This window comes from Papio anubis, chromosome 3 (assembly GCF_008728515.1).
Source record: "Papio anubis isolate 15944 chromosome 3, Panubis1.0, whole genome shotgun sequence".
In the NCBI taxonomy this organism is placed as follows: domain Eukaryota; kingdom Metazoa; phylum Chordata; class Mammalia; order Primates; family Cercopithecidae; genus Papio; species Papio anubis.
In genome coordinates, this window is record NC_044978.1 from 163,969,326 (window position 1) to 164,257,683 (window position 288,358).

The 288,358-nt window shown below is 38.2% G+C and overlaps 1 protein-coding gene and 2 pseudogenes across 3 annotated transcripts; 2 read left to right on the forward strand and 1 right to left on the reverse strand.

Moving 5' to 3' along the window:
* Nucleotides 1-31,491: 31,491 nt before the first annotated feature.
* LOC101006170 (cytosolic beta-glucosidase) lies at nucleotides 31,492-157,108 on the reverse strand. Of its 2 annotated transcripts, XM_031664690.1 has the most exons (6): nucleotides 155,565-157,108; nucleotides 112,170-112,397; nucleotides 100,069-100,865; nucleotides 99,208-99,331; nucleotides 90,597-90,698; nucleotides 31,498-32,357 (listed from the first exon to the last, which is right to left on the reverse strand). In XM_031664690.1, the coding sequence occupies exons 1-6, from the start codon at nucleotides 155,620-155,622 to the stop codon at nucleotides 32,155-32,157; spliced, it is 1,512 nt and encodes a 503-aa protein (XP_031520550.1). In that variant the 5' UTR covers nucleotides 155,623-157,108; the 3' UTR covers nucleotides 31,498-32,154. The 2 variants fall into 2 exon arrangements, with proteins under 2 accessions (XP_031520551.1, XP_031520550.1); XM_031664691.1 differs by lacking the exon at nucleotides 90,597-90,698 and having other exon boundaries at nucleotides 31,492-32,357; nucleotides 155,565-157,101.
* A 72,139-nt stretch (nucleotides 157,109-229,247) lies between these two features.
* On the forward strand, nucleotides 229,248-229,722 carry LOC101005486 (annotated as a pseudogene).
* A 30,283-nt stretch (nucleotides 229,723-260,005) lies between these two features.
* On the forward strand, nucleotides 260,006-260,722 carry LOC116274102 (annotated as a pseudogene). Its single transcript, XR_004182583.1, has one exon. The product of XR_004182583.1 is annotated as a 40S ribosomal protein S26-like (transcript).
* The last annotated feature ends 27,636 nt before the right edge of the window (nucleotides 260,723-288,358 follow it).

The following is a 288,358-nucleotide window of genomic DNA, read 5'->3' on the forward strand; positions in this document are numbered from 1 at the left end:
CATTGAGGGTGGAGATGAGACTTGGGGGTAGATTGAGACATAGTATGAAAGGTATCTATTCCAAAATGAAGAGCTTGCACTTTCTCCTACAGAAGATCCTGAGCCTTCAGGGGATTTTTTTGCAGGGAACTGTTGGATGCAGGTTTGTTTCTATCATGAGGAGAGCTCATGGAGCAGCATGGAGGATGGATTGGGAGAAGGGTACCGCATCCTAGGCCCTGTGTTTGTAGCCACACCAAGAAGAAGAAGACACTGTCACTGCCTTCTAGGTACTTACAGCCTAGTGGAAGAAGCAGAGGACAAAATTTTGTTATACAAAGTCTAGTAAGTGTTATGATAAAGGCAAGCACAGGGGTGCTTTGGAACTATAGATGGGAAACACCTACCTTCTAATGGAGAAGTTGTGGAGGGCTTCCAGGAGGAAATATCGACTAAACTGACTCTTGGAACTTAAATAAAGGCATATATACTGAACTTTAATTTACTACTCCGGCCATACCACAAGGTTAAGAGATCATAACTGAATTGTACTCAATTGCATGTGTTTCTTTGGGAACAAAGCAGAGTACAAGGATAATTAATTTAATACATCATTAAAGTCACAAGAACAGTATTTAATCTTGTTAAACACAGGAATATTTAATTGTTAGTCATGCACAGAAAGTGCTTATCAAGGTCCGGACACCAAAGAAACTTCAAGAGAATTAGCAGAAGTGCCTGAACTGTGGCCGGTGGAATTCCCACACTGGGAAAATTGTTAGAATGGGTGATATATATCTGTAAGCCCCTTTGAGTGCTCATACCTTCCAACTCAGGAAGCTTACAGCCCAATTGGTGAACCAGATTTTTCATGCCAGAAAAAATAAAGGGCTATAGCAAGGCTCAAAAACAGCAGGAATAGCTGGGTTGGTACAAACTGAAACTTCCATGAGGGTTCTGAGAAACGAACCTAGAAATATAAGCCAAAGGGTTTTGGGCAGAGAGAAAGGTCTGTACTAAAGATATTGAAACAAACAAAAGCATGGTTTCTCTTTTTCTCTCTCCTTTTATTCCTTCCTTCCTTCCAACTGATTTTCACTGAGCTTAGAATTTTTGTAAAAAATCGAAATCACAATTCTTCTCTGGAAGTGCTTGCAGCTGAGTGAAAGAACACCAAATGGAAAACCCTCCCTAAGCTTCATTCTGCCTTCTGGAGACAGGAATAGGGGTCGATTAGGGAATATATCCCAAAAGAGTCAATGCCCAAGCTAAATCCTGAAGGAGCTTAGAAAGTGTTCCAGACAGAAAAATAGCTCATGCCAAAGCAGGATGCGGAGTGTGGTGTTTTCAAGGAACTCCAAGGGTTTACCTATAGCAGAAACTTGGAGTGTGTTGGAGAGGGATGAGGCATAACGTCAGAGGGGCAGTCTAATGATAACTCTTAAGACAGGAGAGTGTCCTGGCTTGTAGTAGGAAACAGTAGGAAATCAGGTTGAATAGGTCATTTAAGGTCCTGTAGCTAGAGGACAGCAGATGGACTTTACATAAAAATAATTCCTGATAGTCCTTCAGAACTGTGTTTGCTAAGCAATTTTGCACACTTGAAAGCAATTTGGGTACATTTAAGCCTTCCGACTATAGTTTGTGTTACCTGTAATTATTATTAATTAAGGCAGAGGCTTGTGTATATGAAAGGAGTCTGAAAATCTACAGGGTTCATTTTTGTATTTGTCAACTTTTATTTGAAAACAGCAGGTGAAATTCTGATTTGAGCAACGTTTAGCCTCAAACTATCATGCAGATTGTTTTGGTAACTATGTAATTGCAAAAGACTGCTTTGGTCGAAGCTCCTGAACACTTTTTATTGCTAATTTTGGCAATAAACCTGTTAATTAGTTAATTGTAAAACATTAGTGAATCAAGCAAAAAGAATCCATCTGTTTATAAAATTTCAAAGATCTCTTCTGGGCATAACATTTAAAAACAAGAGCTGGCTTGCACTGTATTGCCTGCTAACTACAAACCATCGCTTTTGAATATTTGCACAGTCTCCTCCTAGGAATAAAAGGTGATATTTTAATGCAATCATTTGCTGTACTTTAAGGTAATTTTGTAGGCTCATGGTGCTGCATACAATTTATTTGGGGACTGTTGGAAACTGAAAAATTGATAAGAGATGTACAACTTCTTCATCTATTTCCCAAGCTGAAACGAAATAATTAGCCAAGCAGAAATGAAGCAGGAGGGGATTCAACATAGAGAAGAAACGATTTTAAAAGAACAGAGAGAGAACTGTACAAATTCCTAAGGAAACAATATGTACACCTAGGAGAAGGGCAAGAGAGAAGACAGGTGAACCTGGCAGGAACCAGACTGTTAAAAAGTGAAATTTCCATACTTAAGGACCTTTCTGCAATTGTGTCATCAAAGTTACGGGAATCCATTGAAAAATCTTACATCTAGAAAGCATGATTAAGAAAAAAATTTGGGACTGGGCGCGGTGGCTCATGCTTGTAATCCCAGCACTTTGGGATGCCGAGACGGGCGGATCACCTGAGGTCAGGAGTTTGAGACCAGCCTGGCCAGCATGGTGAAACCCATCTCTACTAAAAATACAAAAAATTAGCCGGGCGTGGTGGCACATGCCTGTAATCTCAGCTACTCGGAAGGCTGAGGCAGGAGAATCACTTGAACCCGGGAGGTGGAGGGAGGCGAAGGTTGAGCCCAGATAGCGCCATTGTCCTCCAGCCTGGCCAATAAGAGCAAAACTCCGTCTCAAAAAAAAAAAAAAAAAAATTAAGGAAACATTGGTGTCATGCCAGTCAACCATTTGGAAAACTGGGAAAAGTTCTAAGTCCTCTTCTCAGTGCCCAAAGGAAAGTATAGTAAAGATATCTAGGAAAAATCCAAGAACGAAAGAAGGTAAAAAGCCACTTAAATAGAAGCTGCAGATTTGGATTCTAGTCTTAGCCCTATTGCTAACCAGCTGATGAAGAAAGCCACATAACTTACCTGCCCTGGGTCTCTGCTTTTCTTTATAAATTGAAAAGTCTTTGGGGGACACAATTAGTCTGCGGTTATGGGGATAGATTTAGTATCTCTATTCACAGTCACTTCTATCGATAGTTAAGTTACTGGTAGCTGTCTGGATATAGAAATGGCTTTAGGGAACTCCCGCCACCTAAAGCACTGACTAATCTGACTTTAAGACATAAAAGGTACAGGTCCAAGGGTCACATGGCAACATGAGCTGAGACTCCCATAACTGAAAGTGTGTAGGTATGAGAAAATAAACAGGGTTTGAAATGTTAGAAACCAGAAGCTAGTCTGTAAAGAATTCTTCCAATCATCAAACATACAAAATCATAAACAGCAGATTTAGTTTTCATGGATGCCTAACCATAATGGAAGTTATTGCATTTGTTATAATCTGAATTTTTTGTGACATTTGCTTCTCAATATCAGAATAATTTCAATTGATTCCTTTTATCACTGATTTTCATGTCTTTTGTTTTGCATTCCATGATCTGCTGTTTTTTCTCAGATCTTTAAAAATGAATTTTAAAATAACAGAAAGACAGTACCCTTTAGATGTATCTAAATACAAATAACTTGTTTTTTGTTTCTTTAAACATTCCAAAACATCTTAAATATCTTTGTAAAATGCAATTAAAATAAATATAGGTTAGACTTCTAAACAGGAGCATCCAAGGACCGAAAACCTTCAAACATCCCACCTCTTATTCATGCTTTTCCTTTCTGTGGACCTTTATTGTCTTAACGCCACCACTCGTGTCAATGCCATGGAGGACTTCTTCACCACTATCCCACACGCTCATATCTCTGACTTTACTATAGCAGACCTACCTACAAGTTGTGGGTCAAAAATATTTATTTCATTATCTTAAGGTCTTCTTTGCTTGAATATTCCTACCGGGGTTCCTAATGGGCATCTGTTACTGAGAACTGTGATCTGTTCACAAAGTTCTCACTTGCCTATTCAGGAAAATGTAAACAAGAAGAGGCACCACAACGTGATGAGTTGGAAAGAGCATGAAGCTGGGAGTCAGGAAATCTGGCCTCTAGCAAGTATTGAGAGCCATGTAGCTTTTAATTTTATTTAATGTCTTTAAGTCCTAGTATGTTCAACTCTAGAAACAGAGAGCCAGGCTAGACATCATTTTAGGTTCCTTCCAGTTAAAATATTCTGGATTTTATTTCCCAGGTTGCTTTGCGGGGCATCATTTGCTTCCAGCCCAGGCAAGCAGAGGCCAATGCTATTATGATTTGACAGCTGGAGCAATAGACAAAGAATTAAAGCTTCCCTAAGTGCTCTTGATCCTCCTTTTTTTGTAAATAAATAAAAAGACTTCATTTTCCAAAGCAAATCCTAAGTCGCAGATGTCATTTTTTTCTTCATGGGGAGGTTAAAATAATAGCATTTAAAAATATGTCAGCATGTAACATTGCATTTGTTTCCATACTGTCTGATTTAAGGACAAAGATCTTATTTCAACACTGAAAGCAAAACCTCCTAAATTCATCTAGCTTACAGGATCATTTACATATCCAATGAAACATTTATTTTATCTGACCAGAAATGAAGATGATACAACATTCTTGGCAGAGATTAAAAATATATAAGGATGGAATATTGATGGCAATACACAATATAGAGAAGAACAGCCCAGATGATGCACTGTGGATGCTGATAAGAATGAAATGCTTCTTAGCTAAAGTGAAATGATAACCTCAAAAGATATAGATTAATGACAGTAGTCTCCAAGATTGAAAAAGGAGAGGCAAGGATAAAAGAGGAATAAATTTAAGCATTTCAACAAAGGATGGAGAAATTTAAAGGATAATGTTAATTGAATTATGTGTTGTAACCAGATAATACTCTATTATACAAAGATGAAAGCTACAGTCATATCAAACCATCTAGTGGAAAGACGTCAACTTGAATCTGCAAGGGTTATTTTTAAAGCGGCAGACACTAATATAAATCTGAATTTCAGAAGCACAATTCTAGTTTAATCTTCTTAATTTATAATGGTGATAAACTTAGTTTGATTGCTCAGGAACATATATCTAGATTTATGGCCACATTGGGAAAACTGATTGCATTGTTACTTTTCATCCAGAATTCATTGATTCACTCTGTCTCTCTCTTCATATATATTTGGGATTATAAACACAGAGGGAACTTTTCTCTCCCCATGAGAGAGAGAGAGCGAGAGACAGAGACAGAGACAGAGACAGACACAGACAGAGAATTCTCCTCTGTGTCCATAATCCCAAATGGTTCAAAGGATTCAAACAGCTCCATTTTATTTGTTCTTCATTCATTCAATAAACCTATCCTGAATGCCTTCTGTGTGAGAAGCACTGTGCTAAAGTTCAGAGCCTAGAAGAAATTAATATACTTTTTGAGGAAATGAGCTATATCATCTTTACCTTTCCATGCCTAGCAAGAGGGCCTAGCCTAATGCATGTACTTGGTAAATGTTTGTTAAAATGAACTAAACATTGTAGGGAGATAGATATACAGGAAAATATTAACTGTTAATGGAACCAAATACCATCTTACATGCCTAGACTCAAGTCAGAACAGATCTTACATATCAGTTAATCTGTTGTTTCCTAACTTTGTGCAATGGAACAAAAGTAAGGGGTGTTACTACAACCAAAGGGAATGGGAGATTCCTTGCTCAAATAATTTTGGAGAAAACAAAATCAAACAAGTTTTCTTACTTCTTAGAGACTTTGATACGCTAATAGTTTGTGTTTCTCTCATAATGAAATATAGTAAATACATTTTCCAACTTTATTTATCCAGAAGGCACTTTTATTGAATCATATCTTTTGAAACTCATTTTCTGGGAGGAGTTCAACTGGTCCATTTCTTCTTGCTTTATCTCTCAATTCCAACTATCCTCATCCAGTATGAGAGAACTAGATAATTCTGCTTAAATCACCCTGTGGATAATTTAATCACCTTATTTTGGGGGGTAAACTTGTTCTATCATTGGATAGCCTTAATTGCTAGAGCTCTTTTGAATTCTGAGCTAAAATCTGCCTCACAGTCCACTAGAACTAGTATTGTCAAACTATGGTCTCTGTATAAAATCTGGTCTGTTGCCTATTTTTGTATGGCTTTCAAGCTAAGAATGATTTTTATATATTTTTTTACAGGTTGTTAAAGAAAATATTCAACAGAGACCACATGTGTCCCATCAAGCTTAAAATATTTATAATGTGGACCTTTACAGAAAAGAGATGGCTAATTTCTGCTCTAAGGAAGGGGTCTCCAGACTTTTTGATTATGTGCTGTGTGGTGAGCAGCCTCAAAGATACTCATCAATACAAAGATGAGGCTGGGTGCAGTGGTTCATGCCTGTAATGCCAGCACTTTGGGAAGCTGAGGCAGGAGGATCACTTGAGGTCAGGAGTTCGAGACCAGCCTGGTCAACATGGCAAAACCCTGTCTTTACTAAAAATACAAAAATTAGCCAGGTGTGGTGGTGTGTGCCTGTGGTCCCAGATACTCAGGAGGCTGAGGCATGAGAATCACTTGAATTCTAGACTTGGAAGTTGCGGTTAGCTGAGATTGTGCCATAGCACACCAGCCTGGGTGACAGAGTGAGATCCTGTCTCAAAACAAAAACAAAAACAAAAATCAAAGATGAATGCATCCTTTTATTCACACCCTTGTATAATCCACTCCCCTTGAGCATGGACTGGACTTAGTGGCACACCTATTCTATCCTATCCTATCCTATCCTATCCTATCATTTCTATTCAAAATGCTTCTATTTTATTCTGCTGAATAGAATATGGAAAAACTGATGTATGCCTCTTCTAAGATTAGTTATTAAAAGATTTTGGCTTCTGAGTTGGATACTTTCTCTCATTTTCGTATATATTGTGAAATGATTACCACCATAAAATTATCACATCTATTACTTAATTTAATTACTATTGTGTGTGTGTGCGCGCGTGCATTAAGAACATTTCAGATGTACTCTTTTAGCAAATTTCAAGCACACAATGTTGTGACTATAGTCATTGATGCTGTACAGTAGATCCCCAGGACTTTTTCAGTCTTGTAATTAAATTTGCACCCATTTCCCCCAATCCCGTCCCATGAAAACCACAATTCTGCTCTATTTCTGTGAGTTTCACTTTCTTATATTCCACATATATAATCGCTTACTGTGAAGTATTTGACTTTCTCTATGTCACTTCACTTAGCATAATGTCCTCAAGATTCATCCACATCTCAATGTCTTGTTTCCTTTGGATATATACCCAGAAATGGGAATAATGAATCACATGGCAGTCGTATTTTTAACATTTTGAGGAACTGCCATACATTTTTGCATAATGCTTTACCAATTTGCATTTTTGCCAGCAATGCAAAGGGTTCCCTTTTCACCACATCCTTACCAACACTTATTGTCTCTTGTCTTTTTGATAATAGCCATTCTAACAGGTATAAGGTGTTATCTCATTGTGGTTTTAATTTGCATTTCACTAATGATTAGTGGTGTTGAGCACATTTTCATACACCTGTTGGGCATTGGTATATCTTCATTTTAAAAAGTCTGTTTAAGTCATTTCCCCATATTTTAATTAGATTTTTTTCTGCTATTGAGTTATATAAGTTACTTACAGATTTTCTTAATTATTAAATAAAAATGAATATAGAGAGAAGTTTTAATAACTTGTTCTCATACCCACTAAATTGCATTGCCCATCTCCAGATGTGGCCACATTTACTTTGGAGAACACTGTGAGAGAGAGAGACACATACAATTATAACAATATCAACACTCCCAAAAATTGTAAATATAGGATAATTTTATTTATCTGATTACTATATCCTTCCAATAGAGTCAGATCTCTTTATCTGAAATATTTTATTTGTTCAGAAGTGTTAGCTCTTCATTTATATTAATCAATGGACGACTCATCACAGATGTCACCTTGGAAGCCTATACTTAGGTCTGCAGAAAATTTTCAGATGTCTTAGAGAGTTTCTGTCTGTCTTCAGGGTTGCTTGGCTACTGAAGAGAAATGTTAACAGCTGTGGGAGAAGCAATTAGTGTCCATTCTGTCCTGATTGACAATTCTGCAAAAAGCCCAGTAGCACTTTCTCTGGTTTTACAAAATGGCGACCTTCTGTTTCAGAGTGCTGGGTAGCTATTGAGTTCTGGTACAGTTATCATCACGCGGATGCCCCATGTGGCTCCCAATTAGGGAATCAAGCTTAATTTCACTCCCCAACCAGACTGAAATATAAAAGAGAAAGATAAGACCTTCATAGTGCGGTATGAACAGAGATTTCTGGCAAGCAGAATACATGAATATAAACTTTTAGGAGTATTCAATTAAAAATGCAAAGGCAGAGCTCTCTGAGAAACAGGGAGGCACTGGATGAAAGGAGAGAGATTAGTGAGAGCCTGGCAATGAATGTACTGTTTTCATACAATGCCCTAATCAGGAGGACAAGTGGCAGTTGTTATGAAGCAGTAAGATTCAGAACAATGCCTTTCCCAGGGAAGCAGTCACTACAAAACAAGGGCTACGGTCACCACAAAACAGGACAATACTGACTTATACACATGAAAGAGAATAATTGCTTGAAGACGTTATGCCTGACATCTGGTGAGCCTCCTCAGTCTAGAAACAAAAATACTAAGAACTGGAAAACAGTGGGTTATTTTTCCTTTGGCTTCCAGACTTGCTATTTTTCTATGTATTTTATATTATCCCAATTATCTTAGTTAGTGCATTAATATAGAAATACTATGGTTTTCCATTGTCCCTAATGAAGACTATTAGGAAGACATTTTATGCTCTTATTTTTTAATGAAATTCAATTTAAAGTTACTGTATCAGATCTTATTAACTACTACATTATAATACATAATATTTCATTGGGGGCAAAGTGCTTAAATCAAAAATTAGATCCGAACTTCAAGAATGTAAACTATGATTGTGACATAGCCATGGTCCTTTGCATAGATTTCATCCTGTGTAAAATAAAAACTTTGCTCATGTCAAGTTTTAATCAAATATGTCCCCAGGAAATACTAAGACATGGAAGACCTGTGAAGAAATTTCGCCATTTTATTTTTTAAATAATAGGATGTCCAGATTAAAGGTTGCACGTATTTTAGGGGAGGATGAGACGTGAATAAAGGAGTTGACCCACACTGTATCATTTTATTTTAAAGAAGCTAAATGAGAAGTGTTTATTTAATTAATTAATCAAGTATATGTAAGCACCGACTGCATGCTGACCATTGAGTTATTCATACTGGGATGGAGTAGGCAGCTGGAGGCAGATAGCCCCAGTCTCCAGTACATTGTAGCTTCTCCAAACAATATGTATTAAAAAATGGACAGAGACCTTGTTCTCTCTGTCTCTCTTTTTTTTTTTTTTTTTTTTTTTGAGACGGAGTTTCACTCTTGTTGCCCAAGTTGGAGTGCAACGGTGCCATCTCTGCTCACCGCAACCTCTGCCTCCTGGGTTCAAGCGATTCTTCTGCCTCAGCCTCCCAAGTAGCTGGGATTACAAGCATGCACCACCACACCTGGCTAATTTTGTATTTTTAGTAGAGACAGGGTTTCTCCATGTTGGTCAGGCTGGTCTCGAATTCCCGACCTCAGGTGATCCACCCACTTTGCCAAAGTGCTGGGATTACAGACGTGAGTCACTGTGCCTGGCCTGTTCTCTTCTTTAAAGGAACAAATAATCTAGTTGAAACTAACAGATACTATCCCATTACTCTTTATCATACATGTGTGAGGAAGGAAATATTTTAGGCTAATTTCGTGAAGGAGGAAACTGAGGCTCTGGAAGCTTATTTACTCAAGGTCAGAGAACTAGAGAGTGACGGAACAAATAATTCAACACCGCCTATCTGACTCTAGAGTCCCAGCTACTGATTTAGACTTGCAACTTACAGCTGCTGATAGGCCAGTCTTCTAAGATCTAGAGACTGTTCTCAAGGATCTCCTGTTAATCCTTCGTTCCTTTACTCTTAAATATGTTTTCTCCCCTTATCTGTTATTCACCCCTAGAAATGCTATTGAACAACAATTCAAACTCCTATGGGAAATCTTCCAGCTATAATTATGAAAACACAAGAAAGCAGGTACCCCCAAAGCTTAAGGAAAAACCATATTTCAAGTCAAACCTTGAGGGCTACGTGGCCAGTCATTTGGCATGCACCCAGGGTTCCGAACAACCATGACCAGGACAACCAATATGCAGGGATGTTTTCTTTGTCATTGCTGGACAGAAGGAACCTTTCTCAATGATTTTCTGTCACCACTTGAAATGATAAGTTTTATGAACAGTTTAACGGCCAAATAAAAGATCTCAGGATACCCCACGGAAGGGATTCTCAATTTTGCAATTCTCTCAGGACGTTTCACAGATTTGTTTCGAGGACACATTGATGTTCCAATTTTCACCAGCATTCAGAGTTGCCCATTTCTCCTGTAACAGCTCAGGTCAGGGAGGGCCCAGCTGAGACTAGAGATAAAGCACATTAGATAGTTGACAGTCAATGAAATATGGGACCTTGATTTCAGTTGATAATAATAGAAAGGTTTTTGGTTTACAGTTTAATTTTTTTTCAAAACCTTAATACATTTGGATAAAAGTAACTATACAGTACGTAAATATGCCAGAGATTAAGAATGACAATGATTTTTAAAGCTCATCAGTAAAAGTGAGTTGCTTCACAAAGCCAAAATAGCTTGTTATTTGTTTTTGTTCTTGTTTTTGTTTTTACTCATTTAATACTTAATACTATTCTTTCTTGATACCCTATTACTCTTTAGGGATGTTCAATCATACTTGGCCAGGAGGCTTCATCCATTCACCCAAAATTGGATAAGACAGCTCTGATTTCTAAAATAACTGACATATTTCCAAAGGCAACAATGACAGGAGCTTCCAGAAGCACCGCAAAATTGGTCACTAGTAAATTTTTCAGGAATGTCTAATTTGTAGCGTTATCAACAGTCACTGCATTCTTCCTCCCACCATGCCTGTTGGAGGTCAGAGATTTGCTCTCACAGCCCTCTAGGACACCCCCAATTTTTGAAAAGTTTTCATCAGAGACACTATCCAAACATATATGATTACGATGAGAGCTAAGAAAATGTATTAAATCTCAGATTTTTTTTTTTCAGTTAACAAAACACCTTCAGATATATTGTATAATTTAGCTCTAAGACAATGTTATTATAAAACATGCATCCCACGGTTGAAGGAAGACATTTGGAGAAATTTAATGGCAAGATTAAGATTAAGATTATCAAGACATTTATACGGTGGAGCTTAAAGCTCTACTCAGGTCTTCTGATTTTTAGGGCAATCCTCTTTCACCTCCCATCACTAGGGTTAGTCGACTCATTGGCATACTCGAATGGGCAGAAGCAGCGGCAGCACCTGGGAATTTATTAGAAATGCAGATCCTCTGGCCCCACACCAGACCCTGTGAATCAAAAACTCCAGGGTGGGGCCAGTGACCCATATTTTAACAAGCCCTCCAGGTGGCACTGATGCCAACTGAAACTGGAGACCATGGCATATGCTAAATGTAGTAGCTTAGATCACACTGTGATTGACACACAGTTTTATATCAGACTTTCTAGGGACCATCTAATATCTTCCTGCTTTGGTACCATGAAGCTATCACAGAAATAGTTCCGATAATCATGGCTCCAAAGACCTGGAAGTCACAAGGAGTAAAATGTTTCAAGCTTATTCACACAATGTGAAGTGGCCATTGCTTACAGCTTCTCTTCCCTATATTCCTACCAATGGAAGGTAAAGGAAATAATTTCCCCTTCTAAAAATCAAGATTGTCCAACTATTCCATTTTGTTAGAGTAACATATCTTTACTCTATCCAAGTCCTGTTTCAAGGCTTTCAATTTTTTGTTCAGTTCGTGGGCAGCCAGATGGGGTGATTCCCACCCCCAACCCCTCGCACATATCAGGCTTCTGAACACCAACCCTTTCAAGAGATTTATTGCATTACATTTGAAAATGTATATGTCTTGGACTTCATACAGAAAAGAAAAGGAATGTTAGGGTCCCCGTGTCATTTGTTCCTTAGCACTCTGTATTTCTCCTTTACAGTACTCATCACCCTTCTAATTAGTCGTTCAATGTCACTCACTGTCTACTTACTTGTTCCCTGCATGTTCTCTATTAAGACTTCAGAGGCCCCAAGCTCTGACAAGATAATGGTGTGTCTCTTCCAACACCAGATGGATTTTGAAATTTTTTTTAAATCAAGACTTTAAAATAAGTTTAAGAAATCCAATAAGGTTTCAATTTTACCCATTGTGAGTGCTTCTCTGCTTTACTCCAAATATCATATACTAAATTTTATTTTAATGTTTTAAGTAAAATTTAGTGTGTATAATTAAGATATATAACATTGAGTTATGGGCTACATGTAGATAGTAAAAAGGTTATTATAGTGAGGCAAATTAACATGCCCGTCATCTCACATAGTTACCCATTTTTAAAATTTTATGGCAAGGAGCAGCTAAAGCCTACTCATTTAGTGTGAATCCCATATGTGATACAATTTTATTATCTGTGGTCCCCATGCTGCATATTAGATTTCTATACTTGTTTGTACTACGTGAGTGCTACTTTATATCCTCTGATCTACATCTCTCCATTTCTTCCCTTCCCCTCACCTCTTCACTCCTAGTAACTAATTTTTCTTTTTTCTAGATTTCACATATAAATTTGATATCATGCTATCTTTTTATTTCTGGGTCTGGGTTATTTCACGCAGCAAAATGCCCTCCAGGCTTATCCATGTTGTGGAAAATAGTAAGATTTTATTTTTAAGGCTTGAATAATATTCCATTATGCATATTTGTACTACAGTTTCTTTATTCATTTATCTATTGGCAGACACTTAGGTTTTTTCTGTATCTTGGCTATTATGAATGATGCTACAATAAATATGAGAGTGTAGATATTTTTGTGAAGGGGTGATTTCATTTCCTTTGGGTATATTCCCAGAAGAGGAATTACTGGATCATAAGGTCGTCCTATTTTTAATTTATTTAGTCCATACTATTTTCCACAATGTCTATAACAATCTACATTCTCACAGACAGTAAGTAAGAGTTCCCCTTTCTCTACACTGTCACCAACATTTATTATCTTTTGACTTTTTGCTAGTAGCCATTCTAAAGAGTGTGAGGTTGTATTTCATAGTGTTTTTTGACTTGCATTTCCCTGATAATATGATGCACAACATCTTTTTATATATGTTGGTCATTTGCATGTCTTCTTGGTAGAAAAGTCTATTCAGGTCTTTCACCCATTTTGTATCCACATTATTTGTTTCTTGACTATTGGGTTGGGTTGTATGAGTTTTTGATAAATTTTGAATGTTAACCCCTTATCAGATACATGATTTGCAAATATATTTTTTCAAATCATAAGCTATTGTTTTATTTTGTTAATTGTTTCTTTTGCTGTGCAGAAGCTTTTTGGTTTAATATACTCCTATTTATTTATTTTTGCTTTTGTGGCCTGAGCTTTTTGTAATGACATCCAAAATATCATTGCCAAGGCCAATGTCCAGGAGCAGGAGTTTTATAGTCTTTGTTATTAAATTTAGGTCTTTTTTTTCATTTTTCAGTTATTTTTTGTGTATGGTATAAGGTAAAGGTCCAACTTCATTCTTTTCCTTGTGAAAATCCAGTTTTCCCAGCACCATCCATTGAAGAGACTATCTTTCCCCATTGTGTCCATTTTGTACCTTTGTCAAAAATTAATTAACACATTTATTTTGGAGTTCTCCATTCTATTCCACCAGTCTATGTGTCTGTTTTCATGCCACAACCATTCTGTTTTAATTACTATAGCTTTGCAATGTAATTTTCAATCAAGAACTGTGATGACTCCTACTTTGTTTTTCTTTCTCAAAATTATTTTGGCTATTTATGGTGTTTTATGCTGCCATACAAATTTAGCATTGTTTTTTATATTTTTGTGAAGAATGCTATTTGGATTTTGATAGAGATTGTATTGAATCTGTATACTGCTTTGGACATATAAACATTTTAAAAATAACAATTCTGATCCATAAGGCATGAATATTTTTCCATTTATCTGTTTCTTCTTTAATTTTTTCCATCCATTTATTGTGCTCAATGCACAGATCTTTCACCTCTTTGGTTAGATTTATTCCCAGGTGTTTTCTTTTTTTTTTTTTTTTTTTTGGATATTATTATAAATGAGATTGCTTTTTGATTTCTTTTTCAGTTAGGTATTTTTGTATTAAAATGCTACTGATGATCGTATTTGCTACTATTTACAGAATTTATTTATTAGTTCTAAAATTTTTTTGTGGAACATTTAGGGTTTTTGCATGTGGAATCATGTCATCTGCAAATAGAGGTAATTTCACTTCTTCCTTTCCAATTGGGATGCCTTTTATTTTTTTTTTTCTTTTGTGATTGCTTTAGTGAGTATAGTTGACACCTGAACAACACAGGTTTGAACTGCACAGGTCCATTTACATGTGGGTTTCCTGCTTCTGTCACCCCTGAGACAACAAGATCAACCTCTCCTCTTTCTCCTCCTCCTCAGCTTACGCTATGGAAGATGACAAGAATACTTTTATGGTGATATATTTCAATTAATATGTAGTAAATATACTTTCTCTTCCTCACGATTTTCTCAATAACATATTCTTTTCTCTAGCTTATGGATATAATACATATAACATACAAAATATATGTCAATCAACTATTTATATTATCTGTAAAGCTTCCAGTCAACAGTGAGCTATTATTAGTTAAGTATGGGGGAAGTCAAAAGTTATACATGGATTTTCAACTGTATGGGAATCAGTGCCCATAACCTCCACATTGTTCAAAAGTCAACCGTCTACTTCCAGTACTACATTGAATAGAAATAGTGAGAGTGTGTATACTTCCCTTGTACCAGATCTTAGTGGAAAAGTTTTCAATTTCTCCCCATTTATTTTAATATTTGCCGTGGATTTTTTCATAAATGAACTTTTTTATGTTGAGGAACTTTTCTTCTATACCTAAACTGTTGAGAATTTGTATCAAGAATGGGTGATGGGCTTTGTCTAATGCTTTTTCTGCATCGATTGGAATGATAAGTGATTTTTAAAATTCTATTCATGTGATGCATCATACTGATTTATTCATGTATATTAAACAGCTTTGAATGCCAGGGATGAATCTCATTTGGTCATGATGTATAATCTTTTTAATGTGTTGTTGGATTCAGTTTGTAATACTTTATTGAGAATTTTCGCATCAATGTTCATTAAAGAAATTGGACTATAGTTTTCTTTTCTTACGATATCTTTGTCTGTCTTAAGCATTGATGTAGTTTGGATATTTGTGCCCACCCAAATCTCATGTTGAATTGTAATCCCCAGTGCTGGAGGTGGGCCCTATTGGGAGATGTTTGGATCATGGGAGTGGATCTCTTAGGGCTTGGTGTTGTCTTCAAGATAGTGAGTTCTCACAACATCTGGTCATTTAGAAGTGTATGGCACCTCTTCTCCTCTCTCTCTGTCTTGTTCGTGCTTTTGCCATGTGACATGCCTGTTTCCTCTCTGCCTTCTGCCAGGATTGAAAGTTCCTAAGGCTTAACCAGAAGTTGAGCAGATGCCAGCACCATGCTTCCTGTACAGCCTACTAAACCATGAACCAATTTCACCTCTTTTATTTATAAATTACCCAGTCTCAGGTATTTCTTTATCGCCATCCAAGAATGGACTAATACAGGCATCAAGGTGATACTGGCTTTGTAAATTGTGTTTAGAAGTCTTTTCTCTAGTTCTATTTTTCGGAAGAGTTTGAGTATTGGTGTTAATTATTTGAATATTTGATAGAATTCAGCTGAAAAGCCATCTGATCCTGAGCTTTTCATTTTGGGGAGATATTTTACTACTTCTTTACTCTTTTTTACTTGTTATTGGTCTCTTCAGGCTTTCTATTTATTTCTGACTTAATCTTGGTAGGTTGTTTTTTTCTACGAATTTATCCATTCTCTTTTGTTTAGCCAATTTGTTGGCATATACATTTATAATAGTCCCTTATAATCTCCTTATTTCTCAGGTGTCTATTGTAACATCTTCATTTTCATTTTTGCTTTATTTATTTGGGTCTTCACTCTTTTTTTCTTAGGATAGCTGAAGGTTTGTCAATTTTGTTTACTTATTTCAAAGAAACAGCTAAGTTTTATTAATTCTGTCTATGGTTTTTCCATTATTTGATTTGTTTCTGTTCTAATGTTTATTTTTTCCTTACTTCTGCTAATTTTTGGTTTAATTTTCTTGAGACATAATGTTAGAATATTTATTAGGAATTTTCATTATTTTCTAATCTAGGCATTAATTGCAATAAACTGTCCTCTTGGAACTCCTATTGCTGCATTCTGTAAGTTTTTATTCATTGCTATTTGTTTCAAGTTATTTTTAAATTTCCCTCTGATTTTTTAACCCATTCATTGTTTAGATGCATGTTGTATAATTTTCACATATTTGTAAACTTTTCAAGATTCCTCCTACTATTTATTTCCATAATACTATTGTTTGAAGCAATACTAGGTATGGTTTCAATTTTCTTAAATTTGTTAAGACTTGTTTTGTGGACTAGCATGTGGTCTATTCTGAAGCATATTCCATGTGGACTGGAGAAAAATGTTCCTTCTACTGCTATTGAATGAAAATATTTTTTATATATCTGTTAGGTCCATTTGGTCAAAAGTGAAATTTAAGTTCTGTGTTTTCTTATTAATGTTCTCTCTAGTTGATCTATGCATTGTTGACAGTGGAGTATTGAAGTCTCCTGTTATTACTGCATTACTATTTCTCTCTTCATTCCATTAGTATTTCTTGATGTATTTTGGTACACTAATGTTGGATGCATACATATTTACAATGATTATTCTCCCTTGATGCCTTGACCCTTTTATCATCAAATAATGACCTTCTTTGTCTCTTGTGAAAGTTTTTGACTTAAAGTCTATCTTATCAGATATAATTATAGTCATTCCTACTCTTTTTTTGGTTACCATTTGCACAGAGTATCTTCTTCCATCCCTTTACTTTAATTCTGTGTGTGCACTTACAGCTTAACTGAATCTCTTTTAGGCAGCATACAATTAGACCCTGTGTTTTTGTTCATTTAGCCACTCTATGTCTTTTGATTAAATAATTTAATGCATTTACATTCAAGGTTATTATTGATAGATAAGGACTTACTATGTCATTTTGTTGTTTGTTATTAAGTTGTTTTTTTACTTTATTTCACTTTAATTTCTGAGGTACAGCTTACTGGATATAGTATTCTTGGTTGGCAGTTTTCTTCTTTCAGCATTTTGAATATATTATCACATTCTTTAGTGGCCTACAAGGTTTTTACTGAAAAATCCACTGACAGTGCAACTGAGATTCCCTTATATGTAATTTAATACTTTTACTTCTTTAAAAGTTCTCTTTGACTTTGCCTTTGGACAGTTTGATTAAAATGTACCTCAGAGAGGATCTCTTTGGTTTGAATCTATTTGGAGACTTACAAACTTCATGTGTCTAGGTCTTCATATCTGTCCTTAAACCAAAGAAGTTTTCAGTAATTATTTTACTAAATAAGCTATCTGTGAATTTCTCTGTCTCTTCTCCTCATAAAATAATTATAATGCAAAATTTTTTTGATTAATGGTGTTTCATAAGTACTGTAGGGTGTCTTCATTCTTTTTCATTCCTTTTTTCTTTTTTTATCTTCTAACTGAATCATTTTAAAAGACCTGTCTTCAAGTTCACAGATCATTTCATCTGTTTGATCTAGTCTGTTGAAGTTCTCTTTTTATTTAGCTAATTGAATCATTCAGTTCTAAGATATTTTTGTTTCTTTTTTATGATACTCATTTCTCTGTTGAATTCCAGTCAGATCATGAATTGTTTTTCTAACTTTACTGAATTGTCCATTCGTACTCTTGTGTCTCACTGAGTTTCCTCAAGATTATTATTTTGAATTTCTCTTCAGGCAATTCATAAAGTTCCTTTTTTTGAGGTCAGTTACTAGAGAATTATTTTATTCTTTTGGTGTCATTATGTTTCCTTCCATTTTTATTTTTCCTGTGTCCTTGTATTAATGTCTGTACATCTGGCGGTGTGGTCGCCTCTTTCAAACTTTACAGAGAGACTTTCACAGAGGAACACTCCCCTGAAGATTAGCCTGAGGGTGCTGATCAGGCAGGGTGCAGTGGCTCTGGTTCTATGTGGGCATAGTGGTGTGGTCTCTATACAGCTTCTTCCATTGGAATCAACATTAGTCATGACTGTGGGAGTGTCAGTGATCTAGACTGTAGGAACTTGTGGCAGTGACAGTAGCTACATAGGTTATTAGGGTAAGAGCTTTGGGGATCCTTTTGTTTTTGTTTTCTCACAGTGAGGCATATTAACTGATGATATCTCTCTTTGTATTGAGTCTGACACAGCTCATAGGAAGTTACACCAGTACCAGGATCCAGGACACAGGTGCTCAGAGAAGCTGCAGGGCCAGGTTCCTGGGCTCAGGGTCTTGTGAAACTATTGTTGTACCTGGGACTTGAAGCATAGTTGAACTTTCCAAGGCATAAATGGGTATAACTGAGCCACTAAGGTAGAGTATGTTGCTCTAAGGCACACTGAAGCAGTTCAGACCTGGGGAGGCTAGAATGCAGCTGTGGATATAACTCTGGGGTCAGGACACATCACTGGCATGACTCCTGGGTATAAGAGTGTTCCAGAGGTTCAAGCTGCAGGGAGTAGAGCACAACTGCAATTCAGTACCCAAAACCAACAGGACACAATAGCAGCTCAGGCTCCAGGGAATGATGTACCATGTAGTGGTGACTCTGGACTCTGGGATAACGGGATGCAGAAGTTGTCTGGGTTCTGTGAGACTAGGTGCAACAGCAGCAAAGAACCAGAAATAGCATGATCCCACTGTTGCTTGGACCCCAAGGAGCAGAAAGCAGTGCAGCAATGACTCAAATCCTGAAAGGCAGGTGCTTCAGTAGCTTGGGCTGCCGGAGACTAGTTTAGTTCCAGATAGACAAGGAACATGGCTGTTTGGCCTGGAGGCCAGGGTAGCACAACTTACCCAAGTCTCTGATTTCCTGGGATATGAGACACTGCATCTGTTTGACCACACAATGTGCAGCTACACGAGTCAGCAGAGCTTCTGGATCCCTGGGTGTGGGGCATCATGTAAGCTGTAGTGTTAAAGAGGTGCAACTGCTTCAGGGTGCCAGAATATCAGAGCCCTGAAAGGGTGGGGGAACAGGGTGTTACTTTGGCTGTGGCACCAGGGGCCTCGCTGTTCCAGTAGTTTGAGGCTCTGGATCCCTGTGAGCAGGGCACCACTTCAGCTCGACCCTAGTAGGAGGGTGCACTAGTGACTGTGATGGGAAAATGAAGCAGCTCCAGGGCATAGGGTATAGCAGTAGCTCTCCTTGGAAATGATGTATTTGGGTGGGTGTAGTGAGACAGTGACTGCATCTCAGGCGTGGATGGAGGGATGCAATTGGTACTCATCCTCAGGCAGGACACACTGTATCAGTGGCTTCTGTTGCGAGATGGTACAGAGCAGCAACAACATGGGCCACAAGCATGTGAGGCACAGGCTCAGCTCCTTCTCTGGGGGTAGCTCAGCATGTTGACTCAAGACGGCTCTCTCAGGTGGGCTCCAAGTCTCTGAGGACTGTAGGATTCTCCAGTAGCAAAGACTGCAGGTGTCCACAGTGGCAATAGGGGCTGCTGGGGTCCTCTTTTTTACATTCCCTCCACAGGGAGAAGTTCCTCCTGGTTCTGAGCTGACCTTAGTTAGCGGAATGAAGTGGGAGAGGCATGGTGCGTCCTCCTCTTCTCCGTGCAGCCATCCTGGGTTTCTGTGGTCTACAGGATTTCTGTTGCCTCCTTGCTGTTCTCCGATGCTCTCCTTCAGTTATTTTGGTCAAAATGTAGTTTTTTGTTTGTTGTTTGTTTTTCTGGCAGTGAGGGAAGGGGAGCAGGGAGAGCACTACTAGGAGCTTCTAGTGGACCCTCTTGCTCACATCTTCAAACTTAATTTTTAACAGATGAGAGAAGGATGGCTCCTTTTTTGCTATTACCATAAGCACAGGCTTGGTCTTCCTAATGGACAATCCAGCAATGTTTTCACATAAATTGGAAGTTTCATGAGGACCAAAATTATTTCAGTCTTAGTCACAATGTATTCTCAGTGCCAGCACGATGCCTGAATCAAGATGGATTCTTAAATAAATGTCTGATTAAAGAATAAATGAGTGAGTGAGTGAGTGGATGGAGAGAAATAGAATGAGGAAAAAAGATAAAGTAATGGAGCAGAAAGGGGGAGAGAAGAAAAAGAGAGGAAAGATAAAGGGAAAGAAGGAGGGAGCGAGGAAAGGCAGAAGAAAATAAACCAGTTGGTTACTATCTTAATTTTGCTATAGGTTGGGAGACAGATGTGTTGGTCTTAAACTCCCTGGTTCATTGCTAGGCCTCAAAGAATCATCTGTTTCATTATTGCTTAATTCTGGAATAAATGTTGCCATTATCCTTTTGTGGAATTATAAACTGTGTCTTTATTTACTTACATGGCATAATTTTCAAATACATGACATCCCATTGCTCATGTTGCCTTTTTCATGGAATTAGGAAAATGTAGCCTAAGTCTCAAACTTGCAACGGCCATCCAATGAATGAGTAGGGCCTGCTTTGTGGATAGGGCTGTGATATGTGGCATTAGCTATCCAACAGTTACAGTCCTTGGAACTTCTGTATTCTGTCACCCTAGAAAATGAACATCAGTTGTGCTGACAGCTTCTTTTCCCTATTCAGCCCTTTCTAATGAATCTATTCTAAACTGAGATATGTATTTAAATACTTTTTACATGCTATATCAAAACAGTTATATTAACTTGTGCCTACCAAATCCCACACAAATTACAGGGAACTTACACATTTGATACATTGAGCCGAAATGGAGCTTTTAGATGATATCAGTCTAATAAGGTGCCAATAAATGACAATGATGCAGACCTTATTTTCTACTTTCTTGATAAGAAACAATACAATGCTTTGACATAGCATCCAAATTCATAAAATAAGCAGCCAAGAATAAATTTATTCCACAGGCTGAAGTGGAGAAAAGAAGGTTCGTATGCTGTGAAAACAACAACAATGACAATGAAAAAAATCTTATATCTTTAGGTCCCCAGATCCTAATGTGACAAGGATATTATTATCCAGTGGAGTCATAAGGCCTTTTATAGAGATATTTTCCCCCTTAGCCCTGTTATTTTAATTTGTGCACAGATTTTAACACAGGCAATTTCCTTCTGCAAGGGCTTTTCACTAATAGAATTATACTGTCTAAGCTGAAAATGGCCTTTGGTTCTTAGTCCACTGGGCTCAAAAGATTATTTTCTTGTGGTGGAGAGCTCTCCACACTACCTGGGAGCCCACTATTATCTGCACTGAGCACCCCAATCCTCTACATCCTTCAAGAGGCTACACAGCTGGACCCAGCATGAAAATGACAAGCATTAGAAAGCTCCAAGAGTTTATTTTCCTCTGCCTGGGCATCACAGCTTCTGGATTCCCGTCAATGCCATCACAACACATGCCTTTCAATAAGAAGTGATCCTAACAGGATTAAATGTAATTCAGAGTCAATGAGGAGAAGTTTGCCATCAGGCAGAATTATAATAGACAGTATGATCAGAAGGTAGAGAATTTGGAAGGTTTTCAGGGATGCATTCTATTGTTAAAAAAATTGAAACACAGAGGGGAAAAAATGTTCATTCTCAGCCAAATTTTTCGCCAGTTCCCTTTTGCACATAAATCCATTCGTGGTCTGTATTAGTCCATTATCCACGCTGCTATGGAGAAATACCAAAGACTGGGTCATTTATAAAGGAAAGAGGTTTAATTGACTCACAGTTAAACACGGCTTGGAGGCCTCAGGAAACTTACAATCATAGTGGAAGGGGAAGCAAACACGTCCTTCTTCACGTGGCAGCAGGAGAGAGAAGTGCAAAGAAAAGGGGAAAAAAGCCCCTTGTAAAACCATCAGATCTCGTGAAAAACTCACTCACTATCAAGAGAATAATATGGGGTACTGCCCCAATTATCTAATCACCTCCTACAAGGTCCCTCCCCCAACACATGGGGATTACAATTAAAGATTAGATTTGGGTAGGGACATAGAGCCAGACCATATCTCAGTTTATTTAAGTAACAAGAACTGTGTATTGCAGTTATAGGGAGGTAAAAAGAGAGAAAGACATTTGCAGGAAAAGGAAGAACACAGTGTGATTTCTCCAGTCATCTTCATTGCTATACAAATGCTAAATAAACTGTTTTCACTTTTGCACAACATGGAACTTGAACCCACAAAAGGTACATGGAGCCCACTACAGAATTATACTTCACTCAGGACAGCTCTTAAATCATCACTCTATAGGCAGTAGCTTTGGGAGGTGGCCACTCTTCTGGAAGGCAACCTTCCATCCTCTGGGCATAATGGATCTGGAAAAGTAGCAGCGAAACTGAGAAACTCTAGTCCAGGGAAGAATAAGCTCACACTGCAAGAAGAATAAGATACTTTCAAGAAGCCACCAGTGAATGCCCTTCACTGGAATCAATTGCTCTTGTATAGATGCAATGAATAAGAAAGTAAGGTGTGCATGTAGCAAGAGCTGGTTGTCTGTAATTATTTCCATAATATTAGAGTCTTTACAATAAAATTAATGGGAAATAATAATAGCTACCACTCAATAGGCATTATAATGAGAACTTAGTGGACAACATTCTAAGTTAGTTTACGTATATCATCTCATTTAATTCTCACTGAAGTTTTATAAAGAATTTTTCCTTAATTTTCACTTTACAAATGGTTAAAATAAAAAGCAAAGATATGAGTAAGTTGCTTGATGTCACACGTTCCATAAAATGTGGAGCTACAATCACACACTGGGTTATGTGATACTATTCTCATGCTTAACCATCACATCTGTTCAACTGGTGACTGGATGTGCAAAACTTTAATCGTGGGAATAATTTTAATTTGGTCAATGTCATTGCTGGGAAGAGTAACAAGCCTATTAGAAGTCAGTATTCAAAACCAAAATGGCCTGGGTGAATGTAGAAACAAAGAAAATAATTTTTGACATGGACAATCATAATCTTTAAAAAAAAGAAACTATACCTCCACTACTCTGTGAAATGACTAGCTGTGACGTATGGAAAATTGGCTGAAGTTTTAGAGACATAGACCATCTTACGATGAAAGGTTGTGGTGTGGCTGTGTCAGGGCAGCCCATTGAAAATAACCAAGAGTCAAGCCCTGGTGCCAGGCCTGGTTCTGCTGCAACCTTGTGGGGAAAGAATACAAGGCAGCATATTAAGGTCTACAGTCAGAGTGTATGGGTCTCAATAATGGCTTCACCACTTCCCAGCTCCATCGTTTACACAAGTTACTGATCTCTACTCTGCCTCAACTTACTCATCTATAAAATCAGGAAAATAATCATAAAATGTATGTTATAAAGTTTTTGTGAGGATTAAGTGAGTCAATCCACATCTTAAGTTTTCATTGCAAATAAGAACTTGACTACTTAATATCTATTCCATCAGTGACTTAATAAGCATTTATAAATTACTTAGATATGCCAAATATTGTGATAGATACTGGAAATATAATGCAAATATGACTTCAAGTTGTTCACCATTTGAAAGGACAAAGTAGCTCACAACCACCAAAACATTGAAAACGTTATGTGTGTATCATACTACACCTGTGAGAGTGGTTATTATCAAAAAGACAAAACATAAGTGCTGGCGAGGATATGAAGGGAAGGAAATCCTTGCACACCATTATTGGGAAGGTAAGTTAGTATAGCTATTCTGGAAAACGGCGTGGGGATTTCTGAAAAATAACACACATATGAAAAAAAGCTCATCATCACTAGTCATCAGAGAAATGCAAATCAAAACCACAGTGAGATACCATCTCATGCCAGTTGGAATGGCGATCATTAAAAAGTCAGGAAACAGCAGAGGCTAGAGAAGATGTGGAGAAATAGGAACGCTTTTACACTGTTTGTGAAAGTGTAAATTAGTTCAGCCATTGTGGAAGATAGTATGGTGATTCCTCAAGGATCCGAAACTAGAAATACCATTTGACCCAGCAATCTCATTACTGGGTATATACCCAACGAATTATAAATCATTCTACTATAAAGACACATGCACATGTATGTTTATTGCAGCACTGTTCACAATAGCAAAGACTTAGAACCAATCCAAATAAATGCCCATCAATGACAGACTGGATGAAGAAAACATGGCACATATACACCATGGAATACTACACAGCCATAAAAAGGAATGAGTTCATGTCCTTTGCAGGAACATGGGTGATGCTACAAACCATCATTCTAAGCAAACTAACACAAGAACAGAAAACCAAACACCACATGTTCTCACTCATAAGTGGGAGTTGAACAATGAGAACACATGGACACAGGGAGAGGAACATCACACACCTGGGCCTGTCAGTGGGTGGGGGGCTAGGGGACGGATAGCATTAGGAGAAATACCTAATGTAGATGATGGATTGATTGGTGCAGCAAACCACCATGGCATATGTATACCTATGTAACAAACCTGCACGTTCTGCACATGTATCCCAGAACTCAAAATACAACAAAAAAATTTAAAATAGAACTGCTATATGATCCAGCAATCTCACTACTGGACATATATCCAAAGGAAATGAAATCAGAAGCTCAAAAGAAAACATGCACTCCCATGTTCCTTACAGCATTATCCACAATAGTCAAGACATGGAATCAACCTAAGTGTCTATCAACAGATGAACAGATAAAGAAAATGTGGGAGACACAGACACATACATACATATGGATACATATATGTGGATGGACTACATATAAACTAATATATGTATATACATACAAATCCACACAATAGAATACTACTCAGCCTTTAACAAGAACAAAATTCTGTCATTTGGAACAACACAAATGAGCCTGGAAAGTATTATGTCAGGTGAAATATGTCAGGCACAGAAACACAAATACTGAGTTACCTCACTTATATGTTAAATCTAGACAAGTGGGTCTCATAGAAGTAGAGAGTAAAATGGTGGTTACCAGGGACTAGGGGTGGGAGTAGAAAGGGGTTGGGGAGATGTTGGTGAAAAAAAAAATTATGGGTGACAGAGGTATAAATTAGTGATTATAGACTAGACTAGAGGAAGCAGTTAATTTTTAAGTATCTCAAAACTTTAACAAGTTTTACTTTAAAAATATGTTACAAAGAAAAGATTAATGTTTGAGGTAAATGATACCCCAGTGGCCTGAATTTGGTCATTGCACATTGTATATGGGTATCAAAATATCACATGTACTAAAAAATTACAATTATTACATATCCATTTAAAAATTATTACCATTTAAAAAATATCTGTTGTCTTACTGTGCACCTAGATGGAGTATTGCGTATACTGGCCAAAGTCTATCAATTGAACCATTGTTCGTATTCGGAGCCATTGCTGACCTACCCTTTTCCATTGTCCAACTATTCAATAAATTATCTTGACTGCTGAATTTTGTCTTTACCTTTAAATGTATTTTTGCAATAATAAAATGAAAAGAAGCTAAGTATGAAAAACATGGGAATAAATTATAAAGAAGAGAAAAAAATTAGCTATAACACCACAACCTGGAAAAAAATTTAGATATTCATAGTGGTTATTTCTTTCCATCTGTTCTCTTTTTTGTGTGTGTGTATATACATATACACATATGTGTGTGTGTATATATATAGAGAGAGAGAGGTTGCAATATGTGCCCTATATCTAATGTATTGCATGAGTATATTATTAACTCTTTCATATACATTTTTAATTTTTCATTTTGAAATAATTTTGTATTTACAGAAGAGTTTCAAGAGAGTACACAGACTTCTATATATTCTGCACCAAGCATTTCCTAATGGTAATTGTCGTATATTTATCAAAACTAATGAGTTAACACTGATAAAGCAGTATTAATCAAACTGCAGGCTTTATTTGGATTTCCCAGTTTTTCCACTAATGTTTTTTCTTCTGTTCCAGGATCTAATCCAAAAACCCATCTTGCATTTCAGTTCCCATGTACTTTAGATACATTAATTACAATTATAAATTAACTTTCCATGTATATGTACTTCCCACCCCACATAGGGCTCTTAACACATCAACTATACTCTACCATAAGAAGCTTTCAATCTGGTTTCTATATCCCATTTCCTTTACTATTCCTCAAAGTGTTACCTGTAAATCATCACCATCCTGCTCAGAAATCTTCAACCTTACTCTGAGAGAAAACGGAAGGGTCTTTGGAGAACATTAGAGACTCTCCACTTTCAAGTCCCAGCCTGCCTGCTCTCTTCCCTGAGGTGAACTGGCCTGAGCACTGCCCCCAACAGCCCACAGGCTTTATGCTTTCTACTTCCATATTTTTACCTATATTATTTGTATTATCACTCAGGTTACTTTTTAATTGTATTATTTTCCCTCGTCCATGAAAGCCATCCCCACCCACCTCATGCTCCTCTGCTTATACACAGACATGCATCCCTTAATGACAGGGATATATTCGGGGAAATGCATTGTTAGGCAATGTCATCATTGTGCAAACATCGTAGAGTGCACTTACGCAGATCTAGGTGGTGTAGCCTACTACATACCTAGGCTATATGGGAGAGCCAATTGCTCCTAGACTACAAACCTGTATAGCATGTGACTGTACTGACCACTGCAGGCATTTGTAGCACAAGATCAGGTTTTGTGTAGCTAAACATATCTAAGCACTGAAAAGATAAGGGGAAAATACAGTATAAAAGGTTTTTTAAAAGGTTAAAAATGATACGGCACTTACCACAAATAGAGCTTTCGAGACTGGAAGTTGCTCTGGGTGAGCCAGTGAGTGAGTAGTGAGTGAATGTGATAGGACATTACTGTACACGAAGACTTTACAAACGCTGTATACTTTGGTTATACTAAATTTATAAAAAGAAATTTTCTTTCTTCGATGATAAATTAATCTTAGCTTAAAATAACCTTTTTACTTTATAAACTTTTAATTTCCTTAATTTTTGACTCCTTGGTAACACCATAGCTTAAAACACACATTTTACAGATGTGCAAAAATATTTTTATATCCTTTTTCTATAAGCTTTTTCCTATTTTTATTTATTTTATTTTACTTTTCAATTTTTTTGTTGAAAACTATGATATAAACACACTCCTTGTCCTAGGTCTACACAGGGTCAGGATCATCAATGTCAGTCCTCCACCTCCACACCTTGTCCCACTGGAAGGTTTTCAGGGGCCATAACAGGCATGGAGCTGTCTTCTCCAATGATAACAATGCCTTCCTCTGGAAGACTTCCTGAAGAATCCGCCTGAGGTTATTTTACAGTTAACTTTTTTTCATTAGTAGAATGAGAACACTTTAAAAGAATGGTTACAAGTATAGTAAACACATAAAACAGTATCAATCTGTCATGATCGTTATCAAATACTATGTATCACACACACTCATATATCCTAGACTTTTATGCAACTGGTACCACAGTAGGTTTGTTTACACCAGCATCACCACAAAAGCATCTTAGCACAATGCATTGTGCTAAGATTTCATGAGGGCTACGATGTCACAAGGTGATAGGGATTTTTCAGCTCTATTATAATTTTTTGGTACCATCATTGTGTATGTGGTTTGTCATTGACCTGAACGTTGTTATGTGAAACATAGCTGTACAACTATGATTCTCTGAAAATTCACCCAGCATTGTTTGCTGTCATTTTAGTCTCTATCCTAGTTCCCCAACCAGTTCATGAACTTCTTTGGAGAGCTGTCTTGTCTGCAGTATTGCATCTTTACAAAGTATTGCACAGTTTAGTTTAATCAATATGTACTGATTAAGCAGCTGGACACCGTCAACTCTAATGATATATGTAGTGTCATCTCCGGGTGTCCAGTCCAGCACTTAAGGAGCTTGGAAGTTGTCACTCTCATCATTTAAGGAGCTAAGAACTTGTCACTCCCATCCTAACACAAGCAAAAAAGCCAAACAGAAAATTAGCATCTCTTTTTAGAGTCATCAGAGAATTAAGGTCATAGGAAAAACCACTGACACCAAAATTAGAGACACAGATAGGCAAAACATGAATCCCAACTTAACAGGACAGAAACTCATGAACAGATACTTCTGCGGGAAGATTGTCCCAGAACAGGAAAAGCCAAACTATAATTGATGAATTGCTGGGGGCTCAGTGTGGACAAGTTTGAGAGTTTAAAATAATAGCTCGACACTCACTGTGCCTTTACCATGCTTCAGAATATAAACATGTTATATCTATCAGCTTCACTAACTCTCACAACAGTCTTATAGGGAAGTTTATCTCCATTTTACAGATAGGGAAACTGAAGCATGGGAAACTTGAGTAAGTTACTTAATGTCACTTCGATTATAAACATCACAGCCCGGATTTGAATCCAGGTGAGTTGACTCAGGAGCCCGCACTCTTAATGATGACATTACATTTGCCTGATACCAGATACAAACAACCACTCCGGCAAGGTCATCTAGGTCGGTCGTTGCTCAGGTATCACATTCGGACACTGGGAAAGCCTGGGATCACAGGCCTTGTCTACTACTCTCTTCAAGACACACTCAGCAACTCACACAGTTGGGGATTGTTCTTTCCTGTGGCCGGCCCTACCTTGGCACTTCAACCCCCACCTCCCCATCTTACCTACTGCCACAGTTAATAAGGTTTATTCTCCCTTCACATCACCATCACCCATATTATGAAAGACCATCGTCAAATGTCTCTATGTCACACTTTTCCTAATTTCATTCTTTAGGGCTCAGCATGCTTTGTACTCTCTACCATGTCCCTCCTAGGACAAGAGCCTAAAATATTCTGATTAGTGATGAATATGTGTTCTCTGGGTGAGGCGTATTGCTAATAATTAAACAGTATTAATTCTACCAGCTTTGATTATACTCTGCTCTCTCAGTAATAAGGCTCAGTATTCCATTTTCATTCTGCCTAGCATTGAGTAATAGAATTGGTGTTTAAGAATTATCATATAAATCTACTTTTCGGTCAGCGAGTGTTGGAGGTTTTTTTCAATATATTACAAATGTATTCATTATTCCCTAGTTCATAAAAATAATTAAAAGCTACAGGCCAAACACAAATTCCCAGAACACAAAAACCTGACTGGCGTCCCACTGCCAAATACCAAGGTTGCCAGCTTCTGAGTTTATGGGTTGCTTAATGAGAACTTCTACCTTCTCATTCGATAAAGGGCTTAGGTGGACAATTCCTCCTGGTGTTCCTAGTATAATTCCTGATATAACCAGGAGTTACAAAACTAAAACCCTACACATCTAAAATGAAACTGGGCTACTGTTATTTTACATATGTTTTTAGAAATTCAGAAATGACTTGCCCTAAAATAAAAACTGTCAACAAAATTTCTTAAAAGTGATTCCTAGAATGTAAATAACATGTGTTCATGCTCTTCTAAAAAAGAAAAGAGGGAAATAATAGAGAAGGAAATACAAATAGATCCAATTCATCATTGTGATATCTAGGTTTCTCCTTAGATAAAACAGACATAAAACATGTGCTTTACAAGTCTCAGATGACCTTCAAGACATCTAAGTACAGTATCTATGGATTTAAGTATAATTAACAACTCTTGTTTTTCTATTTAAAGAATTTTCATTCTGTTTCCTTAACAGGCAAAAGCCAATCAATCCTGTTCTCAAATGCTAATACAAGTAATTAAAAATAACATTAATTGAAATACTGCAGGGGCTGTTAGGTTTTTAGATGGTGAGTTATTTTTTTTTTTCCTTCATCTTAACCTTGTGGCTATACTAATTTACAGGACCAATTAAGGAAGCACCCTTTGTATGATCCATCTCTAGGATAAAGAGCTGGCCTTTAAAACCCAGCAAAGAACTACAGAAGGCCACAGCACTGTGAGTTAGCTTGGGCGCCAGCAGCTAGAATCTTTATTTCACCTGGCAGACCAAACATGACAGATCGTCTTATTTATAGTGTGAATATTAATTTTTTGGTTTTGGTAACGAAACTACAGTGCTCATTTGTATTGTTGTAAAACTTGTAAATATGCCCTGTAGGATAAGTAATATTCAAAGCAACATCCTAATTAAAAGGAAAACTCAGTTGTCTTGCAAGATAAAATAAAAGGGCACATAAATTGTAAATAAGATACATGGTAAAAATGAAAAAGACAGGCTGGATAGGAGAGGAATGAAATAAGATTTGGAAATGTGCTTCTTAAATGAACACAAATTGTGAGATAATGTCTCATTGAACAATAAAAATAACAAACCAGTGGCAAAGATGTAATAGAATTTCCTCTGTATACCATTTTAATCTTAATATAATTTTCCCCAGTGCATCCATGTTTATTGAACTACTACAACCATTTCTTTCTCACTCTGTCCAAAGTTACTGAGAGTGTGTTTCTTTGCTGTAAATAATTCCCTGATTATGAACATGAGAACGATCCAGAAATTGACCACAGTTTATAAAAGAAAAAAAAATGACAGAGCATCCGCTCAGGGCCAAAAGCCTTATGAGAATGCCAAAAGCATGTGCCGTTTCCTCAGGGAAGCAGGGGTTGAATGCAAAAAACCATTTTCCCTTCCTCCCGCATAAGGCAACTCCACACCTCTATTTTTTTGTTCCTGTCTTCAGAAAATGCAGGGAAGACTTCCATGGTACCTCAAACTACAGTTTGCTGCAATGTGAGAATAGGGCTGATGCCAAGGAAGTGTCAGGTCCAGTTAATCGGAACCCAAATGCCTTGAGAAAGATGCACAACAGTATGGCCTCAGTTTCTCAGTCTGCAAAATGGGGATGATCATAGTTACACCTCTTAGCTTCAAGTCTAATAGGTAACTAGGTGCTTAGTAAACTCTACTGAAATATGGATGTGAAAGGTCAAGCTCCACATATGTGAAGGGTTTGCTGGAGGGGAGACATGGAGTCCAGAAGGAGCCCTGACTCTACTCCTGACCCCTACCTTAGGAAGTTCAGCAAAATGTCCATCTCCAGTCAACCCCACACCAACCTCAGACATTTCAATTACCAGGGTAATAAATCCCCACCCCACCTTTGCCTACACTGAGGTCGGTCAGTCACTTCATGTTAATTTTTCACGAGGTTCTTAAGGTTCTAAACTTTAAAGAAATATTCAAAAGTGGAAATTATGCCCTGCTTATCACTTGGCTTTTAATTTGGCACCACTCTGCAGTAGGAATCTGTTTTTTACTGAACATCAACACTCAAATACTTTTTCTGCCATTGAAAGTCTAATTTATTCTACTATTTTATTACTTTTCAAAAGTTCATTAGGCAAAAGGGAGATGTACTTGTCCAAACACACAAAATATGTGCCGAATATATTAACAAATAGATTATCAATTCACTATTTTGTTGAAATGAATGCATAACTGTATAATGTGACTAACTTTTAACTTTGATTTTTTATGTAGAAAAATTATGGATCACATGACAGTGGATCTCCTAGGCAAAAATAGCTTATGGAACCGGAATGATTAAGTTCACAAGCAGGTACTCTTATAATAAATGATCACCTGTTACAGTTGCAAATCATAGGTATATTATCTTTATAAACTTTGCATTTTTTTCCTAGAAAAATGTCTACGGATTTAAATGTACGTTTCCAGGTCTATCTGATTTTGCAATATAAAAATCAAGGTTAGTGGTTTTCTTTTCTACTTTTTTTAAAAACCTAATTGATCCGAATACAAATAAAGTAAAGGCCATTATTAAACACTTCATGAGGCATTACATATTCAGACTTTATAATCACAGATCCACTGATATTAGATGTTGATTACAGAATTAAGTTGAGATTGCCTGAAAGATCATCACCAAAGCAGATCTCCTTTTCAAAAGCGGAGGCCTCTCCTATATTTCTCAGCCATCTTGCCTACAGATGTGCTTCAAGGCCATTGTTTCGGATGATCTTGGCATATTCCTTGGCTGATGTGTAAGGGACTCGGGGTCTAGCTGGGTCTTCAAAATCAACATGGAAGAGACCAAACCGGCTGCTGTATCCCTGGTTCCACTCAAAGTTATCCAGAAGAGACCACGCACAATATACTTGAAGATTGACTTTATCAAGTTGGATAGCTGAAATTTACAAAAAAAAATCATCATTTCTGGGAAGGCCTTATGAGAACCTAGACAAAATCACTCGTGAACAGTCTGCATCTCTTTCTCCATCTTTGCAGGAGATCACAGTGGGAGAAGACAAAACCTGTTCTCTATCCCCCTTTTCCAAAAAAAGAGATAAGTATGTAAGGTAACGCATGCTAATTAGCTTGATTTAGCCATTCTACAATGCTGCACATATACCAAAGCATCATGTTGTATACCTTAAATACATCCAATTTTTATTTGTCTATTTTAAAAATCCCCTTTTTCAGTTTTCTGCTTGAATCAAGCAGGGACTTAATTCAATAAATTGTTATATATTATTCTAATTATTTGGCTATTCATTCATTTCAAATTTGCTTTATTCATTCATTTACTCAATGAACAGTTTTTCAGTACCTACCACTTTTCAGGCACAAGGACACACGCACAAGGTCCTCTCTGGTACCTAGAAGGGTATTCAATAAAGACACTTTTCCATTTCTAAGTACAGCCTCCAGATATTCCAGGAAGTCCACTAGAAAATTGGAAGAGATAACAGTAGCATGCCTGAGGAAGCCTCAGAGGTTACCTGCTGTCCCAATGGTCAAACTGAGACTTGTCTTATAATTCTGAAGAGAGAGAGCCTCCAAAATGAAAAGAGTCAAGGGTCAGCATGCAGCTTTAACCATGACTATATCCTAGACTGAGGGAGTACAGAAATGCTCTGGCATCCTTTCTTAGTCTGATAGGGTGGCCATAACAGCACACCATATACTGGGTGACTTATAAAGAGAAAAAATGTATTTCTCACAGTTCTGAAGGCTGGGAAATCCAAGATCAAGGTGGCAACAGATTTGGTGTCTTGTGTGGGACTGTATCCTGTTCATAGATGAGTGTCTTCTTGCTGTGTCCTCATAAGGCAGAAGGAGCCGGGGAGCTATCTCATATCCCTTCTTATAAGAGCACTTATCCCATTTATGAGGGCTCCATCCACATGACTTAATCACCACCCAAAGGCCCCACCTTTGGGATACTGGGAGCTAAGATGTCAATATGAATTTGTTGGGGGGTTGCGGGGGACAAAACTTTCCATCTACAGCACATCCCCTTTGCCCCACACCTAAACTCAAAATGGTGCTTAAGCCCTTTAAGAGCCAAAGCAATGGAGCATCTCTCCACTAAGTGTATACACACATAAATATTTGGTGTAATTTTATTTGTGGATGCCCAGAAGCCCATCGACAGACTCCATGTTAAGACTTCAAAATGTAGATTTAACGTATGCAACTATTCGCCACATAGTTTCACACTGGTTTCCATCACTTTATTCAGGGAATTTAGATTACATTTTCTTAGCATTTCAAGCTTCGCAAAACTCTGAGGTCTTGTGAGTCCTTGCATTGCGCATTTTCTTTTTTAAAACCAGAATAAATAAACCCAACCTATGGGATACGCTTCCTAAAACACGAAATATCCATTTTTCAGTAGAGAAATTAAATGAAAAGACCAGTTGCCTTATAAGATGGATATATTTCTAAATAAGCTGGGTGAGAATAAACATTCATATACTAAATCATATTTCAATTGTTTCAGAGATTGCTTTCAACCAAAATGACCCCTCTAGTTAAATATTCAGCAGGGCAATACCTAACCTTTAATTTTTTCATTGGTGTCCATTTTGTCTTTCAGATCTCTTAAAAGCACTATATCTATATTCCACTACACATGTGTTGGTCTCCAAACATTCTTGGAATTTTTTTCTATGGATATTCTGTAGACAAAAGACCCCCAACAGTTTGACATATAACCCCCTCAACATTTGTGCATGGAGGTGTAAGATCTGCTTTGCTTAGACAGTTTTTTATAAATAGCCTTGAGGCAGGAATTAAGCCAAGCTGGATTGACTCCTTTAAATTTTTTTTTTAATTTTCAATTTTTGTGAGTGCATAGTAGGTGTATATATTTATGGGGTACCTGAGATATTTTGATATAGCCATGCAATGTATAATAACCACATCATGGCAAATGGCACAGGACACAATGTCAACCATAAGACTGTCCTCACTGTGACACTGACCACGACCACACGGTAACTGATGTGATTTACCATGAGGTTATTATTACACGTTGCATGTCTATATCAAAGTGTCTCATGTATCCATCCCCTTAAGCATTATCCTTCGTGTTACAAACAATCCAATTATACTTTTAATTATTTTTAAATGTACAATTATATTATTATTGACTGTAGTCACCCTGTTGTGCTATCAACAACTAGGTTTTATTCTTTCTTTCTATTTCTTATGCCCATTAACCATTCCCACTTTGCCCCCTCCTACAAACCCTCCACTACCCTTCCCAGTCTCTGGTAACTATCATTCTACTCTCTATCTCCATGAGTTCAATAGTTTTAAATTTTAGCTCCCACAAATAAGTGAGAACATGTGAAGTTTGTCTTTCAGTGCCTGGCTTATTTCACTTAACATAATGTCCTCCAGTTCCATCCGTGTTGTTGCAAATAACAGTATCTCACTCCTTTTATGGCCGAATAGTACTCCATTGTGTATATGTATCACATTTTCTTTATCCATTCATTGATTGTTGAACACATAGATTGCTTCCAAATCTTGGCTATTGTGAATAGTGCTGTAACAAACATGGACGTACACTGATTTCCTTTCTTTGGGGTACATACCCAGCAGTGGGATGGCTGGATGGTGGCTCTATTCTTAGTTTTCTGAGGAACCTCTACACTGTACTCCACACTGGTTGTACGAATTTACATATTAGCTCTTCTTAAATAAACATTGTTGAGAAATAAGAAATATAGCAATAAGTACATAAGCTGTGCAGGAATAAAAGCATTACTAGATATTCCTTTTTCTCCTACCTGTCCACATTTGCTATGTGTGTCTCCTCCTCCCTCTGTCAGTTATAATCTGGAAAATATCAATGTTTTATATAATTTATTTTTTAAGAACCCAGGTTTAGTACTGGATGGCATATCTCTAAGAATCAAAATGATCTGGCCAGGTGCGGTGATTCATGCCTTTAATCCCAGCACTTTGGGAGGCTGAGGTGGCTGGATCACCTGGGGTCAGGAGTTTGAGACCAGCCTGGCCAACATGGTGAAACCCTGTCTCTACCAAAATTCCAAAAATTAGCTGGGTGTGGTAGTGGGCACCTGTGGTCCCAGCTACTTGAGAGGCTGAGGCAGGAGAATCACTTTTACCTGGGAGGCAAAGGTTGCAGTGAGCCGACATCATGCCATTGCACTCCAGCGTGGGCAACAGAGTGAGACTCCAACTCAAAAAAATAAATATATATATATATCAAAGCCAAATACCAGGCCAGAAAACAATAGTCTCTTTTGCCTTGTAATTCAATCTGGGGACACGTGAGAATCTGCATATTTTCTTTCTCATTTGCAGAACTACTGCCCAACAAGAAATCCTGCCAGGTATAAAGCCAGACAGTTTCTGAAAACACACATGGTCCCACTGAACACACATAAAAGGATTGATTCATGTGCTAAACCACTGGACAAAAACGATGCCTTGCCTGCTTGGAAGGGAACACAAAGGAAATCTTGACAATTTCATTGTTAACTGCCAGGAGTTCCGCAGCAGGCACTAAACTGCCCTGCCCGAGTGACACTGGTGAATGTCTGTGCATTTTCATTGCAAGAACATTCAAGTAGAGAATTACTACCTAGTTAGGACTGAGGAACTAGTCTGCTGGAATCTTCCTCACTGTGCCACCACTGGGAAAAATTATAAAACCACATTGGAACCTGCACGCCTCTCCTCTTCCAATCTCCTCAAGAACCGAAAGAGACCATCATTACATTTCTTGCCACCATGATTTATGAGGTCCTAAATCTTGCCAAGAAACAAAAAAACAAAAAAAACAAAAAAACAGTTCTATGAGTTCACTTTCTGTTTCCAGAGTTGGAGTCAAAATAAACACAGGAGCTTTGGGTGAGTATGGAGTACACTAGGATAAAAACGACATGCATCACAAAGTCAGGGTGTGGGTTTAGACTACAAGAGCAGTGGAAAACGTCTCACAGTAAGCAGGTTGGAAATAAAAATGTAAGAGAAGTATCTAAACCTTGCTAATATGTTATAGCTTCTCTCAGGCTGTTCTAATTATAAATACCCTATGTGGGCTAGGTGCGGTAGCTCATGCCTGTAATCCTAGCACTTTGGGAGGCCAAAATGGGCGGATCACCTGAGGTCAGGAGTTCGAGACCAGCCTGGCCAACATGGTGAAACCTCGTCTCTACTAAAAACACAAAAATTAGCTGGGCATGGTGCCACATACCTGTAGTCCCATCTACATGGGAGGCTAAGGCAGGAGACTTGCTTGAACCCAGGAGGTAGCCTGGGTGACTGAGTGAGACTCTGTCAAAAAAACAAACAAACAAACAAACCCTATGCTACTGTTGTACTCTACACATGCACACACACACACACACACACACAAGCACACTGCCCAGTTAGCCAGACTGAAAAGGTTGAGGGCATAACATCAACCATAAGACTGTCCTCACTGTGATACCAACCACAAGATCAATGGTTTGCCAAAATCTCCCTCAGTTTTGGTAATTTGCTAAAAAGACTCACGAAATTCACAAAAAACTGTTATATTCACAGTTCTGATTTATTACAGGAAGAGATAGAGACTGGCTAAAGAAGGAAATGCATAGCACAGGATCTGAGGGATTCCAAACATGAAGTTTCCATATCCTCTCCCCTGGGAGTCAGATGCATTGTCTTCCTGGTATTAACGTGCACGATACACATAGAGAATCGCCAACGAGGAAAGCACACCTGAGCTTCAGTGTCCAGAGTTTTTATTGGGGGGGCTGTATTAGTCAGGGTTTTCTTAGAGGGACAGAACTAATAGGATATATATGTATATAAACTATGCTTTATGTATAAAGAGTATTAACTTACACAATCACAAGGTCCCACAATAGGCTGTCTGCAAGCTGAGGAGCAAGGAGTGGCTGTCTGAGTCCCAAAACTGAAGAACTTGGAGTCCAATGTTTGAGCACAGGAAGCATCCGACATGGGAGAAAGACACAGGCTGAGAGGCCAGGCCTGTCTTGTCTCTTCACGTTGTTCTGCTTGTTTTATATTTGCTGGCAGCTGATTAGATGGTGCCCACCCAATTAAGGGTGGGTCTGCCTTCCCCAGCCCACTGACTCAAAAGTTAATCTCCTTTGGCAACACCCTCACAGACACACCCAGGATCAATATTGCATTTTTCAATTCAATCAAGTTGACACTCAGTATTAACCATAACAAGGGCTTTATTACAAAGGCAGGATTGATCAATTGATGACCCAAGTGGATTAACTCAGTTTCCTGGTTACCTGCTGCCAGGAACCTAAAGCCCCCACATTAAATGTGATTGGTCTTCCTGATGTGATGAGCTCCCAACCTAAACAAAGAGATTTTTATCAATTATGACATAGATGGCCTCTCAGAAGCTGAGTGCAAAAACCAAACCACTCTTTGGACAAAATTTAATTCTTCACTACGTGTGTGTATACTCACATACATAGAGACATTATTTTAGAAACTCATTATTTTATGATAAGGGACAGAATCTTCGTAAGTTACTGGTTTATGAAACATCCTAATTATGCCTGTGTTTGTCACATTACAAAACTCTAGAAATTGGAAGCCCAGCATCAATGGAATTTATTTTTCTGCAATTTATAAACAGAGGTAGTCTTTGTTTTCAGGATGGTCTAGGGCTTATATAAGATACCCGTGGATGTGACAAAACTATCAAGCTATCAAAAAAAAAAAAAGAAAGCACTCATCCATAGACCCAAACTGCCATGTCAAGAATCAATGGAAAAATTCAGGGCAGTGCAAAAAGCAGCCGCCTCACAAAGGAAAAAAAAAAAAAGAGAGAGGAATAAAGTGCCAGGAATGAGCAGGGAGAAAAAAATATATAGGACTCTAGATTTTTGTGTTCAACTAATGGCGAGATATAATATTCAAGGAAACCTTCCTAAGGAAAATAAGTAAAGAATGCTGAATAGAGTTTTTAAAAATAAATCTTCTTCAAAACAATGGAAAGCTGAAAAGTTAGTAGAGAATTAACAAAAGAAAGTGGAATTTGAGGTTGGTAGATATAGGAGCTACTTTTGCCTGACGGAATTTTCCAATCTTAGAAAATCTAAATCTTTTTCTATTTCCTGGGGTAAAGCTAGATGTCAAAACTCAGAGTCATAGCAGGTGGGAAGTCTAGTATGAGACCCCACCCAGAGAAGACTACAAACTCAAAAGACAAAACATTCAGTGTAATGGTGAGAGAGTGCCAGACACAAACTAGTCATTGGAAAGTCTTGAGTTTAACCCCTGGTGGTTCAACAAGTGTAAAGTCTGGATCTTGGTTTAAGGTGATGGCATACTGGTAGATCCCCCAAGTACCTGGCAGGTGGATATTCAAATTATTTTTGAAAAGAGGGACCTGTATATTCTAAAACTCCAATTGTTATTATAATATTTTAAGTATAATCATCAGCACATAATCAAATATAATGAGAAAGACATGGAAAATTATGACATAAAGAAAAAGAAATAACCACAGCCAACAGACAACAGAAACAAACCCACAAAGCACTCAGTTATTAGAACTGTCATACAGACTGTACAACAACCACATTTACCATGCTTAAGGAAAAGAGACAAACTTGAAATATCTTCAAGGTTAGGAACCCATAAAAGCTGAGGTGACATGTTTGGAAAGGGAACCTCTACAGGCTTACATTTTAATCCCAGCTGCACCAGCTGCTGGCTGGAAGGAGCCTCTCATTTTTCATGAATACAATGGAGACTCTATTATCTACTCTTAGTGATGTTAAAAAGAGTAAATGAAATAACAAGGAAGGCAGAACCTAAGGTAAAATAAACACCAGGAAGGCACATGGACAGAGGAAAGTCCATGTGAAGACACAGCGAGAAGTTAGCCTCTGCTGACAAATGCCGTATCTCCTTTCAGAAATCTATGGCGATAACTGAGAAACTAAGAAGATGCTTCGGCTCAGCAGGGCCAAATGCCTTTTTAGCCCACTGCTTAGTTGAAATCCAGCTTCATCCCCAGTGGATCAGGAAAAGTTCTCTCAATTCACCATATGTGTGGGTTAATAGTGGCCCCTGCAAAGGATAAGTCTGTCTACCCAAAACTTGTGAATGTGGCCTTATTTGGAAAAAGGATCTTTGAGAATGTAATTCAATTAAGGCTCTCAAGATGAGATCATCCTGGAAGACAGCGTGCCCTAAATCCAACGACAAGTGTCCTTAGATGATAAGAGAAAGGGCAAAGACATGTAGGAAAGAAGACAATGTGGAGACAGAGGCAGAGATTGGAGTGAAATATCTGCAAGCCAAAGAACACCAAGGGTTGCCAGAAACCACCAGCAGCCAGTATAGAAGCATGGAATCAATTATCCCTCAGAGCCTCCAGAAGGAACCAGTCCTGCTGACACCTTAATTTTAGACTTCTGGCCTCCACAACTGTGAGAGAATAAATTTCTGTTGTTTTAAGCCACCAGGTTGGTGGTAATTTCTTACAGCAGCCACGGGAAGCTAATGCACCATGCTCTTTTAGAGTGGTTGCCAACTGGGCTCTGAGTCCCAAACCACCCACCTGATCTTCCTGGGGGCTTATGAGAACCTCTCTCAAGGCCTGTCAAAGCTGGAGAAAGAAAGCCTTCCAGGGACCCAGCTTGAAGCCAATTTTCTGGCAATTGCACCCACACTTACTTTGAAAGTATGTTTCTTTGAGTTCGGTTGAAATGCACAAGAGCATTACAATTGGAGGGCATCTCTAGCTGGATAACAGTTTTTGCAAGAAAACTGGCATGTTGGCTGTTTTCCCTTTCATTGGAAAAAAAATAAATAAAACAACATCAGGAAGATCTAAACATAGAAAATGCATCATAAGCCCCCCTGCTCCAACTCCAGCTGAATATCAGTGGCTGGACAACATCTGTGAAAATGCCCAAATAATCCCAGTGCAGGAAGCCCACCTGCAGGTGGGAACTCTTAATAGCAAAGACTATGACTTTCTGAAAAGAGAGTCTTTGAAAACCAAAAGCTAATTTTTAAATATTTTATAGGAAAATGCCAATTAACCAGAAAAAAACTGCACAGATTTCTTAATTATCAGTATTATTCCTACTACTTACATTAGACTTTGGAGGGAAAAGACTGCAAATAGCAAGTAGTTGAAAGGAATTATATTTTAAAAATCTAAATATTAAAGCTGATCTGAGGCTAGGTTCATGTTCTGGGTCATCTTCTATAACTTCTCTATCAATATTATTTTTACAGTATCTTATCCTCCAGTACAGAAGATTCTTTTATGGGAACGAAATTTCTTCTCAACAAGGGAATTTCTCTTCTATTGGAAAAGCTGCCTTCTTTACCCCGTTCCCTCCCTTTCTCTTTACTTTCCTTTCTTTCTTTTGTTTTTCCCCTCTGGGACTTACTTTCCTCTTCTGCAAAATGGGGTGATAGTACCTTTTTCATAGGATTGTGGTAGGATTAAATAATGAATAATGCCTAGTAAACACCCAATATAAACTACCTTGCTGTTGCCATTGTTTTTATTTCTCTCAGAGTCTGGGAGGGCATTGAATGAAATCTGTTTCATCTCTTTCTCCCATCTGGCTTCAAACAGCTTTCAGAGGGTATAGAGTCAGCACAAAGTGATCAGTGCTGAGAAGCAGAGAAATCAGGGCATAGAGGGAAAGTTCAGCATCTGGGACAGGGTTTGCGTTCTGTGAGAACAGGTCAGTTGTGGGTCATGAAAAATAATCAGCAAAAACAAAGAGCTTGGGGTGATTCTACCAGGAACACTGGATACTGTTGAAGCTCCCCTGCTTTAGTGCGCTGGGAGATGGGGATGACATCACTCAAGATTTTTAGGATCCTGCAACATCCATCCTACATCCATTAAGTAAATATATGTTGTGCTAGGAACTGGGAATACCATGATGAACAAAATAAGCAGCCTTTCATTTACAGTTTATGTGGAAGGCGTATCTAAATCAAATTATCACTCTGTGAGTATCGAATTATTGTCTGTGAAAAGTAGTATGAAATGAAAGAAGTGGGTAATGTGAGAACATTTTAGTTAACATTTATTGAATGTTTAGTTACCACTTTAAGGATTTCATGTATGCATTCATCCATTTAGTCTTTACAATCAACCTATGAGTTAGATAGTTATTATCAGTGCCCCTATTTTATAGGTAAGGGAATTGATACACAGAACCGTTAGGTAAGCCTTGCAAAATTCATACATCAAGTAAGTAGGAGAGTTGAGATAGGAACCCAGGCAGGGTAACAACAGCAGCAGCAGGCGAAGCCACCATGCCATACTGAGTCTTGACAGCATACAAGAGTGGAAGATCTGCCCTAATCAGCAAAAGTGGGAGAAGAAGGCTAGTGGAGCCGTTTCCTGGAGTAAACTAGAGCCGAATGCCCACGAATGAGTCGGAGTTACCTGGCACTAACCAACAGAGCTATTTCTCGGTTGTAAGCAACAGAAGCTGAGGTTGGCTGTTGAAGCATAGAAGTGGTTGGGCTGATCAAACAGGTTCACATAAAGCTCTCAGGATCAGTGCTCAGAAGCACACCACAGAGCTAGTTGGTTAAAGAAACAGTCTCGGGCCGGACGCGGTGGCTCACTCCTGTAATCCCAGCACTTTGGGAGGCCAAGGCAGGCGGATCATGAGGTCAGGAGATTGAGACCATCCTAGCTAACAGGGTGAAACCCTGTCTCTACTAAAAACACAAAAAATTAGCCGGGAATGCTGGCGGGCACCTGTAGTCCCAGTTACTTGGGAGGTTAAGGCAGGAGAATCACTTGAACCCAGGAGGTGGTGCTTGCAGTGAGCCGAGATCACGTCACTGCACTCCAGCCTGAGTGACAGAGCGAGACTCCGTCTCAAAGAAAAAAAAACAGGAAAGAAACTGCTAACGATCCAATGAGCATGAGCTTCTGCAGTTCATGTGGCTCCCCAAATCCAACTTTCTTACAATCCTAGCAGATACCAACATCTTGGCAACTTCTGTAGCAGAAACTAGACCTTACAAGGACTGTCATTCTCAAAAGCTGGATGTCTCTTCTGCCATCCTTACCAGCACAACAGGTTCTGCCTTCGTCAAGCTGTTCACTTTCGAATTGAATTCACACACGGATGAGTCTGATTGGTGGGACACATGTCTGTGCCCTTGCTCCAGAGAAACCTGGGGGATCTCACTCTCTACCTTGGCTAGACAAAACTCATAATGCTGGATATCTTTCAAATGTAACCAATGTGTTCAACAAATGCTAGACAGCAGAAAACATGACAGATGTCTACTGCACTAGATGAAGAACGACAAGAGCAATCCAAGAAAACAGAAAGCTCATCTGAAATCCATCTGAAAGCTCAGCTATGGGAATGGCTCACAACGCATTTAAGGAACTTAAAAAAGACAGTTCAGCAGGATAAATTATAAAAAATGTATGGGGAGAAAGTCACAAACTAGTGCTTAAGACATTCAGCTCCCTTTAAAGATTTTAAAAATTTTGATCTTTATCCCAACAGCAACGACAACAAAAAAATCGAAGGGTTTTAAGCAGGGGAGTCACTTTAGCTAATTTGTATTTTTAAAAGATTACTGTGACCTCTGCGGAAAATAGATTTGAGTGTAGCAAGAACGGAATCAAAGAGAGCATTTAAGAGTAATTGCAGTAAATCACAAGGGAGTTGATGAGAGGTTGGTCTTGGATGGCCTAAGTGAAGATGAAGAAAACCAGATGGATTCAACAGAGGAGATATTCAGATAAAAATCAACAAGATTTAGCAATTCACTGGCTATCAGTGCAGAAGGAGATAAGAAAGCAAAGTTAGCACAATTTAATGAATGTTGTCAATGTCTGAATTAGAAAATATTGGACATAGATAAGTTTTAGGGGCGTGGTAGGGAAGATAATGAATGAAACTTTGGTTATGATGACTTTAGGTTGCCTTTTTTGACCTCCAAAGAAAGAGTTGAAACTTTAATTACATAGACAGATAAAGAGCTCAAAGAAGAGTCCGAGATGGAGATGGAAACTTTGGATAACGACAGGAAGATGGTAATTGAAATCATGGATGTTGAATAGAATTTAGAGAATAAGAAAATAAGACTTTGATACAAGCCTTACCGCATTCCAGGTTTTAAAGGCAGGCTGGCAAAGGGAGACAGAGAAAGAAGGCCAGAAATACCCCCAGACCCTTAAGCTGATAAAATCACAAGAGATGCTTCCTGTGGATGTGATTTTACAGAAGTCACACAGCCAATACAAGGAGAACCTGCTGATAGAACCAAAGGCTGTCTGATTCCAAAACCCATGGTCTTTGCATATGGTTAGCACTGGAAGATTGCAAATCTAGAACACAAGGAAAAGAAGTGGCAAGCAAGAGTCAAAGCCACTATGGGAAGAGCAATGCTAGACCATGTGGAGAGCATGAAGTGGGTGGAAGTGGGAGACACACCTGGAACACCAGATCCCTAATAACAAAAATCCTTCTATGACCTTCAAGGTCCTACATGATGAGGCCCTGCTCTTTACTTGACATTTGCCAGGCACACTGAGATTCTTTATCTTCTTGGAATGTGCTAGCTCTTGACCATCTCATGGCCTTTACACTAGCTTTTCCATCTGATTGGATCATTCTGGATCAATCACTTTATGATTCTTCATTGCCACTAAGGTCTTAGTTCCAATTCAACCTTAGTTAGTCTTTTCTAACTCTCCAGTTTAAAATTCTATTCCCGACCAACCCATTCTCTCTCATATCATCATGTATTGTTTTCTTTGTGGCCCTTACCATTAAAATAAAGTGTTTTCTTCATGTATTTACTCATTTTGTATTATTTACCCTCAGAAGACTGAAAGACTCATGAGAAAAAGAGACCATGTTCATCTATTCTTTTTAATATGCCTCACCCTGAGAACAATAAGTAGCACATAGTAGAGGCTAAGCAAACACTTGCTGAAGGAACAAGTGGGAGAGGGAGGGAAAGAGATATGAGAGGAGAAGGAATGAAAGAAGGAGGGAGGGAGGGAGGAAAAAAGGGAAGGAGCAAAGAGGGATCATCTTAACATGACTTTAATAGGACTCTGGTCTCACTATTCCCATCTAGGTGGTGGAATCACAGCATCTCCAGGCTGAACAACAAAGGCTTCAGTGGTCATGGATTTCAAGTCCTTATCCAGCATCTTAATCTCTGGATTAAGATGGACTACCACTGCTGGTAGTCCTTGTCTCCCATCACAACCAGCCACTGCTTCCAGTCCCAACCTGATGATTTCAACTCTCCATCCATTCAGACCAATTATTCCCCATCACTTCCCACTGTCCTACTTTGTGACACTGCCTAAAAGCTCCTCCACTGTCTCGGCGGCTGCTACCACACTTCCAACTCTGATTCCCAATGCTTCTCAATAACTCTCTATTTGGCACTTGGTTACATTTCTGGGCAGTCCTCTTGAGTGTTTTCCTCTTGATGATCTGTTAACTCTGAAAGCTTCAGATATTCTGGGATAATAGCACCACACTCTCCTGGGGCACAGCATGAAACTTGAATGGTGTCTCCCTGGTCCTGGGAGTCCCTTATGTTAACATAGTACAGATGGAAGAAAACATTTTCCATTGTATGATTTTATCCCTAGGCCTCAGATATACACTTTGAAATAGCTACCACTTTTTAGTCCATAAGAATATTGATCTACTTGTATATAGAAATAGTTCATTTTGGCCAGGTACAGTGGCTCATGCCTGTAATCTCAGCACTTTGGGAGGCCAAGGCAGGTGGATCACCTGAGGTCGGGAGTTTGAGACCAGCCTGGCTAACATGGTGAAACCCCATCTCTACTAAAAATAAAAAATTAGCCAGGTGTGGTGGCGTGCACCTGTAGTCTCAGCTACTCGTGAGGGTGAGCAGGAGAATTGCTTGTACCTGGGAGGCGGAGGTTGCAGTGAGTCAAGATCAAGTCACTGCATTGCAGCCTGGGCAACAGAGTGAGACTCCATCAAAAAAAAAAAAAAAGAAGAAGAAAGAAAGAAAGAAAAAGAAAGAAAGAAAGAAAGAAAGAAAGAAAGAAAGAAAGAAAGAGAGAAATAGCTCATTTCTACCAACCAAAGACACCTAAGAATATCCTCCAAAGAAAGTAGTTGACACCCTGGAGAGAAAGATCAGAGTCTCATATTTCTGTACTCAAGTAAAAGGTTAAGTTCTAGGTTCTATGACTCCAGAAATGGAAAAATAGTTACCATGGATAAATTTTAAAATGGCGACACTGAATGTGGGGGGCAAAAGAAAAACATGTAGTTTTACTGTAAAACTAATTTAGGGCTTTCAAATTATAATTTATTAAACTGTAGCCTGAATTAATGAAATAATCTTAACACTTTCTTCTTCTTACTTTCATTCCTCCATTATATCCACAAATTTTTATTAAGTAATGCTATGGTTTTCATATGTTCTCCAAAAAGCATTTGTTGGAAACTTGACCCCCAATGCCTCAGTATTAGGAGATGAGGCCTAATGGAAGGTATTTATATCATTCTCTCTCTCTCTCTCTCTCTCTCTCTCTCTCTCTCTCTCCCCACCTCCCACTCTCTATCTCAATGGCTATGATGGCATGACATAAGTGCTATGTCCCCCATCTTGGACTTCCCATCTACCAGAATTGTAAGAAATAAGTCTCTATTCTTTATACATTAACCAGTTTGAGATATTCTGTTATAACAGCAGAGCCTGACTAAAAAGTTACCCAGTACTATATGGCTGCTATTGCTCTAGAGTGATTCCTATATAGGAGGAAAGAAATCTGACATAGACTTTTCCTTTAACGCAAGAATTACAAACACCACATTATAGATTTCTGTACATCTACCAAAGATTCTCACTCTTTTGTACAATATAAGACATATAATTAATGTCTTAATTATGTTCAATGTCTGTCTTCTACTTCAGATTCTAAGTTCCAGGAGGGCAAGAATCCTGGGCATCTTGCATTCTCAAGTCTTAGCACAGAGGCTAATGAAGGACAGGTGCTTAATGAATATAGTCCAAATGAACAAAAAATAAATATATATGACATTGAATATAATGTCAGCAATATAAGCTTAGAGAAAAGACAGTTCCTAAAATGGCAAGATTTTTCCCTTGACCAAGATAACAAAATTCAACTTCAACTTTTTCAAATAACCATAAAGAGATATGAGGTTTAATCTTCTTCCATTCTGATCAACTCACTGCCCGTTTTCTATGTTAGGAAACAGATCATCCTCTTGTGATCACTGGACTTCAAAACCACATCTCTTGTCAATAACTGCTATATATATACAATAAATGCTAAATAAATTACATTAAATACCCCTAAAAAGACATTCTCAGAGGAGTCAATGCCACCCTCTGTTACAAAAGGAGAGCCCGTGTTAGCATTGTTCTCACCACTACACCACAAAAACACCTCAAATGCTTATGGACAGCAGTCGCAGTAATTGCTTAGAGTTGAAAGAGATAGGAAAATGAGTACAGTTGAGAAGAAAGAGCAATGACACCTCTTTAAAATGCTACCGTGTAAGTTTTCATATTGCTGGCACCAAGTTCAAGCCCAGGTGGGCACACCTCACCCAGACTGTCCATCCTGACCTAAGGTACAAGTCTCACTAGTCTGCTTTTTAAGGACAAGGAAGGACACTGCTTGGTGATATGGCCACAAGCTGTTCAGGGAAGAGACTTTGCTCAGCACATTTCAGCTACTGAGCAGGGCTGGGCTCATTTCAGAGAGCCACATAAAATAAATAATCATGCAAAAGGAGATTCGTTCTGATAGGGCTCTGACAGCTGCTCCGAGAGGTGGGTCCTTGCAAGCCCATCTTTCAACAATGAACTGACCCAAAGATCCAGGAAAGCTCCAGACAGGACCATATGGCCTGGAATAAAAACATATTTCAAACTCTGTTTATTATGCATATCTTTCAAAGGTTCACCACTCTGTGATGAAACATTGCACCTGCAAGGCTTTAATAAGCTTCCCAGCCAAGTACAATTATAAAATCGCAGGCACCTGAAGAATTTGTCTTCTCTTATACTTAGCCATGCACTGCCCACCAATGACTGGCCTCATTATTTTTAATTATATGGGTTTGCAGTATTTTGTAAGCTACGATCAATACTTATTCAGAAAATACAACTCCTTATAGGCCTCAGAATGAGAGCCATGATATATATCTCTCCTCCTAAACTTTGGAGACTCCAACATTGTGTACAAAACCCTCCAGTCTTCCTGAGAAAGAAAAAGAAGCAATGCAACTGTGCAACCCTGCAAAGACAGGAGAGCATTTGACATAAATTTAGGCTGGACATCATTCATCAGGAATGTCAGGGGCCGAGGGGATATGAGCAGCTTTCCTTCACAAGTGAGCCCTGTGACTCCACATCTGGTCCAAATATATGAGAAGCACAGTTTGTTCATTATCACTCCACCAATATCCATTGAGCAGTTATTACGTACCAGACTACAGGCCAAGGGTGATGATTTAGAGATAAATGGCACGTAGTTTCTGCCTTCAGCTATAAATGGGCTCATTGGAAAAGCAGATCCAAAAGAACTGGTATGGAAACACAGAGAAACAAGAGTTATAAAAGAACTTGAGGTACAGGCCGGGCACAGTGGCTCACACCTGTAATCCCAGCACTTTGGGAGGCTAAGGCAGGCAGATCACGAGGTCAGGAGTTCAAGACCAGCCTGGCCAATATGGTGAATCCTCGTCTGTACTAAAAATACAAAAATTAGTTGGGGGTGGTGGTGCGCACCTGTAGTCCCAACAACTCAGGAGGCGGAGGCAGGAGAATCTCTTGAACTTAAGAAGCAGATGTTGCAGTGAGCCGAGAGTGTGCCACTGACTCCAGCCTGGGCAACAGAGCGAGACTTCATCTCAAATAAATAAATAAATAAATAAATAAATAAATAACTCCAGATACAAAGGAGGGAATCACTTAGCCTTTCTGGGAAGTTCATGGACAACTTTCCAAAGGAAAGGGGATTTTAATAGAAAGTTGAAAAGTAAATGAGGGTCTGCCAGCTAGTCATTAAAGAGCAGGTGTGAGTTACACTGGGGTTGAAACTATGTTCATGTGTCATTTTCACTGACCTCTCCCAAGGCCCTGGGCAGTGTGATCCACTTTGAAGCCCCAAGTGCTGTTTCCACCTCTGTCTTTAATTAGCCTATCCATGAACAAGATGTGTGTGTCTGTGAGTGTTCACATGATTAAATGACTGGTTTGGAATGGATGATTATTATAGATCCACTGCACTCAAATCTCTTCCCGAACTAAGAGTCCACATAAAAATGGCAACCCTTTTATTTATCTACCCCAAAACAGTGTACAGTGGTACCTGGTAGGGTTTTAAGAATGGATTTTACATAAGATGGCTTAGCCTAATCATTATGCACAATGATAGAGTGGCTGAGTCTTGCCTGCTAAGATTCCATCTTTTTTCCCCAAACCCCTTGTTCAACATCAAAAGAGCCTCTGACTTGTGTCATAGAAGGATATCATACTTGTACTATAAAATGAAGAATGTAGAACCAATAGCGATAGATGAAATGAAGATTTTAACTACAAAATTACATGGTAGACCTGGAGACACATAAAAGAAGTAACTGTTGCTTTCTAGAGGTATTGATGCTGGCATCAATAACATGCAAAACGATGAGCTTCGACTAAGGGTTGTTATTTGGGAAACATATTGAGGGGAAGGAAGGAAGGAAGGGAAGGAGGGAGGCAGGGAGGCAGGGAAGAAGGGAGCAAGGAGGGAAAGTTTGGAGGCAGGGAGAAACATTTACTTACACAGTCAACAGTATTTCTAAACTCTTTTTATCTCTAAGCTCGCAACAAATATGTAGCCATGATATTATCTTTCAATGCTTTTCAGATTCAAGGAGAACATCAGAAGATTGCCAAAGATGGTACCTGATACTTCCCTTGCACATAGAAGAAAGAACAACTCTTATTTATTGCTAAAACCCATGCTATTCACAACAACCCTTGAAGACTGATGCTGTTAAGTCCATTATATGGACATAGAAAATGAAGTTCAAAGAAAGTAAATAAATATGTTCCAAGTGATTAAGAAAAATGAGGCTGGGCGCAGTGGCTCACGCCTGTATTCCCAGCACTTTGGGAGGCCGAGCCAGACGGATCACAAGGTCAGGAGTTCAAGACCAGCCTGGCTAATATGATGAAACCCTGCCTCTACTAAAAATACAAAAATTAGCCAGGTGTGGTGGCGCGTGCCTGTAGTCTCAGCTGCTGGGGATGCTGAGGCAGAAGAATCGCTTGAACCCGGGAGGCAGAGGTTGCAGTGAGCCAAGGTTGCACCACTGCACTCCAGCCTGGGCAATGGACTGAGACTCCCTCTCAAAAGAAAAAACGAAAATCAAAAAAACAAAAACGGTAGAGAAAGGATTGAAATCCAGTCTGCCTCCAAAATCTATGCTCTTTCTAAAACCGTATCTTGCCCTTTTGCTGATTAATCTTCATCAGCGTTCATGCCCCAGTTTTAGATGTAAAGGATCACTGGTATTTTATTTATTGTACTTATGCTTTGAAAGACTGTTGATCACAGCACTGCAGGTGGCCATGGCAAATGAGGTGACACAGGAGCTCTAGACAGGTGCCTTGCACTGAGCATGTGACTGACAGTGACATGCCAACTAGCATCTCTCCTTATTTGACCTCCCTGTCTTTTATATATCAGTTATTCTTTTCTGGTTTTGAATATTAAAAAGATAAAAATATTCCTAAAAGGCATCAGCAGAAAGGGAGAAAGATTAGAGAATGTGCATGGGAATTAAAAACCTTGTATTTCCCTGTGAACTGCAGGGCAGAGAAAACCATCAGACAAAGGGAGAGGAGATCAACATTTTTTTTTTCCCTCTGGGTCATGCCAGGACTCTTTAAGTCTGTGAGTTCCATTGTTTTACCTTATATTTACTTTGTTGGATTTTAGTAAATGTATTCTTTTATGAGCTACTTCAGTGGGGTCAGGGGAATCCATAGACCAGCTCTCCCACCAATTTCATTGACCACCTCTAATAGCAACTATCTTGAATGAAAGAGTAATTTTACTCCGATTTTAGAGCTAATAAGACAGTAGAAATTCGCATTCACTGGGTGTTTACAGGATACCAAGTACCAAAGCACTGCTTTAAAAGTTTAATACACATATTTCTTTTAGGCTTTCCAAAAATAAGGAAGGCAGATTCTGTCCTATAAGGCAAATACTGTTAATAGTCCCATTTTACAGGTTGAGAAAATGTATGCAGAGAGAGGCTGTGTCATTTGCTCAAAGTCATTTATTTAGTAATAAATCTCACATAGGGTCTCTTCTTGTTGAGTAGAGCAAATTGGCAATTTGGACATAGTTCTTGAAAGGCAGCTACATCATCTTATTTTTTATTAATTATAATGTTTACTTTTTCATTCAATCAATGTTTATTGTTTTTTTCCCAACCCACTAGGAATCCAGAAATAAGTAGAATCCTGAAGGTTTCCTCCATAAAAGGGAAGAAGCATAGAGGAGCAGCTGTGGTACCGTGTGATCAGACCAGAGTAAATACTGGGTGCAATGGGAGCAAAGAGGAGGGACATTTAACTCAGCCAGGGTGTTGAAAGGGACTGCCAAAGAAGGTTGCTTTGTAGTAGGTGCTAGATGTAAGATGTTAGAGTAATCTTGAAGGGTAAGTAGAAGAGGATAGAAAAGAAAAGGCCAGAAAGCACAAGAAAGAGACAAGGACACTGTATTAGCAGGGTTCTCCAGAGAAATGAAACCAATAGGAAATACATATGAGGGAGAGAGAGATGTTTAATAAGGAATTTGCTCATGTGATTGTAGAGGCTGAGAAATCACAAGATCTGCAGTCAGCAAGCTGCAGACCGGAGGGAGCCGATGGGAAAGGTCTAGCCTGAATGCAAAGGCAGGAGAAGATGGATGTTGCCAACTCAGAGACAGTAAGGCGGAAAGAGCAATTTCTCCCTTACTCAGCCTTTTTATTCTATTGATGCCTTGGACAAATTAGATGAGGTCCACCCACATTGGGGAGGCAATCTGCTAGACTCAGTCCACAATTCAAATGTGAATCTTGTCTAGAAACACACTTACAGACACACCCAGAATAACATTTAGCAAAATATCTGGACATCTCATAGCCTAGTCAAGTGGACACATGAAGTGAACCATCACAGATACATTCTGGGATCCACGTTTAATTTGGTGTGACAAAGGCAAAAAGGTAACAGTGACCCTAAGGAAGTTAATGGAAGCCATGGCATGGAAGGCCTTGCTTGCCATGCTAAGAAATCAGAACATTATACTGAAGGCAATGAGGAACCACTAGGGAGTTTTAAGAAAGAGAATGGCAAGATGGAATTTGTGCTTTTGAAAAATCGTCCTCCCTGCAGACTAGAGACTGGAGGCAGGAGGCCAATTAGGAGGCTACTAAAGCCCTATCTTAAGGAAGTTGCAATGGAATAGGAAGAAGTGGCCAGATGCTAGAGATATCAACAAATCTTAAGGGCCAACTAATTGGAAAAAAGAGCTTAAGATGACTCCTAGTTCAGTCATTAGGTTAATACAAAAGAGAATTCGATGGAAGAACCAGGTTTGGGGAATTAATAATGATAATGAACATGAAGTGTTACAGTTTGCAAATGAAACTGATAGATGTTAATGATTTTGTGACTATTCCTTTAAACAGCCCTACGAACTTGGTGTTTTTCTCACTTTGGATGAGAACACTAAGCTGAAGTGGTAAGTGACTTGCCCAAGCTCCCAATCATAGTAAATGGAATGATCAGAACCTGAACTCTTTTCAAAGCCCATTTTTTTCCACTGCACAATCTGATACAAAGAATAATAGTAGCAAAATAACAATGAGATAGCTAACATGTGTTGAATGCCTACTGTGGCCTGGTCATTCTTCTAAATACCTTATTTTTATCAACTCTTAACACTCGCAACAACTCCATAGGGCAGGTATTATTGGGTATTATTGTTAGCCCCATTTTATAGAAGACACACGTGGGGTACAAAGAGGTGACAGCAATAAATTGTGTCACTTGGGACAAATGATCCTCATGTTACAGTTTCCCCTTTGGGCAGGATCTAGGATAATGGGGAGTAGAAAAACAGAGTGGTAAAGCTGAGTGAGTTGGCCCCTTTCACAGACGGTCATGCTTCTTTCAGAGCATGTGAAGTGAGGGAAAACCCAGACACAAGCCCCCATTGTTTTAACCCGTAAATGAAAGGTGAGAACTATTTCCCCCACCCCACTCCCAGCTTAAAAGCTTACACCCTAGTACACCCAGGACCACCTTGCTGGGCTCCGTGTGCTGAGTTGATAAACTACCTATTAGCCACCATGCTCGCTACCTGGATGACGGGATCATTCTTACCCCAGACCTCATGACACACAATCTACCAATGTGACAAAAGTGCACATGAACCCCTTGAACCTAAAATAAAAGTTGGAAAAAAGAAAGAAAGAAAGAAAGCTAGAGCCATGCTCTGTTCATCCAGTTCGAGTTTTAAATAGAGAATCATTTTCCAGGAGCATTAATGTGCTTTGGCTGTGTGATCCTGGAGTGGGATAAACAACTGCAGGCTTGACTGCCCAATATGTCAGCCCGAGGAAATAGCCCTCTGGAGGACACCACTCACCCCGAGCCCATTAGCCAATTACTCAGAGCCCGTTTAGTAAATGAGCTCTTTCAGTGTACTAATTGGAGCCCTGTGAAAATAAACTTGCAGCAAGAAAGAAGCTGGCTCTCTGTGGTCAGATTTCCATCTCTGATACACCACGGGATCTGGCGTGCTGGATGGGCAGGATGGAGTGGTGACAAAGACCACTGGTGCTAAGCCTGGACTGCCTAGATTCAAATCTCAGTCCTGGGCTTGCCGGAGGTGCAGCCTTCAACAAGATATTCTGTTCTCAGTTTCCTCATCTGTGAAATGGGGATAATTTCATGAGATTCAGCGGTCTCAAATGAGGTAATAAACCTGCGCCCCACATATAGGAATCATTCAGTAAATGTGAACTGATACTATTTACTGTTCTTGCTTATTTATATGCAACAACCCACCTTAACCCAATAAAAAAGTCAGAGGAGAGAATAAATTTACTCAGGTTTGAAAATCAAATTTACTCAGGACATTTGTTGTATCCCCTATGTCCGTCAATTGGCAATTAAGTTATATTTTATTAATTTGTATTACTATGTAGCTAAGTAACTTTTCATATGCTTGAGCATTAGGTAAGTATTAGATATAATTTTCTCATCAATTTAATTTTATGCTCCTTGAAGATAGATTTCATGTTTACTTTCATACCCACCAGGATCATCCACTCAATAGATATTTGTTTGTTGATTGACATTCTTGATTAAATTTTTGTCATTCCTGATGAGAATCAGCTGGACTGAATATTGATGAGTTAGCTCTACTATCCATGAGTGCTAACTCTTTGAGATTGAATGATTCCAACCATTTAAGCTCTAGTCATGTTTTAGTATCCAATTAGACAAACATGCAGTCATATCCTATCTTAGTCCATTCATGCAGCTATAGCAAAACACCTAAAACTAGGTAAGTTAAAGAAAACAGAACTTTTTTTCCTATAGTTCTGGATCTGGGAAGTCTAATATCTAGGTGCCAGTAGTTGTTGTCTAGCGAAGGCTTTCTTGCTGTGTCCTCACACAGTAGAAGAAAGGACTGGCAAAAAAAAAAAAAAAAGGTCTAGGTAGTTCCCTTCAACCCTTTTGAAAGGTTGTTAACCCCATTCCTGAGGGTGGAGCCCTCCTACCTTAATCACCTCGTAAAGGCCCACTTCTTAATACCAACACATTGGGTCTTAGATTCCAACGTATGAATGTTGGGGAGACACATACATTTAAACCCCAACAGATCCATAGAACAAATTAGTAATAAAATAAGCCAGAAAAAAAGCCTACCTTACTCCTGAGCCAAAGGTGGCTTATTTTATGAGGACTTCAAATCAAAATCAAAATATATGTATACTAAAGCCTCATGGTCTTAACTCCACTGGAGTTGGGCAACAGTTAGCCTAAGAAGTAGAACAGACTCTGGAAAGTAAATTAAAATCCTGCCAGAATTAACTGGAATTGTCACTGAAGCTGTGCAACTTGATGAAATAATTTTAGGGTCTACAAAAATTTAAGTCTATTTTAGTATATAAGAATACTACACATTTAGTATTATTGAAACAGCATTACCCCGTAACCATTTCACAAGTTTGAGTACTTGAAGATCATTGATTGAAAATTAAAATTATCAGTGTAAATATTGAAGATAATAGTTTTATAATGTAATAAAAGCCAACTTTTAATGTATATTTAATCTCTTTTAAAAGAATAAAAAGTTTGTTTAAAGAAAATATAGAAAACATATTACATCTTCTGTTTAGCAATATGTAGCAATTAAACAGAAAAGTCGGAAGTGGATACCTTCAGATTTGTTATTCAAACACATTTCTGGAAAGAGTTAAGTTGCTTCTCATTAAGAAGTTCCTACAGAAAATATTTTTGTACTTTAAAAATAGATAAGAAAACCTTGAAATAGCTCCTCTTCTTTAGTTTGGTCATTTTCCTGATTCCACAAGCAGAAGCAAATACAATGTGACTAGCTAATTCCCAGCTGCATAAAGATTTAAAACCATGTCTGAAAACTGAACAATCAAATTACGTAGTAGCACAGTATCCAGAAATAAACCCAATACATAAATGCTGTTTATTCAACATTATTAACACAAATAAAATTTACACCTACTGCCCTGTGCATTAAAAATAACTTCTCCCACATCAAATGGCAACGTTTTCTTCTGCCAATCAAATTAAACCACTAGAAACATATGGAAAGAAATCAATTCTATAACAAACCTTCGAAAAGTATGGCATTTATCATGTTCACGACAGGTTAATTCTAGTTCTAAATAAACTTTCTCCTTCCAAGTTAGGGCTTTTATTTTGTTTTCTTTCCTTTTCTTTGCTGGAAATGTGCTCAACCCAAACATTCTGTCATTTCAGCCATAAAAATCTTCTTTCTCCCACGCTACATAAATTAAAAGAGGAAAAACAACACATACACACACACACGCAAACACCAACACACACATAATTCTCTTAGACCCAGACAAATCTAAGTGTATTGATTTTAGGCAAAAGTGTAACAAAAATCTTATGCCAGGAATGAGAGTCTAAAAATTCTGGTGAGAAATATTTACAGAAACAGCCATGTCTCCTTGTTTCCTGTCAACAACCTCAGAGACTAACTGAAAAATCACCTCTGCAGATCTCCTTGACTAAAGGGAAAGAAGCCATTTTTAATGGCCTTCGGAGCCCTAAACTCCACACGGCTCTACAGATGAAAACTGATAGCCTCAAGTAGAGCCTTAGTCTGAACAATAGGTACATCATCCACACTACCTGAATCATATTCCTAAATGAGCAGCCTCTACAGACACCATTAACTCACATTTGAAAGACATAGTCAAGATCAGTCTTCCAAATCATGTCCCACAATAGCTTTATCTGCAAGTTATGAGCAGGCGAACAATACAGATGAGGCGAAAAGGAACAATGTCTGCACTAAATGCACACAGAGTGGAATGGAAGGAAAAGAAATGCACAGGGTATACATTTTAGAGAAAAAGGAGATCTTACCAGTTACCCAGTCAGGTCTTGTAGCTTCCATCACATGAGCATGTGGGAGTAAAAATGTGGAATGCACTAACAGCCCCACTGGCAAAGAAGAAATGAATGTATGGTGCCAAATGCCCACAGGGCTTCTCACCATTTGTGCAGTTCTCTAGTTATTCCTTACGAAAATGTGAACAGTCAAAACTATTGTGTCAAAATTAAGCGAGGAACTGGCTTTTCTGTCGGGGATTTGAAATTTGCATTTGGTTAAAACCAGTCAACTGGAACTTGGAAATAAGTTTCTTTGTTTTGTCTCAATGTTACTATATCCACCCTTAATTTATTCATCTGTCATTCACTTATTAAGTCCACAAGTATTTACTAAGAGCTACCAATTGTCAGGTGTCGCCCTGACTGCAGGAGTATAGCAATTAAGCAAACAGGAAAAGTCCCTGGGAGAAAACTGTCAATAAACAAGTATAGATATGTATATATCAGGTGGCGACAGATGATATAAAGAAAAAGAAATTGCGGTAAGAACTAAGATTGTCAGAAGATGTTACTTTATATGAAATGTTCAAGAAAGACCTTGCTGATAAAGTGACATTTGAGATAAAAGTTATAAAAAATAAAAATAAAAGGAACAAATCCTGAGAATATGTGGTAAGAGCATTCCAGGCAGAGGAAACAAAATGCAAAGACCCTCAGGTAAGAAGCAGTTTTGACATGTACAAGAACAACAAGAATCCCAGGTTAGATTTAAATGAGCAGAGGAAGAATGAAAGAGCAGGTGGGAGAGAAGAAGTGAGGACTAGATCAGTTAAGCGTCCTGAGGTCACAGCAATGATTTTGGATCTGATTCTGAGAGTGCAATGAAAAGCCATTAGAAGTGTTGTGAGAAGAGAAATAACATGATCTAACTTGGCTGCCATACAAAGACTGGATGACTAGGAAGCAAATATAGAGCAGGTAGATTAGTTAGGATGCTACTTCAGTAGTCCAAACAAAAGATGATGGTGAAGTGGAAGTGTAGTATTAATGTAGATAGTCAAGATTCCGGACAGATTTAGTAGAAACTGATGTGAAGTATAATATAAAGTGAAGAGTCAATAATAGCTCTAAGATTCTTAGCCTGAGCAACTAAAAGTATCAGTTATTTGGGCAGAGAAGACTATGAGACAATTCTTCAAATTCCTTGAGAACATGTTACAATTTGAGATGTTTATTAGGACTCCAAGTATAAACGTTGGGTATGAAGTTGAATATAAAAGTCTGGAGTTCAGGGGAGAGTTTTTGATGGAGTTATAGAAATGAGCATCATCAGCTTACACAGTTACCTAAAGCCATGAGACTGGCTGAGATTCTCTTGGGAGTGAACATGGATAAAGAAAATTTCTGGAGACTGAATCCTGATGTAGTTCAGTGTTTGAAGGTCAAGAAGAAGAGAAAGATACACTGAAGAAGCTGAGAAGGAGCTGCCTGTGAAGTAGGAGGAGAACTAAGAGAGAATATATTGTGCCTTGTAGGCCAAAGGAAGAAAGTATTTCAAGGAAAAGGGGAACAACTATGTCAGTTGCTGCCTGCAGATAAAGTAAGACGAGAACTCAGCAATCACCATTTTATTGGGCAATTAGAGGTCATAGGTTTTCTTGTAAGAGATGCTTTATTGAAGTAGCGGGTACAAAGGTCCTATAGAATGGGTTCAAAAACAGAGTGGGGCGTAATTATTAATATCTAAGTGTTTTGAAGAAGGTTCCCACATCATGATTAACCTGGAACTGATAAATTCTTGGACACACATTGCATTGCTAGCTTCAAAGGAGATCCGAAGAACACACCCACACTCTCTCATATACACAAAGGAGAACTGAGCAGAAAGAAGTGGCTCTAGGAACTGTGATGGCCATTATGGGAGTTCTCAGGACACAGGTTGGAATGCCCAGAACTTAGTCCAATATGCCAACAGTAAGGCCATACAAATAAGACTCAGAATTAGAGCAGCAGGAAGAATTTTAAAAAGTAGCAAGCCAAGCTGACCTACCACTGGGATTAGCCTGAGACTGAAATACTAAAGTTTCATGATAACCCTTGATATAGTAACAAGAAAAGGAAGATGAGTCTGAGACTGCATCTTGAGACAAAATTCTTTGGAAAAGAGGCTGTGATATTTCAGGAACGAAGGGACCCTTTGACTTCCAGCAGAGGCAAAGCCTTCTCCTTCCAGATGCCTGACTAACCAACCAACCCCTTTATCACTGCTCATGAGCCTGTGATGACCAGGTAGACCATCCAAAGTTCTGCCAGTTGGATGGGTTTCCCTGCCTCTACATGACTTCTTCTAGGGCCACTCCTAAGTGGGGCTGTAGTGAAGCAACCATCCATTTCAGCTTGCATCTACACATCCAGCCTATCTATCACATACACTCAATTCCATTCTCAGATTCATCATCTAGGAAACCAAAGATAGAATAAACACTCCTCTTTGAGACCCCCTCTGGGAAACTACCCTTCACAACTGAGCTGAAATCTCTTAGCCTTTCATTTCCTTTGTAAAGCACTTTGAGGACTACAGTATCACAATCAGGCTTCTGTTATTGTTCGTTGGGTACTCACCAATAAATTCACTAGATGGTGAACCCCTTGAAGGCAAGAGCTACGTCTTTATTCCTATTTCTTAAGAAATATTATAGTAAATATACTGGAAATAGGCTCTGACTTCCAAACTCGTTGGATATAAAACCTTCAGAAAGTTATGAAACCTCTCTATGCTTCCATTGCCACATCATAAAAACATGAAAAATACTCATCTTACAGTTCAGATTTAAGAATTAGCAATAATATTCATATAACATGAATACAAGGCCTGAGAGGAAGCCCAACAGATGGGCCCTAATGTTGTTTTGTGTTATTTGAATCCCTAGAACCTAGCCCAGCACTTGGCTCATAGGTTATAGACAAAAATTGATATTTACTGCTTTAAATCTGAAAGAGAAACATCACTTAAAATACCACATTTGTGGACAGATTGACAAATGGGTACAATTCTGAAGGGAAAACTTGGCAGGCAGAGAGTAAAATCTTTCAGTTTATTTGACAAAAGTTTATTTGACAAAATTGTCATCACTTTAAGAGGTTTTAGACCTGCTCGCTTCATCTACACAGGACTTGTATGGTAGGATGGAGTTAGGGGCAAGGTGGAATCTTATTTTTTGTAGCAATCATGGTGAAGACCAAAAAGGCACTGACTTCTCCACTTCCTAAATTTAGAGAACTGTCAGGAGTCAAAGGCAGTCACTTCCCCACAGAGCTTGCTTCATTTGATAGCTTGGCACCTCAACCTCCATCCAACTAGGTAGATCTGATTAGAATAAGACACAGAGAGAGGTCACTTTATAACAGTTTTTTGGAGCAGTTGACATTCTTTCTTCCTGGACTTTTCCACCACTCTCTTCTATAATATTGAGGGGACCCAAATGTTCTCCCCACCTCCACTAAGTCAGGGACTGGTGATCATTTCTTGCCTGAAGGGCTGAGCAATGGGATCTTCAGAGTGCTTAATGCTGCAAATATGTAGGACAAAATGCAGGAGTTGGACAGCAGATGTAAGGCAGGCAGTGGTAGGGGGCAGACTGCACCCTCACAATTGACCATGGCAAGCATATGGAGATTTTCCTATATGTCGATCAAATGTCAGTGTACAGATGGATTTAAGCACTCCCAAAAGGGCCACTCAATGAGTGAGGGGACCCTGTAGCAAGGGGAGACAGGGTGGGTGGCTTGCCACCTGTCGGTTGAAGCTGGCAGGCCGAGGTCAAAACTGAGCTATGATTCTGGGCCAGCAGACTGTGTAAGGCAAGTGTGAAGAGGGCTGTACTATGAGCACCCAAAAGAGACAGGCCACTGGGAATCTGCCACACAGAAGAGTGACAGCTAGTCAGTGAAGGGAAGCAAATTACAGGGCTCTGGAAAAGCCTGCAAGAAGCCCCTTACCCTAAGACGAATGCCTTTTACGTAATAAGGTAATTCAGGTTGTAGATCATCAAAGAATTTGCAAATGTAGCTTTCCACACATGCAACCTAAATTGTCAAAACAACCCAGTGAAAATTTTCTGCATTAAAAATGTCATCACGGGGTGGAGGCCTCTTCACGTCCTCCCTAACTCATTCTATGAAGCCAGCATCACTTTGATACCAAAACCTGGCAAAGGCACAACAAAAAAAGACAACTACAGGTCAATATCCCAGATGAACATAGAAGCAAAACTCCTCAGTAAAATACTAGCAAACCAAATCCAGCAGCACATCAAAAAGTTACTTCACCATGATCAAGTGGGCTTTATTTCTGGGATGCAAGGCTGCTTCAATATATGCAAATCAATAAATGTGATTCACCACATAAACAAAATTTTTAAAAGCTATATGATCATCTCAGTAGACACAGAGAAAGGAGAAAGCATTTGATAAAATCCAACATCCCTTCATGATAAAAACCCGCAACAGACTAGGCATTGAAGGAACAGACCTCAAAATCATAAAAACTGTCTATGACAGCCCCACAGTCAACATCATACTGAATGGACATAAGTTGAAACTGTTCCGCTTAAGGACTGGAACAAGACAAGGATGCCAACTCTCAACACATCTATGCAACATAATTCTGTAAGTCTTAGCCAGAGCAATCAGGCAAGAAGAAGAAATAAAAGACATCCAAATAAGATGAGAAAAAGAAGTCAAATTATCTCTCTTTGCTGATAATAAGATTCTATACCTTGAAAACCCTAAAGACTCTGCCAAAAGGCTTCTGGAACTGATAAACAACTTCAATGACGTTCCAGGATAAAAAAATCAACATACAAAAATCAGTAGCATTTTTATATACCAATAATGTTCAAGCTCAGAGCCAAATCAAGGAAATGATCTCAAATAAAAAAAAAATAGCCACAAAAAGGATAAAATACCTAGGAATACATCTAACCAAAGAAGGGGAAGATCTCTACAAGGAGAACTACAAAACACTGCTGAAAGAAGTTGGAGATTATATGAAAAAATGGAAAAACATTCCATGCTCATGAATTTAGAGAATTAATATCATAAAAATGACAATACTTTCCAAAGCAATCTACAGATTCAATGCTATTCCTCTCAAACTACCAACATCATTTTCCACAGAATTAGAAAAAACTATTCCAAAATTGCTATGGAACCAAAGAAGAACCCAAACAGTCAAAGGAATCCTAAAAAAAAGGAACAAAGCTAGAGGCATCACATTATCCAACTTCAAACTGTAGTCTACAGTAACCAAAACAGCATGGCACTAGTACAGAAACAGATACGTAGACCAATGGAACAGGTTAGAGAACTCAGAAATAAAGCTGCACACCTACAATCAGCTGATCTTTGACAAAGTAAACAAAAATAAGAAAGGGGGAAGGGCTCTCTAGTCAGTAAATGGTGCTGGGATAACTGGCTAGTCATATGCAGAAAAATGAAACTGAATCCCTACCCTTTCAAAATACACAAAAATTAACTCAAGATGAATTAGAGATTTAAATGTAAGACTTTGAACTCTAAATATCCTAGAAGAAATACCATTCTGGGAAATACTATTCTGGACATCAGCTTTGCTGAAGAATTTAGGACTAAATCCTCATGACCAATTGCGACTAAAACAAAAATTGACAAATTGGATCTAATTAAGCTAAAGGGCTTTTGTACAACAATGTGCAAAACTCTGCTTACTCAATCGAGTAATCAGACAACTTACAGAATGAGAGAAATATTCACAAACTATGCATCAAAGTTCGAATATCCAGAATCTAGAAGAAACTTAAACAACTCAACAAGCAAAAAGCAAATGACCCTACAAAAAGTGGGCAAACGGCTGGGCGCGGCGGCTCATGCCTGTAATCCCAGCATTTTGGGAGGCCAACGCAGGTAGATCACGAGGTCAGGAGATTAAGACCATCATGGCTAACACGGTGAAACCTCGTCTCTACTAAAAATACAAAAAATTTGCCAGGCATGGTGGCATGTGCTTGTAATCCCAGCTACTCAGGAGGCTGAGGCAGGAGAATCACTTGAACCCAGGAGGCGGAGGTTGCAATGAGCTGAGGTCATGTCACTGCACTCCAGCCTGGGTGACACAGCAAGACTCTCTCTCAAAAAAAAAAAAAAAAAAAAAAAGTGGCAAAGGACATAGACACTCTACAAAAGAATACATAAAAGAGGCCAACGAACATACAAAAAATGCTCAATATCACTAATTGTATTAGACTGTTCTCACACTACTAATAAAGACATACCCAAGACTGGGTAATTTCTAAAGGAAAGAGGTTTAATTGACTCACAGTTCAGCATAGGTGGGGAGGTCTCAGAAAATTTACAATCACGGCAGAAGGGGAAGCAAACACATTTTTCTCCACATGAATGCAGCAAGGAGAAGTACAGAGGGAAGTGGGGGAGAAAAACCATTTATAAAACCATCAGATCTCGTGAGAACTCACTCACTATCACAAGAATAGCATGGAGGTAACCACTCCCATGATTCATTTATCTGCCACTGAGTCCCACCCACAACACAAGGGGGTTATGGGAACTACAATTATAGCTGAGATTTGGGTGGGGATACAGCCAAACCAAGTCACTAATCATCAGAGAAATGCAAGTCAAAACCACAATGAGATACCATCTCACAACAGTCATAATGGCTATTAGTAAAAAGTCATAAAATAACCGAGGTTGGGGGCCGGGTGAGGTGGCTCACGCCTATAATCCCAGCACTCTGGGAGGCCGAGGCAGGCGGATCACGAGGTTAGGAGATTCAGACCATCCTGGCTAACCCAGTGAAACACCGTCTCTACTAAAAATACAAAAAATTAGCCAGGCATGGTAGTGGGCGCCTGTAGTCCCAGCTACTCAGGAGGCTGAGGCAGGAGAATGGCGTGAACCTGAGAGGCGGAGCTTGTAGTGAGCCGGGATTGCACCACTGCACTCCAGCCTGGGTGATACAGCGAGACTCCGTCTCAAAAATAAAAAAAATAATAATAATAATAAAATAAATAACAGACGTTGGTGAGGCTGTGGGGAAAAGGGAATGCTCATACACTCTTGGTGGAAATGTAAATTAGTCCAGCAACTGTGGAAAGCACTTTAGAGGTTTCAGAAAGAACTGAAAACAGAACTACCATTCAACTCAGCAATCCCATTACTGAGCATGTACCCTAAAGAAAATAAATCATTCTATCAAAAAGACACATGCACTCATGTTCATCACAGCACTACTCACAATAGTAAAGGCATAGAATCAACCCAGGTGCTCATCAACAGTGTATTGAATAAAGAAAATGTGGTACATATGCACCATGAATGCTACATAGCCATAACAAATAATGAAATTATGTCCTTTGCTGAAAGTTGGATGAATAGCTGGAGGCCATCATCCTAAGCAAATTAACACAGAAGCAGAAAACCAAATACCACATGTTCTCACTTATAACTGCAAGCTAAACACTGAGTACCTATGGACATAAAGATGGGAACAATAGACGTTGGTCACTACTAGAAGAGGGAAGGGAGAGAGGGGCAAGGGCTTAAAAACTACCTTTCAGGTACTAAGTTATCAGTACCTGAGTGATAGAATCATTTGTACCTCAAACCTTAGCGTCACACAATACACCCACGCAACAAATCTGGACGTGTACTCTCTGAATTGAAATTAAAAGTTGAAACTATTTTAAAAAAGAAAAAAATATGACATTATCAGAGATTCTGATTAAATAGGAATAGCATGTGTTTTCCTTTTACAGAATTAAATCAAAATAATTCAACACAATTTTTATGACAGTTCTCATTGTACACACACACACACCTCCCAACACACACACACACATATATAGAGAATAAGGGTATTTGCTTACTTTATTTTTCTGTTTTTTTAATTATCCAAATTCCTGAAATTAGGCAAAACTATCACTTTCAAAAATTTACAATTTATCTTTAATCATATATATGAATAACCTAAGAAACGTCCTTGTCTGTTGGAGGAGAATTAGAATGGTGTTAACCTGCCTCTACTTTTTTAACTGTGATTCCATGGTCATGCCACTTAGTTTTCTGAGGTTACGTCTTCATGAAAAAGTTGAAATATAAACAGGGGTGCTAATCCATAGACTGACAGTCTTTTGGGGGAAGATTCTTCCTTACATCTCCTTCTCATTCTGTTATTACCACAAGATATCCTGGAATCCACCTGTAACTGTCTCACAGGCATACACTGGTTTTGCCTACCTTACACGTATCCTCCACCAGCCACTCCACATTCTCTGGAAAAACCATTCTGTTCACACTCAGTAGACATGATTTCAATGGGTTCTGAGTTCAAGTATGGACACAAACCCTTTTTCGGGTCAATCACTCTTTTCTAAAACTAAAGTTACAGTGGTTGCTCTAAAGATGGACTCCTGACTCAAATTGTCTAATCAGAGCTAAGCCAAGGATTGCCTTTAGAAGTGATAAGAAGTTGTTCCCTTTTCTCTGGTCTTGAACCTGAAGGATATAAGCCAGGATCTGGTAACAGTCACACAGACAGAGCCTAGGAGTCGAAAATCCACAGAAAAGCTGAGCCATGAGATGGAAATGAAACATTCCTTGGAGTCTTTGAGTCCTGCTAATTTGAAGAATTGTTCTCGAACTTTTCAGTCACTTGAGCAAATAAATTCCCGTTTCTTAAACCAGATTCTAAGTTTTTGTAACTGAAAGAGCTATATCTGATATGTACAGTCTATAGGTTGACTCTTCAGTCTAGTACAAAGAAGCTCAAATATTTATAATATATGTAGATAATGTGTTAAATAAAATATAAATTTACATAAATTTTTAAATGTTTCCATTAGGATTTCCTCAACAATATATAGTACAGGAATAACTAGAAAATATTGGCAGTCCCTTCAAATTCTAAAACTCTATGATGTTTAAGAGCTTTTGCATTTCATAAATCAAGGTATAAACCTGCATATAAAATGGTACAAAAGACATTTGTCCTCAGTGATTAATCAGTAAGCAACTCTGTTCCTTTGCATGACATTGTGAAATGCAATAACTTTGAGACAATGATGTTATATTTTGGGATTTGCAGATCAGAGACGTGGAAATAAGATTGTGAATTCTGAATAAGACCAAAAATAATTTAAAAATCCAAAAGATGCCTTTTTTAAATCCTTTTTTTGGTACTAATGGAGATTTCACACTGGGTAATATAAATCACCAACGTGCTAATTAAGCTGTGTTTTTCACTTTAAGGTCTTTTTGTGCTTCCCTTAAAGTGATAACAAATGGAACATCATCATTTTCTTGAGATCTGAGATCAAAATGTCCACAAGCAATATACAGTTGTAGTGATACAATAGCAAGCAAAAAAAAAAGAAAGCTTTAAATATCACCTACCACAAACTTGGAATATAAAATGTGAAATTTGCAGAGGCATGGCTAATGGAGTGATTTCTATTTTTTCAGCAACTGAATACCCAGTCCATGAACCAAGCACATATAATACTTAGAAAACAGTCTCAGAGAAAACTCACAGATATATAGGGTATTTTATCTTATATTATGTGATTTGTAGAAGTAATCTCAACTGGAAGTACTTCAAAGAAAGGCATTAAACAAGTGTAAAATAACTAATCTACAAGTATTTATTAAGCGTTTGCTATGTAGCCAGCCAAATCCAAGGTGATTGAGGAGGAAACAAGGGAAATCTAAGGACCCTATTGAGAGTAACCTGCTAACTATGTCTCCCTCTTTCAGCCTCTTCCACTTCAAACCACTAGACCCATGGCTGCCAGGCTAATTGACTGAAAGCACAGCTTGATTCCTTTTGATCTTCTATGCATGCATCTTTAGTGGTCCCTTTCTGTACTATGTACATTCTCTCCCTCTCTCAGGTAGGCATAACTTAGTCCCAGCCTTATTTCCAGCCTTATATCCCAGTATTGCCCTTTGAGTGACAATAGATGCAGGTTAGCACTTTTATTTAAAAAGAAGTTGGTTGTATAATGGCTATGACAATGACAACAGTGGCAATGAAAAAGAGGAGGAGGAAGAGGAGGCTTAACATTCTTCGATTGTTTACTATGCTCTGAGTATTAGGCATATGCTAAGTATTTAACATCCATAAGTCTCATAACCCTATAAACTGAGTACTATTATCATCTACATTTTTTTTTCTATTGAGGTGAAATTCACCTGACATAAAATTCACCATTTTAAAGTGAATTGTGTATTTACAATGCTGTACAACCACTACCTCTATCTAGTTCCCAAATGTTTTCATTGTCCCAAAAGGAAATCTCATACCCATTAAGCAGCTAATTCTTAACTGCTCACTCATCCCTTCATCCAGCCCATGGCAACAACAAATTTGCATTCTGTCTCTATGTCATCTCCATTTCACAAATGAAGAAATTCAGTGTAAGAAGTTAGGCTACGTGTCCATAAAAGAGGCAAATCCTCCACTGCCCCAAGGAGAGAGCATGCAATGGGCCAAAGATGCTTCATTAGTAGCTTTCAATATACTGAGGGCCCCTAAAGCTTTCTTTCTAACCAGCCGTGGCCCTCACGCTTATGTATTTACGAAACATGCACTGAGAAGCTACTATGAGCCTAGTGTGTGGTTCTCGGTCAGCTGTAATCACAGTCTGCTGAATATTATGTGCCTTTAAAACCTTGCAGAAAGGACCAAGTACAAAACAAAACATAAGCCTATATATGCCATGCTTACAAAAATTGCCCATTTTGTTTCTCTCATGTGGGATCCCAGTTCTTTTTAGAATATAAAATACCTTCTATGACAGATGTAAATAACCCAATCTATAATATAATATGCGCACTGTGATATTATAATTAATATAGAACTACATGTTATGGTCATTTAATAAAAATCTAGACATAATATTAGAGTTTTTTTAAGAAATCAGTTCACATGATTATGTCCAAAATTTGCAGGGAAGTGTTGATGTTGCAGCCCAAATCCAAAGCCAGCCTGGAGGCAGAATGCCTTAGTCTTTTTCTCTTAAGGCTTTCAACTGACTGGGCAATTCCCATCTGCATTATGGAGGGTCGCCTACTTTACTCAAAGTCTACTGATTTTAATGTTAGGCACATTTAAAGTACACCTTCACAGCCACATCTACACCAGTGTTTGACCAAACATCCAGGCACCATAGCCAAGCCAAGCCGATACATAAAATGAACCGTCATAGTACCTGTTGTAGATTAAACTGGATCTCCTAGAAATATATATGGTTGAAACCCTAACCCCCAATGTAATTATATTGTGAGATAGGCCCTTTAAGGAGTTAATTAAGGTGAAATAAGGTCTTAAGAGTGAGGCTCTGGGCCGGGCGCGGTGACTCACGCCTGTAATCCCAGCATTCTGGGAGGCCGAGGCAGGTGGATCACGAGGTCAGGAGATCGAGACCATCCTGGCTAACACGGTGAAACCCCGTCTCTACTACAAATACAAAAAATTAGCCGGGGGTGGTGGCGGGCGCCTGTAGTCCCAGCTACTCGGGAGGCTGAGGCAGGAGAATGGCGTGAACCCAGGAGGCGGAGCTTGCAGTGAGCAGAGATCACGCCACTGCACTCCAGCCTGGGCGACAGAGCGAGACTCCGTCTCAGAAAAAAAAAAAAAAAGAGTGAGGCTCTAACCTATTAAAACTGCTGTCCTTACAAAAAGAAGAAGGAATACCAGGATGCACATGAACAGCGGAAACGCCGTGGGAAGACACAGACAGAAGGCAACCACACACAGTCTTTCCTCTGTGAAGCCAAGGCGAGAGCCTTCACCAGACACCAGTCCTGCCAGCACCTTGATCTTGAACTTCCAACCTCCAGCACTGTGAGAAAATTAATTTCTCTTGTTTAAGCCACCCAGTCTCTCGTACTTTGCAATGGCAGCCCAAATCTCCTCCCAGGGAGCAGCCAGAGATCCACTTAAAACGCACAGAAGATTCTGTCCCTCCTCTGCGCCAAACCTTCCAAAAGCTCCTGTTTCAAAGTAGAGGTCATTGTTGTTAAAGGTCTGCCTGGTCCTCTGGAATCTCATCATCCAGGTTCCCTCTCTCCCACTGGTGCCCTCTAACTGCTCACTCATACTCTTCCCCCTTGCCCATGCCCCTGGAGCGACAGGGGCTCCCTTGCTGTCCCTGGACCATGTCAAGCCACATCCCAACTCAGAGACCTTTTTCTGGTGCTTCCCTCTCTCTGGAAGCTTTTCCTCAGATGTCTGTACCCTCAGCTCCTTGAAGTCTATCTTCAAAAGGCCCCTACTAGGTGGGCCTTTTGGTTATATACAGATATGTGTATAACCAACTCCTCACATCCAATCCTCCACTCTCTGCTCTTAGCATCTCCTGCCTCTTGTCCTTGTTCTTCCTCATTAATCCCTGGGAGTAAATGCTATTATTGTCTCTATTTTACAGATGAAGAAACTGAGGGAACAGAAGGATTATTAATAATCACCTTGCCCTTGCTTACTAGCCCCAAAGTGGGGAGACCAGGAGTTGAACCCAAGCAGTATTACTCTAAGTTTATGTTCTTAACTACTCCACTAGGCTATGTCTCTGGCTGTTTTCGGGGAGAGAAAGAAATGCCACTTTCTGAGTAAACAATGCATCAGGCAGGACCCATGTAGTGCAGTTCTGCACACTATTTCTCTTTTTTTAATTGATGAATAAAAACTTCATCTATTTATGGTATACAACACATTTTGATATATGTATACATTGTGGAATGGCTGAATCAAGCTGATTAACCTATGCATTCCATCACACTTTTCATTTTTCATGATGAAAACACTTAAAATCTACTCTCAGCAATTTCCAAGAACACAATGCATTAACTAAGTCATCATGTTATACAACTGATTTCTTTAACTTATTTCTCCCAATTAATTTTGTATCCTTTCACCAACATCTCCAACCTCCACTCCACCTCTCTGCCCCCGGTAGCTACTCTTCTGCTCTTCAAGATACTGGTATGTTCACTGATTGCAGATCGTGGCATCTGAGAAGAAGAGTGTACAGAGAATGTTAGTCTGGGTGAGTGTTGTGGGGTGAGCATATTGCGTCTCCTGAAGTGAGTAATCTATAGAGCAGGAAAACGCAAAGATCAAGTGTCTTAGGTCACCCATCAGCATCAGAGGTTACAAGGCACAGCAAGGGGAGCAAGGCAGAGAAGTGTAGGAAAGAAAAGGAGATTTTTGCTTACTGGACAATTTTCCCTTCTCTGTGAAGCCTGAGCGATAGGATGGGCAGGCTAGAAAATGATAAGAGATAGACTCTGCAAAAATAAGCATACATTATAGCAATCCTCAGATGGGATGATCCTCCTGAGAATTTTGCTATGTTCTAGCTAATTAGCTAAATAGATAATTCATTTTACTCTTGAGAATCAAGTTTTCCCTGAGGGGGTAAATATTCAAGGTCTGCAAAAAGAGAGTCCAAGACTACAGTAAGTGTTAACTAAATACCAAACATCCATCCTTCAAGGTTTGAGCCCAGCAAGGACAAAGCAAAGACAAATTATCTGTCTTTGGGAGTAGCCACTCCCCTCAGACTTCCCTACATCCCCTTCCATCTAATTTCCCATTTCCTCCCTCAGCATTTAGGCCGGGAGATAACTCATGCCTTGGCATGCAGATCCTGAAGAATTCCTTTTGTTACTGCCAAAATATACATACATACAGTAGAGAGAATCGTGCAGTATGATGTGGATGGAACACACGCAAGGGGAACAAAAGGCATGTTCAGAACTCAGTCAGTTAGAAAAGCATCACCCATATAAAAATGAGCACGAGCAGACAACTGCAAAAATCCTCTTGAACAGCACTTGCTTCCAACACAGGACAGAGCTGACCAGAGCCAAAATGAAGGTACGACTACTCCTAAAGGCAGGATGTAGCGAGAGAAAGGGGACATTCTGCCATCCAAACAGGAAATTGGGTCATTTGTCAATATGTATCCAGCACATCCAGGGACTAGATGCCCTGGGCAACTAGTACAATATTCTGTGCCCCAAGTAGAAATAACCATAAAACAGAGATGGGTGCATCTGACTACAAGATTACAATGCTCTTAGTCTTTGCCCTGCCGTGATCATCTGGCCATTTTTTAAGTTTGACTTCTGCTCACATATAGATGTCTTTCAAAAAGATATGCCACCTAACCGACATAAATGTCCTTGACTGTTGTATTTTAAATCGTAAATTTATAAATTGACATTTTGGTTTCTGTATCATTGTCTTGAGAGTTGCTAGATATGAGTCTATTTCAGGAGAAACAGATATTCTCTAAGAATGTTGACAAAACTTTAGTTTCTGAGCAAACAAAGCTGAGGATCATGGCTGTGGCCAGTCACAATAATGTCCTCCAAAGGGCATTGTCCAACTGTCTGGGTGGACCCTCCAGGTATCATCCCTTTTGCTCATGTCCTTCAAACTACGAGAGCCATGCAGGTTATCAGGTTAATTTCATTGCAAAGGATCAACTTCCACTCTAATCAGAAGCATAAAAGATTCCTTTATAGGTTGAAATATTGTGATTTCTTCATTCAAAGTAGCCAAAAGTCAAACCACTGTATAGAATTTAAGAGCTGTAATAAGTCACTGTTTCACAAGTCATGACAAAATGGTCTCAAACAACTTGTTTATCGTCACATCATTTTGGCCTAGGATTCTTGGGCTAAATCTAAGTTTCTTTTTGTTGCGTCACAATGGTCCTCTAAGACCATAAAAATTATCACCACTCCACAAAAAGTAATGTTTCTCACAGTTTTTGAACACACAGTTATTCTTAAGTGAATTAAATTTCAAAACATAGTCAATCTCAGTCTATATCCTCCCTCCACCAAATAGTGTAAAAATTTTAGTGCATTTTCAAAGATAAATATGCCCTTGTTCTCACTTAGAAGTGGGAGCTAAACAATGGGCACATGTGTACATAAACATAGAAACAATAGACACTTGGCACTCCAAAAGTGGGGAAGGGGAGAGGGGAGAGAGGGCGGAAAACTTACCGATCAGATATAATGTTCATTATTTGGGTAATGGAACTAGAAGTCCAATTCCTACCTTGCATGGTGAGATTTCCCAGACCACCTTCAATTACTAAAAAATCACCTTCCTTTAATTTTGCACTTTTGTTTCTAAACTGTTGAATTTCACGTTAGTTTTCTTTTAAGCGTTCTCTACTCCCATATGAAAGCAAGTAGACAGACTATAAAACACCCACTTAAATTGCAGGAGGTAGCTTGTGGTATACTTACAGTGCATAAACCACCTTTTTTCTTTTCTTTTCTTTTTTTTTTTTCTTTGAGACGGAGTCTTGCTCTGTCGCCAAGTTGGAGTGTAGTGGTGTGATCTCAGCTCAATGCAACCTCCACCTCCCAAGTTCAAGCCATTCTCCTGCCTCAACCTCCCAAGTAGCTGGGATTTCAGGCATGTACCACAATTCCCTGCTAGTTTTTGTGTTTTTAGTAGAGACAGGAGTTTTGCCATGTTGACCAGGCTGGTCTCAAACTCTTGACCTCATGTGATCCACCCGCCTCAGCCTCCCTAAAGTGCTGGGATTACAGACGAGAGCCATGGCACCTATCCCACATTTCTTTTTTTTAATTTCAACTTAGATTTTAGATAGAGGGTGTACATGTGCAGGTTTGTTACAGGGATATATGGAATGATGCTGAGGTTTGGGGTAAAGATCCCACCACCCAAGTAGTGAGCATAGTACCAGAAAGGTAATTTTCATCCCATGCCCCCACCCTCCCTTCCCCTTCTCATAGTCTGCAGTGTCTATTGTTCCCATGTACGATGGTTTATACTGTCAACTTGACTGGATTGAAGGATACAAAGTATTGTTCCTGGGTGTGTCTGTGTGTGAGGGTGTTGCTAAAGGTGATTAACATTTGAGTCAGTGGACTAGGAGAGGCAGACCCACCCTGAATCTGGGTGGGCACCATATAATCAGCGACCAGTACGGCTAGAGTATAAGCAGGCAGAAAAATGGAAAAGAGAGAGTGGCCTAGCCTCTCAGCCAACATCTTTCTCCCATGCTGGATGCTTCTTGCCCTCGAACTTAGGACTCCAAGTTCTTCAGTTTTGGAACTCAGACTGGCTCTCCTTGCTTCTCAGCCTGCAGATGGCCTATTGTGGGACCTTGTGATTCTGTGAGTTAATGCTTAATAAACTCTCGTTTATATACATATATATATAAAAAATATAAATTTATAGTATATATTATATATATGTGTGTGCATATATATATATATATGCATGCGCACACACACACAAACACACACAAATATATACTGTTAGTTCTGTCCCTCTAGAGAACACTGACTAATACAACGTGTTTGTGTCCATGTGTGCTCAGTGTTTAGCTCCCACTTATAACTGAGCACATGCAGGATTTGGTTTTTTTGTGGTTTTTTTTTTTCTGTTCCTGCCACAAACTACCTTTCTTTAAAAATCTGACTCTACTCCTCACTCGGGGCAGTTGTATAGGTGGAGTGTTGAGAAAGAACTGCAGGAAGAACAGCAGAAGGCAAGTGTGACTGGTGTGGAGTGAGAGAGAGCAGCTGAAGATGAGGTCAAAGAGTTTGAATAAGAAGGGGACAGCGCAGGGCTGTTCAGTTAAGAGTTTGAGATCACTCTATAAGAGATGGATAGCCTCTGAAGAGTTCTAAGCAGAACATTTATAAGATATGACTTATACTTTAAGAGGATAACTCTGGCTGCTGCAAAATGGATAAATGAGAAGCCAGTTAAGAGCAAATTTCATGAATCCAGAAAAAGATGATGGCAGCTTGAACCTAGGAGTTTGCAGATTAATTTTCTGAGAGTATACAAAAAAAAGAGAGAGAGAGAGACAAAAATGACTCCAAGATTTTGGACTCAAATAATTGGAAGCTTGGAGCTGTCATTGAATGAGATGCTATGTGAAGGCACAAGGCCATTTAGAGATTACCAAGACATGGTGGCTCTGAGAAATCACAGTCTAGGAAGAGAGGTGGACAAGTAAAAGAATCTAAGTAGGCCAGGCGAGGTGGCTCACGCCTGTAATCCCAGCACTTTGGGAGCCCAAGGTGGGCGAATCACGAGGTCAAGAAATCAAGACCTTCCTGATCAACATGGTGAAACCCTGTCTCTACTAAAAATATTAAAAAAAAAAAAAAAAAATTAGCTGGATGTGGTAGCACACGCCTGTAGTCCCAGCTACTCAGGAGGCTGAAACAGGAGAATCACCTGAACCCAGGAAGCAGAGGTTGCAGTGAGTCGAGATCACGCCACTACACACCAACCTGGCAACAAAGTGAGGCTCTGTCTCAAAAAAAAAAAAAAAAAAAAAAGAATCTTAGTAAAAGAAATTGCCATTTCTTGGACACTTATTTCATAACACATATTTAGTATCAAGCACTGAACTAAATATTTTGCAAACATAATATAATTCAATTCTCAAAAAGTCTTAATTTGGTAGATATACGTAGCCCTGTTTTACAGATAAGAAACTGAAGCTTGAGAAAGTGAAGTGGCTTATTCAAGCTTTAAGAACTGAAAGATAGAAGACCAGTCTGCATCCACACCTGTTTAACCTCACACTTGTGCTCTTAACTATTATCCTTTAGTCTAACTCTGGCTAAACTTAATCTGAAATAAGGTAGTCAGGATATATGAAGCAAGCCGCTTCCACAGTACACGGAGCAGTTTACCTATGACAGAATGATTGCACGCTCACTTTTAATCCATAAAACAAGAAGGATGGACTCTATGATTTCCATGGCTCCTTCCAGCTCTAAAAGCCTATAATTTTAAAACGCGGTGCTGCTTCTTTTCACTAAAGTAAAAATCATTTTTATCCCTTAAGATTGAATAGCATATAACACAATTATCTTATTTACACAAAACTATTCCAAGTCAGGCTGAATGGTGTATTACAGATAAAAGAATAACAGTGAACAAAGAAGGGTCAATGAAGAAAAGGAAAGGTCATATCAAAGAAAGGAAGGCACCATCACAAAGTCAGCAAGAAAAATTAAAATGAGGCTCTAAATTCATTTTCCCAAGAAATGAAGAATTTTTATATCTATCTTTTATACCGAGATATATTGAGTGCTGACTACAAAGTTCAGCGACATCTGAAAACATATCCTTTCCATTAACAGAAACTTTAATTTTCAGTCTGTTGTACTCCAGATTCCAATGTATAATATCACACCTTCGATTTATCACAATTGCAATAGCATATGAACGTATTTGTACCCAGAGGGAACATAAATCATGCACCTCTAGAAAAATATAATACAATGTATTTATGTTTGCCTTCTCTTTGGGATATGTTGGTGAAATTAAAGTGTGACCTAGATTTAAAGAATCATAAAAAATAACTTTGGTTTTAATTAGGATTCAACAAGCAGCCTGTTTCTTTTCATTATGATTGCTAAATTCATAACACATATCCAGAATATATATATATATATAAACATGTAAGTATGTATGTAGGCAGTAAGCAGCTATGGGAATATTCCATTTGATTTGCTGAAGCCGAAGATAAATGAAGTTACAGGAAAATAATACCAAAGTGTTTGATTAACATGAACAGAAAAGAAAGCTCTAAACTCTGGCTTTTAAATTGTGCCTCATGAAACTATAAGAGTATTACAGTCAAGAGGGCAGAACTCCGAGCCCCTCTCCTTCACTTCTTTCTCATTTAGCTGTCTTCATATTATGTCTTTCATATAATGGCATCTTAAAATATTATTTTAAGCTTTAAAAAAGTATGTAAAACTGCAGCCAAGATTATAATGAATAGATTCAATATTTTAAAATATTTAAAAATTGAAGATTTTGTTTCATACATTGGAATCATCATTGTCTCTAAATAACTTTTGGGGATTGCTAGGTGAAATGGCATTCATTTATTATAATGGCTATTGTTTTTTAAAAAATACATGCTAAACACAAAAACCAGGATAGAATGGTCAAATAACATGGACAGAAACTCAGCATAAGAAATTCAAATAAATTAATAAATAAAATATTTTGCCTTCTCTGTAATTTAATGTAAATGAAAATAAAAATATACTTTTAATGTATGTATCATGTCAAATTAGCAAAGTGTGTGTTGTGTGCATGTGTGTTTTAAAAAGAACATTCAGTATTGGTGATAATGTGTGATATGGTTTGACTGTGTCCCCACCCAAATCTCATCTTGAATTGTAGCTTCTATAATTCCCATGTGTCATTGGAGGAACCTAATGGGAGGTAACTGAATCATGGGGGTAGGTCTTTCCCATGCTGTTCTCATGATAGTGAATAAGTCTCGTGAGATCTCATGGTTTTATAAAGGGGAGCTCCCCTGCATATGCTCTCTTTGTCTACCACCATGTAAGACTAAGATGTGCCTTGGCTCCTCATTCACCTTCTACCATGATCATGAGGCCTTCCCAGCCATGTGAAACTTTGAGTCAATTAAATATCTTTACTTCATAAATTATGCAGTCTTGGGTATGTCTTTATTAGCAGTGTGAGAACAGACTAATACAATGTGGCAAAATGAATATTCTAACAAGTGTTAAGAGAAAAATTTCTAGAAATCAACTTGATAATATATATCTAAGTGCTTTTAAAAGTGCATACACTTTGAAACAGACAATCCACAGAATGGCACCAAATATTTGTAAACTGTGCATCTGACAAAGAACTAGTATCTAAAATCTACAAGGAACTGAAATAAATCAGCAAGAAATAAAAGAAATAATCCCATCAAAAGTGGACAAATTAGATGAACAGACATTTCTCAAAAGAAAATATACAAATAGTCAACAAACATATGAAAAATTGCTCAACATCACTAATCATCAGAAAAATGCAAATTAAGACCTCTAGGAGACACCACCTTACTCTTGCAAGAATGGTCATTATTAAAAAGTCAAAAAACATTACATGTTGGTGTGGATCTGATGAAAGGGAATGCCTGCATACCACTGGTGGGAATGTAAATTAGTATAACCCCCGTAAAAAACAGTATGGAGATTGCTTAAAGAACTGAAAATAGATCTACCATTTGATTCGGCAATTCTACTACTGGGTATCAACCCAAAGGAAAAGAAGTCTTTATATGAAAAAGACACATGCATGCGTATATTTATTGCAGCACAATTCACAAATTGCAAAGATATGGAACCAACTTAAGTGCCCATCAACCAATAAGTGGATAAATTAAATGTGGTATATATACACTGTGGAGTACTACTCAGAAGTAAAAATGATGAAATAATGTATTTTGTAGCAACTTTGATGGAGTTGTAAACCATTATTCTAAGTAAAGTAACTCAGGAATGGAAAATTAAATGCCATATGTTCTCACTTATAAGTGGGAGCCAAGCTATGATTATGCGAAGGCATACAGAGTGATATAATGGACATTAGAGACTCAGAAGGGAGAGGGAGGGAGGGAGGGAGGCTAGAAAAAAAAAACTATATGTTAGGTACAATGTATACTACTCAGGCGATGGGTGCACCAAAATCTCAGACTTCACCAGTATATAACCCATGCATGTAACCAAAAACCACTTGTACCCTAAAAGCTATTGAAATTTTTTAAAATTAAAAAATAACATTAAAATATAAAAAATAAAAGTGCATATTCTTTGACTTAGTAATTTTCCATATAGAACTATATCCTGAGGATGTAGACGTAAGCCGGGTCGAAAAAATATTCTCCAAAGATTTATCATGATTTTAGATATTCTGTTAGTGTGAGCACAAGTAGCTAATTTTCCCAATTTCCATATTCCTATGGAACATTTCAAAATACATAGTAAGTAAAACCTGTAATACCTCTGAAAACCATAAAAGATGTGTTCCATTTGCAAAAAAAAAAATGTAGTTTCTGGTTTGTTCTGCTTGAGAGAGGGTAGATGGCACCAGGGTGAAGGAAGAATGGAGCATGGGCAGGAAGTAGAGAAAACGCACATGAAAGGTAGACATCATCAGCAGGAAAATCACAGCCTGGATCCCTCCCAAATGAAAAGAAAAACAATCAGACCCTTGAAAAGCTACTGCTCGTCATAAGAAAAAAAACTACTCCAAAAACTTACAGAAAATAATTAACTCTTGTATTAATTTGTTTTCATGTTGCTGATAAAAGACAAAACCAAGACTGGGAGATTTACAAAAGAAAGAGGTTTATTGGACTCACAGTTCCACATGGCTGGGTAGGCCTCACAATCATGGCAGAAGATGAAAGGCATGTCTCACATGGCGGCAGACAAGAGAAGAGAGCTTGTGCGTGGAAACTCCCATTGTTAAAACTGTCAGATCTCGTGAGACTTATTCACTATCATGAGAACATCGCAGGAAAGACCTGCCCTCATAATTCAATCATCTCCCCATGATATGTGGGAATTGTGGGAGTTACAGTTCAAGATGAGATTTGGGTGGGGTCACAGCCAAACCATATCAACTCTGAAAGGGACTTACTGCTAGAAAAGTACGCATGTTTAGAAAAATTTTGCCCCTTTATCTCAACAGTATGTGAACTCTTACTGTATTTATGAAACAAGTAAACAGTCATAAGATTAGGAAAGAACAAGTGGAGAAAATAAATTGCTGGATTAAAAAATCACTGTGGTGGTGGTAGAGATCAGAAAATTGGCCATAGCTGAAAATCAAATCAGTAAATTTGAAGACAGGGTTGGAAATCTGTTCAAATCTCAGAGAAAAGTTAAAAGATTTAAATATAAGAGAAAAAATAGACATGGAGACTAGAAAAGAAAAATCCAATAATCTATATGTAAAAATTAGTTCTCAGTTGGAGATCATGGTACAGATGAGGCCAACCTAATTATTATTTCAAGGATAAACAAATATTCTTATAAGCATTCATGAAGGCACTTGATCACTTACAAAGAAATAAAGATCAGTCTACCTACAGACTTCTCTTCCACAACAATAATGTTCAGAAGAAAATGTAGCCAAACAAAAGAAGGAGGAGGAAGAGGAGAAGTATATTTTTACACAGAGTTTTGGATTTTCTGAATCTGTTCTCCATGACTTTTATTTTTTCTCTTGTTTTTAAATCTTTGTGACCTCCGGTGAGGAAGAGAAAGAAGAGGAGGAGGTGAAGAAGAAAAAGAATTTCAGACACATATAAATTGCTATTTATATGCAAAGACAGCAGAATTGCATTCTCAAACAATTCATTTCAGATATGCTCTGAAAACATTGCACCTGTAACAAACTCTTGCTGAAGTCTTTTTCAGAAAAGTTATCTACCATCTCACAATGGCCCAACATAAGTGAAAACACCAAGTGAAGTATCTCTTAAAAACTGAGCCTTTTTCAGCTCTTACATTCACAGGCAGTCTAGGTTCCATGCAAATGATGCTCTACAAATAATAACACACAAGTTTTCAGATTTCTTTTTAATATTAGAAGATCAAAGCCCTCAATTCAATGATTATTTGCATTATCTGTATATTAGAATCTCCCATAGAACTTGTAAAATCCCTAATGCTCAGGCAGCACCCCAGACATTAAGATATTTACATGTACAGCTGGGGAGGAAACCCAAATGACAGCGTATTTTAAATCTTTCTGGGTGATGACAATGTGCAGCCAAGATTAAGAAGCAGTGCTCCACAATGAGATACCATCTCACGCTGGTTAGAACGGTGATCATTAAAAAGTCAGGAAACAACAGACGCTGGAGAGGATGTCGAGAAATAGGAATGCTTTTACACTGTTCATGGGAATGTAAATTTGTTCAACCATTGTGGAAACAGTGTGGCGATTCCTCAAGGATCTAGAACAAAAATACCATTTGACCCGGTGATCCCATTACTGGGTATATACCCAAAGGATTAGAAATCATTCTACTACAAAGACACATGCACACATACATTTATTGCAGCACTATTTACAAGAACAAAGACTTGGAGTCAACCCAAATGCCCATTAATGATAGACTGGATAAAGAAAATGTGGCACATATACATCATGGAATACAATACAGCCATAACAAAGAACGAGTTCACATCCTTTGTGGGGACATGGATGAAGCTGGAAACCATCATCCTCAACAAACTAACTAACACGGGAACAGCAAACCAACACCACATATTCTCACTCATAAGTGGGAGGTGAACAATGAGAACACATGGACACAGGGAAGGGAACATCAGATACCAGGGCCTGTCGGAGGGTGGGGACAAGGGGATGGAGAGCATTAGGACAAACACCTAATGCATATAGGGCTTGTAACCTAGATGACAGGTTGATGGGTGCAGCAAACCACCATGGCACATGTATACCCTATGTAAGAAATCTGCACATTCTGCACATGTATCCCAGAACTTAAAGTAAAATAAATTTTTTAAAAAAGAAGCAGTGCCACAGATCTTTACTGTGCACAGAGCAGAAAACACAACAGAAAAAGGAACAATGTAAGGGCACTGTTTTCTCCCTAGTCAGAAGGTGCAAACTTTCATTCTAATATTTTTAATTTGCCAACTATATTGCTTTTCCAGCTAAGATCCTTTTAAAATACTTGCGCGTCATACTAAATGAACACTTTGGGCTTTGCTGGCTGATCACCCTTAGCAACTCCAGAGCAATGGCTTGGGAAAGTTGTTTTCATGAAAGACTCCCTCTGTACTGTTTCTTCCTCAAAACAGAATTATCTGAACTACATTTGAAGAGCGTAATTTTAAACCGGATTAATCTCAGGGTCCATAAACGAAAAGTTGACGCACACAAAGAAACTTCAGCCAATAGAAGAAATAGCTAGGGACCCAGACTATATAACAAAGGAATAGTTTAAAAGACCACTCAAGGATTTTGTACATTTATGAATATATTGATGAAAGCAAATATTGAATATCTGGGATTTTAGTCCACTCTGGGTCAAAGTGGCCTCAATGTTATGTTAAGTAGCCTAAGGAGTGGACACCTTAACTCTTCAGGTCACTGTGGTAGCATGTGCATCAGCGAACTGCGGGAGCTATTATGTGCATTAATGAGACTCTAACACACTTGTTTCTAAAGTGTGTCAAAGACAGAGAGGCCATATCCATGAGGCAGCCAAGGTCGTGTCTTCAGCATAGGCCGGAGAATTCAGACCAAAATGTTAGGTTCATAATATAATATCCAGATCTAATCTCAAAACTGTTCCATTTATTTATTTATTTATTTATATTCTCTACTAGACGAAAGGAGGTTTCCAAGTCAAACACTTTGTGATTGAGGCAGATTTGACTTTAAAGAATTAAGTGTATTTAGTTATAATTCCATAAAGTCTCCACTTTGTAATTCATGCTTTTGTCATGAATGGAAATTACAGAGATTCAATTCCAATGCAAATGTTTATCTTAACAGAGTTTGACTAAAGAAAGCTGACACACATCATCTGGAGCTCAGAAGTTATATTAACTTTCAAGACCAGAAGAGAAGTGAACCAGAGAAAAGAAACTAACTTTAATATGCTGAGATCTTTCATGTCACAAAAGCCAGGCCAAAGCCGAAATCCAGGGACAAAAGCAGGTTTTAGCTAAGAAGTGGTGTTCTGCGCCATATCCTTCCTGCTGGGATTAAGGTTAAGCATTACCACTCGGCTAGCCGCATTGTGAGACCTCATTACTTCAGACCGCTCTAATGTGGAATTTGTGAAAATGTCATCAGGGCCCCGGCTAAAACTCCCTGGGATTCACAGAATTTAGGATTGGAAGATGATCACATCCAGACAGCAGCTGTGCCTGCAACATTCCCTATCCCCAGTGAATGCAAGTGCACGGTGGGTATTTAATAAATAGCAGGTGATTGCACGCACTTGTGGAATGACCCTCCCACATGGAGGAGCAGACATCCTCCCAACAGCATCTTCGGCAGATGGGAATCTGGCGTCTGCTTTCCTGCCATCTATTGACAGGCCTCTAATGATCTCCTGAGGACACTCATTCTCTTACTCGGCCACTCTAATTGTGGGAAAGTTCTGTCTTAATGCTGAACTAAAACCTGTCTTCGTGTAATGGTCCCCCACTGGCATGAGTTCCACCCTCGACAACAACATAAAACGGATTTTTTTAGTCTTCTACCTGATAGTTCTTAAACGAATTAACAGAAGTTAATAGGCTTCTCCATACACACAATCATCCTAGATCCTGTCTTCTGGGTATAATTTAGATTGTGAATATTAATATTAATGCCCAATGATTCCCAGGATGGAAGATAGTATTACACATATAAACAGAGAGTGATGTTACCACATCTTAATTTAGGCAAATTTTTAATGACCACAATGTATATAATTGCTTCTAGGAAGAATATCCAACAATTTCCACCAGGCTTCTACTCTTGAGTACTTCCAAATTTAATTTCTAAAGTAGGTTTCCAAAGCAGGAAAGAATTTTTCCTCTACTAACATTCATAAAGAGTGGAGAAGACTTTGCATTGCCTGCTGTGGGGCTGTTTCCCTCCCCAGGCAAAGCCATCTAGTGAGGACCAATGGAACTTGGATGAACACGAACTTATTTCAGTGTATTGGGACTTAGAGCATCAGTCTTCCTGGGAGGCTCACTACCTCCTCTGGACACAATTCAAACTTTCCTTCCCAGAGTAAGGGCTTATTTGTCTTCCCTAGGAAACTTGCCTTCGTTGTGTTAGCAGATGGAGCCTGGTAGAAGCCTGCGCTGTATACATGTCTACATGGACAGTCTTGAGGGCTGTATTCTGGAAAAGGGAAAACTGATGGATAAGGTCTCTCTTACAACATCGCTTTGGGCCTGCCATTGGCCTTGTAACCTGGGAAAAATCAAAAGCCTTACACACTTTCCTTGCGTTCTTTACTTGCAACATACCGTTTCTGAAGAAAACAATTTCCCCAGCCCCTGCATTTAGCTAGAAAAACCTCTTATATAGGCTAACCACAGTCTTTTATTTAGATTAGCCTCTAACCTGTTAAACATACTAGTTCGCCCAAACTCTTACAGGTTTCTATGGTAGCATCCCCTACATATAGAACTATTGCTCTTTTTTAATATCAAAACTTTAAAGAATACTGTTAATATAAAGTCATTGTAGATTTGTATAGTCTTTGCAACCATTTTCTTAAAAAGTAACATTTTTGAGGAAGGAAACCTTCATTCTAATGGTACAGAGATATCATGTGGGCTAGCAGTAGGGCTCCCTACAAACTCCCATGTAAGAAATGCATTTTCAGCCTATGAGCCACTCAAGGATATTCACTGCAGCACTGTTTATAAAAATGAAAAATAAAGGAAAGACCCCCATACGTCCATCAACAGAAGAGGGGATAAATGAATGTGGTCTCTTCACACATCAGAATGCTATAGATCCACTAAAAAGAATGAATCAGAGCTAAAAGGATCAACATGAATAAATCTCAAAGAACATAATGTTGAAAATATATATATGTATAGTGTGACACCATTTATGTAAATAGTAAAATGCACAAAGCATTATACAGATAGGCCATGGATGTATAAATTTGTAGCAAAATGTGTAGTGCACACACTTCAAGATCAGAGTTAGCTCAAGTGAAGGAAGACAGAAAGGAGATACAGGAAAGATATAAAGGGACTTCCCCTGGGCCAATAATATTTAATTTCCCTTTTTATGTATAATGTGTATGACAAGATATTAGCATTTGTTAAATCTGGGCCATAGTTATATGGGTACCTGTATTTTTCTGTATGTTTGAAATAACTCATTTTTTAAGTGAAAGAGAAAGAAAGTTGTGCTTTATTTCCCCAAAGGAGCTACTATGCTTCTTCCCCTCTGATAATGAGATCCCTATTATTCAGTGGTTTTCCAATTTTTCTTTTTTTTTTTTAGCACCAGAGTCTTCCTTTCAAATAAAAATTTTTATGGATCCCTAATATACACAACCAATAAAAGCAGAAGTGCCTGGAGCTCTGCTTTTCCTCCCTCCCTCTGTGTATCTAACTGAGTCCCCAAAGATGTCTCCGTAGATCAGAAAGCTCCAGAGAGCACAGGTTGAAAACCAATGGTGAATTCCTTTTGACCTGAATGCCAGGAAGCTACAAGCCAGTGTTCAAGCTTTATGTCAACAACTACGGTTAGGATATTTACATTCTCCCACCTCCCTCCCTACCACTGATTTATGAGCTGGTATTTCTTTTTATCAAGAACCTGAATTAATAAAATGGTCCATCTTCAATAATTCACAAAAATTAATACCTCTCAACAATTTAAACTGACATTTCTTAATTGTCATCCCTACAATTATTGTGAACCACAAAGATTTTCCAGTACAGTAGTTCCCCTTAGCCACAGGGGATACGTTCCAAGACCTCCAGTGAATGCCTAAAACCACGGATAGTACCGAAATGTATATACACTATGAATGAATTTCTTTTCCCTTCTTCACAATTTCACAGATAGAAGATTCATTCTTACCGTAGATCTGAGCAATGTCAGCATTCAATTTTTTTTCTTTCCTTACTAATTTGAGAACTTTCACTTTTTCCCTTAAAGGAAGGACTTTATGCTTTTCTTTAGAATATCCAAATTGCCAGCATCACTACACTTGCAATCTGGGGCCATTATTAAGTAAAATAAGGGTTACTTCAACACAAGCACTGTGATACTGCAACAGCGGATCTGATAACCCAGGTGACTCCTAAGTGACTCATGGGGAGGTAGCGTTGACAACATGGATATGCTAGATAGAAGGAGGATTCATGTCCCGGGAGGAGGGAGGGGGACTGTGTGAGATTTCATCAAGCTACTCAAGATGGTGAACAATTTAAAACTTATGAATTGCTTATTTCTGGAATTTTCCACTGATTATTTTTGCATGGCGGTTGACCTCAGGTAACTGAAACCACAGAAAGTGAAACTATGGTTAAGGGGAAACTACTGTGTTTGTGTTAACCAAAAAAATGTTTTTAAATAGAAATACAAAAAGAACACTTTCTTAACAAAATAAAATACCCCTTAAATAAAAGAAAGCACTAAATTATTTAGAGTGAATGTTGTTACAAAAATTCATGAGAATCCAGCACACGAAATGTCAAAATTTAAAGAATATGGTATATAAATGGCCTTCAGCTACCATCTAACACATATTTTTTGTCCATACTCCATGAGCTAGTTTATTTGGAATCCCATGGAAATGGTTTTCTCTTTTTTCAATTTTTATTTTAGGTTTGGGGTACGTGTGAAGGTTTGTTACATCAACAACACAAGTCACGGAGGTTTGCTGTACATGTTATTACATCACCCAGGTGTTAACCACAGTACCTAATAGTTATCTTTTCTGCTCCTCTCCCTCCTTCTCCACTCTCTTCTCAAGTAGACCCCATTGTCTGTTGTTTCCTTCTTTGCAGCACAAGTTATTAATATGGCATTTTTTCCTTTTTTTTTTTTTTTTTTTTTTTGAGGCAGAGTCTCACTCTGTTGCCCGGACTGGAGGGGAGTTGTGTGATCTCGGCTCACTGCCACCTCTGCCTCCCAGATTTAAGCAATTCTCATGCCTCAACCTCCCAATCAGCTGGGATTACTGGTGCGTACCACCACGCCTGGGAAATTTTTTGTATTTTTAGTAGAGACAGGGTTTCACCATGTTGGCTAGGCTGGTCTCAATCTCCCGCCCTAAAGCGATCCAACTCCCAGCCGCCCCCGGCAGCCCCCTCAGCCTCCCAGAGTGCTGGGATTACAGGCATGAGACACCACGCCCAGCCTAATATGGCATCCCTGTGACCAACAATGTATCCATACAGAAAGATAGTGTAAATACTTTAACCTCAATTTTGTGAGTGTTCTGAAATTTTCACCCTTTCTATTAACATAAATTCGTTTGTTCTATTAGGTTATCTTATGCTGTATTTATGAAAATGTCACATTTTTTAAAGAAATCTATTCAACAAAGCATTGCAATTGACCATTCAAACACAGCAAAGCTCAAAATCATAGTTCCCAGAAAATTCAAAATAGCCCAATAATATACATATGGTTTGCCAAATATTAAACGTATTTGCAGTAGCCAAATAGAGGTGTACCACAGCTTGAGGAACAGGGACTGCTTTATCATTGAGTTGCTGACTTTTAATATATGTCTATATAATAAGAAATATCACTTTGGGGAGAAATTATACACAGTAGCAGTAGCAGGCAACCTGCCTGACCAACCGAACTGCAGCTACCCAGTGAGCTCCATATCAGAGAAATCACAGAATTAGAGTAGAATGCCAATTGTTGCTTCCCAGCTAGGCACCCAGGCTTCTAGTTCTCACCGGACACCCACCCACACATGACCAAAGAAGGCTTCTACATTTTGACAGGAGAATCCTAATCAATCTTCCCTTCACACCAGGCCTGGGCTTGGTGTGCAAAATTATTTCTTTATCAGCCGTTTTTCCCCTTGGCCTCACTCTCCCTTTAAGGGAAACAAGCAGTCTCTGCCTTACTTTGTTCACTGAGTAAGTATTGGGGATGTCAGCTGGGATGTGAAGGACACTATGAAAAAGAGTGTGTCAGGTTGCAAAGAGGGACTTTGGAGTAGGGCAGATATTTAAAGGAAGGCAGAATAAGGGAGACGAAAAGGAACTGATGAATCCTATGTCCTATGTTGATCCATCAAATGACAAAAATCAATCTGCTTGCCTGAAAATGTACCATAATCAAGATCACAAAGGAACAATAATATGAATGAATTTTTGAAGAGATGTCCTTTAACACAAATCAAGTGTTAAGGCACTTTTTACAGCAACATATAACATTGGTGTGTTGGGGGGAAAAGACAAAGGGGAAAAAAAGTGGAAAGTTCAAAGAACCACAAAAATGATAAAATGCATAGTGAAGTTTTCATCAGGAAGGTTATATAGCCTAAAAAGCCTAGTGAGAACAAGTCCAAAACATGACTGGGTAAGAGTAGAGGTTGATGAAACACCAAGATAGATGGATTACTAAAGTCCGCTGAGGTGTTCATCTCTAGAAATCCATAGGAAAAGAACAGACAACCTCAAAGGTAGAAGACTTAGGTCCTCATCTGCACCAAATCAGAAGTGATGGCCAGGACTAGGACGCTGTGTCAAAGTAATACACAAAAAGGGCCTGGTATAAGTTCTAAGACTGTTGTTCAAGGATACATACAGATTAAATCTAAGATACCCAACAGTCGACACACTGGCTCTGAGAAAGGATAGAAGACCGGTGTGAACAGACTCTACCCAGCAAATGCCCAGTTTATGCACAGGGAAAAGTTTGAGTTCCAACAACCTGCAAAAACTCTTTATTAGCTTGATAGTCAGGGAATGTGGTGCCCCAGCTAATCAAATGTTTTTTGTTAATTGTTGCCACATGCAGAAGGATTACAAATTTTTAAAGAATGAGAATAAATTAAAATACACTTAACACTGAAACTAAACTGATTATAATTTAATCTTTCTCTAATTATTCAGAATGCATTCTGGGGTCATCAAGAGAAGCATAAATTATCAGTGCTTGATGACTGTGCAGAAAGTCACAGTTTTTCCAAAATCCTGCTTACTGGATGCTGGTAACAAAGAATTCACTGCAATAGTTATCATTTGGAGGATTTATGTGGTAGGCATTTCTCTAGGATATGAAGTACGCCATTAATCTGCACCAAAAATACATTTTCAGAGATGATGAACTGATATTCATAGAGATAGAATAACTTGCCAAAGGTTCACAACGTGAAAGAGTATCAGAGCCAGATTTTGAACATGGATCTGTCTTTAAAGAATATACTCTTTGTGAAGTCATGTCTTTTGCAGCAACAGAGATGATGCTGAAGGCCATTATCCTAAGAGAAATCACTCTGAAACAGAAAATTAAATGTTGTATGTCTTTACTTATAAGTGGAAACTAAACAATGGTACACATGGACGTACAGAAGGAAATTGAATAGACATTAGACAGTCCAAAAGTGGGGAGAGTTGGAGGATGGATGAAGATTGAAAATTACCTATTGGGCATAATGTTCACTGTTTGGGTGACGGGTACACAAGAAGCCCAAACCTTGCCATTATACAATATATCCATGTACATCCTGCACATGTACCCTGCTGAATCTATCTAAATCAATCAATCAATCAATCAATCAATCAAAGAATATGCTCTTTCACTATGTCAAACAAGCAAACCCTTGTGGCATAAGAGTATTCATAAAGTTCTCTGCCTGACTATACAAAACTTGTACACAATCAATGGGTCAAGCTATTTGTTTTTGTAGGAGTGCTAAGGGATTTTTTTCTGAACCATTCTTGACATTGTTACCGTCTATTCATGAGGGCAGTAAACTTTGGGCATGAAATATTTTTGAAGCTTCCTTTTTTTTTTTTTTTTTTAAGGCCAACTGCTCATTCGGAGTATCAAGAACATATCCTGAACATCTCTGCGAAAAAAAAATGTTTTAAGGGACTACACCCACAGAGCCTCAACCACATAAAAATGATCTACTAATAAATGTATACACTTAAAATAGACTCATTTACTCATATTTTATGTGCTGATCTAATTTTTTATTATTCTGCTCATTTTCAACTATGAAACATATTTGACTTGACTATTACTCATAAAAGAATATGGTCATTTAAAATTATTTAAGACTTTGGGTTGTGTCTAAACATTAAAGAAATGAATTCTACTTGTTGCCAGGAGAGTAAAAAAGGTTATTTCATCAGCAAATGTTAAACATTCCTCCTCCTACCCTATTCCTATTATCTATTGTTTAGACCCCACTCATTAATGTTTTCACCTGAAACATCAATGGCTTCTGGTTCACCTTCACTCACTAGCACCAATTAAAATTCTTCAGGGTTCAAATGCCTTTTCTTCCTCCACCCACAATAGTGTCGCTTATTTTTAAAGCAGGCAGTGATTCCCATAATGGACTTTCACAAACAAGGGGGGAAATGTGGCCAAGTTTTAGGATAGCACAAACTAATCTCAGGCCATGATACTGTTGCATTAGCTAATCTCAACACACAGAATACTTTGCTGTTGATGAGATGACCCTATTTAGTGAGACGAGCCTCTCTCCCCAAACTCTGCACATAGCCTTTTCAGATAAGCCTTAAGAGTTACTTTCTAAAAGAAACTATTTTCATCTCTAGCACCAGGGTGATATTTTCATTGTATTGAAGAAAATGCTACCTAAACAGTAACTTGCGGTAAAAGCAGTACTGATTGGAATAAGCTCTATGCTCAAAAGTCAGAATAGAAAAACAGACTTGCCTATGTGAAGTCTCTGCACAGACTTATGATGAGACTGTAATTCTGAAAATGCTGCAACATGATCCCTCCTTCTAATTCAGGATCTTGCCCAGAAACAAAAGTTTAGCGTTCAAGTTAAATATAAGTAAAGTTAAAATTACTATGCTATCTAATTGAATTAAATTATGCATTTATGGCAAAGTTCAAAAGCTCATACTTAACTATCTTAAAATTTAATAGATTCGGTGCCTCTTGCCATAATCGTGTTTTGAAAGGTGATTTTACTGCTGGTGATTGTAACTGCTGTGAAGTTGTTCAGCTGGGGATTTTATACTAATGCTTTGAAATGAGTTGGTTCATCCAGTTTCCTCTCTGAGATTTTATGCTGTCTACAGTAACTTTGTTAAACTTGAGTCTGAAGTGCCCTTCTGACTCTATGAACTCCGAGGGAAAACTTTCTCAAGCAAAGAAAGGTGAGGTTCATTTTCAATGTGAATGAATAGAAGAGGAAATACTCAGATTGAAGGTCAAGAAAATGTTACCTGGAACCTGAATCAATATCAATAGAAACAGCACACTGAAGAGCAAGGTCTAATTTTATGTCCATATAAGAAAGGTGTTAAATTTCAAATTAGGTAGCTGGATAAGAAGAATGAAGAGAGGTTTTTTTCTGTATAAAAAAGACCATTAATTATAATTCCTTAGACTAAATTTTATAGCCTAAGAAATTATCAAGAGTTCTAATAAAATGTGATCCGTGACATACTTCTGCAGAAGGACTATCTAGAAGGTCACGAAATTCTTAGGCTGGCAGTATCCCAAAAGATCAGCTAGTTCAACCCTTTTATTTTTCAATTAAAGAAACTGAGGCACGGATCACTTAAGAGAATTTGTACACAAGAGCTTTAAAACTCTATCATATATTTAAATTACTGTTGTCCCAAATGGAATTTTAATATCAAAAGGATATAATTAGCATTCATGCATATTCCAATGCATACGAATTGTTTATAAGAGAATAATCTGCCACTTCTTTAGAAGTCAAAAAAGCACAATGGTGGTATAAGTCTAATATTTCATTGAAATTCCCAGAAGTAATTCAGTTTTTCTGCTAATCTAAGCTGAATCTCCTTGCCAGTTATTAAACATTTACTGAGCACTTAGTGAATGCTGAGTATATTGCTCAAAACTCCAAAATTTTTTTCTGGTGAGAATTTTGTCTTTAAAAATGGTGAATAAAATCTTTAGGTACACTTCTTCCGCCTATGAGTTCTTATACCTTTTAATAACTTTCATTTTCTCCTGAAAATGCTCTTCTTCTTTTTTTCAAAGATTATCATGCATATTGTCTTCAAGAATCAAAGTATCTCTCAAGTTTCATATATTCAGTTGTCTTACTCAACAAGCATTTGTTACAACGCCGCTGTTAGAAGCCCATGCAATGGTCATGGCATCAATTTTTAATGTTTTTAATCACAATATTGCTGACTTTCGTCTACATAGCATCAGGCTCACTATTGAAAAAAATAAGATAGGAGGTAGTGAACAAGTAATTCACACAAACAGGAGTCTGTGAAAGTTGGCAGAAACAATATTTATATCACTGTAGAGCAACTGACCAATATAAGCAACATTGAAGCTCTAAAAAGGTAAGAGGAGAAGACTACAGAGAGGAAGGTTATAGAACTGGTGAGATCAGCATTACCTAAGGTCTGATAATCAGCACTGCAAATCCACAATTTCATTCTTTTTTTCACTGCACCCAGAGCTAATCCCTACTAATGAACAAGATTTTTATTTACAAAACCTAATGTCAATGTATTAATTTATAATGAGGAATATCTCTTTCCAAGCATGGGAAAACTCATGTTAGGTTTCCTGAGCAGAAATAGATAGCACTTGACCATCTACTTCTTTGGATTCTTTCCATGAGCCCATAGCTATCCAATAGAATCCTTAACACAGTTATCCAGGCAATGCCTGTGAATCACACTAAAATTGAACTCTACTGGCTTTATTCAAAGGCAGTGCTTTTTCACTCCCAAGATGACTAAGAAGCATATAGTAATCAGGTTATTCTGGAGATCAGGGAATAAGAGCTAATGTAGACAGATGCTTGAGGACCACTTCATCTACACTCTGGAAGAAACCTGAGAAATTCACCTTGCTTCAATTCCAGTATCCCTCTGATCACTTGAATATTCCAACATGGCTCTCTCCTGGGACAATTTTTAAAAATCATTATTGAATCCTCCCTGAAGCTATCTAGGGAATAGAAAAGAATAGATAAATCAATAAATAATATAAATCATTATTGAATTCTTTCTCTTCTCCCCCTTCCCCTTTTTCTAGTTTCCATTCAGTCAACTCTTCATATTGGAAAGGCTAATTTTTTTCAGATAAATTACACTTCAATTGTTTTCCTTATTGGTCTTTTTCACAGTTATGAAAACAAAAACTGAGCTTCTGCTTACTGTTACACTATACATTTTCCTGAAAAAAAAAGAAAAGTTAGTTTGAAATCATCTGATTTTTTTTAAAAGACTTTATAGTATTCTTAAAATTCACTGGACCTGAGATGGTGGGAGACCTTAAGTAATTATCACTTCAGAGTAGTTGAAACTGAGTTAAAAAGCCCAAAGCGATGTCCATCAGTTGGGGCACAGCATAGATATTGGAATAGTACAGACAGAGAAGATAATGGTTTCCAGTTAAAAAGCACAAGGGAAGAGTCTCTGATGTGTGATCGAGCTGCTTCTCACATGGGCAACTCCATGAAACCTGTTCTTGTGAAGCAGGTATACCAGGTTCTATGTTTCTAAGAGAATGTGCCTGATAAATGGTTTAGGTTTCTTATCACATCAATATGTGCCTCACCAGACAAGTGTGGTGAAATAGCTCATCAAAAAACTTACATAAACTTACAAAGATAGATAGGTAGATAGATAGATAGGTAGATAGATAGATAGATAGACAGACAGACAGACAGACAGATAGATAGATATTTCTGTGTGTGTGTGTTATTCTGGACTTTATTATGCACTATATTTATCACTAGGTCATAGTACATATTCTCTAAAAATGCTTAAATTGATTGCACTGTTACAGCAGCTCAGAAATGTTCAGGGAAATAAATTCATAAAATCTGAGAATCTAGATTTTGAAAAGACCCAAATAATGAGCACCAACCCCTTTCCTTGGCAGTGGAGAATGTTGAGGTCCAGATAATGTATTTTGACCAGAGTGATGGATATCCTTAAGCAGACGCATAAAGTACATATATCAAATATGAGAATAACATCTAACAGTCTAAGGTGTTCAGAGCATATGCAGATATAAATGATATCATTTTATTTTCACAACTGACCTTGGGTTAGGCAGAACAACAGTTAGCATTAGTCCCATTTTACAGATGAGGAAATTGACATTTAGAGAGTACTAATGATGACTTGCCCAAAGGTACACCACTAGAACACAGAACTCTGTTCATCTTTCCTCTCCAAAGCCTGCAGACTTTCTACTTCAGTGCATTCTACTCTTCCGTACTTCCAAGTGAGAAGGAAGGGCAAATGACAAGCATGCCATGGATGGAAGTAGTAGGTAGAAATAAATGAGAAGGGCATATGGCATATTCCTCTTTAAGGTTAACTCTGTAAACCCTGGCTATCTGAGTCTAAGTGTGGTCTACATATGGAGACTAGTGGGACACAAACATAAGAAATCATTTTCTTCATGACTTTTCAAATTCCACAAATAAAACTACCATATATCCAAAGGAAATGAAATCAGTATGTCAAAGAGATATCTGCATTCCCACGTTCACTGCACCATTATTCACAATAGCCAGGATGCGGGATCAACCTAAGGGTCCACAATGGATAAATGGATAAAGAAAATGGGGAATACAGTGTCATTTTCACAGATTTAGAAAAATATTATTCTAAAATTCATATGGAACCAAAAAAGAGCCCGAGTAGCCAAAGCAATCTTAAGCAAAAAGAGCGAGGCTGGAAATATCACATTACCCAACTTTAAACTATGCTACAAAGCTACAGTAACCAAAATAGCATGGTCCTACGATTTGACCTTAAAAAGAATAAAATCCTGTCATTTGCAACAACACGGAAGAACTTATAGGACATTATGTTAAGTGAAAGAAACCAGGCACAGAAACACAAATACCACACGATCTCACTTGTACATGGAATCTAAAAAAGTGGATCTCATAGAAGCAAAGAGTAGATGGTGAGAATAACATCTAACATTTTAAGGCACTCAGAGCATATGTAGACATAAATGATCTCGTTTATGAGTCTGGGGGATTCACGAGATGCTGTTTCAAAAGATACAACATTTCAGTTGGATAGGAGGCACAAATTCAAGAGATTTATTGTACAACATGGTGATTGTAATTAATAACAATGTGTTATATTCTTTTAAATTACTAAAAGAGTAGATGGTAAGTGTTCCCACCACAAAAAGTAAAAATGATAGTATGTGAGGTAATGCATGTGTTTAGGCATTTTAGATTGTATACATGTTTCAAAACAACATGCTGTACACAATAAATAGATACAATTTTTGTCAATTTAAAAAATTTATAAAAAAAAATTGCACACTCTATACTAGCACCCACTAGCCATTCTCATGCCCAGCCTTCGAACCTTGTTCTTCCTCTGTGTTCTGACCTGGCCCCTTGAGGCTAGCAGCCATCCAGTGCAGCCAGGAGCAGCCTCGCTAGCAGTGCTGAGTCAATCCAAATCCCACCCCACATGGCCTCAAAGCCATACAGTTTTATTTAACAGGAGTTATGAGATGAACTGCTTCCTAGGGGCCAAGGTGACAAAGATGTCCTCTGAGAAGCAATAAAACAATAGATACAGAGTGAGAATCTATATTCAGGAATTTGGGTCTCTATTCTGAGCTTGCAATGGATTTTTAATTGGCTGGTGTTTCTAAAAGGTCACCGTATTAACCTTTGAGTTCTTTCCCTAATGCTTAGGATTTTTGTCTAATGTACATTTAGAAAAACACAGGTGCTTAACACATTTTGTCCAGTTAAATGGGCCTCTGTGATCTGAAATTGGCATAGGCAGGTGGCTGCCAGGTCTGCACTACTTTGGGAAATAGATGTATTTCTCCTTTACCTGCTCTCCGTGGGAAGGGAAAGATGTAGGGGGAGGGAGAATGCTGACAGACAACAGCAGGGTGATTCTGTGCTCAGCATCTTGTCTTGGTGGTATATCCAAGCTGCAAGATTTATAACCTTCTTGTTACAATGTATCAGCTTCAACACTTTCAGTGAAGTCTTCAATAACTTCGATGACATCTTGCTGAGGGGTTTTGTCATTAAAAGCTGAAAGCTGGTCATTAACAAACCTTCTCTGCAATCATCTACCGCTGTGCTAACTCAGGCATGGATCTGCCTGGAAAGTTGGACTGGCTCAGAAACTTTTGAGAAGGCTGCATTTTTTTTTAATGTGTGGGGTATATTTCTTCAGGGAAAGAAAATATGCCTCCCAACCATTTAGTCATTTATTTCTCATTATTCATTATCTAGCCTTTCCATGAGAGAACCAAATTCAACAAATATATGTATAACACTGCTATATAACAGTCACGGTGCTTAGAGCTGAAGATATAACTATTAAAAAAAGACACAGTTCCAACCCTCAGAGAATTCACAGCACCCTCCATCCCCCACAAAAAAAAATCAGTCATCATTTACAGAATCCTTAGGAAATGTGCCAGACTTTTATTAGGCATCATAGGCATTATCTTGCTCATTTTTCACCACTCTTTAGAAGATCAATGTTCTTATTATCCCCATTTCAGAGATTAGATGACTGAAGTGGTTGCCTGCTTCAGAATTTTCCCAAAGGTTTTGGGCTCATAATGGGCAGAACCAGGGTCTCAAACCCATGTTTTCTCCGACTTCAAGCATGTTCATCTGCTTCAAACAAAACTGGGCCAGGAAGAAAGCAAACAGCATGGCATTCCAAGTGGAAGAAGGATCACAAGCCAGGCTAAAAGCACACATGTGCTGGGTAGGTATGAGAAACAGGTTAAGCACCGCTCAGATCCCCTTTCAAGAGAATTTAGGTGACGGGGACAGTATCGGTCATTGGAGCAATGGCCCTTGGCTCCCCATCCTTCCTCATCTCCATGAAAGCATTTAGACTAGAGAGATATCCATTTGTGTGCATCTACATATGAAGCCAAAATTGCCCATTGGCTCTAGAGCATCAAGGAGTGGCGTAAATGTTATGAATATAATAAAAATTCCTATGATACGAGAACATTTTAACTATTTGAACATCATTGAATCCTAAACTTACACAGAGATCCATGTGGCAGAACAATTCCCAGTTGCTTGACAGCAGTTTCCACTGTCAACGATTTGACTTTTCACCTAATCTGGTCACCTCCCAGAGGGAAATAATGAATGGGGGTTCTGCTTTCTCCTCCATGCAATTCACACTAGAAAAAGCCAGAGGACCAATCCAGAAGCTCCTCAAAAAGGAAGAGAAACACGCAAATGTAGGGAAATAGTCTGCTGTAATTTGTGGGGCAATAGAAAGATAACGAGTCTTGGAATGACATTTTTTTAATAACAAGGAGAATAACTTTGAGGTAATAGATATGTTTTTAAGAGTGCACATTTTGTAATAATAATAATTGTTACTATTGGCTAAGGGGCTACTATGGGTCAGGCAGTTGCTAAGAGAATTTTACACATTAGCTCATGAAATGGAATCTGGATATAACAACCCTGCCAGAAAAAAAAAATAAAAACATTATCCCCATTTTTATAGATAAACAAACTGAGGATTTGAGTGATTTGGTAAAGGCCCTTATTGAATAATTTGCAGATCTAGAATGCAAATCTAGTTATATGTTATTTCAAGTTTTGGGCATCCTTTACTCTTATCTGCATCTACATTAATTAAAATATAACCTATTTAAAAGTGTTTCATACAATTAAACAATGCAAAGATTTAAAAGGTACTAGCTGATTTCTCTCTTTTTATTCTAAAATGACATTTTTTTTTCCTTTTTCTTTTCTCATATCCCAAAAGGAAACAGAAACATTAGCATACATTTTAATGCTCGATTAATTGCTGTGGGAATCTACCTGAAGAGATCAGGAAGACCTCCAAGCGGACCCATTGATCCATCTATAGTGTCATTATGTGCCTGTCCATATGTGTGATGTCAGAGGAAAGGCTTTGTTCGCGGGAATCACAGAACGATCATCCATCTGACTCCCTGGGTTTTGGTGAGTTCTCACCTGCAGCGCTTCCCAGGAATATCTTCCTTGGCCTGTTATTATTTTTAATTGCTCACAGGGTGCTTCTTACTAGTAAAGTTCTTGCCAACCAAGATCATCAGCATTACCTCGGAGGAGTCTCCGAAAATTGATTAGCAAGTTCAGCTCTGCTCTTTTGATGAGAACTAGGATATGAGGCATCTGAGCTTTGCTCAAGGTCACAGAACCTGTCAGCTCATTCACAGACAGCTTGAAGCACTTTGAAAGAATACACGCAAGGCCAAAGTAACCAAACAGAAGGAAAAGTTTCTGTGTGGGGGAACAAATAAACACTTTAACTCAGAGAGCTCTGAACTCACAGATTATATCTCACACCAAATAGTTAACAATAGTAATAATATACATGCATTCAGCCTTGTTCCAAAAAATACTACTTAGTGACTTTATGATGTTTAGCAAATATTGTAGCCTCTTTGAAACTCAGTTTCCTCATCTATAAAGTAGGAGTAATGACCTCATTACTTTTTGAGGTCATTTGAGGTTTTGAGAAGGAAACGAGATGATGGTTTCAATTAAACTTCTTTGTATTCAAGAGATAGAAGCCCAATTAGAATAAGATTAAGCACAAAGAGCACTTTATTATGATGAAAGCAATGTTCTCTCGAGAACTTGCATGCAGGCAGATCTCAGGAAAAATGAAAAGCAGAGGCTCCAACGCTGTCTGGAAGTTCTTCATGTTTACTTTTCCTTCCTTTAATGCATGGACATCTTCCCTTCTCACTGTGCCTAAGCTTACAGGGTAGAACCGAGCCACCGGTGGCTCACGAAGCTACACCCACCCAACCCAGTCCAAGAGATTAAGAAACTAATTGGTCCACGTTCTAAGTCCCAGGGAAGAACTGAAATTGTCCCAGCTCACGTCCTGTGCCTACTTTGGACCAGTCAATTATCTGCTCAAGGAGGAGGATTGCATTCCACTTCCATGGATGTCCCTGTGGTAAGCAAGTAGATGGGGAGGTGAATATTTTATAGAAGAATGGGGAAAGAGACTTGCACCACAGCAGAAATAATTGGTGTCCACTATGAGAATTCATAAAAAAGTTACCACACCAGGGCCTGGCGTGGTGGCTCACACCTGTCATCCCAGCACTTTGGGAGGCTGAGGCGGGTAGATCATGAGGTCAGGAGATCAAGACCAGCCTGGCTATGATGAAGCCCCATCTCTACTAAAAATACAAACAAATTAGCCAGGCATGGTAGTAGGCACCTGTAGTCCCAGCTACTCAGGAGACTGAGGCAGGAGAATGGCGTGAACCCGGGAGGCGGAGCTTTCAGTGAGCCAAGATTGCGCCACTGCACTCCAGCCTGGGTGACAGAGTGAGATTCCATTTCAAAAAAAAAAAAGTTACCATACCACTATACCCAGACCAGAATAAATACATTTATGCATATGTTTTTCTTCTCAATATATACATTTCTACACATTTAAACAGTCTACAGGTTTATAAGAAGACAAAACAAAAATAGTATGTGTCTATTACAGTGAATATAGCTAACCTACTGTTAAGATTCAAAAGAGAACACAGATGCTGTAGACAGTAAATGTTTTATATGCCTAATAAACTTCTCATCAAGTAATCTGAAGACAAATTAGAAGTTCAACAAATTGAAACACTTATTTTTTTGTCCTAACCCTATTCTCTCCTGTCTCTTAGAAACCCAAATCTTTTCTCATTTTGCACTCTTACCTTCTGTTACTTTTCTATCCTTAAATCACCTTAGTTTGGGGTCAATCATTAAGTGTTTAGCATTAAAGATCTAAAGGATAGTGTAAAGCACTTGAAACTATTTGAAAAAACAATGAAATGCGTCTATATGATTAGCGCTGAACAGAGTACCAGGCTGGGAATGGAGGAAAAAAAAAAAAAAAAAAGCAATTTCTCTTTATCTCTCTTTTCCCAAAAATACACAGAGCAATTTTAGGCAAGTCATTTGTGTTCCCTGTAGCCATCCATAAATCATAGTAACTAGCCTATTTGTTCTTCAGGATAAAGCCTGGGAATATCAATAGACAAACTGTGAATAGGACCCATCTACAGGGAGAAGTGGAGAGGAATCTCAGAAAACTAGAGATTTCCCTCTCTTATCAGAAGATGAACTCCTACCCAGAAGAATCTACTTTGTGTGTAATACAAAATAATTTCTTCACTTGGGTCAAATTGCAAGAATCCAATTGCTCTCTGCCAATAAACTCCAGGCCTGAGTGAAGGATCCAGTCAATAAATTTCAAGTTTTGGAAAGAGACCACTTTGTGTCACTTTCCAGAATTCCTTCTGGTTATTACCAGTGTAATACTGAATAATTTTAGAAAGAATAATGTTGGAACCTCTCAAACAGAATGAGAAAAATTAAGTGTGGCTAGCATGGTTTTTTTAAAAAAAGGAAATGTAGAGTTTCATTTTACATTGGATTTTGTTGCTATGACATGATTCCTTTTTAAGAAGGAGGAATTGGCTGGACACGGTGGCTCATGTCCATAATCCCAGCACTTTGGGAGGCCGAGGCTGGTGGATCACGAAGTCAGGAGATCAAGACCATCCTGGCTAACACGGTGAAATCCCATCTCTAGTTAAAATACAAAAAATTAGCCTGGCATGGTGGTGGAAGCCTGTAGTCCTAGCTACTCAGGAGGCTGAGGCAGAAGAATGGCTTGAACCCGGGAGGCAGAGCTTGCAGTGAGCGGAGATAGCACCACTGCACTCCAGCCTGGGTGACAGAGCGAAACTCCATCTCAAAAAAAGAGGAGGAAGCGACAAATAATGGGAGAGGAGGTGCTAACTGGCCTAGAAATCAGTGTTACCAATTAAAGATTATTCCTTCATGACTGTTTTCAAATATGATAAGAATTCATATGTAAGGAATTCCATGGAGGGAAAAGAGGTACTAAAATAACAACATTATCTTAAAACACAACTCACATTTTCCATATGACAATAAAAATGTGTCTAACTGGGCTGCTTGCTTACAGCTTAAATGCAACACACATTGATGGAGGACTTGTGCCATTTTTAAGTTTATTGCACAGATGCTTAATTTGGGTTCTTTAAAAATCCTGTCATTTCATTTTTTTTGGTAGTTGGGATATTAAAATATGCAAATAAGCATGTTATAGTTGATCAGTGCTAATCTTTTTTGTAATAACTGATGTTCTCTCCCAACAGCCACCACTCCTTCTGTTCTTGTCACCTTCACCGGGGAGTCACAAAATGCTGAAGACAGTCACTTTTTACTTGATTCAATTTCAGGAGGTTGTAGCTAGGCCAAAATCCTCCACTTCCTCTTTCCTACTTTTCCCCCCTAATGTAAAGCCTGATTATATGGCTTTACATTGATTTACATGGATTTCACCTTTCAAAAATTATTGGTCTTTGCTGAATGCAAATAAGCAAATGGGAAAATTATATTAAGTTTGCACAATTGATCTCTCATCATTTCAAACGGTACCTTTGAACAGTTCCTGAAATGTCTGTCTGAAATGCTCCCAGCGTTGAGTGTCATCAAGAGGCGCTGGGTCACTCTGGGGAAACCCATTCTCAGTGATATAAATTACAGGGTTATTATATGTATCCTAGAAAAAGAGAACAGAAATGTTATTCCAAACAGATGTTTTAAAAAAAGAAAGCTCATAAAATCAGGTACATTACCCTCTATCTTCTGTAAGCTACAATCCCAAAACTAGTTTTCATCAAATTGCACTGACCCTATTAACTTAATTTTCCATGCATTGACCTTTTATAACTAACAATGGAAACGCAAAACTGTGCAAATGTCCATGAAGACAGTCAAATGACTCTCATTATAATGAGAAGACAGAAATATCTTTCTTCCATCAGCATCTGTTGACTGTCACTGCTCCTTAACCCCTCAGTCCTGCCAGCAGCTACATTCGACATCCCCCACAGGAGGGGTTCTGAAAACCTGTACTTGAAATTTTAATTTTAGCTAACTGGATGTCATCCAATATAGCTGAGAATCAAAAAAAAAAAATCCAGCTATCTCAATCCTTAAAATGTCTTTTATAATCATAGTTGTGACACCAGATTGAAAAATATATCCAAACTACTTCTATAGCCACAACTAACTTTAACAACAAATCCTAGACTTTGACCACTGCTTTTGAAACCTTTACTAGCTAGTTACTCCTCATCAGCTCAAATCTTAATCTGCTCTTCCCAGGCCAGCAAATGTATATGCTATTACCTAAAGTAATTCTTTTTCAGGTCCATATATACATGTACATATGCCTGTCTTGCCCACCTTCACATATTTGGGTGTAATGGACACACAAAAAAATCATGCATTTACCTTAATATACTTCAGTAGTTTACGTACTCCCCATGGTACCACATAAATCCAATCCACATTTTTCCAAGATGGATCTGGAAAAAATTCAATTTCCGCATCCTGGAGAATACCTAATTCTCCTTTCTTGTTCTCCTGGTATTTGATTAAGCGAGTTGTATAATATTGCACAGCAAAAAAATCAGCAGTGCCTTTGATCATTTTCTTCTCTTCTTCAGCGAATTCTGGAAGCCTCGATGATGGATAGCCTTGCTTTTGACTCATGGAGGCAATCTGAGACTTGACAACTTCAGGATAATCACCATCGATGAATATGGGTTTAGCAAAGAAATCCAGATGGAATTTGATGGCTCTTTTAGCAGCTTCCTGGTCAGACACTGAGTTGGGATCTGCAGGTTCCAACCAGACCGCAAAAAGTGATAGGGACACCATACCTTTCTGCTGTTTTCGAAACAGGGAATCATAGCTGTGCCAGGATCTGGCATGAGCCTTAATCAAATTATGAGCTGCCTGATAACCTCCAGTTCCAAAGTGAGGGATACCCGGAGGAAACATACCTAACTCATATGCCATCACGGAAAGAACATTAGCTTCATTTATGGTGATCCACTGCTTGACACGATCCCCAAAGGTACTGAAGCAAAACTGAGCATATTTGTCAAAGGATTCAATGATAGACTCTGACAACCAACCTCCTCGGTCTTCTAAAGCCTGAGGCAAATCAAAGTGGTAGAGTGTCACGATGGGAGTAACCCCATTTTTTAACAAATCATCAATGATCTTGTTGTAATAATCAATTCCTAGGAGGAAAAAAGAAAGTGTTCAAAGAAGAAAAGTTATTTGTAGTATATTGGCAATAAATTTTAAAAAGGGAGATCAAATAATTTTCTGAATGACTTTTATTCAAAACAAGTTTTATTACTTCCTCAATACAATCAATGAAAGACTGAGAGGAAATACTGAGAATTCCAAAGAAGAGTAATTGATCAAGAAGTAGGAGTTTAATGGGGTGACATGATTGAAAGATAAATGTATTGAAATGGATACATTTAGGCAGATCGCTGTTATCTAACTTTGTGTTACTTTCATACTTATTCAAATGATTTCATGCATTTCTATGTATGCTCATTTTTGTCCCTTAGCCCCACTAGAATACAAGCCCCATGATAGCAGGGGGCTTGTTTAATTCACCTCTGGATCTCCAAATCCTGGGACAGTACCAGAAATTTAGAGGTTAATAAATATTTGTTTAATAAATGCATGGATCCAATGGTATTAAGTATAAAGTAAAGGAATTGATCCAGATGACTGCCTTAATGCTTTTCCAGGTCTATTAGTCTCACAAGTCTAGGAAAAGAGACCTACTGAGAATGAACTAGAGCTCAACATCTGCCCCAGAATCTGGGTAACAAGGGCAGACAGCCAGAGGCTTAGGACATTAAGAGTACCCGGTTGGAGGTTTGCTCTAAAACCCTAACATAGTTCATGGGGATACACTGCCACCTCTGGCTCTCATCTGATTTTTCCAGGACTGCAAGTGTGTAAGACAGAGTTTTTAGGCTTGCTGCCGAGTTCAGAAGAAAGTTTCTAAATTGAACATGCCCTGGCTCAGAATTTATGTCAAGAATTCACTGAATCTAGCTTAATGATGATGCTTAGCTGGGAATAGGCTTTCTGGAGAGGCTGATGTTAGTACTTCATGTGGTTTTATATTTAAAAACATGGAGGCAACCTAAGCTTAGACAAGAGAAGCTGCCCTGTTTTAAGAAGTTGTTTCCTGGATAAAGATTATGAAGTCATATGTAGAAGTGTGTTGCATTGAAAGTTTGCCTAAGGAAAAGGTCCCTTTCTTTTTTCTTAACCTAGGAGCCTTCAATTTTTAAAAATAACAACATACTTTTGTATGCATTTCATTCATTCGATCATTTGTTTGTTAATTCCTTTAATACACATTGATAGAGAAACTGCTACATGCTTGACATACAAACATAAGCAAAACAAATACCACCCTTGTGCTCAGGGAGCTTATTAGCAGAGACTACAGAGAAATTCATAAACAATTACAATAGAGTAGTAGATAAAGTACAGACTCCTGTTTTTTATCTACAAAAGGTAGTACAGATAAAGTACAGAGTCCAATTTAAGGGATAAGTACAGAGTCCTATTTAATTTATGAAAAGGGATATCCATTCTAAACTCAGGGTATTTGAAAATATTCTGAAAGCAATGTAGCGTAATTGTTTCAAGAGTGAATTACGGTGCCAGACCACCTAAATTCAGTACTAACCCTTTCACCTACTAGCTCTGCGACCTTGGGCAAGATCCTTAATCTCTCTGAATTATCTTTTCCTGTATGAGAAATATGGATTATAATAGAAACCTTCTTCAATTAATTGTTGTGAGAGTTTAATGAGTAGATAAATTAAACATGTTTAGAACAGTTCTTGGCATATGGTCAGGGCTCAGTACAGGTTAGCGATCATCAAAGTAGTAATTATTATTGTTATTAGTGACATCTAAGCTGATATTTAAAATATGAATACAAGTTAATCACTTAAGGTGAGGAGAAAAATGTGATCAAGGAAGAGAAAAAGAGGAAACAAAAAAACACAAAGGAAATGTTAAAATAAAGACCATTCAAACGAGAAAAACAGACTATTTACTCAGAGTTTGCTGTATCAAGAGAGTCGGCCACCAATACTTGCATTTGGCAGGTATTCAAATACAGTCAGGACAGAGGAAAAGCTTTAGAGTGGAAAAAAGAGAACCCTTGGGTGTGCCCTGATTAAAGGTTGTTGGCCTTGGGAAGCATTGGAGCGCTAACTAGAAGCAGGGCATCCATTGTGATTAGTTTGGGGAGCATATTTGGTTTTCTCTGGTTGCTCCTGAGTTGGAAGCAGGGAGCAGGGGGTAGAAAATAGAGAAGGTGTCAGTTGACCACACTGTGACTATTCTGGGCTACTTGCTGCAGAGGCTGTGGTTTGACTTTCTGGGTTTCCTTTGTCAGTCAGAGTTTTATTATCAGATATGACCTGGCCAGTATTTGTCTATTCACTCTCTTTCTGGGAATAAAGAATTCAGTATAAGGAGAGTGTATCAAAAGAGGAATAAGAATGGTGAGAGATGAGCAAGGTAAGCAGAAGCCAAATTATGCACAATCATGTGTTTTCTCTCTGTCTGGGTAAGCGGGTATTTTTGACACCAGCTCATTTATTTTGCAAACTGGAATGTACTGTGAATCATGCATAACAACTCCATATTTGGAAGACACAGTTCTGTGCTATTTCTCACTTGGTAGCAGAAAAACTCATCCTCCCCCCAAAGATGTCCATTCTCTAATCCATGAAACCGGTGAACATGCTACCTTCCATGGCAAAAGGGACTTGGCAGATGCAATTAAGGTATGGACCTTGAGTTGGGAAGAGTTTTCTAGAGTGTCCAGGTGGAAACAATATAAAGACATGAGTTTTAGAAGTGGAAGAGTAAGACAGAAGAGTGGGTCAGAGAGACGCAACAATGGAAGAAGAGGAGAAGTGGCAGCTTGAGAGAAACTCAACCCACTATTGCTGGCTTTAAAACTGGAAGAAGGGGACCAAACACGGTGGCTCATGCCTATAATCCCAGCACTTTGGGAGGCAGAGGCGTGTGGATCATGAGGTCAGGGGTTTGAGACAAGCCTGATCAACATGGTGAAACCCTGTCTCTAAAAAAAATACAAGAATTAGCTGGGTGTAGTGGTGCGTGCCTGTAGTCCCAGCTACTTGGGAGGTTGAGGCAGGAAAATCACTTGAACCTGGGAAGCGGAGCTTGCAATGAGCCAAGATTGGGCCACTGCACTCCAGCCTGGGCAACAGAGTGAGACTCTGTCTCATTAAAAAAAAAAGAAAAGAAAAGAAAGAAAAGAAAAGAAAATAGAGGTTGGGGACCACGAGCCAAGGAATGTAGATGGCCTTTGGAAGCTGAGAACAGTCCTTAGTTGATAGCCAGAAAGATAATAAAGATTTCAGTTCTACAGTCACAAGGAACTGAATTCTGCCAACCTGAATGCACCAAGAGACAGACTGTTCCAAAGATCCCTCAGAAAGAAACAGCCTTACAGGTATCTTGATTTCAGCCTCATAGACACCCATGACAGACTTCTGACCTACAGAACTCTAAGGTAACGAATTTGTGTTGTTTTAAGAAGCTAATATGTGATCGTTTGTTACAGTAGCAGTACAAACTAATATACTCATGAAATTTTATAAACTTTCCTTTTTTTCTCTCAATGAAAGAGTATTTCACCATCCCACCCCGGGCCCCTGTAAACCCACATTTCTACATTTGTAAATGAGATATCTAAAGATAATATGATAAACTAATCTGGGTGTTGGTATGTGAGAGGGTTTTCATAGCCAACCCTTTCCATTGACTTTGAACATGAAAATAATATTAGCTTTCGTCTATTGAACTCATACTATATGTACCAGATGTCATGCATTTTGCCAAATCCAAGCACTAAGCTCTAGAGATGCGTGTTTTTATTCCCGTTTAAAAATGAGAAAACTGAGATTCAGAGAGTCTCAATGTTGACAAATGGCGTGGCCCACATTTAATCACAGTCTGTCTCACTATAAAGACTAAGCTGTTCTCACTATGACATCCCACTTCTCATGTTTACTAATGTTCCTATACCAGAAACATGTGATTCTATTTTACCAGCCTTCATGGTCACCTACTTCAGACCTGATCACAATATCAAATTCCTTTTTCCCCCCTTTGTGGAGAAGTCATTAATGATGGACAATCGATGTAATTCAAACCACATGATAACCGTCCGTTGAAATGAAGATAAGTAAATTTTAAGAAATTTTTCTTCTCACACATCAGCACAGCAGAGAAACAGAGCATTGCATAATTAATATTCACCATCCCAGAATTAAGCACTTTACTTCTCGATCACACAGTTTATTCAATGTCGTAATGAAACTTTTCCATGAAATGGAGTGGGATTGTTTTTTGGTTTTTGTTTTTTTTTGTTTTTGTTTTTTTTGAGACAGAATCTCACTCTGTCTCCCAGAATGGAGTGCAGTGGCGCGATCTCAGCTCACTGCGAACTCTGCCTCCCAAGTTCACGCCGTTCTCCAGCCTTAGCCTCCCGAGTAGCTGGGACTATAGGGGCCCGCCACCTCGCCCAGCTAATTTTTTTGTATTTTTAGTAGAGATAGGGTTTCACTGTGTTAGCCAGGATGGTCTTCATCTCCTGACCTCGTGATCCGCCCGCCTCAGCCTCCCAAAGTGCTAGGATTACAGGCTTGAGCCACTGTGCCCGACCAGAGTGGGATTTTTAAGAGGAGAGCCCCAGACCCAGAAAACTCAGTCAAAGGATCTTGGACAAATCACTTGGTCTCTCTACACTTCCGTATCCTATCTGTAAAATGGGAATGTTCATACTGCCACCTTAGGAGCATGTGAGTATTGAATGAGAATAAATTTGTCAAAGGGTTACTTAACTTTGTTTTTCAGAATGGCGTAAGTCACTGATAAATTATCTGAATAAATGTGTATTTTTTAAATGATCACCTGTTATCAATCTAGGGATTCTGAAACTTTGAGAGGTCATTTGGATCCCGTTCTGCTTCTGGGTATTTAGGACAGAATTGATTATTTTAAGGATTAAAAATTCTACAGCTTTCTTTCATAGTCAGTATTATCTTCTCTGTTTTAATTAAGCTCATTTCTGCATATTTGATCTTAGAAAATATGAAACATATTTGAGGTAGAGGTCTTTTGGATATAAGAAAAATCAACCAACCCAGATGAACTCAAATACAAAGGTGGCATTGGGGGCAATTGGGTAGTAGATATAGATGCAGCGGATATTATTTTAAATGACAGAAATAGATCGGGGACTCAATGACAGAAAATAATGGCAAGTGGAAGCCAAAAGAATTGAAGTTGGGTGCTGAGAAAATCTTTGCTTCTCAGGGAAAACTGATCTCTTCCATCCCAGCTTCTCTCAACACATCTGCTCCATTTCTTTTCTTCTTTCAGAAACAGCTTTTCCTTCTGATTCGAGCAGCAGAGATAAAACCAAAAAATATATACTTAAGAAAGAACCAGTTTTCTTTACACACTCAATCTGTCATGGTCTCAAAATGGCCATCCCACCTGCCAAAGCTACTTCTGTGCCCCAGTGCCAACCACCAACCAACTCATCCTCTCAGTACCTCAATTCAGAACATCCTTGAGGGAAGAAAATAATGGAGCAAACTGTAGCACAGAGAATTCAACTGGTTTGGCCATATTTTCCATGAGGTCACAGCTCATATACAACCCAGTGAAAACGTCTCTCCTTTGTCCTGTCAGTTGTGACCTGGAGTCAAGCAGGATTATATAAAACAAAGATATAGGGGAATTCCCTTAGAAGAGGGCATGGTTGGAACTTGCAAAGATGATGTCTCAAATTAAAAAAAAAAAAATTGATCTAGAATCCTCCTTCAACAAAAAAAGTAACATAGAATTCACTTTGATCTCATGCTTACCATCATGCATCAAGTTTACACCTTTCTTTGATTCACACCTTTCTAGAGTCACACCATTCACACCATCAGTTTCTTTTCTTTTCTTTCTTTCTTTCTTTTTTTTTTTTTTTTGTTTTTTTGGGTTTTGTTGTTGTTGTTGTTGTTGTTGTTGTTGTTGTTGTTGTTTTAGACAGAATCTCGCTCTGTCACCCAGGCTGGAGAGCAATCTCAACTCACTAAAACTTATGACTTCCTGGTTCAAGCAATTCCCCTGCCTCAGCCTCCCGAGTAGCTGGGATTACAGGCATGCGCCACCACACCCAGCTAATTTTTGTATTTTTAGTAGAGACAGGGTTTCACCATGTTGGCCAGGAGGGTCTTGATCTCCTGACCTTGTGATCCCCCACCTCCCATCAATTTCTTTACCTGCTCCTGTGTTCTCTTGCCACACTGTCTGCATTAGTTTTCTATTGCTGTTAAAACAAAGTACCACAAACTTAATGGCAGGACCAAGACAAATGCGTTACATTACAGTTCTGGGGACCAGAGGTCCAAAACAGTGCTTATTGGGCTAAAGTCAAGATGTCAGCAAGGTTACATTCTTTTTGGAGGCTCTCAGGTGGAATCCATCTTTCTACCTTTTGCGGGAGTTAGAGGACACCTGCATTCCTTCTCTCATGGCTTCTTCTCCCATCTTCATCCTCATCTCTTCTCTTTGACCTCTGCTGTAATCATTATCTCTTTTACCTCTTCTCTCTGACTCTGATCTTTCTACCTCTCTCTTTTAAGGACCCATGTAATTATACTGGGACCACACAGATAGTCCAGGACAATCTCCGCCTCTCAAAATCCTTCCCTTAAACACATCTGTAAAGTTTGTTTTACCATGCAAGCTAATATACTCAAAATTCCTAAGAATCAGAACATGAACACCTTTGGAGGGCCATTTTCAGTCTATTATAGTGCCCAACATAGAATACAAGATTAATGCTTGTTTAGTTAATTTATTTAAACCATTCCTGCTAAGAACACTCATATTTTAAATCTTAAAGTGAGCACTAAATTCTGCACAAATATTCCCCCTTTTTTTATTTCCAATACTTGGGCTTCCCACTAATCGCCTGAAATTTACATTTGTGGCAGATATGAACATGTACTTGAACATTTGAGAAATGCAGGAATATATTATTTCAGTTGCCAACTCAATCTTTTCTTGTTAAACCTTGAAAAACTGACATTTGAAAGAGACAGTCTGTGTAACAATTCCACTTCATAAAAATATTCTTCTAGTTTGGGGACGTAGAATTTTACAAGTTTCCAAATGTCCTATAATCAAGATTTGAAATGGATAGTCAAACACAGAAAGGGGGTTCCTTGGGAAGAACAGTGACAGGGACTTTCTAATTCTTCACATGCTTTTTGAGAAAATATTTAAATGAGAAAAAAGAGATGGCCTTTCCAAGTTAAAACCATTCCAACTGCTTCAACAGATCACTGCACAAGAATGAGCAACTGCTTATTGAAATGCCACCTCCTGGATGCACCTCCAGTGCCCTCTTGTTCAAAGCAAAGCCTGTAATATTAATCAGCTATGGTTTTACCAAAGGTAGGGCCAAACACAAAAAGCTCAGTGCTATGGGCATGTGATCCCCACATGAGATCTGCACGAGCAATTTCTCCACAATATTCGAGTGGTTTCCATGGCTCCGGTAGCACCACCTCCACTCTCTGGTGGTTTTGGTTTCCTTGCTCTTGGATTGCTAATCTACAGTGTACCTCTACGAACTTCTGAGTATCTCAAGTTGGTTTTCAAAGCTTAATATGTTGACATATTGGGACAGGTATATAATCTTGTATCTGAAAATCTTAGGGGCATATGAGTACAGAATGTTTGAGTTTTAGAAAGGAAACAAGGAGCATATACCGTATATTAACACTCTCAGTGAATCTGAGTCAGTATCTCTCAATATGTCAAATAAATAAATATTCTCAAAAACAGAATAAATATTCACAACAATTCAAGTTAGCTTTTGCTGCCAATTTAATTTTAGAAAGATTAGTAATAAGAGCCTTTTGGATTTTAGAACTTCAGATATGGCATTGTGGACCAATACTACAAGTTGGTGGGTTTTTGGTTTTTGTTGTTGTTGTTTACCATCCAAATGGAAGCTCAGTAAAAACTCCAAACTCCTAGAATGAGTGCAAGGAGTTTTAGTACCATGAGGCTTCCACTTCATTTAACCAACAGGGAAACTGTAGCACAGAGAATTCAAGTGGTTTGGCCAGACTGACTGAGCCCTAGACTAGATAAAAGATTTTTTTATATTAGACAAGCCTAGGTTGAACCTAACTAAATTTGTCATTTTGGCAAATTTATGCCTAACTCTATTTCTGATGTTAGCATTATTCCTTCTGTTTAGAGATGCCCCTTACTCATAGGACTGTTATGAACGTTAAAATCAACAAAAATATGTGCAATGTTTGCATGGTGAGCTCTGTATATTATATGCTCAATGAAAGGCAAGCATTACTACCCTTAGAGTCATTTTTTTGATTGTTATTGACCTCATTCAATCGAATTCAGTAATTTTTACTGAATCCCTTCCATGGATGGTGCTGGACTAGATTACAAGGGTAACAAGGCAGAATTATCTACCCATTACACTGTAAACAATTCCAGGGATTCTCTAATATGAATGTCATGAGTACTTAGCACGGTCCCTGACACAATAGACATTCAGCACACTTTCATTGAATTGAATTAAACTTAAGGCACCGATAGTCTAACATGGGATATAGTAACAGTTAACGATGAAGAATGTGAGAAATATCTTAAGAGCTTTGCAAAGTGCCATGAGAATAAAAAAAGAGAGAGAGGAGAGAGAGATTTTTTTTCTGGCTTAGAATAGAGAACCACTTTAAAGAAGAGGGCAATTGTGCTAGACCTGAACAGCAGAACAGGCTTTCAGTAGGTATACTTGGGGTTAAAGAAAGCCCATTCTAGGCAGAAGAAAAACCTTAAGCAACTTCCTACAAGGTGGAAAACTGCATGGTATGTTTAACAAGTAGTGAGTTACTTATACTTACAGATAAAAGATTGTAGACCTGTACCAATGTGTGTTTGGGATATTACATGATCATATGCATGGGGTAATTTCAGCCTGCAAAGTTTTGGAGGTGTTAAGTCTAAGTCAAATTGAGCCTGGAATGATATATGAAGGAGGATGGACTGCATATCGAGGCTTTAGGTAACTAAATTATTATTACTATTATTATTATTTTTTTTTTTTATTTGAGACCGAGTTTCACTCTTATTACCCAGGCTGGAGTGCAATGGTGTGATCTTGGCTCATGGCAACCTCCACCTTCCGAGTTCAAGTGATTCTCCTGCTTCAGCCTCCCAAGTAGCTCGGATTACAGGTGCGTACCACCACACCCAGCTAATTTTGTATTCTTCGTAGAGATGGGGTTTCTCCATGTTGGTCAGGCTGTTCTCAAACTCCCAACCTCAGGTGATCCACCTGCCGCAGCCTCCCAAAGTGCTGGGATTACAGGCATGAGCCACTGTGCATCTTGCTTCACTTTTAGCAGGAGATGATCAAAACAATGTGATTTGGGTCGAGCTTTAGGAAAATTGTTATGATGGCATCTTATAGAAAGTAAAGGACAGAGAGAAGGGGAAAACACATAGATCCATCAAGAATATATCAAAAAGTCCTTGTAAGAATGATAAACACCTAAACTAGGGCAGGGGCAAAAAAGAGGGATTAGAAGATAAGTTAAAAAGTCATAATTAGAATGGACCATATTCAGCAACCCATTAGATGGAAGAAGAAAACACAAGCAAGGATTCAAAGGTTACTTTTGTTTTTTAGACTTTGGAGTATGGTGGTACCAGAAAGAAGGGAGAATATAGATGTTGGATTAGGAAGATTGAAGATAATGAGTTCACTTTTAAACTGAACAACAAATTACCTCCCATTCAACATAAATAAAACTAGTCAGTGATGGCGAGAAAGTAGACATCTCAACAGGAGCAACTGGTCATGGGCCAATGTCTTCAGAATCAGGAAATGAAAGGACCTGCTAATCCTGCACTGTCCCTACATGAGGGAAGCTACTCTGAGGTTGATTCTACCTGTGAGTGCATGAGTTGCAATTCTATTTCATGATGCAAAGATTACCCCACCTTAAATAAAATGAGCTTTTCAAGTGCACAAACCCATCTAGGAATTGTCATCAAGGGTTGTTCTATATAGGGGATCACATAAGTTACTCATGAATAATGCCTTTGTATCAATGAAGGTTCTTGGGATGGGAGGTATGGTGAGGCGGGCAGGTGTTCTCTTAAGTCATACAAATGAGGCCTCTCCTTAAATTTAAGAGGCTCTCCTTAAATTTTATGCCCTAGGCACCTCATTGCTTCACTTAGTCCCAGTCCTATGGACAGTGTAAAATCTTTTCTAAGACAAAGTAGTAATAAAGCATCTTCATTAAGAAACCATATGTTGTAGTGCAAGGGTTGGCAAACTTTTCCTGTAAAGGACCAGATAGCAAATATTTGAGGCTTTGCAGGCCATATGGTCTCTGCCCCAACTACTCAGTTCTGCCATTAAAGTGGAAAAGTAACCATAGATGATGCATAATGAACAGACATGACTATGTTTCAATCAAATTTTATTAACAAAAATAGGTGACAGGCCACATTTGGCCTTCAGGTCATTGTTTTCCAACCATGCTTTGTAGAAAGAGCTTGCTAGACCTTAGGTTTAAATAACAGATCTACCATTTGCCAAATATGTGGGTTTGGACATACACCTCTGTAAAATATGATCACTATGCCTTCCCTACTGGTGGTGAGAATTAAAGAAAATGGGTGAAAAATGCCTCCTAAATAACAGGCATTCAATAGAGCAATGAGTGGTACTTTTATTCACAAGCCATAAGAAGAAGAATAGCTAACACTTACTAAATGCTTATGAAATGTTAGCTACTGTGTTAAGCACTTTACTAAGATTATTTCATTTAACCTTCCAATAACTCTCTGAATTAGTCACTATTACAGCATTCTTTTCTATTCATGGAGAAACTGAGGCACTGAACGATGCCCAAGAGATGTTTGCCCAGATAGCAAGTGATGTAGCTGGACTTAACCTTAAGTAAGTGAACTGCAGGGGCCTTGATGCTAATCCCTATGCTAGTTAATTAGCTCCACTAATTCAGCCCTAATTGAGGTGCTTAGAATCATCTCAAGTTCTTAAGGACTTTTCATAACTCATCACAGGGTTACACAACTGAAAATAGTTTAATACAAATTTTTTAAATTTACCTTCAGATTAACACTCATGTTATATAATAAAACACTTATTCTAAACTCCCTCCCACTCACCACCCCCAGAAAAGATCTCAACAGTCAAAGGAAACCAAAATATTACTGTGAAAACTAATGCAAACCCATTTCAAAAAATTCATCCCATAATCACTCGAAAAACTTGCAATTTCAAAGCTACATTGCAGAATAGCATACTGGATTAATTATGCCAGACTGCAGCAATAACCTTGAATTAAAGCTGCAACCTTCTATTTTTAAGAAACACTTGCCTTTCTGGTTGATGAAACCTGTCGTCCCATCAGGTAACAGACGTGACCAGGAAAGAGAGAAGCGGTAATGAGTCAATCCAAGCTGTTTGATACATTTCAAATCTTCCTCCCACAGAGTGTAGCTGCCACAAGCTACATCGCCAGTCTGGTTCTTGAAAACTCTCTCTCCTCCCTGATGAGTAAATGTGTCCCAGACACAAGGGCCTTTTCCATCTGCATCCCAGCCTCCTGAGAAAAAGAAGAAAATGAAACAGTTACACTCTTGACATCAAGAGGCATATGTGGAATGTAAATATTTGTCACCAAAAGAACATACCTCATTAACTCAATGTACCATATTTACAACTTTAAAATACGCCTTTAAAATAACATGCATGAGCGGGTTATGTGTTTAGCTGTCCTTGATCCCTGAAGCTGACTGGTGGCAAATGAAAAATTATTGCATAGCACCACTGCATAGCAGGCTTTCATGGTTCATTATCTGAAGATCTCCCAGCTGGTAAACAGAGGCAGGCCCCGGCTTATAAATATCTGAGTTGAAACATCTCCTCCTTGCAAACATTCCCCCCGGCCATGACTGACACGCCTTGTCCTTATACATGACAGGATCTCGGGACTTTATGTATGGCCCTTGATATTTAAACTCTATTCTCCTATTCTCTGACAATGGAGGCTGTGATGGTCCAGTCCATCTCTGGAGGGGAGGGAGCCCTGGTTTCCACCATGGTTGATATGATATTGCTATCTGAAATTCATTCATTCATACCGCCCTTGATTCAGCAAATGCTATATGTCAGGCAGGACACCAAGTCCAGGGAATACCAGAGTGAACTATGTCGTGTCTCCTGTTTGGGGAACTTACATAACAGCCAATGTAAAGGCCCTTTCTTTTTCAGAAACCAGGGAAGGGCATGTATCCAAGTGTGGGCTGCAGTCAGAGGAGGTCTCTTTCTGCTCAACTTTCCTGTAACCCTAAAACTGATCTAAAATATAAAGTCCATTAATTTAATAAAAAGAACATATCCAGTGTGTTTATCATGTTTTATGTATTTAAAACTATGTATAACAATCCATGTATGTTCTGAGCATATACACGTGAGGTAGAAGTACCACATGCCTGGGAATGATCCATTCAGGTGAGTGATCACCTTTGAGGAAAAGAGAAGGAAGTGGAACCAGGGAGGGGTCTACAGGGCCCCCAAATGTATCTCTTATGTTTCATTCATTAAAAAAGGTAGAAGGTATATGATGGGCTGTTTATTACATTTTTCTCAATCCCTTTTTATAAGCCTAATGTATAATATCACAATCCCTTTTTATAAGCCTAATGTATATCTTATAATTATTATGTAAGAAAAGAGGTCACAGCTAGAGTAAAGTAGATGAAAACAATTACAGGAAGGTCCTCCAGGTCCTCATTGAGCATCTACATACTCATATTTTGTGCACAGATCTAAAAGGATACGGTATAGTCTCCAGTTCCAACCTCAGGACAGCAGGAGTGATAAGAAATCATGGACGGCCCCATAAGGATACAGAAGAGACTGCTAAAAGAAGGAGCTCTGACAAAAACAAAAGTGATCATTGATATCAAAGTTGAATACTAAATACCTATACAAAAAAAAGCTATGAATATTCGAAAGTATTTTACTTTGGAGCCATGTAATTATAGAAGCAAATAGTTTTACACATTCCAGTGACTCTCAAGTTATGTCTACATAGGGGGTTTAGAAGGAATGGAGATAAAAGAAGAGTGGTATTCATAGCATGAAATAGGAACAAACGCAAAACTAAAATTTTTGAAGTACGATGCTCATAGTTTTGGATGATTCATTTAATAAATGAAAAAGCTTAATGTCAGCTTAAGCAGTGGTGTATTGGCATATATTTAACTCACTATCTGTTAAAAAATAAGCATGGACCTATATGTATATATGTTTATTATCAATTTTGCTGATATAAAGCATGCATAATACACAATTTACAGATAATAAACTATGCAATTCTCTTTTCTATGAGCTCCATATAACCAACTGATTCTCATAGAATGCCCTTTTAGATTTTTGGCAAAGTCATATTGGTAGCTGTGTTAGCCTGTTCTCACACTGCTATAAAGATACTACCCGAGACTGGGTAATTTATAAACAAAGGAGGTTTAATTCGCTCACAGTTCTGCATGGCGGGGGAGGCCTCAGGAAATTTACAATCATGGGGGAAGAAGAAGCAGGTACTTTCTTCACAAGGTGGCAAAATAAAGAGAAATAGTGAAGGAGGAGTGCTTCCTTTCAAACACTTATAAATCAATCAGATTTCGTGAGAACTCATTCACTATCATGAGAACAATGGGGGAAACCACTCCCATGATCCAATCACCTCCATTCCTTGATGTGTGGGGATTACAGGTCCCTCCCTCAACAAATGGGGATTACAATTCAAGATGAGATTTGGGGGCACACAGAGCCAAACCATATCAGTAGCCAACCTACAGTTGTAATTTGACAAATGTGTGTAGTTATCATATGACTTTTGGTTAATATTTTTGCTTATATTCACAGGCAGAAGGAAAAGAACACAAAAGATGTACCAAAACTTCACTTTTAACCAGTGACATGAGCTACTTCTCTGCTGAATCAGGTAATAGTTTTCAAACACTGGAAGCTCTCCTCAATTTTTGGTGCTACTCACAACACCACAGCCACAAACATAACTTACTTTTAAGTTGAATCTGTATTATTAACATGTTTCCTATCACTTCTTAAGGTCTAGACAACTAACAAAACAATAAATCAAATAATGACTTCTAGTACCAGCCAATTTCTGCAACCATGATATCACTAAAGGCAGAGCTGGAAAAAGACGAGCAGTAGCAGCACACCATATTACAGTGTTTCTCCTGTTGAGATACAAGAGATCTAAATTACCTCAAGACCACAGAAAACAGTGAAATTTGGTAATTAGCTAAGTAATGATTTTAAGTGTTTACTGACTTTGTTTTTGATATACATTATTTACCTGTAAGCTTATATGAATAATTTTTAATAAAGTCCGTGTTAAAGAATCAGCTCACACAAACTCAATAGGCTCTCGTGAGCCAGCACAAGCCAGCTTCACCACATCACTTACAAGTAACTTGAATAAGATCACACCGTTAGTAAGTAACAGTGCTAAGATTTGTATTCAGATCTTAGAAGTCTAAGATTCTGCCATTGACCCATGCTGCTCTTAGTAATAATTACACAGAGTGATGAAGAAAAAGTCAACTGATGACCAAACTACTTCATTAGTCAAGACTAAGAAGTGCAAAACATAATTTATACACTTTGGAAAGTAGTACAACTAACATAACTGAAACAAGGTTTGACAATTTTAACAGGTCAATGTCACTTAGCAGGAACAGGTACTGAGGTGGAGTCGCTCATTCTCCACATGTACTAGCTAGACAAAGCAGAACTAAACAACATTGTTTCTACAAAAAACTAAACTTCAAATTGATAACTAACAATTATAACTGAAATTGGATAAAAATCATATAAAGACCAGTATTTGTTATTACTTTTAACGTAAATATTACTATATGAATGATATTAATAACTCATTTGTCCATTAGAAATTATCTCCCATTGCAATTATGCCCACATTCTAAAAGCATGGTGTCCTTTATGATGACTGCTGTTTCCAGGTGGACTGCATACTCAGAGTCATCCTCCAAGCAATTATGATTGTTGGATTACATGTGGGAAATACATTTTTAAATGCATTGTTAATCTAGCAGAGGTTAGGTGTTCCAAAAACAAAGAGGGAGGGGTAATTCAGAGGCATAAGTGAGTAGAGATGCAGGCTTTTGTACTGGGAGTGTCTGCCAAGTTCAGACCTTCTTAGCTTTTATTTTAATGGCTTGTGGAACAAGGGAGAAAGGAGACAAAGTCTAAGATGCACCAAAGATGAAAAGTATAAATAGGGATGGTCACAAAAAGCTAGTATGCAAGGACTTCATACCCTGCGCAAGAACTAGAGACAAACCCGACCTGCAGAAAGAGAGAACAAAAAAATTAGCTTAATTCAAACTTGGGTGGAGAGGGGAAATTACTCCTCAATATTTGTAAGCACAATTCAGCCATCAAACCATTAAGTGTGAGAATGGGAAAAAGATGTTTTTCAGATATATGAGGTCTCAAAAATTTTCCTCTCTTTGGATAGTACTGGAGGATAAATTTTACTAAAACAATGATATAATCAAGGAAAATAAAGATCTAGGGTCCAGGAAAAAAAGAAATTCAGGAGAAGAAATTGACAAAGAAAATCACTGAGTGATATTTTATTACTCTGTTCTCATGCTGCTAATAAAGGTATAACCTGAGACTGGGTGATGTACAAAGGAAAGAGGTTAAATTGACTCACAATGCCTCAGGGCTGGGGAGGCTTCAGTAAATTCACAATCATGGCAGAAGGGGAAGCAAACATGCCCTTCTTCACATGACAACATCAAGGAGAAGTGCAGAGTGAATTCAGGCAGATGAGTTCACTCATTATCATGAGAACAGCATGGAGGTAACTGCCCCTGTGTTTCAATTACCTCCCACCAGGTCCCTCCCATGACACGTAGGGATTATGGGAACTAGAGTTCAAGATGAGATTTGGGTGGGGACACAGTGAAACCATATTAGATATGGACTAAATTGTGGCACCTCAAAATTTATGTATTAAAGCTTTAACCCCCAATGTGACTGGATTTGGAGATAGGGTCTTGAAGGAGGTAATGATGGTTAAATGAGGTTATAAGGGTGAGGGTCTAATCCAAATGTCTAGTGTCCTTATAAAAAGAGAGAGAGAGATCAGGAATGTATGAACACAGACAAAAGGTATTTTGTTTTGCAAACTCATGCAGGAGTATAAAGGCAAAGGGAAACTTCCAGGATGATAGCTATGCAACAGACACAGGGACTACCCAGTCTGAGCAGGTGACAGGCTGTGAGAGCTACTTCCTCAAGAAGATAATACAAATAGAGTATCTAGTATGTTGTGTTAGTCTGGGTTCTCCAGAAAAGCAAAACCAATAAGGTATAGATATATTTTTATTATAGTAATTGGCTTACTCAATTTTGGAAACCAAGAAGTGCCACAGTCTTCTATCTGCATTCTGGAGAACCAGAAAAGCTGTTAAGCTGGTGGTATAACTGAATCTAAGTCTGAAAGTCCAAGAATCAGGAGTGCCAATGTATGAGGACAAGAAATAAGTGTCCAGCTCAGAGCAACTTTTCCCTTCCTTGCCTTTTGTTCTATTCAAATCAACTGATTAGGTGATGCCCACCCACATTGATGAGAGTGATCTTCTCTACTCAATCTACAAATTCCAGTGCTAATCTATTTCAGAAACACCCTCACAGACACACTTAGAAATAGTATTTTACCTGATAAGTGGGCATCTCATAGCTCAGTAAAGTTGACACATAAAATTAACCATTATGTAAGTTTTATTTAAAAAAATGAATTATCATGGGACTTTCAACAGTCATAAAAGTAGAATAACATGAAACCCATGTACTTGTCACTCATCTGCAGCAGTTTTCAACACTTTGCCAATCTTTTTTGTCTGAATCCACCCAAGCTTCCTCATTCAATCTGTAATCATTTTAATGTGCATCTTGAACTAACAAAAATATTGTTCTAATTGTGGTAAAATACACAACATCAAATTTACCGTCTTAACCTTTTTTTTTTTTTTTTTTTTTGAGACTTGAGTCTCTGTCAGCCTGAAAGTTGAGTGCAGTGGCCGGATTGCAAGCTCCAGCCTCCTGGAAGCTTATTCTCCTGCCTCAGCCTCCGAGTAGTTGGGACTACAGGCGCCCGCCCACCAGCCTGCTATTTTTTGTATTTTAGTAGAGACGGGTTTCACCATGTTAGCCAGGATGGCTCACATCTCCTGACCTCATGATCCGTCTGCCTGCCTCCTGCTGGGATTACAGGCTTTGCTTCATAGTTCTGTGGACATAAATATATATTCATATTTTTTAGCAACCATCAACACTATCGTTTCTCCAGAGTTTTTTAAATATTCAAAACTAAAACACTGCAAAAATTAAACAATTACTCAACATTCCTTCCTCCTCCAAGCCCCTAGTAACCACCATTCTACTTTCTGGTTTTGACTACTCTAGCTACCTCAAATAAGTGAAATTATGCAGTATTTGTCTTTTTGTAACTGATTTATTTTGCACAGCATAATGTCCTCAAGTTTCATTCATGCTGTAGCATGAGTCAGAATTTTCTTTCTTTTTAAGGCTTAGTGAAACTTCATCATACATGTGTACCACATTTCATTGATCCACCATTTGTCAATAGACACTGGGTTATTTCCAGTTTATTCCGAATAATGCTACTATGTACATAACATGCAAATATCTCTTCAAGACTCTGCTTTCAGACCTATTAGGTATATACCCAGAAGTGGAATGGCTAAATCATTTGGTAATTCTCTTTTTAATTTTTTGAAGACCCACCATAGTGTTTTCCATAGCACTTCCACCATTTTACATTCCCACCAACAGGGCACAAGGTGTCCTATTTTTCCACAGTTTAGCTGACACTTGAAATTTTCTGTTTTTTCTTAATAGTAGTCATCATATTATGTATGAAGCAATGTCTCATTGTGGTTTTGATTTGCATTTCCCTGATGACTAGTAGTGATAAGTACATGAAAGATTCCTTACATCACTAATCACTAGGGCTATCTAGTATGCCAGAATGAGAGAAAATGTACACAAATAAAAAATATTAGATTTAATTAGCAATAAACACACAGAAAACAAAATGAACAAATAGAAGACAAGTATTAACTTTGTCTGAAAATGTTGTTCTGGAAAATCAAAATAATAACAGTATACTATGTGGTTCAGGTGTAAATAAGTTTCAGTGGTTACAATGAGGTAAACCCTGACCACTGATCTAAATACAATTAAAATCTGATTATTTGGGGAGGATTATGGTGTTGGAATCTTTCACAGAGTAGTGAAGGTAGGAAGATAGAAGGAAAGAAGACTAACAAAGAGATAATGCTCGTCTTTCACAATGAGAAGTTACCTGATTATGTCTACAGTAGAAAACATCAAGAACTAGTAATACAAGCATGTTAATTTAAAATACAGAAGTCAATGGTAAAAAGATGATTGGAAGAGTTAAAAGAATTTCCCTCTAGAGAAGGAGACATGAAAGTGGCAAGACATTGATGGTTTCAGAAACAATCTTGTTTTGATTCTTTAAGTCATTTTATTATATTAAATTTAGCACGAAAATAAATTAAGAAAATGTATTATTTAAACATTAGAAAAGACAGAATAGTAAAAACATAGTAAATTTGTAGATAATCTAAACAAACTATTAACATATAAAGCAATAATAAAATTTCTATTTTGTGAGAATTAAAAAGAGTAACAAGTAGATAAAACTAAAATGCTATAGCAAAAAAGAAAAACCCTAGAAATCAAATGGTAAAATATCAGAGTTAAAGTGTTCTCAGGCATTTATATTGTTAAGAAGAGGAAAAAAGATATTGATTAACATTTTACTTTGTTACATTTTGTATTTAGGTCAAAATTTATAGTAAAGCACTCTTAGAAATGAAACTTGTGGTTTTTAAAGAAGAGCCAAACACATCTATAGCAAGTTCTGTGCCAGGCCCCATCCTAGCATGTTATACATATTAACTCCTCACAACAACATTATAAAGTAACTGTCATCCTTATCTCCATTTTTAGAAAAAGAAACAGAAATAGGTTAAGTAACTTGCCCAGATTAGTAAATGCTAAAGCTGAGACTCTAACTGAGACAGCTGGATCTCAGAGCTCATACTCCTAACCATCATGATAGTTGGGGAAAACCAAATACATCAAAAAAGAGCAAGAAAATGAAAAAATTAAAAAATACATAGTTAGCAAAAGAAAAAGCATAAAGTCAGATGGCAGGACACAATAAAAATTATCCATTCTAACAATATAAGTCAATGAAGTAAACTTGGTGAAAAAACATACATTGTCAGACTAAATTATTTTTTCAGCTATTAGTGCTTTATTTGCTTTAGTACCATATATAATTTTTTAATTTTTGTTTTTCTTTATTTCTTCTAAAAAAAAGAAAAAATGTGATACATGTGCAGAACATGCAGGTTTGTTACATGGGTATACGTGTGCCATGGTGGTTTGCTACACCTACTGACCTGTCCTCTAAGTTCCCTCCCCTCATCCCCCAACCCCCAACAGGCCCTGGTGTGTGCTGTTCCCCTCTCTGTGTCCATGTGTTCTCATTGTTCAGCTCCCACTTATGAGTGAGAACATGCGGTGTTAGCTAAATTTTTAAAATCCAGTGATATGCTATTTACTATACTCACACTTTTAAAACATGGAGATATAGGAAAATTGAAAGTCAAAATATGATACTCTGCCCCTCCCCCAAATAAAACAGCATTAAAAAAAGACTTAAAAAGCATTACTAGAGAGAACACAGGTCACTACATAATTATAAAACTATTTTAAATGTACATGCACCTAAGAATATGGCTTCAAAATATGTGAAGCAAAAATTGACACAACTAAAAAATGTTGTCAAAGCCACCTCCAAAATGGGAGGATTTAACTAACCCCTTTCTCAGCCACCGAAAAGCGAGAGTCAGACATTAACAGATTTGATCTAATTGATATACATAACATTGCAAAATAACAAATGCTATAATTATGAAGAATACATACTCTTCAAGCAGACAAAAAACACTATAAAAGTTTTGCACAAATTGTTTCATAAATAAACTCTTTGTAAATTTCAAGTTTGGGGAAATACAGATAATGATTTCTGACCAATTAAGTTAGAATTCAATAAATAAAGATAATGAGGAAACCCCAAAAGTTCAGAAATATGAAAATGCACTTATGAAGAACTTAAGGGAAAAAGGAGTAAATAATAGTAGTTACCAAAGAATAAAAATAAAAACTAAATAACACAAAATATTAAAACATTGTGTCATCTGGTTTAAGTGGTACTTAAATAGAAACCCTTAAAAACCAGAAAGCATTAATGTATGTATTAGAAAAGAAGCAAACCTCAAAGTTATGGAGCTGATCACATAAAAGAGGAGGAAGAAGAGGAAAAATAAAAGAAGGAAGAGAAAGATGGTACAGAAAACAGAAGGAGAAACTAAGAAACAGAAAGAAAAAAACTAAGGTAAGATTAGAAATAATAAGATAGAAAAAAAAAAAAAAACCCAGGATAGAGATTAACAGAAGCAAAAGACGATTTTTTTAAAAAGTCTAAGAAAATAGAAAGTCCTCTGAGGTGTATATTTTTTTAAATGAGGAAGTAAAAATAAATGTTAGAAATGCAAAGGGGAACGTAGCTAAAGCTGCAGAGATTAATCTTACAGCATCTATATGTTATTTTAAAAACTTCAGGCCAGGCACGGTGGCTCACACCTGTAATCCCAGCACTTTGGGAGATGGAGGCAGGTGGATCACGAGGTCAGGAGATCAAGACCATCCTGGCTAACATGGTGAAACCCCGTCTCTACTAAAAATACAAAAAAAAAAAAAATTGGCTGGGCGTGGTGGTGGGTGCCTGTAGTCCCAGCAACTCGGGAGGCTGAGGCAGGAGAATGGCGTGAACCTGGGAGGCGGAGCTTGCAGTGAGCCAGGATCGCCCCACTGCACTCCAGCGTGGGTGACTGAGCAAGACTCCATCTCAAAAAAAGAAAAAAAAAAAAACTTTATAAAATACATTTGAAAACTTAGACAGAAATGACAAATTCTAGAAAATTATAACATCAAAATTGGCTCAAATAGAAATGAAAAACTTGAAATTTTGGACAATTTAAGAAATTAAATCAGTAGTTACTAATTATTGGTAGTAAAATCTTCCACAAAGAAAATGTTGGTTTTAACTGTAAAACCAGTTGGTTTTACAACTGATATCCAACAATCATTTAAAAAATGAAGTAACCAAACAATTCTACTCTTGTGCAAATTCTCACAAGAAAATGAAAAAGAAAAAATTATTTTCTTCATTTTATGTGACTAGTATAATCTTGATACCAAACCAGAAAATGATACTACAATAAAGGAAAAGTTATAAGCCAATCTCACTCATGAACACAGTTGCAAACGTGCTAAACAAAACAATGGGTTGCCAAATTGAGCAGGTATAAAAAAGAATGTTTCACAAATCTGAGTTATAGCCCAGGTATGCAAGACTAGTTTATCATTAGAAAATTCATTAATGTAATTAAACACTGATAAATGGATAGAAACCCATGTGGTCATCTCAAGACATACAAATGTTAAAATCATACATGTGTACATGAATCAAAGTGTTAGTAAATTGGAAATAAAAAGCAATCTCCCTATTGTAGGAACTAATAGTTACCAAAAAAACCTACATGCTAAAAAAATTCTTTTTAAGATCAAGAAAAAGTCAAAGATGTCTGCTCTAATTAATTCTCTTCAACATTGCATAAGGTTTGTTAATTAGAGGTACACTGAAATAAAACTAACTAAATAATATAAGCCCTAGAGAGGAAAACAAACAAACAGACAAACAATCACTTGTTAACTGAAAGATTACCTATGTAAAATCTCCAAAAAAATGTAAAGATGAATTATAAGAATAAGGGTTTACATCAATGACCGACTGGATAAAGAAAATATGGTACATGCACACCATGGAATACTATGCAGCCATAAAAAGAAAAGAGAGTTTGTCCTTTACAGAAACATGGATGGGACTGGAAGCCATTATCCTCAGCAAACTAACACAGGAACAGAAAACCAGCGCCACATGTTCTCACTTATAAGTGGGAGCAGAACAATGTGAACATATAGACACAGGGAGGGAAACAACACACACAGGGACCTATCTGGGGCAGGGGATATGAGGGGAGGAAGAGCCATCAGGAAAAATAGCTAATGCATGTGGGGCTTAATACCTAGATGACGGATTGATAGGTGTAGCAAAACACTATGGCACACGTTTACCTAGGTAGCAAACCTGCACATCCTGCCCATGTACCCAGTAACTTAAAATAAAATAAATTAAAATAGAGTAAAATTGATAAAGTTTAGCTCGGTAAACTTGCTTGATAAAAAATTAATAAAGGACAATGCACTCTATACACAGTAACAGTTCTAAAATATAACATTTATATAAATAGCAGCAAAAATACCTAAATGTATATATAATAAAGTATAAGCATGTTGTCTAGAAAATTATAAAATTTTATTGAAAGATAAGAAATGAAGTAAAATTTTCTTTCAAGAATATCTAAATACATGAAGGAATACCATGTTTATGAATACAAAGATTCAATGTCATCCAGATTCTGAATCTCCTAAGAGTGATCTATAAATTCTATGCAATTCCAACCCATCCTAACAGTTTTCCTAAGGAACTTAGTAAGTTGATTTTAAAATTTGTACGAAATATAAATGGGCCAAGAGTATTTAAAATATCTCAAAAAAATATTGTACGAAACTTATCTTAAAATATACTAAGATTTAGCATAAATGTATAATAAGTAGCTTAGTGTGGCACTGGCATAGGCCTACATAAATAGATCAATGGACTTAATAGAGACCCCAGAATAATACCATGCATATATGCAAACTCAATATACAAAAGAGGTGGCATTATAGTCAGTAAAGAGGCACTTTTCAGTAAATAGTGCTGGGAAAGTTGATTTATATATTTTTTAGTGGAAATGGATGCCCACCTCAGGTTTTTGTATTTTTGTAACCTCAGGTTAGAGAATATTTTTGTAACCTCAGGTTAGAGAATAAGATCTTTAAAAGACTCAAAGAGCTTAGACCTAAAGGGGGAGAACTCAGAAATTCAACTACATTAAGAAATAGTATTTACAAAAAGAAATCATTAAGGAAATTAAAATGCAAGGCACAAAGTAAGAGGATATATTTGCTACATATATGACTAATAATAAATTTTTATCTAGAACACATAAAGAACTCTTAAAAATCAATACAAAAGACCTGAATGTCTTCTCCCTGCCGAGATGTAGTAACAGGGTCTAGATTTACTCTCTCACCTAAAACAACTGAAAACCAAACAAAATATAGGACACAGTGAAATTTAAGACATTTGGCCTCAGACAACAAAGAACGGTGATTATCCACAGCCAGGGAACAAATGAGCCCTACAACGGCTCCATCGTGTTACCTTGTGAAGTTTCCAGGACACAGCGCAGAGAGGAGAAACCCAGAGTCTGGCAGACTTCTTAAGCTGAGGAGACAGAGGTGAGGACCCAGGGAGACCTAGATGTCTAGAATTCTCAGGGCACAGCACCAAAGAGGAAAGAGTTCCAAAGAGAGAGAACAAAAACCGTAGAAGGTCGCACCTGAGCATGCAGAATACTGATCCAGGCACATGAGAAGAAACCATCTGGGTTTGATGGAAAAATCACCAAAAGGATTAGAGGTGACAGTACTCAGAACTCACATAAGAGTAGTGCCCTAACAATCCTAAATGTTTATCCACAAAATAACAGAGTTTCAACATACACGCATCAAAAACTTACAGAACTGCAAGAAATCCGCAATTATATTTGAACATTTCCGTTAAAAAGGCCAACGAGACTACAGAAAAATGGATAAAAGGCATGAAGAGTTTCTTCACAGAAGGGAAAACACATGGCTAGTAAACATTTCTTTAAAAAGGTAAGAGAGTGTTAAAAATTTGGAAAATGCAAATGAAAGCCACAATGAGATACCATTCTACACCCACACAGTTGGCACACATTTAAACGTTGGGCAGTATTCAGCGTAGGAGAGGTTGTTGCTCAGCAGGAATGTGTATACGGTGCTGGTGGGAGAACAGTATGGAAACATCTACTAAAATTGAAGAAGCACATATACGAAAACCAGTAATTCACATACCATTGTATACCCTGTTTCTACAATGGACCAGGAGACATGTATATCCATGAATGCAACAGTCAGGGGAAAAAAAGAAGAAGAAGAAGAAAAAAAGAAAATCATTGAAAACAACCCAAATTTCCTTTGTTGGGATGATAAATCAATAAACTATAGCATATTTCTATAACGAAATACTGTACAGGAGTAAGACTGAACTACTTCTCATACAGATCAATGTGCATACATCTCCCAAATATGATATTGAGAGGGAAAAAGTGAGTTGCAAAAAATACACATAATGCATTGCCATTTACATAGTGTCCCAAAGCATGTAAAATTAAATAATAAATTCTCAAGCTATGTATTCTCATGTAGCAAGACCATATAAGCAAAAAATTGATAAATGCAAAATTCACTTTCATGGATACCCCTGGGCAGAGGGCTAGAGAGACAATATTGGAGGAGGTACTGGAAATGTGGTGAGCATGTGAATATCATTTTTAATACTATATACAGACATAAATATTATCTATTGCGTATCTAACAAAATCAATTTTATAATTTCATTGTTCAAGTAAAGGCCATTTATTGAGCACTAGTTTTCTGTCAATGCCACACCAACAGCTTACTTCAACCATCCCATTGTTTCCCTCACTCTAACCCTTCAAAAATGCACTATGATTGTTCCAAATAAGTACAAAGGGAAAGCAAGGCATGTAAATATTGAGTTAATTTCCCGTGATCACATAGCTGATAACCAAACAGCAAAACGTGATACCCTTAGAGTCTTCCCCTTATCAACACCAACAGCTTAACCTCCTTGAAGACTATTACTAATACTTACAACTTAGGTGAGGTCTCATTAAGGGTTTCACAATCTAGTTGATATTCTACAAAGACATTCTTACACTACATTGAGAGTTGTATTAAAACCTGTTCAAAAAAAACACCGTGGGAAAATTAATGAACAGGCACTCAATAATTAATTCTGTTGTTGGGAGTCAGGTATCCTTGCCAAAGAGAAAACATTTTAAGCCAGGGTGTTCAAAGATGAGTAAGAGTTCTCATCAGGGGGAAAGCAAGTGCATAATTCAGTGGCTGTGCTGGGGTGATTGGAGAAAGAAGTCACAGAGATCCAAACCAGACCAGTTAGCTATATTGCAAAATGTTCAGCAAGAAATGATAAGATCCTGTGTTTTATTTTTAGTAATTTGGAAGAAAATAAAATTGTGTTTGAAATTCTCATCCTATTAGAACATAGAAGGGATTTCCACAAAAATGTAAAATACTGATATTTTATCAAATATCAAAGAGTTCCCAGGCTGCAAAGGATTATGAAAGGAGCATAGGCTCTGCAGGCAGGTATAAGTAAGTTTATCTCTTGTCTCTACCCCTTACTATTTACATGACTTCTATGTGTGTAAAGTAGGAAGATACTATCTACTTCATAGGGTTCTAGTAGCCAAAACAAAAATGCTTAGTAGTGTACATGGCTGATATTTAATAATGTGTGCTCAACAAGTATTAGTTCTTTTCTCCTCCCTTAGGCTCAATGCATATGACCGGTTGTTGTTTGTTTCTTTCTTCTCTTTGTGGTATCCCTATTGATGCCAGAATGCACACGTAGAAACCACTCTAACTGTTAATATTTGTATACTTGCCTGTGGTTAAGAGTCAACGTCTTGGCTTACATAACTTGACTTGTAGGGCCCTCAGCTTCCTGATTTAGAAAACATCATTACAAATGGTATCATATCACTCTAACAATTGCCATGACAATGCCTTTGGGAGGTCACAGACCTAACAGACCCCTGCACAAAGGAAATCATGTCAAGTAAGAAATAAATAACTAAGGGGAACAGGGTACGTGTGTATGTGTATCTGTCTGTTTATTCTTCCTTCCAAACCCCAAAATGACATCACCACATGGCGTCCTTTTGGCAGCATTTCTGACTCCCCACCATCATCACATCCTCCTCTGAACACCCACTCTGCAAATAGCACATAGTGCTAGAGTCTTTTTTTTTTTTTTAAGATGGAATCTCACTCTTTCACCCAGGCTGGAACGCAGTGGCACGATCTCGGTTCACTGCAACCTCTGCCTCCCAGGTTCAAGCGATTCTCCTGCCTCAGTCTCCTGAGTAGCTGGGCTTACAGGCACATGCCACCACACCCGGGTAATTTTTGGATTTTTGGTAGAGACGGGGTTTCACCATGTTGGTCAGGCTGGTCTCAAATTCCTGACCTTGTGATCCACCTGCCTTGCCCTCCCAAAGTTCTGGGATTACAGGCGTGAGCCAACGCGCCTGGCCGAGTCATTTTAAAAGCATTTTTCTTTGGCCTCCTTTACTCTGAGCTCTGTCAAGGTAGGGTCGAAGTTTTACTGACCTGTCTGTGTCCCTCCAATAGTAAGAATCATGTATTAAAATATGCTCAGTAAAATGTTTTTTGTGTGGTGTGCTTCACATAAAATAGGAATATTGGCGTTTACTGTCTCACTGCTTCACAGACATGTGCAGAAGTTATCTTCACCGTGCTTGTAAGTAATTGAAAATTCTTTATTTGAAAGGTAAAATGTGACTACAAGTCCAAGTAAATGCGCGTATACGTTGTGAGCTGGTGTTCTTTCAGAAGAAACCTTTGTTTATTTTTACAATTAACATTCATTAAGTGTATTATGCGTAAGTACGGTATGGAAAGCTTTGAGGCTGTGGTAAGCAAAGATGCCTTTATCTAGAAGCAGTACTCTGTGCCCTAAACTAATCCTGACAGGACAAGAGCCCCCGAAGCCACAAGGGAAACCACCACACCACACGGAAACACATTTTATTATTATTATTGTTATATCACAGGAGGATGGAAGTTTCCAGAAGGATTCCTCCAAGGAAAGAAAAAGAAACTGAGAAAGTATCTGAGGTGTTTGAGTAAATCAACACACAATTTACATTTCTGGCAGACAGTGGGCAAAAAAGTTAAGAAAAGGATCAAATAGAAAAACAACAACAAAATCAAAGGCAATTATTAACTCAGACCAAACAAAAACTCTGCCGAAAAAAATTAGTCTTAGGACATTAGTGGCTCAGTTGTGCACAATATTTACATTAAAAATGATGTAAGAACTGAGTCACCATTTAAACAAAATGTGTTAAATAACCAAATTAGAAAAATGGAGAAGGGAAAGTTTACTTTGTATAATGTTGTATTCAGACTAGAGAAAGAAAAAAAATCATCGTATATAATAGGAAGTCAGTATGTCATGTTTTCAACTAGAAAAATCAAATAACTATGCATGTATTTACATAGACGTAAATACAATTAAAAGTGTTGGCATTCAAGAGCATAAGAAGTAGAGTGATAAAAAAGATTATTCTTTGCTATTGGGTGGTATGACTCTCAATGTTCTACTCCAGTTTTTAAACCATGCACATATATTACAGAGACAAAACTAAACATTCAGTTAGAAAAATAAAGAGAACCACAAGAGAAGAGGACTCATAGACTTTTAGATCCCAAAGTAGTGGGCACCTATTTGCAGATCAGAGTAGTATGACATCCCTTGGAGCCATGTGGAAAGGAACAAGCGTTGTTTGGTTGTCCCAGTGACTGGGATGCTACTGTTATTTAGGGGCACAGCCAATAATAAAGTGGAGAGCAGCCAACACAAACAAGAAATGGCCATGTTGAATGTCAAAAGCACCTCTCCTAGGAAACACTGCACTAGATGGGAAAAAGAGTAAAGCAAAACATAATGATGGGGGGAAAGGCAGAAGAGGAGAAAGAAAATACAAAAGGAAACTATAGCATTAGAAAATATACCATAATAATATGGCCAAAAGAAGTTGAAACATATTGGTAAGCACAAAAATTACCAATTCATTAAATATTCCTTTTTGAACATAGGTAAGGGTTAAGAGAAAAAAATATTTACCATGCAAATTTTTTTAAAGTACATTTAGCAATATTGATAATATTTTAAATTAACACAATTAGAAAGCATTGAATTGAATGAATAGTAGTATTTTCATATTAAAAGTTACAATGTACTAAAACTGTATAGTAATAACTTTTATGCATCTAACAATTGAGTTTTGAAATCTACAGGTCAAAACCTCCCTAGATGCAGGAATATGTTGAAAACTCCACTAACACAATGAGAGACTCAGAAATTGACAAGGAGAAAGAGAATTTGATTAAAATAGTTTGTAAAGTTATTCTCTATGGTATACACATACATGTATATGTGTCTATGTATATTTATATGTGTATGTATGTGTATACTTACAAATGATATATACCCACACGTATGAAAGAATGAGAGAGGAATTCATACTCAACAACAATAAAATTATTTTCAAACACCTATATATAATTCATACAGGCTACACACACGTGTATATATGTCTATGTATATTTATATGTGTATATATGCATATACACATATACAAATGACACATACACATATGAAAGAATGAGAGAGACAGAAATCCATACTCAACAACAACAAAATTAATTATAAAATTGTATGGTACACACATATGTGTATATATGTCTATGTATGTTTATATGTGTATGTATGCGTATACACACATACAAATGATACATACATATGAAAGAATGAGACAGGCAGAAATTCATACTCAACAATAACAATAAAATTACTTTCAAGCACCCATATATAATTCATACAGACCACATTATCTGACAACCAATCAGAAAAGAGGGAACAAAAGAAGGGAAGGAAGGAGAAACAAAAGAAAAGTAGGAAGAAGGAGAGAAGGGAGAGAGGGAGGAAAGGAGAAAGGAGGAAGAAAGATTAACAAAGAAATAAGTCTACGTAATCCCGGCACTTTGGGAGGCCGAGGCGGGCAGATCACGAGGTCAGGAGATGGAGACCATTCTGGCTAACGCGGTGAAACCCGTCTCTCCTAAAAACACACGCAAAAAAATTAGCCGGGCGTGGTGGCAGGCGCCTGTAGTCCCAGCCACTCAGGAGGCTGAGGCAGGAGAATGGTGTGAACCCGGGAGGCGGAGGTTGCAGTGAGCCAAGATCACACCACTGCACTCCAGCGTGGGCGACAGAGCGAGATTCTGTCCCAAAAAATAAAAAAATAAAAACTAAATAAACATACCACCTTCTCCAATCTATGTGCTTGGAATTTTTTTAAATTCTAACTAAATCTTAGATTAAGCAGGAAATAAAAGCAGAGTAATTTTAAGGAAAAAATGTGTTACTAACATTACTTTAAGAAAAGAAACATCTTTAATGCAGCCAAATGCTTCAAAATGGACTTTCCCAAATTGGAGAGTTTACTGTCCAGATTTTCAGAAATTTCTACCTTAGAAAACAGATAAGAGTTTGATTAGGCATATTGTGCTTGTGCAGTCATCTCATTCACAAAGACACAGTGAACCCTAAAATCAACTCAGCATTTCAAGAATCTTTACACCAGGAATGGTCCTAGACAAATGAAACAACTCAAGATTTCTCTGCTAAGAAATAAAGCTCCCCTGTCCTCCTAAAATCAGTAACTCTAGGACTTGAGAAGTAAATTACATTCCCAGGATAAAAGACTCAAGCTTAGTCATACTTGCTTTTACCTCACTGTGGAACTTAACATATGGAAGGAGCTGGAATTCAGTTTTGTCACTAAGTTTAATTATTTCTTCAAAGTATGGGTGACTGGGTGACTGTCTGTGAAATTAGACAACTTACATAGTTACTTCATGAGATATAAGTGTCCAAACTCATCTTAAATATTTTGAGTATTGACTTGATGGACTAACTATTCGTTTAAGATTGGCCTTTGCCTGTCCTGCCTACCAGGACATTCCCTCGCACCACCCTCACTAACACACACACACACACACACACACATCATATTCCCTCTGTAGACATAGCTACAACCTGTTTGTTTTTAAAAAGGATCACTAAAACTGACCAAACTGAAATAAATATTTATTAATCTAAAGCATTATCTAAATAACTGGTTTCCTGACATTAAAAGAAGTATAGACTAGATGACTGAATGACTTTACTCTCTTTCTCTCTCTTTTCCTCTCTCTCTCTCTCTTCCTCTCTCTTTCTTTCCTCCATTTTACTCACTTAAATACTTAACAGTATTTAAGCAAGACTCTGAAATGAGATTTTGAAACCTGAGTTGAGATAAATCAAAACAACTCTAAGATGAATAATACTAAGGAATACTAAATACATAAACTAGAGGCATAGATATAACTAGTACAACATACATGTAACCGATGACAAAATAGAATGTCAACTACAGCACCAAGATAACAATTAGTGTTTTGGGTGCTGGTCTAAGCTGCAAACACAAATGCATTTTCCCCAAACAGAGGTCACAACACCTGACTTTCTCACCCACATCAGGGGTGGAGATTAATAAGGATTTTCCAGAGATATTTTCCTTGAACAGAACTGTCCATGTAATGTGAGTTTCATGCCTCAAAGAAAATGGGAGGATGATTACTTTCCTTTCGCTTCAACCTAAAAGAGGACATTTGCTATGGACCGAATAGTGTTCCCCCAAAATTCATATGTTGAATTTCTAACCTACAATACCTTAGAATATGACTATATTTGGAGATAAGGCTTTTAGAGAGGGAACTAAGTTTAAAGGAGACCACTAGGATGGGGCCCTAATCAAATATGAGTGGTGTACGTATAAGAAGAGGAAGAGACAGCAGAGATGCAGGCATTGGACAAAGGCCATGTGAGGACAGCGAGAAGGTGGACATCTGCCAGCCACGGAGACAGGCCTTCTGAGAAAACAAGCCTGCTAGCACCGTAGTCTTGGACTTCCAGCCTCCAGAACTGTAAGAAAATAAATTTCGGTTGCTTAAGCTTCCCAGTCCGTCGTATTTTGCTAGAGCAGCCCTAGAAGACTAATTCAGCACTCAAATGAACTACGCAAACGTCATGGTATGTGTTCCTTCAGTTAAAGGAATATGATGAAATGGAGTCTTAACTTCTACTAAATGAATCAAGAACCCAAGAAGAGAACAAGAGGAAAGAAACAAAAAAGAGGAAAGGAAGAAGAAGCAAAGGAAAACTGAAGCTGGGTGAGGATCCTCCTGCAGTCCTAGACACTGAGAAAAGGATGCGCTTGTTTCCCCGGACAAGACACAGCACAGATGAGGAAGCAAGCACAGTGATGCCTTAGCACCTCTCCAAGGAGGCCTGCAAAGGCAGAGTTTGTATTCATGTCTTAACGCTGCTGTAAAAAATCACTACACACTTGGTGACTATAGACAATTCAAATGCGTTCTTTCACAGTTGTAGAGCCCAGAAGTCTGAAATCAGGATGTTGGCGGGGTTGGATCCTTCTGCAGTCACTGAAGTAAGAATTTATCCCATGACTCTATTCCATCTGCTGCTGCAATTCTTGGCATTTCTTGGCTACTTGATGCGTCACTCCATTCTCTGCTGTTATCTTCTGATGTCCTTCCCCCTTGTGTCTCTGTGTCTTCTTTTTTTCTTTGTCTCATAAGGGACACTTATTGAATTTAGGGCTCCTTCTAAATCTAGGGTAATTTCATCTCGAGATCTTTATCTTAATTATATCTGCAAAAATCCTATTTCCAAAGAAGGACACGTTCATGGAGACCAAGGGTTAAGACAGACATATCTTCTGGGGGTCGCTGTTCAAACCACTACAGACCTCAACAAATGGAAGCTAGGGTAAATGGCTAGATGCCCACAGGACAGAGAAAGTGAGTGAACTAAAGAACACAGCATTACCTGCATCTAAGATACTAGAGTACTTCTCAGCAGTGGGCCACACAAATGTCTGTAAGAAAAAGAATCAACTCTAGTCACGCGTGGTGGCTCACACGTGTAATCCCAGCACTTTGGGTGCCCGAGGTGGACAGATCACTTGAGGTCGGGAGTTCAAGACCAGCCTGGCCAACATGGAGAAACCCCGTCTCTACTAAAACTATAAAATTAGCCAGGCTGGTGGTACATGCCTGTAGTCCCAGTTACTCGGGAGGCTGAGGCAGTAGAATCGCTTGAACCCAGGAGGCAGAGGTTACAGTGAGCCAAGATCACGCCATTGCACTCCAGCCTGGGCAAAAAGAGCAACACTCCATCTCAAAAAAAAAAAAAAAAGAAAGAAAGAAAGAAAGAAAAGAAAAAGAATCAACTCTAAATATCTACCGAAATCAGAGCGTGTAATGCCACCTTAAGAACTTTCCATTTTGTTACCTCTCTGGCAACTAGGTCAGAAACCATGGTAAACAGGCAGAAATAAGAGGGGGCAGAGAAAGAACCACGGCCTGGCTCCCTCTTCCAATAGAGCTAAGAAAGACTTAATTCTAAATTCAATTTGGAATTTTAACTACTTCATAGTCAGACTATTATAAGCATCAAAATGAGACGGTATTTTGCAACTTAAAGTGTCCATATGCATCAGCCAAGGTCCCAGCAGGAAACAGACAGCACTCAGACTGGGTCATTGAGGAAAGCTTAAAAAAAACACTGTTCACGATGGTGTGAGCAGGGTTCAAGGAAAACAACAAGGGATGGTGTAGTACCTCAGGGCTTGCAACAGCGGAAGTCATTGCTGCCCATGAAGGGGCTGGGGTAGAATTGATTTCCAAAACCTGCAGAGAGTAGCAGTTTGCCAAAGGCTGCCTACCAGGAGAGGAGGCCTTAGTTGGAGGGACACAGTCAACCCACTGCAGTCCAGCAGGAAGGAAACCAGCAGGGTAAGACTTTGATTTCTTTCTCCTCCCATTTACCTTCCTATCTCTTGCTAATGTTTCCCATTGATGAAGTCCAAATGGAAGACAAAGGGCAATGGAACCCACTGATGCTAACCCACATGAGTCAGCCCAGAGCAAGGAAAAGTAGAGAATGGATATGGATAGGCAAATAGAAAATATCCAGTACAAAATACAATTTAACATGACCAGAGAAATAGAACCTACCTCCATTTTCTTCTAAATGGAAGGGAAGAGTTATCCCCACTAAGCAAGTGTAAAGGGATATTGGGAAACAGAAACATAGTTCCTTTTATAAGTGTTTCCTAAAAGTCTCATTTGTTGGCTGAACCGGTATAATACATAACAGAATGTGATTATAATTTGACTACTGACCTGGTAATTTAGAGAAGTGATAAATTCTTACAGGAATATATCCGTCTTGGTTCTGGGACTTGTTCTTCTGGGCTCCAGCCTTGCACTGGTGTTTATTTTTTTATGATCTTTTGCTACAAAGACTTCTCAAACTCCCTCTTCATTTATTTTCGTTCTGTTTGAGACAGGCGGCTTTTGTCATAGCTGCCTTTGCCTCTGCTGTTCTACAGCAATTATTCTTTTATCTTTCAATTAAGCCTCTTTGCATTCAGTCTTTTATGCATTGAATCATGCTATCTAGTGAAAGACACTGTGCTCTGTCTTTGCAACAAAACCTCGACTCTTCTTTCCATCCATCAGAGCATTGCTTCGCTCTATGTTGGTTTCAGCTTCTGATTGTCACTCTGGTAATCTGAGCTCCATTTGGAAGGATGGAATGGTATAATAGAAAAAAAACATCATGATAGTAATAGTAGCTATCATTTATTGAGCCCTTATAATGGGGTAAGCACTTTGCTAAGCACTTTACTTGCTTCATAACTACTCAGGTTCCCTCCCTTCCATTTAAATATAAGGAATCTGAAGTTTCCTTGAGTTCAAGGATTTAGAGAAGGTCATAGATCTAGCAGTTGGCAGAACTAAAATTGTAAGTCAGATGTGACTGAACAAAGTCTGTGCTCTCCAGCCTTTCAATCAATATTTTCTATACGTTAATTTACCTCTGTAGCTTACTATCTCTGTGACCTTAGGAAATTCACTCAACCTCTCTGTGCCTCAGCCTCCTCATATGGAAAACGAGAAGGAGAATAACACCTGGTCTTCCTGTTTGGCGAAGTTATTGAGAAAATTTATTGAATTTAAAACTGACTTACTGGGAGGCAGTATATAAATGTTATTGTTAATTAACAGTTTTTATATGTACTACACTAGGCCATATTTGCTCATGGGCTTCCTCCCCTTAGAATAGATCTCAGAGTAACTAGTCCTTGAGGGAACCCACCCTTATCTCTCTAGCCTACTGAAGACTGCAGTCCTGTTTTCTTTTCTAGACTAGCTGGTGGCCTGGGTGCAATGCCTCGCCAGCCCAGTGATCTCTCAGACCCGTGGGTGTGCCCGCTGAATCTTGCCCATACGTTTCTGTGTTTCTTCTGATGCGTGTAGTCTGTCATGGCTCTGAGCTCTAAGAACCTTGAGAAGGACATTCATCCTGTTCCAGAGCTTTTGGACAGGAGAGAATGGCTCCTGTATAAAAATGTACTGCAAAATCTGTCCCCAAGGGCAGCCAGTATTTTTCTCAGTAGACGTCTTTTTCTGTTTCTCTTTTTTTAAAAAAATATTAAATTGTCTTATTACATAACTGTAGGACAAGAGTTCAAACATTCATGTTTAAAATGCAAAAGGTGCCCTACATTCAAACCTCTGTTGCCCAGAAGAAGCACCCTTTGCAACACTTAAATCCTTTAACTCTTTCATCCCTGTGCTATATGACCATTACAAAGTTCTATTGATCTGTAACTTCTTGGTGACATCATCTGAAACATAAAATACCCCAAGAAATCTCAACTCCTAGGAATCCACCTGGCTTGATTCCAAAAGCACAAGAATTCAAGAATTTTATAAGCACTAACTCAATTTTCACTATTTTCTGATCATTCAAAAGTCAAAGATTTTCTTTGTACAAACAATTAAGCATAAAAATTGACTCCCCGAATCTATTCTACGAATTAGGCATGGTAGATTGATTCTGTTTGTCAGTTAGATATGAACATCTTATTTAAAATAATTCCATTTTGACATATGTTTTCTAGAATACACATGTAAATTTTACAATCATGGAAATGGGCTAATTCTGTCCTCTTTTGACTAATGAATATCACAGGCATTAGGAGCAATTGTATCTTTTATCATTTCAACTAATATTTATGAAGCACTACAGTGCTGCAGATACTGAGGCATAATTCTGAGGTTTAAATCCTAGTTTCTATTTCTCAAGAGAAGAAAGAAGGGCTGGGAGCAGGTAGATTGGAGAAACTGTACATGAAGAGATACGGGTTATACCCTGATATTAGCACCTGAAAAAATTATTCTAAACCCATCAACTAATGAGGCAAGAATTCCTGACTTGCCTAAGCAGGAATGTGGGTTTGTGGAGTTTTTTCTGTAATTCTAAAAACATTTTTACATCTTCCACTTACTAATTCACCCTGGACAACTTTACTTCTTTGAGTCCGTGTCCTCCTCTATAAAAAGAGAATAATTGTCTCCACCTTGCAAGGTTTTTGTAAGGACGTGTGTGCAATGTCCAGCATAGTGACTGGCAAGTAAGAGTTACTTTTTATTAAAGGCAGCTATTGTTGTTATTATTATTCTCATCATTACCATGATGGTGAGCTTTTTCTACATGCGATTTTTATGTTTTCAAATATCTCATTAAACTTGCAGTATATTTCGATCCATGTGATAGATCCAAATGTATTTAATGATAGGCTATGTCACAAGGCAACTGTGGTATAGTTTTTGTCTTTTAGAAGAATGCTGTTCAGAATCAATGTATCATAGAAATTAAAAGCCCAACATGAGGCATTATTGTGTCATAGTCCATTGCTTGAGAACAGAGCCATCCATTCTCCACCGACAGGTCTGCGCTTGATACAGACGGGTTGCACTAGATTTGTATGTGCTATAAGTTTTTTTATACTTGAAATGGTTAATTAGAAGAGGTAGGGGAATCTGAAATGTCACAGCAAGTTCCTCTTGGCCCACTGTCACGTTTCATGAATTCTTTTGCTGAACCCATTTGGATTAAGCAGTGACCCAATCCAAACAAATTGCTTTTGTGCCTCTTATCTCCTATACCTATTTATGTTCCAATACATCTGCATGGTGTGGCTCAGTAAGATCCATTACGTCCTTGGGCAGTGTTTACGGCTAATTTTTTTCTTCTTTGAGGCTCTGATCTCTCACAATAATGTGATAGAAAACTACTGTGCAAGAGTAAGTAAAACACTTTTTTAGAAGAAAGGGAAAGAAGAAGTATAACATATGCAATTTCGAACTGGGAATTCTCAGAGCAACCTTGTGGATGAGAGACAATCATTACTTGTAGATTTTAGGTAAAGATATAATTTACCTTTATTTGCAGACACAAAACTCTGAGAAAACATTACTTGCCATCAATGCCTCTGGCTTTAAAAATATTTATGAGGTTGAAATAGTTACCTGGAGGCAGACATTTCATTTCAATGTCATAGGTCAGGTGCATTGGCTAACACCCCAGATAATATTGATGTACCTTCAAATCTTAAAATAATATTTATACCATTTATTTATTTATTCATATATAGAGCACCCATCCTGAAGTATCTGGGACACTGAACAAGGTTTACATAAATCTGACTGTTTTTTCCTCTGGGCCATTTGGCTCAGTCTGGTAGACGATAAATATTCAATAATACTTTACAATGACAAAGCATCTTTTATGCAAACATCTCTAAGCACATTATTCACTAATATTACAATCTCCTTTTTAACCTCCTGGTAAAGTCATGGAAACTAATTGACTTTCTTCAAGGTCCTAGCACAAATTGTTTATTTAGTAGATTAGAGTCCAGGTGTCCCGATTCCAGTTATAACTAAAGAGAGAAACAAACAAATAAACACATTTTTTAGGTGCTTAAGCTGATGACCTACACTAAATATTTCTAAATTGACTCTATTAGGCAAGACGTCTTCCTTAAAGATGTTAAATGTTGTGATGCATCCAACTGAATTTTATAACTTTTGTTCTCATTTGCCTAAGGCCAGTTACCATTTTCAGAGCCCCAAGAATGACCTAGTTTAATTGAATCCTGTTTCAAACACTTAAACTTTCACACTCTCATCAAATTGGGTTTCTAAATAGAAATTAAAGTTGGAACAAGAAAATAAAACTTTTCGTGGAAAGGTGCTGTTGACGTAAGAGCAGAGCTGTACCAGAATGTTCATGCAAATGAGAGAGCTGAACAGTTACTGTGAGATTTGGGCAAGTCTCAACGAGTTAATGCTACCCGAGCAAAAGGAAATATTTTTAATTATTTATTTTACTTCTTCCCTCAAATATTAAATAATGCAGGTTAAATATAGATAATTAATAAAATATCAAAAAATTGGATATTTTTAAATCACCCACAATTTTGTCTGTAACACCTGTAGAAACACACTACACAAACCTACCTCCAAGCTCAGGGAGCATAACTGACTGAGCCCCCAGCCACTGAGCGTTGAAACTTGTCACAGCATTTCTACTGACACCACAGTTCCCCAGGCTGATCTCAGTCAATGCTGAGCGTAGCACAGCTAAGAAAGTAGGCCTGTTCCTGGAGGATGTGCGACTCTTCTGACAGGTGACTTTGGATCAAGGACTCTCCAAAGATCCTGATGAACTTCCCGTTGAATTGCACTGTAGTCTAAATGGTTCACCCCAACTCACTTTCTTCCTTTACTCTCTCCTTCACTTGTCAGACATGCATGATAGCCTTTCCTGGCTCCCTCCCCATTTTCTCTCATGACCATTTTCCTGAATAAATGTCTTGCACGTTCAATATCATCTTGGTATCTATTTCTCAGAGGATCCAAACTAACATACCAACTGATGGCAATAATGATGAAGATGATGAGAAGGATGATGATGATGGTAATAACGGTGGTGGTAATAGTGGTGATAAAAATTATAATGATTTGTTGAAGTCCTGTTTTTAAGCCAAGCCCTGTGTTAAGAGATTGCCTAAATTATTTTATGCTGCACTGCCAATTAACTGCAATAAACTTCCAATAGGTGTTATTCACCTGAGAAAAGCCCTAAACAAGAACAAGACCACATTACTTTTGAATATAAGCAGTCAAATTTGAAATTTGGGTTTTCTTGTTTGAAATTTTGGTTTTCAATAGAGTGTAGAATCACTGGTACCAAAAACCACCACTTTATATTACCTCTCTGTATTAGTATTTTGCAGTATAATCATCCGGTCGTTTTTCTCGACAGTTATTCTATAATTATAGTTAACTCAAAATGACAGAAGTAATAAGTAAAGCCTATTTTGCAAGAAATTGAACTGTGATCTTATTTTGGGTTTTGTCAATGTTTTTTTCCTTAGATTGGGGGGAAATCTTTGCTTCTTGGTTACATGGATATTACATACATGATGGTGGGAGTTGAGCTTCTAGTGTACCCATCACCCAAATATTGAAGATTGTACCCAGTAGGTGATTTTTTAACCCTTATCCCACCCCACTTCCCAGAAATTGAATTTTTACTTGAAGCTTTTGGTTCTTCTAAAATTTGCAGTTATCAACTTCACTTTGATTATATAGACCTAATGCAATCATTCAAATACTATTAGTAAACTTATCCTAATAAAGTATTTTCAGATTTGTATCACATATATCAAGAGCCACTATATCAACTCTGTATAGTTTGGAGGAATTTTTCCAGACCATTAAAACAGACAAAGTTGTCAAGCAAATAAGCCGAGGCCAAGCAACTTAGACAATTGAGATCATTAAAACATCTAAAATAACAATGCCTAGCCTCCAGTTTTAGAATTTATTGACACTATTAAATAGACCACTTAATAATAAACCAATGGGCTTTTTCAAAATGAAACAATTGGTACAATGAAATGCACTTGAAAAGATTTACATCCCATAGCATATTTCTAAGAAGGAACATTGGCTTGGAACTTGTAGCAGCTTATTAAATTAGAATAGAACTCTCTGGTGGCAGCAATGCCATTTAGGATAATTTGAGGTTCCTTTGACTCAAAAATAAATTGACTTTCCTAAAGGTACCTCGGGAATTATTGGGTTGGTCTTTAGTCCTGGCAGATTTCTTCTGCTGTATCAACATGGCTCCCTGAATGGTTTTCTGAAATTTTCATGCTAAACACTGATAAAGGTAGCTACATATATTTGCTGCTATGTGTCTATTGGCAGCATAAAGAAGGGTTCCATCAGCAATGATCAAGAAGACCTAATTAGATTTGCTTGAAAACCTGGTCTTACTATGTCAAAACACATTTAAAAACCACCAGACTAGAAACATTCTAAAGTTATTTCTAGTCATTCGAAGGTTCTGTAAGGATGTCAGTTCTATACGGGTTTCCCATGAGACTTTTCAATCCTTCTACAGAACTTAATCCAGGCATTGCAACCTTGCTCATCTTTGCTTCTCTTCTTCTTTCCCTCTAACACCCTCTTTCAAGCATTATCTTTCATTATGACTTTCACCGTCAGCTGTGGTTGTCTACCAGAAAATCCAACCTGAAATGGAGACAGAAATTTTCAGTTGCCTCCCAGACAATTTTCTATAAACACCTTAAGGAATCTGAAATCCAAACTGAAGTAGTTAAATTTCTACCACACAACCTCTAAGTCTGCTCCTTCTCTAGTGTGTTTTACTTCTCTTCATGGCATCCTCAGTCAGCCAGTTACCTAAACCATAATCACAAAAGTCACCTAAGTCTTCCTCCTATTTCTTTTATGCCCTAAATTGCATTCATGAACATATCCTTTTGATTTTCCCTCAATGTTTCTTTACTCTTTTTTTCTCCATTCTGTTTCTGCCACCCAAATTCAGGTCTTCATCATCATCTGCCTCATCTATGGCAATAACCTGACAACTTTTCGCAAGCTCCACATCTTCTTCTTTCGGTTTATTCTCCACACTGCCACCAAAACTCTTTCAAATATACAGACCTGACTGTATGATACCCTTTGACTAAGTATATTTTATGGTTGTCAGATAGCTAATGCACATGATACTAACACTAATTCCTTAGCCTAGTACTTTGTGTGCATCACAACATAAAGCTTCAGGTTCTGCCATTAACCCTGTCATCAGAAAACACAGCCTATGGCAGGCTTTATCAAAGTATGAGCAATCTACAAAGCAATCATATAGGCACTTACAAAAAATATAAATTCCTGGCCCTCATCTGTGAATACTATTACTGTAGTCTCATATGAGGCCCCCAAATCTACATTTTAACTAGAACTAGAACTCCAAGTGGATCTAATACATCCTAAAGTATTAGAATTCTAACCCATGTACCTACTTAACTGTACGTGACTACATCACCCCAAAAATACAATAGAAATATTCATACTTGTCTCATGTCAAAATATTTTTTCTGCTGATATGCCCTTTCTTGTGTCTTTTCCTGAAAACAAAACAAAATAAAACAGAAAACATGTCTTCATAAAACCCAACTTAGATACCCTGAGTAATCTCACATACTTTATTTATTTATTTATTTATTTATTTATTTATTTATTTATTTATTTTTGAGATAGAGTCTCTCTCTGTTGACCAGGCTGGAGGCTGGAGCGCAATGGCATGATCTTGGCTCGCCGCAACCTCCACCTCCCAGGTTCACTTGATTCTCCTGCCTCAGCCCCCCAAGTAGCTGGGATTACAGGTGCACACCACCATACCTGGCTAATTTTTTTCTGTATTTTTAATAGAGATGGGGTTTTGCTATGTTAAACAGACTGGTCTCGAACTCCTGACCTCGTGATCTGCCTGCCTCAGCCTCCCAAAGTGCTGGGATTATAAGCGTGAGCCACCTCCTCTGGCCTCACACACTTCATTCTTATTTCCCCATCCTGCCCACCTTTGCTGCAAAACACCGTTTTGTCTGTTCTACTGTTGGGGCTGTCACATCCTACTGTAGTCATGTACCTGCCTCTCTCCCCACCCAGAATGTTGAATTCAAGCGATCATTTTGTTCACCTTTATACTCCCAGGCTCTAGTACCTGCAGTAGATAAATTTCTAATTGGGATTAACTACTAGCTATATAAAAAATAAAATGTAATTTAATTATTCATTTTATGCTAGGGAAGCCAGGTCTCCAAATACAACATGAGACAGCACTTTAAATTCCAGAGAACTTAATCCGGACATTGCAATCTTGATCGTCTTTACAGATGCGGACCTTTGGGGTAGAACTTTTCTGAATCTTCTTACATAATTTTCTCCAAGCATGACAAAAGTCATTATCAGCAACGAGCCAACTACATCATAGCTTTAGTATGGTTGTATCTGGTCTTTATTTCAGTCATGGAAAGAGTACTAGGATGACCCTAGGGGGATATTTGGCCTCAGCTGTATAATGTCTATGCTGAGAACCTCTCAGTTCTCCCTTCATCAAACCACTTGGGAACAAGAATTTATGTGTGCCTACATTTGCCAAGTTCTCAGTACTATAAGGAACCAAAAGATGCACTAGAGTCCTCATTACCTCCATCACTGTATCCTGCTCTTCACACAAACACAATAGGGAATGAATGAGCAAAGCCCATTTGTAATATTTCACCCTGTGAAAGAGCCTTAGTCTCCCACACCGTTACAGAGTGGCTGACGTGCAGCCCTAACCTGGGTCTGCAATCTAGTCCTGGATAATAACTTAGAAGATAAATGAAGTAATGGACCATCAAGAGAAAATGTTGCTTTTCCAAAGATCCCCAAGTATGCATCTGCATGATGGACTACAATGACTCCAAGGAAGATTATTGTCTTTAGAGTAAATAATATGCTTTTTTCCCCAAGTCTCAAAGCCTGTATTTAAATGATTATTCATAGGTGTTGTGGGAGACGTTAAGGCTGAGCTTGGCAATTCCCAACGTAAAAATGGGTAATGTTTCAAAAACCTTGCTTGTGAGTCACCTGCCCAGAAACTCACCATTGCCTCTTACATTATGTTTCGAATTCTCAGACCGACCCCCAAATCTATTTATCCTCATTACACACCTGAAGAGTATTTAGTGACACCTACCCCCATTTACAGCATTGTTCCATTGGGAAAATGTCCCCTCAGTTCCCAGTCAAGTGGCATGCAGATACAATTCTACCTGCATTTGGAGGGGCATGGGGCATGAAGAAATATGAAATGATGGGAGCTGAATTTGATCATACATTCCCAGCAATCAGAATTCTGTTCATCTTATACATACATTTTTAAATGCCTGTCTCTAAAGGATTGTTGTTCGCCAGGAGCAAAGAATTGCAGCCTTCACTATGAAAAGAGAGATTTTCAGAGTTTGGAAGTGGCTTTTACCCTCTCTTTGTTACCTTGATGAAATACAAATGTGATTATGAGAAGATTTGACATTGAATCCCAAACTTCCAACCTCTTGTCTATATGTTCCATTTTTCCTTTAACTCCATTAAGTGCATATTGTGATTAATATACATTTTAAATGGGTTTTAAATGGGTGCATCATAGGAAATATTTTCCTATTTTGAAGTAATTTAAAGTCAAATAAATTTACAGTTTTGAAATATAAAATAAACTCTTTCAGATTTAAAAAAAAAAAACTTTTTTCTATTATTAAAATGTAAAGGATTTTTAAAATCTCATTTATTTTGTCTATTGGTTCTGCTTAACATTCTTCAGCCCAGTCCACTCTCAATTATCCACGCTAAGGAAGGGGGATCAGTGGCCTGGATAATCTAAAACAGCAGACGATTTTAAAAGCCCTTGTATTTGGCCTGGGCATACTTTACAATCAAATTCTGATTAGCCATGCTAATGCAAGGAAGAGCAGGCACCTTGAGAAAGATCCAAAGCCAATACAGATCTGTTCATCTGGTTGAGGGTGCCCCAAGGAAAAGGGCCACATAGCGGAGCAGAAGGTAAACAACAGGGCCCCAGCTACTGCTGACGGCACCACCCACGACATGCAAAATACAAACACACGGCTCCAATAGTCATATCAGCACTTCTCATGATGTCAGTCCTCTTTAGATACATGGAGTTTTGCTCAAACGCCCCCAGGTAAAAAGGCATATTATCCATGCTGTTCCAAATTGTTAATAGAATGTTTGTTCATATATACTAAAACCTCTTTTAGGGGTTCCCTTTGCCCCATCAGTCACCGAGTCCTTTACTACCACTGCCGAGTTCACAGTAACACACTTGGGAGAGTAGCATAAAAGATGAAAGAGACAGTGTGCTGGAGTAGCTCAAGCTCCAGCCTGGAAGTGAGAAAGACTGGATTTTTGTCACCTTTTGATCTCTGTTGATGCCAATAGTCATGTATATTCAAGCAAAGGGAACAGCATGTGCAAAGGTACAGAGGCATCAAGGTCATGGCACATTTAGCAAATAATGTATGCTTTATTTTGGTCAAAAAGTAGGATACAAATAGAGAAGAAGCAAGAGTGAAACTGGAGTTGTAGTCAGAAAGAAAATTGCAGGGTTTTTTCTGCTATGCAAGAAGTTCAGAAATTATACGGTAGAAGGTCAGAAGACATTCCAAGTTTTTAAATAATTGTTGTGATTTATTGAACAGTTAAAATTTGTACCCCTTTGTTCTATGCCTTTGATACTTATGAACACATTTATATTTACAATGTTCCCAAGATAAGCACTATCACCACTCTCATTTTTACAAATGAGGAAACTGAGACCTGCAAAGCTTAGGTATCTTCCAAGATCATTTAATTGGTAAGTGGTAGAGTCAGGGTTTAAATCTAGTCTGTTTGATTTCAGAGCTCATCCTCTCTCTCAGAAAATGGAATAATGTGGTCAGAATTGTAAAAGACCATGCTAGAATTAATACGTAGGAGAAATTGGAGGAGAGTGGAGAGGAGAGAAGCAGACTTTAAGAAGTTAAGAAATGCTAAGTTCCAGAAGTAAAGGAAAGGTAGTCGTAATGAAGAAGATGGGTATAATCAAGAGGTTTAGAGGAGATAGAATAAAAAGTAATTGGTAAAATAAAGGAATGAGTAAGAGGAACAGTCTAGCATATTCCTGGTTGGGCACTTGTGTGACGGTCTAATAATTTTTAAAGATTCATTTAACCTTGTGCACCAGTGAACTTAGCTAGGAAGCAAGCAATCCCTACCAGATGGGCAAGCCGAGGAAGGAACAGCACAACTAACACCTTTTTTCCTCCAGTACAAGGCTGGCACGTATTTGTTAAAGTAAACAAACGTCCTCTCTTAACTGACTAATTTCATAGTAACAAAAAAATTCATGTATGACTATGTGGTCCAATAGATGGAACCCATACACCAAACAAATAATTAAGATACAGTTATTTTTATCTGGTTTCTCAAGGTTAAATATATTGACTCACATTTAGCTTTCTGTGTAACATCCTTGTGCACTGTAGAAAGATAGATAAGGGAGAGAGGGAACAGGAAGAGGAGAAAGGAGGCATAGAAATGTTATAGCTTATCAAGATATTTCTAAGTGTGTTAAGAAAACCACAACCATTTACAGAATGCTCTTATCAGAGAAATAAGTGTATATGTACATGTAAGTCTGTGAATACATAGGAAAATACTGAAAATACATATTCTAAAATTTTAAATATCTATTGGCTGATTATTTTATTTTTGGCTTGTTTGTATCTTTTAAATGTTCTAAAATTATCTTGCATTCCTTTCATAATACAAAAAACATTTCTAAACATATGTGATTAACATCCACTCTACTCAGAACCTTGCTGATACCAAAGGATATACAGCCAGACGCAGTGGCTCACGCCTGTAATTCCAGCACTTTAGGAAGCCAACACAGGTGGATCACTTGAGGTCAGGAGTTCAAGACCAACTTGGCCGACATGGTGAAACCTCATCTCTACTAAAAATACAAAAATTAGCCAGACCTCATGGCAGGTGCCTTAATCCCAGCTACACAGGAGACTGAGGCAGGAGAATCACTTTAACTCGGGAGGCAGAGGTTGTGGTGAGCCCACATCGTGCCACTTCACTCCAGCCTGGGCCACAGAGTGAGACTCCATCTCAAAATAAATAAATAAATTTTTCAAAAAAAGAAGAATCTACAAACAGGTAGACCAACTCTTATAAACAACTTACATATACACATAGAGAGGGCAGCAGATACCTTTCAGCACTGCCCATGAAGCCAGCTGAGGTCCTAGAACACTTGGTAGATGCAGAATGTGTGTTTGGAAATTGAGGGAGGTAATAAATTATGAAAAATGCAAATGGATTGGATCAGCGGACCTCAAAAGCAGATGCCAAGACATGTGTTCTTTCTCGGTCATAGTCACCTCCCCCTGCTATGACTTTTCTCACAGTATCTGAATATTTTGCTTTCTCTTGGTGTACTGTCTGAAATTCCATCAATTCCACATTAGCTCATTTTCTTAGTCCATTCTGGCTGGTGTAACAGAATGCTGTAGACTGACTGGCTTATAAAGAACAGAAATGTTTCAACTCCAACTTATGAGTGAGAACATGCAGTGTTTGGTTTTCTGCTCCTGTGTTAGTTTGCTGAGGATGATGGTTTCCAGTTTCATACAGGTTCCTGAAAAGGACATGAACTCATCGTTGTTGTGGCTGCATAGTATTCCATGGTGTGTATGTGCCACATTTTCTTTATCCAGTCTATCATTGGTGGGCATTTGGGTTGGTTCCAAGGCTTTGCTTTTGTAAATAGTGCTGCAAGAAGCATACATGTGCATGTGTCTTTACAGTAGAATGATTTATAATCCTTTGGGTATATATCCAGTAATGGGATTGTTGGGTTAAATGGTATTTCTGGTTCTAGATCTTTTCAGGAATTACCATGCGGTCTTCAGAGAGGGGAATATCACACACCGGGGCCTGTCGGGGTGTGTGAGGGAAGGGGAGGGAGAGCATTAGGACAAATACCTAATGCATGCAGGGCTTAAAACCTAGATGACAGGTTGATAGTTGCAGCAAACCACCATGGTGCATGTATACCTATGTCACAAACCTGCACATTAAGCACATGTATCCCAGAACTTAAAGTAAAATTTTTTAAAAAAGAAAAGAAAATTATTCTTCACAGTTCTAGAAGCTGGAAGTCTAAGATCAAGGTGCCACTACAGTCAAGTTCTGGTGAAGGTGCCTTCCTGGTTGATAGATGGCTGACTTCTTTCTGCATTTCCACATGGCTGGGATCTCTTTTATTTAATATGAGGCAGAATTCCCATTCGTGAGGGCTCTGCCTTCCTGACTGTATTAGTCTGCTTTGATGCTGCTGATAAAGACATACCCGAGACTGGGTAATTTATAAAGAAAAAGTTGTTTAGTGGACTCACAGTTTTACATGGTGGGGAGGCCTCACAATCATGACAAAAGGTGAAAGGCATGTCTTACATGGTGGCAAGAGAGAATGAGAACCAAGCAAAAAGGGAAACTCCTTATCAAACCACCAATCTTGTGAGACTTATTCATTACTATGAGAACAGTATGGGGGAAACTTCCCCATGATTCAATTATCTCCTATCAGGTCCCTCACACAACATGTGGGAATTATGGGATCTCCAATTCAAGATAAGATTTGGGTGGGGACACAACCAAACCATATCACTGATTAATCACCCCCCAAAGGCCCCACCTCCAAATACCATCACATATGGGGATTATGGTTTCAACTTACGAATTTGAGGGGAACACACACATTTAGCCTATAGCACTCATCTTCTTTATTAAAAAGCACAGGACTAGAAAATTTCTAGAAGTTGGATATATTAGTGATGACAAGGAGGATGATAATGATAAAAGGGGGGAAATTCATTCATTAACTTTGAATAGTACCTCATGATTTATGAGGCACTTTCTTTTTTTTTTTTTTTTTTTTTTTGAGACAAAGTCTCACTCTGTCACCCAGGCTGGAGTGCAGTGGCGCGATCTCAGCTCACTGCAAGCTGCGCCTCGCGGATTCACGCCATTCTCCTGCCTCAACCTCCCAAGTAGCTGGGACTACAGGTGCCCACCACCACACCCGGCTAACTTTTTATATTTTTAGTAGAGACGGGGTTTCACCATGTTAGCCAGGATGGTCTCGATCTCCTGACCTTGTGATCCGCCTGCCTTGGCCTCCCACAGTGCTGGGATTACAGGCGTGAGCCACCGCGCCCGATGGAGGCACTTTCAAATATTAATACATATTAATAAAGACTTCGACATAAGTTAATATTATATTAAAGTCTCCACTTGTGTTAATAAAGATTTCCAGTTCAAGGTGGGGAATACAGTGAACATATGTAATTCCTTTTCTTCTCACAACCCCATTGAAATAACAGTAAATAAGAGAAGGAATCCACAACTGAGTTGAAAATAAACAACCAAAAAAGTCCCAACAGAACAAACATTTACTGAAGTACTTTTCTGGGCTAACCAATTCGGAGAGAAGACCAGGCCTCAGAGCAATCATTATGGTAATTAAAGGATTATCTATCTTACAGCTGGCTTGATGGGTTTTTCTTCTCCATAAACAGGGTCATTTGTTCTGCCTTTACCCCATGTTGAAGTCCTAAGAAATGCTTCATAAAAGTGAAAGGTGTGACTGGGGAGAACTCCCATCATGGATACTGAGGCCATAGAAAAAAAATAGAACAAACTCTAGAGCTAAAAATATGAACTTGAAAGGTTGTGCAGAAAGGAAACACAAAAGTAAAAATCAAGCACACTCCTCCTGAAAGTCCTTGCTATAAGGCAGTTATCAAGGTCTGAATTTTGGCTGTCTCCACTCACGCCCATAGTCTTTTGTGAGACGACTGACTGTCAATAGATCCCACCGACTTATACAGAAATCTGTTTCTTAAAGAGCCATCCCTGACTCAGTTCATAGAACTATCTAACTTCAAAGGAAGCCTAAATCAGTTACTGATATTAATCAACATAATCATTCATTCATAAACATCATAAGGCATTTGACAAAAAACAAGTAACCCAAAAGATAAGGACCAAAATTCTTTATTTGATACACACAAAAAAGAAAGAGAAATTAATTTTAAAAGTTTTTATTGTAAATTGGTCATTTATAATTGTGTATATTTGCACAGTACGAAGTGGTGTTATTATTTGTGAATACGAATTTTAAAAATTAAATCAAGCTAGCTAACATATTCATCACCGCATATACTTAACATTTTTATGGTGGGATCATTTGAAATCTACTTTCTTTACAATCTTGAAATGTGCTATATTATTAACTGTATTCACTACCCCATGCAATAGATCTCAAAAAAATTTTTTTTCTGCTCTCTGACTGAGGTGTTTTACCCTCTGATCATTATCCCCCAAGATTGCCCCCACCCAGTAGCTATGTAACCACTATTCTGTTCTGTGCTTCTATGAGTTTGATTGTTTTAGATTCTACATGTAAGTGAGCACATGCAGTATGTGTCTTTCTGTGCCTGTGTTATTTCACTTAGCATAATGTCCTCCAGGCTCATCCACATTGTCTCAAAGGACAGAATTTCCTTTATTTTAAGGCTGAATAGTTTTTCATTGTGTATATATTCCACATATTCTTTATCCATTCATCTGTTTATAGACACTTAGATGGATTCCAATATAGATATTGTGTTGCTGAAGTGAATATGGAAATACAGACATCTCTTTTACAAACTGATTTTAAATCTTTGGGGTAAATACCCAGATGTGAGATTGCTGGATCAGGAACTTAATTTTTTTAATGAGCATTATTAAAGAGATTTGAGAGGTGACAACATACAGAAAATAAAACATGACTTCCTGAAACAGAAGCAATTAAATAATTCATTCCTAAAATTAGATATATGGTTGTCAAAAATGAATATTCAATAGAGGAGTTGAAAAATAGAATGAATTCAGCTAAAGTCCAAACACAGTTAAAGTATTGTCATTTGGAAGAAAAAGTTGAAGAAATAAACCTAGATCCAAAGAAGCACAAAATGTAAGAAAAAGGTCTCCAACATTCATCCAATGAAATTTTTTAAAAAGAGAGAGAGAGATCAGCATTAGTAATTTGTAAGTGAGAAATTGGAGACTTAGAGAAGTTAAATAATTAAACTCTCTAGTAGTCTATAAACGGAGTCCAATATATTTTAGATGTGTCCCCCCTCCTAAGCCTAAGGCTGAAATTCAATCAATACATCTAAATGTGGCCTCAGTAGTTGTGTATGGCTGACGTCCACTCTGACCAGTCAATCCAAACGTCAGTCTAGTCTATGCCTACTGTTTACAGTTGGTATCTGATTGGTGAGCATGGGAGTATATTTGTTGATTAATATTTGAATATCATCCCTCTCTAAGCCTATATACTCTTCCAATGATGCCTACATAATTAATTTCATAGTACAATGAAAAAGGAGGGCAATATTTGATATTTTTGTGAATTTCAAATTTGAAACTGAGGGAAAGAAATAAGAATGGTTTCTGTCATGTCAACTTTTAAGCTATGATAAATTTTGTGTGAGTAAATGCCTACATCTCTGCTCCCTATTTCCTTATATACCAAGAAATAAATGACCATGCTTTAAGTCTCCTTCCCTTCCTTCTTTCTTAGGTGGTCCAGACAAGCAGCATATCTGTCTGGATATTCCTCTTCTAGAGGAGTACCAAGGGCAGCCAAGAGATCAAGTCTCAGACTGAGATGCTTAATCCATGGGATTTAGGAGAAAATAGAGACGAAGACACACAGTTAAAAATCTGTTGAGTGAAGAAAACAATCAGGAAGTAGTCTTAGAGAAATATGGGGCTTGTGCTGACATTTACAACGAGTAGATGAAGTGTGTCTCCAGCTCAGGTTTGTATGAATCAGTTGAGTTTTTTTTTTTTTAAAAGGATCAAAGAAAAAACAGCCTATATAGAAACACCATAAACTCAAAACCAAAAATTACAGCTGTCATGTTCTTTTTCCAATTTTTAAGTGCACACACACACACACACAAATGTCTTAACTACAAGAATCCACCTTTAACGTATCACGGCAAACAGAGATGGCCAAAGTCTGAGGCAACCCCTAATTTCTGACGACATAAAACCAAAGTCAAACTTAAAATCAACTGTTGTATTAGATTAACATCAAGGATTCACAATGGCATTCATAAAACTGAGGCCTTTGACTCCTTAAAAACCACAAACTCAGATCCCACTAGGAAGCATTAACACAGTAGTTTAGAATATGCTTAGGATTTGTGGGATTTTGCAAAGCATATCTACTTTTTTTTTTTTTTTTTTTTTTTTTTTTGAGACGGAGTCTCGTGTCACTTCAGGGCTGGGAGGCGGGCGCGGCCCCTGCTCTCACTGCAAGCCTCCCGCCTCCTGTCTCACGCCATTCTCCTCACCAGCCTCCAGTAGCTGGGACTACAGGCGCTCACACCACCTCACCGGCTAGTTTTTTTGTATTTTACAGAGATGGGTTTCACCGTGTTAGCCAGGATGGTCTCTGACCTCCTGACCTTCGTGTGGATCCGGCCCCGCCTCGGCCTCCCAAAGTGCTGGGATTACAGGCTTGAGCCACCGCGCCCGGCATATTCACTCTTAAGAGCCTTCCCTGAAATCACCAGCAGTTAGAAACTCTTAAGAACTGTAGAATTGGGTCCTCAGTGTCATTTGCATAGCTCCTCCATGGCCTACTATCGAAGTAAACAAAATGCCACGGAGCTACCTGATGTTTTTGCGCCTCACATTCCCTCCAGCCAAACACAGAGGACGGAGTCAGCTTCATGAGGAGTTAAAAATCACGGGAATTTTTCTCTACTTAAAAATATTGCGGGAGACTCACTTCTGTACGTACGATGATTTTTTGCACTTTTTTCCCTGCCTCTTAGTCTAACAAATACATTTTATAGGTTTTACACGGTTCTTTACAACTCACCTAAAACACATAATTTTCCTCCTGCTTATACCATTTATTTATTATTTATTTATTGGATTTATATTGTGCTTTCCTCCAAAAGGCTCAAGGCACCATGCAGTCAACTCTAATATAATAAACATTAAACTCTTCCTTAGGACCATAAACAGTGAAATAGCCAGAGGAGAGGAAGAAAGGATCTGAACAAGGGCAGGACAAAGGAAAGGCGTGATTCCAGCAACATATGCAACCAAGTAGCCAATATGTTGGGAGACCTGGTGATAAGGCCCAGTCCCTGCCCCTCTCAGTGGGCCCCACCTACAAAGACCCTGACAGTATTTTCTATATGGAGAAAAAATATCTCCATTCTTGCAGTGAGAGTGAGGGAGGGTATGCTAGTTATTCTTCAGGGATTTCAAGAGACTATCTGAAAACAAATATACCTATACAGACAACTGTATTTTGAATACAGTGGAAAGAGAGACAGTAGAAAGAGATACATGGTAATGTTTTATAACAAGTATTCAAAGTGTTAGATTTTTTTTTACAAATACAATTCAGGCTCAGTCCTCAGTTCTGCTGAGTGTCTCCTGACTTCCAAAGGATCTGCACACCTTCAGAGGCCAGGGCAGCACAAAACTGCAAAGATTATCAGAATCAAAAAGAGACAGGCTGTTCTTGGCTTTTCAATCCAAGCCTTGCTGATTTGATAAAGCCACCAGTGAACTTCCTGCACTGTAATTCAGTCGATGGTGGGAGACATGGTTAAACAGTAACTCTCCTGGCAACTGATGGTGAACTAGTCAAGCATGAGCAAGGAAGGAACATATTCTAACTAGCAGTCAAAACAAGAAATGACCATTCCCACTAAATGGAGTCGACAGTGTAACTCTCCTTCTCTCAGAGTGCAAGAGAATACAGCCAGGAGAAAGAAAAATAGTAATAGTACTGACATTAATATTAGTATTTGGTGAGCACTACATGCTGGCACTCCTATACCACAGTTACATACGCTCACCTCTTTAGTCCCTAGAACAAATCTACAGAGTGAGTATGACTATGTTTCAAATTTCACAAATAAGGAAACAGAGGCTTAAACACATTATTTGCCCAAAGTCACTCTGCTGGTAAGTGCTTGAGCTAAAATTCAGACCCAGCACGAAAGGATCAGGAAGAGATCCTAGGGTGGAAAACAAGCAAACATGCAAAAGTTATTCTGTGAGTTGACAAAGAGAGCAGACTGATGGCTCTTGGCAGAGCATGCTGGATCAAGTACCCTACCTTGTAAACTATAGGTAGAAAGTTAATAGCAGGTTAGAGGCCATACATAAAGACCTCAAAATATGGCAGAAGCAAGCCCAAGTCAAAAGAACATAGGATAAACTGGCTCCAAGTAGACAGAAGAGATGCAACAGTATCATGATCTCTTCACATGAGATCATGTGAAGACAGGAGCTCCGAATGGGCCCGTTAAAGTTACTTCCAGGTCCTAAGTGGGCAGGAACTGAAAGCTGGTTGTTGAAACCCACTCTATTGTCTTGTATAACTAATTGCATGTTTATGTCAAGTTAACTGTAGAGTGCCAAAGTGAATCATTCTTTGTAATTCTTTTGTGATCCTCCCAGATACAAATAACATGCATCGAGCAATTACTAAATGCCAAGCACTTAACACACATTACCTTATTGAAACCTCGTAGCTGTGCTACACAGGAGACACCATAATAATCTCCGTCTGACAGGTAAGGAGGCACAGAGAAGATAAGTCATTTGGCCAAAGTCACAAATCTAGTAAACAGAGAGATCGAATCCAAGTCTAAAGAGTCTTCCCCCAAAACTCATCTTAATAATCACCAGTGCTTTGTTGCCTCTAGCATCTGATTCTGTTTACACCATGCTGGTGCTCTATCATGCTTTCTCTGTTTTTCTGACCTCTCTTTTGAGAAGGAAACTAACCAAGGTCATTGCTTTTGTTTTTATTCCTAGAGGGTCAGCCTATTCAGTCACCCTCTATGACAAAGTGGAAATTATCTGGAAGAAGACGAAAGATTCCATGTAACGGGAAAGGTGGCATGGAATCTCAGCCAGCCAGGACATTGTCAGACGTTCTTTTAAAAGAGCCTGGTATCACAGATCATATATGTGCAATAATATACATAATCCCCCAGTGGGAGATGTCTTCTACATGGCAGTTATCATAACTGTGTAGTAGAGATTCCTCCTTCCCATTCTAGAGGATGAGGAAACAGCAACTGAAGCTGGGAATCCCAAGCAGCATGGGTTGTACCAGGGTCAACTTGTTCTGTTTCTTTGTCTAGAAAGATCTCCCCATATTCAAATGGCACTCTCCTCCTCATATCTTAAGTTTAGACGGGATGATGCTAGTTCACAAAGATCCTCCTTGATGACCCATCCTGAAGAACTGGTTTTCACATGACCCTTTCCCACAACATCCTATTATCACCATAGCACTTACCATAGCAGTCATTATTTCATCGATTGATTGACTTGTTTTTCTTGGTGTGTAAGTTTTCTAGGGGTGCTGTAACAAAGTGTCACAAAATGAAAGGCTTAAACAACAAAAATGTATTCTCTCACGGTTCTAGAGGCTGGAGTTCCAAAATCAAGGTGTCAGCAGGCTCATGCCCCGCCGAGACTCTAGGTAAAATCCCTCTTGCCTCTAAGTTCGGTGGTGACTATTGCTCCTTCGCTTACTGTAACATTCCAATCTCTCTCTCACACACATAGTGTTCTCCTTGTCTCTTTGTTCAAATTTTCTTCTTTCAAATTTCCAAATTTCTCAGTGTCCAAATTTCCTTCTTCTCAGGACACCAGTCATACTGGATTGTTTATCTGCCCTACTCCAATATGATCGCATCTTAACTTGGCTAATTACATCCTCCAGTGGCCAGTTCTGGCTTCTAGAACTGTAAGAGGATACATTTATGTTGTTTAAGCCCCAGAGTTTATGATATTTTATTACAGCAATCCTAGGAATCTACTACAATAACTCACTTTGCTTTGTTTAATCTAGGGTTTCACATACTTATTTGGCCAAATAAATATTTTCTGCATGGTAGCTATTAACAATCTCTAATTCCCTGCGGGGGGGGGGAAAGGCGGACATATGTGTTTTAGAAAAGTAAAGCTAATCTTCCTGTTTCACAGATGAAGAAACTGAGACTCAAGGAGGACAAAGAATTCATACACTTGTGTGTGGTAGGATGAAGACTAGAACTGGGGCTCCACAGCCATTCTGGGTACTCTTTGCCATTTGCTTCGATTCACTTCTCAGCTGCCCCAGGAAATATGGTGGCATACAAGATTAGACTTGGCTTGGCGCTCACTAAGAATAGAACAGGGAACTTTTCCCAATTAATGAAGGGCTCTTCGAAAAAATCGACCCAATATTTTTCCAGCTAGTAGAAAAAATGATTCTCCTTTGTAGAGGAGTTGGGGCAAATGGGTTCTAGAAATCAATTATAAAAGCAGCTGGTCTAATGTAAACTGATGTCTCAGCTGAGTTTGGACTGACTGAAAATCCAGCCACAGCTTAGTTTTCACGTCTTCATCCCTCCACCTTTCCTTTTGCCTAAAGAAAGAGACAAGAGAATGTGAGCCCCCACCCCCGACGTGTTTGAAAAGGGAAGCAAATTCATTGATAACACTGTGGACTGTTCAATTCTTTGCTTCTTTTCTTTTTACCTCCTTACCCCCACCATCTTCCTCAGGTACACAGAACACACCAGGAATAAAGCATTCCCACCCCAGTGAAGGCGAGAGTGTCCCCTACCTTCTACTTGATAAGCCGCAGTGGCTGCCGCCCATCCAAATCCCACAGGGAAGGCCATGGTTTAAGAAACTGTCTACTGGGATCCTCAGCTGCCAGAAGCAGAGCACCCTTTGGCCAGAGGAGCCAGGCAATTGTGCAAACAGAAAATGAGCTCTCACCCCAGATTGGAGCCTCAGAATGCAAATATTTATGCAAACAAGAAGGAAGCAGGGGCAAAGGACACTTGACTGCCACAGCCTTGATAAGAATCCAAGACACTTTGTACAAGGCCATCAATTATACTTTCTTCCCCCTGCGCTCCCTGATTCTTAACAGAGTTGATAACCCTGGGTGCTAAGTCCCTGATGTGGCAGGGCACCCATTTACCTGATGTTTTGCCTTTTAAAGTAACATTAACATTGTTTTAACAAGTCATATAATCCTACTAGAATTTTCCCTTAGTTCATGGATCATCCCAATTCCTGATCTGTACTCTGTAGAGGTAACCACTTTTAACCATTTCTTCTGGTATTTCATCCCGTATTGTTTAAATGATAGGTGGTGCTTCTTATTTTTTTCAATTTTAGATAATTATTGACTTCTGGGTATAGGGCAGAGGATCTAGCTTTCTCTCTCACTCTCTCTCTCTCTCCCTCTCTGTTCATCCTCCCTCCCTCTTTCTCTTCCACCTTCTCCCATCTAGCCAACATGATAAAATTACCTTTTCATTTAGATGAATTCAATATTTATATTACTGTGAGTCTGTATGGCTCAAAGCTGAGCCATGTAGTATACATACCATGCTTCCATGCAACTTTTAATTTTCTCTGGGGTTAATCCACTGCCTGATCTTTATGTTTATTTCATTTTCTTTATACCTATTACTAATTCATCCTCAAACACTCTGACAGAAGAATACATCTCTGAGTTGTTCAAACAACTCTGTCTTCCCGCTCCATTCTACACTGTTTATTTTTTAGGACACCATGGAGCTTTGACCCACAATCTCCTTCACATAGTTCAGACAGGCTCCTTCCCCTCTCCCCTGGTCTTTCTCTCTTTGTTTCTTTTCCCGCTTTAGAGAAGCACATCCTCAAATAGCTGTCTGATAAAGGGGGCATGGGACATAAATATTTCAAAACTCTGTAGTTGTTCTAGAATTATCTTTAGTCTAACATTGCTCTTAATATGCAGTTTTGTACAGGATTTTATGATGAAAATAATTTTCACTCAGAACTTTGAAGGCATTGGTTCCTGGTTTTCTAGCTTCCGGTGTGGCTACTGAGAAGTTTGATGACAAGTCAAGTCCTGTTCTTTTATATGTAAACTTTTTTGTTTCCCCAGCCCATCCTCGCTAACCCCCAAGTTTCTATTTCTGAAATTTCAGTCATGTTCATTGGTGTGGAACTTCCGTGCATTGTGCCAGGCACCCAGTGGGTATGGGTTTCTACAGAAATGTAGATGTTGACCATAGGGAAACCTGGATGAGAGGCCATGGGAACTCTCCATACTATCTTTGAAGCTTCTGTGTAAATCTAAAATTGATCCAAAATAAACAGTTTATTTAAAAAAAAAAAAAGACTATGGATTGGGAGACCAAGGTAGGCAGATCACTTGAAGCCAGGAGTTCGAGACCAGTCTGGCCAATGTGGTTAAACCCTGTATCTACTAAAAATACAAAAATTAGCCGGGCATGGTGGTGGGCACCTATAATCCCAGCTACTCGGGATGCTGAGGTAGGAGAATAGCTTGAATCCAGGAGGCGGAGGTTTCAGTGAGCCGAGATTGCACCGTTCATTCCAGCCTGGGCAACAGAATAAGACTCCATCTCAGGAAAAAAAAAAATACTATGGAAAGAGGAGGTAGGTATAACCAAAGTGAGGAAGGTTACTTATTTGGTTTCCCTGCATTTCCACTAAATCATTCTACATTGTGTAATGACAGGAACATAAAGTTTGAAACAAGGTATAAGGAGGTTGAAATCCTACCTTCTCGAGTTATCCTAACTCTAAGAAGAAAGAAGAGATTACATACAGAAAGAAATGGGAAAAGACATCGAAGATATTTAAAGGTACATGTTTGGTGAAATAGCCTGAACAATGCATGGCAAACTACTACATTTGGCTTATGTTGTCATTCAGTTCTGACGCAATTGTAAATTGAGGAAAAAAATAAATATTAAAATGTTTTCACGGTAGAACGCTAGATGGCAGTATTGCAATTTTTTTAGGTTTGCAAGTTGCAGTATTCAGTTAAAATTTATTAAAATTCAGTTGTTTCACTAATGGCTGTCTACACCAGTTGCCCCTGGCTAATTACTACTGCTCTTCTAAAGATACTTCTCCAGAAGAAACAATCTATCTTCTCAGTGCTTCACATACTCTGAAGTTATTAGTCCACAAGTGGCAGAATTAATTTCTCTCAACACTGATTGAGTTGTTGTTCTAATCCAACATTCTCAAGCTTTTTGGTGTCAGGATCTCTTTACACTCTTAAAAATAATTGTGGTTCCTAAAGAACTTTTTTCTTTCATGTGGGTTATATTTATTAACATTTACTGTATTAGAAATTAAAACCAAGATTTTAAAAAAACATTTATTGTTGACTTCATTTTAAACAGCAGTGAAGAGCATGTTAACAGAAGTTACATATTTTATGAAAAATAACCATATAACCCCAAACAAAAAAAAATATTTAGTGAGAGGAGTGTCATTGTTTTACATTTTTACAAATCTCTTGCATGCCTGGTTTAATAGAAGACAGCTAATGCTCCTATCTGCTTCTTATTCAATTTGTTGTCTCTAGAAAACTCCACTGTACACTCATAGAAGAATAACAGACAAGAGAGGAAAAGGCAGATCATATCTTAGCATCATTATAAAAAGAGTTTTGACCTGGTGGACACCCAAATGGGTCTTGAGGACCTCAAGGAGTCCACAGAACACATTTTCATAACCGTAGCCCTCCTTGAACTCACTTTCCACCCCTCTCCTAAGACCTTCCATTGCAACCCAGCACCCCTCTGTATCTTTCTCATGTTTCTGAGAGCTCATTTCACTCATCTGCCCTGTACTAGGGCCCAAATGGCTCTAAGGCATGAATTTGCAGCCATCATCTCAGGTAAGAAAGAATTATTGTATTTTAGATTTTTCTGTATATAAAAACTAGTCTGACTTCATGGTCCCATCCAGGAAGATTGGCTGGTAATTTAATTTGTCATTACTGTATTTGAGTTCCTCCACTTCATTTTAGGGCCACACAAGAAAATTTGGGTCTTATAATGACCAAAATTCTTTGTAATGCCTGGTGTTTCTATTCCCCTACCTCCCAGTGTTGGTCTGTACCAGTTAATGCCAAGATGCCTGCTCTCCAGGTCTACTATGGTCTCTTCAAGTCCACTGATTCTCGGGGCTCAAACCTTCTCCAGGGGTGAAGCTCTGAGGTTCTGTGTTCAACTGCGGCTCATTACAGTCACACAGTAGTTCCTCTGACTTCCTGCCACCTTCTGAAGGTACTGCCTCAGAACAGCACAACAAACCTTTTTATTCACGAGAGCTACCAACCTCTGTCCACTCCCCAAGCTAAAAGCAAACATAAGTTACTTGCATTATAGTTTTGTCTACAGGTATGCTCTTTCTAGAAGTCCTGGGACTGCTAAGTATATTAATCCATCCTCACACTGCTCTAAAGAACTACCTGAGACTAGGTAATGTATGAAGGAAAGAGGTTAAATTGACTCACAGTTACACAGGCTATACAGGAAACAGGGCTGGGAGGCCTCAGTCATGGCAGAAGGATGAAGGGGAAGTAAGTATGTCTTCATGTGACAGCAGGAGAGAGCAAGTGAAGGGGGACTACACACTTTTTTTTTTTTTTTGAGATGGAGTCTCGCTCTGTTGCCCAGGCTGGAGTGCAGTGGCGCAATCCCAGTTCACTGCAACCTCCGCCTCCCAGGTTCAAGTGATTCTCCTGCCTCAACCTCCTGAGTAGCTGGGATTACAGGCATGCACCACCACACCCAACTAATTTTTTTGTATTTTTAGTAGAGATGGGGTTTCACCATGTTGGTCAGGCTGGTCTGGAACTCTTGACCTTGTGATCCACCCACCTCAGCCTCTCAAAGTGCTGGGATTACAGGTGTGAGACTACACACTTTTAAACAACCAGATCTCATGAGAACTCACTCACTATCATGAGAACAGCAAGGTGGAAATCCACCCCCATGATTTAATCAACTTCCACCAGGTCCCTCCTCCAACACTGAAGATCATAATTCAACATGAGATTTGGGTAGGAACACAGAGCCAAACCATATCACGAAGAGACTGTAAATTCAGTGACCTCTAGGTAAAAAGGAAAAAAAAATCTTGCAGAAAACTTTGTTAACTGTAAAACAAGCTGTTCTTTAATAAGAATTCAGCCCTATTAGTCATGATCTTGACCCAATTTGAATTGCTGAGATTCAAAAACTCTGGCATTCAAAATGTTCCTGCATACCTGTGTAGGAGAAAAAGTAAGATTCTAAATGAACATTTGTCTATCGGTAGCAAAGATGCCTGTGTGTTCTAGCCACCCTTGTTTCCCTTTCCATCTGGGCACACATTCTGACTACATTTTTCAGCAACCTTGCAAATCGTTGTGGTCACATCACTATGTGTCCTAGCCAGTGGAATGTAGGCAGAAGTAATGTGTACCACTGCCAGGCAGGGACACTGCAATCTGCTTACATAATCATTCATGTTTCAGCCATGTATCATCAGCCTTCTTTCATCCACTGGCTGGATAAACAGGCTCCACTGGAAGACTCCAAGGCCCTAGGAACTCTTAGATGGAAGGAGCCTAGTTCTCTGTATCACAGCATGGAGCAGAGCCCCATAACAGCCTGTGAACAACCCACTTTAAACTACGGTGTAAATAAGAAATAAACTTTTATTTTTCTAAACTACTGAGAGTGGAAAGTTGTTGATAAATACACTCTCTGAAAACAAACTGCTTCCTCAAGCTTTTTTTTTTTAACATAGTTAAATGACTTCAAAGTATTTTCTTCCAGAGGAGAGCCTCTTCAGTGATATCGTGTCATTGGAGAAGAAAGGAAGTGGAAGGGAACATGAAAGAGGGGCAGGTGCAAAGGGCACATCTACTTGCAGTGATTTGTGCAATGGATTAGTCATCATGGTTTCCTGCATCTACCAAGAAAGGTCTAGCCAAATTTTGACCTAAGAAGGCACATTTTACAAAATTGCTTCTCAAAAAGGTCCCCGACTCCTGCAAATAATCTGCTATTTTTAAGATTTCAATAATTCTAATTATAACTGTACATTTACTTCCTATAAGGTCTCCCAGGCTACCTAAAACATCAATTGTATTGCTTTAATATTGGCTGGAATTACATAAACTCATTGTGGTAATACCAGCTTCTCAGGCATGAAAATGCGAAAATGAATTAGTGATCATATTGCTCTCAGTTTCTTAGTAGACAGAATCTGTCAAAACACGAGGTGCAGAAAGTAATTCAGTAACAAAGGGAATCTTTGGTTGTGGAAATTCTAACAGCCGTGTTGTGTGTGTGCACATGTGCAGGAGCCGGGGTAGGCACATTTATGAACATGAGCCACCCAGGATTCGGGCAATCTACCTCTTGGTAACAGAGTTTGATTTTCCATTGGGTATCTGCCTTTTACCCTATGCAGCCTAAATGTTTCTGGAAAATCTGACCCTGGGTCCCACATAATAACCCATCAGCTCCAGGGATTCATTTAAGGCCATCTTCATATTTCATCTCACTGGTTACAGGGATTAAATTAGTGATGGGCTTGAAACCCAATTCCAACAAGAAAAAATGAGAGAAGGTCTGTTAAGATTTCTGAGAAAAAAGCTTCCTCACTTTTCCAAAGAAGCTATCCAAAAAGACATACTCTTCCCGCTACACCTCAATATGGAGGTTTTTAGCAGTCATTTCATAAACATAAAGAGGATCAACCTTGGGATATAGGGGAAAGAGGGAATGAAATAACCTTTGCGAACTTATGGATTCCTTTTATGGTTTAGGTGTATTTGAGTTTGGTTTCTTGTTACTTGCAACCAAAAAATTCAAATACAATAAACATGCAAGTGTGCATATATGTGTAAAGATGTGTGTGACACATTTATATGTGCATGTGTTACATCTATCCATGCATGTGGTATTATGCAGATGTAGATGTCAAAGTAGATGTGTGCATACATGCATGTATGTGCGTATGGTTCACATGTGTCTATGTATCATAAATCCATCCATATACAGGAACTTCAAAACCTTTACTGGATATTTTTTCTAGCTGTTTTGAATGCTGGCCCACATCACTAGGCTGAAAATGAAGATATATGTGAGATAATTAATGGCAGGCTCAAGTGGGATTCAACTGCATTATATGCATTTAGTTATTGAAGGCTATACACCCCATAAGATTTAGCCTGAAAGAAATCTAAAACAACAGCAGTGCATCACTCAACCTTTCAAAAAGCCATACTGCTGTATAATTAAGGATTTGCTATTGAGTAATTTTCAAAACAAACAAAAAATGCTCTGCCCTTCAAGGTGTTGACAGGCTGACACTAACAATGGCAAACAAGTAATCACAAAACCCACTCAATACCACACAAAGCTCAACTGTTGAGCCTAGTGCTTTAAGAATAAATGGCAGTCAGTAGAGGCAGGGCCCTTGGAATCCCTTTTGGGTGCCTTCCAACAAACGCCCATAGCTGTGGAATCGAGTTCCAGCAGCAGCATCTTTCAGGACGTTATTCACAGTACAGTTGCTAGAAACTGTCTATTTCATCGATCTGATTCGGATTCCTCAGATATGTTGTTTCCACAAACTTGAATTTAGCCAATTAGGTCATCTTCCCAATAAAAAACTCTCCCTTGAAACAAGCTAACTCCGTTGTATTCCTACAGTGTATTTGGAGAAGTGTTCAAATGAACTAGATTATGGTGAGACAAGTAAGGCGCCTCAGGGGCAAAATTTGGGGAACGGCAGGCTCTCACTGCAGCTCCAGCATTGAACACCAGAAAGAGAATACTCAAGTTCAAAGGCCTTGTTATAGACATGAACTGGTGTTATTTCTGAACTATATGTGGCAATGCACAGGTGTGCCACATGCCTCCGGTCTAGGCTGTAGCTAATCCACCTAAGTCCCATGAGGATTTGCACACTGGAGAAGATCTTTGTTTATTAATCTTGCTTCAGGGATTGGATTTGGAGCTTCAAAAGCACTTTCCTCCCACGGTAAATGAAGCAATGCACTGGAAGCCCATGATCTGGAAAGGAAGCATAAAAGAATGAAATCAAGCCAAATAAAGTATTAAAACAGAGTCAAACAGAGCAATTTTGGTGATAGTAAAATTATTTTAGATCAACTAGATTGGAAAGCCAGCACAGCTTTAGAACTGGGAGAACCTGCCCAGACCTTTCTCTCTTGGGTCCATAATTAAAGACTGCTGCCACACCTGGATGCCATCTGAACCCTTCATTTATCCTCCTCCTGCTTCCTGCCACCTGCCGCCCCCTTACAAACACTGTGGACTCTGATTCCTTGACATGTCTTGTGTATGTCAATTTACCTTCATTTCTGTGGCCTCTTCTCTTATCAGAGTCAAAAGAAATCCCTTCAGGGCTGGAAAGGTTTAAATAGGCTCCCAACTTCCAGTTTCGTTCACATCCAATATACTCTCCTGCAGCCTGAGTCCTTTCCAAAACACAAATTGTTCAGTGATTGCCTCTGGCCCTGAAGTTCAAACTTCTTGGTATCAGCAAGACCTGCATGAGCAGTTTCCTGTCTCTTTCTATTTACATGAACATCAATGTTCCTCTCATAAACGTATTTAATATTTTTCAGCTTTTCAAATCTACTATGATCCATGCTCTTTCTTGGGGCTGATTCTTCACAAATAATGTTTCCTTGTCTGGAAATTTTCCCTCCCTTTTCTTGGCTATTGACTGGTTCAAAGTTACTTTTTTAAGAACACATTCTCCAGGACAAGCCAGGTCCCCCAGCACTGTGTTTCCGTTGTCCCTTTTATGCCTCTTTGCATAACATTCATGTAACATTTTGTTTTAAACCTTTGTTTAGTTGCTTGTCTTCCTCATTAATTCATAACTTCTCTGAGAGTAGGGATTGCCTTAATTAGGCAAGCTAAGAGTTAAAGTCTCATTGGGTCTTTTTTTCTCATCAATTCATTCACCAAAAATATATAGAGAATGTACTATGAGCCAGGCACCATACTAAACTCTAGGAAGATGACGGTGAACCAAGCCAACCCAGTTAGCCCCTGAACATATGGTCCACATTTAAGTCCTCTTACAATCTACTAATTGAAGTTCCCCAGCTTTGTTTTAATAGCATCCCATTTTTACTCCTTGTTATTTGAGGAAGAATCTAAGAGTAAGTAGACAGTTACCTCTAGTTTTCCTAGAGGTAATGCCTCCTCCCAATACCTTATAGATTCAGAGTAGAGAAACGAAATGGAGAGGCAGAGGGAAGAATATTCCAAAAACTATGGGATGTTGCCTTGCTCTGTTGTGTCTGTGAGGTCATTAATGGGGAAAGGAAGCCTCCGAGAGCACTGACTGAAGTGAAATCGGGATTTAGGCTCAGGGAGCAGACAAGGATGCTCCTCAGAGGACTTCCTCACAAAAATGGAATCTTAGTGCAGCTGATGTGCAGCTCCATCCATCCAGTGTGGTGTTCCGATGGTGAGGGGCATCTCCCTGGCTCTGCACCCAACAGAAAGTCTCTCCTCTCCATCTTCTGTAAGACAACATTGTACTGAACTCACATTCACTCACACTCACTCTGAATTGCCCAATGGTACATGGCACAACAACAGCCCTGAACTTAACGTTTCATTTCCATAACATTTGGAGCTACCATATAATCTGCTTATTTTAAGTGATTATAAAAGATTATTACATTCTCATTTCATGTGTGTTGTATGTGTTTGCATTCTGACTAATGATTTTGTGCATTGTAATGCCCACATACAATAATCAAAATTCACACAGCACAAGCCATATATTTGTATTCTTCTCGAAATCAAGGTGAGGGTCATAAAATATGCAGTGGTAGTCAAAGTCAGTGGGAGAGAGCTTGTGACAAGCACAGACTACCTTGAAAGCTTTGTTTTATGGCACACCTCTCATGTGATTAGCAGTTCATTGAAAAGACAGACATTGCACACACCAACGAAAAGAGAAAACACAAAGACATTGTAACCGGGATAAAAAAAAAAGTTCTAGTTTCTTATCATGGCAAAGTAGCTTGATGATGGCAGATTTACTCTGTTGCCAACTTCAATTACAAACTCAAAACGTAACACCAAGAACAACTTTTCGAAGGACCTGAAGATTGTGCAAAAGTGGGTAGAAACTGCATAAGTTTCAAACCATGAAAGAAGGATTGATCATTTTTTAGTTGGGAAAGTGATTTGAATATTGAGTTAGTATTTTCAAATTACAGGTGACACTTCTTTTCTAGAATAATGAGGGGTAGGGGCATAGACTTGGGTATCAACTGACAAGCCAGACATAAGGCACAGTTTGGTTGGTTTCTAGGTATGACTTAAGCTTGGGCGCATTCCTCGACCATCCTAAACCAAGGTGTTTATGTCTGTAAAACAGTGATCATCACTCCTAATTCACAAGATCGTTGCGGGGATTAAATGAGATGATACATGAGAATCCCTGAGCATAATGTCAGGCCCACAGTTGGTACCTTATCAAAAATAGTCATAAGTAGGATCTTGCTATTTACGCAAAGCAGTAGCTTGGCTTTCAGATGATTCTTAAGAGAGTATAACCTGGGTTAAACAGGGATTCTTTTCCTAGGAATACAACAGCTAAAATAAGCCAGCTGACAACAGGGTGTGATAGGATGGTCATAAACTAGGGGAAGATTAGCAAATTCTGTCTGTTCATATTTTTCGCTGTGTTCCTGAGTCTTCTGAGACAAAGATTTTTTTTCTCTCTCTTGGTATTGGAAGGGTGCGCCTCACATGAGGGCCTTATGACCTACTTCAGGGAAGAAGTGCAGGAAAAGGTCAGAGAGCGGCCTTCCCAGATTTTATGACCTGCTTTAGGGGAGAAGGGTGAGAGGAAGGTGAGAGTGACTTTCCTGTATCTCCTGCTTTCTCAAATGTCAAGGTGTTATATTTTGAAATAATATTGTCCTGAAATTCCATCATAACCGAAAACAAACTAGCAAACAAAAGACACCCAACCCTTGTCATCACTCGTTTTCATATTCCAAACAATATTTGCCCTGAAGGGTGACAGAATGTGCCACCCCATAGTATGCCACTTTGGCATAAGAGTTATTTTGATCTAAAGGCACTTAACAAATAGCAGAAACGAAAAGGACAATCTGCCCTCTCTGTACCAAGAAAAAGGAAATATTCTTTTCACCGGAGACAGCAGAGAGCGTCCATGTGAAAGATGCCTACCTTATGCCAGGAGAGAAGAAACACTTTTGTCACAAGAGACAGGCAGTCAAGGCTGAGAAAAATGTGTACAAACAGATCTTGCTATAACTCATACCTTCCTTCAGCCTCCCTATACATTTTAGCTACTTTTCCACAATTGCCATTCTTTGTTCAACCTAGTATATCAGCACTCAGGTTTTGCCACATCTCTGTGTCTTCGTTTCCTTATGGGTGCTCCCATGGACATGTAAATATCTGCACGTTTTCTTCCTGTGAATCTATCTTATGTCAATTTCATTCTCAGGCCCAGCCAGAACCCTAAGGGAGTAGAGGCAAACTTTTGTCTCCCCGCACTACACTTGCTGCAATTAAGTTTCAGCCCTACAGTACAGTTTGAGAAGTTCTTTATGTGGCTTTGTCATGGAGTTTTCCTAATATCCTTCAGTGAGGCGATCTGAGCTACAAAAATGAGGGAGGAGATAGGGGATATTCAGGAGGAGGTCTGACCCTTTCTATTCTAATGCGTTCAGGTGTTATTTTTGGAAAGACAAAAGACCATTCTGTGTTGCCACACTTACTTCTGCATCACTTTCCCCAGCTTGAAGGCAGCTTTTGTTTTATTTTATTTATTTATTTATTTATATTTGAGACAGAGTCTCACTCTGTCACCCAGGCTGGAGTGCTGTCGCGTGATCTTGGCTCACTGCAACCTCTGCCTCCTGGGTTCAAGCGATTCTCCTGCCTCAGCCGCCTGAGTAGCTGGGGTTACAGGCGCATGCCACCGAGTCCGGACAAGTGTTGTATTTTTAGTAGAGATGGCGTTTCGACATATAGGTCGGGCTGGTCTCGAACTCCTGACCTTGTGATCCGCCCATCTCAGCCTCCCAAAATGCTGGGATTACAGGCATGAGCTACTGCGCCCAGCCAGGTTTTTTTAAATTTCTGCCTTTGTTGCTCAGAAGCATCCAAGCTTCAACTAAAAATGAAAACTTTGTTTTATGGCATAAATGCTCATGCATAAAGCTAATATTTAGTTTGAAGGGCTTTTTTCCCCCTCAAACCAATTGACCCCAAATCAATGTTTTTAAAAATAATTTGATTGTCAATCATTAAATGACAAACATTGTTGGCCAAGCGCAGTGGCTCATGCCTGTAATTCCAGCACTTTGGGAGGCTGAGGCTGGTGTGTCCCTTGAGGTCAGGAGACCAAGACCAGCCTGGCCAACATGGTGAAAACTTGACTCTACTAAAAATACAAAAATTAGCCGAGCATGGTGATGCGCAGCTCTAATCCCAACTACTTGGGAGGCTGAGACAGGAGAATCATTTGAACTCAGGAGGCAGAGGTTGCAGTGAGCTGAAATCACACCACTGCACTCCAGCCTGGATGACAGTAGGACACTTCATCTCAAAAATAAATAAACAAATAAATAAATAAATAAATATTAAAAATATGTATATATATAAAATAAACGACAAACATTATTACACTTCCCCAAATTGTCTTTTTTTCCACCATAATGTTATTTCATTTTGCCTCTGGTCTATTGAGCTACGTCCATGCTATTTTATCTTTCTGGCTCTCTCTGTGGTATTCTTTTCTCTTCTCGTGCACACAGATCTAGACTTCCAAAAACTCTAGCGACTGGAATTTTGTAGCAGCAGAAAGCAGGACACTCACCAAAGATCTTTCTCCTTCATGGCAACCACCCATATACATCGCCACTAAAAATAAAAAGCCTCACATATTTAAAAGAACTGTGATTATTTTACCTAAATTTTTGATGCCTTAAGCAGAACTGTCTGTTTTGTCAGGCGAGGGAAAAAAAAGATATTTTTATTTGCAATATTGTCCACAAATATGCTATGTATGGCTTTTATAGTTAAAAATGCATCTTCTCCTCCAAGTGTAAATATTTTCTTGGGATGAGAAATCCAATAAAACCACAGATCCCTAGCTTCTGTGGTTGGTATAAACAAACCCCGCTTTTTGAACTTTCAGTCTCCAAATGTGACAGCCACAGATTTTATTTTAAAGGTTACTCTTTGCATTTTTAAAAAATGTGTTTGCAAGATTTATTCATCTGTGGTTAAATGTTTCCATGTCTCTGAAGTCACCTGCTAGGATCGGCCCCACTTTACATATGGGAAATCATTTATGGGAAGTGAACAATATTTCTTTTGTAGCTTTAACCACAAGCTGGTTCAGCCTTACCTTCACAATTAACTGAGTTTCCAAAATTATTTTCCTGGTGTGCACTGTGATTCTTTTCTTCTCTAAGAAATAGAGAACAAAATTGCCTTATCCCAAGCCCATGCTGTAGCTTTTAAATGTCAACAACACTTTCAGTCTTCTGAAATGCTTAGCTGAGCCCCTGAGGAAGTGCGCTGTAGTATAAAGAATCCGTAGATGCAGCAAAGGTTACTTCTCCAGGTCTCAATTTTCATATGTATTCATTTCCTACCACCCTTTCCCCTTTGGCTTTTTACAAGATAGATTTCCAAAATGTGGTTATGTCTTGGTGTTGAGGTTATGACAGTATTTATTTTCATTTACATTTGTGTTTTTACAAATGTCGTACAATAAGTAGGCATTATATATCAGTAAGGGGAAAACATTTTTCTTGCAATAAGACCACATGAGAGTAGATAAATTCTACAGAACCATCAACAGACCCTGATTCTAACCACTAATATTTTTCAAAGCAGGTTATATGTGCATTTCTCTTCACCCAACTAGAAGAGAGAAGAAAAATGGCTACACAGGCTTACTGTTCTCTCTGGAGCAATTGCAACAACTGTTTGGAATGGCAACATAGATGCATTGAGTAACAAAGTCACAACTGGTTGCCAATCATTTTGGGCTAAATAAAGCTAACATTCCAGAAGCTCTTGCCCTTCTACTAGTTACTCTTTTTTTGTGCACTTTGGCACATCGTTTTATTTATTTGCATGTGTGTGTGTGTGTGTATATATATATATATATTTTTTTGGAAGAGTAAATGTTTGCAGTGCAGCTGTTCTTTGTGCCATATGACATCGCGGTTAACTATCCACAGTCTCTTGTCAGGACTCTCTCCCCCTTTTCTGCAGTGTCAAAGGAAAGGAAGACCTTCATTCAGAATCATAAAACATAGCACTAAAAAGGCTCTGTTCATGGAATTTGGAGAGGAGTCCTCAGTTAGAGTCATGGAGTCTTTTGAGATGGAAATGATATTAAGGGTAATTTAGTAAGGTACAACATTTATAAAGGAAGAAGAGAACCAGAGAACTGCCTGAAGGAGCTCTGTAGTAAGTCAGCAAAGCCAGCACTCAAGTCCAACTTTTTTCATTCCAAGTCCTATCTTTCTTTCCAGCATTTTAATTCCCCATTCGAAGACAGAGTCTATTATTATTCTAGAAGGCAGAGCATATTTCTGCCTTAGAGTTCATATACCAGAAGAGCTTTGTCCAAATTTACTTTGATGTTTTAGCATGCTGGGACATCAGAGAATTCTATATTCCTTTTTATAGACACATTCACTTGGTAGTTCCACTTTCCAGTAGGCCTATTTCCAACAATAACCAAAGGAGCACAGAAATTCCACTCCTGGCCAAAGTCTATTCACTCCATTCCTTTTTTTTTTTTTTTTTTTTTTGAGACTGAGTCTCACTCTGTCACCCAGGCTAGAGTGCAGTGGCGTGATCTCAGCTCACTGCAACATCCACGTCCCAGGTTCAAGAGATTCTCCTGCCTCAGCCTCCCGAGTAGCTTGACCTATAGGCATGTACCACCACGCCCAGCTACTTTTTTTTTGTACTTTTAATAGAGATAGGGTTTCACAATATTGCCCAGGCTGGTCTCCAACTCCTGACCTCAGGTCCTCTGCCCACAGTTGCCTCCCAAAGTTCTGGGATTACAGACATGAGTCACTGTGCCAGCCCACTCCATTCCAAGAAGAAAGAGAAGGAGAAGAAGGAAGAAGAAGAAGGAAGAAAAAGAAGAAGGAAGAAGGAAGAAGAAGAAGAAGAAGAAAAGAAGAAGAAGAAGAAGAGGAGGAGGAAGAGGAGGAGGAAGAAGAAGAAGAAGAAAAAGGAGAAGGAGGAGGAGGAGGAGGAGAAGAAGAAGGAGAAGAAGAAGAAAAGGAGAAATTACTGCCCCTACTCTTTCTCTTTCTCTGGTATAAAAGTAAATGTAGCAAAGAGAGAAACAACTCTGGAAATATGTGTTGATATATGCTTGGCACTGGATTTAATAACCACAGTGAAGAAAACCCATGATATTGTAGTTCACTCAGAAATAATTGGTAGCACGTTGACTAGAAAACAGTAAACCAGGTTTCCAAATCAAGAGGGATATTTCAAGTGAACAGCATATTTTGGGCAAACATGTCTTGCCAGGGTCAACATACTAACAGAATTCTGGCACTCCATTTTGTTGGATCAGCACTATACTTAAAGAAGAGAACACTACCAAAATGCTTTTTAAAAAATTTCCCATTATTTAAATGATTTTATAAAAGGAAGACAAATAATCTACTTGGGTTAATTTACATAGCTTGGAATAATACTTTTTGAGGTTAGCTTGCCTTTGACAAGGTGTGGAATGGTATGACACCTTTTCTACCCCATCAAAGGGTCATGACTACAATCCTATAAGAAAAGACAGATTAAATGGATGGAACTGGAGAGGCATTATGTTAAGTGAATTAAACCAGAAACAGAAAGTTAAACACTGTGTGTTCTTACTCACATGTGGAAGCTAAAAAAAGTTGACCTCACGGAAGTAAGAACAGAGGATACTTGGACTCAGGAAGGGGAACATCACACACCGGGGCCTATCATGGGGAGGGGAGAGGGGGGAGGGATTGCATTGGGAGTTATACCTGATGTAAATGACGAGTTGATGGGTGCTGACGAGTTGATGGGTGCAGCACACCAACATGGCACAAGTATACATATATAACAAACCTGCACGTTATGCACATGTACCCTAGAACTTAAAGTATAATAATAATAAATAAATTAAAAAAAAAAAAAGAACAGAGGATACTAGAGGTTTGGAAGAGTAGGGAGAAGAGGTGGGGGATTGAGAGAGATCTGTCAAAAAATAAAAATTTCAGCCGGGCACGGTGTCTTACGCCTGTAATCCCAGCATTTTGGGAGGCCGAGGCGGGTGGATCACAAGGTCAGGAGTTCAAGACTAGCTTGTCCAATATGGCGAGACCCCCACTCCTACTGAAAAATACAAAAATTAGCCAGGCATGGTGGCACACACCTGTAGTCTCAGCTACTCGGGAGGCTGAGGCAGGAGAATCACTTAAACCCAGGAGGCATAGGTTGCAGTGAGCTGAGATGGCACCACTGCACTCCAGCCTGGGTGACAGAGTAAGACTCTATCTCAAAAAAAAAAAGAAAAAAGAAAAAAGAAAAAGAATAAAAATTTCTAGCTAGATAGGATAAATTAGTTCTAGTATTCTATAGAACTGTAGGATGACTATACTTAACAATAATAATATATAGTCTCAGATAGCTAAAAGGAGGATATTGAATGTTCCCAAAACAAAAAAAAATGATAAATATATATGTTAATTACCCTGATCTGATCGCTATACATTACACCTATCAAAATATCACTATGTACCTCAAATACATACAAATATTATGTGTCAATTTTAAAAGCTTATTTTAAAAGAGAGGTTAACAACAGTATAACAAATTTATTTAATCAAACTTTTATGTGACATACTTTCCTGTGTCCCAGGAAAAACTGACTTTTTTTAATGCTTAGATTAAATGAAGAATGGACAGCCATGTAGAAATATGATTGGACAAAAGCATATGATCTAATGGTAATAGTGGGAAACCCAGCAAAGCCAGACTATTCAGATACTTCTTGGCCTCCCTATGTAGCATTTCTTCCTCCTGGGTATGGGACAAGATCCATCTGAAATGATTTGCTTCAAAGGAAAAGAGGGAGTGTGACTCATTTAGGTTTTATGGCTTGCTTTGGGGAAGATGAGTTTGTATGACCCACCTTAGGGGAAGAGAATATTGCTTTCTATGAATCAATTCTAAGGGAGAAAAAAAACAGGAGATAGGAGGATGGGAAAAAGACAGAAAGACTTTGCTTCTGAGACCCTTCCCATCTACTTTAGTTCAAAGTACTCAGTGTACCAAACTGTTGTACTCTGGGGTATCACTTCCTGAGCCCCAACAACAGTCATGCAACAACAGGCAGAAAAAAAGTCATGCTTCCCTACACCAGCTCAAGTCAGCTCCAGCATTTGAGTTTTCCACCTCAGCTTAAATGTCACATTCCAGAACACAGCTTGAGTCTAGAGACCTGCACTACAGGGTCAGATTTGGATAAAAGATAGGGTAGATTTTCCAAGCCAAGGCTTGAACATTTACATCTCTTCTTCTTTAACACCTAATTCATAGATAAACTACAGATGATTTGAGGAAGAAGGAGGGGTCTAAAAACTGGCAGGCAGCTATGTCATTCTTTCAGTATCTGTTGACAATATGTATGGGACTTGGGTTGACAATGCCCAGACCTGGAACAGGTTTGACCACTTCAGTTTATCTTAAGGCTTTTCTCATGCTTCATAGTGAAACCAGGTGTTCATGAGGGAGGCGGAAGGGAATCAAATGTAACCAGGCATTATTCTACCCACTTTGCAAAGCTGACTTAGTTCCTCTTCACAACAGTCCTAAAGGCTTGAAGTCTTATTTTCTTTTCACAGATTTAGAAATGGGAGTTTATCAAGACTAAACAATCTGATGAATTCAAACTAGAAAGGAGTGGAATAGGGATTTATTTGACAGTAAAATCTATTGGCTTTGGCACAGATCATGACTCTTCCTGAAACCACTAAACACTCAAAACTAATCTCCAATGTGTGAAGAGGGTGTGAAGATGTTGGCTCTTTGCTCTGCAAGAGGACAACCATTGCAGCCCCAACCATTCTGCCTTTTTGTGAGGCTAAATTTTTAAAAAAATCATCGTTTTCCATTTAGGCAAAATCCAGACTTTTCCTAACAAAATGTGGCTGAGAAGGAAGAGGCTTTCCATGGAGGTAAGATTGTGTATTTATATCAATAGGTGAAAGGAAAGTTATTTGGCCTGTGGGAACCGTGGTTTTATTGTGTGTGAATCACTGGAGATTAAAACCCAAGTACCATCCTTTTCTTTTGGATGCTCATGGAAGCATAAATCATCTTTGTTTGGGGCTCTGACTTCTGACTTTCTAGACTGTTACCACCTTTATTTAAAAGGTTATACTAACAGATTGTTTCCTTTGTCTAAAAGAGGCTTGCAGTTTCTTTTCATAGGCAGACTTTAAGATCCTTGAGTACTTGGGCTCTATGTTAACTATTGTGATATCTACAAATAACCTGTCCTTGCCCTCCCAGGATTCTCATTGAATAAGGGAAGCAGGGAGGGAAGGAAGGATTTAAGGTTTGCTGAAAAAAAGAAAGAGAGAGAAAGAGAAAGAGAAAAGGAAGGAAGGAAGGAAGGAAGGAAGGAAGGAAGGAAGGGAGGGGAGGAGGAGGAGGAGGAGAAGAAGAAGAAGAAGGAGGAGGAGGAGGAGAGAAAGAAAGAAAGAGAGAGAGAGAGAAGGAAGGAAAGAACGAAGGAAAGAAAGAAAGAGAGAGAGAAAGAAAGAAAGAAAAAAGAAAGAAAGAAAGAAAGAAAGAAAGAAAGAAAGAAAGAAAGAAAGAAAGAAGGAAGGAAGGAAGGAAGGAAGGAAGGAAGGAAGGAAGGAAGGAAGGAAGGAAGGAAGGAAGGAAGGAAGGAAGGAAGGAAGGAAAGAAAGAAAGAAAGAAAGAAAAGAGAGGGAGGAAGGAAGGAAGGGGGGAGGGAGGGAGGGAAGGGAGGGAGGAAGGGAAATGGACTCAAACCCAGGTTTGTACAGCTGTGCCACATCTTTACATGTCCATCTCCCATGAATCATCTTGATCGTTCTTTCTCATCTTGAGACCTCCCTTAATCTCTCTAAAACCCATAAATTGAATAGACAATCACTTACTTGTAGCTCAAATGTACTCCATCGGCAAAAGTTAATTTTCTGTTGGTGAACAAGCACAGTTCCTAAGAGTTCACAATTTGTGACCTGTTCGTGATTTATAACTCACTCCAAAAAAAAAAAAGCAGTTCCACCAGCTGCATCTGATACCCATGGCAAGCATCACAGCAGCAAGTGGAGGTACCTTTTGCTGCAATTATATGAAGACAGAGCAAAGAAAGGTAAAAAGTTGGTTGTTTTTATTTAAGATCAGAAAGTTTCTTAGAGAGTATTTCCACTTGCCTTAGTTTATAAACGAGAAATTTAAGACACCTGTTGACAATTATAAGATCCATGGGAATCAGTCCCAGAATTAATTGCTTTCTACTTGCTTCAGACATGAGCAATGCTAGGTTGGCTGGAGTGTGCTCCTAAAGGAATTAGAATGCTACAAAGATCATCTTAACAGCCACTGGGAAGCCTGTAAATTTGAATTATTACTTTCACATAAATCACTGTATAGATTTGCGTTGTGATTGTTATTACAAAGCATTGTTATAGATATCCAGTCAAGCCCAGAAATAATTCTGTTATCTTAAAAATGTCACTTATTTTGCCTTTATATTAACTGTTAAAATAATTAATTGGCAGGCTATTAGGCCGAGACTACTTCAGTGCCTTTTGTTCCTACAAAACAGACCAAAACCCAAAACATGCCAGGGCCAACCATGAGGATACTCAGAAAATTCCCAGCCCAGAGTCAGACCTGAATAACCATTAGGAACAAAGCAGGCCCGGGAACATTTCCTAAGATTTATTTCTCAAGGTTCCTCATCTGCCTGCCACCTTTATTGTTTAAGGATCATATGAATCCTACAACCTGTTATAAAATAAAAAAACATGATACAAAGGTAAAATTGGGTTATTTGTTTTAATGTTGATTTTCACAAAAATTAATCTAACAATACTTTTTATTAAAGTCTGTTATAAATTAATTCTATATCAACTTCCAACTTCTTAAAACACACTTTTGATTATGGTTCTGTCAATGAATCCTCCAAGTAAAACAAAACTCTTCAGCCTGGAAGTCAAAGTTTTCCTAGATTTGGCAGAGCATCTTTTCTCAGACTTATATACCTAAGTCTGGTCAAAGTGAATGACTATTCATGATTTATATTCACAGACCGAATATTTATTTCTTCCTTTTGTAATGTTGTTTCTGCCGTGTGGAATACTTTTTCTTCTCCATCTCCATTTGTGCAATTCTTACTCATCCTTCAAGTTTCAAACATCATTCCTATGAGATTCTATCTAATTTCCCTAGAGTCAACATTATTTTTTTCACTCTCTGAACTAGAGTTTTATTTATATTATGTGAAATCAAAGCTCATCTGACATGTCACTTCATGTCAGCAATCATAGCAAATGACTCTCTCTTCCCCAAATCGACTCTGCTTTTCTCTCCCAGGTGTGTTTGCATATTCTGTCTCTACAATCTATGATGCCCTCTATCTATTCATTCACTTGGTGGGCGTCTTATCCTGCAAGCCTCAGTCCAAGTGCCACCTTGTCAGCCAGGACTCCTATAGGCAGGTGAAGTAAATTCTCCCCACCATATCATAGCACTGAAATGACTTCAAGAAGTAGTAGAAGAAGGTATAGTTATTTTGTGTATGTGTGAGTGTGTGCGTGTGTGTGTTTTATTTTTAGAGATAGGGTCTTGCTGTGTTGCCCAGGCAGGAGTGCAGTAGCTATTCACAGGTGCAATTAGAGAACACCACAGCCTGAAACTCCTCACTTCATGAGATCCTCTTGCCACAGCTTCTTGTAGCTAGGACTACAGGTGTGTACCACCACACTCAACTAAGAAGTTGTATTTTTTTTAACACATGACAATGCTGTATTTCAATCCTAGCTCAATCACTCACCAATCTGATTATTTTGATTAAATCTACTCTAAACTCATATTCTCTCCATTAAAAACTAAGGCAGGAGAGAGAGAAAAAATTTGACATAGTAGAGAAACTACAATAGCTTACAAAATCGTGAGAATGCATCAATAAAACACACGAAAAATTGAGGAAATAAATAAGCCACAAATATATCCACATGACTCTGTGTTCATTCCTATCATAATACATCACAATTACTTTTATATTGATGCTCTCTCTGGACCATGGGCCTCTGGAAGGTAGCTCTCCTAAGAAGCATAGAACTTTGGAGCTTGATAAATACCTGGGATTGAATCAGCTCTGTGGCTTACCAACTGTGAGAACAGTAAGCAAGGTACTTCATCTCTTTATGCCTCAATTTTACTACCTGTAATATGCATATACTAAAATTGGGTGGGTTGTTGTAAGAATCAGGTAGGTATAAATAAGCTCAGGAAAAAAAAAAATCTAGCAAAATGAAACTTCTCAAAATATAACTTATTATATTAGTAATTACAGTAGCTAATTGTAGGACATAGAAGATGCTAAATAAATGTTTCATGAATGAATAGACTAATGAATACAATAATGAGAAGACTGTAAAGCACTATGCAAATATGAAGAATTATTTTGACTGTTGACTTGATGTGATTATTTCAACTCTAAGATCCAGTTCCCAGCTAATAAGGTAATTTGTTTATTTCTATGGTTAGCCTGTAAAAGCCTGCTCCTCATGCTGCTAAAGTGAAGCTCTCTGAACCTCTTCCAGTTTTGAGTGCTGCCCAATTCATGAATTTTGTATGTGAAAATAAACTCTGTTAAATTTATTTTGTGAAGTTTTTCTTTTAACATAACGAAGTCCCCCAAACACCCTTGCTCTTGAACAATAACAACAAAAATCAGGAAGGTGTACTGGTTACAAGCATGTGCTCTATTCCATGAGTTGAAATTCAGGCTCTGATAATCACTAGCTGTAAGTACTTAAAGTCAAACTACGTTTCAATTTCTTCAACTACAAAACAGAGATAGTACATATTTTTGAGAGTTATTACGATTAACTTATTTCATTTACAGGGAACATTTAGAACTATTTCTGATATATAATCATCATGAGTGATTATATACATGTTTATTTCATATGTAAAAATTCATCATTTATGTAATGGTTCAATATGATTTCATTAATAATCCAAGTCTTTTTAAATTTAACTCCAGGATCCAGATAAAAGAGATTTCATCTCTTTTTGAAATGTGATGGAAAATATCTCTACAAGAATGATTAAAGTTTATTTTTGTGCAATGAGATAATCTACCTAGGAGACCAAAGCATTCTTCATCAGGCTTCTGTGGGTCAAAATAAAGAATGTTGAATTCTTATCTTCTAGAGATTATTTTTCCTAAATACCCTTCTCAATCCATAGAACCAACATACAGACATTAGTTAAGAGTCTAATATTTGGCATTTGTAAAACAAGAGCTTTGGGGTTCACTAAAGTTCTAAGATTCCTTTAAGGTCTAAGGTGCTCAGCATCTTGCTGCATTCCATGAAAAGATGATGAAGTACGAGGCATGTTCCTTTCCTACAACAAGCATGTAGCATGCAGAGCAAATATTTTTAAATTAAATAAGAAAGAAAGAAGAACTACTGAGTAGAATAAAAAGCCTATTTATCTTGGCTTAAAACTGAAAACACAATATATTCTTACTCTGGGCTATTTTTGGTGTGGCCTGAATCTTCTGATTCTCCATCATTCTATACACTGCAATATATCTTGTACACAATTGAAACATCCAGTTTTACAGCAAAGGCATTTCCATGAGTCATCTCTTGACTGCTTCTTGTTTATCTCATGCACGCTTCTGACAGCCTAACAGCATCACCTTTCTGAGATGTTTCACTCTCTTCAAGTTCTCATGTCTTTCCCAGCATCCACTTTATCTTGGACATGTGCCTGTTCACTCACTTCAAATATGTCAGCAGTAAAGGTGACAGTGGGTTTTGGTGTCAAAAATAGAGAAATGAAGCATACTTTTTACTCTCATTGAAAGAGCTTTTAAGATCATTTAGTTTTAAAGTTTATGAGCTGTAAGAATTACCCATTTCATAAAATTTATGCCGCTATGTATCTTCCTTAAAATTTTCTTAAATAACTGATTCTTTGTATCCCTTTCATTTTTAATACTTTTACTGATGCAATGATAATTTAATATAAACTATTTTACATAATTTGTAAGTCTATCCTATCTCCCCTAAAAACAACCAACAGTTTTAAGTGCTTAATGTATATTATACACTGTTCTATGTCATTTAGTCCTCCAAAAATAACTACCTGAGAAAGGTATTATTATTATTAACTCCATATTACAGATAAGAAAACAGAGGTTAAGTAAAGGCATATAATTTGCCCAAAGACTTATAGTCGGGAAACAGAAGAACAGGATTGGAACTCAGTTTTTCTGACTCCAAGTCCTGAATCTTTCAGTTATGTGTCTTAGCAGCTTCTCTGGCAGTTTGAGTATTCCTTTAGAACAGAAGCAGTGTATTGCTCTAATTTGCATATCTCTTCCTAACACTCAGCACAGAGCCTCTTGCATAGTAACTTCTTACTAAATATTTGAGAAGAAGGAGGAGGAGGAAAAAGAGGAGAAGAAATGAAAGAAGGAGCAAGGAAGGAAGGAAGGAAGGAAGGAAAGAAGGAAGGAAGAGAGGGAGGGAGGGAGGGAAGGAGGGAGGAAGAAAGGAAGGAAGTGAAAGTGGGGGGAGGGAGGGAGGAAGGAAGGAAAGAAGGAAGGGAGAAAGGAAGGAAGGAAAGAAGGAAGGAAGGAAAGGAGGGAAGCAGGAAGGAAGAAAAGAAGAAGGAAGGAAGGAAGGAGGAAGGGAGAAGGAGGAAATAGGAAGAAGGAAGGAGGAGGAAGGAAGAAGGAGGATGGAAGGAAGGAGAAAGTAGATGTATTCCAAGAATGGTATAATGACTGTAAGAAGGCTTCCTCTTTCTTAAAGATATCTACCTGCTTCACGAAACTTTGAGCTCCAGCCCACCGCACCCACTCACCATTCCCAGCTTCCTGTGTAGGAGATAATAATGGGCGGTGGATGGGCAATGCGTTTCTAATTTTCTGCATGGATGCCTTAGTTACTATTAAGATATTGTCAAAGGGAAGTAATTTCAAAGAAGAGAAGCTAACCTGATTAAGAAATTCGATTAAGATTTACTTTTGAGAAAATATTAAAAGCTCAGAGAGAAAAAAAAAAGATTAAGATTGGGAGCCATTAAAGGACCCCCTCAGATATCAAAATGGCAGAAGACAACTGCTCATTGACACACCACAAAGCCTTTATATTGACATCTTTTATAATAGCAATCACAAGCATGCATTTTCAGCATGTCCAAGGCCAAGCATACCCATATTAGCTGCAATTCTAATAAGCTTCATGTTTCACTTCAAAGCCTAGAGTTTCTCTGTTTAATTATACCAGCTTCCCTGTCTTCTCCTGCTGGGCCACTAAGGGCTTAGGTCCTAATCTTAGCACATGAAATTAGCCTAGTCCCGCCCCTCGAGATCCTGTGAATTGATTTTTTTTTTCTCGCCTTAGAGATTTCCTGAGGCCAAAATAACTACCTCAACCACCTCTTACTTAAAAGATCATTACTTTTAACCAAGAAGCACTATATATCAAGCTCCTTGCCTGTGGAGTCCTCAGCAGACCGTCAAATCATTCAAAACACACTTCTCTTCCTGCCAGTGCTACCCTATAGTTGACGGTCTGGCATTTGGCCTCAGGAGCGTAGCCAAGAAAGGATGTCAGAGACTGGTCTTCTAGGGAGATCTCAGAGATGGGTCCTCTGGTAACAGGTGACATCCGTATTCCTTGACCTTTACAAATCCTACCTGTTTCTATGTCTGGGTTTTGTGTCTTCAGCAGAATTTGAAAGCTGTCAGATTTACTCAAAATGGGCTCTGGCCACTCATTCTCTAGCCAGTTCAAATATTCTCTCACTTGGTGCTCCTAAAACTAGCTAAGTAAGGAGAAAGCTGTCAAGGTGACCACTGGCAGAACAGCAGCCCGTAAGGAATGACTCAACAAGTCTACTACAATTGAAATATTTGAAATCCTTGGGAAAGACAAGGCATAAGAAATTGAAATTATCAGGAAAGTAGAGGGTCCTTTTAATTTTTTTCTCTTCCTAATTTTCCTTCAGGGTAAGAAGCAAGGTCTCAAATTTCAAAAGCCCACACCTCAATAGATTAAAAAAAAAAAACAGTGCTATTGCCACGCAAGGATTTTATAAGACGAATGAAAGCTTTTGTGTTATTGTACACATGTGTGTGCTGAACATTTATAGAATATCTCAGTTGGTGAGGCAGAACGATGTCTTTCTCAATTTACAGGAAGAAATGTGAAACTGAAAGTGACAACAGTTTGCAACTTTCCACTTCCCACCAAGATCTATGTAATAATATTCTACTTTTAGAAACCCCAAAGTGTATATGTGTTTGAAGAATGCAGAGATATGCCAAAAAACACAACATGTCTTGGAATTAGACATTAGAATTAGGTTATGTTCTAATGTTACATCTCCTTTTCTCAACTCAGTAAACTCCTAAGAATTGCGAAATAATTCTATCATAATACTTTTGGGTTTGTTTGTATGTAAATTGTATTCCATTTAAAATAACTTTTACTTTTTTGTTTCTAAAATAATGAAGAATTATTGTAGATGTGTTAAAAAGATTAGAGAAACAAAAATAAGAAAATAGGAATCACAATCCCAGAGGTAATTAACATTTAACATCGTGAAGTACATCCTATCAGTCACAGTGTTATGTTTTGTTCTTTTAAACATGAGAACCCCTTTTTATTACATAATTCTTCACAACGTTCTTCTGTAAGACAGCAAATGACTATTTTAAACCCATTTTTAATATCTGCAGAGTAGAGCTGAGGGAGCAGAAAGATGGAGCATAGCATCTTTATGTATTTTCATGTGTATAAAATCCAAGAAAACTTTTAAAGTTAAAGCCTACTTAAAATTAAATATGGTTAAATGAATACTCCTTTACTTTGTGTTCAATCCTCCTTTCTAATAATCTTAAAATAACAATGTAAGGATAAATTGTCAAACAGAATTAGAAGGGATAACAAAGTGTGAGAAATTGGAAAGCAATTGGACAAGTATTAACAGATTTAGCAAAACAGAGAACAACAAAACCAAAGCTACCAGTAGGAGACAGCGCAGAAGCAAGTTGGCAAGCTGACTTAGCCCTTGGAATTCCAAAATCTAAAAATGATATTGTAGGTAAGGTTGAGCAATGAAGGGTTTATCAAAAATGTGTCTTATAAGCAGCAAGATAAGATCCAATGCTGTGCTGGTAACCAGCTCCCTACTCCACCCCACCCCCAATAAAAAGCCCTGTTTGCCAATTTTGATGATGTAAATATTCCCATCATGGCCAATTTCAAGCTACCAATATAGTATTACTCAACACAGAACTGGGAAGACATGAGCACATGTCTTCCAGAGAGCCAGCTCCACCACACCTCTTGTTTGACCCTATTAAGCAGTAGAGGAATTATCCTTTTTTTCCTGCAACCAAAGAATGGCTGCTTGTTCTCTGAAGAAATGTCAGAGACACAGGACTCAGAGACATAAGGTTTAATTAAGAAGAAGTCACAGCATGAAAAGGGTGACTACATGGAAATGTATTTATGGTGCAGCCTCTTTCTTTTCCTGCTTTCCAGAACTGTCTACTGACTGAAGATTAGAGAATCTCTTTATGGGGGAACTGAAAACAGAAGAAAATTCAAGGGATAATGGCATTTGAGGGTTCCTCAATGACCGCCCAGCCACATCACACCAGAGTGGAGCCCCAACCTGAGAGGCTCTTACCCAGAGCTTCTAGTCGGCATTACAGTGGATCACTTTTAAAAATAAATGGTGATGGGGTGAAGGAAATGCTACCCCCAAAATATGACACCTTGGAATGTTGGGTATTTTAAGCTGAAGGAAACTGAGAATATTGCAGAAGCAGAAAGGTCTTTGTGATCTTCTCTTTCTCTGATTTCTCCTACCTTTCTCTCCTGAGGTCATAAAAAAAATTGTCCGACTTACTTCCCCTGAAAGTATGTGGTATGACCCGATATGACCCTCATTCCAGAGGAGTTCTGCCTTATACCTGGAGGCAAAGAAGAATCTGAACAAATAGGCCTTGCTAAGTTCCCACCAGTTCATATCCATTAGATCATACCCCCTTTTGTCCTCCAATCACACTTCTGCACAGATCCATAACAATACTCAGTTTACCCTGGGTCTTCAGATCCTTTCTGAAGGCTCTTGTGCCATGTAAAATGTGGATGAAATGAATTTGTTATGCTTTTCTCTTGCTAATCTGTCTTTTGTCAGAGGAATGTCAGTCTTGAATCTTGTGATGGTTGAGAAAAGGAGAATTCCTTTTCTTCTTTACAATGGAAAGTTATATTGGTGCTGGTATTATTATTATTATTATTATTGTTATTATTGAGATAGGATCTCACTCTGTCACTAAGCTGTAGTGCAGTGGTGTGATCTCAACTCACTGTAGCCTCAGCTTCCTGGGCTCAAGTGATCCTCCCACCTCGGCCTCCCAAAGTGCCAGGATTAAAGGTATGAGCCACTATGCCAGTGCTGGTAATATTAGTCTTGTTATTCTGACAGTACTGTGTATAATGTGGGATGAGCATACATGTAATTTTGAGATATTCTATCATCCCCTGCATCCTTAAGACCAGAAAAAGGAAGGTAAATGTAACATAGAAAGACCTTAACCCTCACATTTATAGTCAATTGATTTTTGTCAAAGATGTCAATAGCTTGTCATCTTTGAGGAAAGGCAAATGCCAAGACAATTGGATTTTTATACACTGAAAATATAAACTTTAATTCAGACCTCACACCATCTATAAAAATTAACTCAAAAATGGGTTATAGATTTAGATATTGGAGCTAAAACTATTAAACATTTAGAAAAAAACATAGAAGATAAACCTCATGACCTTGGATTAAGCAAATATTTCTCAGATATGACACCAAAAGCAAAATGCATTAAATGAAAAAATGATAAATTGGATATCTTTAATAAATTTTATCAAAATTAAAATCTTTTTATCTTCAAAATATATAGTTTAATAATGAAAAGGCAAGACACTGACTGGGATAAAATATTTGCAACATATGTAACTAAGAAAAGACTTGTACTCATGGTAAAAAAAAAAAAAAGACTTTTTATAACTCAGTAAGAAGCCAAACAAACCATTTTTTTAACAAACAGCAAAAGGTTTGAATAGACATAAAAAAAAATGCAAACATGATTGAGAAGTTCATGAAAACATGTTCAACATGAGTAATCATCAGGAAAAATCAAACTAAAATCACAATGAAATACCACTACACAGCAACTAGAAAAGCTATATCAAAAAGAATGACAATACTAAATATTGGCCAGGATTTGCTAATGGGAGAACACCTTGAAATTTTGGAAATCAATATGGCTACTTCTTAAAAATGTAAACATAAACTTACCATACAACGTAGCAATTCCGTCCTAGGCATTTACTTGAGAGGAATAAAAACTAATGACCACCGAAGATGTGAATGATCATGGCAGCATTATTTATAATAGCCAAAAAACTGCAAGTCACTCAGACAGCCAACAACTGGCGAAAAGATAAACAAAATGTGATCTATCCATGTAGTGAGATAATAGTAACCAAAAGAAATGAATTACTTTTTACACACTTGAGTGGGCCTCAAAAATATTATGCTCAGTGAAAGAAGCCCAACACAAATGATTGCAAATATTAGATTATTTATGTGGAATTTTCAGAAAAGCAAATCATACAGACAGAAAGCAGATCGATGCTTGCCTGGGGCTGGGATTGGGGGTGGTAATTGCCTTCGAGGGAACCCTTTAGGTTGACAGAAAGATTCCAAGACTGGATTGTGGTGCTGGCTGCGCAACTTTGTAAATTTACTAAAAGTTACTGGACTGTGCAGTGATCATGGGTGAATTTTATGATATGTAAATTATACCTCAATAAAGTCGTTTTAAATATAGAGAGATTTACAAAGCTTATTTAAAAAGTGATCAAGATTGAACTTTGGTGTCTCTCATGCACACTTTGGTGGTGAATCTACACAGAAGTAAAAGGAAGTGATTATTACCTCATCTTTTGTTTTATATTTATCCCAGATTACCTTAATGTTCATCATCCCATGGGTAAAAACGATATACTAACAGATGGTCCAAATTTCCTAATTTTAGAGCTATCTGTTTCTGTGGGATTTCCTGCTTCCTGTAAACTCTTCAATAGCTGATTCTAGAAGTCCATGTGAGTGTCTCACTGGGTTCATAAACTGAGCTCTCAGCCCAAATTATCTCACGGGATCAACTATGTTCTTCCTCTCATTGTCCAACTCCTTTTGTTGATATACATGTGTAAGATATAAAATATAAATTACATAATTTTGGTGATTTCACATGTGAGTTAAATGCTCTTATAGTTGCATTTAAAATTGGCATTGCACAATATAAAGACAAATGATAAAGCCTATGCTAATAATTAACTTTTTGAAGTTATGATGACATGACATGGCAAATAAAGAACCACGGAAGTTTGAAAGAGTCTGTAGAAGAAAGAAAATAACTTTAAATTTAAGCATCTTGAATACTTTTCTTCATCTTTTTCAAAAGGGATCTTACATTTTCATTTCACACCAGATCCCAGAAACCTGTAGTTGGCTTTAACCCAAAGGGAGCATTTTGATTCAGACAATGACGCTTCGGTATGACAAGTTAGGTCAGACACTGATAATTAGAGAGGGTGTCCAAATATTTTGGTTTTTACCTAAGACCTAGGACTTATACACAGACCTTCTTCCTAAACTGGTAGAGTACAGGACAATAGCAAAAATGGAGAGTCATATGCAATATGGCTGAATATCAGAAGGTATAAGTCATGTTAACAAACTCTTAAATAAAATAAAATATGTTCTGCTCTTTCACCTTGAAAAAATTACTCCGATGTTACCACTGGAAGGCCAGACACAAATTTAGAAGTCTAAGACTTCTTAGAATTCTGTTTCAGTATGTGAAATTGTGGGGATTGGCACCCCTGACCCCCAAGCCTCAGCTGTGCTATACACCCACTTTCTCTCCACCTCTTGCTTCATCCCATACCAAATGGGCCTCATGCTATGTGCAGAGAGCAGAGCCCACACATTCAAGCTCTATTTGGTATTAGTCTGTTTTCGCAATGCTGATAAAGGCATACCTGAGACTGGGTAATTTATAAAGAAAAAGAAGTTTAATGGACTCACAGTTCCACGTGGCTGGGGAGCCTCACAATCATGGCAGAAGGCAAAAAGCACGTCTTACATGGCGGTGGGCAGAAAGAGAACGAGAGCCAAGTGAAAGGGGTTTCCCCTTATGAAACCATCAGATCTCATGAGACTTGTTCACTACCACTAGAACAGTGTGGAGGAAACCGCCTCCATGACTCAATTATCTTCCACCAATTCCCTCCCACAATGTAGGAATTATGGAAGCTACAACTCAAGATGAGATTCGGGTGGTGACACAGCCAAACCATATCATACCTACACCATCAAACAGCCATCCTTTGCCTTCCCATAGACCTAAACACGAAGAGACTGGATATAAAACAGACAATGGCTAGGTCATGTATAACAGTAGAACTTTGACACACAACTTACAGCAGCCGTTTCAGAAAATCGACCTCCTTATCAACAAAAAGCAACCCAAGAAGTCAGAGTCCTCTAAGTCAGACTTGCAGGAAGCCAATCACTATCTCTAGTGAAAATCCAGGAAGCCAAATAATAATTGCTTTAACACTCAGTCCAAAATGTCCAGGATTTGGTTAATAACTGACAGCTTCCTTCATTTTTGTCCCTGCTTCCAACTTAAGGTCAACAAACAAAAAGCCAAATACACACCCCTAACCAATCACAAAAGATCACACTTCTATTTAGCTGCCTTCAGCTTCCCCAGGTCGATAGCCTTTCATTAGGGAACACCTGAAACCTTCCCTTTTAGCCACTATGAAGCTTTCCCACACCTGTGCCTGCCTTTAAGTCTCTGCCAAAAGGCAAGTAATGGTGGCTGACTCCCTTGTGATAGCAAGCTCTGGAAGAAGAGCTTTTGCTTTTCTCATTTGATTGGTGTTTGTTTAATTCCACAATGTACACTGGGTATACAGCCTACCATCAGGCAGACTGATCCAGAGGAGAGACCTGCCAAGCCAGCAAACCAGAGTTGGCAGCTCTGAGGTCCTCTGTGTATGCAGCCTGTCTACAAAGGGAGAACTTGGGATCCAGATGGGGGAATCTCAGCCCATGACACTTGGTAGCCACCTCTATCTTCCCCATGCCAATAAGATATTCAGACACAGTGGAAGGAGATCAGAATGAGGCTTTCTAAAGCTCAAGGCCCAGAGCAGGAGCTCCTTTTCCCTAGGTATATGAGAGATAAGAGATTGAATTTCTTTTAAGACCAGATGGATAGAAAATTGATGTCAATATTAGATTAACTTAAAAAAATAAACAATTTGTTTTTAATTTTTATTTCCACAGGTTATTGGGGAACAGGTGGTGTTTGGTTACATGAGTAAGTTCTTCAGTGGTGATTTGTGAGATCTGGGTGCACCCATCGTCTGAGCAGTATACACTGCACCCAGTTTGTAGTCTTTTATCCCTCACCCCCCTCCACCCTTTCCCCGTGAATCTCCAAAGTCTATTGTGTCATTCATTTGCCTTTGCATCCTCATAGCTTAGCTCCCACTCATGAGTGAGAACATATGATGTTTGGTTTTCCATTCCTGAGTTACTTCATTTAGAGTAATAGTCTCCAATCTCATTCAGGTTGCTGCGAATGCCATTAATTCATTCCTTTTTATGGCTCAGTGGTACTCCATCATATATATCACATTTCTTTATCCACATGTTGATTGATGGGCATTTCGGTTGGTTCCACATTTTTGCAATTGCAAATTGTGCTGCTGTAAACGTGTGTTTGCAAGTATCTTTTTAGTATAATGACTGCTTTACAAAAAAACAAAATTTTTTTATAGACAACTCCTGAGAGTGATTTGGAATCCACCTGCATTTTTGTCGTTGTTCTCAGGATCGTCTCTTCTTGTGACCTAGAAAGACCTTCCAGCAATGATTGCTTCTGAGCTTAAGCAGCACTCCTCCACCACCAATCCCCTTTGCTGCCTAGGCGAGCTGGGCCCAGCCTCAATTTGTGAGCAGAATAAGGGTGATTCATACCAAGTCCTGGGGCTGTTGCTCGGCACAAAGGGACTACCTTTCTACCTCAGGCCCCGCGTTTGACTCTGTAGGGAGAGGGGAGAACTGAGTTGTTAGTGGCTTCCAATCTCTGCCCTAGCCCTTCTGGACACCTTTATGGACCCTCCCTCAAGACTGGACTTGCCAATGCCTCCTTCCCAGAACCACAGCATTAGCCCGATGGGTGCAATTTTGATTTCAGTTCTCAAGCCCTGTGGGACTGTAAGTATGTTAAAAAAAATTAATCAGACACTTGCTAAAGATGGAAAGGCAGACAGACTTTAGTTAAGAGGGACAATTGCAGTGGGGATTTTGCAGTTGACACAGGGATAGAGCTCAACTTTGACTACAAGTAGTCAAAGACAAAGATGGAGACTTATAGCCAAGGAGTAGGATGGGGAGTCAGTGGATGAAAAATGACTAAGAGAAAACATCAAGGCTAGGGGGATTCTTGCTAGACTGACCCAAAAAAAGGATTACTGCTGAAATTGGAGTAAGCAGGCCAAAAGCAGAGCCCCCAGGTTATGAACCTAGTCAGAAGGAGGACTCAGAGGAGTTTGACTCAAGTTTGGTCAAGGAACAAGTCTTTCTCAGGTAGACATCACTCTTTTTCCACTCTGTTGTGCATTAGGTTGTGAAACTGCTCCACAGCTATTGCAGCCAAGGGCAATCTGTCCCTCTCACCTTCATGGTGAGGAAAATGCTTGGGGCTTGGTGGTAGGAAGATCAGGGTTTAAGTCTGGGATCCACTACTTATAGCTGTAGGATCTTGTGCAAATCATTTACCCTTGTTTCATAAATATTCATTTCCTTGTGTATAAAAATGGGGATAGTAATACCTGACTGAATATCATTGGAACAAGGCTTATATTGGAGATATGTAAGTATAGTGTTTGGCATATAGTTAGTGTTCCATAAATACTACTACTGCTATTACTGTTACTACTAATACTAATACTGCCACTCTTATGATTGTGATTAGAGTTTTCTGTCCATTCTTTTTGTAACAGGCCATTCTTGCATTGCTACAAATAGCTGACTGTGTGATTTCCAAGAAAAGAGGTTTAACTGGCTCACGGTTCTGTAGGCTGTCTGCTTCTGGAGAGGCCTCAGGGAGCTTTTATTCATGGCAGAAGGTAAAGTAGGAGCAGGCAGATCACATGGCAAAAGCAGGAGCAAGAGGGAGAGTGAGGGGCCAAATACTGCACACTTTTAGGCAACCAGATCTCTCGAGAACTTACTTACTATCATGAGAACAGCACCAAGTGGATAGTGCTAAACCATTCATGAGAAATCCATCCCTGTGAGCCAGTCACCTCCTACCAGGCCTCACCTCCTACGAGGTCCCACCTCCAACACTGGGGATTACATTTTACATTTCAACATGAGATTTTGGTGGGGCAACATCCAAACTAGATCACTTTCCTTCAGCATTCTATTATTTCTATCTAAAAAAGAGTATCAAATTGCTTATTTATGTAGCTGAGGGAGAATGCTAAGACACACACACACACACACACACACACATACACTGCACTTCAGAGAACAATCTTGTCTTGACTGAAAGAAAGATAATGATACCCAATGGGTCTTTTCCATTTCTAATTTCAGTCACTCCATGGTCTTGCAATTACTACAGTCAACTAATCAACTAAACGTAATTATGCACAATTTCAAACATATTATGAAGTAATAAGGCCTTTATTTTTCATGGTGCCCTGGATGCTTATATCATTGAAGATGTAAAAGCAGAATTTAATTTGGGCCTACAAAATTGAAAGTCAAAAGTATGAAAGGGAAGATAAGAAGACCTAGGGTTTTTTTTTTTTTTCCTTGTTAGCTTGGAAATATGTAAATACGTAAACACCTGGATAATATTTTAAAAGGGTATGAATAGCCCCTCAGCTGCCAGATCATGCATAAGACTCACCTTATTCAAGTCAATATTGTAGGAATTTGATCCTGGAATTCTTCGATGACACCTGTAATTAAGTATTGGAAGTCAGAATGTGAATGATCAAATATGTCCTGAAAGAACGGAACACTTCTGTGCCCAAATCTGACATATTCAAATTGTCCCACAGGCTGGCAAATGTGTCTAACTCTGTGGGTTTCTAAGGTCAGACTTGTACGTGAAAACCGAAAATTTGATTTCAGAAATATATTCATGAAAAGCAAGAAAGAACATAGGTTTTTACAAAGTAGTTATATAATTTCTGTAGCATATCATGAAGGGACGTCGGGAATGCCATTCTGTTTTGTAATGTACAAACTGGTGGACTAGGTAGAATCATTGTCATTTCCAATGGCAAAACCCCAATAAGGTTCTCATAATTGGTCACACAGAACCAAATTATGCACCTTAAAAATACAGCCTGATAGCCACCAGTATATGCTTTGCAAAGGAAACCAGGCAAAACAACAAATGCACTTTTATAAAGAAAAGAAGAGAAAATCTCACAATTATTTAGGAAATTGTTTTAATCATTCTTTTAAGAATTAGAAGTGGAAACATGATAATACCAAGCCCAATCTCCAAAAATTGACAAAACAGTAAGTTATTTTGAATTCTAGATGTATTATATGTCACTCTTTCTCCTGCAACTTGCTCTAATTTTAATCAATACAACACAAGAGTTTGAGCTGTGTCCTCTCAGGTCTCTTTTTATATTTGTTATATAAATTTCCGTGGCAAACACTGAGCATAACTAAAAGTTCATTATTCACTAGGTAAAACCACATATGAATGTGGATTTGGAATTTTGTCCCTTCTCTTTTTTTACCCTATATGGACATACAATAAAATCCTAGCTGAGAGTACTGTCATGAATAAGCCAGAAAAAATTACAGTATTTAAATCCAACTGGTTGGAGCTGACATTTCAGAACTCAGGAAGGTAACATATTATATTCTTCTCCCCAGCTCTTTACTTTTATGTATCTTCTATTCTCTTAGAAGTTAGAAGAATGTTGAGCTTAACGTCAAAGACAGATTACCCTTTAAAAGAAATATCTATCAGAGAAAACATTAATTGGTTGCTGGAAAGCACGGCTATGAGAATAAAAGAATCTGGAATGAAATGAGAGATAAAAGCTGGAAAACATAGCTAATGAAGAATGGAATTCCTTTTATGCATGTGGGAGCTTGCACACATGTGTTCATTTTTCCCAAATATCTAAGATGTTTAGATGAGCAACAACATGCCGTTCGCATTGCCAGGCAAGTTTCCTTCTGGCTTTTCTGGTTTCTGTGATGGGAGACCTTTTCTCCCCGTAGCCTCCTGATGAAGTTCTCTATAAATTCTGCTCCGTGTTGCAGAAGGCCCACACTGCCACTCGTGCTCTGACAACTGCAAGCTGGGGATACAGAGGAGTGAGATACCCCACATGCACATGTGTGAACTGACAGAAGATGCAGAAAGAGAAGCAAAAAAGCATGAAGACTGCTTTTTGTCCTTCGAGGTGAGGCCAGTCTCCTGACAGCGTAAGTGGGAGTTTCAGCTGGGTTTACTTGGCCCCAATCTAACACACCTGAACCCTGCACACAATAGTACCCATGTAAGAATGGAGTGGGGTAGGATGGATACACACTGGAAGGACAGCAGACTGTTGGGAGTTCTCAGGAAGGTGGAGTGGAAGGAATGTCAGCAATCCTTGTTGCTTATTAATTTATGACTCTTTGCCTAATAAACCTTCCAAAAAGGGATTAGGGATCAAAGAACCAGACACGAAAGAAGTAGATAAATTACTTCCTTTACTCCAGCGTTTTATAATTATTTTAGCACCAGAGACCAGTTTCATGGAAGACTGTTTATCCATGGACCAGGGAGTGGGGGATGGTTTCAGGATGATTCAAGTGCATTACATTTATTGTGCACTTTATTTCTGTTATTATTACATTGTAATATATAATGAAGTAATTATACAACTCAGCATTATGTAGAATCAGTGGGAACCCTGAGCTTGTTTTCCTAGAACTAGACAGTCTCATCTGGGGGTGATGGGAGATAGCAACAGATCATCAGGCATTAGATTCTCATAAGAAGCACACAACCTAGATCCCTCGCATGCACAGTTCACAATAGGGTTCGTGCTCCTATGAGAATCTAATGCTGCCACTGATCTGACAGGAAGCAGAGCTAAGGCAGTAATGCAAGTGATTGGAAGCGGCTGTAAATACAGCTGAAGATTTGCTCGCGAGCTTCCCGCTCACCTTCTGCTGTGCAGCTGGGTTCCTAACAGGCCACAGACTGGTACCAGTCTCTGGCCCAGGAGTTGGGGACCCTTGCTTTTCTCTACCCCTCCCTTTGCCAAATTTCAGGTCATCCTAATTATTTTCTGCCCTTTACAACTCCCTTCAAAACATACAAATACCGATAGTGTTTGGCAATACAAAATTATTCAAGAGACTTTTTCCTTGCCAACTCTCCCACTTTCCAGCATATCTCTCACCTAAATTTGAGAGCTTTCATGCCCCGGAGGTCTTATCCTTGATATCAACAATAATAATAGCTAATGCTTATGGAACATTTATTATGCATTAGGCACTATACTTGGGGTTCTTTACTCTTTTAAATCACATATCACCCAACAATCCTATGAAGTACATACTATAATTGCCATGGTCTTAATGCTTTTGTCCCCCCAAATTCATATGTTGAAATTGTAACCCCCAAGGTACTGGTGCTAAAAGGTAGGAACTTTGGGGAAATGATGAGGTCATGGGGCTGCAGCCCTCATGGTTGAGATTAGTGCCCTTATACAAGAGGCCCCAGGGAACTTGTTTGTCCTCAACTACCATGCGAGGACACTGTGAGAGACGTCATCTATGAATGAGAAAGTGAGCTCTCACAGACACTAAATATGCTGGCATTTTGATCTTGGACTTCCGAGCCTCCAGAACTGTGAGAAATACATTTCTATTGTTTATAAGCTACCAAATCTATGGGTTTTGTTGTTGTTGTTGTTGTTGTCGTCACAAAACAGACTCATATAACTTTTATGCCCATTTTAAAGATGAGAAAACTGAGGCCTAGAGAGCTTTTGAGCCAATTGTCTACTATAATAGAGCTTACATGTTGTGGGGCAAAGATTTGAACCCCAATCTCCTGACTCCAGAATTCACACTTTTAATCATTATTTGTTATCAATATTCCTATCCCCATCTCCTCATAAAAACTTAATGTCCTATCAGCTATCATAAATGAAACTAGTTATGTAAAGCTCCTAGACTGTGTCTGCCAATACTCAGGCTCTATTAATATCAGTGTCCCTTCCGTTTTCCATATTCTCAACAGTAGATTATAATATGAATTAGCCTAGACATCTTATTTAATTGCTCAACATCCCCAGAGTAACAGTGCCCTAAATCCTTAAGGAATGGAAAAGATACTGAAACTCTCAGACATCTTGGGAGATGGAAGGAGAGATTCTTTTAGAACCCCAGTCTAGCCCTGGTTATAAGCTTTAGTGGAGGCATGAACACTGCAATGAAACGGGGAATGTCAAATGACTGTGAAGCTGTATTTTCCTACTACAGAGGTGTCATTGTTAAAGTGGAAGCTTAGTTCAGGGCCTCTATTCAAGCACAACAAGATGCTAGGTACCAGGGTTTATTAATGAACAAAACACATTGTCTGGGCTCAAGTAATTTTTCAGGGGGCCAGATAATTAAAGAGGCAGTCTAATGAAGTCCCAATAAAATACCACCTCAAACTATATTACTATGTCACAGCATTGATGCCAACTTTATATAAATTAAAATAAAAACCAAGGGCAATTGTTTGAAGTTCCTGAAACAGTTTAGCTAGGCAAGTAAAGAAAAAACAGAGACATTTTTAGAAAAAGAAGGGGGAAAAGTACATGTATCTTGAGGTAGGAGAAATGATGGCATGTTTAGAAATAAGGAAAAATCCAATGAGATTACTGTGTGAAAGCAAGTGGCAGAAGAGTTCAAAGATTTATTATTCTAGTTGTTTTAATTCTTATCCATTTATTTGTTCAAATCATACTTACCGATCTTAAATATAAAACTAACCCCCATGTCTTAATTATGTCTAGGTCTGTCGAAAGAACTTGTGGCTAGTGTATCCTGAGCACATGAGCCAAGTCCCCTAGAATGCATTTTAGAGGATAAGGGTGGCAAAAAAAGACAGTGAAGTATCTACCTCAGATTACTTTAACTCATCGCTTAGACTCATGCCTAGCTTTCTGGAGAGAATAGCTTCAGAGAAAGCAAATAAACTATTTATTTAAAGGATTCAGATTTTGGGCCTAAAACATACTGCAAGTTCTTTCTAAAGAAGTAATACTCCAGGTATGAGACTTGCAGCAACTTATCTCAACTATACATCTAATGTATTGAAGGAGACGTCACAGCAAGAAAGGCTCTATCTTCTTCTGCACTCCTATTCTTGCTAATCAAATATAGTTGATCCTTGAACAACCCAGGGTTAGGGGTCCTCACCCCCCATGTAATCAAAAGTCTGGGTATAATTTTGACTCACCAAAAACTTAACCACTAATAGTCTACTGTTGACTAGAAGTCTTACTGATTACATAAACAGTCAATTAACATATATTCTGCATGTTTTTTATATATACATATATTACGTACTGTATTTTCATAATAAGGTACGCTAGAGAAAAGAAAATGTTATTAAGAAAATTGTAAGGAAGAGAGAATATATTTACTATTCATTAATTAGAAGTGGATCATCATAAAGTCCTATATCTTCATCTTCATGTTGCAAAAGCTGAGAAGGAAGGAGAAAAGGAGGGGTTGGTCTTACTGTCTCATTACTATTCATTAATTAGAAGTGGATCATCATAAAGTCCTATATCTTCATCTTCATGTTGCAAAAGCTGAGAAGGAAGGAGAAAAGGAGGGGTTGGTCTTACTGTCTCAGGGGTGGCCGAGGCAGAAGGAAATCTGTGTACAAGTTGAACTGGGCAATTCAAACCCATGGTATTCAAGGCTCAACTGTAATATGGCGCTTTAGAATGAATGTCAAGAACACACATCAGAGGGAACAGGGTTTGGAATATTTCCAACACTCTAAGTCTCGCTTGAGAGCAGATAAAAAATAAAGGAGCTAGAATAGGCTTAGACCTCAGCAAGAGGGATTACTAACCTGAACCCAGTACTTTCCAGGAACTCTTCATATCATAAACCCACCCTTATAACAATGTGTAAAAGAACATACGGGTCATCAAATTTTTAAAGTTATCTTTATCATAAAACAGAATTTTAAAAATGAAAAGTCACGTCAGAGTAAGAGAAAATATGCATTATATATATATACACACACATATATAATACATATATATGCAAATATGCATTACATATGTACATATGTGTACATATATATAAAGTGTATATATAATGTATATGTCTATATGTATTTGTGTGTATCTATATATAATGACCAAAATATATAAAGAATTCCTATGAATCTACAGTAAATGACAAATAGCCTAATTGTTTTTAAATGGGCAACAGGTATGAACAAATATTTCACAAAAGAAGATATACAAATGGCCAAAAAGCATATTGTAAGGTGCTCAGTGTCAGTAATCATCATGGAAATGAACACTAAGACCAAAATAAAATACTACTTTATACCCGGGAGATTGGCCAACTTTTTTTTAAAGTAATTTCAAGGGCTGGAAAAGATGAGGAGCAATGGGAACTCTCATGAAAACTGGTACAACCACTTTGGAAAACTATTTGAAAGTTTTTTAATAAAGTTAAACATGTTTCTACCCTATGACTTAATAATTCTACTCTTGGTATTTGTCAAAAAGAAACATATGTCCATACAAAAAATTATGTAAGGATCTGTTTTGTTCATAATAGCCCAAACTGGAAACAACCAAACGTCCATTAACAAGGGAAAGGATGAATAGACATATATTATAATAAATATATATTATGCTCGGAATTTTAAATATAAATTTACATAAGTTATATGTATTCAGCAATAAAAACTACAGACTACGTGAAATAAAAAATGGATTAATCTGGAAAACACTGCATTAACCAAAGGAAGCTAGACACAAAATAGTACATACCATATGATTTCATTTATATGAGGTGCTGAAACAGGCAAAATGAAATTTGATCAGTGGTTACCTCTGACTGGATATAGAGATTTACTAGAAGGAGATGGACAAGGCCAGGCATGGTGGCTCACGCCTGTAATCACAGCAGTTTGGGTGGCCAAGGCAGGTGGATCACTTGAGCCCAGGAGTCCGAGACCAGTCTGGGCAGCATAGTGAGACCTCATCTCTACAAAAAAATAGAAAAATTAGTCAGGTGTGGTGGTGCAAGCCTGTAATCCCAGCTTCTTGGGAGGCTGAGGCAGGAGGATCAATTGAGTTCAGGAGATGGAGGCTGTAGTGAGTTACGATTGCACCATTGCATACTCCAGCATGGGTGACAGAGTGAGATCTTGTCTGGAAAAAAAGAGAGAGAGAGAGAGAGAGATAAGATATTCTGCAATGACAGAATGTTCAATGTCTTGATTACGGTGTTGGTTAAATAGTTGTTTACATTTGTCAAAACTCGTCTAATTTTACATCTAAAATCTGTACACTTTATCGTAGTAAACTATATCACAATTTTTTTTAAAGTTTTGTATTAAGAAATATTATCTACCAAAAAAAGATATCCATACCCAAATGTGTCCCATTAGAAACATTTTTTTCTCTCCTAAAACAATGAGTGTGTCTGTCATTTAAAAACTGGTTCTCAGAACAAGCAAGGTAGTATGTACATTGCTAAACATCACCTTTGTGACTAACACCATTCAGTCCTCAGAGGAATACCTATCTTCATTCATGACCTATCTTACCTAAGCAAAAAGTAATGATGTTCAAATGCTGTGGGCTGGTGGGTTGTGCTACTGCCAACGATAGAGACAGATAGGGATCCAGAGTAAGAAGATCACTTGAGCAGGAGAGGAAATTCAGCAGGAGGAAATACGAATTCATTAACTTGAAAAGGCATTGTCTTCCATAGCATGAATACAATAGGTTCTCGCATATAGGTATAGTTTATGCCATTTCTCAATATTCTTGTTTGTCTTTGTGATTCAGTTCATAGTTGCAAATCAGCAACTATGAATTAGCTACGTTTTTGCAACCATTGCAAATGGGGAGTAAAGATAATTCTAAAATGCTAAGCAATCACAATACAGTTAAATTGTATAGGTCTAGGTCTCGATGTAACATTCATAATGGTTATTATTAATTCATTACATTGACAACCAGATGGACATCAAATGACAGAATTGAAAAAATATTGAATGCCAAAATTAAAAAGAAACAAACTTATTTAATACAAACATTTTTAATAAAGCATAATTAAACTTTGAAAGATTAAATTAAAAGTTTAGCTTCATTTAAATAATTTGTTTTAAACATTTGATATCATTGATTATAATTTAATAAATATAATTTGATTTTTTCTTTTAATTTTAATAGATTACATAAATATTTTAAAGGATAACTATACGTGAAAAACTGTTTCTTTTAATATTTGCTTTACTTTACATTCTTAATGAGAATATATTTAATTGTGTACAAAAATTAAATATTGATTTGTTTTTAAATCTTTGAAATTATGGTCAACAAACTATGGCATGTAAAAATAAAATCTTATTGGAACACAGTCACATCCATTTGTTTCCATACTATCTGTATCTGCTTTAGTGCTATACTGTCAAAATTGACTTGTTGTAACAGAAACAATATAGCTGGAAAAACGTAAAATATTCAGTAACTGCTTCTTTAAGATGTTTGCCAATCCCTACTTTACATTATTCCTGCCAAGAAAGCACAAATTATGTGAGAATTTGATGACAATATAATTAGTGATTCAGCTGAAATGCGGGTGACATATTTTATAAACTAAACATATAATGTATATATTACATACATATTTATTATTTATCTGTAAATCTTTGATCCATCAATGGAACATCTAGCCATTTGCAAAATAATAAAATCAGTCATCTTTGATACATTTGGCCAACTTTCAGTCATCTGAAATTTACAGCTTTACACATATTTTTCCATTTTGTCATTATGAAAGCACATTTTTTCCAGGTAGGAAATAACTACATGTTTTATTTAATGATTTGTTATTTGATTTATAACTTTCAAACAATTAGACAATTGGCATTTGGGTCTCCATTTGTTCTTGTGCCCCAGGCTCTGCACACGTAAAGGAAAAAAGATGAACACTCTCATATGCCTGTAACTCAGAGATCAGCCTCTCTACTGCAAATATCCCTTGATAAAGAATCTGTGAAACAATCTAGTGTTTGCTTTGACAGGAGAGGCCTTGATCTCTTTCTTGTCCCTAGACTAGTGTAAGGTGAAATGATAACTCTTCATTCTTCCTATAGGCTTCTGATCTCCCATGACCAATGCAAATACTTGCTGAGAGGAGACGGAAATGGAGCTGAGAAAAGGAGTACTTTTATTTTTTTAATTCACTTTATCCCTTTTGTTACTCAAGTAATCAAATAAATTATTGCATAATAAGAACAATAATTACTTATAGAGTAAGTGAATCTCGAAAGGTTTCCCAACCCAGAATGGAGATAACACTTTCCATCATTATGCAGACTTTCACTTCTCATTTTTTCCTCTTCCTTCACCAGCCCAAATGAAGGGTTCAGAGCTAGAAGGAGGATATTACTGTTCCCAACACAAAGAAATGGTCAAGGTTTGAGATAATGGAAGTGCTAATTACCCTGATCTATTACTATATATTATATGTATTGAAACATTACTATGTAACTCATGAGTATGAACAATTATTATTAGTCAACCTAAAAATGAAAAAGAAACTGGGACCCTTACAATGACTTTCCCTTGACTTTTGCTCATCATTCTTAATTCTAGATAGCCTCAAGAAAAGCTTAGAAATTTGTTTTTTCTTCTATCTCAGTCTGCAACAAATTTTTAGGCAAGGTTTCTACCTACCAATGTTCTTTGTGAGTTTGGGGGTAGGGAGACAGTACAAAGATTTATTTCCTCACTTTTTATAAATCATTATGGATTTTGTTCAATTTTTCCAGATTAGTGTAATGCAACCAAAAATAAAGAACACAGTTGCTTTTGTTTGTTTGTTTGTTTGTTTTTCTCTTGCTCCCTACATTTCTAGCCCTCTAGATCCACATAATCCTGCTACTGGCCTAATACTGTTTGAGGCTGGCAAATTCACTATTTCTTGTAGAGCAAAACGTTGCCTTGAACAGAATGGGTGCCTGCCAGATGACCTACTGCAAATCTGGATTTACTGTGAGCTGATGAAGCTTACACCCATGTCTATTTCTAAGGCCTGGGAAGGCCCTGGCCATCTATTAATATTATTTAACTGTTGCTAATTTCCCACTGAAAGAACTCTTGCCTACTGTGCAAACCCACCCAGCATGATAAGGTCATGGGCAGTAGACTGCATCATGGTATAATGGTTTCATAATTTGTATTTTTGGTCATTCATAGTGAATAGTTATTAAATGCTTACATATCGAATTTTACATGCATAATTTGTATTCTTTACCTTAAAAAATGCCTCCCATAATATATACAGTTCTGGCCCCATAAAACCCAGATTCCTCCCAGAATTTTGTTGCCAAATGCTAGGGTTTTGGCTTAGGCCTTGTTGCTCACTGCACAGAAAACCAATCACTGAGATAACAAGTTGATGTGGTTTAGTTGTGTCCCCACCCAAATTTCATCTTGAATTCCCACATGTCGTTGGAGGGACCTGGTGGGAAGTAATTGAATCATGGGGACAAGTCTTTCCTGTGCTGTTCTCATGATAGTGAATGAGTCTCATGAGATCTGATGGTTTTATAAAGAGGAGTTCCCCTGCTACAAGTTTTCTCTTCGCCTGCTGCCATCCATGTAAGACATGACTTGCTCCTCCTTGCCTTCCTCCATGATTGTGAGGCCTCCTAGTCATGTGGAACTGTAAATCCATTAAACATCTTTCTTTTGTAAATTGCTCAGTCTTGGGTATGTCTTTATCAGCAGTGTAAGAGCAGACTAATACACAAGTATTGCCAAGGAAGAAGGTTTTATTGCAAGTGACATCAAAATTAGGATAATTTTATCCCCAGAAAATGGGGGCAAGTTTTAAATCCATTCTTAATGGATGCTTAGTAAATGTTGGGTGCAAGAATGAATAACTTTCCACAATCAGATACATTTCAATTAAATTTCAATAAAATTTCAATTTGTCTGATATAATACCTTAAAGTTCAATTTGCCTGAAATAATATCTTAATTTTATTTACAATGTAAGGTAGCTAAATGAAATGTCTGAATCTTTAAAAAACAATAATATATTGCAAAGAGGTCAATAAAAGCATGCGCTTTAGAGTCAGCTAGAAATGGACTTACATCCTTTCTGCTGGTCGTCTAAACCTGATCAACTGTTTAATTTCCTTGAGTCTCATTTTCCCCATCTGTAAAATGATGATGATATACTTCCTTTGCAGAACCATGCTGGTAAGTAAATGTGATGATATATGTGTACCACCAAATCAGACTGCTGAATATGCAAAAGGCATTTGAGGAGCATTAGGAGGCATAGTGTAGAGGCTGAACACACAGACTCTGAAATCAGATTACCTAGTTTAAATCCTCACTCTGCAGCTAGTTAGTTACACAATCTGGGACAAATTATTCAACCTCTCTGTGCCTCCCTGTCCTCATCATTAAAATGAAAATAAAAGTGATATCAATATTAGAAGGTGGTTATGAAGATTAAATGAGTTAATATTTGTGTAGCACCAAGAACTTGCCTTTGGCATCTAGGATGCTACATAAGTATATATTAAATTGTGAGCTATTTATTTATTGAAAATCTTTATTTCACTAGACCAGAACTGTTCTATTAGGTACATGCTATAGAAGAATAACCATAGCATTATCTCCGAAAATGTGGGAAGTTTGTTCTAATTAAATCCACATTCCATTGTTTGGGTTTCTTGTAGCTGCAGATTTGTAGACAACTTCTTGAAAAGCCAACATTTTGAATCTATGGGAGCATGCTCTGTCTTGTTCCTATACATCCAGACTCCAATTATACTACTTGGTTACTACCTTCAAAAATATTTTTGGTAACAGTTGAACAAAAAGAGTTCCAAAAATATATATATTGTTTTCTCTGGAATCCAAGAGAGTTTAATTAAAATGCCAACATGATCAAGCAGGCTAAGAATGCTTTCTAATTATTTCAATTAAGAGTCGGGAAGATTTGATTAATATTATACTGAGTGCTTGGGGCTCTGGCAAATCTGTATATTTTCATTTCGTTATTCATCTCTAGTATATCCTATTAATTATCTTTCTTTCTCTGTGCCTTTTTCTTCTTCAATAAAATCATTTTTTTTTCAGTCTCCAAAGCTTCTTCCTTAGAATAGTAAGAATTATTTTAAGTGCTACAGTTAATTTTAGTCAAAACTTTGAATACCATTTGAGTTAATTCATATCTCAGATTCTTCATATAAAAGGAATATGTGAGTTTTAAAAAATAGAGCTTTCCCAAGCTTGAGATAATTTACTGTGTAATTCAGTGTCTACCAGAGAATTAAAATGATTATTTATGTTCCCCAGACTCAGAGCATTAGGAAAACATTGAACTGTGCCTGATTTCTTAAAACACACAGTTGGAATTGTTTAGTAATGCTTCGTTTGTATGCAGAAAGCCCAACACATATTAAAATAGGTATTCAATTCTGTGTTGATTTCAAGGAAATGAAGGAGAGCCAGTTTATCATCAAAGCTCATATATTCAATACCCACCCAGAAATTACATAAACGCAGTGCCCCATTTGAAATATTAAATAGACAGAAGTCTAAAATCCAAAGCTACCAATCCCAAAGAAAAGATCATTTGTTCTTTTATATATTTGAAATATTAAATTTCTGGCTTAATATGTAAGTCTGAGTAGGTGTGTGAAATGATTTTCTTTGAGAAGATACCTATTTAGTGCTATTTTTCAGCCTGGTAATTGTGTTGATATTTTAAAATATGTTATTATATATACCCAGAGGTTTTAGAAATTGCGGTATGTTTTACAAAAATATGAATAAATGTGAAATAGAATTATGCTGAAATTTCTGTGAAAACTATAATTCTGAATTGAATGCCTTTTGTGTTTTTAAACCTCACTTTCATAAACATGAAAGTAAAATATGAGTTTCAAAAAGAAAGGTATCTGTAGTTCTTTTATGCAGTTAGTTTCATGCTTATTTGTGTGTATATATATATATGCACACACATATACACACAAGTTTTTTATTTCTCTTCTATTAAAAAAATCCCTAAAAAGTTACAATAACATTAAGATGATATATTAAATACAATTCCATAAAGAGTTTCTGCTTTTTATCCTTGGGTTAGTTTCTCTCTCTCATTTCCTTATTTGAAATTTTTTAAGAGAAAAAAATATGCACATATTCTTCCTTCTGTACTCACTATCACTGCAGCTGGAAGCTATCACACCTGGCTCCTTTCTTCTTCCACGTACCAATTTACATTCCCGGAAGGTGGCGTTCTTGATAGTGCTTTTATACACAAAATGCTCTTTCACCTTCATTTACCTAGACTACATTAAGTAAAAGATGGGAAGAATTATTATGATTATAATTATTATAATTCTACATAATAAAAAGGCTTATTTTATCCAGATTTTTATTGATGATGTAAAGAGAAGAAGTATAAGTGATGAAATGTATCTTTTATAAGAAATGAAAAATTAATGCTCCTAAATGAAGAAAAATCCACCCATAAAGAGAATCAAATGCAGCATTCTGATTCATTCTTTGATGACAAAAAGAAAAAAACAAAGTGATTTGGGGATACTATGATCATTTCATTGCAAAATTGATGAGAACCTGTTACTAACTGTGTTCTATACTAATCCGCTTTACTGTGCTAGGCATTCTTTACCTCGTTTCAGGTTTAAAGTAAAACGAACAAAGTATACATCTTTTTTTTTTCTTTTTTTTGAGACGGAGTCTCGCTCTGTCGCCCAGGCTGGAGTGCAGTGGCGCGATCTCAGCTCACTGCAAGCTCCGCCGCCTCCCAGGTTCACACCATTCTCCTGCCTCAGCCTCCGGAGAAGCTGGGACTACAGGCGCCCGCCACCATGCCCGGCTAATTTTTTTTTGTATTTTTAGTAGAGACGGGGTTTCAGCGTGTTTGCCAGGATGGTCTGGATCTCTTGACCTCGTGATCCACCCGCCTCGGCCTCCCAAAGTGCTGGGATTACAGGCGTGAAAAGTATACTTCTTTCTGGGTGGATGACAGGCCTCAGTGAAATAATTCACGTAAAATATTCACTCAATGCCTATATACAGCTGGTGCTCAGCAAATGGTTATATCTATTTCAAAACCAGATTTTTAAACATTATTTTTTTAACCGTTTCTATCTATTGATATCTTTTCTCTTTCAAACTTTTACCTTAACAATTAACATAGAGAAGAGATAACCCACAGAATGGGAGAAAATATTTGCAAACCACACATCTGATAAGGGATTAATACCCAAAATATATAAGAAATGCAAACAACTCAATAGAAAGAAAATTTAAAGAAAAAAAAAAAACTAATTCAAAAATGGGCAAGAAGTCAGGGGCAATGACTCACGCTTGTAACCTCAACACTTTGGAAGGCTGAGGTGGGCGAATTGCTTGAGCCTGGGAGTTCGAGACCAGCCTGGGCAATATGGTGAAGCCCCATCTCTACAAAAAAATTTAAAAAAACAAAATTAGCCAAGTGTGGTGGCTGGTGCCTGTGGTCCAGCTACTCAGGAAGCCAAGATGGGAGAATTGCTTGAGCCTGGGAGGTCAAGGCTGCAGTGAGCTGAGTTTAAGCCACTGCCCTCCAGTACTCCAGCCTGAACAACAGAAAAGACTCTCTCTCTAAAAAAAAAAAAAAAAAAAAACCACTTACGCAAATATTTCTCGAAAGAAGACATACAAATGACCAACAGTATCACTGATCATCAGGGAAATGCACATCAAAAATACAGTGAGATATCACCTCATGCTTGTTAGAACAGCTTTTATCAAAAAGATACCAGATAAGAAGTGCTAGCAAAGATGCAGAGAAAGGGGAATTTGTGCATTGCTGATGGAAATGTAAATTAGTGCAGTCATTATGGAAAATGGTATGGAGGTTCTTCAAATAAATAAAAATAGAACTACCATATGATCTGACATTACCACTTCTGGGTATACAGCCAAAGGAATTGAAATCAGTATGTTAAAGAGATATCTGTACTCCCATGTTCATTGAAGCATTATTCACAATAGACAAGGTATAGAATCAACCTAAGTGTCCATCAATGGATGAATGTTTAGAGAAAATGTGGTATACATACATGACGGAAAACAATCCAACCTTTAACAAGAAGAAAATTCTGTTATTTGAAACAATGTAAATAAGCCTGGAAGACATTATGCTAAGTGAAATAAGACAGACACAGAAAGACAAATACCACATGACTTCACCCATATGTGGAATCTAAAAATGCTAATCTCATAGAAGCACAGAGTAGAAGGATGGTTACCAGGGTCTGGGGAGGGGCAGTGAGGAGCAAGGAAATGGGAAGTTATTTGTCAAAGGTTACAAAGTTTCAGGTAGGAGGAATAGTTTTGAGATCTATTGCATGCAGGGTGACTAGAGTCAATAATAATATTTTGCATATTTTGAAACAACTAAGAAAGTGAATTTCAAATGTCTCACCACAAAAAAATAAGCAAGTAAGTGCTGGGCATGCTGGCTCACGCCTGTAATCCCAACGCTTTGGGAGGCAGAGGCAGGTGGATCACCTGAGGTCACGAGTTCTAGAGCAGCCTGGCCAACACGGTGACACTCCATCTCTACTAAAAATACAAAAAATTAGCCCAGCATGGTGGCGGGCACCTGTAATTCCAGTTACTCTGCAGGCTGAAGCAGAAGAGTCGCTTGAACCCAAGAGGTAGAAGTTGCAGTGAGCCAAGATCACCCCACTGCACTCCAGCCTGGGCAACAGGAGCAAAACTCCGTCTCCAAAGAAAAAAATAAATAAACAAGTAAGGTGATGGATATTTTAATTAGCTTGATTTAATTTTTCTACATCATTTACCCATACCAGAGCACCATATTGTACTCCATAACATATACCTTTATGATTTGTCATTTAAAAATAATCTTAATTTTCTAAAACTTATACCTTACTTCCATGCTTATAATATACAACAGCGTTTCTTAATAAAATATTTGTAAGTATTTTTCCATGATTCCTTTAAATTTTACTATTCACTCACTTTTAAATTTGTACTTATAAAAAGGACCCTTTTCTTCCCTTGATGAAACAGACTTTTACACACTAAATGTGCTTTGAAATCAAGCGCCTCTAAATATGAAATCTTTATCATTTGCAAACTGTTTTTAAGGAATTTCCTCCTATTTTATTTTATCAGCAGCTGCTACATCTACAAACAACAAAAGTATTAAACCACAATTTTTCCTTAACCATGAATTATTGACAACATAAAAAGGTTACATAACTGGCGTTTCTTTATAGATTCTTAACAATTTTGTTTCTAAGAAATAAACATCTTGTACCACAGCCTCCCAAACACCGAATAATTAAGGTAAAACCCAGACAATCATTTTGGAAAGAAAATAAAATTATGTTTAAACTTCAAAGTTACTTGGAATTAAGAACGTGAGAAAGAAAATTTGAAAGTAACAATCGGTTGAACTTTACTGCATCTCATCTTTGTCCCTTTGTGATGGTGCTTAATTTTAACTACGTAAATTGCATTCAGGATGCATGAGCTCCTTTATCTAATCACAGGCTGCCAAGAATCTGTTTAGACATTCACCTGGGTTAATACGCATATTATTGTTCTTCGGTTTGGAAAATGAAGCTTCGGACAGAATCCATTATCTGTGCATGTTGGTTTGCCTGAGCAATTGTTTCCCAAATGCATATTAATTTTAATTTTATTATTTTTAGCTCTCTCCATCTGGGTCCGTGTGTCCTGAGTCATAGCTCAGTCCTTGGGTAAAAATATCTGTGACAAGTTGTCAGGTCTTGAAATGGGTTTTCAGGGTCTCGGATTGTGTAACCTTGGGAGATCTTGACCTCCCAGTGAGTAATACTGGGTAGCAATCAATGGAGGCCTTCCAAATGTCTTCTCATTATACACAGAGTTCCCACAAGTCTTGTTCCCTGAAATGCTTAGAAATAAGAGCAGCCTGTGGTCACAAAATTGGGAAAAACTGTATACCACAGCCCCTGTGGAGAAACAAGTGGTACATTAGTGATCATGTTAAAGTCCTGAAAAGGCATAAAACAGTCTAACTTTGTTTAACTCCACACTTCCTAAATGCATTTGAGCATGCTACCTTTTAAAGAAAACAACCAGAAAGACTTTTTCCTCTTTCCTCTTATCTGTTTTTCAAGTTTCTGCAATAAACAACTAATACTAAAAAAGAAAGCAACACATGCGTGGAAAATGCAGCAGTTAAAATTGCCATACTAATAGACCCGGATTTTCCTCATCACATTTTTTCCATACCTGAAGCCCAGCAAAATTCACAATCTCTGACCTACTTGTTGTTAGAGCAGCAATTTCGAAGTAGACTCTGTAGACCATTAGTTCCCGGAGATATTAGTGAATCTTTCACAAAAAAGAATTTCAGTGTAAAAAACATTTGGGATGTGCAAAGTTGTGACTGGACTTCTCAGAAACTTTAATATTGTGATGCACATTGTGCATTTCCCAAAGAGATACAGTTACTGTGGTTTATCAAATGTATTTGATCCTTGTGTTAGTAATACCTTGAGTTACTTTTTTCTATCAAAATCAGTTTGGACTGATTTACAATTTTAGCTCGAGAAGTGTTTGAAGACCCGGGGATAATGTGGATTAAAATGCTTTTCAGCAGTTGACCTAAGACCTTGGCTGAACTCTGAGGTTTTGCCAAAGGAAAAAATATGTAAAATTGTTTGCAATGATTGTCAGATATAGCTTGGAAACTCAGGGACTTTTATTTTAAATGTTAAGGAAAGATAGGTAAATTAGATACATAGATAGATAGATACATACATACATAGATTATCATAATGATAACGGATTTTTCACATGTATAACCAAAATACATTTTCCTGACTAAATGAAATGTGTGTGTGCATGTGTGTGTATGTGTTTGTGTGTGTATGTGTGTGTGTGTGTACACATTTCCTTTCATTTGGTCAACCAATATTTATTCAGCATCAATTCTGTTCCAAAAAGAGATGCCGTACTAAACATACAAAAATGCTTAGGTAAGTCCATGACCTCTGAAAGTTTTGTCTCATTGACAAGCAAGCCATGCAAATAAACCCAATAACATCATGACAACTGTAGGGACAGAGCTACGTCTAAAGAGCCATGGGAGCCTAGAAAGGGACTTAGAGCTTACAGAGACGAGCTTCAGGAAAGGTTTCTTAGAAGAGCAAATTCCTGAACTAAGACCTCTAACTCCTGTTCCATCCAGTTTCCACCATTGCTTCCACTTGAAGATCTTATAAAGCATGAAACTGCATCCTATAAATTGAATCTTCTTTTTGTAGTTCTGACAACAGTTTGACAACAAATGGCAATCTTTTCAAATTTTCATTAAAAGCCGTGTTTATACAGTGGAAATAAAAGTGTCGTTAAAATAATAAATGTGACCTACTGTGCCTAATATAGTACAAGAAATTATCACTAATGAAGATAAAAAAATAATATTGGCTCCAAGTATGAGGTGGAACTATCATTCAGATCATCCATGTTGAAGAAATACTGAAGATCCTCTTTTTTTGCTGACTGCAATCTGCTACCGAATTGAACCTTTGAACCATTGAATCATTAATTTTTAAAAATCACATTTTGCCAGCCAATTACTCAGCATTCCATGACATGATCAATGATGTTAAAGGTTTCCAGCTCATTGTATTAATCAATTAAACACAGAATATAAACAAAAAACAACTGTCAGCTGATCTGGATCCACAGCAGATGAACTGCTGTTGGAAACAATTAGTAATGAAATAATGCTTGAATACTAAGGGCAAAGGCCTAATTGATTTTTCAAAAGTAAGAACACTCTAAATGCTCAATTAGTTAATAATTTGCCTACTAATTGATTTCTTCAAGGTGTCTGACTGGCAAAATTGAGAAAGGTTCTATAATCACTATCCTTCTACAAAAAGTGTGTTTCTAGGCATCTAGGAAGGTTAGAAGATCAGTTTAGACTCCCATTAATATTGTAGAATACTTTCTCCAAGGATAAAAAAGCTACTATCATCAGCAAAGAAATTATCAACTAGTAAAACTCTGGGGAGCACTTCAAGAAACCAACTAATTTCATGAAGAATATTAGAAAATTAAATAGGAAAAATAATAAAATGATGCAAATATCTATTAGAAATAACAGACATTTACCAAATGCAAAAGGACAGGTTCGAGACTGAGAGACTTGTGATTAAAATGTGTTTAATTGCAGGTAATGAACTAAATAAAGAGAAATGAACATAAGAAGATACTAAGAATTCTTCTAATTACATTGTATTCCCTAATTCTGTATTTTCACTTGTTAAATCAAGTTTAGCCTAAAGCTGTCTCCTTACAATATTTGAAGTTCAGCCTAAAGATTTCTCTGTACGTAGTGAACTATAACCTAAATAAAGGCATAAGCTGACTATAGCCTACACTTGCGCCAATCATCGAGTTTTGGGCAAAGGGGGCCAACTGTTCCAATTGCATTCAAATAAGGCAATGGCTGAGCTGTAACCAACCCAGCTGTTTCTGTACCTCACTTCCATTTTCTCTATCTCACTTTCTTTTTCCTGTCCATGAATCTCCTTCCACCATGTGGCTGTTTTGGAGTCTCTCTGAGCCTACTCTGGTTAAGGAGGCTGCCGAATTAGCAAATTGTTCTTTGCTCAGTTAAACTCTGTTAAATTTAATTTGGCCGAGGATTTTCCTTTAACCCACTGTACAGGGCAGGTGACATGACCTTTTGTCATGCACCTGATGAATGTTATGCGCATGATATAATAGAGATGATGGAGTTGGGATATTGCCCCGCCCAAATGTAATCCCCAGTGTTGGAGGTGGGACCTGATGGGAGGTGACTGGGTCATGGGGGCAGATTTCTCATGAATGGTTTGGTCTCATCTTTTTGGTACTGTCCTCAGGATAGTGAGTGAGTTCTCCTGAGATCTGGTTGTTTAAAAGTGTGTGGCATATCCCCCCGTCTCTTGATCCTGCTTTTCCCATGTGATGTACCTGCTCCCCCTTCATCTCCCACCATGATTACAGGTTTCCTGAGGCCTCCCCGAAGCCAAGTAGAAGAGGGAGCCATGCTTCCTGAAAAGCATGAGAATGGTGAGCCAATTAAACCTTTTCTTTTACAAGTTACCCAGTCTTATGTAATTTCTTTATAGCAACGCAAGAACAGACTACTACAATAAATTATAGATACTAAAAAAAAAATCTGAAAGCATCTTGAGAATAGATTACAATGCTCACGGTATAAATATTAGTAGTTAACATTTATTGGACACTTTCTATTTGCCACTTCGCTAAGTATTTTACATAGTTTAACTCATTTACTCCTCAGAAATTTCTACGAGAAGCAAAATGTCCTTCCAGCTGGTAAACAGTATGTCTAGTATTTGAATCCAGAAAATCTGGTTTTAGGATCCATGTTCCTAACTTCCTTATTATCCTTTATCAAACCATGCCCTGTTTTAGCACTTTACATAGGTTTTCTTACTTAATCTCATTACAGTCCTATTGTTAGATACTCTGTATTAGATACTACATACTGACAAAAAATTCTAGTTGAATAATTTGCTCAAGGGTCATTGGACCAGTATATAGTCACTTAGAAATTTACAGGACTGATATCAGAATACATGGTCTTTGGGCACGGGTATGAACAGACAGGTTGAGTCTTCCCACTAAGTAGCTGGTGACCTTTGATTTTTAATTGCTCCTCACTACTTCGCTTTTCCCCTCCCTTCTCCCCCAGTTTGAACCCAGACACATGACTTCACTTGTTTTTCAGGGGTACTATAAAAAGGTTTTTAATAAGCACAAATCGAACATAAAAATTACTAAGTAGGAAGATATTTGCACTGGTAGAAATATACATATACATTTATGTGTTTAAATATTCCAAGTTGAGTAGTGTAAGTTCCCTTATATGAGGACCAAAAATCTAACAAAAAAAGAAACAATGTTAGCTAAAAACATCAAGCATACATTAGCTGCTCAGCTAATGACCAGGAAATGATTTCCACTTAAAGAACCACCTGGCAAGGTGGGATCCAGTGGACCAAGAAGTCGGAGAGAGGACGCACATGGGAGTTCACTCTAAGTGTAGGATCCAGACCTGAGACCAAGAGCTCAGGCTTTGGTCTCTAATTCCATAGCCACCCTCAGCGGGCAGCAGTTTCTCCAGTCAACACCAAATGATCCAAGGCCCTACGAAAAGGTTGCAAGCCTTTTCTTCTCCCCTTTCCTATCTTTTTGTTTATCCCTTCGGTAAACAGAGATGCAGACAGAGTGAAGCAATCAACAGAGTTTAAAGAATCAGGAGCACCACTTTTCTTCTTGGTTTATTCCTAAATAATCTTGAGTTGAAATTGTATGATATTAATAAAAGATAGGATGCTTGATTAAGGTTTTAAGATTCTAACCCCAGGTCCTATTTTTTTCTTATTATAAAATTGGAAATCAACATTCTTACTGCCTTCTGTCAATGTGTGGATCACTAAGCTAGTGTATCCAATGTGACACCTGGCAGGTGTCAGTTCCTCCTTCCTTCCTGTCCATCCCCTGTAGCACCATCAGCTCTCCTTCCCACTTAACTTCCTCACTGCATGGAAGAGAAAATCATGGTATCCAAGTGTTGAAAACCATCCCTCTCCATGCTCAAGTCTCAGTCACACAAATCAAATCCTCCAAGCTACACTTTTTCTCAACTTCTCTTCTCCCCATCTATAGTTATCTTTGGGTCACCCAGGCCTGAGTAAAAACCTACAGTTCATTATCCTTTTTCCCTTTAACTCTGCCCCAGTGCAATTAGCTATATGCATTGTTTGAGAGAAGGGATTATATTAAATAGAGAGAACAGTGAGTTAACTGGCTTTGGAGTACCAAAATTGTTTTAGCAGTTAACTTTTAGGCATCTAGGTTTTTCTTTTTTTTTTAGTTTCCCTTTTCTCTCTCTTTATATTAAAAAAAAAAAAGTTGGATTTTTATGTCTGCAAAGCCAAGCTTCAAAGGAATTGGGTCACAAAATGTATCTCCAAACAAAAGACCAAGAACTAAATAGTTGAGGAACCAAATGTAATCTGGATTACTGAATGACGGTTTTCTTCTGAGAGAAGTATGCATTTCTAAGGAGATGTGGCAAGCAATGAGGGGGAGGTAGATAGGAAGTATGCTGAGTTTAGGAGAAATCCAAGAGCAGTGGGGCTTCAGCCAATAAAACACAGTTTGTAGAGAGTGTTAAGAAGATGTCACCAGGACAACCAGTGGCAGCACCAATACCCTGAAGCAGTATCAGGAACAGTGGCATGATGTATGCAGGCAGAGAGAACCTAAGCCTACACTTAGGCTTTTGTCAGCTCCAAGGAGCATGAAAAAAAAAACCATCCAAAAGTGTGTCATGATCCTGAGAGGATCAGGGAAGTATATGAGAGGAGACACCAAACCAGAAAAGACCTTGCATTGGATTAAGCAGATCTTCGGTAAGTGCATTAATCTGTTACTAGCAATGATGGAGAACTACACAGATTTTTCTTCATGTAGAATGGCAGTTCAGGACAGTGTTTACACATGTCATTTTTTTTCCTTTAAAATTTTTTTTATGTTGCCAACAATCATATTGAAAAAAAGCTCAACATCCCTGATCACTAGAGAAATGCAAATCAAAACCACAATGAGATACCATCTAACACCAGTCAGAATGGCTATTAAAAGTCAAAAAATAACAGATACCATTAAGGTTGTGAAGAAATAAGGAACATCTTAGTGGGAATGTAAATTAGTTCAACCATTGTGGAAGACAATGTGGTGATTCCTCAAGACGGATATACCGTTCAACCCAGCAATCCCATTATTGAGCATATGTCCAAAGGAATATAAATCATTCTGTTATAAAGACACACGCATGCATCTGTTCATTCCAGCGCTATTCACGACAGCAAAGACATGAAATCAACCCAAATGCCCATCAATGATAGACTGGATAAAGAAAATGTGGTATATACACACCATAGAATACTATGTAGCCATAAAAAAGAATGAGATCATGTCCTTTGCAGGGACATGGATGGAGCTGGAGGCCATTATCCATAGTAAACTAACACAGGAACAGAAAACTAAATGCTGCATGTTCTCTCTTATAAGTGGGAGCTAAATGATGAGAACACATGGACACATAGAGGGGACAACACACATTAGGGCCTTTCAGAGGGTTTGGGTTGAGGATCAGGAAAAATAACTAATGGGTACTAGGCTTATTACTTACCTGATGAAATAATCTGTACAACAACCCTCCATGACACAAGTTTGTGTAAGTAACAAACCTATACTTATACCCAGAACTTGAAATAAAAGTTAAAAAAATACGTATTTTTATACCTAACTTTATGGTCTGTAAACCATTATGGAGCTGTTTAAGCCTCTCCAGATCCACCAAAATGAATTGGAAATTTTGTTGCAATGAATAGTCCATCTGGCTGCTATAGCAAAGTAACATAAACCGAGTCAACAGGAATTTATTTCTCGCAGCTCTGGCAGCTGGGAAGTCCAAGATCAAAGTGCTTGTATCTGATGAGAACCTGACTTCTGATTCATAGACGGTGCTGTTGAGCTGTGTTCTCACAAGGTAGAACAGGGAAATGAGCTCCCTTGGGGCTCTTTCTTCCTTCCTTTCTTTTTTTTTTTTTTTTTTTTGAGACAGAGTCTTGCTCTGTCGCCTGGGCTGGAGTACAGTGGCGCAATCTCGGCTCACTGCAACCTATAACTTCCAGGTTCAAGCAATTCTCCTACCTCAGCCTCCCGAGTAGCTGGGATTATACGCACACACCACCATGCCCAGCTAATTTTTGTATTTTTTTAGTAAAGACAGGGTTTCACCATGTTGACCAGGCTGGTCTCAAACTCCTGACCTTGTTATCCGCCCGCTTCGGCCTCCCAAAGTGCTGGTATTACAAGTGTGAGCCACCGTGCCCAGCCAGGACTCTTTCAAAAAGGCACCAATTCCATTTATGAAGGTTCTGCCCTCATGACTTAATCACCTCCCAAGCTTCCGTCTTCTAATATCATCACCTTAGATGTTAGGATTTCAACATATAAATTTTAAGGGATCATAAACATTTAAACCATACAATTGACTAACACTGAAGTCAACTTGCGTATTTTTAGTATGTCAAAAATAAAAATATTTTGTGGAACACATCCATGTTTGTAATAGTATTGTTCACGATAGCCAAAAAAAGATAGAAGCAACCCAAATGTCTACCAGTGGATGAATGGATAAGCAAAATATTCATTTCTTTTTCAGAAATATCCTTTCTTTTTCAGGTGGAATCATATTCCATTGTATGTTACACATATTCCATTGTATATCTACATGCAATGTATCCATATACAACATATATCTATATACAATATCAATATACAACTCACATGCTATAGAATACAATTCCATTTGAAAAAAGAAGGAAATTCTGACACATTCTACAGCATAGATGAACCTTGAGGACATTACGGTAAGTGAAATTAGCCAGTCACAAAAGGCAAATACTCTATGATTCACTTGTATGAGGGGTCTAGAGGTCTAGAGTAGTAAAATTCATAGAGATAGGAGAGTAGAATGGTGGTCGCCAGGGTTAGGGGTAGCAGGAAATTAGGAGTTATTTAATGTTTGATGGATATGGAATAGAGAGTTATTTAGTGTTTAAGGGCTATCGAGGCTCAGTGTTGCAAGATAGATAAGAGGAGTTCTGTGGGTGGATAGTAGTAGCGATGGTAGCACAAAAATGTGAGTGTGCTTAAACACTCACATTGTTAAACAGTACACTTAAAAAAGTTAAGATAGTAAATTTTATTTTATCATCATTTTAAAAAGAATTAAGGCAGGGAAATATTTTGTAGAAATACAAGGAATTTCTCTTGTCTCTTATCTATACAGCTTCTTCATATAAATATTTAAAATATAACACTCCTTTATGCAAGTAAGTTATAAGACTACCCAGGGCTGTATAACTGACAAATTCATACCCAGTTCTTCTGAGTTCAAACCTGGTGTTCTCTCCATCACACTCTAATAAACGTACCCTTGAGTATATGGGAGCAAATAGCACTTACACAATCATATAACTATAAGTACTATATATACACATATATACACACACACATATATATACACACATATATGTAATTAATTCCAAGGATTTGATCTTACGTAGTGTGTGTAGTTCTTATGATCAGACAAAACAATAAACGCATTTTGCTGAGCATTTTAATGTTACCTTCGATTTGTGAATTTCGGATCAATTTACTTGTAAATAAAAATTATTTTCAGTGTCTTTGATGCCCAATTATTCTACTAAGTCTACTTACAGACTTTGTTCTTTGAAATAGTAAATCAAGTTTACTAAGTATTTAAAACTAAGTGGTTTGTTTTTATTCTAACTCTAAACCAACAGAAATTAAATCCTTGTCTGCTTCTTAAAAAGTATATATGAATTTTATGTGCTGCCCATTCTTATCTAAGCCTAATAAAAATCTGTTTATTCTATGCATATATAAAATTGGAAATAGATGACTTTCATTAAAATTAAAAATTATTTTGATATTATACAATATGTGGACATCATTAAAAAGGATTCATAAGTTCCAACAAACTAAAAGTTTATATTTAAAGTGGCACAATGAATAAACATGTATTTATGATTGTTTATTTAAGAACGTATTTTATTACATTTTGCATTCATTTGAGGTTTTATTTTGCTGTGGACTTAAAAGGAAACAGAATCTTTTTTTCCCCTCAGTCATACTTGGAAGAGAAGCAGCGTTTTATGGTAGAAAGAGTATTCGCATGGAAATTGGGCATTCAGGTACTTCTGCTATGCAAATTTGAACAGGTCATTTCACCTCCCTTGAACTCATTTTTCCTCCCAATAAAGTAAAGCACTGAGAGTAGTTGGACTCTCAGCTTTTCTAACTTTTATATTCGAAGACTCAGTGCTTCTGGGACTTTGATGTGCATATCAGGTGCACTGGCTGTACCCAACACACCTCATACCCAGAGTCAACTTATGATCCTTCCTTTAACCAACTTGCACTAAACCAGCTTGAATCAATTTATAATTCCTGAGGGACTTTATTATTAATGATGATGATCATGATAGTTAAGATTTCTTGAGCACACACTATGTGCCAGTCAGCATTTGCAGTACGTTGCTTTTAAAACCAATGTTTTTGTAATTATCCAACAAAATTTTGTCATTATCCTAATTATCCAACCCCCAACTTAATACTCAGGCTCTTTTCAGCTCTCCAAATTATGAGATGGACTCTACCTCCCCACCTTTTGAAACTGGGCTGGCCTTGTGGCATGCTTTTGTCAATAGGATACCATGGGCATAATGGCGTGCCAACTCTGAGCCTGGGCCTCCATGCTTGCTCTTGGAACTCTGCCACCACCATGAAAGTAAGCCCAGGGTAACCTGCCAGAGATCAAAGAACACATGAGGCAGAGGCTTTTTCTAGTCACATCTCCAGACATGGGAGAGAGCCTCACCATGATTAGCAGAGCTTCCTAGCTGGACCCCAGCTGGCCAGAGATGCATGAGTAAGCCCTGTGAAGCCCAGCGCATTTCAGCAGAACCACCAAGCTGAAATAATAAATGGTTATTGTTCTAAGCCACAAGTTTTGGTGTGGCGTGTAATGCAGCATTCTTGTGTCAACAGATAACTGTCACTCTGCTCTAAACATATCACATAGTTTGCTCGTTTACTCGTCATGACAGCCTATACAAGAGGTATTATCATCCCACTTTAAAGACGAGGAAATGATGGCACAGAGGGATTGACAAATTTGCCCAAGATCACAAAGTTACTATATTTTACAAATGATAAATTACCATTAATTATAATATGCACCGTTATATACTGCTAAGAAAGAAAAACAATGAAACTTAAAAAAATGCATCCTAATTTGTTATGTAAAAAAAGTGGGGGAAAAAAAAGGACATCTTAGAACACATGAAATATGGGAGTAAGTGGTGGGCGCTAGCCCTTTGGGTTGGGAAGTTTCATTTATTTGAAATAATTTGAGATACTTAAGCATCTAATTTGTTATGTAAAAAAAGTGGGGGAAGAAAGGACATCTTAGAACAGATGAAATATGGGAGTAAGTGGTGGGCGCCAGGCCTTTGGGTTGGGAAGTTTCATTTATCTGAAATAATATGAGATACTTAAGCATTTAACTGGTAGTTTGGGAATTGTATGCACCTTTTACAGTTTTCTAGAATGTCAGATGATGTGCAAGGAACTTGCTCGTCTTAAAAATTGTTGTTAGTGGCCGGGCGCGGTGGCTCAAGCCTGTAATCCCAGCACTTTGGGAGGCCCAGACGGGCGGATCATGAGGTCTGGAGATCGAGACCATCCTGGCTAACACGGTGAAACCCCGTCTCTACTAAAAAATACAAAAAACTAGCCGGGCGAGGTGGCAGGCGCCTGTTGTGCCAGCTACTCAGGAGGCTGAGGCAGGAGAACAGTGTGAACCCGAAAGGCGGAGCTTGCAGTGAGCTGAGATCCGGCCACTGCACTCCAGACTGGGCGACAGAGCGAGATTCTGTCTCAAAAAACAAAAAAAGAAAAAGAAAAAAAAAAATTGTTGTTAGTGCCCTGGGCTTTTATGTCTTTCTCTGCCCACTTCTGGGCATATTGCTGAATCCCTTAAGCTCTACCTGGAACTCCTCTTCTTTACCGTATACTTCATTTCCTGCATTATTTCATTAACATTTTCTCTTCCTAAATCCCTCTCTGGTTGGTTGGTCTTCTAAAAATTCCTCCAATTTATCTATGTCTCTTAAAAGAAATTAGATGCTCACTTACTAAATATAGTATTAATGAGACCTAATCACTAGTGCTGAATTAGATTAATTACCTTGCTTGTTTTGAATGTGACACTCATCGATCAATTAATATTCCACATATGTGTGATCACCCCATTGTATTTCTGAAGACAGATTAATCTGACCATGCCTTTTGGTGGTAGATAGACCAAGATCAAATATTGCTTCCTTCTGCCACTTGCTATTTATATAACCTTGGACAAGTTACTTAACATCTTTGAGATCTAGTGTCCTCATATAAAAATGGATATGAGCACATTCCAGCGTGTATCATTCAGTATTTGTTCTGAGAAGGTGAATTAGTGGAGAGGGGAGAGGAGAGAGAGGATTCTATATGTGATTAATTCCAAAGATTTGATCTTATGCAGTTGTGATAGCCAATTAGATCATCAAGGTGAGGCTGAGGTTGGGCTATAGCCTGAAGTCATCAGGGCCAGCACTCCAGAAGAGATGAACATGAAGGACAAATTGTAACCTGCAATGCTAAACAGAATCAACTAGAATGTTCTGGAAGCCATGACTATCTCCCAGCCTCCAGTATGAATGATAGGAGTGACCTGCTGGGTAACTTGCTCCCTCCATCACACGCCTGGCCCACTCACCTGGCCCATGCTGGAGACCTTTTGAAGCTGAAGGATATGGCAATCGCTGGAGTGTTCTAGATCTGGCTGCTTCCCCAAGCTGAAAGATGAACCACTTATCCACAGCAACGTGCATGAGCCACAGCACTGCCTGGTGCCCTGCCCTTAGTGCTGCCAGTTTCAGCAAATAAAAATAGAGAATATCCAGCTACGTTTAGATTTGAGATAAGCAACAAATAATTCTTAGGCACGTATAAATGTGTCCCAAATATTGCATACAAATATTCTTTTAATATAAATATGTGTCATGCAGTATTGGGACATGCTTATACTAAGAAAATTATTTTTGTTTATCCCCATTCAAACTTAATTAGGCATTCTGCATTTTATTGGCAATTCTAACTGCATTGGCTTTCAGGAAAAGATGATGGCTTCTACTTTATGTCTGACTTCCAATTCAAGTAGAAAAAAAGTGTCTTGTGGGCAAATCAAGACCACCATGACATATTATCTCAAGCCCAGTAGGATGGCCACTATCAATAGAAAACAAGTATCAATAATGATATGAGGAAATTGGAACCCTTGTGCACTGTTGATGGGATGTAAAATCATTCAGCCACTACAGAAAATGGTATGGAGTTTCCTCAACAACAATTTAAAATAGAATTACCATATGATCCAGCAATCCCACTCCTGGGTATATTATTTCATATGAAGTGGAAAGGATTTGCTATCTTAACAGTTCCAGAACCCCTCTTAGTGAATAAACTCTTTGGGAAAATATCTTGTAATAAGTTAAGAACTAAAGCGATATTAGAGCGTGACCAGACCTCAAAAGAATTGAATGTTAAATGATTCTACCTAAAATAAAAAGAAAAACTTGATTGTCTTGGAAAACAAGATTGTCTTGATTGTCTTGGTATACTGGGGACAGAGAAACAAGGGGAAAAAGAGAGAAGTCAGCAAGATACAAAATTCTAGAGAAGAGTGAGGCTGGGTTCGGGGAGCTGAAGGACTTGCTTAGAGTCATGCCGTCTGACATTCCATTTGAATTTTGTCTTCTTAGTCAAATAGACTCTTCTCTGTTTCCTTCCACCTTCCACACACACACACACACACACACACACACACACCGTTCACAACCATCCTACCTACACCAGTCACAGGCTTCAGTTTTGCCTACTACATTCATGAATGGAGAGAGGAGATTGTTATTGTTGTTGTGACTGTTTTCCAAGAAGCTGAGTGTCACCTTTGTGCACAAAACAGAGAGAGTATAAATTCAAAGGAAGAAGCAGCCATGAGAATATAAGGTACCTGGGAATTCGAACAAACCTAGAATAAGGTCATAGATTTTGCCACACAGATTTCAGTCAAGTTTAAGATAAATTTATCCGGTCCTCAAGGAATTGGAAGAATCCAGCTGACAGCTGAGATACATTTTTTTTTTTTGGTGTTAAAATGGCTTCTTCTCAGTAAAATGGTGGTCACAGCTGTTCCTTTTAAAGTGTCATTCTAATGTAGTCTCCCAATTTAAAAACGATTATCATAATGCTTTCTAGGAATACACACACACACACACGCACACACACACACACACCACACCCCTACCTAGAAAACATATTGTGGAAGAATTACTTACCAAATTGCTCACGGTTATTATGTGGAAATACAAGGCCTATTCAATCTTAGCATTAATATATTTTTGTGTTTTTATAACTATAACTGAGATTTTTGTAACTAATATATATTGCTGTTGTAGTTGGAAAAAATGAAGATTTGTAAAATCACTTGATAAAATAAAATTTACAAGTAAGTACCTCATCACAGAAATTTTAACATACTCCTTCTCAGCAATTGACAACTAAAACAGACACACACACACAAAAAAAACTGTATAGATAGAGGGCATTTAAATAATCCAATTAGAAAACTTGATCTAAGGAATACATGTAAAACGCTGCACTTGACAAGTACAGAAGACATTGAATGTTTATAAACATTTCACCGTGTACTAGACCATAAAGCAAATATCCACAATTTTTAAATAATAAGCATCACACAGACCACATTCCTTGATATAATTGAGATGTAAACCATGACAAAAAAATTTCAGTAACCCATAAGAACAAAAATAAATTATAATTGAAATTAATAAGCAAAACTGTTCACAATAAAAATACTATGTATCAAACATTCTGAGAGACGGTTAAAGTGATGGTTACAGGGGAAATTTATAGCCTAATATGTATATATACAGGTTGAGTATTCCTTATCCAAAATGCCTGGGACCAGAACTGGTTCAGAATTAGAATTTTTTTCACATTTGGGAATATTTGCATTATATACTTACTGATAGAGCATTCTTAAACCAAAAATCTGAAATCCAAAATGCTCCAATGAGCATTTTTTTTTGAGTGTCATGTCAGTGCTCAAAAAAGTTTCAGATTTTGAGCATTTCAGATTTTGAATTTTTAGATTAGAGAGACTCAGTATTAGAAAAACAAAGAACTTGAAAATTAAGCTCTAAGCATCCAAAATAAGAAGGTAAAGAAAGAACTATAATAAGTTCAAAAGGATAAAAAGAAGAAAATAGCAAAGATAGGAAATGAAATTAAGAAAATAGAAAACAAGTATACTGACATTCAATCCAGCCAAATGTAAGTTATATGCAACCAAACTAACAAAATTATGAACCACTGGAAAGATGGATCAGGAAAAAAAGAAAGAAACATGAAACAATACTAGAAATTTAAAGGAAACACAACTAAGGATGCATTAGGGATGAAAACACCACAAGGTTTTTAAAACTCTTGGCCAATAAATTTTAAAACTTAAGTGAGAGGACAAACTCCTAGAAAAATACTGAATTACTGGAGCTGACTCAAAAAGAAATAGAAAACATAAATGATTAATGATATAAAATCACTCATTTTAAATATTTCCACAAAAAAGCACCATGTTCATTTTATGGTTGTGATCTGTCACATTTTAATTTCAATATTATACAATTTCTATGAAAGAATAAAAGGTGTGGAAACAATTCCCAAGTCATTTCCCAAGGTTAATATAACATTGACACAAATACTACACAAGGACAGTACAAGCACAGAAAATTATAGACACATTTCACATATGAACACAGACTCAAAACCCCCAAAACAATATCATCATGGCAAACCAAATACCAGCAATGAGTTTAAAAAAAAAAAAAAAAACGGAAATAGGTCATAACCAGTTTGGGTTTCTTATAAGACAGGAGTCTGGTTCAACTTTACAAAATCTTGTAATGAACCATTTCTGGTAATATGGTAGGCTGGGTTTGCATACTGACCCTTCTACTAAAACCAACAAAAGTTCAAAATAAGCCTGGGTGCAGTGGCTCATGCCTGTACTCCTAGCGCTTTGAGAGGTCGAGATGGGTGGATCACCTGAGGTCAGAAGTTCAAGACCAGCCTGGCCAACATGGTGAAACCCCGTCTCTACTAAGAATACAAAAATTAGCCAGGCGTGGTGGCGCAAGCCTGTAGTTCTACCTACTCAGGGACTGAAGCAGGATAATTGCTTGAACCCAGGAGGCAGAGGTTGCAGTGAGCCACTGCACTCCAGCCTGAGTGACAGAGTGATACTCTGTCTCAAAAAAAAAACAACAATAATAATAATTAAAATAACATTTTTAAAAGTCATCTTACAAGCATCAAAGGACTGGCTAGAAAGTAAGTAATGCTCTGACCAGAGATCAAAGAGAGGTGGATAACCCAGAGAGCAGAGGAGCACTTTAACGTGTGATGACCTTCAGCATGAAGGCATTAATTGAATCCTGGAAAGTTAATCCTTAGTTTGTCACCACTCTGCAAGTACAGGAGACAAGGTGGAGACAAATACAGGAGACAAGGCTGTGCAAAGTGAGGAAAATAATAGGAAACATTCTCCTCCAAAGCAAGGATGCCAAAAGAAAAATTATTCAGTGATGCTTGTGAAAGCATGGTAAGGCAGACTTTACTAAGGACCACTGTGAAAGACATGAGGTCCCCTGCAATGGGATTTTTCAGTGGAGGAGAGAGATTGGGTCCAATTCTGAATACGGCCCAGGCAAGTGGGAATTTATAACCAAGGAGCAAGGTAAGGGTCAGTAGATGGAAAATTACTAAGAGAAAACATCAGGGATAAGGAGGATTCTGGCTAAACCCACCTGCCAGGATGTCTGTGGAAGGCTGTTCATGTGATCTTACATTACCCCAGGATGTGGGTGGAGGATGAGGGATATGATCAAGAATGATCAGATGTTGGGGGTGGGAAGTGGGAGGGTTCTTGCTAAAATGACAGTAGGGTTCTTTGCTAAAACTAGATTTGATAAGAAAGTGCACAGACAGGCCTAAGAAAAAGTTCAGAAGTCTGACTGAAGTTTGGCCATACAAAGAATCTTTGCCAGGACTTGTCCTCAAAATAAGGGTGTGCTAGAAACACCACTTTCATTCCACACCCTCAGACGTCTACAAGAAGAAGTAGCTGTCTGAAATCTATCCTGTAACAAAGGGGGAAAAGCACTCTGAAGAAGTTTTAACACAACCAGTTCTCACACTGATCTGCAGCCTGACTTGGCAGAAACTGGGTGCCCCAAAAAACCTCAAGCAGAGAATTTTGTTTACAAGTGTCCTCGGAAAGGGCAGAAAGGTCAAAATGGTGGTAGTTGGAAGGAAAAGACTTCATAGTGACTTATATAACCACAGGTTGAGAGGAAAATATGAAAAGAGAAAAAACAACCATGTCATCAAAAGACAGAGGAAGAGTTAGAGAAGGACGAATTTGAGAGGCGGTCTACAAGCAGATGGAGAGTAGGATGGAGAGAGGCAAGAAAAGGAGGACCTTTCTACCGGCAGTCACAAAATTAACTGAGTGGTTTTTTAGTTCGAAGCTATGGCCCTGAGGTTGCTTGTCCCTCATCTCCCAGATCTTTAAGATTATGTTGTGGCTCACACCTATAATCCCAACACTTTGGGAGGCCGAGGCGGGTGGATCACCTGAGGTCAGGAGTTCAAGACCAGCCTGACCAACATGGCGAAACCCCATCTTTGCTAAAAACACAAAAATTAGCCAGGCATGGTGGTGGGCACCTGTAAACCCAGCTACTCCAGAGGCTGAGGCAGGAGAAACTCTTGAACCTGGGAGGCGGAGGTTGCAGTGAGCCAAGATCGCGCCATTGCAGTCCAGCCTTGGTGACAAGAGTGAAACTGTTCTTAAAAAAAAAAAAAAAAAAGATTATGATGTGGACTTCCCTTAGGCAGTGGCTAATGCCCCAAGGCAATTGCGTTTTCCCATTTTATATCTGAGGCTGCCACAAAGTGGTAAAAACTAGGAGTCCCTTTCTGAGCTTTTCTACTCTTCAGTGGTATCTGCAAATTACAGAAATCCCCCTTGTTTCCATGATTACTTTGATGTAGTTAAGGCCTAGAATTTGCAGGTCCCTGGTTAACATGCAGGAAGACTTAACAATGAGACAGGCGCATACGTAACAGTGATCTTAAGCACAGTTCAGCAATGGGATTGAGAGAATTTCACAGGGCACAGCCCATCCAGATACGAGGCTGTTTTAGTCCAAAATTCCTTTACACAGACCATCTCCAGCTGGAAAGAATTCATTGGCATAGACTATATTATTGAACTGGTAGCCCATATGTATAGAGAAAAGGAAGTGTAGCCAGAACAAGTGTTTGTAAAGGGCATTACCATGTTCTCTGCTTTGGAGAGAAACAGCCGGAATATAAGCTGGAAGCTTTCTGCATTTTTCCTGATTATTTCAGTGGCCTGAAGCCCCAGAATGCAGAATGGCTTCTCACATGTATTGATCATTGGAAGGTCTCAGCCACTTGCACCCTCATTCACTGAGAAATTACTTAGTGTTTCTTTAACGTCATAGTTTCCTCTCTTTACTTTGCCAGAGTCCTCAGAGTGGGAAAAAATATGAGGTTATTATTTGACATTTAGGATTTTAAATACATGTAGAAAGTACGTCCCATAATATCAGAACCTTGATCTGAGTCTGTGACCCCCTGAAAGAAATCTATTTCTAGAGCAATTTATTTTTGACACTAATACTACTTGGAAACCCCTAGCCCATCCAAAGAGCAGATAAGGAACAACCAGGACATGGGCATAACCCCTTTGATGGAAAAGTCAGATACAGTTGATTCTTGAACAATGCAGGGGTTAGAGGAGCTAATCTCCCTTCCAGTTGAAAATCCATGTACAACTTTTGACTCCTCCAAAAACTTAATTCCTAATAGCTACTGTTGGCCTGAAGCCTTACTAATAACATAGTCGATTAACACGTATTTTGTACATTATATGTATTATGTACTGTATTCTTACAATAAATTAATCTAGAGAAGAGAAAATGTTATTAGGAAAACCATAAGGAAGACAAAATATGTATACTATTCCTTAAGTGGAAGTGGATTGTTGTAAAGACCTTTACCCTGATCATCTTCACATTGAGTAGGCTGAAAGGAGAGGAGGAAGAGGAGGGCTTGGTCGTGCTATATCAGATGTGGCATAGGTGGAAGAAAATTCACGCATAAGTGGATTCATGCAGTTCAAACCACATTGTTCAAAGGTCAGCTGTGGTCATTTTCTAAATGAGTGCAGAACCCCTTCCCACCCAATGGAGCCCTGTATAGTACTGGCCTCCCGGCTTTATAAATGTTACTGGAATGGGAGAGTTCTCTGATTCCCCTCAGAATTAGTCTGAGGGGTGTTGTCTGCTTGCTTTCCCCACAGCTCAAACCCCCAGGGAGAACATGCCGTTGGGCAGGTGCAGAGGCTGGCCCCACGGCAGCCTCTCAGAGTAGCTATCTGTGACTCCTGAAGCCCTTATGGGTGTGTGTTACAAAGTTCTTTTAGATTTTCCATCTGCAGATGACTTGTATGTTAATCAGCTCAATGGATCCTGTGCCTTACCGCAAGGGCAGGGGGCCGGGGTGGCAGCCTTTTGTATCCCGAGTTCTTGCCCAGTGTACCAGAAGAATCAGATTACACGTGGGCTCGAAGGATGAGTGCAAGGTTTTATTGAGTGGTGGAGGTGGCTCTCATTGAGATGGATGGGGAGCTGGAAGGTGGGGAATGGAGTGGGAAGGTGGTTTTCCCCTGGAGTCGGGCCTCCCAGCGGCCAGACTCTTCTCCAGCTGCCCCTGCCTGAACTCCCCTAGGTGTCCAGTCATCCTTCCTCTTCTCTCTTTTTCTGCCATGCTGTTCTGTCATCGCTGGTCTTCTAGTTCTGACATTCAGTTGCTTGTGCTTGTGTCTGTGCCCACTAAGGTGTCAGGTTTATATGAGCACAGGTTGGGGGGCATGGAGGACCAGAGTGGTCTTGAAAAATGCAACATTTGGGCATGAAAACAGGAGTCCCCATTCTCACCTAGGTCCGTGGGGCAAAGGTCCAAGGGTGGAGCCCTCTCCAGGGACCCCATTCTTCTCTACCCAGCACTTTTCTGCCCACCTCCCGTATCATTAGAAATAGAAAAAATGGGCCAGGCACAGTGGCTCATGCCTGTAATCCCAGCATTTTGGGAGGCTGAGGTGGGTGAATCATCTGAGGTCAGAAGTTCGAGACCAGCCTGGCCAACATGGTGAAACACCATCTCTACTAAAAATACAAATATTAGCTGGGCATGTTGGCGCACACCTATAGTGCCGGCGACTGGGAGGCTGAGGCAGGAGAATCACTTGAACCTGGGAGGCAGAGGTTGCAGTGAGCTGAGGTGGTGCCACTGCACTCCAGCCTGGGCGACAGAGCAAGACTCTGTCTCAAAAACAATAAAATAAATAAATAAATAAATAGAAAAAATGGAGCAGAACACATGATGAGATACTGTTATTTGAGCAAATCAAAGCGCCCTGCTCTTATTGTTATTATTCTATTATACTCCAGTGTGTCACTTTATGAAATAACAAGACTAGGACAGGGAGCAGGGAATTAGGCCATGGGAAGTTTATCTGGATACAGCCGGAGCCTGTGAACAAGGAGACTAAATAGCCTACAGTGTTTAGGTGGCCTTTGAACACTCATGTCTCCAATTTGTAGATCAGGTAGTGAGGTGTTGGGGAACAGAATAGGAGTGACAATAGGGAGGAGTGACACTTTGTGATGGAAGAACACTTAGCAGTTGGATCACCTTAAGAATTTGCCTTTTAAGGCCGGGCGCGGTGGCTCACGCCTGTAATCCCTGCACTTTGGGAGGCCGAGGCGGGCGGATCACGAGGTCAGGAGATCGAGACCATCCTGGCTAACACGGTGAAACCCCGTCTCTACTAAAATACAAAAAAATTAGCCGGGCGCGGTGGCGGGCGCCTGTAGTCCCAGCTACTCGGGAGGCTGAGGCAGGAGAATGGCGTGAACCCGGGAGACGGAGCTTGCAGTGAGCCGAGATGGTGCCACTGCACTCCAGCCTGGGCGACAGAGTGAAGACTCCGCCTCAAAAAAAAAAAAGAATTTGCCTTTTAAATACTACAATTGGCTAATACAGGAAATAAAATTTTCCTGGGTCTTCAATAATTCTTATACATTCAATGAGCAATGCTTGTAAATAATGTAAACCCAATGTTTTCTTAGATGAGATAAAACTGTATATGATTACTTCTTAAAGTCATAAATTAAATACTGCATATTATTCAAATAGCCATTTCAAATTATTTAAGACTGTGACTCCGCTGGCCAATAATATGTTTATCATTAGCATATACAATATCAACAAGGCAGAGCTTCCTTCTTAACATTTCTGTACTTAGTTATAAATATTCTCAGGTTGAAAAACATGCTAATTCATGTGAAGAAAACAATTCCCATACCTGTTAATTGATGTTATTGAGAGAAATTTACCTCACAAGGATATTGTTTGTTACTATGGTTGCTGAACCCAATTTTTGTTACACCAGTGATTTCAAAACGCTAAGAGGATCAGTTAACCTACTTCCATGGATTCAGGTTATCTGTATGATCTAATTCTTTAGTCTAGTAAGAGTTCTTTCACTCAAGTTGGAAAACTTCAAGTAATAGAAACGTGATTCCTCTTCTAATTCTGAAGGCCTTTGCCCTTGATGGGCTTCTGAGAAATGTAACTTTAAATCCTTTCGGCCTGATGACTCTTAAAATTATTTTATTCTTAGAACTATAAAACTATACAAAAAAGCAAGAAAGCAAAATTACTTTTGCACCAACTTAACGCATATACATCAGCATATGTACTAATATATTATTGGTAATATATAATGATATATATAATAATGACATATATCATATATATCATTATATAAACATATATATCATAATTATATGTTTACATATAATGGTATATTACATATTAATATGATATGTTATATATTATATGTTAATATATGTCATGATATATTAATATATAAATATATTAATATAATATATATTATCATGATATATTAATATCTAATCATGATATATGAACATATATCAATATAATATATTATTAATATCTATATAATGTATACTATTATATATTAATACGTCAATATATAATATGTATCATTATATATTACCTATAATATATGAGAACATATGCTTATATATGTATTAAATTGGTGCAAAAGTAATTGTGGCTTTTGCCTTTTTTCTTTTAAATGGCAAAGTCCGCAATTACTTTTGCACCAACCTAAAATGTATATATACACAATCTAATTTGAATATTTCATGTCTGATTTAAGGTCACAACTTGTGGTATCATTCTACTCATATTCCCTTTGAGTCAGAAAATGCATTGAGCTGAGACATTTACACTTTTTATTTCTACACTATTTAGCCATACAATAAATTAGTTAATAACACTAACATGATTGAATAACAAGACTCAACACTTCGTTTATTTTTTTTCTCTTTTGCACATTATTATGAACTAATAGTTTCTCAGATTTACAGTGTGTCAACTGACCAAAACTATTATCCTCCTTTTGGTGCTCGAATTGTCTCAAGCACACCTTAAATTGGTTTCTGTGGTCTTTTGACATAACACCATTAATCTTCAAAAGCTTCCCTGCTTCCTGGCACAACCTGATAGTAGAGTTTCACATTGTACTTTCCAGCCCATATACGGAATCAACCATTTTCTAAGAGGTCCTATGCTCTTGAACACTAGAGTAGATCACAGAATGACCTTGCCCTGGACCTTGTCAGTGCACAGGGCTATAACCAATGTTTTCCAGCCATGGAACACCACAATTTATATTAATCTTTCCAACAGTGCAGCTTTTCTATTTAAACTATTGATTCAGTTATTACATCTCCTTTTTCTTACACTGAAATTGTTGACTTGCAATGAAACAAATTACTTACTTGCTTTACCAACAATATAAAAAACAAAAATTCTAAAGTAACAATTTAAAATTTAATCCAAATAAAAAATAGCTACCAAAGTTCATATGCTTAGGCAGTTTCTTTTGTTTTTAGACTGCATTCTAGGAAGCAATTGAAGTCAAATTAATTTGTTCTAGATTTCTGTGGTTATATAAGCACTTATCTGATGGATAGTTTGGTTTGACAATTTTAATTCACTTTCACTTTGAGAGTATTGGCATTAGAATGGCTATACTGGAACATTCTATAAAAGTGGAGGCTTTCAAACACTCCCATTTTCTTGGAGATTGTTGGTAAAAGGAGAAAGAAGCTACTCTCTACTAGTCCACTGGGAAATAATAGGAAACCTCAGCTCAGTTTCCAAACTTCTCATGTACAGAAATTTTGTTTCACCACTGGGTTACCCATCTAGAGTATGTATGAAAGACCATCTATATGATTTATATACACACAAAATATAAATATATGTGTATAAATAATATATACAGGCATATAGTGAATGACCAGATTTTTAAAATTGTTTCTTCTATTTTTTTATTTTCTAGCAATAAGAACCTACATATTTTCATATATTCATTTCTTTTTTGTTAACTCTACAAATTCCTACCTTGCTCTTAAAGCTTTCAAATTTATTTTCATTCCTTATCTGAGCAACAAGCTCTTCTTTGTTTTATGATATACCTCTTCCCCTTGCCAGTCATGCTATCGTTATATCAAAGCTTAACAACATACAAATTCAAATAAGATTTCAACATTGAACCTCAATGGGAAGTAACTTTTTTGCCTGAGTAATACCCAAACATCTTTAAAAACAAATTCATAATGCTGAATTTATTCATTACTTCAAGATCATTGTGCTGAATTCAGTCATTACTATTGGGCCTATATTGGCTATTTCAGCTATTGCTAAATCCTGAAGGCTGTAAGTTGGCAACTCGTAGGCTGTTCCAGCTCATCAAAATGTTTGGTTCATGTGGTGTTAGCCTGCAAAATAATTGTTTAATAATGACAAAGTACATGTAACACAAAATTTACCCCTTAATTATTTTTTATTTTATTATTTTATTTTATTTTTGAGACAGAGTCTCACTCTGTTGTCCAGGCTGGAGTGCAGTGGCGTGATCTCAGCTCATTGCACCCTCCACCTCCAAAGTTCAAGAGATTCTCATGTCTCAGTCTCCCAAATAGCTGGGATTATAGGCACCTGCCACCATGCCCAGCTAATTTTTGCATTTTTAATAGAGACAGGCTTTCACCATGTTGGCCAGGCTGGTCTCGAACTCCTGACCTCAAGTGATCCATCTCCTTTGGCCTCCCAAAGTGCTGAGATTATAAGCGTAAGCCATGGTGCCTGGCCATCTTAATCATTTGTTAGAGTACAGTTCAGTGGTATTAAGCACATTCATATTGCTGTGCAGCCATCACCAGAACTTTTTATCTTACGAAACTGAAACTCTATATCCATTTAAAAATTCCTCATTTTCTCCTCCTCACCCCAGTCCCTGGCAACTACCATTTCACTTTTGTTCTCTATGAATTTCACTGCTCTAGGTACCTTATACAAGCAGAACTATACATTTTTTATCTTTTTGTGAGTGGTTTATTCCACTTAGCTTAATGTCCTCAAGGTTCATTCATGTTGCAGCATGTGTCAGAATTTCCTTTCTTTTTACGGCGAAATAACGCTTTTATATATATAAATGTGCTATATGTATATACTACATTTCATTTAACCATCCATCTGCTGATAGAAAGTTGAGTGGCTTCCGGCTGCTTCTCTCTGGCTCAGGCCCGTCGCTCTGATAGGATGTGCAAGTGTCATGGACTTCATACTGCTAGGAAGCTCTGTAGTCACCGATGAGACCAGAAGTGGCATGATAAACAGTACAAGAAAGTCCATTTGGGTACAGCCCTGAAGGCCAACCCTTTTGGAAGTGCTTCTCGTGCAAAAGGAATCGTGCTGGAAAAAGTAGGAGTTGAAGCCAAACAGCCAAATTCTGCCATTAGGAAATGTGTCAGGGTCCAGCTGATCAAGAATGGCAAGAAAATCACAGCCTTTGTACCCAACGATGGTTGCTTGAACTTAATTCAGGAAAACGATGAAGTTCTGCTTGCTGGATTTGGTCGCAAAAGTCATGCTGTTGGTGATATTCCTGGAGTCCGCTTTAAGGTTGTCAAAGTAGCCAGTGTGTCTCTTTTGGCCCTATACAAAGGCAAGAAGTAAAGATCAAGATCATAAATTTTAATGGTGAAAACACAGTAGTAATGGATTTTCATATGCCCAAAAAAAGAAAGTTGAGTGGCTTCCACCTGTCGGCTGTTAGGAATAATACTGCTATGAACATAGTTGTACAAATATCTCCTTGAGAATCTGGTTTTAATTATTTGGGGTTTATACCCAGAAGTAAAATTGCTTGATCATATGGTAATTCTAGTTTTGATTTTTAGAAGAACTGCCATATTATTTTCCATAGCAATTACACCATTTTATATTTTCACCAACAGACCACAAAACTTAAAATTTCTCTACACCTTCACCATCACTTGTTATTTTCTTTTTTACATATATAATGGCCATGATAATGAATATGAGATGGTATCTCATTGTGATTTTGATTTGTACTTTCCTACTGATTAGTGATGTTGAATATCTTTTCATGTGCTCTTTGGTCATTTGTATATCTTCTTTGGAGAACTATCTACTCAAAACCACATAATATTTTAAATTGGTTTGAGCTAGGAATCCTAGAGTAGGCTTTGACCCCAGGGCTTCGAAAATTATCAATTCTGGCAGGTTATGAGGGAGAGAGGCATGTGAGGAACCCACTGAGGGCCATGAGCCACCATCCACCCCAGGTGGTCTGCAAATTTGAAAGGATTACTGTCTCAACTACCCACCTCGCCCTACACTGAACTTCACGTATATCAGCTCCATTCATTTTAAAAAACACTTTGGCCTAAGGCAAATGAGGACCTTGGAGAGCAGTTTGAGGATAATCTTTCAGAGCCCTGCCTAACCTAGAAGAAGCTATCAATGTCTACCACCACATTTCTTTACGTATATTTCCTTATTCCCTCCCACCAAGCTCAACCTCAATTCACTGGAGCTCAGTAGCATCTGCTTCTTTTGGAAGAGGCTTTTGTGCTCTACTTCAAGACTCTGTCCACCAATCCCAATTGTATTCTCTACTGCTTGCCCTGTTATACTAAATTTGGTCCATGTATTAGTCTCCTTGGGCTGCCATAATAACATACAAAAAAGTCTGGGTGTCTTAAAAAAAATACGTATTATTTTCTCACAACTGTGGAGCCTAGAAGTTCACAGTCAAGGTGCTGACAAGCTCAGTTTCTGTTGAGGGCTCTCTTCCTGGCTTGCAGACTGCCACCTTCTTGCTGTGTCTTCATATCACCTTTCTTCTTTTTATATGTAGATATCTCTCTCTCTCTCTCTCTCTCTGTCTCTCTTCCTTATTCTATAAGGCTATTGGTCTTATCAGGTTAGGGTCCCATTCTTATAACTTTTTTCACCTGAGTTACCTCTTAAAGATACTATTTTCAAAACAGTCACATGGGGGGTTAAGGGGGTGAATTTTCAGGGAGCACAATTTAGTCCAGAACAGCCTGCATCCTAATTTATGTTTGCTGCCTAGCCTCTATAGGCTATTAACTTTATAACTTCTGAAACACAGAGTTCAATTTTACTATTTACATTACTATATATTATACTTATGAATCACCCATTTACTAGCTGGGACAACTTAATTTCTTTGCCTACCCATTCGGTTACCTTGTATCATTTGCTGCTGCTCATCAGTATCTATGATTCACTTTCTTTAGTCATCTTCTGTATTTTCAATAATAAACTACTGGTTACGTTTTCAATCTCTTCATTTCTGTTTAGGTGAGCCTCTGAGAAAATCCTAAAAAATTTAAAGATCTTTAGCCATAAACTCCAAAACTCAGCATACTCATCTTTATTTCCATCTATCCAGTTTCAATAAATGTGCTAATGCTTTTTTTCCCCTAATATCTGATAAACATCCTTTAATCAGAACGAGATCTCTACCTTGGCCTTTGCACTCACGTCCTCATCTTGGAAAATATCTCAGTATTCCGGCACTTTTAGAACTAGAACTCTGCTTGCTTGTCTAAGTAACCAGTAGCTAGGGCCTTATTCCCTGTTAATAGACTTTCTGGTTGCTCACCCTCTGCTTGCCCAACTCCTAAGCCCTACAAGGCCAGGAACTGCATTGTGTCTTCCCTCGTCTCACTAGTGCTTCAGTCCCTGCAGTATAGTGGTCCTCAATATCTGTTTTATTAATTGTCTCTTGGATTTCTGAATATCACCAATTTTTTATTCCCCTGTTGGGATACCTAGTTATTAAACAGTGAACTGCAGACCAACTAATGTGTAAAACCACCACCTGTTATCTGTTGGCTTACTTTCTGGCTATCGTTATCTGTTCTATATTCTGGATTCCCTACCAGCATCTGTACCAATGATTCCTGGGTCTATTCCAGTTGGACATTTCATTTGCAGAAACTGGGCTATTATTTACTGGATCCAAAGCATGACACTAGCCACAGTGTGATTGTAGCAATTTATTTGATCTCTCTACATCCTGGCTTCTTCATCTTTTGAGGGAAAATGTAAGACTAGGTGATCTCTATATTGCCTCCTCCTCTTCAATCTGGGCTCAAGGACCGTTTTGACTAATAGAACATGAGAAAGGTGACAATGTGCAGACCTTTAGACCTAGAAATTGGTAGTTTCCACTTCTGACTCTTGGAGCATTTACTCTTTGAGCCCTGAGTGATGATGTTAAGAAATACAATGATTCTGCTGGAGAGATCATAAAGGTGGGCTGTGAGACTATAGACAGATAGAACAAATCATCTGAGATCAGACTTTCAACTGTCCCTGCCAAGGCACGAGACATGTGAGTGAAACCCTCTTGGACCCTCCAAACCAGGCAAGCCTCCAGCTGAAAAACACAAGTGAACCAGCTGATACCATATAGAGCAGAAGAATTACTCAGCTGAGCCCTCTCCAAATTCTTAACCCACAGATCATAAACATAATTAATTGATTGTTCTTACAAACCCTACGTTTGTAATATTTGTTATGCAGAGATAACCAGAAAAGGTGCTTAGAGTTTTAGAAATTTAAAATGGAAACTCGGCTTCTAGAAATATTATAGTCTACATATCCTCAAAACCTTTCCATTACAAAACACTTTAAAACACTGGATAAACATTTTTTTCAAAATTATTTTAAATGCATAGTTAAGCTCACAAGAGAATAAGAAAGTATTCAGAAGTGAAGGATCCCAGAATGAATCTAGACTAGTAAGCAGGCGCTAAAGCTGGCAGCCACCCCAAGGGCGTTGGCTGACCTCCAAACAGCAAGAGACTTGGGTTTTAATAGCTGAAAGTCTTAGGCCTTCACAAAATATGGAATTGAAGTTGAAATGCTGAACAAAGCCAAGAGCCTAAAGGGCTACACTCTGAAAGGGAGACTGAATAGAAAAATATCAGCCTTGCTAAAGGATATAACTGGGAACTATTTTTGGCCTTGAGTGAAGGAAAATACAAGAAGAACATCTCCTCTGAGAATCTGTTAACAGAAGCAGTCCTCCCACAATGTATACACGTATCAAAATATAACATTTTAACCTATAAATATATGCAATTATAGTTATTACTGTCAATTTAAAAAATGAAAACATAACAACAAAAAAGAAGCATTCCTCAAATAAATTTGTGGATCCAACTCAAAACTATCTACATGCTCCAAGAAAGCTAAGAAATTAATATAAAGTGGCCTGACATTGGGAACAGTTCCAGGTGCTCAACAAAAGCAAAGGCAAATTCCCTATAAATAATTGATTCTCAATCCTAATGTAGTAGGATTTCTACAGATAAAGGTTGTGGTGGGCTGGAGCTGTCTCATGCAGACTTACTTGAGAAAGCCAATTGTGTGCACCTCTTTTCAACTTCACATTCAGTGATGTCAAACTAGCAATACTAACGGGCAGACAGTATCAAAATTGACTATCATGGGAACATTTATACCATAGAAATTGGCAAACAAATTTGGCTTTTTATAATGGGAACCAGTTTATTAGCACTACACTAGATAAAGTCCCCATATATATATATAATAAGCTTACTACTGGAAACAACACAAAAAAGAGACATTAGAAAGATTTTTTTAAAACAGCATAATTAAACCCCTAAAGGATTCCTGTGTTAAAATATAAGATAAAGAATGTAAGTAGGAGGCCGGACATGGTGGCTCACGCCTATAATCCTAACACTTTGGGAGACCAAAGCAGGTGGATCACTTGAGGTCAGGAGTCTGAAACCAGCCTGGTCAACATGGTGAAAACCTGTCTCTACTAGAAATGCAAAAAAATTAGGCAGGTGTCGTGGTGGGCACTTGTAATCCCAGCTACTTGGGAGGCTGAGGCAGGAGAATTGCTTGAATCCAGGAGGCAGAGGTTTCAGTGAGTCAAGATCATGCCATTGCACTCCAGCTTGGGTGACAGAGCAAGACTGTCAAAAAAAAAAAATGTGTGTGTGTGTGTGTGTGTGTGTATGCATGTGTGTATATATTTTATATATATATATATATAGTGGTAATCTTAGATATGTTTACACAAAAGAGAAAAACATAGACATGGACAAAGAATAAGAGATGACATATAGTGGTACTCAAATACCTGTTTATTTGATCTGCTTATTTGGTACTCAAATATCTGTTCCAGAGAAGTGACTAGAAACACCTAAAGCAAGGAAGGAGAAGGAAGCAAGGCAGCCTGATCATCTGGGATCTGCTAGGAACCTAGGGAAGCTCCTTAATGCAGATAAAGAGTGAGTGGCCCTCAGTGATCCACATTCCCACCACAGACTCCTGTAATCCTAGTCATAGGAGAGTTTCTAGATACTAGCAGGCCCAAAACTTACCTAGGGAGCTGCCTGGAGCCTGCATGAAGGCATTGTTCCTGAAAGGGAACTCCTGCTGAGTCCCACACACCCTTGAGACCTAAGCAGCTACAGTAAGACACCCTATTGAGAGCCCAACCCCCACCAGACTACATCTTGGATAAAAAGCCCAATAGTTACTGCATCTCCACATTGCTGGAGCTCCATTGACATTCCCGACCTGCAACCACGGCCATGGCTGAAGTGAGCCATTGGCAATTCCATGCTGCCCCCGCAGCAAAGCAACTGTGCATTTTACATGTCCCAAGGAAATACTCCCCTACCAGCAGCAACTGCCACTGTGGCCTACGACCACCTTGAAAAAACAAGAGAAAAACAAGTATTCCCCATGCACCTAAATATAGCTGCTGCCACTGAAAGCAGTCCCAGTCTTGCAAGCAGCAGGACTAGAATACAATCACTGCCACTCAACCCAAGCATTTCTCTAGGGACCTGGAGATCTCCCCCTGACTACCACAGTCAGTGCCTGCACACACCATCATAGGGCTTAAGAACAATCTTTCTGGCCCAGCTTTGATTTTCCAGTGCCTAAGCACACCATTCAGGGGCCTGGGGACCACACAGATCAATCCATCACCATTAGCACCTAAGCATTCCTTTTGAAGGTCTGAAGTTTGTCCCACCCAACTTGCTGCTACCACCACAGCTGGAATCCACCCACACACACCACCAAGCCTGGGAATTGACTCACCCAGCCCATCAGAGTCACCACTAACACCAGTGCAAATTGCTTGGGAGCCAGATAATTATCCTGCCACTGCTACTAACATCACCAAGACCTGCCTGCTGTCCAGTGGCCCAAGAACCTGCCCACCCACCTAGCCCATGCCTGATACCACTGGCACCCAAGTAAGCCTCCTTGAGGAACAAGAATCAGTTTGAACTTGGAACACTAGTGGCAGTATACAACACACTTGGACCCAAAGACAAGAATGTGTGACCTACTGCTACCACCACTGGGGCCCAAGGAGAGGGCCACCTGGTGTCCAAGTCCCCAGCAAAAATTCACCACAGCCTCCACTAACCACTGCACTCTAAGCCACTGAGGAAATTACAGACATTATTGATGCTTTTTACAACTAAGAAATCATATGGAGACTACATCACTCCACATATCCAGAATCAAAGCCAAGTACCCTACCCAATCAACACCAGAGATATATCTTTGGGAAAAAAGTCCTGCCCTATGATAGCAAAATCAGAAAATTGAAGGCCGCAACTGTTACACCAAATGTGCAGATGTCAATGTAGGGACACAGGAAATATTTTTAAAACAAGGAAATATAATGCCTTCAAAGGAACACAATAATTCTTCAGCAACAGTACCCAATCAAAAACAATTTTGAAATCCCAGAAGAATTCAAAATAATATTAGAGAAGCTTAGTGAAATCCAAGATAATTCAGAAAAACAATACAAAGAAATAAGAAAAATAATTCAGGAAATGAATGATAAAGTTACCCAAAAGATATACATTATTTTAAAAAACTAGAAAAAAATTGGAACTGAAGAATTTATTAAATGATATACAAAATACATTCAAAGTTCCAATAATAGGGTAAATCAAGCAGAAGAAAACATCTCAGTACTTGAAGACAGGTCTTCTCAAATAGAATAGTCAGATAAAACTTTTAAAAAACTAAAAAAAAATGGACAAAGCCTATAGAAGATATGGGGTACCATAAAATAAGCAAATGTTCAAACTTCCAGTGTCCAAGAAGGCAAAAAGGAAACACAAAGGATGGAAAAAATTATTTAATGTGTTAATAGCTGAAAACTCTCTAAGTCTAGCAAAAAATTTGGATATCCAGATACAAGAAGCTCAGAGATCTCCAAACAGATACAATTCAAAAAGATCTTATTCAAGACCTGGCACATCATAGTCAAAGAAAAGAGATTTCTAAAAACAGTAAGAGAAAGTTATCTACTTACTTATAAGGAAACTCCCTTCAGTCTAACAGCGGATTTCTCGGCAGAAACCTTACAAGCCAGGAGAAAATGGTGTGTTACAGTCAAAGTGCTGAAAGAAAAAAAAAAAAGCTGTCAGTCAAGGATACTATACCCAGCAAAGTTATCATTTATGAATGAAGGAGAAATAAAATCTTTCTTTCCCAAAAAAGCAAATGCTGTAGGAATTCATTACCACTAGACCTGCCCTATAATAAAAGCTTAAGGGAGTTCTACACCTGTAAACAAAAATACAATATCTATTAATGTGAAAACACACAAAAGTAAAAAACCCGTCACAGAGCAAACACAAAAAGAGCAAGAGAAAGGACTCAAATGCTACCAGTATGGAAAACCACCAAACAATATTAAACAATTGTCTGTAAAAGGATTTAAACGCTATCACTACAGAATACCATCAGTAATAATAAACAATAAACTCAAATTGTTCCTTTTCGCAGCTGACATAATCTTTTATCTAGAAAAAACTAAAGATCCAACCAAAAAACTCTTAGACCTAACACATAAACTTAGTAAGTTTTCAGGATACAAAATCAACATACAAAAATCAGTATTTCTATACACAAGTAATGAACTGACTGAGAAAGAAATTAAGAAGGCAGGCTGGGTGCAGTGACTCACGCCTGTAATCCCAGCACTTTGGGAGGTCAAGGCGGGTGGATGACCTGAGGTCAGGAGTTTGAGACTAGCCTGGCCAAAATAGTGAAACCCTGTCTTTACTAAAAATACAAAAAATTAGTCAGGCCTGGTGGCGGGTGCCTGTAATCCTTGCTACTCAGGAGCCTGAGGCAGGAGAATTGCCTGAACCTGAGAGGCGGGGGTTCCAGTGAGCCAGGATTGTGCCACTGCACTCCAGCCTGGGCAACAAGAGCAAATCTCTGTCTCAAAAAAAGAAAACAAACAAACAAACAAACAAAAAACAGAAATTAAGAGGGCAATGTTATTCATGATAGCTATAAAAGTAAAAATAAAGTAACTGAGAATAAGTTTAACCAAGGAGGTGAAAGAACTTTCTACAAGGAAAACTACAAAATACTAATGAAAGAAATTGAAGAGAACACAAACAAATGGAAAGACATGCCATACTCATGAATCAGAAGAGTTAAAATCATTAAAATGACCACACTACCCAAGGGAATTATTATATTTATCATTATTTTTCATAGAAATAGAAAAACCAATCCTGAAATTTGTATGGAACCACAAAAGAGCCCAAATAGTTGAAGCAATCCAGAGCATAAAGAACAAAGCTGAAGGCATCACACTACCTGGCTTCAAAATATATAAAAGGCTAAATAACCAAAACAGCATGGTATTGGTATAAAAACAGACACAGAGCCCATGAAACAGAATAGAGAACCCAGAAATAAACCTACGTATTTACAGCCAATAGATTTTCAACAAAAGTGCCAAGAACATATACTGAGGAAATGATACCTTTTCAATAAACGGTGCTGGGAAAGTTGGATATCTATATGCAAAAGAATGAAACTCTACTCTCGTCTCTCACCATACACAAAAATCTACTGAAGATGGATTAAATACTCAAATGTAAACCCCAAAACTTTAAGTCTATAAGAAGAAAGTATAGGAGAAACACTTGGTCTAGGTAACTATTTATAGCTAAAACCTCAAAAGCACAGGCAACAAAAGCAAAATAGGCAAATGGGACTATATTAAACTAAAAAACTTCTGCATAGCAAAGGGTATCCAGTATATACAAGGAACTCAAGCAACTCAACAGTAAATAATAATAATAATATTCCCATTAAAAAGTGAGCAAAGGACATGAATAGCTTATTGCTCATAGGCTATAAACCTGTACAACATGTTACAGTACTGAATACTGTAAGCAGTTATATTTCAATGATAACGATTTGTTTATCTAAACACAGCTAAACATAAAGGTATGACTTGAGCTATGATGTTATGACTGCTATGATATCTCACTAGGCAACAGTAATTTTTCATTTTCATCATTATTATTATTATTATTATTATTATTATTAGAGACGAAATCTCACTCTGTCGCCCAGGCTGGAGTGCAGCGGCATGATCTCAATTCACTGAAACCTGCGCCTTCCAGGTTCAAGCAATTCTCATCCCTCAGCCTCCTGAGTTGCTAGGACTACAGGCGGCCTACCACCAGGTCTGGCTAATTTTTTGTATCTTTAGTAGAGACAGGGTTTCACTATGTTGGCCAGGCTGGTCTTGAACTCCTGACGTTGGGAGCCACTCGCCTAAACTTCCCAAAGTGCTGGGATTACAGGTGTGAGCCACCAGGCCTGGCCTCAGATTCATTATTATCTTATGAGACCAGTATCATATATGCAGTCCACTGATCAAAATGTCATTATGCAGCACATGACTGTCTATGCATTGGAAATATTTTCTCCCAGTTCATGGCCTATCTTTTATTTTCTTAACGTTATCTTTCAAAGAACAAAATATTTCATTTTTATGAAGCCCAATTAATTTGCCAGGTACTTTTTCTTCTATAGGTCATGATTTTTGTGGTCTACGTAAAATATTTTGCCTATCCCAAGACCAGGAAGCTTTTCTCCTATGATTTTAGTTTTATAGCTTTATATGTAATATTCACTTTATTTATATTGATAGCTTTATATTTTATGTTTCAAGTAAATTTTTGTGTATGGTATGATATAAAGGTTGTGTTTCATTTCTTTTCTTATGGATATCTGGTTATTCTAGCACCATTTGTTGAGAAGACTATTCCTCCCCCTTAATTCCTTGGCACCTCATTGAAAATTAATTAAATGCATGTGTGTATGTGTGTTGACATATTTCTGAACTCTACTCTATTCGATTAATGTATTTTTACATTCTAATGTTAGAACAACATTGCCTTGATTACTATAGTAAATCTTGACATTGGATAATGTTAAGTCCTACAATGTTGTTCTTTCTCAAAATGCTTTTTGGCTATTCTAACTTCTTTCCAAATACACATTTTTCTTTTTCTTTTTTCTTTCTTTTTTTTTTTTTTTTGAGAAAGGATCTTATTCCATTGCCTAGGCTGGGGTGTAGTGGCACAATCTCAGCTCACTGTAGCCTCAACATCCCGGGCTCTAGCGATTTTCCCACTTCAACCTCCTTAGTAACTGAGACTACAGGCATGTACCACCACGTGCAGCTAATTTTTGGATTTTTTGTAGAGATGGGTTTTTGTCACGTTGGGCAGGCTGGTCTCAAACTCCTGAGTTCAAGTGATCCTCCTGCCTGCGTCTCCCAAAGTGCTGGGATTATAGGCATGAGTCACCATACCAGCCACAATTTTTAATACATATTTTTTCTTTTCACTAAAAAAATTTTCTAATTTTGCTTGTGATTTATTATTTAACCCATGGGCTGAATTTCCATATTTGGGGATTTTCCTGATGTCTTCTGTTAGTGGCTTCTAATTTAATTTTGTGTAGTCAGGGAAGATCATATGTACGAACCCTTTTACTCACAATACTTCTGAAACTGAGTATCTGTCCCACACCAACCAATTCTCCAATACTCTAGACACCAACTAGGTATCCTACAATTTAATTCAATTCTGACTTTATACTCCCAGAGTTAAGGCAGACCCCACAAGACTGCCCCCATTTCAGACACCAGTTGAAATCCTGATCTTCCTATACTTTTGAGCAGCCAGCTATTAATCAGGGAGTCCTATGAACCCCTCTTTGGATTTGATAATTTATTTGAACAGCTCACAGACTTCAAGAAAACACTTTACTTAGTATTACCAGTTTATTGTAAAGAATATAAGTCAGAAAGGGCAAAATGGAAGACATGCATAGGACAACATATAGAGGGTGTGGGGTGTGGCCCAGAGCTTCCATGCCCTCTCTGGGCATACCACCATCCCAGCACCTGGATATGTTCACCAACCTGGATGCTCTCAAAACCACATCACTTAGGGATTTTGTGGAGGTTTCATTACGTAGACATGAATTGGTTAAATCATTGAATATTGGTGATTAACTCAACCTCCAGCCCATCTCCCTTCCCTGATGTCAGGGTGTGGAGCTGAAGGTTCCAACTCTCTAATCATGCCTTGTTCTTTCTGGTAACCCACCACCAACCTGGAACTATCTAGATGTTCCCAACCACCAATCATCTCATTGACATACTAAAGACACTCTTATCATTCTAAAGATTCCAAGGATTTTAGGAGCTATGTGCCAGGAACTGAGGACAATGACCAAACATTTATTTTCCATTATGTTACAATGTATAATTTCAGTTCCTTAAGATGTATTCACGCCTGCTTTATGAACCAGTTTATGATGCATATTAGTGAGTGTTTTGTGTGTATTCAAAAAACATTTGTGTTTTGATTTTGTTGGATGAAGTCTTCCACAAACGTCCACTAGTTTAATTTGGTCAATAGTAGTTAACAGTTGAAGTCTTCTCTATCCTTCCTGATTTTCTGCCTTCTTGTGCCATCAACTAGTGGAAGTAGATCCTTGGAACCTCCAGTTATAATTGTGGATTTGTCTATTTCTCCTTTCACTTCTGGTAGTTATTACTATATGAATTTTAAAGCTCCCTTATTGATATATATTCTATGAGGATTTTTATGTCTTTTTTGATGAATGAATCTATGTATTATCATTATAAACTTCACTCTTCATGCCTAGTAGTATTCCTTGCTCTGAAATCTATTTTATGTGATATTCACACACATGCTTCGGTTTTCTAATCTTAGTGTTTGTGTGGCATATCTTTTGTTCATCTGTTTCCTTTAAATTTATATATGTCTTCATATGGAAACTGAGGTTCTCATAGACTCCATATAATCAGGTCTTGTTTTCTTCATCTAGTCTGATAATTGATATCTTATAATTGGAGTGTATTGAAGATTTACATACAATGTAAGTATTCATAGGGTTTAATTTATATTTACTACTTTGTTATTTGTGTTTTCTTTTATTCATCTTTTTTTAACTCATTTTTTCCTTTTTCTCTAACTTCATTTGATATTGTGTATATTTTCCTTTTTTATTATGTACATATATTTTTTTTATTTCTTCTAAAAAAAAACGAGATACATGTGCAGAATGTGCAGGCTTGCTACATAGGTATACGTGTGCCAAGATGGTTTGTTGTACCTACTGACTTGTCCTCTAAGTTCCTTCCCTTCACCTTCCACCCCCTCAACAGGCCCTGGTGTGTGCTATTCCCCTCTCTGTGTCCATGTGTTCTCAACGTTCAACTTCCACTCATGAGTGAGAACATGTGGTGTTTGGTTTTCTGTTCCTGTGTTAGTTTTCTGAGGATGATGGCTTCCAGCTTCATCTATGTCCCTGCAAAGGACATGATCTCATTCCTTTTTATGGTTGCATAGTATTCCATGGTGTATATGGACCACATTTTCTTTATCCAGCCTGTCATTGATGGGCTTTTGGGTTGGTTTCACGTCTTTGCTATTGTAAATAGTGCTGCAATAAACATACATGTGCATGTGTCTTTATAGTAGAATAATTTATAATCCTTTGGGTACCTAGTAATGGGATTGCTGGGTCAAATGGTATTTGTGGTTCTAGATCCTTGAGGGATCATCATTCTGTCTTCCACAATGGTTGAACTAATTTACATTCCCAGGAAAAGTGTAAAAGTGTTCCTATTTCTCCACAGTCTTGCCAGCATCTATTGTTTCCTAACTTTTTAATAATCACCATTCTAACTGGTGTGAGATGGTATCTCATTGTGGTTTTGATTTGCATTTTTCTGATAATCAGTGTTGTTGAACTTTTTTATATGTTTGTTGGCTGTGTAACTGTCTTCTTTTGAGAAGTGTCTGTTCATATCCTTTGCCCACTTTTTGATGGGGTTGTTTGATTTTTTCTCTTAAATATGTGTAAGTTTCATGTAAATTCTGGATATTAGACCTTTGTCAGATGAGTAGATTGTAAAAATTTTCTCCCATGTTTTCATATTCCATTTTATCTCCACTGTAGGCTTATTAATTAATAATTATCTCCTTCTTTTTATTTTTTAATGGTTGCTATAGGGTTTAAAATAAGCATGTTTATTGCAATTCAACTTCAAGTAATACTATATTAGTCTCATGTATAGTGAAAAACTCTTACAACGATATACTTGTATTTCCCCAGTTCTACATTTTATGCTATTGTTGTCATACCTTAGTCATGTATTAAAATCTATATACATTTTTTAATGTTGTGCTATGTACAGAAAAATAATAATTCTATATACATTCTATACCCCATAATATGTTGTTACTCTTTAAATGGTTGATTATATTTCACAGAAATTTTAAAGTTAGAAAAAGTATTTGTTAACTTGCATATTTATCACTTTCAGTGCTGTTTATTTCTCTGTGGAGATCCTAATTTCTACCAGATACAAATTTTTTTCTTTCACCTAAAAAAACCGGTAATTTAATATTTCTTTTAGTGCAGATTTGTCTGTAATGAATTCTTTCGGCTTTGTTTATTCAAAAATAATTTTATTTGCCTTCACTTTCGAAGGATATTTTCATTAATATAGGTTTCTAGTTTGAAATTTTCTGTCAACGCTTTAAAGATGCCAATTTATTTTCTTCTACCTTGCATCGTTTCTGATGACAAAACTTTAATAACTCTTATTTTTGCTCTATTGAATAGACTGTGTCTTTTCTGCTTGTACTCCTTTTAGGATTTTCCCTTTACCACTAGTTTTCAGCAATTTGAATATGATATGCCTTGGTATAAGGGAGTTGATGGAGTGTTTTTATGTTTCTTGGGGTTCATTGAGTTTTTTGTAGCTGTGTGGTTATACTATTCATCATATTTAGACTATTTCAGCCAATATTTCTTTAAGTATGTTTTCTGTCGCCTCCTCCTTCTAAGATTCCAATTAATAAAGGTTAGACTGGTTGACCCTGTGCATATATATAAAAATATATATATAACCAGAACATTACAGTCACTTTCTTCAAGTGTCCCTGTATTAGTTTCCTAAGGCTGTCATAATAAAATACCATAGGCTAGATAGCTTAAACAACAGACATTTATTTTCTCACAGTACTAGAGGCTAGAAATTCAAGACCAAGATGTTAGCAGGTTTCAACTGAGCGTGATGGCTCACGCCTGTAATCCCAGCACTTTGGGAGACCAAGGTGGGTGGATCACTTGAGGTCAGGAGTTCAAGTCCAGCCTGACGAACATGGTAAAACTCCATCTCTACTAAAAATATAAAAATTAGCCAGGCATGGTGGCAGGTGCCTGTAATCTCCTTGAACTCAGGAGGTGGAGAGGAGATCATGCCACTGCACTCCAGCCTGGACAACAGAGCAAGACTCCATCTCAAAAACAAATAAACAAAAACCTGTTAGCAGGTTGGGTTTCTCCTAAGGCCTCTCTCCCTGGCTTGCAGATCTCCACCTTCTCACTGTGTCCTCACATGGCTTTTTCTCTGTGTATACACGTATCTAGGACCTTTCTAAGACCATCAGTAATATTACATTAGGGCCCCAGCCTTATGATGTTATTGAACTTTAATTATCACTCTAACGGCGCTAACTCCAAATACAGTTCCACTGGAGTTCAGGACTTTAACATATAGAGATGGAAATCTAAGCTCAGAAAACTGGGTTTATGATGCCAGAGAAAAACAAATTTCTGAACTAGTGGAAAAAATAGCCCCCCAAAAAATCCTTAATTCAGATGTCAATGCTAGAGTAGCTAATTCTTGTTATATAAAAGAAAATATTATAAGCATACAATAAATATGCACTAAAAACTTAATGTTGGAGTCCACCAGAATATGTGAAAAGCATCTTTGCTCTATTTACAACATTGTGTTCTTATGCAGATGAAACATAATCAGCTAATACATATTGAATATCGTATATCTTCCTTCATCTTTCAGTCTCCAGCAAGAAGCACTGATTTCTAACTAGACACTCTGCCGTGCTTACAAGAAGAAAAAAAATGAAACGAAAGAAAAATTAATTTCATGGTCTACAAGATTTATTGCACTAAAAATTTAAGTCAAATTGTAAGCTTAAAAAATTATAATAAGGTTCATAAACCTATTATTACCCTGAGTTATTGCCCTGAAGCCTCAAACTTTACTATCTAAAAATCTGTGAGGATGAGGAATATTTTCAAAAACAACCTTAATTTGTTTATAATTTTTTGATGTATATGTTGTATATATCCTAGATTTACTCATTGTTTTATAAATTATCCACTTATGCATTCCCAATATGCTCATGCCCTGAAGACTGATATTAGCTCTCTGATCTTTGTGAACTTCTGAAAGAGTCATTTTCAATAGAGATTTTCTTTTAACTAAATGTATAATTTCTATTACGACCAGCCAGGTAATGCCATTGCTTAAGAATGACAAGATAAAAACAACTCTTAATGTATCTATTAAAAGCAAAGCTTGGGAATATATTATTTCAAAGTCATTTCAAGAAGTTAGTAACTACAATTTTTAAATTAAGTAAATTTACATAGTCTAACATATATTTTCATTTCTTAAAAGAGTTATATTTTAGAAATGGACTCTGGAGAATATTGGGCTTTGGACAACCATTTAAATTAATGTTCCATAAATCACAATTAATCTTATTTAGAAGATTAGCTCATATAATTAGTTTACATACACATTATTGGAACAATAAAAAGCTCTCAGTTATGCAGTTGTTCATAATTAGAATATTAAGTTACTGCCCTAGATTTTTAAATTTCCAAACAAGTTGTCTAATAATTATTTGGTATTTACTCAGTTTATGTTTGTATTGCTAAACTTGCATTTCTACTTGCAAAGCTCAAACATGATTTGTTTAATGGGCGGAAGAAGAGAAAACATTTAGGTAAATGTCAGTACAGTTGAATATGTAAATTTTGGAAATAGATGCAAAAGATTTGAATCCTTCTGACAGCACCCTAAAACGGAAAATAGAAAAACTGTTGTATCATCTTAAAAGCTTTATCCATGCAGAACAGAGACTTATTAGAGTTTTGTTTGAATCTGACTTTAAAATCTATGGTAATTCTAAACCATTTGTCTCTGACAGTCATATCACCAGTGAAGAATTAATCTATCAGAGTTGCTGTCTCTTTCTCTTCTTTCTCTACTTTGTCTACTGCTCTCGTTCATTCTGTCTCTCCCACTTTTTCACTTTCCTTTCCTTTTTCTTTCTCTCCCAATGCAACAAAAGTTTACTTACTCAAACCACAGGTAGGACACCTGACATCCCCTAGAATTCCATTATTATAAGCATTTTCTTCATAGAATTATCTGTCCTAACCATAGCAAAGAACAATGGGTGTCAGAACATATGGCAGTTAGTTCTTATCCAGACTGTTTCTAGTATTAAACAAAAAATATCAAATATGCAAAAATTAGTATTTTACCTTATTTCATGAACAAGAATTAAATACTGTGAATATGGAAATATCATTTTTAAGTTTGTTATTTTAAAGCTGCTTTCAAGGGTTTACCAGGAAGCTACAGAAAACAATTTGATTCACTTCTCAGAGGGTACCTGTTTGGGTTGAATTCATATGTTGAAGTCCTAACCTTGAGGAACTCAGAAAGTGGCCTTATTTGGAGACAGTCTTTATGGAGATAATCAAGTTAAAACAAATTCACTAAAGTGAGCTCTAATCCAACATCCACTGGTGTCCTCATTAAAAGGAGAATTTGGACATAGAAAATACCATGTGAAGCTGGAGGCAGATAATGGAGTGAAGCTTCTATAAGCCAAAGAATACCAAAGATGCCCAGCAAACCACCAGCAGATAGGGGAGAGGCAAGGAACAGACTCTTTCTCACAACCCTGAAAAGCAACCTACCCTGTTAACATCTTGATCTCAGACTTTTGGCCACCAGAATTGTAAGACAATACATTTCTTTTGTTTAAGCCACTCAGTTTGTGGTACTTTGCTACAGCAGCCTTAGCAAACTAATGCAGTAGGGCAACTTTTGTGTGATTTCTATTTTTAACTTTGGGGCTTATAATTCTCATCATGTTTTCTTTTGAGTTGAAAATTCATTGCTACATGAGTTAAAAAAAACAATTAAATGAGAACACAAGTAGGAAGATAAATCTCAATTCACAGTTGGAATATTAAGGCATATCCCGTCTTCAGATTGAAAAACCCCAAAAATCCAAGCATCATAGAATTGGCTCCACAATGTTATAACAAGTTATCTGGCATTATTAATATATTTCAGCATTATGTGTCAAAAGAACACTGACTCAGAATTTTACAACAAGATTTGCCTCAGAATGCAAAGTTAACAAAACATTCAAAAGTTAATTAATGTACTATACCATCCACATGAATAGAATAAAGGACAAGATTATCTCCACAGATGTAGGAAAAGCATTGACAAAACCATCTACAAAAAAACACAACTACCATCACACTTAGTGTTGGAAGATCGAATGCTCACACTCACACTTCCCAAATTCAAACTTACTACAAAGCTATAGTCATCAAGACAGTGTGGTAATATAACAATAGACACATAAGTTCTTGGAATAGAATAGAGAGTCCAGAAATAAATACCCATATTTATGGTCAATTGATTTTTGACAAGTGTGCCAAGACAATTCAATGGGCAATGAGAAGTCTCATGAATCAATGATGCTGGTAAAACTAGATATCTACATATAAAGAATAAAGTTGGAATCATTTCTCACAGTATACATAAAAATTAGTTCAACCAGGACCATAATACTAATATAAGAGCTAAAACTATAAAACTCTTAGAAGAATAGGCATAAATGTTCATGACTGTGGGTTATGCAAAGCCTGTTAGATATGACACCAAAATTATAAATAACAAAAGGAAAAATAAGATTTTTTTTGTTTTTAGTGAATTGGCTGACTTAATCATGGAAGCTGAGAAGTTTCAAGATCTACAGTCACCAAGCTGAAGACCCAGGAGATTCACTGGTATAAGTTCCAGTCTGAAAACCAGCAAGCTTGAGTCTTAAGAAAGCTGATGTTCCAATTCACATGCAAAGACAGGAAAAGACCAACATCATTGCTCAATCAGCCAGGGAGGAGAGGTGGTCCCCTCTTAGAATCAGTCACTTTGCTTCAGTTTGGCCTTCAGCTGATTGAGTGAGGTCCCCCCACATTAGGGAGGACAATCTGTTTTACTCAGTTTATCAATTCAAATATAAACTTCATCCAAAAACATTCCCACAGACACACCCAGAATAATGTTTGACCAAATAATGGCACCCTGCAACCCAGTAAAATTGACATATAATATTAACCACCACATAAACTTTATCAAAATTAAAAACTGTTGTGCCGGAAACATTATAATCAGGAAAGTGAAAGACAACCCACAAAATGGGAGAAAATATATCCAAATCATATACCTGAGAAAGAACTCATATCCAGTAAATAACTCTTAGAACTCAATAATAAAAAGATAAATAACCCAATTTAAAGATAAGAAAAAGATCTGAATTGGCTCTTTCCCAAGGAAGATATGCAAGTGGCCAATAAGCATATGAAAAAAATGATCTTCATCTTAGCTTATTTTATGTTTCTATAATAAAATGCCACAGACTAGCTAATTTAAAAGGAAGAGAAATGTATTTGCTTCATAGTTCTGGAGGCTGAGAAGTCCAAGAGCATGGCACCAGCATCTGGTGAGGGCCTTTGTGCTGTATCATTCCATGGCAGAAGGTAGAAGAGCAAGTAAGTAAGCAAGCAAGAGGGGGCCAAACAAAGCAGGTTTTATAAAAACCTACTCTCACAATAAGAAACTCACTCCCATGATAAGGGCAGAGCTCTCCTGGACTAATGGGGAGCTAATGGTCCCACCAATTAATACTATGACAAAGGCAATTAAATATCAACATGAGTTTTGAAGGGGACATTCAAATTGTATCATTCTGACCCTGGACCCCTAAAACTCATGTCTTTCTCATATAAAAAATACATTCTTTGCATCACAATAACCCTAAAAGTCTTACCTTATTCAAGCATCAACTTAAAAGTTCAAAATCTAGAGTCTCATCTAAATCAGATATGGATGAAACTCAAGACACAATTCATTCTGAGGCAGATTTCTCTTCAGCTATGAGCCTGTGAAATTAGCATATTACATGTTTCCGAAATACAATGATAGCCAGGTGTAGGACAGACATTCCAGTTGGAAAAGGAAGATATAGGCAATAAAAAATGAGTAACCGGGAGGCTGAGGCATTAGAATTGCTTGAACTGGGGAGGCAGAGGTTGCAGTGAGCCATGATTGCACCACTGCACTCCAGCCTGGGCAACAGAGTGAGACTCCATCTCAAAAAAAAATAAAAGAAAAAAAGAGGAGTAATAGGCCCCAAGTGAATTCTGAATCCCAATAAGGAAAATAGCATTAAACTTCAGAACTCCAGAATAATTTTCTTGGACTCTGTGTCCTGCCTTCTGGGTTCATTAAGCTGAAAGTTGGGCCCCTACGGCCACAAGCAACTGTATCCCTATGGCTTTGTACACATTGCACCCAGCAGCTCCCACAGATTGGAGTCTCCATCTGCAGCTCTCCCAGGCTAGTGCTGCATGGTGATAGCTCTACAGTTTTGTGGTCTTGGGGGCTGCCCTGGCACTGTTCCAAGGCTCCACTAGACATTGTCCTACTGTGGGCTTTCTGCACTGGTTCTATCTTTGTGGTACGTCTCTGCCTGGGCCCCCAAACTGTCCTTAATACTCTCTGAAATCTAGGTGGAGGCTGTCATGGTGCCACAGCTCATGAACTCTGTGTGTCTTTAGAGTCAGCACCATACGGACATTGCCAAGGCTTATAGCCTAAAGCCTTTGGAGCTGTGGCATGAGCCATACTTGAGCATGGTTGAGCCATCTCCAAACCAGCCCTGGGCAGCAAATGCTGAGGTCCAACCTGACCTCTCTGGAAACCTTGCCCTCAAGGTTCTAACCTGCCTCCAAGATCTCTAAAATGCCTTCAGAGTCATTTTTCTATTGTTTTATGAATGGTACTTGGCTCTCTTCTATCCTTGCTAATCTCTTTAGCAAACAGTTTCTTGGCCACACCTTTGGTTTGCTCTCATAAACACACCTTTTTCCTCTTTACATGGCTAGGCTGTGAATTTTCCAAATCTTCCTGTTCTGCTTCTCCTTTAATTATAAATTCCATCTTTAAATAATTTTTTTCTGCTTGCATCTTACTATATGCAGTTAAAATGCATGCAGCACCTTCAATATTTTGCTTAAATATTTCCTCTGCCAGATATCCCAGTTCATCACTTTTTAATTCTGTCTACCATAAAGCCCTCAAGCATGGAAACGATTCAACCAAGTCCTATGAGACTTTATAATAAAGATAGCCTTTTTCAGTTTTCAATTCCTCATTTCTCTCTGAGACCTCATCAGCAGGGCTTTTACTGTCCGTATTTTTACCAGTATTCTCATCATGACCACTTAACTGATCTTTAAAAAGTTTCAAATGTTTCTGAAGCCTTTCTCTTCCTCTAAGCCTTCACCAGAATTGCTCTTAATGCTCCATTCATGGCAATCTATGCTTTTTCTAGTCTGCTCCTTCAAATTCTTTCAGCTTCTACCTGTTTCCCAGTTCGAAGCCCTTTCTCCATTTTGGGATATTTGTTATAGCAACGCCCACCCTTTGGTACCAACTTTCTGTCTCTGTCCATTTTGTATTCCTATAACAGTACTACAGATAGGGTAATTTATTTTTTTAAAATTATTTTCGAAAGTTCTGAAAGAACTAAGAAGTCCAATATCAAGGTGCCAGCATGTGGTGAGAGTCTTCTTGCTGCATCATCCACGGCAGAAGGTTGAAAGGCAAAAGAGTGTGCAAGAGCAAGAGAGAGCTGAACCTGGTTTTATACCAACCCACTCTCATAATAACAAACCCTCTCCCTCAATATTAACATTAACCCATTCAGAGCCCTGAAACTCTAATCATCTCTTAAGAGTTCCACCTCTTAATACCTTCATAATGGCAACTGAATTTCAACATGAGTTTGGCGAAAATATTCAAACCATAGGAACATCATTAACCAATAGGAAAATGCTAATCAAAATCATCTCATACACACAAAGATGGCTACAATAAAAATGGAAGGCAATAACAAGTGTTAGAGATGTGAAGATATTACTGTTGAGAATGCCTAACTTTGCCATTCCTTTAGAAAACAGTTTGGTACTCTTCAAAATTTGAAACACAGAGTTACCACATGACCAGCAGTTCTACTCTCTTGTACCTCCATACAAAAATTTGTACACAAGTGTTCATAGCGGTATTATTCATAATAGCCAGAAATGAAAACAATAAAATTTACATCAACTGATGAATGTATAAATAAATGTATCCATACAATAGAATATTATTCAACAATAAATGGAAATGTGTTTGTGCATGCTACAACATAGAGGAATCTTGTAAGTGAAAGACACCAGACCCAAAAGGTCATGTATTGTCTAATTCTCTTCATATGAAATGTCCAGAATAGATAAATCTATAACGATAGAAAATGAAGTATGTTTTTAGGGCTGGGGTGAATTGCAGGGGGCAATGGGAAGTGACTGTTATTGGGTAAAGGTTTTCTTTTGGGGGCACTGAAATCATTGATAATATTTCAGAGTGCAGGAAAGATTTCAACAGTGGAAATGCTTTATGAGCATCAACAGATTAATCTACCAGATCCTTTCTCTCAGGTAGCATAAATGCTACAGATTCATGCTTAAGTATCTTTTACTGTCAGCATGTCAAGATGTGGTTCAGGAGGTATTCAGGAATTAATTAGCATGATATTTACAATAGTGCACATGGCAGTTGGTGGATATTGTGTAATAGTTATTAATATTATCTCAAATTTGTATTATGTTATCTTGGACATAACATGTGTAAAGCTTAATGACAACCTTTACATTAGCAATTTGGTGGATGAGGAATACAAAGAATGTGAATAGTTTTATTTTTGTAAATGTATTTAAAACTAAATGAATTTCAGGTTTAATTAGGTTTGATTAGTAATTTTGAGTTAAAATTTTGATGTCTGTTATTCATATTTATATTTTGAGTAATTCAGGACAGAAATAACTTTTTGAAAATAATTTTGACTTGTTGGTATCTTACATTTAATTTGTATTTTAATGAAAACATTGAAATGCTTTTATTTAGAATAAAATGGAAATTTTTACTCTTTTAGATAATTGTTATCAATAGAGTATAAAATGGGAAAATATTGATTATAATTGTTGATACTGCTGACATGGGGAAAAGAAAATTTTAGAAAACGTATACATAAAAATTTACAAATTTATATTTTATCACTCATCCAAGCATCGTCACTTTATTAAGAAGACACTAAGGCATATGCAATTAATAATTAAATTGAGTCGTGTTCATTATTTTGCTACCGATCATATAAAAACCATAGTGTTACACATATGTTTGTGTTTTGTATTGTGAAGGTGTATTTTTCAAAGCAGGCAGTTAGTATATCTTTTATATAACAGTTTGTTAGTTTGTATTTATAACCTTCAGATATTTAAGCCTATGGTAAATAGACCTCCATTTGCACTTTTGCTCCAGGGCCCACAAAGGTTAGGGGTAAGCCTATTTCCTTCTAGTTTGGACAACTTGAAGGTCATATTTGATTTGTACCTTGTTTTGGTGTTGGTTGTAACGTAATTGGATTCATTGACCATGGGTCTCTGGCTCATTATGCAGAGCAGATATTCTATGAGCTGTGTTTATCTAAGGTCATGGGATGTTGTACCATACAGCTATGGTTCATAGGCCGAGCCAGCTGGGTGCAAGGCAGGTATTTCATTGGAATTCCTTTACATAGACTCTGGCTGCAGATATATATAGATATAGAGTCTTATTGGCTACCTCACACCCATGATGAAAATGAACTTGGATTGGCAATGCATCTTTGACAGTGACAACAACCTGTCTGCCAGGTGTTGGAGGGAAGCAGTGGAAATATGAACTGTAAAATTCATGGCCCTTCTAGTAATAATTCCCTATGTTCTAAGCCCCGTAGTTCTTTGAATTACAGTTCTCATGTTCACTATGTTAAAAGAAAGTGCTTCAGTCCTCTTATAGTCTGTTTTCTTGCAAAGGTACTGTGGTACTTTCCTAAGGTTACTGTAACAAATTAGCACAAATAGTGGCTTCAAACAACAGGAACTGATTATCTTTGATTTTACAGCCCTCTTTTGGGGGACTAAAAATTCCTTTAAATTTATAATATATAATATTTTCTTCTCATGTTAATAGTTCATGCTCTGGATTCTTATCCTAAGATTTTTGGTATATAAATTTAAGTGATCCTCTGCTGTGGTCCAAATGTTTATGTACCCTTTCACAAAATTCGTATGTTGAAATCCTACATTTGGAGGTAGAGCCTTTGGGAGGTCATTAGGTCATGGGAGAAGAGACCTCATGATGAGGTTAGGGTCCTTACAAAATATTTTCCAGAGAGACTTTGGGGAACTAACAGAGCTGTAATTCACTTATTACCACAAGGGAACCTCACTCATGTGAGGTCGTTGTGAGAAGGTACTAACTATGAGCCAGGAAGTCAACCCTCACCAGAGGGTTGACAGTACCTTGATCTGACAATACCTTGATCTTGGACTTCCCAGACTCCAGAACTGTAAAAAATAAATTTTGGTTGTTTATATAAGCCACTCAGCTTAAGGTATTTTGTTACAACAGTCCAAACAGACTAAGACATCCTCTTAATTAGTATCATCTTGCCCCAAGAACACTGTGCTAGATTAAGTATTTCTAGAGGCTTCAATTCTTCTTTCCTTGAAAGTTTGAGTTTTTTCTTTTTTCTTTTTTTTTTTTGAGATGGAGTCTCACTCTGTCGCCCAGGCTGGAGTGCAGTGGCCAGATCTCAGCTCACTGCAAGCTCCGTCTCCCGGGTTTACACCATTCTTCTGCCTCAGCCTCCCGAGTAGCTGGGACTACAGGCGCCCGCCACCTCGCCTGGCTAGTTTTTTGTATTTTTTAGTAGAGACGGGGTTTCACCGTGTTAGCCAGGACGGTCTCGAACTCTTGACCTCGTGATCTGCCCGTCTCGGCCTCCCAAAGTGCTGGGATTACAGGCTTGAGCCACCGCACCCGGCCGAAAGTTTGAGTTTAATTCGCTTTTGCTTGCGCAAGCCAGAACTTAGTGACTAATTTCTAGCAAATAGAATACTGTGGAATGATGCTGTATGACTTCCAAGACTAGACTACACTTCCAAGGCATTGTGGCTTTCTGCCTGCTCTGTCTTGGATCACTTGCTCCGAAGGATGTTAGCTGACATGTTGAGCTGATACTCAAGCAACTCTATGGAGAGGTTCACATGGCCCTGAGACCTCCTGCCATCAGCCGTGAAGAACAAGGCATCCGGCCAACAGCTTCTTGAGTGAGCTGTTTGGAAGTGGATCTTCCATCCTCTGTCAAACCTACAGATGATGGAAGGTCTGATATCTTAGCACTGAAATGAGTAACTCTGAGACAAAACCACCCACCTAAGTGGATCCCAGATTTCTGACTCTCAGAAACTGTGTGAGATACCAAATGTTTGTTGTCTTTAGGCCTGATATCCGGGGTAATTTGTTATGCAACCATAACTAATAAAACCAATTAAAATCTTCAAAATTGTCTGAGGGGAAATCAGTGATGTACCTTGCATCTTATAATTGCATATGATTAACAGAAAACTATTCATGTAAATAAATGTGAGCTGTTAAGATTTTCCCCGAAATATTGTTTGACTCAGAATCAAATGTAAGACTTAATTTATATAATCAGTATCCTTATTTTAATTTTAAGTAAATCAAATACAGAATTCAGAAGCCACTTAATATATACAAATATTTATTCTTTTCATGTCATACAAATTCATATTTGCCACTAAAACAATGTTATAATGTTAGATAATATTAACCACACTATATCAGAACAAAACACAACTCCTCAGACATCATTGTTTCATTCAACAACATTTCATTTTAACACAGATGAAAAAAACATCTCTTCCTGGTCATGGCCACCGTCTATATGTAGTTTTCACATTGTCCCCACGTTTGTGGGTTTTCTCCAGTCACTCTGGTTTCCTCCCACATCCAAAGCTGTGAACATTGGGTAACTTGTACTTTTTGGTAATTCTTGTACTTTTTGGTAATACAGAGACACTGAGTATCATCTCATGTATGCACTCATCTTATGTCCTGTAACTAGTTAACTGCTGCTATTCTCAGGTCTGGGTTGCTCTACATTTCATCAAAAGTACACCAGATTGTTGTAGGAAAAGGCAACAGGCTCAGTATGCAGTGTCAAAAGACAGAATTACAACAAATTTAAAGATCTTAATTGGCTTGGTGATTCTATAATCGGGCAACACCTCATTCTATAAAATAGAATAAGTATTCCAATAAGCTGAGCAGAGGAGGTTGGTTTTATAGGCAGAAAACACTTAAGAAAGCAGAAACGCAGAACACAATGTAAATTGATCATCTCAAAGTTACTTTCTCTGTAAAGGTTAAAGCAGAGGGTACTTTCTTATTATGCCAGCTAAAACTGGCCTGTTTGGGGATTTGGTTATTATCTCTCGCTCTCCTGATTTCTTGGAAGGTCAGATAAACCACCAAGTTCTGGCTTGGTGACATAGAACTTTAGCGTGAGTGACTTCATTTTGGTTTGGTCTCTTAGGCCTGGCACAAGAGCTCATCCAAATCAATGGCCTCCTATAAATTTTATTTAATAGTAGTATATAAAAACAATATTGGAGGAAAAAATCCTTTTTACCAGACAGGGGTTGGACATCCCCCAATGTCCATGACACTCCAATTTAAATAATCAAAATTAAAAGTTGTTTTTAGCACTAAGTGTTCCCCAAAAATCCCACACCCCTTAACATTTGCCTTGTGCTCAGCAGAGAAGATCCTATGACAGGAAAACTGAGTTATTGTGGCATCCAGCAAGGTATCGGGAAAGTAGAACTTATTGTGAGTTGGTAAACTTCAAAACAACATTTAAAAAGCCACTGATAGGCCCAGTGCGGGGGCTCATGCCTGTAATCCCATCACTTTGGGAGGCTGAGGTAGACAAATTACTTGAGGTCAGGAGTTCGAGACCAGCCTGGCCAATGTGGTGAAACCCTGTCTCTGCTAAAAATACAAATATTAGCCCGGCAGAGTGGTGCATGCCTGTAATCCCAGCTACTCAGGAGTCTGAGGCAGGAGAATCGCTTGAACCCAGGAGGCGGAGGTTGCAGTGAATCGGGATCACACCACTGCACTCCAGCCTGGGCAGCAGAGCAAGACTCTGTTTCAAAAAAAGAAAAAAGAGCCATTGATGTCATATGAATTTGGAAGGGTTTAAAAATGCACGTCAGGTATAACATTTAGGATCTAGAAAGTATTGCAGTATTTATCTTCAGAAATAAATTGTTGATAATCTATTAAACAGTCACATGGTTGTCCAGGGAGCAAATCATTAGAGATCTCCTTATGCTTCTTTGGTATTTTTAAATTACAGAATATGCGACAGCAAGTTTTATTGATTATAGAGCAGCTAATTTTTTGTTGAGCATTGCCTATTGAGTTTTACAATACCATGTAAATTGTATCCCATTTAAAAGTCTTTGAACCCATAGACTTTCAACAAGAAAAGGTAAAACCCACAAAAGCAGGAATATTAAACAATGGATAATTTAACCCTGATCCCTGAGATAGACTAGGTACTCACATAACACATTAGAAAATGTTCATGAAAATTCTCAGGGATTTGGAATTCAAAGAAAACCCTGGCTTTCTCTGTGAGGAGTCCAGCTCCTAGTTGTTAAAAACCAGACTGTCATTTTTCAAGCCGGACCATAGGCTAAACAGCAGGACTCACATAGGGAAAACTGCCCTCCCCACACCAGACTGGGAGTCTCTGAAGGGAGTCGCAGTCAAAAACCCAGGCCCCTCTACTTGGCCAAGTTCTTTGCATACTCATATTTCTATCCCCTATGGGTTCATTCCTAAGTTTCTTTATCTGAGGCCTTGGATAGAGGTTCTTTCGGGTGCCTCTTCTGAGACATCCATATGAGAGAAGAAAAAGGAAAACTTGAAGATACATTTTCCCACTTTGACTCAGTACCTAGTACTTTTTTACTCTTAGCCCTTCCCCTTGACCCTCACCCTCACAGGGAGAAGGCTGCCATCTGCAAGCTGAGGAGAGAGGCCTCAGAAGAAGCCAAACCTGTAATTCCTAGCTCTTGGACTTCTAGCCTCCAGAACTGTGAGAAAATTAATTTCCACTGTCTAAACCACTGAGTTTGTGGCATTTTGTTATGGCAGCACCAACAGACTTACACAAAACCAAGAAAGAGAGAACCTTTATAGCATACCAGGGCCCATAAAAATACCAGAAGCTGTTGCTTGTTACTCCCTCAGTGGTGAGAGGATCCCACATCTGTGTGGACCTACCTGACCAGTGTGCCGTTCTATGGGGGAATATAGAACAGGGGGAGTTGGTGTTTTCTCTGGTTTCAGCCTCTTGTTTATGCCATCTCAGTAAGTGATTATTGACTTACCTTTTTCATTTTGGCTTATTGCTGTAATTGAATATTTCAAAGCTTGGCAGCTCAGTTCGTCCAGCTCAGCTGAGCTTCTGACACCCAATTGGCACATTCAGGTCATTATATCACAAACAATATAATTAAAGCAACTCTGAAACTGACTAATTTTGAGTTTACCAAGGATGATTCTTCCTAACAAATAAACCAAAATAAACTCTGATTATAAGAATATGATTAACAAACCTTAATGTGGAGTCTGTGGAGCCAAGACTTCCTTATGTGGCTTCATCACTTATTTTTTAACACTATACACCAAACACATTTGAATTAAAGTAAGAAAATCAAAATATGTTTCTCAAAGTCAAAGAATCTTACCTTGCCATTCATTCACATATATACATATAGAGAACTTTTTGTTTCAAGTAATAGAAAACTCAACATAAAGTGACTAAAGTAATAAATAAAATTTATTGGTTGCTCTAAATGACAGACCAGGAAGTAAGACAGAATAAATAAGTAAGTTTTGAATAAAATATAATCAGTCTATATGTAAGTACTGCTGTGATTCTTTAGGCCATTTCATTCTTTGTGCTCCCTTCTTTTCTTCAGGAAGGCTTTACTAAAGGAACACAATGGCTGCAGGAGTTCTAGACTTCATATCTGCGAGCCACCTCATTTGAAGCAAAAGGTCTTGGTTTTCCTAGAATCCCTTCTCTCTGATTATGCTAACTTTTGTCACATTCCAGTTACTGAACCAATCATTCTGGCTAAAGGATATAGTATATTGTTCTAATTGGCTTGGTCTACATTATGTGTTCTATTCCTAGAGCTAGTGGATGGAGTCATTATCTTCTCTGAAACTACATGAAATTTCAAATAAAAGTCAGGGACTATTAAGAAGAGGTGAATAAATACTAGAGATGCAATCACAAATGTCAAATAAATTGGTTAATAAAGAACTGACTGTACTTTTTATTTGGTCAATAAGTTAAAAAATATTTCTAGAGCAAGATAGTGTAATAATAATCTCCAGTAATCCCCCTCACACAGAAACGTTAATTTAAACAACTATCAGCAAAAATATTTTCACAAGAGATAAGAAAACCAGGTGAAAGATCATGGTGGCTGGTTGTAGCATAATAATAAGAAAACATGCATTGAAGAGGGTAGAAAGGACAGTTATACATTACCCATGTCACCACTTTCCCAATCCTAGGCAGCATAAGCAGAGATAACATTTGTTTTGGGGGAAAAAGGGAAGTAAGTACAGGACTCTGCCTTGGACCCCAACTCTGGGTCTACCACAATAAAACCCAGCATTGAGCATGCCCCCATGGCTCCAGACTCCAGGCCAGTACCCATGGACATAGTTTCCAGACCCATATTAGTGCCAGGTGGGACTTCACAACCCCAGAATTCAGACCTACAAGATGGGCTTTTCTTCTGGTTCACACCACCACTAGACTAGCCTCGGTGACCCTGGAACATGAACTTCTCTTATCAGGAGGCAGGACTCAGTAGCCACAGGCATTGGGCATGACCTAGCACCAAGCAAGCTGCAAGAGCCCCAGACTTCAGGCCTGCCCCAGCACCCACTCCAGCTGCAGCTATCCTAAGCACCCGTCCTAGCAGCCCTGGGCTTCAGAACCATGCCAAACAGCCCACCCAAAATCTCTGGATAGGCTACCTATTGAAAAGATTTATCAGACAAAATCCATCTGTGAATTTTGGAGTAAGTGCTTACTTCTTCAAATATGCAGACATTGCAACACAACCTCAAGGATCATGAACAACCAAGAAAACATAGCATCACCAAAGGGATAAAATAAAGTACCCATAACTAACCCTAAGGAAGTGGAGATATGTAAACTGCCTGCCAGAAATCTTCAAAATAGCACTTTTAAGAAAGCTCAGCCAACTTAAAAAAAAATACAGAGAAGCAATTCAATGAAATAAGGAAAACAATAAGTGACAAGAGTGAGAAATTTAACAGAGAAATTGAAATAATTAAAATGAACAAACAGAAACCCTGGAGCTGAAAAACACAGTGAGCAAACAAAAGTTACAACAAAGAGCATCAACAGCAGAACTGATCAAACATAAGAAACTCAAAACTAGGTTATTTAAAAATACATAGTCAGCCAAGTGGCCTGTGCCTATAGTCTCCAGCTACTCAGGGGGCTGAGGTGAAAAGATTGTTTGAGTATGGGAAGCTGAGGCTACAGTAAGCTGTAATCATGCCACTGCACTCTAGCCTTGATGACAGAACAAACACTTAAATAAATAAATAAATAAATAATAGAATATATAGTCAGAGAAGAAAAACAAAAGGAATGAAGAAGAGAATTAAGGGACACCATCAAAAGAGAAAATATTTGAGTCACAGGTGTGTGAGAAGTAGAAAAGAAAGATAAAGGAGTAGAAGGCTTATTTAAAGAAACAATAGCAGAAAATTTTCCCAACATAGGAAAGATATAAATATCCAGGTATAGAAAGTTACTAATCAAATTCAATCCAAACAAAACTAACCTAAGATATTGTAATCAAACTTTCAAAAATCAAAGAAAAAGAGAGGATTCTGAATGCAACAAGAAAAAAGAAGCAAATAACATATAAGGGAGTTTCAATATGGCTCACAGCAGAAACCTTACAGGTCAGGAGAGAGTGGGATTATATATTCAGAGCACTAAAGAAAAAAAAAACCTGTCAGCCAAGAATATTGTACCCAGCAAAGCTGTCCTTTAGAAATGAAGGAGTTTTAAAGACTTTACCAGAAAATAAAAGCCGAGGGAGTTTATCATTACCACACTCGTTTTACAAGAAATGTTAAAGGAAATTTTTGAAGCTGAAATAAAAGGATACTAATAAGTAACATAAAAACGTCTGAAAGTGTAAAACTCATTGGTGAAACTAATTAAACAGGGAAATTCAGAATACTCTAATATTGCAATGGTGGTGTGTAAATCACTTAAATCTTTAGTATAATGGTTAAAAGACAGAACTATTAAAAAATAATAATAGGTACAATAATTTGTTCTCTTCGGTCTGTACGTCCAAGATGACAAAGAAAAGAAGGAACAATGGTCGTGCCAAAAAGGGCCGTGGCCATGTGCAGCCTATTTGCTGCACTAACTGTGCCCGATGCGTGCCCAAGGACAAGGCCATTAAGAAATTCGTCATTCGAAACATAGTGGAGGCCGCAGCAGTCAAGGACATTTCTGAAGCGAGCGTCTTTGATGCCTATGTGCTTCCCAAGCTGTATGTGAAGCTACATTACTGTGTGAGTTGTGCAATTCATAGCAAAGTAGTCAGGAATTGATCTCATGAAGCTCGCAAGGACCGAACACCCCCTCCCCGATGTAGACCTGCGGGTGCTGCCCCACATCCCCCACCAAAGCCCATGTAAGGAGCTGAGTCCTTAAAGACTGAGACAGACAATTCTCTGGAGAAAAATAAAATGGAAATTGTACTTACAAAATAATAATAATAATAATAATAATAATAATAATTTGTTAAGGGACATGTAGTATAAAAAGATGGAAATTGTGACATCAAAGATACAAAATGTCGAAGGAAGAATGCAGTAAAAATGTAGCTTTTTTTGTAATAAAATTTAAGTGGTTATCAATTTAAAAGAACCTGTCATCACTGTAAGATGCTTTTTTGTAAGCCTCAAGGCAACCCCAAAGCAGAACCTACAGTTGATACACAAAAAATAAAAATCAAGGAATCAAAACATACCACTAAAAAAAAATCACTCAACCACAAAGGAAGACATAAAAAGAGAAAGAAAGAAACAAGGATCTATGAAACAAATAGAAAACAATTAACAAAAGGCGGTAGTAAGTCCTTACCTACAGATAATTACCTTGAATGTAAATGAATTAAATTATCCAATCAAAAGACATAGAGTGTCTAAATGAATTTTTTTAAGACCTAGATATATACTGCTTAGAAGAGATTTTCTTAACCTGTAGACTAAAAGTAAAGGGATGGAAAAAGATATTCCATGCAAATGGAAATCAGAGAGATTGGAAAAGGAAGCAGGGGTAGTGATAAAACTGGAGAATGGTTACCAGGGGTTGGCATCAGGGCTTGGGGAGATGTTGATAAAAAAAATACACAATTTTAGTTAGAAGAAATAAGTTCAAGAAGTCTATTGTACAGCATGGTGATGTGAACACCAAATATCTGAGAGGTCTCAGTCAATATGGGAAGTTTATTTTGCCAAAGTTAAGGACGCACCCGTGACACAGCCTCAGGAGGTTGTGACAACATGTGCCCAAGTTGTCTGAGGCACAGCTTGGTATTATACATTTTAGGGAGACATGAGACATCAATCAACACATGTCAGATGTACATTGGTTCTGTCCAGAAAGGCGGGACAACTCGAAGCTTGGCGGGGCTTCCAGGTCATAGGTAGGTAAGAGACAAACGGTTGCAATTTTTGGAGTTTCTGATTAGTTTTTCCAAAGAAAGCAATCAGATATGCATTTATCTCAGTGAGCAAAGAGATGACTTGGAATAGAGTGGGAGGCAGGTTTGCACTAAGCAGTTCCCAGCTTGACTTTTCCCCTTAGTTTAGTGATTTAGGGGTCCCAAAATTTATTTTCCTTTTACAGTGAACATAGTTAATAACAATATATTTTATACTTGAAAAATGCTAAAAGAGTGAATGTTAAGTGTCCTCACCACAGATATGATAACTATATTAGGTAATGCATATGTTAGTTAGCTAGATTTAGTCATTTACACACACACACACACACACACACACACACTTCGGGAGCAGTGGCTCATGTCTATAATCCCAGCACTTTAGGAGCCATAGGTGGGTGGGTCACCCGAGGTCAGAAGTTCAAGACCAGCCTGGTCAACAGGGTGAAACCCCATCTCTACTAAAAATACAAAAATTAGCCAGGCGTGATGGCCGGCGCCTGTAATCCCAGCTACTCGAGAGACTGAGGCAGGAAATCGCTTGAACCCCGGGAGGCAGAGGTTGCGGTGAGCCGAGATCGCACCATTGCATTCCAGTCTGGGCAATAAGAGTGAAACTTCGTCTCAAAAATAAAAAACAAACAAACAAAAATTATGTTGTATATAATAAATACATTAAAATGTATCAATCAAAAACATAAAGTAATTTAAAAAGAGTAAGCATAACATACAAACCACAAATTTTCCTAGAGCAACTTCAAAAATAACTCAATTTTGCCATTTCTAAAAATAAGCTGGTCACAAGAGATGAGTTAAAACACTCAATACATGATAGTGTTGTTTAGATTCAGGTTAGCCACTGAACAGATTTGAACAAGCAAGTAGCAGGTGCAGGAAACCAGAAAAATCACCACAAAATACAACTGTAGGAGACCCTAAATATGCCTTTGCCCTAAGTATTATTTGGAGCTGATTATTTTGAGAAACAGCGTGTCCAGGAAAGCCTCTGAAAACAGAATGTTACCCTTTTGTAAAAGAAAATTTCCATTTCTAAGGGTCTCTCTCTCTCTTTCTCTCTCTCTCTCAGTCTCTCTCTCTGTACCAGGAAGAGAAGATGACTATAAATCACAAAAAAATTCTTATCAATGGAGAGGGCACTTACTTAAATCTACAACACAAACCTTACTCTAGTTATCGTACTTTTCCTGGTCATCTTCCCTTAACTTGCCTCTCTCACCACCTTTTTCCTTTGTTTTACCTAAAAATGGTATTGAAGCCCAAATTCTAGCCACCTATTTGAATGTACTCACCCCTGAGTTTCACCCATGTATATATAAGATATACATGTTAAAATCTATCATTTTTAAATCTTATTAATCTGTCTTTTGTAACATGGGCTCCAGCTGAAAATCTAAAAGGGTAAAAGAAAAAGATATTTTTTCTCTCCCACACAAATGACATGTTTGCAGTATGTTAAAAGGCAAGAAAAATTACGCAAATAGCCCCAACACCTTCATATGGTCTTTGTTAGTTGGCTCTAAACATTAAGTACTTTCAATAAATCTGGCTTCCAGCAAATGAATTTATTAAAAAATGAGTTTTTAGTAAAACTTCAAAAAATGAGTATTTTCCAGTTAAGGCAGATAACATGACATTTAACAAATTTTAGATAGTCATCAGTATAAAATATGTAACTTAATCAGGTTACGTTTATTCAACCTAAATAATGCATTCACATTGAGAAGATTAGAAAGGATTTCCATCTTATAAAAAGTTTCTAAATATAGCTAAGGTGTGCATAAACCTGGGTGACTGAAATATATGAAGTTTAGTCAAGAGGTAACCCTTTCGTATACCAATAATGTATCAGTGTATTCTTTAAAATCTGAATTAGGTACATGGATAATTTTATTATTTGTAAAAACAGATATTTACAGGATATCTCAATTAGCAATGGGACTACAAAGATGAACAAGACAGTCACTGTATTTAAGGATTTTCTCAGTCTACTGTGAGAGGGAGAGATGTAAACAGAAATTAGTTCTGAGGGCCCAGGAGAAAGAGAAATTAGCTTTACCTAAATATATGGAAGCCACACAGAGGAGGAACCATTTGAATTAGATCTTAGGTAGAATGTAATGGTTCATGCCTGTAATCTCAGCACTTTGGGAGATCAAAGTGGGTGGATCACCCGAGGTCAGGAGTTTGAGACCAACCTGGCCAAAATGGTGAAACCCCATCTCTACTAAAAATACAAAATTAGTCAGGCATGGTGGCGCATGCCTGTAATCCCAGCTACTCAGGAGGCTGAGGCAGGAGAATCGCTTGGACCTGGGAGGTGGAGGCTGCAGTGAGCCAAGATCATGCCACTGCACTCCAAACTGGGTGACAGGGCGATAGTTCATCTCAAAAACTAAAATAAAATAAATAAAAAAATAAATTAGACCTTAAAGCCGAGAAAGGCTTTTATAGTTAGAAGAGAGGGCAGGGCATTTTAGGAAAAAGATCAAAGTCAGGCAATGAAAAAAGAAAGTTTGGAATTTCTGGAACAAAGGGTGCATGGTGGCTTCTGAACTTGGATTTGGGTGGAATTTGAAAAGGATCTTAAATGTGAAAATAAAATGTTAAATTAAGTCTTGCGGCCGGGCGCGGTGGCTCAAGCCTGTAATCCCAGCACTTTGGGAGGCCGAGACGGGCGGATCACGAGGTCAGGAGATCGAGACCATCCTGGCTAACACGGTGAAACCCCGTCTCTACTAAAAATACAAAATTAGCTGGGCGTGGTGCTGCATGCCTGTAATCCTAGCTACTCAGGAGTCTGAGACAGGAAAATCGCTTGAACCCAGGAGGTGGAGGTTGCAGTGAGCTGGGATCTTGCCATTGCACTCCAGCCTGGGCAACAAGAGTTAAATGCATCTCGAAAAACAAAACAAAAAAAGAAATGGAATGGTACAATCATTTTTGTGTTTTGGAAGGATGACTCCGATATGACCCTTTAATTACAAACTACAATAAGAATGGAGACCGGATAGGACAAGGTTTTAACAGTCCAGGTGAGAAATAATCAAGTTCTGGATTAAGTTCTTGACAACACATTAGAAAAGGCGAGATTGAAATGCAGAGATGCTTCTGAATATAGAACTGACAAGATTAATGAAAGATTGAAGAAACAACATTGAAAAGTAGAAAGAGTGCTGAATTTGCAGCCTGGGTAGAGTTAGCTCAACCCTAGATTTTGTCATTAATTTGCTTTTTGATCTTGGACAAATTATTTCCCCCTTCTTATTAATAAGATACAATCATAGCTATACACTGAGGTTATTGTGATAATTAGATATAATATTTGTAAATCTTCTTTATGTCATTAATTTTATTATCATTAACATGCAGAGCATGAGAGAGAAGGAAATCTTGGAATGCCCCCTAAATTTTTGACTTAGGATGCTACATAGATGATGAGGCCATAAACTTAAAGGGACAGAATAGGTTCTTGGAAATCAGCATGAATTCACTTCTAATCTCTATAGGACTCCAGGTCAAGATGGCCAGAGGACAGTTAAAAATAAGGAACAGAAACTTGTGGAAAGAAGTTTGAGGTGTTTTTTGTTGTTGTTTTTTTGTTTTTCTTCTGAGACAGAGTCTCGCTCTGTCGCCCAGGCTGGAGGGCAGTGGCGGGATCTGGGCTCACTGCAAGCTCTGCCTCCCGGGTTCATGCCATTCTCCTGCCTTAGCCTCCCGAGTAGCTGGGACAACAGGTGCCCGCCACCACGCCTGGCTAATTTTTTTTTTTGTAATTTTAGTAGAGACGGGGTTTCACCATGTTAGCCAGGATGGTCTTGATCTCCTGATCTCGTGATCCACCTGCCTCAGCCTCCCAAAGTGCTGGGATTACAGGTGTGAGCCACTGCGCCTGGCCGAGGTTTAAAATATAGATTTTGGAGCTTGTCAGTATACAAATGACTTTTGAAGTAAAAATAATGAATGAGATTCATCAAAGAGAGAAGAAAGAGCTAGAAAAATGTATTCCAGAAACTGAACATGTGTGACAGTGAATCTTGCCTTTAAAAAATGAATTATCTGCTGGGCACTGAGGCTCACACCTGTAATCCGAGCACTTTCGGAGGCTGAGGCAGGCAGATCACCTGAGGTCAGGGGTTTGAGACCAGCCTGACCAACTTGGAGAAACCCCAACTCTACTAAAAATACAAAATTAGCTGGGCGTGGTAGTGCATGCCTGTAATCTCAGCTATTCGGGAGGCTGAGGCAAGAGAATCACTTGAACCTGGGAGGTGGAGGTTGCTGTGAGCTGAGATCATACCATTGCACTCAAGCCTGGGCAACAAGAGGGTGAAGTTCTTTTAAGAAAGACCTGTAATTGCAAACTTTCACTTTGTATTAACATAGCCTTGCTTTTGCCTTTGAGCAATCCAAATTCTTGATTTGGATAAATATTGACTAGAAAAAAAATGGAAAGGCAGTGTTACAAGGATTCCTAAGTCAGGCAAGAGATTTTGCATAAACCCAGCTTCCAAGGTATGAATCCAGTGAGACAGAATACTCACACATGTCAGGAAAAGAAAATGTATTTCTCACAAATAGGCAACAAGAATCAATGGAAACCTAGGATCTATGGCAAGCCCATTCCACAAGGCTCCTGAAAGATGCATAGAGTTGAATGGAGTCTTTATAGCTGAGGATCCTCACAAGCACTGTACTCTGGGTTTTATACCCTGGGCAGCACGGGGATCATGGAGCACAAGAATTGCAGAACACTCCATTCTGGAAGAATCAGAACACAGCCTAGGTTGTTGTAGATATTTTTTTCTTATCTCAGGATGTTGCATTCTCAGTATATTCTGCACAAGATTGCAAGCAGGAGGGGAAAGAGCAAAGTTGGCCAAGATTATTTGAAGATTTGTCCTCCTGTAGATGGAGCCAAAATTTTGTTCTGGAAGGTCAGGACTATAAGAAACTAAACTGAGTTGCATAACGCAAAAAGTTGTTCTTGTTAGAGACAAAAAGATAGCTACTCTCTTAGTCTATTCTATGTGCTACAATAAAATGGTATAAACTAAGTAGTTTTTAAATAGCAGAAATTTATTTCTCACAATTTTGGAGGCTTAGCAAATCAAAAACCAAGGTGCCAATAGATTAGGTATCTTGTGAGGATCACTTCCTCATAGATGGTGTCTTTTTGCTGTCTTCACATGGTGGAAGGGGCAAACAAGCTCCCTCAGGTCTCTTTTATAAGAACACTAATCCCATTCATTAGGGCTCCACTCTCATGATCTCAACTCCTCCTAAAGGCCCCACATTTCAAGATCATCACCTCGGAATTTGGAATTTGAATTTGGGAGATAACATGGTTTGGCTCTGTGTCCCCACCCAAATACCCAAATGTCATCTTGAATTGTATAATAATCCCCACAATCCCCATTTGTGGAGGGAGGGATCAGATGGGAGGTGATTGGATCATGGGGGTGGTTTTCTCTTTGCTGTTCTAGTGATAGTGAGTGAGTTCTCATGAAATCCGATGGTTTTATAAGGCAGTTTTCCCTGAGTTGCTTGCTCTTTCTTGCCTGCCACCATGTAAGACATGCCTCTTCTCCTTCTGCCATGATTGTAAGTTTCCTGAAGCCTCTCCAGCCATGCAGAACTGTGCATCGATTAAGCCTATTTTCTTTATAAATTACCCAGTCTTGAGTATGTCTTTGTAGCAGTGTAAAAATGAACTAATACAGTAAATTTGTACCAAGAGTGGGGTACTGCTATAAAGATATGTGAAAATGTGGAAGTGGCATTGGAACTGGGTAACAGGCAGAGGCTGGAAAAGTTTGGAGGGCTCAGAAAAAGAGAGTGTTATGCCCAGACCGTTTATTCCCCGAAGAAGACCACCAGAGTCCAGAGTCAAAGCTAAGCAGCAAGGATCTTTATTACAGGTTCGAACCTGGAACTCTCCCTCGCTCGTGAAACGAGACGGGCAGGAGAGCTCCCCCACTGAGCTCCGAGCAGTGTTATATAGTCTAAGAAAAGTGGGCATAGAGTTATTATACAAATCAGATATATGATTGGCTAGTGTTTGAACAAGGCGATTTGGCTAACTATGATTGGTTCCCGCCATTTCTGATATTTCGGTTCAACCTTTGAGGCGGGAGAGCAGGTTTATGGCAGCAAGAGTTTATCTTACTTAAAACACGTCTTGTGACCTTGCCTCAGAACTTACAAAATCTCTGGTACGTGCAGAAAAGCAGGTACTCACAGAACTTACGGAATCTCTGGTATGTGCAAAGATTAGAGAGCAGAACAAAGGGTTTGGTGGGGCGGGGGGCGGGTACACATCTATCTTTGTGTTCTTTCAAGAGGAAGATGTGGGAAAGTTTGGAACCTCCTGGAGAGTTGTTGAATGGTTTTGACCGAAATGCTGATAGCGATATAGACAGTGAAGTCAAGGCTGAGGTGGTCTCAGATCACAGTGAGGAACTTGTTGGGAATGGAGCAAAGGTCACTCTTGCTCTCTTTAGCAGAGAGACTGGCAGCATTTTGCCCCTACCCTAAAAATCTGTGGAACTTTAAATTGAGATGATCTGAAATTTAAACTTACATTTAAAAGGGAAGAGGAGGATAAAAGTTTGAAATATTTGCAGCCCAACAATGTCATAGAAAAGAGAAACACATTTTCTAGGAGGAATTCAGGCTGGCTGTAGAAATTTGCATAAGTTGCGAGGAGCAGAATGTTAATCACCAAGACAATGGGGCAAATGTCTCGAGGGCATGTCAGAGAACTTCACAGCAGACCCACCCATCACAGACCTGGAGGCCTAAGAGGGAAAAATGGTTTCATGGGCCCAGACCCAGGGCCCCAATGCTGCTCTGTGCAGCCTTGGGACTTGGCACCCTGCATACCAGCCATGACTAAAAGGGGCCAAGTTACTGTTCAGGCCATTACTTCAGAGGGTGAAAGTCCCAAGTCTTGGTGGCTTCCATGTAGTGTTAGGCCTGCCAGTGCATAGAAGTCAGAATTGAGGTTTGGAAACCTCCACCTAGATTTCAGAGGATGTATGGAAATGCCTGCATGTCCAGGAAGAAGTTTGTTGCAAGAGTGGAGCCCTCATGGAGAACCCCTGCTAGGGCAGTACGGAAGGGAAATGTGGGGTTGGAGCACCCACACAGTGTACCCACTGGGGCACTTTCTAGTGGAGCTGTGAGAAGAGGGCCACTGTTCTCCAGACCCCAGAATGCATCTGGAAAAATTGGAGACACTCAACACCAGCCAGGAGAGGGCTGTACCCTGCAAAGCCGCAGGGGCGGAGCTGCCCAAAACAGTGGGAGCCCACCTCTTGCATCAACATGACCTGGATGTGAGGCATGGACTCAAAGGAGAATATTTAGGAGCTCTAAGATTTAATGACTGTGCCACTGAATTTTGGACTTGCATGGGACTTGTAGGCCCTTTGTTTTAGACAATTCCTCCGATTAGAAATGGGAGCATTTATCCAATGCCTAAACCCTCACTGTATCTTGGAATTAACTAACTTGGTTTTGATTTTACAGACTCCTAGGCAGAAAGGACTTGCTTTATCTCAGATGAGACTTTGGACTGTGGACTTTTGAGTTCATGAAGAAACGAGTTAAGACTTTGGAGGACAGTTGAGAAAACATGATTGTGTTTTGAAATGTGAGGACATGAATTTTTGGAGAAATGAGGGGTGGAATAATATGGTTTGGCCCTGTGTCCCCACCTAAAGCTCCATAATCCCCACATGTCAAGGGAGGGACCAAATGGGAGATGATTGGATCACGAGGGTGGTTCCCCCATGCTGTTCTAGTGATAGCGAGTGAGTTCTCACAAGATCCGAGAGTTTTATAAGACAGGTTTCCCAGGTTTTGCTCATTCTCTTTCATGTGCCACCATATAAGATGTGCCTCTTCCCCTTCCACCATGATTGTAAGTTTCCTGAAGCCTCCCCAGCCATGCAGAACTGTGAGTTAATTAAACCTCTTTTCTTTATCAATTACCCAGTCTGAGGTATGTCTTTATAGCAGTGTGAAAATGTACTAATACAGGAGGGGACATAAATAATTAAACCATATAGTGTTAACTGGTCTTCATCCATGAAACTCTCACAAAAATATTCTTTTTCATTTTAGCACAGTCTCTAGAAGTTTTGGCATACACTATGATTCAATCTAGCATCATGGCATTAAACACAATTTAAATAATAATGATCCTCAAATTTTTATTTATAACCAAATCTTTTCCCTGAGACTTAGGCTTATATATCCAAGCACCAAGTCATTTCTTCTGCTTGGGCATCAAAAAGGTATCTCAAAGTTAACATGTTAAAACCTAAGACTTGATTCCTTCCTATACTTGACAAAATATTTTCCTCCAAGTCTTTGTCATTTCAGAAAACAGCAATTTCATTCTTCCAGTGGCTTATACCGAATGCTGTAGTTACTCTTGCCTCTATTTTTCTTCTCACATCTATATCCAATACCTCACTAAATATTACTAGTTTGAACTTCAAAATATGTCCAGAATCTGCACAGGAAGCAAAGCTTTTGGAACAATTTAGCCATTAGCATTCCACGTATACAAAGCCAAGGAAACATCAATAGCTCTAACAATATATTAGTAACACTCTAAATTGTCTCCTTGAATCTTTCCTTGCCTCCTTGCTTCTGACATGGATCCCAATAATTCTGCCTCCTGGTATCCATGCCTTTATGTAATCTCTTCCCCTTGAATGTAGGCTGGACATAATGACTTACTTTTTTTTTTTTTTTTTAAAGCATATATTTAAGATGGGTAACATGATGTTTTGATATATACATATACACGCACAGCAAAATGACTGCTATAGTCAAGCAAATTAACCTATCTATCATTTCACATAGTTAAATTTCCTTTGTGTCTGTCATAAGCACCTAAAATCCACATAGCAAATATCCCAAATACAACATTAACTATAGTCCCCATGTTGTACATTAGATCTCTGGATTTGCTTACCCTATGTATGTACAACATTCTATCCTTTGACCTATATCTCCCCATATCCTCTCCACTCCCACCACCCCTAGCAGACACTCTATCTCTGTGGTTTTGACCCATTTTTTTTTTTAGATTTTGTGTATAAGTGAGATAATGCAGTATTTTTCTTTCTGTGTCTGGCTTAATTCACTTAATATAATATCCTCCAGTTCATGCTGTGGCAAAGGGAAGAATCTTGTTCTCTCTCTTTTTTCTAAATGTTATTTGTATAAATGTAAGGGTACAAATGCAGTTTTGTTATGTGGATATGTTGTGTAGTAATGTAGACTGGGTTTTTAATGTAATCATCACCAGAATACTGTACATTGTACCTATTAATTAATTTCTCATCCATCACCACCCCCTCACCCTCTCATCCTTCAGAGTCTGCAATGCCTATTATTCCACTCTATGTCCAATTATACACATTATTTGGCTCCCACATATAAGGGAGAAAATGTGATATTTGACTTTATGTTTCTGGGTTGTTTCACTTAAAATAATGACCTCCAGTTCCATTCATATTGCTGCAAAAGCTATGATAGCATTCTTTTTTACTCCTTCTTTTTTATTTTATTTTTATTTATTTATTTATTTTTGAGATGGAGTTTCATTCTTGTTGCCCAGGCTGGAGTGCAATGGCATGATCTTAGCTCATGGCAACCTCCGCCTCCCGGGTTCAAGTGATTCTCCTGCCTCAGCCTCCTCCTTCTTTTTAAAGGCTGATAATATTCCATTGTATATGTATACCACAGCCTCTTTATTCATTCATCCATCAATGGACAATTCAGTTGTTTCCATACTTGGCTTTCAATGAAACAAACACAGTAGAAGTGACAGAATGTTATTTCTATGATTAGGTTACAAAAGACTGACTTTTATCTTACTGAGATTTCCTCTCTGGCTCTTCATATTTGCTTGTCCTGATGAAGAGGACTACTGGGTAAGAACTGAGAATGGCCTCTGGCCATTAGCCAACAAGGAGCTAAGGCCCTCAGTCCAACAGCCCTTGAGGAATTGAACCCCGCTGAAAACTGAATGAAGTTGGTAGTAAATTCTGCCCCAGTTGAACCTTTGCATTTATGAGGCCCCAGTCAACACCTTGATTACAAATTTGTGAAGACCCTTAAGCAGATGACCCAGCAAAGCCATGCTCAATTTCTGACCCACAAAAATGGGTGTTGTGTTAAGCTGCTGAATGCTGATGCCATTTGTTACATAGTAATAGTTAACTAATGTATCTTACTGAAGTCTAACCTTAAATGCAGCCAAAAGGACTGTAAAAGTCAGATCAAGCTGCTCCTCTACCTAAAATCAACCAATAGCTTTCAATCTTACTTGGGGTAAAAGCCAAAATCCTATGCTAGGCCTTGTGGTCATATTTGATCAGGCCGCCATTAGTTCTCTGACTATCTCCTGTGATTCTCACTCTTGTGTTTTGTTTCACAAGGACCTGTTGGTGGTTCTTGAACCTACAAGCATGCTACCTTATTTAGAGTCTTTGCTCTTGCTTTTTCATCTGCTTGAAAACTTTTCTCTGTATAACCGTATGGTTTGTTCCTTCACTCTTTTTGATCTCTGCTCAAATGTCTCCTTATCAGTAAGACCTTCCCTAATCACCTTATAAAGTATAAACAATTTTCTTCCCTGGCCCTTTTACCTTCCCTAATATATTCTTCTTTCTATGTATCTACTTATGCCTTGACCTATATACATATATATTATAAGTAATTATACGTATTATTTTCCCCCTAACAAAATAAAAGCTCAAGGAAGGAAAGGACTGATGTGTTTGCTGCTGTATCCCCAGTGCTAGAACAGAGTTTGACATGTAAATGTTCAATAAACATTTGTTGAATAGATGAACTACTGTTTCTGTATCAGTGAAATTGGAACATTTGACAGTTGTAAACATTTAAGGAGAGAAAAACAAGGACGGGACAGTGCTCTACTCAGCAGCTATCATAGAAACAGCACATAAATAGTCATAAGAATATAAATTGCTATTAACAACCTACCATTGACTAGAATATGGAGCAAAATTATAATTTAATGGTATTATAAACTAGCAATTTTTCACATAAAGAAAAAAATCTGTTTCATAATCACAGCCTGTACCCCTAATCTTGGCTAATCATCTTGCAAATGCCTGCGATTAGTCACAATGGCTAATGTGAAAGGGAGTGCCAGTGGCTCAGGCAGCACAATCCATCACCAACACAGGGGAAATAACTCAAATTTTGTATCCTACTAATGGCAGGTCAGTAGCATCAATTTTGTATTTGAAGGGCAATCTAAACCAAATTCCCTAAAACACACCAAATTTTTTATAACCGGTCTTCGCTAAAACTAGCATTATCTAGCAATACAACAGATTTCACATTCTAAAAAAGTTTGTAGCAATTGGGAAAGCAAGAGAATTAAAAGTACAAAAAAAAAAAAAAAAAACAACAAAAAACCTTGTAAGGTAATCTTGTTGGTTGTTTTAATAGAAATTTTAAATGTATGACTATCTTAAAGGACATAATTTTATCGAAATGTCAGAATATCTTACTCATTTTTTAAATGGAACCTAACAATTTGATTCAAATTGCCTTTCAATACCAATACTACGTATTGAGAACAGATTGAAAGGTACGCTATATGACCTTATGGGGAATTACTGTTGCATCCATGCTATGATGTAATGTGGTAACACTGGAAGCTGAATATAAGAGAGTAATAGGAACCTCTAACAATGCCCAGAAAGGCAAAAAGCTAAGTGAATTAGGTATCTAAAAACATTAAAGATGATAAGGATTTTTCAACTGTTCGGAGCAAGAAAATAAATGATGGGATAGGCCTACTTTTCAAGGATAACAATGGACCCGGCACAGTGGCTCACGCCTGTAATCCCAGCACTTTGGGAGGGCGAGGCAGGTGGATCACCTGAGGTCAGGAGTTTGAGACCCACCTGGCCAACATGGTGAAATCTCGTCTCTACTAAAAATACAAAAAATTAGCCGGATAGGGTGGCAGGTACCTGTAATCCCAGCCTCTCGGAGGCTGAGGCAGAAGAATCACTTGAACCCAGGAGGCAGAGGTTACAGAAAGCTGAGGTTGCATCATTGCACTCCAGCCTAGGCGACAGAGTGAGACTCCATCTCAAAAAAAAAAAACAAAAAAACAAAAAAACCAAAAAAAACAACCCCCCCCCCAAAAAAAAAACAACAAAAAAAACCCATTGTTAACAGGTGATAGAATACTAAAATATTTCTATTTGGTCTCCTTCAAGTTAGAAAGGTACAATTTAAGGAAAAAAAAAAAAAAAAAAAGGAATTCTAGCCCAAGATAGCTGAAAAGATAGTAAAAAGGGAACTTAGTCACTCTGAGTGAATTTAAGTCTCTAGGACCAAGCAAATTACATCCTCAAAAGCTGAAGGAATTTGTAGATGGAATCTCAGCACTGCTATTTGATATGAAGAGAAGAGTAGTGTTGAAGTCAGAAAATTAAAGGTAGCTCTATGTTGCTCTGTTTAAAAAATAAAATATAGAAGTTTTTAAAAGCAACAGTCGTAGATCTCAGACAAAATCCAAGAGAGGATCTATTAAGCAAATATATTGTAAACATCTGGAAAATGAAGTACTGATAGTTCTGCATCAATGCGGGCTCACAAACACAAGGTCTAAATTGAACTATTGCCTTTGCTGTTGGTTTGCATTTGGTTTGTTGTCTGTTTTATTTTCAGAAGGCACAGGTTTGGCAGCAAGAGCTCCCTGAGCTTTGGAGTCGAGGAACTGAACATGGATTTGAATCCTGGCTCTACTACTTCCTTCCTGGGCAACCTTGGAGAAGACACATCACTCCCTCTCTAAGGCTGTTTATCCATAAGGCTGCCGCAAAGGGCTGTTGTAAAGATTCCACAGGCCAATCAAAACGGTGCTTCTTGCACCGTTCCCCAGCACATGGTTGACTTAGTATTAGAGACCGGTGGAAATCCTCCATTTCTCTATTTCTGTATTCTCTCGGAGAGAGACTTTAGCTATAGTAACACACATGAATTCTCTTCCTACTCCTCTTATTTATCTTATTTGTAAACATGGGAGAAGAAAGTTGGGTCTGTCCAGCTCAAACTCTTTTCTCTTGGAGCCAGCTTACAGGAAGGATACATGCATTCTTGTCACCTTTTTTTGCCAAGCACAAAGCTTATTAAGTCAGATTTGAATCATGCAAAGGGGAGGAACATGGTTGTCCAACACTGTCTATGACTCAGTAGGTAAAATCATCTAATGTAGGAGGATATCTGAAAACCCTGGTGGCCATGGGTTAAACCACATTTTGCTGTTTTTATCAGGAGTAAAGCTGATATACTAATTTCCATCTAAGCCTGACTTCTGTGTCTTTATTAGGGGTCAGTTTTGTAGAGAGAAGGAGAAAAAAGTATTATCAGGTAGATCAACTAGAACCTCAACTAGTGACAATAACAATGGTGATGGTGATGAAACCAGTGTATTGGGATAATTCTGCTTAGATATTTTACACTTGAATCTCAGTTTCTTAAATGTCAAAAGCTTTTAGTGCTGCCTGCTAAGAAAACGGTAAAATGCATGTAACTATATAAGTATTACATTACATAGTACCCAAAAAAGCATTGACTAATAATAGTTAATAATTATTGGCACCAAGCACTTAGCTAGATGCTTCACATGCACCATCTTACATATTCTTCTCAACAGTCATATGAGGCAGATATTGTAATTTCCCATTTTATAAGTGAGAAAACTAGAGTTCAAAGTGATCAAGTGACTTGCCTAAGGTCGCATAGCTAACAAATAGGAAAGTCAGGATACAAACACAGGTCTGTCTAATTCCAGAATTCATACTCTGATAAAGAACCGAAAAACTTCATGTGGCTTGTTGCCCATTTTTATGAATACAGTTTCATTGGAACACAGCCAGGCTCATTTACTTACTTATTGTCCATCGCTACTTTTGTGTTATAATGGAAGAATTGAGCATTTGCAACAGAAACCATATGGTTTGCAAAGCTGAAAATATTTACTACCTGGGCCTTTTCAGAAAAAAATTGCATACCTCTGCTTTACTCTAAACCATTATGTAATGTTCTTTCACTTGAACATCTTGAAGGATTCTATCTCATGCTATAAAAATGAATCAAAACTAGTCCTTTGCCTAACACTGGGAGACTAGATAAAATCTTGAACTATTTGAGGTATACTCATTTCTTTTTCATAAATTGAAATTTAGCAAAATACTTTGATAGCCCCATAATGTTCCCTTTTTTTACTTACTTTTCTTCCTAGAGCTTCATTCAGCACTGATTTCAAATCATTCCAAGCTTCTTAATGGTGTTTTGTTTTGTTTTGTTTTGTTTTGTTTTAGAGTCTCACTTTGTCACCAGGCTAGAATGGAGTGGTGTGATCTTGGCTCTGCCTCCTGAGCTCAAACGATCCTCCCACTCCAGCCTCCCTATTAGCTGGGAATACAGGCATGCACTACTGTCCCTGGTTAATTTTTTTGGAACTTTTTGTAGCAATGGGTTTTTACCGTGTTGCCCAGGCTGGTCTCAAACTCCTGGACTCAAGAGATTTGCCCCGCCTCAGCCTCCCAAAGTGCTGGGATTACAGGAGTGAGCCACTACGCCCGGCCTGTATCTCTTGACTATACCAGATTTGACCCTTTGAAAGAACCAAAACAATTGCTAACAAATACAACTCTTAGAACCAACTTCCCAACTGAATATGTGGCGTTTTTTCCACTTTATATTATGAAAATTTTCAAACATATGCAAAAGTAGAGTGAACAATGTACTAAATCCCTGTGCATCTATCATCTGGCTTCAAAATTATCTACTTCAAGGCTAATCTTTTTTTTTTTTTTTTTTTTTTTTTTTTGAGAGGGAGTCTCGCTCTGTCACCCAGGCTGGAGTGCAGGGGCATAATCTCAGCTCACTGCAAGCTCCGACTCCCAGGTTCATGCCATTCTCCTGCCTCAGCCTCTCGAGTAGCTGGGACTACAGGTGCCTGCCACCATGCCCAGCTAATTTTTTGTATTTTTAGTAGAGACGGGGTTTCACCGTGTTAGCCAGGATGGTCTTGATCTCCTGACCTCGTCATCCACCCGCCTTGGCCTCCCAAAGTGCTGGGATTACAGGCGTGAGCCACCACGCCCGGCCTTCAAGGCTAAGCTTGTTTCATCTATAAATCTTCCCCTAACCCCCACCAGACTGTTTGAAATAAATTGCAGACAATATATGGTTTCAGTACTAAATACTACAGGTCCTTTTAGCACAGAGTTAGGGCACGTAAACCAATAGGATATGAGTTCCTATGTTCTAAGAGTACATAGAAGCTGCATACTCTTTAGTACTGGCAAACCTGTAATCTGGCTCAAGCTCAGATATTTATACTAATTCTCTGCTTGCAGGAATGGCATTGTATAATACATTTTCTGTCAAAGGAAGGATCACTTTAAGAGAACATGCTGTTCAAAAGCCATTAGGAAAGGAGTTCAGGCACTGTCATAGCAGTTCATCTCATGTGGTATCACGTGATCTCCATTCTTCACCCAGCAGCAAATCCCCAGAGCGCCAGGAATAAGAGTCCATGTAATAAATGACATGAGGGCAAGAAAGAAGACAACCTCAGTCATGATGTGCCAACAAAAATAATAAATATTTCACCTGCCATATCTCCTTGCAAGATTTTATAGCAAAGTTACTAAGACCATTATATACTTATCAAGATTACCATGATAATACAGCGATTGCTGTTGAAAGCTGTCTTCTAAGTGAAGTTACAATTTATCTTTTAAAGAGGACAGCACAAATTGGCCATTTATAAATGTTCTTGAAAGCCAGATGTGTAATTTTGCTCTATGCAAAACAACTAAAAAAGATCTTGTAGAAAGCCAGCTATTCAAATATCACTTAACATAACCTTTTGATAAGACGAAGCTAAGTATATTGTTCACTATATTAAGGGAGAACACCATTCTGCATAGTTTTGGTAATGTCTCAGTAGGGAAGCAAAGTCAGAATTTATTGAGAATCAGTTTAGTTCAAGGTAGGTATTTCAGTGCAAGGAAGCTTGGTTAGAATTGTGTAAAGATTAAGATACAAAAGCCCAGGATTGCTGAAAACAGCAAGGTGAGACATTCAAAGAATCAGAGAGTGCAAACCATCTGTTGATGATTTTCAGTGAAGAATTGGTGGGCATTTGGGGAATGAAGACACACCAATAAAGACAATGGGAAAATAAAGTCATGTTAAGGTAAACAGTTAACTGTCAGGGGAGAGAGCGGAGCAAGGGGAGCAGGCATTTCGGCTCCTCAGTGTCCAAGCCATGAGGGAGGTCAGGTGGGTTCAGTTCTTGGCCTTCATATTCAAATCAGAAAGACTGTCATTGAATAAGCTGTAGATAGGTAGATAAATAATATAACATAGACAAGGTATATATACACGTTTATAGATAATCTCTCTATACATTTGTTTTTAATGTAATGTAGTATAGACAGTGTTTAGTTGGTCCAGCAGGTTTGTGATTAAGATGCTAGTAAAGCATCTCTGAGCCGGACATGGGGGCTCATGCTGTAATACCAGCACTTTAGGAGGCTGAGGTGGGAGGATCACTTGAATCCAGGAGTACAAGACCCGTCTGAGCAACACAGTGTGATTCTATCTCTTAAAAAGAGGGGAAAAAAAGTAGCCAGGTGTGATGGCCCAAGCCTATAGTACCAGCTACTCCAGAGGCTGATGTGAGAGGATCACTTGAGCCCAGGAAGTCGAGGCTGCAGTGAACTGTGATTGTACCACTGCACTCCAACCTGGGGGACAGAGCCAGACCCTATCTCAAAAAAAAAAAAAAAAAAAGAAAGAAAGAAAAAAGGGTCTCTAAATATGATCCATTGGATATCTTTTCTCTTCTTCATTTATGAGTTCTGCCAGTCTTCTTTCTTGTATCTTCTGAGGTGTGGCCCTACTTCATTCTCATCTTTAATCAGAGGTTTATTACCAGCTTCAGAGAACTTTCAGTCTTGTAGAGAATTATTTCCAGTCTCTGCATCTGTAATTGTTCAAAGTTTACATTATTGATGCAGATACATCATCATCTCCAGTAAAAATGGAAGGTCTTTCATCTTTTCTTTGCACATAATGCATACTCCTAGTTACTTAAAACTCAGGAATTTCTTTTCTTTCTCTGTATTTTGCAGTAATTCTAAAATGAGTTGTGGATATTAACACTATTAAACATCCTCCCTGAGAGCAAGAGTTTAGAAGTCTTAGAGTTTGATGCTTCTGCTTCTTATCTTTATCTTTATTGTATTTATTTATTATTTATTTATTTTTGGGACAGAGTCTCACTATGGTACCCAGGCTGGAGTGCAATGGTGTGATCTCAGCTCACTGCAACCTCTGCCTCCTGGGTTCAAGCAATTATCCTGCCTCAGCCTCCTAAGTAGCTGGGATTACAGGTGTGTGTCACCACACCTGGCTAATTTTTATATTTTTAGTAGAGACGGGGTTTCACCATGTTCACCAAGCTGGTCTCAAACTCCTGACCTTGTGATCCACCCACCTTGGCCTCCCAAAGTGCTGGGATTACAGGTGTGAGCCACCACGCCTGGCCTGCTTCTAAGTTTTAAGTCCGTATGTCTACACTGTATTTATATTATCAGCAGAGGATGAATTACAGAGACATTTGGGAGGTCCTAAATCATTGAAATGTACTAGTTATATAAGTGAGGGGAAAAACCAAAGAGTTAAATTTCCAATATTACTTTCTTATTTCATTGTATCTTATGTCATTATATGGCTAGTGTTCACCCCTACTCAAAAGAAGTCTCACACAATACATGTTCTACCTGCCTGTGAAATGAGAGAAAATGTTATGCTTTCTTTAGCTTAGAAATTGTCAATTCAGGAAGAATATCTGGTGAAAGAGATAGTCAGACCTCAAAGACCTTGGTCCTGTATTAAGAGATTTTTCATTAGGTTTCTCTGCTACCTAGAGAGGGTGTGGCTCCCTCCGTGACATTTTCTTCTGAGAAGGAACACAGGACTCTTCTCTTAATTCTTCATGGTGCAGCTGGAAGCAGACTGAAAGACTGAAAGTAATTTACTGAGTACTGAAGGCTAAAAGGTACAAAAAGGGAAAGACATACCAAAAGTAACTTGCTACAAAATGATCAATTTTATGCTATTTTCTTAGTCTATTTGTGCTAAAAATATCTGAAACTGATAAAGCACATAAATTCATTGTTCACTATGATGGAGGTTGGAAAGTCCAAGATCATGGTTTGGTATTTGGTGAGGATCCAGTCTTTGCTTCCAGGATGCTGCACTGAATGTTTTGTCCTCACCTGGCAGAAGGCAAAGGGGTCCTGAGCTAGTTCCCTCCAGCACTTTTATAAGGCACTAATATATTCATGAGAGTAGAGCTCTTGTGACTTAATCACTTCCCTAAGGGCCCACTTGTTAATACTACCACAAAGGGGATTAAGTTTCAACATGAATTTTGGAGGGGACACATTCAATCCACAGCAATTATATAATTTATTTATCATCTACTGGGAGGTCCTTGTAGAACTTTTTTCTTACTAGTTCCATACCTAGTTCCAGATCTGCTTCAATCAAGCTAAGGTAATTCTTCTCATTACCTAGAAATATACTCTTTCACATGACTGGACTTATTGGAGATCAAACCCAGTAAAGTAATTCCAAAAGGAAGATGGAAATGTCCCTTTCTACCTGCCTTAGATCTGTCAAAGACACAAGCTGATCAAGTAAGGAGATTGATTTTATTCTTACTGTTGCTATAAGGAGTACACCCTAGATCTTAAGATCAGAGTTTCTCAGCAGGGTGGTTTTCCTTTAGGCTTTTATGGTGGTAATAGACAAGGTACAAGTAACCTACAGCTGAAATTGTTTTGCAATCAGGAGAGGCTTAGTTAATTAGCTAAAGAGGAAATTTTCATCTCTATGTTTAATTTCAGGACAAATACAGTTTTAATCTTAGCTAATCACTCATGAGACAAAGAGTCTCTTTGTTTTTTTTCCTCTTGGCTAAGGGGAAAAGGGGAAGCATATATGTCTGGCCTTGTCAGTAGGTTGAGAAAATGGGAGAAAGTTATATGTTTGCCCTCATGTTTGGCCTTGTATATTAGTCAGGGTTCTCCAAAGAAACAGAACCAATAGAATAGAACAGAAGAGAGAAAGAAAGAGAGACAAAAAGAGATATTTAGTGGGGTTGTCTCATGTGATTATGAAGGCTGAGAAGTCCCTTGATCTGTTTTCTGCAAGCCAGATCTGTTCTCCTTCTGTGACATTATCCAGGAAAGCTGGTGTTTTAGTTCCAATCCAAGCCTGAAGACCCGAGAACCAGGTATCTGAGGGCAGGAGAAGACGGATGGCCCAGCTCAAGTTGGGAAAGCAAATTTGTCTTTCTTCTGTCTTTTTTTCTTCTCTTTGGGCCCTCAAAAAATTGGATGATATTCACCAACATGGGTGAGGGTGATCTTCTTTACTTAATCTATCAGTTCAAATGATAACCTCTTCTGGAAACACCCTCACAAACATACTCAAAAATATTGTTTTACTAGCAATTTGGGCATTCATAACCCAGTTACACTGACAAATAAAATTAACCATCACACCTTATCACAATTCCCTCCATTTTGTTTAAGACAACCATAAGCTTATTCTTAAATAACTACACAGGGCAATGAGGAATGTCCAAATTTATACCATTGTCAAATCAGTTTCAGTTTTGTTGTTTAAATCTATCCAAGGTTGTAGTCTTTATAACTTTGCAGCAGTATTGGTGGTTAGGAGGTCAGAGTTAGGTCCTTTCAACCTGGATTCAGGGTTGTTTTTTTCCAGAAGCCTAGGTCTCTAACTTAAAATACATGTAAGGGCTATGGTGGGATGTCTAGGGGAAAGATAAAATTGACCTGCTGGTGATAAGCAAAAGTGGATTTAATAAAACCTTGGCAGTACTTACATATATTGGATGGAATCAAACAAGAGTCTCATAAAATCAAAAAGATTATGGATCCTCCCTGGCCTGCCAGTAATTATTTCATAAGGGGATAATCAATGTTGACTGTAGGGGCAGGAGTGAGGGATCATCAGGGCTCAAGTCAAGACTCTGAGTAGGCAGTTAACGTTCCTAGGTGAATCTAAGTGGTTTGGCTGGTTGGCTCACTCTGTTTTTCCAGAGGATTAAAGAGGGTACAGATGATGTAATTTTTGTGGCTAAATGCACTGGTTGAATATCTTGGATAACTTTACTGGTAAAAGAGTGTCCCTATTACCAGAGAGGAACAAATGATTGCCCTAGTGCTATCTCTTAGCAACAATGGTGGTGGCAGCCTGTTTGCAAGGAAAAACTTCTAAAAATTCTGAAAACATGCAGACTCTTGTTGGAATATATTCCTGTTATGAAACTTTAAGATGTGAATTAAATCCATTTGCCAATGAAGAAAGACTCCCAAGGGAGCTGGTTCTCATCCTTATCTTTACATTTTTACCAGGATTGTGTCTCTGGTAGATGGTGCAAGTTGAGGTTACCTGTTCAATATGAGGGCTTGAGGCATTCCCACCAATATTTAAATTTATGACAGACAGCCAGGAACAAATACAGAGAATGAAATAACTGTAAAAATGTTGTACCACATTCTATCCTACTAGACATTATTGGCCTAAGGTCATTTCAGGCTAAGGGCTCCTGAGCATTCAAAATGAATTTCAAGAATTCATATTGATTTTACAGGCTGATACCAAAAGAAAAACTTCTTGGGTTAGATTCCCTCTCAAAATGGCTCTAAGTGCTTTTAATTACATTTCAAACATCTGCAGCAACAATCACAGCTCTGTCCTAGTTTTTGCAGCCCAAAGATTGACAGACACCATCTTTACTGACAATAGTTCTGATTCAACCTCAGCTTGAGTTGTGAGAATTTGTAGTTGGGAGCCTTATCTGAGCTGTCACCATTATGTCTTATCAACCACAAGCAAATGGCTATCGTCGGATGGTGCAGACTACTAAGATTGCCTTAAATAAGAATGCTGGAGAAACCGAACTCCAATATTGCTAGGGATTTTTTTACCCCTAAGGTTTAACATTTTCATTTTCAACAACTGGAATTGAATTTTCTGAATTACTTATTAGGGGAGGGAAGCAGGTGGTGACAACTTAGGAGGAAAGCTGCCATGATGGTCTTCCTCTAGGGCAGGGGTCAATCCACCATCTGTTTTTATGAAGTCCACAAGTTCCAATGGTTTATGCATTTTTTAAGTGCATAGGGAGTAAACCAAAAGAATAACAACATGAAAATCATATAAAATTATAATTTCACATGAAAAGTATATGAAACTCCAATTTCCATGGCTATAAATAAGGTTTAATTGGAACACAGTTGCATTCATGTATTGTCTATTGCTGCTTTCACCCTAGTAGTTGCAACTGAGACTGTTGTGTTAGCCAGCAAAAGCTCATATATTTACCATCTGGTCCTTCACAGAAAAAGTTTACTGATCCCTACTCTAATGTTCTGGAGAAAAGGAAAAATTCTCTCTAAAAGTCTGCCCTAATACTTTTATCTATTTTTGTCCAAAGAATAAGCTTTTGCTAGAGACCTTGTAAACCTTAGACTAAATATTTATCTTCAAGGGCCACAAATGGACAAAAGTTGGCCCTGATTCAACGATTGACTTCTCAGCCATCCCGCCATAATAACTTGATAACAGTAAAATCCTCAGAAGCACATCCTCAGGTGCCATCTGGCTAGAAATTTTAGTTCTGTCTCCTGAGAACTGAGCAGAGACACAAAGAAAATAATTATTCTCTTTTGACTCTTGGAACAGCTGAAGAGGAGTCAGCTGGAATTCCCATACTTACTAGTAAAACTCAGAGGCAACTGCATAAAAAGCTGTGCCACCAATGGTAAAAGGATATGTTTGCTCAGGGGTGGGGAGGACAGGGTGTGGCGTGCAGGACAGGGGATTTTATGCTTTTAGTGTTAGTCTTTTCTTCCCCTTTTGTGTTTAAATTGGTGTTCAACTCCTTTGGTGTTTCTGAAGGCAATTTAAGCGGGGTTAATTTAAAATACATAGAGTTCTTGATAAACAAAGGGTTTTTGAAATCTTGCTTGACAGTAAGTGATCTCATTAACTTGGCAAGGGAAGAAAACATCAAATGATCACAGGGATTTATCACTAGTTTCTGACTACGTTATTCGTAAGGAAATGCCACACTTAGGTTTCATTCTGTGTTCTCTTGTCATTCTTTCTCTGCTGTCAACACCTTCTCTTATTCCGTCTCTTCGTTTCCTTCTCCTCTCCTAGCATTTAAAAGTGGGCTTTCTTGGCAGGGTGCAGTGGATCATGCCTGTAATCCCAGCATTTTTGGAGGCCAAGGTGAGAGGATCACTTGAGACCAGGAGTTCGAGATCAGCCTGGCTAATATGGTGAAACCTAAAACTATAAAAATCAGCCGGGTGTGGTGGTGGGCGCCTGTAATCACAGTTACTCTGAGGGCTGAGGCAGGAGAATTGCTTGAATTGGGAAGGCAGAGGTTGCAGTAAGCTGAGATCATGCCATTACACTCCAGCCTGGGCGACAGAGTGGGATTCCATCTCAAAAAAATAAATAAATAAATAAAAATTAAAAAGTAGGCTTTCTTTAGGATAAATGCTACCTTATCCTTTTTCCTTTCTCACTCTAATTTTTCTACCTAGGGAATCCCATCCACACCTATGGTTTCAAATAAAGTTTATATGCTCTAACTAAAAATAATAATAATCTCTCGCCCTTGCTGAAAATTCCAGACTATTTATAACACTGCCTATTCAACATTGCCTCTTGAACATTTAAAGTAGACCTCAGAATCAACATCTTCCAACAGCATCATGCTGCTCCCTGGCAAACCAGTCTTCCTCCAGGGTTTGCTATTGTGGTGAATGAATGGCATCCACATCCACTCAGGGAAAAAACTGGGAGTAATTTTTGACATTTTCCCTCCCTTATGTCCTCTATCCAAACAACCATGAAAATGAGTCTTGTTTCTTAAATATTGTGTTATCAAAAATACCTACTTCTTTTCTTCACCATTCCCACCTCTCTAGTTGAAGCTGCTTGAATCTCTGATCTACGGCTATAGACTCCTAATGGTTTCCCAGAATATTCTTGTGCAGTCTCTCATTCCCCTCCAATCCCAACACAGGAGATGAAAGAGGCATATAAAAATGCAACTTTTGTTGCCTTTCCTTTGCTTTAAATCCTTCAATGACTTCCAGTTTTACTAAAGTGAAAAATACTCTTTTTTTTTTTTTTTTTGAGATGGAGTCTTGCTCTGTTGCCCAGGCTGGAGTGCGATGGCATGATCTTGGCTCATTGCAACCTCCACCTCCCAGGTTCAAGCCATTCTCCTGCCTCAGCCTCCCAAGTAGCTGGGAATTACAGGCATGCACCACCACACCCAGCTAATTTTTGTATTTCTAATAGAGACAGGGTTTCACCATGTTGGCCAGGCTGGTCTCAACCTCCTGACGTCAGGTGATCCACCAGCCTCGGCCTCCCAAAGTGCTAGGATTACAGGCATGAGTCACCATGTCCGGCCAAGAACATCATTCTTAATAAACAAAGTCACAAGCCTCCCTGGATCTTAGCTTTTTCTATATCACCAGTCTTATTGGATAGCACTCTTTCCCTCTGCTTCACTGCCCTGGTCTTTTCTCATTTTCCCAAATATTCCATTTTCTTTCCAGCTACAGGATCCTTCCACAGGCTGTTCCCTCTCCCAGAGTGCAGCTAAAATGTTATTTACTCACAATAGAACTACCTCAAGACCACTTAAGAGAGACATAATGCTACTATATGTCAAAAGGGTCTTGGTCTTCAGAGTCTCCTTCCCTTCTCCCAAGAAACTCCTTTGCCCCTAAGTAAGTTTACTCACATGACACTTCCCCTACCCCTTTCACCACCATAGGAAATCCTGGAGGAAGACTGGTTTGCAGGGGAGGATCATGATGCTGTTGGAAGATATTGAGTCTGAGGACCGTTTTAAACATTTAAGAGGCAATGTTGAATAGGCAATGTTATAAATAGTCTGGAATTTTCAGCAAGGGCATGAGATTATTATTTTTTAGTTAGAGCATATGACTGTGCTAAAGTTAAGATGTTTAAAAGAACAGTTTTAAGCCGGGCGGGGTGGCTCATACCTGTAATCCCAGCACTTTGGGAAGCTTAAGGTGGGTGGATCACCTGAGGTCAGGAGTTCGAGGTCACCCTGACCAACATGGCAAAACCCTGTTTTTACTAAAAATATGAAAATTAGCTGGGTGTGGTGGCACATTCCAGCTACTTGGGAGGCTGAGGAAGGAGAATTGCTTGAACCTGGTAGGCAGAGGTTGCAGTGAGCTGAGATCGTGCCACTGCACTCCAGCCTGGGTGACAGAGTGAGACACTCTCTCAAAAAAAAAAAAAAAAAAAAGACCCTTTCAAGGCAATGGCTACCTTCTCGCTTTATTTTTATGCTTACATAATTAAGAGGTTTCCTTCAAATTGATGAATGGAGAAATACTATCCATTCTTCTGCTTATTCCCTCTTTCAGTAAATATTTATGGAGTGTCTATTGCATGCCAGGCACTATTCAAAGTGCTGAAAATACAGTAATAAACAAGACAAAAGCTTTCCTCTTTCATGCAACATACATTCAGAAGCTTTTATTGAGCTGAATGTATGTATATTAATCTGCAGAATGATGGATATTCACTTACAAAGGGATGAGGACAACTGAGGTACTTCATTGGACAAATAGGACTGTAAAAGTCAGGCAATGCGAAGAATATGGGCTTGCTTTCTCCTGACTTTTCTGTATGATTGACTCAATTCTCCATTTTGCCTGGCTGGTGGAATTGTTGTCTAAGAATGTTCACAGCACTCACATTGTTGGGATTTAGAGATCTAGAGATGAAAGAAACTGATATATATAATTGCAATGTAGTGTTACTAAAGATTAAATGCTTTTCAAATTTATGTTTATAATGATATGTTACGGCTACATAGAATGTTTTTCCCTGTGGTTTCTCCCATGTGTTATCTCTTCACCTTTCTAATATTGCTGGAATGTAGGGGGACAATTATTACCCTTCAATTTTGCAGGTAGGGAAACAGAAATTTAGTGAGTGACTTATCTAAATCATAATGTTTGACTAGATTTATAAGAAAATCTGATTACAGGTTAATAAGGGAATGGAATTACACCACAACCCAGAGTTGTGGTTCAAACTTTTACATGAACTGAGGATATAACCTTAGACACATTCATTTTACCTCTCTTGGTTTCAGTTTCTTCATCTGGAATATGAGGCAATGGGCTAGATTCATATTCAGCCAACCCTTATTAGGCACCTTTATGGGCAAGTCATCTACTAGATGTTTTCAAAGTTACATGCAATTAGGTCAGGTGCAGTGGCTCACAGTGGCATGTAATCCCAGCACTTTGGGAGGCTGAGGCAGGAGGATCACATGAGCCCAGGAGTTTGAGACCAGCCTGGGCAACAGAGCGAGACCCCATCTCTACAAAAAATAAGAAATTAGGCATGGTGGCGCACACCTGTAGTCCCAGCTACTCAGGAGGCTGAGGCGGGAGGATCACTTAAGCCTGGGAAGTATAGGTTGTAATGAGCTATGATCATGCCACTGCACCCCAGCCTGGGTGACAGAGCGAGACCTATGTCTTAAAAACTGTATTTAATTTAATTTAATTGAACCCTCACAGAAAATGAAGATAACTAGGTACCAAGAAGTTAAGTAATTTGCCCAAGGTAAGCCAGCTAAAGCTGGAATCAATATGTTAATCCAGATTTCCTGACTTCAAAATCAATTGTTTTTCCTGTCTATGTAGTGAACAGATGAAAATGGTGGAACAAATGAGAAAATTACTTACATGTAGTAAAGAATAGGAAGACTGAATATATACCAAATATTTATGATTCACTAAATATATATGAGGCACTCAATGCTTATCAAGTACTTTCCTTTAAATTTAGCATTCTTGGAGTTATACAAAAATATAAATGTGTTTTGATTTATTGACATGTCAACTAAAATAATCGTATTACCAAAGTACTAAAAATGTTCATGTAATGACTAACATAATGCATTTACATTATTATTATTATTTTTTTGACGGAACCTCACTCTGTCACCCAGGCTGGAGTGCAGTGGTGTGATCTTGGCTCACTAAAACCGCTGCCTTGCGGGTTCAAGCAATTCTCTGTATCAGTCTCCCGAGTAGCTGGGATTACAGGCACCCGCCACATGCCCGGCTAATTTTTTGTATTTTTAGTAGAGACAGGGTTTCACCATCTTGGCCAGGCTGGCCTTGAACCCCTGACCTTAGGTGATCCACCCACCTTGGCCTCCCTAAGTGTTGGGATTATAGGCGTGAGCCACCATGCACAGCCTTAAATTAAAATTGTTTGTATTTCACTAATTTATACAACCAAATTATTTATAATGTAATAATGTTTGAGGCCTCTAAGTGATACAACAAACTATTAAAAAATAAATGTAGAAGTCCAAATAACAGGAAGTTATTTGTGTTATTAACATATTGGTTCAAAGGTAGATTCAAGACTACCACTGTAATTACTTTGTTAATAAAGACATAATTTCAAATATCCCTTCTCATTCTGCTTGACTCAATAAATGGATTTTGGTATATTAACTGACACAAAGGAAGTAGAAAATTTTTCCTTTGCTTAAGAAAAAAGATTTTGATGAAATTTCACGATTGGCAAATCTGCTACTGAGCCTATCATTAATAGTTATTAATTGACTGACAGATCATCATCATTACAGTTGGTATTATCAGGACAAAATCTGATAATAACATAGATAGCCAAAATGAAAAGGCATA

Excerpts from the sequence above, each read along its gene's own strand:
- LOC101006170 (XM_031664690.1), bottom strand. The coding sequence starts at position 155,622 with ATGGCCTTCCCTGTGGGATTTGGATGGGCGGCAGCCACTGCGGCTTAT. Across the intron at positions 112,398-155,564 it reads TGCGGCTTATCAAGTAGAAG|GAGGCTGGGATGCAGATGGA; the intron begins GTAGGGGACACT and ends TCTTTTTCTCAG. Across the intron at positions 100,866-112,169 it reads AGGTTTCATCAACCAGAAAG|GAATTGATTATTACAACAAG; the intron begins GCAAGTGTTTCT and ends TTTTCCTCCTAG.